Source organism: Aotus nancymaae, unplaced genomic scaffold (genome assembly GCF_030222135.1).
Source record: "Aotus nancymaae isolate 86718 unplaced genomic scaffold, 86718_ANA_hifiasm-v0.15.2.pri h1tg000040l, whole genome shotgun sequence".
NCBI classification, from domain to species: domain Eukaryota; kingdom Metazoa; phylum Chordata; class Mammalia; order Primates; family Aotidae; genus Aotus; species Aotus nancymaae.
In genome coordinates this window covers 44,605,164-44,893,521 of record NW_026988454.1, presented here as the reverse complement: position 1 = coordinate 44,893,521, position 288,358 = coordinate 44,605,164, and the positions used below count along the sequence as shown (strand labels likewise).

The following is a 288,358-nucleotide window of genomic DNA, read 5'->3' as shown; positions in this document are numbered from 1 at the left end:
GTAGGGACATGGATGAACCTGGAAACCATCATTCTCAGCAAACTGACATAGGAACAGAGAATGAAGCACCTCATGTTCTCACTCATAGGTGGGTGTTGAACAGTGAGAACATATGGACACAGGGAGGGGAGGATCACACACTGAGGTCTGAGGGTGGGAAACTAGGTGTGGGACAGTGGGGGCTAAGGAGTACGGGAGGGATAACATGGGGATAAATGCCAGATATATGTGATGAGGATGGAGGCAGCAAACCACATTGCCATGTATGTACCTCTGCAACAATCCTTCATGTTCTTTAAATTTACCCCAGAACCTAAAATGCAATAATGTACATAATATATAATATATATATGTAATATATAATATACATTAAGTTATATATTATATATTATATATATTATGTATATTATATATAATGTATATTATGTAGAATATATATGTATGTCAATTGTAAGCAAAATATATATATTTCATTTCTTTATATATATAATATATATTATATAATAATATTTCTTTATATATAAATGATATTTCTGTATATATATAATATTTCTTTATATATATATATATTATATATATATATAAAGAAATAAAGCCAAATAGATAATCTAGTTTACTTTCTCCCTTTGAGGCTGAATCATGTGTCAGCCCTGAGTACTAATGTGAAACTCTTCTATTCTTAAAATTACTATTATTGAGTTCATCTGTAAAATGAGGCTAATAGAGTTAGGAGGACTAAGTCAAAGGATGTAGATAAAAGACTCAGTATGAGTATCATACATATGAGGCAATAAAGCATCTACCACTGCTATTATTAAGATAATATGGTAACCTGCCTGAGCAACCTGTTTTAAACTACAAAAACATTTATTTCCAAGAAAATTTTCCCCTCATATTTATTTTACACAATTGAATTTCCCATCTACAATTTATACTGTATATCTAGCATTGACAATGCTAATTATTTGTTTTATGTCTTTCTTATCATCCCTCTACCATGCTCTAATCTTATGCACTCCTTGAAGTTAGGATTCCTGTCATATTCTAATTTTATGCCCAATGCATAGCATGAAGCTGGGTATACAGTCAATTCTTAACACATATTAGTTTAGTGAGTGTGAATATAAAAATAACATTTTTAACTAAAATATTCTCTTGTTCTTTTAAAATTGATTTTATGTTTGAAAAGTAGTATTTTCACATAGTTTATAAGCCAAATAGAACAGAATGATATGTAACAAAATACAGTAATTTGCTCCCAAACACTTTTCCAGTTCTCTTCCCTAGAGGCAATCACTTTCTATTTCTTTAGAGATTATTTCTTTATATGTTACCATATTTATAAATTTTATATATATATGTATATATATATGTGTGTGTGTATATATATGTGTGTGTGTGTACATATACATATGTATATATATATGAAGCTGGGTATACGGTCAATTCTTAACACACATTAGAGCAAAAGTCCATCCAAAAAGTGTGTATATATAGTACTTCTTAAATAACTTTCTGAGATTGACTCATATTATATATACACACACACACATTTTTTGAGATGGACTCATGCCCTGTTGCCCAGGCTGGAATGCAGTGGCACCATCTCAGCTCACTGCAACCTGTCTTCTGGGTTCAAGTGATTCTCCTGCCTCAGCCTCCCAAGTAGCTGGGATTACATGTATGCACCACAATGCCCAGATAATTTTTGTATTTTTAGTACAGAGAGGGTTTCACCATGTTGGCCAGGTTGGTCTCTAACTCCTGACCTCAAGTGATTCACCTGCCTTGGTCTCCCAAAGTGCTGGGGTTAAGGCTTGAGCCACCATACCTGGCCTCTGTTGACTTTCTAATATGAAAGTCTAGGTAATATGAAATAAGTAGAGTATGAATGTCTAGTCTAATATGAAAGAATTATCTCTCTGAACTTTTTTTTTTGTTTTGTTTTTTAATTGTACTTTAGATTCTGGGGTACATGTGCAGATCATGCAGGATTGTTGCATAGGTACATACATGGCAATGTGGCTTGCTGCCTCCATCCCCCCAATCACCTACATCTGACATTTCTCCCCATGTTATCTCTCCCCAACCTCCCCACTCCACTGCTGTCCCTCCCTTGGCCCCTGCAACAGACCCTAGTGTGTGATGCTCACCTCCCTGTGTCCATGTGTTCTCGTTGTTCAACATGTGTCTCTATCTCCTTCAGTACTGCTCTGATCTTAGTTATTTCTTGTCTTCTGCTAGCTTTTGAGTTTTTTTGTTTTTTTTTTTTTTTGATCTTGCTACTCTGGCTCTTTCATTTTTGATGATAGGGTGTCGATTTTAGAACTTTCCTCACTTCTCATATGGGCATTAATTGCTATAAATTTCCCTCTAGGCATTGCTTTAAATGTGTCCCAGAGATTCTGGTACGTTGCATCTTGATTCTTGTTGGTTACAAAGAACATCTTTATTTCTGCCTTCATTTCATTGTTTATCCAGTTGACATTCAGTAGCCAGTTGTTCAGTTTCCATGAAGCTGTGTGGTTATGAGTTAGTTTCTTAATTCTGAGTTCTGATTTGATTGCCCTGTGGTCTGAGAGACTGTTTGTTATTATTTCTGGGTTTTTTCTTTTTTTTGGCATTTGCTGAGAAGTGATTTACTTCCAATTATGTGGTCAGTTTTACAGTAGGTGCAATGGGGTGCTGAGAAGAATGTATATTCTGTGGATTTGGGCTGGAGATTTCTGTAGCTGACTCTTAGGTCCGCTTGGTCCAGATCTGATTTCAAGTCCTGGATATCCTTGTGAATTTTCTGTCTCATAGATCTGTCTAATATTGACAGTGGAGTGTTAAAGTCTCCCACTACTATTGTGTGGGAGTCTAAGTCTCTTTGTGGGTCATCAAGAACTTGCTTTATGTACCTGGGTGCTCCTGTATTGGGTGCATGTATATTTAGGATCATTAGCTCATCTTGATGCATTGATCCTTTTACCATTATGTAATGCCCTTGTCTCTTTTGATCTTTGTTGGTTTAAAGTCCATTTTATCAGAGACTAGGATTACAACTCCTGCTTTTCTTTGCTCTCCATTTGCTTGATAAATCTTCCTCCATTCCTTTATTTTGAGCCTATGTGTGTCCTTGCACATAAGATGGGTTTCCTGAATACAGCACACCAATGGGTCTTGATATTTTATCCAATTTGCCAGTCTGTGTCTTTTGATTGCGCATTTAGCCTATTTACATTTAAGGTTAATATTGTTATGTGTGAATTTGATCCTGCCATTTTGATGCTAGCTGGATGTTTTGCCCATTGGTTGACACTTTTTTTTTTATTGTATCCATGGTCTTTGCCATTTGGTGCATTTTTGGAGTGGCTGGTACTGGTTGTTCCTTTCCTTCTTTAGTGCTTCTTTCATGAGCTCTTGTAAGGCAGGCCTGGTGGTGATGAAATCTCTCAGCAACTGCTTGTTCATAAAGGATTTTATTTCTCCTTTGCTTATGAAGCTTAGTTTGGCTGGATATGAAATTCTAGGTTGAAAGTTCTTTGCTTTAAGGATATTAAATATTGGCCCCCACTCTCTTCTGGATTGTAGGGTTTCTGCCAAGAGATCCACTGTGAGTCTGATGGGCTTCCCTTTGTGGGTAACCTGACCCTTCTCTCTGGCTGCCCTTGGCATTTTTTCCTTCATTTCAACCCTGGTGAATCTGACGATTATGTGCCTTGGGGTTGCTCTTCTCGAGGAATATCTTTGTCATGGTCTCTGTATTTTCTGTACTTGGATGGTGGTCTGCCTTGCTAGGTTGGGGAAGTTCTCCTGGATAATATCCTGAAGAGTATTTTCCAGCTTGGATTCATTCTCTCCATCACATTCAGGTACACTTATCAAATGTAGTTTAGATGTTTTCACATAATTCCATATTTCTTGGAGGCTTTGTTCATTTCTTTTTACTCTTTTTTCTCTATTCTTGCCTTCCTGTTTTATTTCATTGAATTGATCTTCAATCTCTGATATTCTTTCTTCTGCTTGATTGATTTAGCTATTGAAACTTGTATATGTTTCACAAAGTTCTCGTGCTGTGTTTTTCAGCTGCATCAAGTCATTTATATTCTTCTCTAAGCTGTTTATTCTAGTTAGCATCTCATGTAACCTTTTTTCTAGGTTCTTAGCTTCTTTGCATTGGGTTAGCACATGTTCTTTTAGATCTGAGAAGTTTGTTATTACCCACCTTCTGAAGCCTGTTTCTGTCAATTCGTCAGATTCATTCTCTATCCATCTTTGATCCCTAGCTAATGAGGAGTTGCGATCCTCTGGAGGAGGAGAGGCATTCTGATTTTTGGTGTTTTCATCCTTTTTGCACTGGTTTCTTCCCATTTTAGTGGCTTTATCTACCTATGATCTTTGTAGTTGGTGGCTTTTGGATGGGTTCTCTGAGTGGATGTCCTTTTTCTTGATGAAGAAGTTATTTCTTTCTGCTTCTTAGTTTTCCTTCTAACAGTCAGGCCCCTCTGCTGTAGGACTTATGGAGGTCCCCTCCAGGCCCTGCTTGCCTGAGAATCACCCACGGGGGCTGCAGAACAGTAAGGGTTGCTGCCAGTTTCTTCTGTTATCTTCATCCCAGAAGGGTACCTGCCATATGATGGTCTGAGCTTTTCTTTATGAGGTGTCTCTTTGGGTATATGGGGGTCAAGGAGCTGCTTGAGGAGACAGTCTGTCCCTTATATGAGCTCAAGTGCTGTGCTATGACCTCCATTGTTCTGTGTAGAGCTGCTGGGCAGGTACTTTTACGTTTGCTGCAGCAGAACTCATAACTGCCTCTTTTCCCAAGTGCTCTGTCCTTGGAAAGTCAGCTTTATTTATAAGTTCCTGATGTGTTGCTTCCTTTTTTCATAGATGCCCTGCCCTGCATGGAGTAGTCTAGTCACAGTCTGCCAGCAGAGGTGTTGCTGAGCTGCCACAGGCTCTTCCCAGCTGCTGTGTGAACTGCCTTGGTAGTGGTGGTCACTCTTCCTCCCACTAAGCTGGACCATACTGGGTCCAGCTGCACTTGTTGGGAAACTCTCAGTCCAGAGCGTTTCACATTGCTTGTTTTGTGGGGGTGGTACCTGTCTAGCCAGATTACCTGGCTCCTTGTCTCTGACCCCTCCCTTTAGGTTGAATGGGTGGCTCTGTCTCCCAGGAATTCCAGGAGCCAGTTGAAATGGCCTCCCAGATTTGTTTGAGTTTCTGTGCGCCAACCCGGGCCAACCCGGCACTGACTGTGCTGAAAACTCATGGCACTTTTTGACCCGGGAATCTCCTGGTCTGTGGGCAGTGAAAATTTGTTTGGAAATGCCTTGGGCACTCACCCTCTACATTGTTCTTGCTGGGAACTGCACTCTGGAGCTTTTCCTATTCAGCCATCTTGGATCCAGTCTGCTCTCTGAAATGTCTATCACTTCTGCTTCCCTTCCCTATTTCCTACAATAGAGTTATATTAGAAGATTGTTTATATCTATATTTATTGCTTAAATTATTATAATATAAAAGTAATATTTATAAGTGCATTTTAGAAATTTAGTAAATTTACATTTTCTTTTGTATTTTTAATTTTTCTTGATATTAATAATAGCCTTGCTTTTTCATTAGATTGAGTTCATTTAAAACTATTGCTAATTTTTTCATATCATTTCCAACAGTCTTTTAGTACCATTTTCACAAATAGCAGTCTTATCAGGTAATCTATTAATTGTTTTTATGGAGCTATACATCTGGACATCTCTATTCCTTTTCTGTTTGAATGAACTGCTCTTTTTAGATGCTTCAAAGCACCTGTCCAGGAACTTCCCTTACTTGCCATGCAAAAATTCTCATTGATTTTACCCAAATTTGGGTGTCCTGTTTTCTTCATCCGATATTTCCTTCTTTCTAGTTTACTTCCTTGTTTTGTTGGAGTATATCCTTTATTTCTTGAGAAAGAGTGCATGGGTAATACAATATTTGAGAATTTGCATACCTGAAAATGTCTTTATTTTACCATATCACTGGTAGTCTGGGCATTGATTTCCATGATGCAAAGATTTTTTTATCGCAATTTTTAAGGTGTTTCTTCATCCTTTTCTAGAGACCAGTGGTGTTGTTGAGATGCCTAAAGTTAATTTGATTCCTCATTTTTGCATGGCATACTATCTTTTATCTCTTCTCAAGATTATCTCTGTTATCCTAAAATTTCACTTACATACTTTAGTGTGGCTCTATTTTTCATCTCTCTTGTTATCACTTAGTGTGCCCTTTTAATCTGGAAATTCATGACTTTCAGTGCGGGGAAATTTTCTTAAATTATTTTCTTAGTGATTCTCTGGTTACTCTTTAATATCCTTTCTGAAATGTCTATGAATTCAAGTATTGTTCCTTTGGGACTATCTTATTTTCTTACTTTTCTCTCATTTCCTATCTCTTAGTCTTTGTACTCTAATTTCTAGATGATTTCTTTGACCTTATCTTTCATCAGTACATTGAGTTTTTCTTCTCTGTCGTCATGCTTTTTATCATGTTCTTTTGTTTGTTTGTTTGTTTTCTAAATGTTTCTTTTTATCTAGCATCTTGTTTTGTTTTAATAGATGCAGTATTTTCTCTTATTTCTCTGAGAACATTTGAACTTTCTTCTCCCGCTAAGTTCTTTGTTTCTATTGTTGTTTTGTCTGTATTATTCATGTTAGAGCTTTCCTTTGATGTCCCCTTATCTTTGTCATTTCCTCATTTTAAGTGTGGGGAACAACAAAAGTTATCAACATTGAACCAGCTTTCTGGAAGCCATAAGGAAAGAATGGAAAGGTCTCAACATTCAGCATTCAGTGTGTCTATGTATACTTTTTCAGCCAATTTTTGCACTGTGCTTGGCATTTCCCAGTCCAAAGACCTTCTGTTTTGTCTTTAAATAATACAACTCCAATATTTCTACTGGGTTAAAGGAGAGTAACCACCCAGCTGAGGAAAGTAATGGAAGAAATCTTTGACTCTTAATACTTCATAAATATCTTCTAACCCTCCGTTTTTAGTCTTGGGCCATTCTAGAGATGGTGCCAGTTCCTGTGTATTCTTGATATCATGTTGGTTCTCTGCTCTCTCCACTGCTGCTTCTCAGTTCTAAATTTACCCTTTTTCACTCACTCTGTGAAAATGGAGGTGGGCCAATTAAATATTTTTCCTTGCAGCTGGCATGATATTAAGCTTTGTTACTAGGTGGTGTTGGAGATACACTATAGGAGCAAGAGGTTTTCCTTGTTGTTTCCAATGTGTTCCTTTTGTCAGGCTCCTGCAGCATGAGTAGCTTCTGCAGCATGAGTCTCTTTCTAGAGCAGGCAGCTTCTCCAAGGCCTGGCTTTACAGTTCATGCCAGGTAGCATATCCCAGCAGCCAGCAGCTTTCTCAGCATCTCCACATCTCAAGCAGTTTTGTTATTGTTGTGTTTTGTTTTTTTATGAGATGGTGTCTTCCTCTGTCTCCCAGGCTGGAGTGTAGTGGCACAATCTTGGCTTACTACAACCTCCACCTCCTGGTTTCAAGTGATTCTCCTGCCTCAGCCTCCTGGGTAGCTGGAATTACAGATGCATGCCACCATGCTCTGCTACTTTTTTGTATTTTTAGTACAGATGGCATTTCACTATGTTGGCCAGACTGGTCTCGAACTCCTGGCCTCAAGTGATCTGCCTACCTCAGCCTCCCAAAATGCTGGGATTACAGGCATGAGCCACCATGCCCAGCCTATCTCAGGCAGTTTTAAAACAAGTGCCTCCAGTCTGATATCTCCCTAGAAATAGTTTTCTCTGTACCCTAGAGGGTATATTTATTTCCAGCAAGTCCACCTGTGCAGCATCATGCCATCCTTTTAGCATCGAGGGAACCATTTCTATTCCTTTTCCAACAAGTTCTGGATCTCAGCCTTTAGGACTAGTGGTGGAGTTAGGTGAAGAGTGGGAAGAAATAGATTCATCCTTGGGATCTAGCTCATCATAAAGAGTAGTGGCTCATCATAAGGAGTAGTGGCTACTCCTTATATCTGCTATTCTTAAATTCACTGGAATTTTTTTTTTACTTCTTACCAACTAATCTTTGTTTATCTCAATCTTCTGTTATAGTTAGTAATTATTTATAATAAACTCTCCCTGTTCAAATTACTGTATTCAATTTGTTCTTGACAGATAGTTACTTAAAGCCTACACAAAACTCTCTGTCACCCATAGGGAAATATCATGATCTACAGTGATCGACTTAATCTGCCCCTGACCATCTCTCCATTTGTACCCTGGCTATCCTGACCACCTGTACTCTACTCCCCACCTCTAAATACTCATTTTTTTTCAAGAATATAAATTCTATTAGGTTGATAGAAATGTAGTTGTGCTTTTTGCCATTAAAAGTGATTATCAAAACCACAATTACTTTTGCACCAACTAAATACTCATAGTTTTCAGGATCCACTAAGTAGATTGATATCCTTTCCCTTAAACACATGCAGTTCCCTCACTCTGGAAATATCTGAACTCAATCTTGTTTCACTCATGTCTCAAGATTGCTCAAATATCTTTCACTTAATTTTTCTGAAAAAGGCTTCCCTTACTCTTCTCTCTCTGATGAAATTAGTTGCTTTTAGTTCTTTCTTCTCTTAGGACACAAGCCATCCACAGGTCTGTCTCTCTCCCTAAGTTTACAGTGAACTCTTTATCCTTCTTTATATTACCAATTCTTTCATGCTGCCCTTTTGTCATGTATTAAGCACTCACTACAACTATGAAATAAATGAACATGTTTAATTTTTAAGAAATCTAATTTACAGTTTCCTCAATAGAGAATTGAACTATGAATATAAAGTAAGATAAAGGTGAGATTTCAGGGAAGGGGAAATGTTAATAGTAAGATGATTTTCCCTTTATGTGCAGCTATATTTTGACTCCTGTCACCACAGATACGATTGCACCACCCTGCCATTTCAAAGCAGCTGTCAGGCCAGGTGGAACTTGGAGCTCTTCACAAATCATGCAAATGGAGCAAAGTGACACAGGTGCTTCTAGTTTAGGAAAACAATTAATCATCAGTATTTCTAGTATTCTGGTAGATATTTGCATTTATAGATCAACAGGTATAGCCAAAAATTTATAGTTCTCAAAAGCAATCAGAAATTATCATTTCTTAGATTCCTTAAATTTTTCAATTTAAAATTTGATAATACAGAGTTGGTATTTCCCTGGTCTAGAATTTGGCTTATATACAAGGACTACTAGACTACCTTACTGTGACTTAAAACTATCTGTTTCTTTCTGATGAAGGTAACATTAGCTTACAATAATGACAGAAAAAGTAATTCCACCTATAAAGCAAAGATGCCTAGATTTTCCAGGCAGTGTCTCAATGATCTGCTTTGAAATGTAGATATTTAAATATGTATTAATTAGCTTTCCATTTGGTTTGGACATTATGCAGGTCAATAGAAATACAATGTTAAATAAATCCTAGGGCATAGAGATTATCAATGCAATGCCTCTCTAAATGTTCTGATGTATTTATTAGGCACAGGATACTCATAACACTTGCATTTGAATAGTGCTTGTACTCACTTTAAAAACTCACATTTATAAGCTTATAAGATAGGCAGGAATTATTATCTTCATTTTACAGTGGAAAGATAACTGAGCAGTCATGAGGTTGTCTCTCAAAGGTCACATAGCCAGTATGTTGGAAAACAAGGACTTTAATCAACAGCTCTATTATTCAGGGGTAAGTATATAACCTGAACAGAGTAAACCTTAAAAAGACAAACATTTTAATGAACAGGTCAATTCTTTTCTTATATAGAGATTCATGCAAGGCAGGACACCAAAAAAATCAATGAATTGAACACTAAATACTAGACTTTTCTAAGTGATCTCTAAACAAATCAATTCAAAGGAACACTCTGTTATTGACTTTAGATAATTGCCTGCACAGCTATTTTGGGAAAAATAAGTTTCCTTGTAAAGATTTTGAATAAAACCAACAGCAAATTAAGGGGGACAGATAGGGAGATACTGTGAAGGATTTGGGTGGAACAGAAGGTAATAAATTCATCAATTTATTTCTAGATCACATGTTTATGATGCTCCTTTTCTTTGTTCTAGTCATTGAGATAAATCCATATAGATAGAGAAACAAAAGTCTCTGTGAAAAGCACTCTAATAGTTATAAACTACGTGCTGGGGGTAACCTAGAGATAGGACTGATCCACTGGTTTGGGGGAATAAGGAAATCAGAAAATAAAGGATATTTGAGTTGAGTCTTGAGAATGAATTGAGTAATCCACAAGAAGCAGAGTAGGAAACTCATCTCCAGAAGAAAGACCAGGTTGTGCAAAGACTGCAAATTAAGAAAACACACAATGTATTCTAGGAAAGGTGAGGAATCCATCCTGACTTGACAATAGGCTGCAGGTGTTAGAGCTAAGGCCATGAAAACAGTTGGAAGTCATATTTGAAGGAGCTTTTTGGCTATGAGTTGTTTGCTTTCTATCTTGTAGACAGCAGAGAGACATTGGAACTTCATATATTGTGGCAGGGATAATTGAGAAAATTCAACATTTAGATTGATATTAGACAAGATACAAAATGCTAAGACCAAGGGAAAAAACAGAAGATAAAAGCCACACAGAACTAGTCTTGAATGCAACATTCTCTCTTTGATGTGGAGGGGATAATCTCATATCCTAATTTTGTAATTTGCTATCCTGAAGGCCTTCTTTTTCTTTTCAAATTGTCATTAAGACTTTAGCCTTTGGTTCTATTTCTTATCTTAGTATTCTGCTTTCTTTGAAAACATTACTTGATGGCTGGTTTGAAGATCCTGTTCACTATCATTTAGCTCTTGTTTATTAGTATTGATACTTGTGAAAAAGCTAATCTCATTATAACATGTAAGAGAAAAACACCAACTTGGAAATGAAAAGATGTGTATAACACAGAAATATCACACAAACATTCAGGGGCTTGCCCCCTTGGTCTAGTGGTTTGGGACATTTAGACCTATGCCTTTGAAGACAAAGGATGATATGGTCTGGCTCAGTGTGCCCACCCAAATCTCATCTTGAATTGTAATCCAAATTTTAATCTACACGTGTTATGGGAGGTATTGTGGGAGGTGATTAGATTATGGTGGTGGTTCTTCCATGCTGTTCTCATAGTAAATGAGTTCTCACAAGATCTGATAGTTTTTTAAGTGGCTTTTTCCACCTTTGCTCAGCACTTCTTCCTGCTACCATGTGAAGAAGGACATATTTGCCTCCCCTTCTACCATAATTATAAGTTGACTTACAAATTATAATTATGGCTGGCCTTCCCAGCCATGCTGAACTGTGAGTCAATTAAACCTCTTTCCTTTAAAAATTATCCAGTCTTGAGTATGTCTTTATTAGCAGCATGAGAACAGACTAATACAAAGGACATGTTACTGCATCTGGCCCCTTCTAACACAAAAAGGGGGCACAACAGCTTGTCAGCCTCTTTGGTTTATTAGAAACATCACACATCTTATTTGGACATGCTATTCTGATCTATGTATCTAGTGTCTCTACAGACTGCAAATTTTACATAGGACCAGAACAAGAGAAGGCTGTATATGGTCCATGCTCCCATATGAGCTGCTCTACAACTTGTGCCATATAAATGAGCAGATCTGCGGGCGCCTGAAGTGTCAAAAGTAGATAGGGATGCTGTTTGGAACCTCTGGCAGGTCCCTACAAGTGAATCCTAGCACAGTGCTTTAATAATTTTGGAGTAAAACTTTGCCTCCTCTGCAGAAAAAGCTCTCCTTTTGAAAACTAGCCTCAGGCTTGCTACTGGGTAAGTCACAGATAACTGAAAGTTTGACCATTATCTCCTAAGTTACCAAGCCACACTTGCTACCTATCACAAACCCAGTGTTTAGCATCAAGCCAAAACATTAGATATGTATAACAGCACTCGATTGTCAAATGAATGTAATATATACGAGACCAGGCTCAGCCGGGTGTGGTGGCTCGCACCTGTAATCCCAGCACTTTGAGATGCTGGGATTGAGGTCAGGGCTTCGAGACCAGCCCGGCCAACATGATGAAACCCTGTCTCTACTAAAAATACAAAAGAAATAGCCTGGTGTGGTGGTGGGCACCTGTAGTCTCAGTTACTCAGGAGGCTGAGGCACGAGAATCACTTGAACCTAGGAGGCAGAACTTGCAGTGAACTGATATGGCTGCACTCCAGCCTGAGTGACAGAGGGAAACTCCATTAAACAAACAGACAAACAAAACAAAACAGGTTTAAGCAGGTCTTGCAGGTAACAAGTTAGTGCATAAGCAAGTGTCACAGATGTTGATGGCTCATATTTCTGCCTCATTGCTTCTTTCAACTCAACCGATACCTGTGGTCTCATGGGAGCTCTGTATAATCAATTAAGGAAGAACAAAATTTGAGGTCTGATTTATATGATGAGGAGAGGATTGTTTTGGATTGTTTTATGTCAACTTGGTTAAGCTGAGAATTATATTTCCCAAAATCCTTTCCCCTGTAAGATTGTAAGTTAAAGCTGACCAAAAGATAACTTTTATAAGATTAGGAAGGCACACACGTGAAACAGCAGCCTTTACCTTCTAGAAGTCTCTGTGACCAGACAAAGTGACAAGACTAAGGAGCTCTTCTTCCTGACTCTTGGCCCTGGCAATTAAGAGCAGTCCTGGTTCAACAACAGATAATTTTCTGTAAACTGACAGAAGCCATAGCTAGCTTCCCGTAGACCTCTCACTAGCTTACCTCGAACAGAGTGCCTTGGTGGCTAGCTGTGCTGTCCTCAGATTTACTTGCAATCATTTGACGTTTTGACTTGCACCAGTGTTTGATCTTCCTACTCTTCCTTTGGACTGGCAGTTATCCAGATCTTCCCACAGTTGGGTAAGGTCTGATTCTTGCAACGTATCCCTTATTGTGTTGCACTTACAGTGATCCTACTTCTATGACTGGACCATCGTATGCCCTCCAAGCTCCTGATTTTTTTGGAAATCATCATAATGTAAACACAAGAGGTGAATAAGTGAATTTTAAGAAATTAGAAAGCCCTATTTGTTAGAACTCTACATTTCAAAAACACATACTAAACCAACTGAAGCAGAAAGGTAAATTTATTGGCTCAAATTGCTGAGAAGTGTAGGTTGTATTTGTAGGCTTTGGTCATGGCTGAATTAAGATGCACACATAATTTTATCAAATCTCTCTTTTCATGCTTCTCAGCTCTGCTTTCTTGGCTGTTTTAATTCTCAGAAGCTCTGTAAGTGGTAGCAAAGACAAATATAAGCAGTTCCAGGTTTATATTCTACCAACTTAGTAATGCCAGTGGATTAAGAATATTCTTTCCTCAATAGGTTTACCAAGTCTTGAAGCTGATTTGGTTCATGTACCTTGAGTCATATATTCACCTCTTAAGCAGCAATTGTGGATTCTACTAGTGAAATATACAGTCAGAATAGTCCCCAAGAACTACGGCAGCCCATCCAAACCTCACACGTTGAAAATAGAAAAGTCTATAAGGAAAAATAGATTTCTGTTTTCAGGATTTTGATAAGTAAAATCAACATATCTCCATTAAATCATCCTTAGTTGTCCAGTAAATACATAAACTTTCTTTTCATACATCTTCAACATTTCTTCAACTATATTCTAACTATAGTAGCAATGTATGTATTAAAAGAAATGTTGCAGAGTATGTAATATAATGTATATAACATAATATAATAAAACTCCTTCATACACAAGAAAAACCCACATTCACCTTCTCTCTATGTTTTTAATTTTATTTTTTAATCAATTAATATTTTTTTTCTGCAAGTAATTGGTGTACAGGTGGTATTTGGTTACATGAGTAAATTCTTTAGTGGTGATTTGTGAGATTTTGGTGCATCCATCACCCGAGCAGTATACACTGCATCATATTTGTATCCTTTTATCTCTCATCCCCCTCCCACTCTTCCTCCCAAGTCCCCGAAGTCCATTGTATCATTCTTATGCCTTTGCATCCTCATAGCTTAGCTCCCACATATAAGTGAGAACATATGGTGTTTAGTTTTCCATTCCTGAGTTATTTCACTTAGAATAATCATCTCCAAACTCATCCAGGTCACTGCAAATGCTGTTAATTCATTCCTCTTTTTGACTGCATAGTATTCCATCATATATATATCAGTTTATTTATTCACTCATTGATTGATGGGTATTGAAATTGGTTCCACGATTTTGCAATTGTGAATTGTGCCACTATAAACATGCGTGTGCAATTATCTTTTTAAAATAATGACTTACTTTCCTCTGCGTAGATACCCAGTAGTGGGATTGCTGAATCAAATGGTAGTTCTACTTTTAGTTCTTTAAGGAATCTCCATCTGTTTTCCATAGTGGCTGTACTAGTTTATATTCCCACCAGCAGTATAGCAGTCTTCTCTGTTCACTGGATCCATGGCAACATCTACTGTATTTAGGTTTTTTGAATATGGCCATTCTTGCAGGAGTAAGTTGGTATCACATTGTGGTTTTGATTTTCATTTCCCTGATCAGTAGTGATGTTGAGAATTTTTTCATGTGTTTGTTGGCCATTTGTATATATCTTCTTTTGAGAACTGTCTATTCATGCCCTTAGCCCACTTTTTGATGGGATTGTAGATTCACTGTAGATTCTGGATATTGTAGATTCTGGATATTAGTCCTTTGTCAGATATATAGATTGTGAAGATTTTCTCCCACTCTGTGGGTTGTCTGTTTACTCTGTTGACTGTTCTTGTTGCCATGCAAAAGATCTTTAGTTTAATTAGGTCCCAGCTATTTATCTTTGTTTTTATTGCATTTGCTTTTGGGTTCTTGGTCATGAAATCTTTGCCTAAACCAATGTCTAAAAGAGTTTTTCCAATGTTATCTTCTAGAATGTATAGAGTTTCATATATTAAGTCCTTAATCCATTTTGGGTTTATTTTTGTATAAGATGAGACATGAGGATCCAGTTTCATTCTCCTACATGTGGCTAGCCAATTAGCCCAGCACCATTTTTTGAAAAGGGTGTCCTTTCCCCACTTCATGTTTTTGTCTGCTTTGTCAAAGATCAGTTGGCTGTAAGTATTTGGGTTTATTTCTGGCTTCTCTATTCTGTTCCATTGGTCTAGTGTCTATTTCTGCACTACACCATGCTCTTTTGGTATGATCTTATAGTATAGTTTGAAATCAGGTAGTGTGATGCTTCCAGATTTTGGTCTTTTTGCTTAGTCTTGCTTTGCCTATGTGGGCTCTTTTTTGGTTCCATATGAATTTTAAAATTGTTTTTTTCTAATTCTGTGAAGAATGATGGTGGTATTTTGATGGGGATTGCATTGAATTTGTAGGTTGCTTTTGCCAGTATGGTCATTTTCACAATATTGATTCTAACCACCCATGAGCATGGAATGTGTTTCCATTTGTTTGTATCATCTATGATTTCCTTCAACAGTGTTTTGTAGTCTTTCTTGTAGAAGTCTTTTGACCCCTTGGTTATGTTTCTTTTTTAAGTTTTTTTTTTTTTTCCAGCTATTGTAAAAGGGGTTGAGTTCTTGATTTGATTCTCCATTTGGTCACTGTTGGTGTAGAGAAGAGCTACTAATTTATGTACATTAATCTTGTATCTGAAAATTTTGCTGAATTCTTCTATCAGTTCTAGGAGCTTTTTGGAGGAATCCTTAGGGTTTTCAAGGTAAACCATCATGTCATCAGCAAACAGTGAGAGTTCTACTTCCTCTTTACCTATTTGGATGCCCTTTATTTCTTTCTCTTGTCTGATTGCTCTGGCTAGAACTTACAGTATTATATTGAAGAGAAATGGTGAGAGTGGGCATCCTTATCTTCTTCCAAATCTCAGAAGGAATGCTTTCAATTTTTCCCATTCAGTACTATGTTGGCTATAGGTTTGTCATAGATTGCTTTTATTACATTAGGGTATGTCCCTCGTTTGCTGATTTTACTGAGAGTTTGAGTCACAAGAGATGTTGGATTTTGTCAAATGCTTTTTCTGCATCTATTGAGATGATTTTGTGATTTTCATTTTTAATTATGTTTATGTTGTGTATCACATTTATTGGCTTGCATATGTTAAACCATACTGGGCATAAAGTCCACTTGATCATGGTAGATTATCTTTTTGATATGTTGTTGGTTAGCTAATATTTTGTTAAGTAATTTACGATCAATGTTCATCAAAGATATTGGTCTGCAGTTTTGTTTTTGGTTATATCCTTTCCTGATTTTGGTATTAGGGTGATACTGGCTTCATAAAATGAAATAGGGTGGGTTCCTTCTCTATCTTGTGGAATAGTGTCAAAAAGATTGGTACCAGTTCCTCTTTGAATGTCTGGAAGAACTCTGCTGTGAATCCGTCTACTCCTGGACTTTTTTTTGTTGGCAGTTTTTTTTTTAAACAAGTGTAATTTCACCCAAATTTTCTTTTCCTCCATATATATATATATATGTATATATAATCTCCTTATTATCCCTTTGGGGCCATTTTTTTTTTTTAGAAAGAAAGAGAGAAAGAAAAATGAAAGAATGAAGGAGAGGAAGAAAAAGGAAGAGAAAGTGGGAGAGAGAACCAGAGTATTGCTTTATTGCCCAGGCTAGAATGCAGTCTAAAAATGGGAATTGAAAACCTCTTTTATGCCAATAATTGTGCTTAACAATGGAGACAGGAAGGAATGAGGGAAGAAAATAACAAACAAGCAGCCAACCAATATTTCATTTAAACCTATGAAATACTATGCAATTACTGATGAGTGATTTACTTCCAATTATATAGTCACTTTTAGAATAGGTGTTATATGATACTGATAAGGATGTATGTTTTATGTGTTTGAAGTGGAGAGTTCTATAAATGTTTATTAAGTTTACTTGTTCTGGGTCTGAGTTCAAGTCCTGGATATCTTTGTTAATTTTCTGTCTCGTTGATCTGTCTAGTATTGACAATGTGATGTTACGGTCTCCTACTATTATTGTGTGGGAGTCTAAGTTTCTTTATAAGTCATTAAGAACTTGTCTTATGTATCTGGGTGCTCCTTTATTGGGTGCATATATATTTAGGATCGTTAGCTCTTCTTGTTGCATTGATCCTTTTACCATTATGTAATGTCCTTCTTTGCCTCTTTTGATCTTTGTTGTTTTAAAGTCTATTTTATCAGACGTTAAAAATTTGTTGGCAATTTTAAAATTACTATTTCAATCTTTCTGTTTGTTATTGGTCTATTCCAGGTATCTAATTATTCCTGATTTAAGCCAAGAGGATTGCATTTTTCCAGGAGTTTATTTATCTCTTCTAGGTTTTCTAGTTTATGTGCATAAAGGTGTTCATAGTAGCCTGGACTGATATTTAATATTTCAGTGGCGTCAGTTGTAATATCTTCTGTTTCATTACTTAGGGAGGTTATTTGGATTTTTCTCTCTTCTTTTCTTGGTTAATCTTGCTAATGGTCTATCCATTTTATTTATTTTTTCAAAGAACCAGCTTTTTGTTTCATATATCTTCTTTATCTATTTTTTGTCTATTTTATTTAGTTCTTCTCTAATCTTGGTAATTTCCTTTCTTCTGCTGGGTTTGAGTTCAGTTTGTTCTTGTTTCTCTAGTTTCTTGAGGTGTGACCTTAGAATGTCACTTTGTGCACTTTCAGTCTTTTTGATATAGGGCTTAGGGCTACATACTTTCCTCTTAGCAATGCCTTTGCTGTATCCCAGAGGTTTTGATAGGTTGTGTCATTATTGTCATTCAGTTTGAAGAATTTTTTAATTTTCATCTTGATTTCACTTTTGACCCAATACTCATTCAGGAGCAGGTTATTTAATTTCCATGTATTTGCATGGTTCTGAAGATTCTTTTTGGAGTTGATTTCCAGTTTTATTCCACTGTGGTCTAAGAGAGTGCTTGATATAATTTCGATCTTCTTAAATTTATTGAGACTCATTTTATGGCCTATCATATGATCTATCTTGGGGAAAGTTCCATGTGCTATTGAGTAGAATGTGTATTCTGAGGTTGTGTTATTATCTCATTTCTTAGGTCTATTAGTAATTTTTTATAAATTTTGGAGCTCCAGTGTTTGGTGCATATATGTTTAGGATTGTAATATTTTTCTGTTGGATAAGGCCTTTTACCATTATATAATGTACCTCTTTTGTCTCCTTTAACTGCTGTTGCTTTAAAGGTTTGTTTTGTCTGATACAAGAAGAGCTACCTTTGCTCACTTTTGGTGTCCATCTTCATGAAATGCCTTTTTCCACTCCTTTAAGTTTATGTGAGTCCTTATGGGTTAGGTAAGTCTCCTGAAGGCAGCATATTGTTGGTTGGTGAGTTCTTACTCATTCTTTGGTTCTATATCTTTTAAGTGGTGACTTCGGCCATTTACATTCAATGTTAGTATTGAAATGTGAGGTACTCTTGCATTCATCATGCTCTTTCTTGCCTGCATACTTTGTTTTTTGTTTTTGCTTTTTAACTTGAGTTTTTGCTTTATAGATCCTGTGTGATTTATGCTCTAAATAGGTTCTGTTTTGATGTGTTTCCAGGATTTGTTTCAAGATTTAGAGCTGTTTTAGCAGTTCTTGTAGTGGTGGCTTGGTAACAGCAGATTCTCTCAGCATTTGTTTGTCTGAAAGCGACTGTGTCTTTCCTTCATATATGATGCTTAGTTTTGCTGGATACAAAATTCTTGGCTGATAATTGTTTTGTTTGAGGAGGCTGAAGATAGGGCCCCAATCCCTTCTAGTTTATAAGATTACTACTGGGAAATCTGCTATTAATCTGATAGGTTTTGCTTTTGTCTCACAGGTCTTAAGATTTTTTCCTTTGTCTTAACTTTGGATAACCTGATGACAAACCTAGGCAAAGATCTTTTTGTGGTGAATTTTCCAGGTGTTCTTTGTGCTTCTTGTATCTGGATGTCTAGGTCTCTAGCAAGGCTACAGAAGTATTCCTCAACTATTCCCCCAAATATGTTTTCCAAGCTTTTAGAATTCTCTTCTTCTTCGGAAACATTGATTACTCTTAAGTTTGGTTGTTTAACATAATCTCAGACTTCTTGAAGACTTTGTTCATATTTTCTTATTCTTTTTTCTTTGTCTTTGTTAGATTAGGTTAATTTGAAGACCTTGTCTTTAAGTTCTTAATTTCTTTATTCTACTTGTTCAATTCTATTGCTGAGACTTTCCAGAGCATTTCATATTTCTAAATGTGTCCAAAGTTTCCTGAATTTTTGATTGTTTTTTCTTTAAGCTGTCTACTTCCTTGAATATTTCTCCCTTCACTTCTTGTATCTTTTTTTTTCCCCCTTACATTGGGCTTCACCTTTCTCTGGTCTCTTCCTGATTAGCTTAATAACTAACCTCCTGGATTCTTTTTCAGGTAAATCAGGGATTTCTTTTTGGTTTGGCTCCATTGCTGGTGCCTAGTGTGATTTTTGGGGGGCTGCTGAAGAGCCTTGCTTTGTCATATTACCAGGGTTGATTTTCTGGTTCCTTCTTATTTAGGTTGGCTCTGTCAAAAGGAAGGCCTAGGGCTGAAGTCTGTTGTTCAGATTATTTTGTCCCATGGGTGTTCCCTTGATGTACTACTCTTACCCTTTTCCTGTGGATATGGCTTCCTGTGAGCTAAACTGCAGTGATTGTTGTCCTTCTTCTGGGTCTAGTCACCCAATGAGTCTACCTGGCTCTGGGCTGATACTGGGGCTTGTCTGCACATACTCCTGTGATGTAAACTCTCCTTGGGTCTCTCAGCCGTATGTCTCAGTGCCTGTTCTGGTGGAGGTGGTGGAGGGGTGCAATGGACTCCATGAGGGTTCTTAGATTTGGTGGTTTCATGCTCAATTTTTGTGCTGGTTGGCCTCCTGCCAGTGGTGGTGCTTTCCAGAAAGCATCAGCTGTGGGAGTGTAGAGAGGGACTGGTGGTTGGTGGGGCCCTAGAACTCCGAAGATTAATGCCCTTTGTCTTCTGCTACCAGGATGGGTAGGGAAGGACCATCGGGTGGGGGGCTAGGCATGTCTGAGCTCAGGCTCTTTTTGGTTGGGTCTTGCTGTGACTGCTGTTGGGGAGGGGGGTGAGATCCCCAGGTGACTGGAGTTGTGTACCTAGGAAGATATGGCTGCCTCTGCTGAGCCATGCAGTTTGTCAGGAAAGTGGGGGAAAGCCAGCAGTCACAGGCCTCACCCAACTCCCACTCAAATGGAAGGGTTGGTCTCACCCACACTGTTCTCCCAGACCCCAACAGCCTTGAGTCTGTTTCCAGGCAGAGGGCATGACAGGCTTGAAATCTCCCACCTTCCAGTTGTGAGAGAAAAGGGCTTGGTTCTTCCCCTGCCTGTGGAGTCTGCACACCAGATTTGTGCCTCCCCTGAATTCTGGCAAGGTGGTTTCTCTCCCTGGTCATATTATTACAAAGTTCAGCTAGAGATTTCCTTCTACCTGTGTAGTTTTATCCCCTGGCCACCCACCTGATGGATCCCTGTAGTCCCAGGTAGGAATGGCCTGCTTTGTGACCCAGCAAGCTCCCAGGGCCTTTCTGCAGCTGCTTTTTCCCCTGTATTTCATTTGGATTTCTAAATTGGCTCAGCTCCAGATAAGGTCAGAAACTTCTCCTGCAAACAGACCTTCAGCTCTTCCAATAGGGATGTGTGTTCAGGAAAGGAGGATCTCCCTTTCCCACTTCAGCAGTTGGGACACTCAAAGTTTTTGGGGTGTCTCCCAGGTCAGTTCTTGCACTTGATCTGGAGCTAAAATTCACAGTGTGAACTTCTGCAAGCTGCTCTGTCCAGAGGTGAACTCTAATCCTGCCTCCTGTCAGCCACGATGATCCTAGAATTCCAAATTGTCTCTAAAAAGTATGTGTGTTGTGCACACACATTTACTCTATGTACCTCTAGCAGAATCTTTGCTTTGTGCTTGTCTGACAGTCTCAATGGTAGCTTCTTGTGAAACAGTCTATGACTAAGTGGTTTATTTGTTTAACCACCTACAATACAGCATAATAGACAATAAAATAATTAACAAAATATAATAAATTTTTCACACAAATGAGAAAAGGGGGAAATTAATAAACAGTGGTTTTACTCATCGGAGTTTGCAAATTCTTTCTGCATGGAAGGGTAGTGAGCTCCTTCGTCAGCCAATCTGCATTATGGAGGATTTTTTTTTAACAGTTTGATATTCTTAAGTAAATTACTTGACATTTGCTACTGACATTGGAAGGACTCTTTTTTTTATTATACTTTAGGTTCTGGGGTACGTGTGCAGATCATGCAGGATTGTTGCATAGGTACATACATGGCAAGGTGGTTTGCTGCCTCCATCCCCCCCATCACCTATACCTGGCATTTCTCCCCACATTATCCCTCCCCACCATCCCCACCCCCTGCTGTTCCTCCCCTAGCCTCTTCCAAAGACCTCAGTGTGTGATGTTCCCTTCCCTATGTCCACGTGTTCTCATTGTTCAACACCCATCTATGAGTGAGAACATGTGGTATATGAATTTCTTTAAATATATATATATAATAATATATATATTATATATATAATTGCACTTTAGGTTCTGGGGTACATGTGAAGAACATGCAAGATGGTTGCAGGTACATACGTGACAATGTGGTTGGCTGCCTCCATCCCCATCACCTATATCTGGCATTTCTCCCCTTGTTATCCCTCCCAAACTCCCTACCCCCACTCTCTCTCCCCTAGTCCCTCCCCAACAGATGCCAGTGTGTGATGCTCCCCTCCCTGTGTCCATATGTTCTCATTGTTCAACACCCACCTGTGAGTGAGAACATGCGGTGTTTGATTTTCTGTTCTTATGTCAGTTTGCTGAGAATGATGGTTTCCAGGTTCATCCATGTCCCTATAAAGGACACAAACTCCTAGTTTTTTATGGCTGCATAGTATTCAATGGTGTATATGTGCCACATTTTCCCTGTCCAGTCTATCATCAATGGGCATTTGGGTTGGTTCCAGGTCTTTGCTATTGTAAAAAGTGCCACAATGAACATATGTGTGCATGTATCTTTATAAAAGAAAAATTTATAATCCTTTGGATATATACCCAGTAATGAGATTGCTCGGTCAAATGGAATTTCTATTTCTAGGTCCTTGAGTAATCACCACACTGTCTTCCACAATGGTTGAACTAATTTACACTCCCACCAACAGTGTAAAAGTGATCCTATTTTTCCACATCCTCTCCAGCATCTGTTGTCTCCAGCTTTTTAATGATCGCCATTCTAATTGGCATGAAATGGTATCTCAATGTAGTTTTGATTTGCATTTCTCTAAAGTCCAGTGATAACGAGCATTTTTTCATATGTTTGTTGGCCTCATATATGTCTTCTTTTGAAAAGTGTCTGTTCATGTCCTTTGCCCACTTTTGAATGGGTTTGTTTGTTTGTTTCTTGTAAATCTGTTTTAGTTCTTCATAGATTCTGGATATTAGCCCTTTGTCAGTTGGGTAGATTGCAAAATTTTTTCCCATTCTGTTGGTTGCCAGTTCACTCTAATTACTGTTTCTTTTGCTGTACAGAAGCTCTGGAGTTTAATTAGATCCCATTGGTCTATTTTGGCTTTTGTTGCCAATGCTTTTGGTGTTTTAGTCATGAAGTCCTTGCCTATGCCTATGTCCTGAATGGTTTTGCCTAGGTTTTCTTCTAGGGTTTTTATGGTGTTAGGTCTTATGTTTAGGTTTTTAATCCATCTGGAGTTAATTTTAGTCTAAGGCATTAGGAAGGGGTCCAGATTCTGCTTTCTGCACTTGGCTAGCCAGTTTTCCCAACACCATTTATTAAACAAGGGATCCTTCATCATTGCTTGTTTTTCTCAGGTTTATCAAAGATCAGATGGTTGTAGATGTGTGGGTTGCCTCCGAGGTCTCTGTTCTGTTCCATTGGTCTATATCTCTGTTTTGGTACCAGTACCATGTTGTTTTGATTACTGCAGCCTTGTAGTGTAGTTTGAAGTCAGGTAGTGTGATGCCTCCTGCTTTGTTCTTTTTGCTTAGAGTTGACTTGGCTATGTGAGCTCTCTTTTGGTTCCATATGAAGTTTAAGGTGGTTTTTTTCAGTTTTGTGAAGAGGGTCATAGGTAGCTTGACGAGGATAGCATTGAATCTATAAATTACTTTGGGCAGTATAGGCATTTTGACAATATTGTTTCTTGCTAACCATGAGCATGAAATGTTTCTCCATCTGTTTGTGTCCTCTCTTATTTCATTGAGCAGTGGTTTGTAGTTCTCCTTGAAGAAGTTCTTTACATCATTTGTTATTTGTATTCCTAGATATCTTATTCTCTTTGTAGCAATTGTGAATGGCTTTTTTTCTTGATTTGGCTCTCTTTAAGTCTGTTATTGGTGTATGGGAATGCTTGTGATTTTTGCACATTGATTTTGTATCCTGAGACTTTGCTGAAGTTGCTTATCAGTTTCAGGAAATTTTGGGCTAAGATGATAGGGTATTCTAAATATACAATCATGTCATCTGCAAATAGAGACAATTTGACTTCCTCGTTTCGAAATTGAATACCCTTTATTTCTTTTTCTTGCCTTATTGCTCTAGCTAGAAATTCCAATATTATATTGAATAGGAATTGTTAAAGAGGACATCTTTGTCTAAGGCCAAATTTAAGAGGGTATGCTTCCAGTTTTAGCCTGTTGAGTATAATATTGGCCATGATTTTGTCATAAATAGTTTTATTATTTTGAGATAAGTTTCATTGATACCTATTTTATCGAGAGTTTTTAGCACACTGGGCTGTTGAATTTTGACGAAGGCCTTCTCTGCATCTATTGAGATAATCATGTGGCTTTTGTCTTTGGTTCTGTTTATGTGGTGGATTACGTTTATAGACTTGCATGTGTTGAACCAGACTTGTATCCCCAGGATGAAGCCTACTTGATCGTGATGGATAAGCTTTTCGTTATACTGTTACAATTGGTTTGCCAGTATTTTATTGAAGATTTTTGCATCTATGTTCATCATGGATATTTGCCTGAAGTTTTCTTTTTTTGTTGAGTCTCTGCCTGGTTTTGGTATCAGGATGATGTTGGTCCCATAAAATGTGTTAAGGAGGATTCCTTCATTTGTATTGTTTGGAATAGTTTCAGAAGGAATGGTACCAGCTCCTCTTTGTGTGTCTGGTAGAATTAGGTTGTAAACCCATCTAGACTTGGACTTTTTCTTGGTTGGTAGGCTATTCATCACTGCTTCAACTTCAGCCATTGTTATTGGTCTGTTCAGGGTTCAACTTCTTCCTGGTGTAGTCTTTGGAAGGTGCAAGTGTCCAGGAATTTTTCCATTTCTTCCACATTTATTGGTTTATATGCATAGAGTTGTTTGTAGTAATCTCTGATGGTAGTTGTATTTCTGTGGAATTGGTGGTAATATCTCCTTTATCGTTTTTTATTGCATCTATTTGATTCTTCTCTCTTTTCTTTTTTATTAATCTGACTAGCGGTCTATTTTGTTGATCTTTTAAAACAAAAGCAGCTCCTGGAATTATTGATTCTTTGAAGGGTTTTCTGTGTCTCTGTCTCTAGAAAGGACCTGTTTTTGATGGCTACTGTAGGTTAGGAACCAACTTCCTACTGGTGAAATTTTGATGGTGTAGAAAATACTTAGGAATTGGGCATTTCCAAGCATTTGCTGCCAGGGTTGGGGCTTCTCTGGAAGAAAAAATTTCTTAAAACCTTGAGAGGCATCCAGCTAATTTGTATTTAATTAATGAAATAGACTAGTTACTGGACACTGAGACTACATTGAGCATAGTCTCAAGAGAAGTGTGAGTTTGTGTTTTCTGTTTCTTAGTATTAGGCTTCAATGACTTACTCCTATTTTATTTTAACTTTTAGCTTAATGGTTTATAAGTCGTGCAGAATAATTAGTTGGTAATTAGTGATAACTAATTCTTCTCATATCTCTAGGTAGCAGGATAGGGATTTTTTTTTTTAACTGATTGGAGTTTCTGTCATTTTTACCTACAATACCCTAGCTAACACCTTTTTCTAGCAGAAAATCTCACTTAGAGTTCTTGGGAAGGTCCTGGAGATCATATCATAGCTTCCCCTATATTCTATTCTTATTTTCAATGTTCTTGTCAGCCTCTCTAAGTTTTCTCTGCACTCGCTTTTTCTTGTGGTAAAGATTTTGCCTTTTTTGATTTTCGAAGTTCATGGCTATTTGAATCTCAGCTGCCTCAGATTGTTAGATGCAGACATAAATCAAGGTTATGTTTTCTTTCTGTCTTTGCTTTTAAACAGGTAAGCCTGAGAGAACTGGCTAAGATATTCCAGTTTTTCTACCAAGTCCCTTAAAGTTATAGTTTCAGTAGACACATGAGTCTAAGAGTATGACAGGTAACAGTTTAACCATCTATTTTTCTACTTTATAACATGGATGGACTACTCTATAGTTACTACAAAAGAACACTAATTACTCTCTTGCCCACCTTAACTTGGCCAACTCAACTTTTCAAGATTTTCTAGTAATAACAACTGTCTTCCATATTAGCCAAGATGTTTTTAGGTGAAAATGACAGCAACTCAATTTTAATTTAAAGAAAAAGGTATGAATTGATTCATATATCTCAAAAGGCCAAGGGTAGCCTGAGGCATGGCCAGATCCGAATTTCTTAGTGCTTTAATGACATCATCGCAAATCTGTCTCTTACCATTTTTATGTCTGTTTTCCTTTGTCTTTTCTTCACTCTTAGGCAACATCTTTTAGGAGCTGACAAACTATGGCTATTAGTGACTTCAGGCTTTTCAACTTCTAACAGTTTAGTACCCCAATCGAAGAAGCTATCTTTTTTTTTTTTTTTTTCAAGTACTGAGCTGACTTTGATTTGCCCAACTTGGGTCATATGCCTAATCCTGTACTAATCACTGTGTTGGACTTTCAGTTGATAGGCTTAGGTCTACCACCTGCCCTTGAGGGTGGAGGACAAGGAAAAGAAATTTTTTAAAAAAGATTACTTATTATAAAATGAGTGTTGAACAAGCAAACACAACCAGTGTCTATCACTGTCATGAAGAACACTGGGCCAGGAGTCAGAAGAAAAATATCGTCTGATTACAGTTCCATTATCTTCTAGCCATTTTCCCCTTTCTGAGCCTAGTTTTATTATCTGTACCATAAGGACATTAATACTAAACTCAATTATTTCACAAGATATTTATAATAAAAGATGAGGTTTTATATAAACTCAAAACATATATAAACAGATATTATTATTAAAATATTATCGAATGATTTTTATACTGATGTTTATGTTCCTTTTAAAATACATTATTTTGATACTAAAAATAATATAACTATATATAGGCTTACTCCCATAAAATTATATTACTACCATTTTGAAATATTTCATCTATTCTTCCTTCTTTTCCTCACTTTCTTCCTTCCTTGCTTCCTCCCTCCCTCCCTTCCCTCCTTCTTCCTTCCTTCCCTCCCTCCTTCCTTCCTTCCTTCTCTTTATCTCTCCTGCACAAACATCTTCTCATATAGCAATATAATCTTCATAATTCTCATAAAACTTTAGTGACAAAATTTGATCCAGCAGGCATACATAATTTTCCTAACTATTCTTGTATTATTGGATATTTAGAATATTCATTATTTTTAACATTATAAATAACACTGCAATGAATGTACACATAATTATTTTTATGGAGTTGCCCTTAGTAGAAACATTTCTTTGTTTAAATTAGAGACAGGGTCTAACTTTGTCACCCAGGCTGCAGTACAATTGCAAGATCCTAGCTTACTGCAGCCTTGAACTCCTAGCTCTTGATATATAGTGTCAAATGTCTTTCCAAAATAATAGTGGCAATTTACAATGTCCTTAGCAATATATAGAGGTAGAAATTTCACTAGGCTCTCTCTAGCTAGGGTAGATGCTGCCCTTGTCCTGCTCATATTTCTCAGACTATACCATTCTAGTCTATTCAGGTGACTTCCAATTGCTGATGCCCATTACCTCCGTGTTTGGAGTTTTTCTGGGATGCAGAAGGCATTTCTTTCCAAGTGTGTGCTTCAAGTCAGAAATGCTAGGAAATTAACATGCCTTGGGAGCAGTCCTCAAATAGTGGCTGATGAGAGTTGGTGAAAAGATACCCTTTGAAATGTGTGGTTTATACTAATCCACAGAATTAAGCTCTATTCACTCACAGTGGTAGCTGGCATCATAATTCACTCTTGATTGACTGTTCTCTGTTTTTTGTTTCTCTTTCCCAATCATTTGCCATGGTTCCCTGTATAGTGCAGGTAAACTACCTACACTTGGAGCTTCATCTCTGAGTCAGCTTCTGAAGCAACCCAAAATAAAACACCAGTATTAGTTATCATCACTCAATTTTTAAATTACCTAATTTACTAGAAAATGAGTTATAAATTATTTGTAGCAATATAGATAAATATGAAATACTATGAAACAAAAAAAGCAATCTTCAGTGAATTTATAAGTAGGGTAGTATTCATAAAAGAACTCTTATAGAACAACATATGCAAAACAATGTATACATGCTAAGTAGTGAGATATATGCAAAATTGTTCATAAGTGCAAAATGTTATAAAATATGTAACAAACATACCTGTTGAGCATGCTTGAAAATAATAAAGCCAAATTCAGAATTATAATAACCTTTAGAGAGAAGGAAGTTACTGTAGTTAGGAATGCCGTTGAGAGGGTTACATAAGGAGGCTTCAATTGTATTAGTAATGTTTTACTTTTTTAAGTTGCATTGCAGTTCTGTATAGCTATATCATTCCATGTCCTTTTATGTATGGCTGAAATATGTTATTATTAACATTATTAATTAAAATATATAAAACAAAATATAAAGAAAATTCACCAATATTTGTAAAAACAAAACCATTCATCTAATGGCTAAATAAAAATAACTTTATAAGTAAAAAAAGTGAAAAATCAAAAAGTCTGACAGTTAATTATAAAAGTTTTACATTTTTTATGTCAAAAAATTAATTTTTTTTTTGTTGTTCTTTATGCTTTTTGGTCTTTTCCAGGTCTTTTATCACAAATAGCATTACTTTCATAATGAAAAAGTAGTTTCAAAGGTAATATAATGAGAAGAAGCAAATTTAATTTAAAGTAAAAACTTACTGACAATGTTTACTTGTTTAAAAATATACATTCTGGACAGAATAGTGTATAGAGATTCACACTGTAAATTTTTTCCAAGAGACAGTGCAAGGATTTAACAGAAAATCTGAAAGAATCCACAGACCCTTTGAAATAAGCGGCAAGCTGCAGCCTACTCCATGAGACAGGTGAAAAACTGTTAAGTCCCCAGAGTGTGATGGGGGACGGTCGTCCTCTGGAGGACATATCCCTTCAGGGAATCTGAAAATCCAGGCCATGGGAGAAGACCTCAACCCTACCCACAGCTGAAACAAATTGAGGGAGTGGTGTGAGATATAAAAGTAGAGACGGCAGCAGGAAGTGCCTTGTAGACATTCCCAGTCTTCACTGTGAACCCAGGAAAGCCATTTCTGACTATATCTCACAGGGACCCTCAAGAAAGTCAACCAATAAGCTCAGGGAGAGTTTGCAGGTTGAAAGAAGCTCCCAGTTGAATTTTGTGATATAATCTTGAGTAGGAACAAACTCCCTTGACCAGAACCCAGCCAGGGTTGAGGGGGAGCACAAGTGGAAAGTGCACTGCAGACATGAGGACAAGAGCTAGGTGCCCAGCCTTGTGGGCAGATGGGAATGGGTGTGGCCAGAAAGTGGAGGTCGCTCTCTCTGCGGGAAGCTTATGGCCTCAGACAGGTCTGAGTTCTGTGGGCAGACTGCCTGGATCTAAACCCAGTGCTGTTAGTGGAGTGAGAATGGCCTCACCAATTGCATGGGAGCTGGGTGAGGTTTACTGCTGCCTGATACTCCCTACTCCCTTTGCAAAGTCTTCTGTGCAGCAAAGGCAGTTATACTTCCCTCTGAAACATTATCCCAGCAGCCTGAAAACCTCTCCTTGACCCTCACAGGGCCTGTGGCTATCCCCGCCCAAGGAGAGTCAGAGCACAAACCCGCCTAACCCTATCCCTACCTGGTTGTGCCCCTCCACCCACCCTGATAGCTTAACATAAAGGACATAAATGTTTAGGAGCTTTATACCTCCACCCATTGCCTGAGAAACCAGAATACTTCCCCTAGGTAACTTAGGGCAAACTCAAATCCCACTGCTACTACCACAGCTGGTGCTGTTTTGCAAGTGCACCTGCTGGTTGGAGGCCAACCAAAACAGTCCATTACAGCACCTCTAGGTAGAATAATACTGTGTCCAGAATGGAAAAAAATGGCTGCATGACCTCAGCCATACTCATCACCACTGCGTACAACACCATGGTTAACCAAAGATCCTGAGTGGATCCACATGACAAGTTCACAATAATTATAACCAGCATTTGAGAAAGCTAGCACACTAAGCCTATCAACCAAGGAATCTCACAGAATCTACGTCACTCCCCTACCACCTTCATCAGAACTGGTGCTGGTATCCACTGCTGGGAGACTTGAAGACAAGTCACATCACTGGATCTCTTGCAGACATTCCTCAGTCTGGTAACTCCACTAGGTGGCTAGAACCAAAAAAGCAATAACAATTACTGTAGTCTGGCTCTCAGGAATTCCCATTCTTAGGGGAAGGGAGAGAGCATCACATCAAGGGAACACCCATGGGACAGAAGAATCTGAATGACAGGTCTTGAGTCCCAGATCTTTCCACTAATAGAAAATTTCTTACAGCAAAGACACAAATGCAGTGCTGCTCTGCACCTCTATCCCAACAGGGAGGCAGCTTCTCTGATTGTTAAGGATCTTGGAGATGGTATCATTGTTCCCCCTAGTACACCACTGCAGACACAGCTGGGGCTTCTCCCACAGGAATACAGCATGGTTGCACCTATACACAGCTTTCCTAGAACAATTCATGGTGATTGCATCCCCACAGGAAGAGCACCCTCCAGGTCAGGCTTTCATGAGAGGCAGAGTCACAACTCCTCTTTACATAGAATATCAACATTCTTACAGGTGAAAAAAATAGTCTGTCTAACCTGAATAACCAGAACACTGGGATAGAAATAAGACTGGGAAGTGGATGACTTCCCTATTGGCCTGGCAGGATAGCTGAGGTTCTCCCATCCTTCTACCTGATAAAACCTCAGTACATCTAACTGAGGGCTTCCCAGCCACCTTCATCAAGGTTGAGATGTCTAACCACCATTGGGTGTTACATCTACCCATCTGCTTTAGCTACAACCAATACCTACGTAGGGATACTTCCCCTACTGACCTGAAGCCTGGATTATCAACTCAGTAAATAAAACACTGGAGAAAAATAACCCCCTATGATACAGTGAACTTACCCACATACCAAATACATAACTACTACAACTAGCATCTGGGAAAGCCAGGCACAAAGTCCCTCTATGACTAAGGAAAGTCATACAGAGTCTTTCCTGCCAAAAGCACCAAGAATTAAATTAGGCTATAATAAACTATAAACATTAAAGTCAGATTCTTAGGGAAAAAAGAAATTAAATTTAAAACACAGCCAAATAAAAACAAATTCAAGAACAGTTTGAAGACAAGTCTATCCAAATGAGAAGGAACTAGAAAAGTAATTCTGGTAATATGATAAAACAGGGTTCTATAACACCCCCAAGAGATCAACTAGCTCCCCAGCAAACCAAGATGAAATCTTTGAAATACCAGATAAAGAAGTCAGAAGGTTATTTATTAAGCTACTCTGGGAAATACCAGAGAAAAGTGAAAAGCAATGTAAAGAACTTTTTTTAAATTCAGATCTGAACAAAAAAAAATCTAGAGATAGATATCATAAAGAAAAACCAGGGGGGGAGATCCAAGATGGCCGCTTAGGAGGAACTCGGGAATGCAGCTCCGAGAGAAAGCACAGAGGGTGAGTGGACGCCGTATTTCCAGACTGATTTTTACTGCCCACAGACCAGGAGATTCACACGCAGACAAGCCACACGGGTCGCCAGCGCCGCTGGTGCCGCTGGCTTGAACGGCGCAGCCGCTGGGCCGGCACCCTGAGGCAACGGCTCACTGTACAAAGTGAGAGAGTCCGAGTCCCCTATAAGCCAGCAAGGGGAGCTGAAACGGGGAGCCAGGCCAGCGCCACGAATCTCAGAGCCGCGGCTTTAGCCAACGCAGCGGCTCCGGAGGCAGATCAGATGAGACGGTGTCCCCTCTTACCCAGCAAGAAGACCTGAAACACAACTGAAACCGGGACGGTCCAGCTCTGTGGAGGAGGGGCATTCTCCATAGGCACCCTGCTGTTCCCAGGGCAATCTAACAAGGCAATCCGCCACTACAGAGACTCCGTCACTACAGGGGCGGGCCAACATCGCGGAAGCAGTTCTAACTACACCCAGAAGTTCACACGAAGCTGGGTGGAGCCCACAGCAGCTTAGCGAAGCCTCTGCAAACTGAGTGTGACTAGGCTGCCACCTTGTGGGCAGGGAAAACAGCAACCGCACAGGGGAACACCATAAAACCGTAACTCCCTGGGACAGAACACCTGGGGGGAAGAGCAGGGGGTTTATGAGTTCTGCCACAGCAGACTTAAAATTACCAAAATCAGAAAGACAACAACTACAAAGTCAACAGGTGGATAAATCCACAAAGATGGGAAGAAACCAGCGCAAAAAGGATGAAAACACCCAAAACCAGAACACTTCTCCTACAAGGGATCACAACTCCTCACCAGCAAGGGAACAAGACTGGATGGAGAATGAGGGTGATGAAATGACAGAATCAGCTTTCAGAAAGTGGATAATAAGAAACTTCCGTGAGCTAAAAGAACATGTTCTAACCCAATGCAAAGAAACTAAGAACCTTGAAAAAAGACTTGACGAAATGCTAACAAGAATGGACAACTTAGAGAGGAATATGAGCGAATTGATGGAGCTGAAAAACACAACACGAGAACTTCGTGAAGCATGCACAAGTTTCAACAGCCGAATTGACCAAGCAGAAGAAAGGATATCAGAGGTCGAAGATCAACTGAATGAAATAAAACGAGAAGGCAAGATTAGAGAAAACAGGGTAAAAAGGAATGAACAAAGTCAACAAGAAATATGGGACTACGTGAAAAGACCGAATCTACGTTTGATAGGTGTACCTGAATGTGACGAAGAGAATGAATCCAAGCTGGAAAATACTCTTCAGGATATTATCCAGGAAAACTTCCCCAACCTAACAAGGCAGGCCAAGATTCAAGTCCAGGAAATACAGAGAACACCACAAAGATACTCCTCTAGAAGAGCAACCCCAAGACACATAATCATCAGATTCACCAGGGTTGAAATGAAGGAGAAAATACTAAGGGCAGCCAGAGAGAAAGGTCGGGTTACCCACAAAGGGAAGCCCATCAGACTCACTGCAGATCTCTCAGCAGAAACCCTACAGGCCAGAAGAGAGTGGGGGCTGATATTCAACATCCTTAAGGAAAAGAACTTTCAACCCAGAATTTCGTATCCAGCCAAACTAAGCTTCATAAGTGAAGGAAAAATAAAATCCTTTGTGAACAAGCAAGAACTCAGAGAGTTCGTCACCACCAGACCAGCTCTACAAGAGCTCCTGAAGGAGGCACTACACATAGAAAAGAACAACCAGTACCAGCCACTCCAAAAACACATGAAAAGGTAAAGAGCATCAACACAATGAAGAATCTGCATCAACCAAAGGGCAAAACAGCCACCTAGCACCAAAATGACAGGATCGAATTCACACATAACAATATTAACCCTAAATGTAAACGGACTAAATGCCCCAATCAAAAGACACAGACTGGCAAATTGGATAAAAAGCCAAAACCCATCAGTGTGCTGTATCCAGGAAACCCATCTCGCATGCAAGGATACACAAAGGCTCAAAATAAAGGGATGGAGGAAGATTTACCAAGCAAATGGAGAGAAAAAAAAAGCAGGAGTTGCAATTCTCATCTCTGATAAAATAGACTTTAAAGCAACAAAGATCAAAAGAGACAAAGAAGGACATTACATAATGGTAAAAGGATCAATGCAGCAAGAAGAGCTAACGATCCTAAATATATATGCACCTAATACAGGAGCACCCAGATACATAAGGCAAGTTCTTAAAGACTTACAAAGAGACTTAGACTCCCACACAATAATAGTGGGAGACTTCAACACACCATTGTCAATATTAGACAGATCAACGAGACAGAAAATTAACAAGGATATCCAGGACTTGAACTCAGACCTGGAACAAGCAAACCTAATAGACATTTACAGAACTCTCCACCCCAAATCCACAGAATATACATTCTTCTCAGCACCACATCACACCTACTCTAAAATTGACCACATAATTGGAAGTAAATCACTCCTCAGCAAATGCAAAAGAACGGAAACCATAACAAACAGTCTCTCAGACCACAGTGCAATCAAGTTAGAACTCAGAATTCAGAAACCAACCCAGAACCGCACAGCCTCATGGAAAATGAACAACTTTCTCCTGAATGTTGACTGGATAAACAATGAAATGAAGGCAGAAATAAAGACGTTCTTCGAAACCAACGAGAATGAAGACACCACATACCAGAATCTCTGGGACACATTTAAAGCAGTCTCTAGAGGAAAATATATAGCAATAAGTGCCCACATGAGAAGAAGGGAGAGATCTAAAATTGACACCCTATCGTCAAAATTGAAAGAGCTAGAGGAGCAAGATCAAAAAAACTCAAAACCTAGCAGAAGACAAGAAATAACTAAGATCAAAGCAGAATTGAAGGAGATAGAGACACGAAAAACCCTTCAAAAAATCAATAAATCCAGGAGCTGGTTTTTTGAAAAGATCAACAAAATAGACAGACCACTAGCCAGACTAATAAAAAAGAAAAGAGAGAATAATCAAATAGATGCAATAAAAAATGACAAAGGGGATATCACCACAGATTCCACAGAAATTCAAACCATCATCAGAGATTATTACAAACAACTCTATGCACATAAATTAGAAAACCTGGAGGAAATGGATAAATTCCTGGACAGCTGCCTCCTCCCAAGCCTAAACCAGGAAGAAGCCGAAACCCTGAATAGACCAATAACAAGGTCTGAAGTCGAGGCAGCAATTAAGAGCCTACCACCCAAAAAAAGCCCAGGTCCAGATGGGTTCACAGCCGAATTCTACCAGACATACAAAGAGGAACTGATACCATTCATACTGAAACTATTCCAAATAATCCAAAAAGAGGGAATCCTTCCCAAATCATTTTATGAGACCAACATCACCCTAATACCAAAACCTGGCAGAGACTCAACAAGAAAAGAAAACTACAGGCCAATATCCATGATGAACATAGATGCAAAAATCTTCAATAAAATAATGGCAAGCCGATTACAACAGCACATCAAAAAGCTTATCCACCATGATCAAGTAGGATTCATCCCGGGGATGCAAGGCTGGTTCAATATACGCAAGTCTATAAATGTAATTCACCACATAAACAGAACCAAAGACAAAAACCACATGATTATCTCAATCGATGCAGAGAAGGCCTTCGACAAAATTCAACAGCCCTTTATGCTAAAAACCCTCAATAAACTAGGTATCGATGGAACGTATCTCAAAATAATAAAAGCTATTTACGACAAACCGACAGCCAATATCATACTGAACGGGCAAAAACTGGAAGCATTCCCTTTGAAATCTGGCACTAGACAAGGATGCCCTCTCTCACCACTCCTATTCAATATAGTACTGGAAGTTCTAGCCAGAGCAATCAGGCAAGAAAAAGAAATAAAGGGTATTCAATTAGGAAAGGAGGAAGTCAAATTGTCTCTATTTGCAGACGACATGATTGTATATCTAGAAGACCCCCTCATCTCAGCCCAAAAGCTCCTGAAACTGATAAGCAACTTCAGCAAAGTCTCAGGATACAAAATCAATGTGCAAAAATCACAGGCATTCCTATACACCAATAACAGACTTAAAGAGAGCCAAATCAAGAACGAACTGCCATTCACAATTGCTACAAAGAGAATAAAATACCTAGGAATACAACTAACAAGGAATGTAAAGGACCTCTTCAAGGAGAACTACAAATCACTGCTCAACGAAATAAGAGAGGACACAAACAGATGGAGAAACATTCCATGTTCATGGTTAGGAAGAATTAATATCGTGAAAATGGCCATACTGCCCAAAGTAATATACAGATTCAATGCTATCCCCATCAAGCTACCAATGACCTTCTTCACAGAACTGGAAAAAACCACCTTAAACTTCATATGGAACCAAAAGAGAGCCCGCATAGCCAAGTCAATTCTAAGCAAAAAGAACAAAGCAGGAGGCATCACACTACCAGACATCAAACTCTACTACAAGGCTACAGTACTGGTACCAAAACAGAGATATAGACCAATGGAACAGAACAGAGGCGTCGGAGGCAACACAACATATCTACAACCACCCGATCTTTGACAAACCTGATAAAAACAAGCAATGGGGAAAGGATTCCCTGTTCAATAAGTGGTGTTGGGAAAACTGGCTAGCCATATGCAGAAAGCAGAAACTCGACCCCTTCCTGACACCTTACACTAAAATTGACTCCAGATGGATCAAAGACTTAAACATAAGACCTAACACCATAAAATCACTAGAAGGAAACCTAGGCAAAACCATTCAGGACATAGGCGTAGGCAAGGACTTCATGACCAAAACACCAAAAGCATTGGCAACAAAAGCCAAAATAGACAAATGGGACCTAATCAAACTCCACAGCTTCTGCACAGCAAAAGAAACAGTCAATAGAGTGAATCGGCAACCAACAGAATGGGAAAAAAATTTTGCAGCCTACCCATCTGACAAAGGGCTGATATCCAGAATTTACAACGAGCTAAAAAAGATTTACAAGAAAAAAACAAACAAGCCCATTCAAAAGTGGGCGAAGGATATGAACAGATACTTTACAAAAGAAGACATACATGAGGCCAACAAGCATATGAAAAAATGCTCATCATCACTGGCCATTAGAGAAATGCAAATCAAAACTACATTGAGATACCATCTCACACCAGTTAGAATGGCAATCATTAAAAAATCTGGAGACAACAGATGCTGGAGAGGATGTGGAGAAATAGGAACACTTTTACACTGTTGGTGGGAGTGTAAATTAGTTCAACCATTGTGGAAAACAGTGTGGCGATTCCTCAAGGACCTAGAAATAGAAATTCCATTTGACCCAGCAATCCCATTACTGGGCATATATCCAAAGGATTATAAATCGTTCTACTATAAGGACACATGCACACGAATGTTCATAGCAGCACAGTTTACAATAGCAAAGACCTGGAACCAACCCAAATGCCCATCGATGATAGACTGGACAGGAAAAATGTGGCACATATACACCATGGAATATTATGCAGCCATTAAAAACGAGGAGTTTGCGTCCTTTGTAGGGACATGGATGAACCTGGAAACCATCATTCTCAGCAAACTGACACAAGAACACAAAATCAAACACCACATGTTCTCACTCATAGGCGGGTGTTGAACAAGGAGAACATATGGGCACAGGGAGGGGAGCACTATACATGGGGGTCTGTTGTGGGGGAGTGGGGGGGACAGCGGGGGGGTGGGGAATTGGGGAGGGATAGCATGGGGAGAAATGCCAGATATGGGTGAAGGGGAGGAAGGCAGCAAATCACACTGCCACGTATGCACCTATGCAACAACCTTGCATGTTTTTCACATGTACCCCAAAACCTAAAATGCAATAAATAAATAAAAAAAAAAAAAAAAAAAAAAAAAAGGAAAACCAATCAGAACTTCTGGAAATAAAAGGCATACTTAGGGAAATACAAAATGTAGTGAAAAGTCTCAATAATAAACAAGAACAAGTAGAAAAAATCATTTCAGAGCTTGAAGACAAGGATTTTGAATTAACCCAATCAGACAAAGATAAAGAAAAAAGAATCAAAAGAACTTATCAAAATCTCCAAGAAATATGGGATTATGCAAAATGGCCAAATCTAAGAATAACTGGTGTTACTGAGAGAGAAGTTACAGAATGGCAGAATGGATTTAAAAAAAAACACTAACCAAATATTTACTGTCTTCAAGAGACTTACCCAACACATAAAGACTCACATAAACCCAAGGTAAAGAGGTGGAAGAAGCTATTCCCCACAAGTGGAAACTGAAAGCAAGCAGGAGTCACTATTCTTACATCAGACAAAACAAGACTTTAAAACAATACAATTGAAAAAAGACAAAGAAGGACATTATATAGTGACAAAATGATTAGTTCAGCAATAAGATATTACAATCCTAAATTTGTATGCACCTAACACAGGAGCTCCAAAATTTATAAAATAATTACTGCTAGATCTAAAAGTAACCCACCCTCAAAACTATACAAATACATAGAAATTAAATAGTCTACACTTGAATAATTTTGGGGCAGATAATAAAGTCAAGATGGAAATTGAAAATTATTGGAAATAAATGATAAAAGGGACACAACTTATCAAAACTTCTGGGATACAGCAAAAGCAGTATGAAGAAGGAAGTTCATGGCATTAAATGCCTACATTAAAAAGTCTGAAAGAGTGAAAATAGGCAACCTAATGTCACACTTCAAGGAACTAGAGAAATAATAACAAAGCAAACCCAAATGTAGCAGAAGAAAAGAAAAGAAAAAAAAGATCAGAGCAGAACTAAATGAAATTGAAACAAGAAAAAATAAAAAATATAATGAAACAAAAAGCTGGTTATTTGAAAAGATAAACAAAATTGATAAACTATTAGTGAGATTAACCAAGAAAAGAAGAGAGAACATCCAAATAAGCTGAATTAGAAATGAAATTGCCGATATTACAACTGATAACACAGAAATCCAAAATATCATTCAAGGCTACTTTGAACATCGTTATGCACACAAACTAGAAAATCTAGAGGAAATGAATAAATTCCTGGAAACATGTAATTCTCCTAGATTAAATCAGAAAGAAATAGGAACCCTGAACAGACCAATAACAAGCCACAAGATTAAATCAGTAATGAAAAAATTGCCAACATAAAAAATTTCAGGACCAAATGGGTTCACAGCTGAATTCTACCAGACATTCAAAGAATTGGTATCACTTCTACTGAAACTGTTCCAAAAAATAAAGAAAAAGGGAATCCTCCCTAAATTATTCTAAAGCCAGTATAAAGCTAATACCAAAGCTAGGAAAGAACACAAGAATAAGAGAAAACTACTTACCAATATCTCTGATGAACATAGATGCAAAATCCTCAACAAAATACTAGCTAACTGAATCCAAAAGCACATCAAAACGATAATAAAGCATGATTGGCTGGGTACAGTGGCTCATGCCTGTAATCTTTTTTTTTTTTCTTTTTTTTGAGACAGAGTCTCGCGCTGTCACCCAGGATGGAGTGCAGTGGCATGATCTCGGCTCACTGCAACTTGTGCCTCCCAGGTTCAAGCAATTCTCCTGCCTCAGCCTCCTGAGTATCTAGGATTACAGGCACACACCACCACACCTGGCTAATTTTTCTGGTTTTATTGTTTGTTTGTTGTTTGCTTTTGGTAGAGATGGGGTTTCACCATGTTGGTCAGGCTGGTCTTGAACTCCTGACCTTTGATCCGCCTGCCTCAGCCTCTCAACATGCTGGAATTACAGGCTTGAGCCACCATGCTTAGCCTCATGTCTGTAATCTTAGCACTTTGGGAGGCCAAGGCAAATCGATTATTTAAGCCCAGAAGGTTAAGACCAGCCTGGACAACATGGAAAGACCCCATCTCTACAAAAAATACAAAAATTAGCTGGGCATGGCAGTACACATATGTACTCCCAGCTACTCAGAAGGCTGAGGTGGAAGGATTGCTTGAGCCCATGAGGAAGACGTTGCAGTAAGCTGAGATTGTGCCACTATCCTCCAGCCTAGGTAACAGAGTGAGACTCTGTCTCAAAAACAACAACAACACACAAAAAAAAGATCATACATCATGATCGTGGGTTTTATCTCAGGGATGCAGGGATGATTCAACATATGCAAGTCAATAAATGTGATATATCACATAAACAGAGTTAAAAACAAAACAAAATTATTATCTCAATAGATGCAGGAAAAGCATTTGACAACATGCAGCATCCCTTTATGATTAAAAACCCTCAGACAAATAGGCATAGATGGGACTTACCTCAAAGTAATAAAAGTATCATATGACAAATTCACAGCCAGTAGCATATTGAATGGGGAAAAGTTGAAAGGATTTCTCCTGAGAACTGGAACAAGACAAGGATGTACACTTTCACCACTTCTATGCAACGTAGTACTGGAAGTCCTAGCCAGAACAATCAGACAAGAGAAGTAAATAAAGGGCATCCAAACTGGAAAACAGGAAGTAAAATTGTCTCTGTTTTCCCATTATATGATCACATACCTAAAAAACTTTAACAACTCATCCAAAAAGCTCATAAATTTGATAAACAAACTCAGTAAAGTCTCAGGTTACAAAATTAATGTACACAAATCAGTAGCACTGCTGTACACCAGCAACAAACCAGCTGAAAAATCAAATCAAGAACTCAATCCCTTTTATAACAGCTGCAAAAATAAAAATAAAAACAAAAAACCTAGGAATATACTTAACCAAGTAGGTGAAAGATCACCTACACTGCTGAAAGAAATCATAGATGACACAAACAAATGGAAAAACATCCCATGCTCATGGATGGGAAGAATCAATGTTGTGAAAATGACCAAAATGACCAAAGCAATCTACAGATTCAATGCAATTCGCATAAAAATATCATCATCATTCTCCACAGATCTAGAAAAAACAATCTTAGATTTCATATAGCCAAAGCAATACTAAGCAAAAGAACAAATCTGAAAGCATTACATTGTCGAACTTTAAATTAGAATACAAGGCTATGACTAGCAAAACAACATGACACTGGTATAAAAATAGGCACATAGACCAATGGAACAGAACAGAGAGCCCAGAAGTAAAGCCAGATACTCAAAGCTAACTGATCTTCGACAAAGCATACAAAAACATACATTGGGGAAAGGGCACCATATTCAATGAATGGTGCTGAGAACACTGGCAAGCTACATGTGAAAGAATGAAACTGGATCCTCATCTGTCACCTTATTGAAAAATCAACTCAAGATCAATCAAAGATTTAAATCTAAAACCCAAAACAATAAAAATTCTAGAAGATAACATCAGAAAAACTCCTCTGAACATCGGCTTAGGCAAAGAGTTAATGATTAATATCCCCAAAGCAAATGCAACAAAGTGAAAAACAAATAAATGGGACCTAATTAAACTAAGAAGCTTCTGCACAGCAAAATAAATAATCAGCAGAGTGACAGACAGCCCACAGAGCAGGAGAAAATATTCACAAACTATGCATCTGACAAAGAGCTAGTATCCAGAATCTACAAGGAACTCAAACAAATCAGCAAGAAAAAAACAAATAACACCATCAGAAAGTGGGCAAAGGACATGAGTAGACATTTCTCAAAAGAAGATATGCAAACAGTAAACAAACATATGAAAAAATGCTCACCATTGCTAATCATCAGGGAAATGTAAATTAAAACCACAATAAGATATTACCTTACTCCTGCAAGGAATAGCCATAATTAAAAAGTCAAAAAATAATAGATGTTCATGGATGTGGTGAAAAGGAAACACTTTTATACTGCTGATGGGAATGTAAATTAGTACAACCACTATGGAAAACAGTATGGAGATTCCCTAAATAACTAAAAGTAGAACTACCATGCAGCAATATGTGGTAGATACATGGAGATCCAGCAGTTCTACTACTGGGTATCTACTCAAAGGAAAATAAGTCATTATATGGAAAATAAAAAACCCACATGCATACTCATGTTTAAAGCAGCACAATTTACAATTGCGAAGATATTAAACCAACATAAGTGCCCATTGACAAATGGGTGGATAAAGAAAATGTGATGTATGTACCCCCATGGAATACTACTCAACCATAAAATAAGGAATGAAATAATGAATTTTGCAGCAACTTCGATGAAATGAGAGGCCATTATTCTAAGTGAAGTAATGCTGGAATGGGAAACCAAATATTGTGTGTTCTCACTTATAAGTGGGAACTAAGCTACGAGGATGCAAAGGTATATGAGTGCTATAATGGACTTTATGGACTCAGAGTGAATAGTTGTGGTGGGAAAAGACTATATATTGAGTACAGTGTACTGCTTGGGTAACAGGTGTAGAAATTATGACTATGATGATGTTAGAAATTATGATTAAAGGACTTACCCATATAATCAAAAACCACCTGTACCCCTAAAACTACTGAAATTTTTTAAAAAAAGAAGCTACTAATACAGACAACAACATGGATGGATCTTAAAACATTACTGTAAGTGCAAGAAGCCAGACACACAAGAGTACACACTACATACACAGTTTCATTTATATAAAACTCTAGGAAAGTCAAATCTAATCAATAGTGATAAACGAAGACCAGTTATTGCCTGGAACCAGGGATGGTAGTGAGGGAAGAAGTAAAAAGAAACCTTTGGGGATTATGGAAATGTCCTATAACTAGATAGTGGTGATAATTACATGATTCTTTAAATTTGTTAAAACTCATTAAACCTTATACTTAAAATATATATTTTATTTTGTAAAATTATACATCAATAAAGTTAACTTTAGAAAGAAAAATTTAACACAGCACATCTTGATTTTGTTAGGCATATGTATATTATCTCATGTATTTTTAAATTAATTAAACTTGTTTGGCTTTGCGTGTGATTAAACAAATTGAAAACTATCAGAAGGAGAGAAAATAAAGGAAATACATATTACATTTTAACATGGTGTGTCTAAAATATCCCTAGACAGCCATCAGGTCTATCTCTAGTATTCGTACATTTCTTCATATATTAGTTCATTAAACATTGGAGCATTTATCATGTGTCAGGCACTGTGCCAGATATGATGCATAGAATTAAGATGTGGTCTCTGTCTTTAAGAGCTTACAATATACTGGAAAGACAAACAATAATTATACTATAACATTATATATGGGACTATATAAAAAATGCTGTGGGTATATAAATGTTGAGGACACTCATGGTTTGATTTGGGCATTTAGCCAAATAGTATCATATGTCAATTCCAAATGAGAAATTCTAGAGAATAACATGAGTTGAAATGCTGAGCTATAGTAAAGTTAAAAAAAAATGTAGAATAATTTTTCCTATGATGAGGAAAGCAGGGTTGGAGGAATGCAAAGAAAAGCAATTTATGTACTTTGAATTTGGATTCATTTTGTTTGTATATGTTTTCTTAGGAATTTATAGTAATTCATTACACTGTTTTTCAAACAGATTTGATGAGCATTTGAGATAAAGATGCCAGATTTGTGAGTTTGTCAAATCAAGTCCAAATTAATCTTGAAAAAATAGTCCCAATTTGTTCTCAATGTCAATGAAAAAAAGAAAGAAAGAAAGAAAAAGAAATGCAGAAACCAGCACTGAGGGAAAATGGAATGGTTTCATCTCGTTTTGTATGGGGAAGAAATACATTTATTTAGAACACATTAACTGGAGATAGACAAAAGCATAGTGAGAGGAATTTTTCTGTAAAATTTAAGATAAAGGGGTAAAACTTAGTGGACAGGAATTATTACAGGACTGTGTTAAAAGAGAGGAGAACTCTGATGATGAGAAATTTACAAATACTGTTTAAATTAGAGGGAAATAGAAATAGAAAGGTCCAGAAAGATGGATTCTACTTTAAATGTGGGTAAAATGAGGCCGGGAACCATGGCTAAAAATTAAATCAGGGTTCAACCAAAATACTTTCATAGGATTTGGAAAATAAGTTAGCATCATGTATGATGCTTCAATGTCATCTTACATGAACAAAAATGTGATACAATTTTTTTAAATCTTTCCTTCTCGCTATCTTTCTAGCATTTTGAATTTTTCTTGTTCGAAATGGAGCTCATCAATTTCCCATGCAAAAGTAATTTTCCTCTGGACTTATCTATTGTGATAAATTATAACACTAAATATCTAGTCATCGAGATGCCAAACTGTTCTTTTATCTTTTCAATTTCCTGTATTAAATTATTTGCCTAGTTGTGCAGGTTCTCTTTGTCTAAACCATCCTTCTTTCCTTCCCATTTCCACAGTCACTACCCTAATCTTGGTCTCTGTTACTCCTTGCCTGGGCCTACAGAGTCTCTTTCACATTGTGCATGGTTAATGATATTATTCTTGATATCCAGACCTAATTATATCACTTCCTGATATGGCTTGGCTGTGTTCCCACCCAAATCTCATCTTGAATTGTAGTCCCACAATCTCTATGTGTCATGGGAGGGACCTGGTGAAAGGTAAATGAATCATGGGGGCAGTTACTCTCATGCTGCTGTTCTCATGATAGTGAGTCCTCACAAGATCCGATGGTTTCATAAGAGGCTTTCTCCTCTTTTGCTCCTTTTTCTCCTTCCTGCCACCATGTAAAGAACAACATGTTTGCTTTTCATTCTGCCATGATTACAAGTTTCCTGAGGACTCCCTAGTCATGCTGAACTATGAGTCAGTTGAACTTCTTTCCTTTGTAAATTACCCACTCTTGGGTATGTCTTTATCAACAGCTTGAGAATGGACTAATACACTTCCCCTGCTCAAACCCTTTTCATGACTTCTCATAACTTCAGAATCTAGTCAGAAATTCAAGGCTGCCATAATTTACCTACCACCTACTTTCCCGTTTATTTCCAATGACTTCCTTATAGTCTTCTTACATTCTAATAAAACAGGACTTTTCACTAATGCCCTGACACAACACATGCCTTTCCATCTTCATATGTTTGCATTTGTGTTTGCTGTGCATGGAATATCCTCCCTTTCTTCCTCTATTCCATATACCCTAACCTGTCTTCATCCCACTGTAAAGATCTCTGGTACATCAAATTCTTAGGGGCTTTTCTCTTGTTTGAACTCTCAGGATATTTCTGTGCCACATCCTTTCTGTTACAAGAGCATATAATTTTAATTTTTTTGTACTACATTTTAGCTTTTTCCAGAGCAGGAATTTGTATATTACCCATATTTATGGCTCCTTAATCAATAGTAAAAAAGCAAAGTACTATTTTTTTAAATATCACATATTTTATAATTCATTAAAATTTTTTAATTTGAGATGTATCAGTTCCTAATGAAAAGTACTGCACAACAAAATGAAAATTACCCTCTAGTATTTTCTCTAGGCCCCATGTATCAAGATCAGGTTGCAAATAAAGAATATTATTACTGCAAATAAAGCAGCAGCCTCCTCAGGTTCAGCTTGGAAAAATCTGAATTATTGTCACACAAGTAGACACATAAATAAATCTTATTTGCACCTTAACACAATGTGCTTAACAAATATCAGGTAAACACAACTAGTTGCTTCTTAGTCCATTCAGAGAGATTAAGGTGCAAATAAAAGAAGACATTGTACATAGACAAATATTGTAGTTAGCCTTATTCTGAGATTATTAAAAATAGATCTAAAGTGCTTTCTATTCAGTAGAATTAATACCTCTCATTTTAATTTTTAAAGTAAAAAATGTCAGTGAATTTATACTGAAGTTATTTAATCACTCTTTTTATATTTGACATGGTTGCTAGTTCGATATATAAAAGCATTTAAAATTTGTTTTACTATCTTCAAAAAAAAAATAGTAAGTTCTATGTGAATGTAGTCAAACTCAAACATATTTGCTTGAGGATACTTCTTTAGTCAGAAATGTTTCACATGGAGTCTAAGCATGCAAACATTTTCTACTATCTTAAATTATAAATTACAGAAAATAAATAAAGCTCTAGAAATTGGAACTTTGTTGGTTTTGATGGGAAACTGAGAGCTGTAGAAAATGACATTGGCATCTAATTATGTTATTTGTTTTCACCTATTCTATTAAATAAAGTAACTGCTAAGCTTATTGCCATTAGTATGTTATTCATTAAGTGAATTATTAAAATACATTTAACCTATGTTATGCTTTTTATCATTCTCTTGTTCTGTAAAGATTAACTGGCTTTTCCTTAGCATGATATTAAAGTGAATTATTTGCCTGTGCAGGGCTTGTCCCACCTCAGATTGTAAAGACTCCCTGAGCACTAGGCTTTTCAGGCTGCTGCAACTTGGGGACTGGTATTGTCCCGTATCATATCTACACGCACTATACACTACAAGCAGCAGAAAATGTATTACTTTGTCTTGTATTTTCTTAGTTCCCAGCATACCACCTTCCCCTACCCCCATTTTTAAAAAAGATTGAATCTGTTTCAGTGAGCTTCCAAAATGAAATGTTAATGGATAAATGAAACAGTAAGGGTTGTTCGTTTTTACCGAATTGCACTGAATATCTTGTCTGACACAACCTATGGTCAATCTGCTTCTTTTACACACTCTGGAAAACATGTGAGTCAGATGTTTTCCTGAGCTGATGAGGAAAGAGTCGTTATCATCAATTCTTGTCTTGCCTACCACTAGGTGGACGGTGCCGATACTATATTACAGACTGTAGCCTGCCAAATACCCAGGATCTTCCATTAGTCACAGGCTGGAGCTATACCTCGAGTCTCACTGGAGCCAGGGAACTTTAGTTATTGCACAGGAGGGGTATCAACTCACTCTTCAAATAGCTTTAGTAATTGTGTGGAAATAAAAAGTTAACTACTGCATCACACTGTAATTTGGAAGAATTTAACCATTATAATACCATCATCATTTTTATACATAGAGGACAGAACAGATGTTTCAGGTCTGAAGGAATTTCTTGGTATTGAAATGTAAGATCTCCGGGGGAATGCTGATTTCAATACAGAGAATTTTCTCCTCCGTTATCAGTCATCTCAAAGTTGTTTTTGTTATAACATTCCTTTTACAATATAAGATTTTCTTTTCCATCTTGACTTATGATTGTTAGTTATTATTAAAACTAGGCATTGTTAAGCATGAAAAGCTGAAAAGAAAATAAAAAAGAATACAAATTACTTGGTCAGAAAGCCTCACAAAGGACTTAAATAGATTTGGAATGAAAAATAGCAAGACTAATTTAATTTAAATAACTTGCTGTATAAATGTTGGGAAACGATTACCAAAATTCTTAAAATGTCAAGGATCAAGATTAAAGGTTTAAAATGAATTTATTTTCTCTTACACAAACATAATCCTCCTTTTAACCTGCTTTGTTCTTTTAATTCTGTGATTTACCTGGGTGCATTTGCATTTATTGTATTTTTTTCTGTTTTTCTTCCTTATTATACCTTAATCTCCTTTGTGGGCAGGGGCCATTGCAAATCTTTAATTGTGCCAGATGTCTCTGACTACTGAGTAAACATTAGTTGATTGAGCCATGAAGATTGAGCTATGAAGTTATTGCCATCTTTCCATCCATTACAAATACGATTTTTTTTTTCTTCTGAGCTTTCTATCTCTATGGGCAAGTGTAGTCTGGATGGAAGGTGACTAGTGAGTGTAGGTTTAGGGTATGACATCATTTTAATTTTTTTGAGTGTTTATCTCCTCTTACAAATTTATATCACAGAGACAGTCTTTTACCACTATGAGCCATATAGCATGTGATGTACATAGCAGTTGCTTTAAAAACATTTGTACTTCTTGATAGATGAGGACTTCGTAGTTGCTTATTTTTTGTCATCTTTATGTAACTAACATGGTAACAGTTACATCCTAATAGAAAAAAGTTAAAGTCGTAAAATCATCCAGGTCATTCTGAATCAGGGTTGGTATATCTCAGAATTTAGTAGCTCTTCTTCACCAAGCAGAACTTAGTCACACCACTGGACTTCCCTTAGTTTCTCCTATTTGCCAACAGAAAAGCGAGTGAAAGGATGTAAGGGAGGAATAAGAGATGTGGTTACTGTTTAACAACCCATCCAGTTGTTGGCTTGTGGCATTCATCCAGATGACAATGATTAGGAATGACTCCAAAGGCCAAAACGTTTTATATTCCAGAATGTTACATTAAGCAGTTCTGAATACAAAGTCTGTATTTTATTTTTCTTAAAAGACATTTGTACTAATGTTTGTATTATAACTACATCCTCCAAAGAGGTTGAGCTAGAAATGGTATTATCTGCTGGAGGCAGCTAGACATATAGGTATGTAACCAGTTATCTTTTCTATCCTATGTTCTTATGACAGTAGCTATCTTCTTTGTAGCTATGGGAGGTGTTGATAGAAAGTGCAGTTCCTTTGTACTGATTGTGATAAAGGAACTGATGGGCAGGTTAATATTACATATAAGTACATATAAGTACAGACTGTAATAGAGGTTCTACAAGGTCATGGATTTTGTCTTTTTTGTTCTCTTATGTATTCCAAGACCTAGTAATTACTAAGGAAATAGTTACTGAATGAAAAACTAGAATATGGTGACATTATTCTTGCATTTTGTTGTCTTTGGCTATGCAAGTTGTATCTTATTTTCCTGTTTTTATAATCATCTTCTGAACTAATACTTATACATATGAAGAAATACTAATATAAGATATAAAATAGTCTTAACAATTAAGATAGAAAAAACATTTCTGTCCCAAGTGTTTTCTTTCTTTTCCTTTTTTCTATTTATCTTAAATAGGTTGATTATGTGGGTTGATGTTTTGATTTCATTGCATAATATACTGTTGAGATCAAACAAACTAAGCTTTAGTGAGGATTATTTTGAATGAAACAATAGAGCATTTAAAATTCTATTTGCAAAATATATTTCAGAAACATTTTATTACTAGCCTTAAACAGAAATCTTAATATCTTCTACATTATGCAGGCAGCAAATGGTGACACAGGCATGCCCAAGCATTTCTATGGAAAGACTTACACATTCTTAATAGCAATTTCAGTTGTTCCCAGAATTGAGAATTTTTATTCTAGTAATGACATGGTTACATGCCAGTAAGACACATATTAAATGTGAGACCTAAAATTCATCTTGCAAAATATAATTATTCACAAATGAGTCTCTGAAATATCTCTTTAGGATTCTTCTTTGCTAACCAGGCTATTCCATGAATTTTTTGCTGCTATTACTTTAGAATGCTACCACACCCCTTCCCAATGCTTACTTTAAGAAAATTCCCTCACACTGAACACGCACATATACATTTTGTAGTGTTAAGTCTAGTCTGTCTTTTCAGTTATCTTCTTGGCACAAATATCACCTCTAATAAACACCATTAATCATAATGATGGTATTAATATCCACAATAATGATGATAACCCATCCTAGATGGGTTTATTCATTGTCATTGACTTAAATGATTGTTTCTTAACTTAAGAAGTAAACAGTTCCCTAGAGACCTCTGAGACTAGTGAGAATAGAGCAAAGAGGCCAACTGTTAGGCTTGTAAGACTTACTTTTTTATGCTGGGCTATGCTCCTTTTTGTAGTTTCACTTGGATGATGAACCGGAAATTAGTAGTTAGTGTCTTTGCAGTGTGGGAGAGTCTAACTTGGGAAGTCATAGAAGAATGAGGGAAGGTCTTATCTATTTATTTCTCTGGTATTTTTTTGGTAGCTGAATTAATTTAATTTTACCTGTGAGACATTACATATCATTAATGATTGTGAGTGACGCAAATGGCTAAAGATTGACAGTGTGAAAAAACTAATTAAAACATGCCCAGTCTAATCAGAAAGAAAATATGTGAGAAAAGAGGAGAATGTAAAAATGGTTAAATTATTGAGCATGTACAAGATTTCAGTATAGTATCTCTACCTCATTGCTGCATATTTCACCAAATAAGGATCATTTTTTCTTATCTCATGGTAACATCAAATGAATAAGTTCAAATTTACATCTACAAACCGGAGATTAAATGTCAATAAAAAGGGAAATATCAGTTGGAAATGATAATCCTAAATTAAGCAAGCCATGAATAGAATTTCAATGAGGTGTTTTGATTTGTGTGAATGAATTCATTAAATAAATATTATAGCAGCAAGTTAGAGGCCTTCAATAAAATGACTATCTAGTGGGATGACTATCTAGTGGGATTCTTTTCCACTGCATTCAACATTTATAAGAAGCATGCAAAAATTAAGTAAAGAAATAGATCTCAGAGATTATTAACTTTTATGTCATGTAGACTTAAATACAGTTTTAATGAACAGAACCAAATAAAAATTAAATTATATTTACCATTTTTTATGCTTAGAAAAGTGGCTTCAATTTATTAAGAAAGAATCTTGAAATGGAAAATTGAAACTAAGTATGAATTATCTGATTAATTTAGTTATCCCAAAATATCAAATTTATTAAATACTGTATTCACAAAGTCTTACTGAGATGGGAGCTGGGATGCAACTGTGGAGGGGCTCAGACACTGGAACACAATGGGGACTAGCTAAAACAGGGATAGGGCAGAAACATCTCTCTATAAGACAAGCCCACAAGTGTGCCATATCCGCTTATCATTGCCATGGCAACATCCATAAGTTACTGCTCCTTTCCATGTCAATAACCCAACAGCCTGAAAGTTCCCACTCTTTTTCTAGAAATTTCTGCACAATCTGTCCCTTAATTTGCATATAATTAAAATGGGTATAAATATGGCTGCAGAACTGCCTCTGAGCTGCTCTTCTGGGCACACTGAATTATAGGGTAACCCTGCTCTCCAAGAAACATCACGTCTGCTGCTGCTGTATGCTGCCGCTTCGCTAAAAGTTGCTGTCCAACACCACCAGCTCACCTTTGAATGTTTTCCTTAGCAAAGCCAAGAACCATCCTGTGCTAAGCCCCAGTTTTGAGGCTTGTCTGCCCTGTGTCCTAATGATCAATGCAAGAGTCTCCTGTACAATGAGGTAAGGGATACAAAGAGCAGCAGATGGTCTACTGAATAATTGAACATCTTTCAACTTCACTTGGCCTGTTTGGACTACCCTTTCTGACTACTTTTCTAACCGTTGACTTAGTTGTTGGGCTAAAGCTGGAAGGGGCCAGAGATAATTTTAATTTCTTTTCTCTCTTACTGGAATAGAGACCCCACAAGGTCACAGACTCCACAAAGCTCAGTGCTAAAGGAGAGAAATCTTAAAAGCAAAGTTAAAAAATTGTTATAGTTTTCTTTTTGGTCTTCAATAAGTATTAAATCCAACAGTCTAAAGCTAAAGAAACATTAAGTCTATAAAAGTGAAATTAATTATGTAAGTGAACACTGCAAATTATTGAAAAACCAATAGTTAAAACCTAATTTCTTTACTTCTGGTCAAATGTTATTTCCATGTGGCTATCCTGCTTCCCCCAAGCATGTGGTTACAAATTTTTTTTAAATGTGCAAGATATATTTTCTTGAATTATCCAGAACAGCTATTCCTAATGTTTTTGGAGCTGTTATTACTTACATGTTATGTTAATTATGCTGAGTTCTTGTAAAGTGTATGTATAACTTTTCTCTTTCTCTCTCTTAGGCTTTTCTTTTGTTTAAAGATGACACACTCTAAAATTAATTTGTTTTTGAGATTTGAGAACTTAGACATACTTCTGATGGAAGGCAACGTCGTTTTGGGTAGTGATCAGGTTTTGTTATGTTTATGTGTCTAGCAGGTAATAGAATGCCTGGTGCATAATAAACATTTCCAGAACTGAATTAAACTTAACCAAGTTGATACAATTGATATGTTCTGTGAAATCTTGCTTTAAAATCACCTACTCAGAGAATGCTTCAAGTTTCCACTTTGTGTGCATAGACACTGTCTAAATTGAAAGTAAACTGTGATCTATTTAACCAAAGATGGCATTGTCAAACTTACTTATGGTTCTGTCCTGGTTAGGTTTTTCATTATTTGTGTTGTGATTGTTAAATGCAGCCTTGATACCATCATGTGATTTTTCTCATTTTAATATAACTATATTTTCTATAATTTATTCCTATCTGTCCTTTCAGCTGACTGATAATTCCATGTTACAAATTACATTGTCTGTATTTTGAGTCATGTTTTTGTCCTCATAAAGTCCTTTTGCCTTTCATGCTCCTACAACTTCAAAGAGAGCTTAAATAAATGAAGAGAATGTATGAGCTCAGTGCTAAAGGGGAGAAATCTTGAAAAACCTCGATAAAAATGGTTATATTTTTTCTTCAGTCTTTACTGAATATTTATATTCACCAAAGTCTCTTTTTGAGAAAATTCTTTCCCTGTACTTCCCCTCTGCTGACCCCTTCTTTATTCAGCATGTGTGTGTACTCCTTATAACTGATGATATAGCAGAGGAAAGGGCTTATATTTAGGCAGACAATGGAGCAGATGGGTCTTGAAACAGAATTTGGGAAACTAGGAATCTGGAGAACATGAGAAACAACTCCAAGAACTCTCTCAGTACTGGACACAGCATTTCCAGGAAATTACAGCTTTAGGACCACAGAAAATACATTAAGCACCCGTTATAACAAATTTCCCCCTGCCTCCACCTTGGTGGAGTGGTAGGGGGAAGCAATAACTTAACTTCAGTATATAGTGTTTGCAAAGAAAGTGTACCAAGCAGCTTATTTGAACAAAACAAACTAAATAAGCAATGTGTTTATTTTTTGTACTTTTTTAAAAAATCACACATTTTGCAGCCTACATATATTTGTATAAATATCTGTTTATACATTGCTTTGTTTTCTGGTATTATTTCTTGTTAAGTTCTGACAGAAACATGGTAGACTCTTGTATATGCCTTGTATGTTGTTGTTCAGTGAACAAATAACTTAAAGAACAGAAATACATCATGTAGATCTAAAAATTTCTGCCAAATAATCTAGCCCTATCTTCTAATTACTGCTGACAAAGAAACAGAAACTTGGAGAGGCTGCAGAACTTCCAGTCAGCAGCAGAAAGGGTTAGTCTCAGATTCTTTTGATTTCCACTGCAGTGTGTTTTCCATCAGAAAAATACAACTGCTGCCAAACTGATAGACTTCCTATAACTCTTGACTAGGGATTGAAGAGGTTGTTATTTTAGTGCTGAGCCTTTATGACCCTAATATAAGAGATATTCCTAGAACAGGAATATCTCTTCAACTAAGATGTATGTCACAACCTAGAAATTTTACTTCTCAATATCTATCCTAGAGTATGTAAAATCCTTACATACATCATTATAAAAGGATGTTGCAGCAATGTTTGTAATAATAAAGTCCTGGAGAGAACTTACATATTTCTGTGTAGGGGAACGGTTTAATAAATCTTAATATTTTTATTCTATGAAATACTATACAACAGTTTAAAAGAATGAATCATATCTATATTTGACAAAAAAAAGCTAAATTCTAGGATGTTGTATTACAGTATGTAAAATACATAGCCATATACAAAGCAATATTATATAATATTTCTAGATTCGTGCGATGTATGTGTAAAAGCATTAACAAAGGGTGGGAATTAAATATGTTAAATTATGATAGAGATAGTCACCCATGGGGATGGTAGGACTAAAAGTTGAAGGTGGCTGTCAGAGGTGATTTGATTTCATCTCCATGTCTTAAATTTGTAAAATAACAAAATATATTTATAAATGTAATAGTGTAATATAAAAACAAGTTGGTTAAAGTATATTATCCAATAAAAGCTTAATATGTCCCTGTTTTGACATGGTCTTAGACTAAGGGCTGGGAGAGAATATGCAGATGTGGGAGAGGAGGTTGTCATTCTAGGCCAGCTAATGTGTCACAAAGCAGATAACATAAATAAGTTATTGATATTTCATTATTACAGAAAAAAGAAAATAACGAGGAATAAGGAATAAGGGGCAGCAATGAAAGAAAACAGTGAAGATAGTCACGTTTTTATCAACAGAGCTAATTTAGTTAATAACAAGAAACCAATTTTCTTCAAGTCCAAAAAAGTGATCCTCAAATATTTGCTATGCATAGTCCCTGATAAAGTTCAAAATTTTCAGTCTTTGGTCATTCTAAAATACATTATCTTTTGATGCTTCTGTACATAGTCATAATATATGTTTTGACATCAATCGAAATCAGAAAAAAAACATTTAAAAATTAGGACAGAACAAAAAGGATATTTTAAATATATACTTTTGGGAAAATGGTATTCAGAAATGCCAAATTATTGGTAAGGATGAGTGGTGTCTGATTAAAATATCTTTCTAAGCTCTGATCCTGCTGCCAGCAAACATGTCGTTTTGAAATGATGCCTTGTTTATAGGAAGAAAAGTTTCATGAATAGCTATTTTACATAAAAAATCATTCATAATGAAACTTTGTGAAGTTTATTTATGGGACGCTATATAGTGTAAAGGTTAAGATCACAGGCTTAGGGCTCAGATGTACCTAAATTTTGAAACTGGGTTCCACCATTTACAGATTTTAAGATCTTGGGTAAGTTATTTACTCTATCTGTACCTAAGTTTACACTTTTGTTAAAGGCAATGATACTACATACCTCACAGATTGCTTTAAGTAGGTAGTAAATGAGGTAATGAAAGAAAAGCACTTATCTCTGCAAGTGCTCAGTAAGCTACAGCACAGTTACTTTTTTCTCCCTCCAGTGGAAGTGTATAAATATAGGCAGACTGCAAAATGATAGCCTTTTATTAGTGTTCTGCAAAACAAGTGTAGATTATTTAGCTCTTTAGCCAGCTTGGTGAATATAGACACCAAAGATATGAGAATTTTATCTCCATAGTGGGTTTTTCAAGTTTAGGTAAGGGCAGAATGATCAGACATTTCTCTTGGTCTAGCATGCCCAAGAAAAAAGGAAGCATCAGAGCAAGACCAGGGAGAGGCTGGAGATAAAGCTGATGGTGGGGAGGTGACGTATGCTCAGCATGCTGTCCACAGGGCTGCCCTCTGCCCACAAAGGGCAATGACTTCTATTGGCAAAGATTTGGGAGAAAAAGGATTGAGATAAAAGTATAGAGAGTATCTGCCAATGCTAAATCATTCCCACAGTTCTGTGGTTCCTTTAGAACTGTCCCTGCCTGTCATGGAGTATCTTTCATGAGTTTTACTTTAAAAAAAAAAAAAAAACTGATTTCAGACATCTGGACAGATTATAGTTTATCCACCTATTAAAGTTATCCTTAAGTCTCTAAGTTAGGAAATTCTACAAGCTCTAGCTTCTCCTTATTCTATAGCAAGGAAGGTGTCTCCATCTAATTCCTATCTCAACACACACACGCGTGCACACACACACACATGCACGCATACACGTTTTCCCAGACTAGACAAACTTTTTCTAACTATATGCTTTTCCTATGAAAAACTGAAGGGCTACTGAAAGTTACTGAGTTTTTTGCATTGACATACTGATTTCCTCTTCTTCCTTGACTAATTAAAACGGATAATATCTATTCACTATTCTTTGCATAACACCCCATAGATTTGAACTTCAAAGTCAATTGTAAAGGTGTTAGCTGAAATCGATAACCCAGTATTTTGTTTTATCCTTTTTAAAAAAGTTAAATTATATCTTTGCTCTTATTATTTTCATTCATTTAGCCAATGAGTTTTTTTGTATATTAGACTTTATTCAGCAAAATAGTATTATTCTAATTGAATAAATTAGTATGATACTGAGACAAATCTAACCATCTCTCATTTACTGTAGAAATGTAACCCTTGAGATAAAAATCTGGTTCAAATTGATCACCTATATGTGATTTGTTTTTATGTATTTATTTTTTGAGACAAAATCTCACTCTGTTGCCCAGGCTGGAGTGCAGTGGCATAATCATGGCTCATTGCAGCCTCAACTTGCTGGGCTTAAGCAATTCTCCCACTTCAGCCACCCTCGTAGTTGGAATTATAGGAATTACACGTGTGCGTCACCATGCCTGGCTAGATTTTTTTTTAAATCATCCATATAAGGTTTTAAAAAGCAAAATGAACTATTTGGTTATTAATGTCCTCAACTGGGGTTCAACACATGGTATTGAAAATGCTAACATGCTATGTAACCTATTCCCCCCCCCCATTTTTTTTACCTTAATTTCCCTTTTCTTGAACTTAATTAAGTGAAGATTCTAACTTAATGGTCAGTTTTAGTAACACAGCTGAGGTGTTCGGTACACCTATTTTATTCCCCTTATATATTAAAAATAAATCTAATTAAACAATTGTATTTTATATATGTAACATTTTATAATACATTCATTTTGGAAGCTGGCAGGGCATTATTTACATAGAGGATAAATAATGAATTCTAAAAATTTTTGCAAATTGCTTCCTGTAAAATGCAACAGGAGATGGATGGACTGACTAGCATACTTTCTAGATCTAAATTTCTATTATTATGACTGTGGTTTTCCACAGCTACATTGCAACGTTTCCATCAGAAAAACGAAAACTGGTTTTAAGTTAGGGTTTGAGTAAATTCTGAAAAATTTTAATCTTTAAAAGATGCATTAAGAAGTTGCATTTTAAGTATTGTATAGTCATATACAGTGTCTGATAATTCACAGTCAAGAGATCAGGAACACATTTTCAGGAAAGAAAAATCACTGCTTTCTTGAATGGTTTCCCATATTACTTCTCTCACCCACCTGAAACTTTGCCTATCATTTGTCATCACAGAAATCAGATAAACAGTAAGATTATTTTGCAATGATGAAAGCCATTGCCTTTTTTAGAGTAAAAGAAGCATAGTTTATTAAAGTAAAACACCAAGAGATTAGCCACTGAGTTAAGGATGCAAGTATAGCAGTGCTTTTCAAACTTTAATGGATTTACAAATCAAATAGTGATCTTGTGAAATGCAGATTGTGATTTAGTAGGTCTGAGACGGAGTTGGAGATCTTATATTTCTAATGAGTTCCTGATAGTTCCAATTCTACTGGTTAGGGGTCTATATAACAATAATGTACATAACTCTAATATTTGGGGTCAAGTAACATTAACATTTTTGATATTAAATCTACAAATGTTTGGAGATCACTTTCTTTCCTAAATATTCACAGACTAAAGTATTGATGGTTAAGGTGAATGGTGTAAAGCTACTATTTTCAGCCATAAATTGTCCCTGTACTGAGAGAATTTGTTTACTAGAATGAAACTAAATCTAACACATAAGGCCAACTATGTCGACAGATTTGTGCACATAGGTTTTGGGGAAAATAGAGAATTTCTTTATGCATTTGTGCTTTTTAATTTTCTTATTATTATTATTATTTTGGATGCTCCAGATGACCCAATATAATACAGGGGAAGGGATAGAAAAAAGTTGGCTGCAGCAAGTTTATATACTTTTTATTTTTTGAAACAAATTTATATAGACTGTTTATAGATAAATATTGTAGAAATATTTAGTGGAGAAATGGTGACATTAATTAGTAAGGAACCATTAAGTCATTAAGTTAATATAAAAGCTGAGAAGGTTATCACCATAGAACTGAAAAATATTTTTTATTTGTCCCTTTTCCTGAGATGTAGCCTCAGCATTGTTATTGATAGTGACTTTATCACATGAATTCTAGAACATGGCTCAAAATCTACTCCCTTGTTGGTAATAATTTGTAAACATAATATTCACAAATGTTAAAGCTTTTCAAAGACAATATAGGTGGGATTTCAATACAATCCTAGCTAAGACTGACTTCATTCAAATCTAATGTAAAAGCTTTCCTTAATTTTGTAGCAGAATGATAATATTAATTACAATTTTATATGAAAATTTAGACATAAAAAGTTAAGAACAAAAAAAGTTATCAGGAACAAAGTTGAGAATAGGCGGTTATCTCAGAACTGTGTCCTCCGGATTAAAGATGGATCTGCTTTCCCAAACCCACTGACTCAAATGTTAATCTCTTTTGGCAACACCCTCACAGACACACCCAGGATCAGTATTTTATATCCTTCAATCCAATCAAGTTTACACTTAATATTAAACATCACAAGTCTACCCCTTGTCAGCTTGAAGCCATACAAATCTCCTGAGATTGTACATAATCTTCAAATAAAGACAATGAATAGGTCATAATTATGCCTAACATAATAAAACTGTCCTTTGTACCACCAGAAACACACCAATCCCCAACCCAAATAGGGGAAAGAGGCTGAGTGGTGTCCACAGAACAGGTCATCCTATCCACTTGATTATTACATAAAGTTAACAATACTTAAATGCTGATGTGAAGTCAATAAATCTTATGTTACATGATAAAGGAGAAAGGAAATAAAATCAAGACATTTTCTTAGTACAAGTGTATACATGCATAAACATGTTTTTAATGAAAGAGAGGAAATACTCATGACAATTACAGTCCCCATTTTTGCATCTAGTCATGTGGTCTTAGCTGGTATTTATGACTACCTTCTACTACCCATTCTGTATTCCCTTTGTTTTCATCAAGCACCTCAGCGGGTCGTGGTTTTTTTCCCCGATGGAGAGACCCAAACCTTCATTCCTGAAGGGTCTGGACCATTTGTAGTCTTGCCTGTATTGGGCTGTTGTAGTTTCCCATTGACCTTAATTACAGGGCATGGTAATACTGAGTCACCCTAATGGATCCCCCGTATTACATGCATACTCCTCCTTACCTTTGTTATGGAATAGTAGTCTGGATCAATCATCATGGCCAACACTATAACTCCCTTCTTATCCTGTGAACTTAAAGGCAGGAAGACCCCAAAGTGTCCAGGTGGCAATCTTAACTTCTAGTTTAATGGGATTGTTGTTGTGTCTCCTGGTGGCAGCATTCCTCCCTCTGGAGCTAAGACCTTTAATCCAGCAGAATGTAATGTCACAGGAACAGGAAGCAAAAATTTTGCTAGTGGATCACTAGAGGTGATGGCGAGTGGTCCCACTTCCACTTCCACCCCTTGACTCCTGAACCCATGAATCCTGGCTATGGGAGAAACAGTACCATATATTGGATGCTAATGCAGAGCATACACAGCCTTCTGGAGAACTTTTCCCTGGGTCTGCTAAGTATTGTCACCTAGTTGGCATTATAATTGTGACTTCAAAACACCATTCCACTGTTCTATCAATCCAGCTGCTTCAGGATGATGAGGAGCATGATAACACCAGTGAATTCCATGAGCACAAGCTCATTGCTGCACTTCTTTAGCCATAAAGTGAGTGCCTTGGTCAGAGGCAATGCTGTGTGGAATACTATGACACTGGATAAGGTATATCATGAGTCCACAAATGGTAGTCTTGGCAGAAGCACTGCATGCAGTAGAGGCAAACCCATATCCAGAGTAATTGTCTGTTCCAGTAAGGACAAACCTCTGCCCTTTCTGTGATGGAAGAGGTCCAATATAATCAACCTGCCACCAGGTAGCTGAGGAATGGTGCCATATCAAGGGCTCAGTGTAGTCTCCACTTCTGGCAAATTGGACACTCAGCAGTGGCCAGAACCAGGTCAGCTTTGGTGAGTGGAAGTCCATGTTAGTGAGCTCATGAGTAACCTCCATCCCTGCTACTATGGCCACTTTTTTCAGAGGCCTATTGGGCAAAAATAGGGGTGGCTGGGGAAAGAGGCTGAGTGATGTCCACAGAACGGGTCATCCTATCCACTTGATTATTAAAGTCCTCCTCTACTGAGGTTACCTAATAGTGAGCATTCACATGGGATACAAATATCTTCCCAGTTTTTGACCGCTCAGCGAGGTCCATTCCCATTTGGGGAAGGTACCTCTTCTGAATTGCACAGCCAGGTTTTACTACTCGGTGTTCTGCCCACTGGGAAGATTTCCCTTCACTGCTGTCCTTCAGGGATGTCCTAGAAAGGGGCTATAGTGCTGCAGCTGTCCACTTTCAGGTGGTGCCTGCATATCGTGCGGAACCATTTGTGAACCAGGCCCTAGTCTTCTCTTCCTCTGTCAACTGATCATAGGGAACTCCCCATGAGGACATTGGCACAGGCAGCGGGAGAGAAGGCAGGGTGGCAGGAGTGGAGACCATGGGCATTTGAGCCACTTCCTTATGTAACTTACTTGTGCCTTTTAGGACCTGCTCAAGCCCGATCACATATATGCCACATGCATTTGATGATGGAATGCTGCTATGCATGACCCACTTTATTGTTAGATGGGTCAGAAAGCACCCATTTCATGATAGGCAGTTCAGGTCACATGGTGACTTCATAACCCATATTCAAATGTTCAGTTTCCACAAAAGCCCAGAAACAGGCCAAGAGCTCTCTCCCAAAAGTAGAATCGTTATCTGCAGAAGATGGCAGGGCCTTGTTCCAAAATCTTGGAGACCTCCACTGTGATTCACCTATGGGAGCCTGCCAAAGGCTCCAAGCAGTATCTCTATCTGCCACTGACACCTCAAACATTATTGGATCTGCTGGATCATATGGCCCAACTGACAGAGCAACTTGCATAGCAGCCTGAACCTGTTGCAGAGCCTTCTTCTGTTCTGGACCCCACTCGAAACTGGCAGCCTTTTGGATCACTTGATAAATTGCTAGGTTGGGGAAGTTCTCCTAGATAATATCCTGAAGAGTGTTTTGCAGCTTGGATTCATCCTCTCCATCACATTCAGGTACACCTATCAAATGTAGATTATGTCTTTTCACATAATCCCATATTTCTTGGAGGCTTTGTTCATTTCTTTTCACTCTTTCTTCTCTATTCTTGCCTTCTTGTTTTATTTCATTGAGTTCATCTTTAATCTCTACTATCCTTTCTTCTGCTTGGTCAATTTGGCTTTTGAAACTTGTGTATGCTTTGTGAAGTTCTCCTGCTGTGTTTTTCAGCTCCATCAAGTTGTTTATATTCTTCTCTAAGCTGTTTATTCTAGTTAGAATCTCATCTAACCTTTTTCTAGGTTCTTAGTTTCTTTGCATGAGGTTAGCACATGTTCTTTTAGCTCTGAGAAGTTTGTTATTACCCACCTTCTGAAGCCTGTTTCTGTCAATTCATCAGATTCATTCTCTATCCATCTTTGATCCCTAGCTGGTGAGGAGTTGTGATCCTTTGGAGGAGGAGAGGCATTCTGGCTTTTGGTGTTTTCATCCTTTTTGCACTGGTTTCTTCCCATCTTTGTGGATTTATCTAACTGTGGTCTTTGTAGTTGGTGACTTTCAGATGGGTTTTCTGAGTGGATGTCCATTTTGTTGACGAAGAAGTTCTTTCTTTCTGTTTCTTAGTTTTCCTTCTAACAGTCAGGCCCTTCTGCTGTAGGACTGCTGGAGTTCCACTCCAGACCATGCTTGCCTTGGGATCACCTGCAGTGGCTGCAGAACAGTAAGGGTTGCTGCCAGTTTCTTCTTCTGCTATCTTCTTCCCAGAAGGGTACCTGCCAGATGTCGGCCTGAGCTCTCCTTTATGAGGTGTCTTTTTGGGTATACGGGCATCGAGGAGCTGCTTGAGGAGATAGTCTGTCCCTTATAGGAGCTCAAGTGCTGTGCTGGGACCTCTGTTGTTCTGTGCAGAGCTGCTGGGCAGGTACTTTTAAGTCTGCTGCAGCAGAACTCATAACAGCCTCATTTCCCAGGTGCTCTGTCCTAGGAAGGTCAGCTTTATTTATAAGTTCCTGTCATGCTGCTGCCTTTTTTCACAGATGCCCTGCCCCACACAGAGTAGTCTAGTCACAGTCTGCCAGCAGAGGCATTGCTGAGCTGCCATGGGCGCTGCCCAGCTGCTGTGTGAACTGCCTCTGTAGTGGTGGTCACCCTTCCCCCTACTGAGCTGGACCATACTGGGTCCAGCTGCACTTGCTGGGAAACTCTCAATCCAGAGCATTTCAGATTGCTTGTTTTGTGGGGGTGGTACCCACCAAGCCAGATCTCCTCGCTTCCTGTCTCAGCCCCCTCCCTCTCAATTGAATGGGTGGCTCTGTCTCCCAGGCATTCCAGGCACCAGTTGAAACAGCTGCCCAGATTTGTGTGAGTTTCTGTGCACCAAGCCAGCACTGGCTGAAACCACCATGCTGAAAACTCGTGGTGCTTTTTGCCTAGGAATCTCCTGGTCTGTGGGCAGTAAAAATTTGTTTGGAAATATGGTGGGCACCCACCCTCTGCATTGTTCTTGCTGGTAACTGCACTCCAGAGCTGTTCCTATTTGGCCATCTTGGACCCTATATGAGGATTTTCAATAGGCAAGGGTTCAGTGCCCTTAACCCAGTGTTGTTTAAGGGACACCTGTAGTTTGGAATCAGTTAGGATAGCATGTAGTCCTCCCTTTTCTTTCCTTCCAAACTTTTCCCTTCCTTTCTTTATCAATATAAGGTTGGGAAAAGATTTATGTTATGCATATCTATTAATTGGTAGTCCTGAAGTCTGGTTTGTAAAGAAATATGTTAACTCCTATGTATCATAGCAGTGCTTCAACTCTAACCACTGGAAATTATTCTCAGAGATTATTATCTCCCAAAATTCTTTTTTCTTTCTTTCTTTCTTTTTTATTTTTAGAGACAGGGTTTCACCATGTTGGCCAGAATGGTCTCAATCTCTTGACCTCGTAATCCACCCACCTAGGCCTCCCAAAGTGCTGGGATTATAGGCGTGAACCATGGCACCTGGCTGATTCTTTTCTTTAATGTAAATTACTCTGCTTCACCTTCTCATGGCTGACCCCAAATAGTGCTGCACCAGGAGCTACTGATAGGGCCAATGTGGCTTTAAAACCACATAGGACTCACAGAAGATCAAGTGGTTGGGAATGGGAAGATGAAAAAGATGCAGAAAGGAGACAGGCTTTGTTTTCTTTAAAATTCTGTCTATGGAACTGAAGTTAATGAGAATCATAAGATGCATCTTAGCCTAGATGTTCTGAGAAATGTTGATGCCAGAGATGATATTTCAACCGTTAAGATGCTTTAAGGAATACAATTTTTGTTGTTAATTACTTTGGATTAATAAGTTAATGTTAATTTTTATAGGTTTTCTAACTCCTGTAGAGTGTAAGGGAAATTACATACCAAAAAAGACAAAAAAACAAACTCACAAAAAATTCTATATCAATAGGGTTAAGCTGGCCAGGCGCGGTGGCTCACACTTCTAATCCCAGCATTTTGGGAGGCCAAGGCGGGTGGATCATCTGAGGTCAGGAGTTCAAGACCAGCCTGGCTAACGTGCCAAAACCCCATCTCTACTAAAAATAAGATAAAATAAATTAGCCAGGTGTGGTGGTCCACACCTGTAGTCCCAGCTACTCAAGAGGCTGAGGCAGGAGAATCACTTGAACCCAGGAGATGGAGATTTCCGTGAGCCAAGATCATGCCACTGTACTCCAGCCTGGGCAACAGAGCAAGACTGCATCTCGGAAAAAAAAAACAAAAATGAAAACAAAATAGGATTAAGTTTATGTTTTAGATTCCTAAGCAAATTTTTAAAAGAGGCTAGCTTTTAAGTCCAATTCCCCAGGAACATGTTAGAAGCTTCTCTTTTTTAGAAGACTCCATCCACCCCAACTCTGAACAGTGATGCAAGAGCTATGGTTAAATTAGAATTTATCTAAATTTAAAATACCCAATTCATTCATTCATTATATTTATCTATAGTTATTGAGTAATTTGGGATCATAATAAATAATATCTATTATGAATAATATAAATGTCATAAAGATATGACTTACTGAAGTTCTGATAAAATGTATATTTTCTAATTTAATAAGAGAAGCCATGAGAGACATCAACATTTCCCATGTTAGAAGTTGTGAATTCATTTTTTTATTATGATGCACATCCAATCTTAGATCTAACCCAATCTTAGATTTTATGAATCTGCGCACAGAAGCAATTCACATAAAAGTATATTAAAAATTTTTGAACGACATTTCTTTTTTTTTCTTTTTTTTGAGACAGAGTCTCACTGTCGCTTAGCCTGGAGTACAGAGGTGTGATCTCAACTCACTGCAACCTCTACCTCCAGGTTCCAGCAATTCTTCTTCCTCCCAAGCAGCTGGAATTATAAGTGTGTGCCACCACTCCTGGGTAATTTATATATTTTTAGTAGAGATGGGTTTTGCCACATTGGCCAGGCTGGTCTTGAACTCTTGGCCTCAAGTGATCTGCCCACCTTGGCCTCCTAAAGTGCTGGGGTTACAGGTGTGAACCATGATGCCTGGCTTTCAGCTATATTTTTTACAGGTATTATTACACATAAAGCTTATTTGGGCAAATAACTTATCACATATTTATGAATCACCAAAATATATTTGGTGAGTTTTTGATTTCCCTAATTATTTTTGGTGTTTTGCTATGTATTAAGGTCATCATGTTGAATAGAGGAGAGGAGGGAGGAATGGTTGTGTGTGTGTATGTGTGTGTGTGTGTGTGTGTGTGTGTGTGTAATTATGTTCAAATGAAAAGGTATACATTAGCTTACTTATATATTTATCCAAAAATATTTATTAGATGCCCACTCTGTGCCAAGCGCAGATGCTGCAACAATAAATGGTTAGATGGTTAGGGTTAGCAATTCTTTTATTGGTCCTAAAACATTCAGAGTTTTCTCATTTACAGGAAGAAGTTAGAAAATACCAATTTTTGAATAGAAGAATCTCATGCTGACAAAATCAGAATAGAATTAGACAATACACATGAAAAGTTTTAAGGGCATGTCAAAAATTAAGAGAAAAATACATATTTTTTTAAATTGCCATACTCCCCACACACATGGAGGACAGGCTGTAAAGTTTGGATAGCAACTACACACATTTGAATGAATTGATCAGAAATGGAGAAAAATTCCTCAACAAGTTTCCAAAAGTAGATGATTTTTGAACAGAAATTTGAAGAAATTAAGTGACACTGCTTAAGAGTGGAAGGTAGTGAAAATAAATACATACCTCTGCACCAATGATGAATATTAGAAAAAGGAAGTCACATGTAGTGTCAAATTGATGAGTTTATTTAGAGAGCAGGATTTATGCTGGGAAGTGATAAGAATTACAGTTAGTTGGAGGTAGATGGGTAAAATGTTCTAAATGTTGGTCTTAATTTCAACTTAATAAGGAGGCCAATTCAGAGACTTAAAGAAATTTAGAGCAGGATAATCCCTTAGTTCTTCATCTTCCCTTCAGTCATAAGAAAACTAATTTTACTCAGATTACATAGCTTGGGTGGCATTGCCAGTTGGGATTAGAACCCAACATTTTCTATTTTCCTCGTTCTTTTCATGTGCCCTGCTACTCTGCAAGACAATGCCTCACTGATCAGGAGCAGAGAGAGACACATGACTACAATGGTAATATAGGAATACTTTGTTAGGAAATTTCTATTTTAAATACTGCCAAGAAATCAGTCTCTTTCCCTTCCCTCTGCCTCTTACTTTGTAGACTGTAATCTTCTAAAGGCAAGTTGTGCCCCCAACTATTTCATTGTCCAGATTCTCCCTTGGTGGATGTGGGTCTGCAGCACCCTTTCTGCTGTATAGCAGGAGCAGTGCCACTAACTAGGAATGCAGACTGTGCCCTTCTGCCCTAGGCCACTCTGTCATCCAAGCTTGGTTGCAGGCCAACGTCCTTAGTGGCCTTTCAAAGATGGATGCTCCTGTAATCTGTTTCAAACCCTGGCTTAGTTATGCTGCTGCCCCTGCCACACTTTGGAATTCTCTCACATCATCACTCAGCAAATAATGGATGGAAGCTTTAGTGGAACTTACAGTTCCTGGTCTTTGGTGGAATTTATAGTTCCTGTCTTGGAGCAGAAAGAAGAAAAAGCCAGAGTGTTATGCTTTTTAAGGAGAGTTCCATTTGTCTCTGGCAGCTACTCGAATATTTCTCAGAGTGGCCGTGAGCTGGAGGAAAAGGATGGAGTAGCACTGATTTCGACATTTCCTTTTTCCCTCTCTAAGGATTTTAAAAATTGTCTTTTACAAGGTATGACTTGAGAAACTAGCTCAGCCTCTCTAACAGACGAACAAGGTCACTATTCTATCCTTTCTGAATCTTATATTTTTAGGACAGGCTAAGATATGGTCATCTGATAGACTCTCCTTTAATACCAAGGAACCACACACATCCTCTGGCATGGAGAGTAGGCGAATCCTGCCCTCCACTCCAAGAGGAGGAGTGGAGAATCCTACTTCTCAATTCTCTGTTACCACACTTCTCACTGTCCCAGGTACATGCCTTCTCAGTGCCTTTTGTCCTCAAGGCAGATAGCTACTCTCAGGGATGTAAAGACTCTGGGCAGCTCTAACCTTCTGATTTTCTTATGTATCAAATGTCATCGTTTGAAAACTTTAGAAATATTGATAAGGTTCATATTATTATAGTTATCTTTGCCAAACAGACCTGAAGAGCTATCATGCCAATGTATCTAGCCTGGATATTCCTGTGGCCTCCATAGACTTGGCTACAGTGGACTGAATGGTGGTCTCTAAAAAGATATGTCCATGACCTAACTTTTGATACCTGTGAATGTGACTTCACTTGGAGTAAGGATCTTTGAAGATGTAGTTAAGGTAAGGATCTCCAGAGGAGATAATCCTGGATTAACTGCATGGACCCAAAATCCAATGACAAGTGTTCTTACAAGAAGAGGAGATTACCAATGTCGACAGTAGAGGAGAAACATAGGGAAGATGTGAAGATGGATGCAGAGATTGGAGTTATAGCTATAAGTCAAAGAAAATCAAGGAATTCCTGTGGCCATTAAAAGCTAGAAGAGAGCAGGGCACCATGGCCCATGCCTGTAATCCCAGCATTTTGGGAGGGTGAGGCGAGCAGATCACCTGAGATCAGGAGTTCAAGACCAGCCTGGCCAACATGGTAAAACCCTATCGCTACAAATATACAAAAATTAGCCCGGTGTGATGGCAGGTGCCTGTAATCCCTGCTCCTCGGGAGGCTAAGGCAGGAGAATCGCTTGAACCCAGGAGGCAGAGGTTGCAGTAAGCCGAGATCCCACCATTGTACTCCAGCCTGAGTGACAGAGTAAGACTCCGTCTAAAAAAAAATGCTAGAATAGGCAAAAGAGGATTCTCCCTGGAGTCTTCAGAGTAAGTGTTACCCTGCTAACACTTTGATTTTAGACTTCTGGCTTCCAGAACTGTGAAAGAATAAATTTCTTCTGGCATAGGTCATCATTTTTGTGGTAATTTTTAATAGCAACCCTAAAAAAACTAATCTACTAGCATATAAAAACATGGAGTGGGCTGATGGTAACTACTGTCCACTTCTTCTTCCCAGATGTCAGCTAGCCTGGCCCCGAAGAGGGGTGAAAACTGATCTCACTTGAAACCTTGCAGCCACATGCTTCTCCCTGCAACTCTTGGTCTCCCCTCAAAATACAAATTTCTGCATTTAGTCTTCACCAAGCTTTAATCCCTAGAGGGTACATACTGATTCTTGCTTCACCCATGCAAGAATTTCTCCTTTCTTCCAAACAGTATTGGTTACTTAATTTGCCTGGCGCAATAAAAGATGAAAATGCAAGTCCCTTGCTAAAGAAAAATTATTAAATATTTCAAGGCATAGAGCATTAAACAACACACTAGGCCTTTTTAAGAGTAGATCCCTGGGCAGAGCATGCGGCTCATGCCTGTAATCCAAACACTGTGGGAGGCCAAGGCAGGTGGATTGCTTGAGCCCAGGAGTTCGAGACCAGCCTGGACAACATAGCAAAACCCCCTCTCTACAAAAAAATACAAAATTAGGCAGGCGTGCTTTTGTGTACCCATAGTCCCAGCTACTCGGGAGGCTGAGGTGGGAAGATTGCTTGAGCCTGGGAGACCAAGGCTGGAGTGAGCTGAAATTGGATCACTGCACTCCACTGGGCGACAGAGCCAGAACCTGTCTCAAAAACAAACAAAAAACATGTAGATCCCTGCTCAACTAAACAGGTTATAGACCCATGAAGCCAGCCCCACTTCCCACCTCCCACCTCTTAACGACTCTGAACTTGTAGAATCCTCATTTAATGTTGAAAAACCCCATCACCTTTATAAACTTCACACAATGCTTTCTCCATTTTCTGGCCATAAGTGGAAATCAGCTTTCTTCTCAGAATAATTTCCCCTAGATGTCTCTTTGGTGTAGACTGTTCATTGTTTCACATTCTAGGGTCACAGGGGCAGTGCTGGAATCCCTGTAGCTCCCCAGTATTGCTTTTGAAGTGTTGTCTCTTTTACCAGTCCTTGATCCACTTAGGCTTTTCCTCCCTGGATATGCACCTTCTGCCCCAACTTTGCATAGTCATCCTCTCAGTTCTGGATCAGTCCACTACATTCACGGAAGTGTTTGTTATCAGACTCACTGCTTTTTTCATTCTAGTGTTGCAGTTGGTAGCTTCAACATCCATATAGTTTCTTCAATACCTTGGCCCTCAATGTCTTGATCTTCACTCTATATTGGCCCACCCCACCCTCAGCTCCTCCATAAACTACTTACCTTTGTATTTCTAAAACTTCAAAGAAAACTATCCCACTTCCTGTGTACAACTTATCTTCATATCTCTCTCATTTGATGTGGATTTGTAGTTCTTAAACTCCTCCTTCTCTCCTCTTTGTCCTCACTTATTTTCCTATCTAGTCTTAAGTTAACTTTAAAGCCCTCTCTTAAAAATAGTATCCAAGCTTTCCCCTTGTCTTTTCATCACTTCACTTGGCACAATCCCAAAGTTGAATTAAACTTTCTGCATTGAGAGTCATATAAAGGAATATATTTGACACAAATTTACAATTCACATGATTGTGTGGAATTACTGCTACCACCAATTCTTGGACTCAAAAACTCCTCTTTGCACTTATGGTCAGGTTCTGTCTAGCATTTCCAAAAGCAGCTACTGCAAACCACCTGCATCTTCTCCTTACTTTCCTAGTAGAAATAAGAGGACATCAAAAATCTTAAATCTAAATAGATAAAAGCATTCTATAAATGATGTTCTTATAAATCTTAAGTGTGGAAATAAGGTAAATATTCATTTCAAAACTGCCTATGAAGTACCTACTTTGTGAAGGTACTATTCATTCCAGTGTTGAGAATCTAGCCTACATAAGGCATACATTCCAGTGGTTCTGATGATTTCAAATATGTAGGTTAAAAGCTTATCAGTGAGGTCTAGTGGTTTTATGACATTGATTCCAAAATACAGGTTTTACAAAGCAAATTTTTCAAGTATAGGAAATAAACTTACAGGATCATAAAAATACAATCATGATACCATAAGTTCAAACATTTTAGTATCACTTTCTGTCATAGGACCTCTAAAATAAATAAACATTAGAATAATTTGCCCTAGATCATAAAAATATATATTCTTATATATTATATAATAATAGGCCTTAGAAATGTGCCAAATAATAAATTTTAAAGTTACACTAATGATATAAATAACTCTTAATCTCTTTGATTAATGCTTGTATAACCACACAAATAACTATGTTTTTATGAGGCTGGTGCATAAGTTATTATGGTTTTGGCCAGTAATTTTTGCAATTACTTTTGCACCAATCTAATAAAAAGCAAAATGTACCTACATCACCATTTAGAAATATTGCAAGCTTTATTAACAGAGTATAATTTAAGGAAGTCAATCAATCTTGAAAGCAAGAAGACCTAAGTTCAAAACTAATTTGGAATCTTCTCAGCTATTTAGCCTTGTTCAAAGTATCTTACCTTGCTAAACCTCAATTCACTATCTAAAAATAGAGAAAATTATTACTATATTGTGGAGAAATTAATATTGCATAATTTAAAGAGCTTGATTATGGCACCATTAGCAGACAATGAATGAAATATTTGTCTGATTATATTTTCATGTTTCCATACTTAAGCTTTTGCCTAAAAAGGGAATTCGGAAGTGGTCATTGGCAGGTATCATAGGCGTTGGGTGGGAAGTCAGAGCGTAGTATGAATGAGTAAATTAGTCAAGACTAGAGATTAGAGAGGACTTTGAATACTAATTAAGGGTTTCAAGAAACCAGAGGAAATTTTAGGACTTCAGTGAGACACCACTTCCTCAAAAAGTAGAGAAATTAATTTTATCAGCAGCATCTTCATCCATTTAATATGGCTTTTAAAAAGCACAATGAGACCTTAGTGGTAAGGACTTTACTTTTCTGAGTGAGAACCTGAAAGTGAAACTTGATATACATTATTTTCTGCTTTTATTGCACAAAAAGTTGTTTGCATTGCATGTTGCTTCCCAATCTGTTAAAATAATCTGTTAACAAACTGGAAGACCCAGATTCAGGGTGTAGATAAGAAACCTGTGTACCTTCCTACCTTCTCCAAACAGCCAACATTAGATCAAAGGGCAACCTTAAGGACACCTGGAGCACAAACCCTCCTCCGGGCGCACACAACTGGCGGGACAGAAAACACGAGACCACGTCAGAAAGCAGGAAGGGAATTGAAATTCCCGCAGTCACGTCACAGAAATCTTAGCAGAACCTCACAATAGCCCGAGGGAACTGGGAGTGGCGGGCGGGGAGGACACGGGTTGTGTGACGATGATTAGTTGGTGGTTAACGCACACGTAGGAAAAAGAGCTCGCCCCAGGCTGCCAGCAGAAAGGAGCCGTGGCGTGTGCCCGGGGAGTGCGCGCAGAGCAGGTTTGCGCGGAAAGCAGGACACCGCCTGGGGAGCCGGGCTTGTAGCCCGGGGGCGGGACGCGGAGGCCGTTCCCTCCGCCCCCGAGTCGCGGCCACCTCCTGGCTGCGTCCCAGCCCAGTAGCTCAGTCTTGGCCGCATCCCCGTGGACTCTAGAGGCGGCAGCGAGCTGGAGCCCGAGTCGCAGCTCCGGGCCGCAGAGCGCTGGGCGAGCGCGAGGGGACCGGCGGGGCGGGCAGCTGCGCGCGCGGCTGGTAAGTACCTGCTGGAGCCGGCGAGTGAGTGGGTGTCGCTTTGCGAGGAAGGAGGGGAGGGACTTGAGGAATCGGGGGAGACTGACCCAAGGAAGAAGTGGTAAGTATAACTTTCTGGTTTTCCGCCCTGCTGGCCCAAGTATGGGGGGAGTTCAAATCAGATGCCTCTTTTGCTTGGGCAACCCCATCGTTTAACTCACAAACCAGGGTACTTAGTGAGTGAAAGGGGCGCTCAGGTCAACAGGCGTGACGCGGTTGGTCTGTCACCTGCCTTTTGCCCACTCTGCCCGGCAGGTGGGCATGGATGACCTCCTGTCACAAGTCGCTGAGCCTTTAGCCTCTCGCGCCAGCAATGCCAAGTCTTTTCCCTGGGCAGTGCTTTTCAAGCCCTGGGTAGTCGCGAGCGGCCGCGAGGTTAGCAGAGACCCGAGTTCTAACCCGCTCAGCCAGCGTCCGGCTGTGTGGCTTTAGCCATGTCACCTCACCTCACTGGCCTCTGCTCATTCTTGGGATAAAATACGGAGGTGAGTAGACCAAGTAAACCCAAGGGTCCCCCGTAGCTATTGGATTTTCCCTGCTCCTAGGACCTCTGCAGGCCATGGGGAGGGTCACGAGTCCAAGGTGGTCACGGGGCTGAGGGAGCGGAGGGTTTGGGTCCTGGCTGGTGCTTATGCTAGTGCTGCTCAGCCCCTTGGGGACTCTCTTGCAAATGCCTTCCAGAGGCAGATGACCCTGCTTTGCCCGTTACCCCCGGCGAGCAGATCCCTTCCGAGGGAGCTGAGAGGGCCGGGTCCGACCAGTCTTTGTAGAGCTCCCCCAGATAACGCAGCCAACAGAACTCGGGTCCTTTAGAAAAGTGCTTGTGTGAGCTAGGCACATGGAAAGCACTAAAACAAACAACAAACTACAAAACATCCTGCAGGTGGTTTAGTGTTATTAGCTGGAGTCTGTGCAGGACTAGAAAGTGGAGATTCCCGGCAGATGACCACTTAAATGTTCACCTAGAAAAAAAATTTAAAACCCAAACACTCTTACCAATGCTTTGCATACTGAAAGGTATTGGATTAGAAATACTGCGAGTGTTGCGTTTCTCTTCTTATACAGATAGATTTCAAAATTAATCCATCTACTTTATCTCTTTACAAGATGCCTTCCTTCTTACTGACATTGCCACACATTCAACAAAAAATCCTCCTGGGATTTAATATTCAGAAAGCTCAGCATTTGGATTATTAAAATGAGAACTGATGACCATAAGGCTCATGGAAAATGGAAAATACTGTAATGGGATAGGTTATGGATCAAGGTTGGTTAAACCACCAGTTTAAAAACCTTGTTTCCTGTTAGTGTGCCGGATGCTGGTTAATGCCCCCTAAGTGACACTATCTCAAGAGTTCATTTGCTAAAAAGGTATTTTGGAAGTTCAAAGGATTCGATTTTGAAAGAAAGTATAGTTTTGGAAAGGAAATCTTTTGGAAAACGTTTTTAGTAATGGACTTTTCAATCTTATTTTTAATTTCAGCTTTCTTCAATAAAATATCAAAGGCTAATGGACCACTTTATGCAAAATAATTTAAAATGTGTCAAATCTCATTTTTGTTAAAGAGTTTTTCCTCCTTTTTAGTTGATTGTAAACATATTGTTAAGGTCAATGATGGATCAATTTAATTTTCTTCACAGTTCTTACAATTATTTAAATTCTTATGCAGTTTGCATTGCAGCATTTTTTACTTTATTGAGATAATTTATATTTTATAAAGTTCACCCCTTAACGATGAAAAATATTTAGAAATTATATTTCAGTGATTTTTAGAAAATTTACAAAGTTGTAAAGTCATTACCATATCTGGTTTTAGAAGAGTTTACTCAGTTAGTTGGTAAGATTCCTTACGTCCATTTGTAGTCTTTGTTCCCATTCCCATCTGCAGGCAACCATTAATCTACTTTCAGTCTCTATAGATTTGCCTTTTTTTGAACATTTTATGGAAATGGAATTATATACTATATGGTCTTTTGTCTATGGCTTCTCTTAGCATAATGTTTCTGAGATTCATCTATGTTGTGGCATGTATCAGTACTTCATTTCTTCTTAATGCTAAATAGTTTTCCATTGTCTGGATATACCACGTTTTGTCTATTTACCAGTGGATGGACATTTGGGTTGTTTCCAATATGAGAATATTATGAGTCATACTGCTGAGAACATTCTCATTAAAGTGTTTGTGAGTACCCATTTTCATTTCTCTTGGGCAGATGCTTAGCAGTGAAATTGTTGGACTGTATGGTAAACTCGTGTCTAACTTTTTTGTTTGTTTGTTTTTGAAACGAAGTTCCGCCCAGGCTGGAGTGCAATGGCGCGATCTTGGCTCACCGTAACCTCCCCCTCCTGGGTTCAAGAGATTCTCCTGCCTCAGCCTCCCGAGTAGCTGGGATTACAGGCATGTGCCACCACACCCGGCTAATTTTGTATTTTTAGTAGAGACGGGGTTTCTTTGTGTTGGTCAGGCTGGTCTCAAACTCCTGACCTCAGGTGATTCACCCGCCTTAAGCCTTCTGAAGTGCTGGGATTATAGGAGTGAGCCACTACACCCAGTCTTTAGCTTTTAAAGAATATCGTAGAATAATTTTTGTAGAGGTTATATATTTGCAAAATGTAAAAAATTCTGGAGAAATAAATGTTTCTTACTGGATCATATATGATGTTATATGTATGTAGAGAGAGGCTTGGGAAACATTGCCTCCCTTCAAATTTAGAGCTGAGGTACAGCAAACACTTTTGAAAAAAAATGTTGCAATATTTCTCAGAAGTGAGATATTTCTTGCCTGTTTTTTAATGCTAAATGAGCATGAATCAGGCTTAATTGAGATTAAATTTTCATTAATGTCCATTGAAAATGAGAAAGGATGCAGTTTGAAAATTGTATTTTAAGTGTTGAGACTCAGCCAGCCCTGAATGGCTTGACAGTAAATTTGGTGATTTTCCATTTCTTCAATGCAAAATTTTAATTGAGTTAGAAAAAACAAAATTACTTTTTGCTCAACATCAAAAATAAACTATAAGTCTTGTGATAAGCATTGTTAATCATGATTTCATATGATTATTTTAAATAATAATCAAGCATATTCTATTAGTAGATATAGGGATCTAAGGCCCAAGAGTAAATGATTTGCATATACAAAAATTAGGCTGGGCTCTTGTTTTCCTGTTTTAAAACTTCCCCGGTTAGTACATGTCCCTCTAAATCCTGTTGGTCTCAGACATTTTCATATGTTCTATGTACTTTTAAGAAGTCATTACCAGGTAGTGACATTACATGGAAAGAAGTCTAGGTTAAGCACTTGAACATCCCCATAAAATCACAGGTGGTTATAATTTTTTATTTTTATTAAAAGTACAACTGATTTTGAGAAATCAAATGGATATTCTACTTTTTACTTACTTAAGTGAGATATACTTTTTATTCTAGGTGTCATATGGCACATAGCAGTATTATGTACCCAGACCAGAGTGGATTTGTGTCCTTCAGTCACTCCTAGTTGTAAAAATGTGATATTGACCAAGAGTTGTGTGCTTGGTTGGAGAAGAGAGTTCAGAGATGTTTAGATAAGAATGAAACAATTCAGATTTGTATAAATTCCTGAATGGGAAGAGGTACTCTCACCTAGAATCTGGATCTGTTAGAAACAGGATTTCTCAGATTGGAAAGAGAGCCAAGGGAATGGAGATGCTTTAAGACCATGTGGTCTGCAGCCAAGACAGTTTTAATGTAATTGAAGAAGCAGCAGCAGAAGCATCTACAGACAATATGAATGGAGCTGGATGCCTTCCTGTACCTCTGGGACTCTCCCTTCCTGCAGTCTCTACTTTCTTTCAGGCACTCTTATAGTCTATGATGTTGAAAGAATATTCTCATCCCTGTGGCGGTGTGGGAGTAAACATGATTAACTGTAGGCTTTGATTTTTTTGGATAAAGTACAAGGAGAACTGAGGTCCAGTGTGATAGCTTCAGGAATAAAACATGGAAGACAGGAAAGAATTAGGTAATCTTCTCAAGTATGCTTATATTTTAATGGTCACAAAATAACTTACTTTTAAACTAAATTTTATAGATTGGGCTAACACAGAAGAAGAAAGCACCATTCTTAAAATTCTTAAAATCATAAAATGTTAAAATCATTGTGTGTGTGTGCATGTGTGTGTAAAGAGGGCTTACAACTCATGCAATTACATTAATGTATTTTAGTTTATTATATTTGTTTATATTTTAAAATGAGAATAAATACTTCTGTCATGGAGTTTCTGGAGCCAGGTATAATATTAAATCTTAAAATGCTGAAATAAGCCTTACTTTTCTGACTTTTCCCAAAAGGCCTTTAAATCTAATAAAAAGCCAGAATATAGGTATGATGGATTTTGTAACACTCCAAGGGTTTGCAAAAAGTCTATCAAGCCAAAATTTGTAAAGGCCAAGACTCCCACAGAAACCACTCTGTCTTTCAGTTCCATCATCCTTGAAGAAAGGTATCTATGATAATTCTGTGTATTGCAGTAAAGAAGCAGAACCTTTCACAGCAGTGAAAAGAAAAAAATAATGTAAAAACTATGTCTTTCCAACATGCCACGTATGTATGTCTTCCTAACGTACCATGAAACTGTGTGTATGTATATACTGTTGTAACTGAGGTTTCACTTGAAGGGTATTGGATAGACTGCTGTAGTAGGCTAAGCAAGAGATGCTGAGTGAGTCAGAGCAGCAGAATTCGGGATGAGGAAATGTATTCAGATTCTAGAAATATTAGGAGATGAAAATCACTGGGTTTGATGATAGTTGGGATATGACATTAAGGAGATATGAAAATGAAGTATGCTTCTCAGATTTTTGGCTTGAAATGAGAGCTGGCACAATTTACAAACATGCAGATTTAAGAATGGGGCAGATTTCATGGCGGTACTGAGTTGGATAATGTCTCCCCAAAGTTCACATCCTTCCTAGAATCTCAGGATGTGACCTTATTTGGAAATAGGATCACTACATATGCAATTAGTTAGGATGAGGTCACACTTGAGTAAGGTGGGCTCTTAACCCAATATGACTGGTTTCCTTATAAGAGGAGGCAAGAGACACAAAGAGAAAGACATACAGAGGGCAGACAACATGACAATGCTAGGAGAGATTGAAGTTATTCAACTGTACTCCAAGGAATGCCAAGGTTTGCTGGCAACCACTAGAAGTGAAGACAGAGGCATGAAACAGATTTTCCCTCTGGGTCCACAAAAAAGAACCATCCCTACTGATTGGATTGCTGGCATTCTGAACTGTGTGAAAATAAATTTCTGTTGTGTTAAGTCACTCAGTTTGTGGTAGTTTGTTACAGCAGCTCTGTCAAACTAATACAATGGGTATTAGTAAAATATACATCAGGGGTAAAGACATCCAAGAAGCTCAGAAGATGAAGATTGAGTTGATATTGGCATGCAGTAGGTAAATAATAGGTAAATATAATGATGAGATCTCCTATGAGAAACACATGAAATCAGAAGGAAAATGGGAGAAAACTGAATCCTGGGAAATTAGTTCCAGTGGGAGCCCAAGAGGAGAAGCTGGAAAGGGCATTGTCATAGCAACAAGGGTATGTAGAGCTTCAAAATGTGTGGCATGATCAACAAGTCATAATCATAAGAGGACATAATTAAAGACGGGTTGAAGGAACTTTTGTTTTGACAAGTAGAAAGTAAGAGTAATGGCTTTATAATTGGAAGAGTGAAGACAGATTGTGCAGCATGAGAAGAAAATGAAAAGTAAGGAGATAGGATCAGCCAGTAGTCATCCCAGGATTACAGGTGAAAGATGGAGGAGAAAGTTGTATATGCAGGGAATCAGGACACAATGTCCAATTGATTTTTGTTTAACATTTAAAGAAAAACCTTTGTCCTCTCTTTACATGTCAAAAAAAAAAAAGTCATTAGTAAGGGAGAGGCTGGAAGTATAGAAAAGATGGTTCATGGAACTGCTTTCCAACAAAGGCGATTGGGTTAAGGACAAAAGTGGTGGCCTTAAACAGACTATGTTTTCAATCTGTAATAGAAACTTGAGATGTTTTTAAGGGTATTTTTTCTTTCTATGTAAGTATATGTATACGTTAAGAGAAGGGAAACTACTATTTATTAAGCAATCTGCCAGACCCCTAGGGTTGGAGTCTAGCAGATTAAACAATAAATAGTAATTTGTAGCACATTTTCACAAATTTCATTTATTCTCCAATCTGTGGAGTTGGTGTTACTGCTCTATTTTTTAGGATAAGTAGGCAAAGAGAGTACCTATTCGGAGTCATTTAACAGAAAGTATCAGAGCTGAGATTAGAAGCCATGTTTGATTTATGCTTAAATCTATAGCCTTTCTATCCTTCTGATTTGAGCTCAGCAAAAATGCCCAGATAACTCACTTATATTGGACCTTCTTAGCCACTGACTGAGCATGGTACACACTCAGGTCTCATCCTCAGCATAACTTGTAAATATGGCTGCAAAGAAGCTACAGGTTAATGGGAAGTACATCTACTGTATGCACTACCCAATGTGGTCAAAGTCCTACACCTCTGAAGTAGAACAGGTCATTTAAGGTTTTTCATTTATTTGTTCCTTACAGATGTGATCATGTGGAAATAGGGGGTTGGGGGAGCAGTTTTTATTATTTCCATCAGGGAGTGGTGGAGAAAGTTTTTAGGGGAAGTGGAATATTTTTCCGGCAGGGCAGATCTGGGTTAGCTCCCTGAGATGCTTGTGGACTTTTGCCAAAGAATATTAAGCTTCAGGTAAAACCCAGCATAGTTTGTTTCAACTCTAAGAAGTTCATATTTTGAGTTCTAGGTTTGAGTGATGTGAAAGGAAAAATAAACCTTTCAGTATTCAATGGAACACTGGAGGAGACAAGGCCTTTTTTCACTCAGATATTTATTTTTACCAACTCTTTAAAAATTTATCCCAACTTGATAAAAAACTTTTTATATTTTCATTTAATAATTATTATTGGTCTTAATTGTCAGTTGATTTGTTTTCTTTCTGTAGGTTTTTGTCTTAATATGATTCATCTGAAATATGAATTAAGTCTGATGACAAAACTTTGGGTTATGTCTAAAGATATCTATGATTATTTTGCATAAGGATTGTTAAAAAGATTTACTTTTTTAAGTACATCAAGATGCTTTTTAATTCTCACATGCATTCATAATTGTTTCAATATTGGATATCTTCTAGTCTTTGTACATTTGTAAGTTTTTTTTTGCAATAATGTAACAATTCTGTAATACAGTTTCAAAAATTTGAAACTTAGAAATCAGTGAGAAGAGATAGCTCATATTTGTATTTCTTTGATTGGTAGTGAGGTGGAATATTTTTAGTTAGTTATTTTTATAAACTGATATTTTATATGCTTTGCCTTTTTTTAGTCTGTTTGCAAGAGCTTTTTATTTATAAATATATTAACTTTTTGTATGTCTATTTTGCAAATTTTAAATGTTTTCTTTTTACCATTAATTATTTAGTGTGTGCTGCTTTGTGGAATACTTAATTTTTTTAAGGATGTCAAAGGTATCAATTTATTCTCACATAGTTTGTTAAGTTTCCCACCTGTAAAAATATTCACCTATATTTGCTTATAGTACTTTTTACATCTTTTGTTTCTATTTAAAATTTTAATCATTTGGCAGTTATTTTAGTAAGAAATAAAGTGGGGATCTTACCTTATTATTATTATTTGATGGCTATCCTTGTTTCATAGCTATTTGTTTTATAATGGATTCCCTCCCCATTGATATGAAATATCAACCTGTGGCTTCTCACCCCTGCACCTGCCTTGGAACTTGGCTTTCTCATAGCTGTCCTACCATTAGAAGTGCTGCAGACTTTCCACATACATGTTTTATTACTGCCATGCCTGAATGTGACTGCAAGCTCTTTGCAAGTTCTTTGACTACTTCCCCAAGCTACCTTGATCCACATCTGCCACTCATAACCTGAGCCCTAGAAGGAAAAAAATTTCTAGGGCCCCTATTATAGCCTCCAGCTTTCCTAAATTACCACATACCAGTTTTGGAACATATAATTTTGTTGGTCCTGAAAAACAGCTAATTTTCGAATGCTTCAAGTCTCTAATTTTATCATTCACCTGCTCATTTTTTCTCTTTGTGTTGAAACTTTGTTGTATGTTTTGCTACCTCTCCCCTGACCCAATGTCTCCTTTGTATTCTTCCTTCAAAACCATTCCATCATGCTAGCTGTAACACCTGTTAAATAATAATAAATTCCTCTATATCATTAACTTACACCTTTTCCTCTAGCACTGAAGCTTGACTCTCCTCTGGGTCTCTTACTTCCCCTTAAGCCCTTTCTATTGGAGACTGTTTATTATTTTCTATTTTATAATCTCAGAGTAGTAGAGCGGGGCACTTACCCTTCATGCACCCGTATGCCACCTGTACAATATTTCTCCACCCTCTTATACTCACTCCTGCTCCTTTGAGCACTCTGGCTATACCATCCTCTACCGTTGTTCATTCCTATCATCAATGCTGAGGGTCTGCCATCTGAACAAACCCCTCCTTTATTGAACACTCTACTAATTGGTATACAGTCATCTTCTCCCACCCTTCTTCTGTCCTAAATCTAGTGCCTTCCTGTGTACATCCAACATCATGACCTCTCACCATGTGGTTGTGTGTGTTTTTTTGAATTCTCAGATGTATTCCCAAGAGTACCTAGTTAAAGAAGCACAGACTTAGAATTATAAAGAACCAAAAACCTCACTATAAATTAAGAATTCTCTCTTGATTTCTCAACACAGATAGGCTAATAATTCAACTTTCCATTGATCAGAATTTGTGTTGCTTGGTTTAACTTAAGACAGTCATTTACTGCTAGCATCAAAATATTTGGGAATATAGTTGCATAAGCATATGTATAGAATTAAGAAGTTCTAGAAAAGACAAAAGTGGTTACACATGTCTAGGTCCTGAGGTGGTAAAAGGGTGAGTGGCTTTGTGACATCCCTGGCTGCTGCATTCATGGGCTTTTGTGCCTTGTTTGCTCATGTTCCTATTTAATTTTTTAGTTAGTACATTGAGGGAGGCAAATGTTGAGTAAATGCTGTTTTGTAAATTATCATTTAGAATATTTTAAAATTAAAATGGCTTTTTTTTGCTTCTTGTTTAGCTCTAATTTTTTTTTATATATTATTTTCCCTACTTTAGTTGCACCAAAGTTTTCTGCATAAACTACTTTAAGATTTGCTCACCTGAATGGGAAGTTTTCTTCCCTAAGACCAGATCCAGACCACCTTTTGATGATTTGCTTACCTGACTGTGTAGTTCCCTTGAGTTTCTTCTTATTATGATTATAATAAAAGGACTACAAGCAATCTGGTCATTTTAGCCTACTACCGGATGGATTAGATCACTGCGGGATATTGGCTTATTTACCCTACAATGACTCATCACAGTTTAGGAGGAAGAAGACCAGCTTAGAAGTCAGGAGAAAAGATGGACTGTTTTAGTTTTTGGGTTAATTACTTTATTACCAATCTCTGATATTATAGGTTAATGGCTTCTGAGAGGGGAGGAAATTAAAGAGATTAAAAATGGAGATATGCCTGGTCTTTATTTATTTTACAATTTTGCCTAGGAATACTGTTCCCGAATCTTAATAAATTATAGTATAAATACTTCCTTGATGTTAAGGAGTATGCCAGGTCTGAGGAGATGAAGTTGAACAGAACAAAGTTCTAGCCCTTGAAAAGCACAGAATTAGTGTTGAATAAGTAAATAACTGCAAACACGATGTGACGAAAGCCACCTTTGCAGTATTAATCAAGTATAGACATGCCCAGCAGTGGTTATAAGTAATCCTAAAATCAAGGATGGTTTCTCTGAAGAGGTGATGTTATTGTTAGATCTTGAAAGATAACCACTACTTTGCCAGGTAAAGGGGAAAGTGTTCTAGGAAGAGGAAAGAGACTTAAACTGCAGGATATGTTTAGGGAACTATAATTAATTCAGCATAATGGAATGTGTATACACACTAAGGGATAGTGACAGGAGATGTAGCTGGAAGTTTGATAGGAAATAGATTTAGAAGTGCTTTGCATGTCATGCTAAATAGCTTGGACTTGATTGAAGATTTCAAATTCCACAAAAAATGGAATCTTATTTGTACAGTGCTGAACTGGCTGAAAGCCTATGTCCCTCAGAGCACATGTCTCTTCCTCCATTACAGAGAAGTAAGGGACGTTAGGGGAAATACAGGGAGGGCTGGGCTCAAGTTCTGAGTGGGTAAATTTTTAAATGGATTGACTAAGTCGTTGCCTTCTAAGAAGTAATTTACATGTGGATTAACGAAGTAATGACTAATTTAGATTTGCTGAATTTGAGTTAGGGTGTATAGAACTAAGGAGAAGTCAAGACTAAAGATTTAAAATGTGGGTTTAACTGTAGATAATTGAAGGCCCTCCCTAGAAATTGCTATACTTAAACAGAGTTATGTGTTAAAATATTTTAGGAATAAGTTTGCCATAAGAATCATCTGATTTAACTCTTAAATTACGTTTTTCCTATTTTTTGTGTTAGCAAAAAATAGGTAAATAGCAAAATTCTATGAAATTATGAAGCTTTCAAAGTCATAATTTAAAAGGAACAGCCGTCTTCATTTTTTTTTGTAAATACTTAGACTTTTTTGCCAAAGATTTTAGTTCTGATGCTTTAGTTTTTCAGACAACTCCAATATAGTTTAAAAAAAGCTCCAAGGATAGAGTTTAAATGAAGGATACATTCAAGGCTACCCTTTAGGTAGGAACTAGCTATGCTGTGATTTTTATTTAGCTAACGTTGGGGAACATTCCGAAAAGTGTGTGTACAGATTATGTAACTAGTCACTTAGGGCCCTTGACCCCTTGTTAACCTGGCCCTCTTGAGAGACAGTGAGCTGGGGGTGCACTGGGAGCAGCTGGGTCAGACGCAGCCCTGTTGCTTAGCAGTCCCCATGGATCAGTCATAAGGTGTTGTTTCTGAGCAACCAGTGCTTTAGCGGTGCTTCATCCCCAATGGAGTTTTGCAGTAGTAGGAGCTCACCCCCACGGGAGAAGCAGTACAATCCAGCAGGGGGCCAAACCTCCCCCAGAGGCGTTAGTGTTGTTAGTAAGTATTTGACCTTAGAATCAGAGGAAATAACTTATGTTCTCTGAACATGCAAGTGATTTATGGAATTATTGATGTAAATTTAATTAAACATGAACTTGGGGCAGGGCAGGTAGTTCTCGCAGCTACTCATTTCAAATACTTTGATTTCAATTTCTTTCTTCTTGAGACTTATTTGCAAGGTGAGTTTCTGGGTCAATGAAAAGTAATTTTTTATGCTGCATGGAATATGTGACTTTCCAATTAGCATTATTAAGCCAGAGCAAACATTTATGTTTGAGAAAAACCAGCAAGCAAATTCTTGCTTTGGTCATGCGGGCCTGAATGTCAGAGTATTTGATTCAATATCAATAAAAGAATTTGCCATTAATATTTCAGATATGATTTGAATTTTCTTTCTATATAGAAAGGTCAGAACATAACAATTCACGAGGACGATGTCTTATTTTACTTTTAATATTTAACACAGAACATAAATCACTCTTTAAGAGAGTTGACAAAAGTTGAAACTAATCAGCTCTTGTAGGGAAACCTGAGTTCTGTAAGTGTTGAGCAATGGGTTCTTGTTAAGATCCAGGCATATATTTTAAAGACCAAGCCATAACATCATTAGTATATTGAAGTAACACACAGCTGCTTCAAAGGCTAAAGTGTGGAGTAGAGAAATGTGCCTTGTCAGATTCGAGAAATAATGTTGGCCCTCCACCTACTTTTTTATTCAGTACTTCTGGCCTTGGGCTGTAACTGTTTGCCTACTGCTTCAAAGAGGGATGTGGCAGGGCTTTGTTCTGTATACAAAGGGGAAGTCTCTTTGTTAACTTTGGGATTTGTACTCTCTGTAGGATCTACATTATTAAAAAAAAAAATACTCAAAAATTACTTGAAAATTTTTCTCAGGCCTTGCACCAAGATACATATAAACACACAAATATGTTGAAGATTGTTCAAGTTATTTCTAACGTATTACATGAATAGTAATAGAACAATTAAGTTATTATATATATATATATAATTGCACTTTAGGCTCTGGGGTACATGTGAAAAACATGCAGGACTGTTGCATAGGTACCTACGTGGCAATTTGGTTTGCTGCCTCTATCCCAATCACCTATATCTGGCATTTCTCCCCATGTTCTCCCTCCCCAACTCCCTACCCCCCAATGTCCCTCCCCTAGTCCCCTCAACAGACCTCAGTGTGTGATGCTCCACTCCCTGTGTCCATGTGTTCTCATTGTTCATCATCCACCTATGAGTGAGAACATGTGGTGTTTGATTTTCTGTTGTTGTGTCAGTTTGCTGAGAATGATGGTTTCTTTGTATACATTCAGGTCATCACAAAGGACACGAACTCCTCATTTTTTATGTCTGCATAGTATTCCATGGTGTATATGTGCCACATTTTCCCTGTCCAGTCTATCATCAATAGGCGTTTGGGTTGGTTCCAGGTCTTTGCTATTGTAAACAGTGCCACAATGAACATATGTGTGCATGTGTCTTTATAATAGAATGATTTATACTCATTTGGATATATACCCAGTAATGAGATTGCTCGGTCAAATGGAATTTCTATTTCTCGGTCCTTAAGGAATTGCCACACTGTCTTCCACAATGATTGAACTAATTTGCACTCCCACCAAGAGTGTAAAAGTGTTAATATTTCTCCACATCCTCTCCAGCATCTGTTGTCTCCAGCTTTTTAATGACCACCATTCTAATTGGCATGAGATGATATCTCAATGTGGTCTTGAATTGCACTTCTCTAATGACCAGTGATGATGAGCAGTTTTTCATATGTTTGTTGGCCTCATATATGTCTTCTTTTGAAAAGTGTCTGTTCATGTCCTTTGCCCACTTTTAAATGTATTTGTTTGTTTTTTTCTTGTTAATCTGTTTTAGTTCTTTGTAGATTCTGGATATTAGCCCTTTGTCAGATGGGTAGATTGCAAAAATTTTTTCCCATTCTGTTGGTTGCCAGTTCACTCTAATGATTGTTTCTTTTGCAGTGCAGAAGCTCTGGAGTTTAATTAGGTCCCATTTGTCTATTTTGGCATTTGTTGTCAATGCTTTTGGTGTTTTAGTCATGAAGTCCTTGCCTATGCCTATATCCTGAATGGTTTTACCTAGGTTTTCTTCTAGGGTTTTTATGGTATTAGGTCTTATGTTTAAGTCTTTAACCCATCTGGAGTTAATTTTATGTAAGATGTCAGGAAGGGGTCCAGTTTCTGCTTTCTGCACACTGCTAGCCAGTTTTCCCAGCACCATTTATTAAACAGGGAATCCTTTCACCATTGCTTGTTTTTCTCAGGTTTGTCAAAGATCAGATGGTTGTAGGTGTGTGGCGTTGCCTCCGAGGCCTCTGTTCTGTTCCATTGGTCTATGTCTCTGTTTTGGTACCAGTACCATTCTGTTTTGATTACTGTAGCCTTGTAGTATAGTTTGAAGTCAGGTAGTGTGATGCCTCCAGCTTTGTTCTTTTTGCTTAAAGTTGACTTGGCTATGCAGGCTCTCTTTTGGTTCCATATGAAGTTTAAGGTGGTTTTTTCCAGTTCTGTGAAGAGGGTCATAGGTAGCTTAATGAGGATAGCATTGAATCTATAAATTACTTTGGGCAATATGGCCATTTTCACAATATTGTTGTGTCCTCTCTTATTTCCTTGAGCAGTGGTTTGTAGTTCTCCTTGAAGAAGTCCTTCACATCCTTTATTAGTTTTATTCCTAGGTATTTTATTCTCTTTGTAGCAATTGTGAATGGCAGTTCGTTCTTGATTTGGCTCTCTTTAAGTCTGTTATTGGTGTATAGCAATACTTGTGATTTCTGCACATTGATTTTGTATCCTGAGACTTTACTGAAGTTGCTTATCAGTTTAAGGAGATTTTGGGCTAAGACAATGGGATATTCTAAATATACAATCATGTCGTCTGCAAATAGTGACAATTTGACTTCCTCCTTTCCTAATTGAATACCATTTATTTCTTTTTCTTGCCTGATTACTCTGCCTACAACTTCCAATACTGTATTGTATAGGAGTGGTGAGAGAGGGCATCCTTGTCTAGTGCCAGATTCCAAAGGGTATGCTTCCAGTTTTTGCCCATTCAGTATGATATTGGCTCTGGGTTTGTCATAAATAGCTTTTATTGTTTTGAGATACATTCCATCGATACCTAGTTTATTGAGAATTTTTAGCATAAAATGCTGTTGCATTTTGTCAAAGGCCTTCTCTGCATCTATTGAGATAATCATGTGGTTTTTGTCTTTGGTTCTATTTATGTGGTGGATTATGTTTATGGACTTGCGTATGTTGAACCAGCCTTGCATACCCAGGATGAAGCCTACTTGATTGTGATGGATAAGCTTTTTGATGTGCTGTTACAATCAGTTTGCCAGTATTTTATTGAAGATTTTTGCATCTATGTTCATCATGGATATTTGCCTGAAGTTTTCTTTTCTTGTTGAGTTTTTGCCAGGATTTGGTATCAGGATGATGTTGGTCTCATAAAATGATTTGGGAAGGATTCCCTCTTTTTGGATTGTTTGGAATAGTTTCAAAAGGAGTGGCACCAGGTCCTCTTTGTATGTCAGGTAGAATTCAGCTGTGAACCCATCAGGACTTGGGATTCTTTTGGTTGGTAGGCTATTAATTGCTGCCTCGACTTCAGAACTTGTTATTGGTCTATTCATGGTTTCGACTTCTTCTTGGTTTAGGCTTGGGAGGGTGCAAGTGTGCAGCAATATATCCATTTCTTCCAGGTTTACTGGTTTATGTGCCTAGAGTTATTTGTAATAATCTCAGCTTGTAATTTGTATTTCTGTGGAAATGGTGGTGATATCCCCTTTATCGTTTTTTATTGCATCTGTTTGATCTTCTCCTTTTTCTTTTTTTATTAATCTGGCTAGTGGTCTGTCTATTTTGTTGATCTTTTCAAATTACCAGCTCCTGGATTTATTAATTTTTTGAAGGGTTTTTTGTGTCTCTATGTCCTTCAGTTCTACTCTGATCTTAGTTATTTCTTGTATTCTGCTAGCTTTTGAGTTTTTTTTTTTTTAATCTTGCTCCTCTAGCTCTTTCAATTTTAATGATAGGGTGTGAATTTTAGATCTTTCCTTGTTTCTCATGTGGGCATTTATTGCTATAAATTTTCCTCTAGATACTGCTTTAAATGTGTCCCAGAGATTCTGGTACGTTTTGTCTTCGTTCTCATTGGTTTCCACGAACATCTTTATTTCTGTGTTCATTTCATTGTTTATCCAGTCAACATTCAAGAGCCAGTTGTTCAGTTTCCATGAAGCTGTGCAGTTCTGAGTTAGTTTCTGAATTCTGAGTACTAATTTGACTGCACTGTGGTCTGAGAGACTGTTACGATTTCTATTCTTTTGTATTTGCTGAGGAGTGATTTACTTCCAATTGTGTGGTCAATTTTAGAGTAGATGTGATGTGGTGCTGAGAAGAATGTATATTCTGTGAATTTGGGGTAGAGAGTTCTGTAAATGTCTATTAGGTTTGCTTGGTCCAGATCTGAGTTCAAGTCCTAGATATCCTTGTTAATTTTCTGTCTTGTTGATCTGTCTAATATTGACAGTGGAGTGTTAGAGTCTCCCACTATTATTGTGTGGGAATCTAAGTCTCTTTGTAGGTCGTTAAGAACTTGCTTTATGTATTGGGTGTGTATATATTTAGAATCGTTGGCTCTTCTTGTTGCATTGATGCTTTTACCATTATGTAATACCCTTCTTTGTCTCTTTTGATCTTTGTTGTTTTAAAATCTATTTTTATCAGAGACTAGGATTGCAACTCCTGCTTTTTTTTTTTTTTTTTGTACTCCATTTGCTTGGTAGATCTTCCTCCATCCCTTTATTTTGAGCCTATGTGTATCCTTGCATGTGAAATGGGTTTCCTGGATACAGCACACAGATGGATTTTGACTTTTTATCCAATTTGCCAGTCTGTGTCTTTTGACTGGGGCATTTGGCCCATTTACATTTAAGGTTAATAGTGTTATGTGTGAATGATCCTGCCATTTTGATGCTAGCTGGTTGTTTTTTTTCATCATTAGTTAATGAAATTTCTTCATTGTGTCAGTGCTCTTTACCATTTGGTACATTTTTGGAGTGGCTGGTACTGGTTGTTCCTTTCTGTCTTTAGTGCTTCTTTCAGGAGCTCTTATAAGGCAGGCCTGGTGATAACAAAATCTCAGCAATTGCTGTTCATAAAGGATTTTATTTCTCCTTTGCTTTTGAAGCTTAATTTGGCTGGATATGAAATTCTAGGTTGAAAGTTCTTTTCTTTAAGAATATTGAATATTGGCCCCCACTATCTCCTGGCTTGTAGGGTTTCTGCTAAGAGATATGCTGTGAGTCTGATGGGCTTCCCTTAGTGGGTAACCCGACCTTTCTCTCTGGCTGCCCTTAGCATTTTTTCCTTCATTTCAATCCTGGTGAATCTGATGATTATGTGCCTTGTGGTTGCTCTTCTTGAGGAATATCTTTGTGGTGTTCTCTGTATTTCCTTGACTTGAATGTTGGCCTGCCTTGCTAGGTTGGGGAACTTCTCCTGGATAATATCCTGAAGAGTGTTTTCCAGCTTGGATTCATTCTCTCTGTCACATTCATGTACACCTATCGAATGTAGATTAGGTCTTTTCACGTAATCCCATATTTCTTGGAGGCTTTGTTCATTTCTTTTTCCTCTTTCTTCTCTATTCTTGCCTTCTCATTTTATTTCATTGAGTTGTTCTTCAATCTCTAATATTCGTTCTTCTGCTTGGTCAATTTGGCTATTGAAACTTGTGTATGCTTTGCGACGTTCTTGCATTGTGTTTTTCAGCTCCATCAATTCATTTATATTCTTCTCTAAGCTGTTTATTCTCATTAGCATTTCGTCAAACCTTTATTCAAGGTTCTCAGTTTCTTTGCATTGGGCTAAAACATGTTCTTTTAGCTCAGAAAAGTTTGTATTACCCACTTTCTGAAGCCTATTTCTGTCAATTTATCAGACTCATTCTCCATCCAGCCTTGTTCCTTTGCTGGCGAGGAGTTGTGATCTTTTGGAGGCGGAGAGGCATTCTGGTTTTGGGTGTTTTCATCATTTTTGCGCTGATTTCTTCCTATCTTTGTGGATTTATCTTCCTATGGTCTTTGTATTTGGTGACTTTCAGATGGGTTCTCTGAGTGGATGTCCTTTTTGTTGATGATGAAGTTATTTCTTTCTGCTTTTTAGTTTTCCTTCTGACAGTCAGGTCCCTCTGCTGTAGGACTGCTGGAGGTCCACTCCAGACCCTGCTTGCCTGGAGATCACCTGCAGCAGCTGCAGAACAGTAAGGGTTGCTGCCAGTTTCTTCTTCTGTTATCTTTGACCCAGAAAGATACTTGCCAGATGTCGGCCTGATCTCTCCTTTATGAGGTGTCTCTTTGGATATACAGGGATCGGGGAGCTGCTTGAGGAGACAGTCTGTCCCTTATAGGAGCTCAAGTGCTGAGCTGTGAGCTCCGTTGTTCCATTGAGAGCTGCTGGGCAGATACATCTAAGTCTACTGCAGCAGAACTCATAACCACCTTTTTTTCCCCAGGTTCTCTGTCCTGGGAAGGTGGGGCTTTATTTATAAGTTCCTGATGTGCTGCTGCCTTTTTTCAGAGGTGCCCTCTCCAGCAAGGAGGTAGCCTAGTCACAGTCTGCCAGCAGAGGCATTGCTGAGCTGCCATGGACTCTGCCCAGCTGCTGTGTGAACTTCCTTGCAGTTTTTTTTTTTATAGAAGTATAGTTAGAACTTCCTCAGTAATGGCAGTCTGCCTCAGTAGTGGTGGACTGTCTCTGTAATGGTGGACTGCCTCGGTAATGGCAGACTGCCTTGGTAGTAGTGGACTGCCTCAGTAGTGGTGGACTGCCTCGGTAATGGCAGATGCCCTTCCCCTCACAGAGTTAGACCATCCCGGGTCCAGCTGTGCTTGCTGTGAAACTCTTAATCCAGAGAGTTTCAGATTGCTGTTTTTTTGGGGGTGGGACCCGCTGAGCCAGATCACCTGGCTCCCTGTTTCAGCCCCCTTTTTTTCAGTTGAATCGGCAACTCTGTCTCCCAGGCGTTACAGGCACCAGTTGAAATGGTGTCCAGATTTGTGTGAGTTTTTGTGTGGAGACCCGCTGCACCAGCTGAAACAGCTGTGCTGGAGACTCCTGGCACTTTTCTGCCTGGGAATCTCCTGGTCTGTTGGCAGTAAAAATTCATTTGGAAATGTGGTGATCACTCACCCTCTGCAATCTCTCTGGGAACTGCACTCCAGAGCTGTTCCTATTCTACCATCTTGGATCATCTCCACAGTTAAGTTTTTTCTAAGATACCTTATTTAAAACTACCTTTAAGAGTGATTTTTTTGGGAGGCCGAGGCGGGTGGATCACGAGGTCAAGAGATCGAGACCATCTTGGTCAACATGGTGAAACCCCGTCTCTACTAATACAAAAAATTAGCTGGGCACGGTGGCGCGTGCCTGTAATCCCAGCTACTCAGGAGGCTGAGGCAGGAGAATTGCCTGAACCCAGGAGGCGGAGGTTGCGGTGAGCCGAGATCGCGCCATTGCACTCTAGCCTGGGTATCAAGAGCGAAACTCCGTCTCAAAAAAAAAAAAAAAAAAAAAAGAGTGATTTTTTTTTTTTTTTTTTTTTTACTGTTTCTATCATATATATCATTGGCAGGAGCAATCTATTTATCTTTCTTGTATAAGAGTATTAATAAATCTAAAACATATTAAACACAATATGTGACAGGCATTGTTCTATGTGACAAGAATTCAGTATGTCATTTAAACCTCCTAACAACTTTATATGATAAGTACTATTATTATAGATATTTTTACTTATAGGGAAGCCATGGCTGTTCCAGAAAGTTTAAGTATCTTGGCCAAATGTACACAGTAAAGATTTATAATCAGTAAGCCTTTCTTCAGAACCCATGTTCTCAATCATGACAATGTATTGTAAGTACCAAATTATTTCATAAGGGCAACTTAATAAAAATACACAGCAAACATGTTTGTAAGTTATAATGGTATGATGAAAGAATGCAAGAGATTGAAGATTACAAAATCATTTAAGTAACAAGCTTTGCTTATTTTGTTCTTTGGGCTGTAATACACAGCAGGAAACCTTTTTGATCAAGCTTCTTTATATTCATCCACATCCTATGAACATGAAACATACATTCAAGGAGCATATTAACATTCTTGTTCTCTTCAGTATGAGATGTGAAGACATATTATCTTTGATATGAAATGTGAAGAAAGGAAACGTTTAAAACTTAAAAGAAAACTTAGAGGTAATGAATAAGTCTATGAACTGTTTTTGAGTCAATTCTCCAAAAACATTCATATTTCTTAGAGCTTTGAGTTATGAAGCAAAATAATAAATATCAAGAAGCCATCATTTAATCACAAGAGAAAAATCATATAGAAGAAAAGTTATATATAAAAGCTAGGTCAAAAGTCCAAGAATATTGCGAGACATCATAATGTGTAGTGGATTAATTGTGGACTTTGGAGTTGAACAGAGCTGAGTTTGAATCCCAACTCTGGGACTTATTAGCTATGTGACCTTAGGGATGCATCACACTATCTTTAAGCTTTGTAAAAGGTCCACTATGTGATAGATTAATTGTAATGATTAAATTAACTGAAATGAAAGTGTCTACTAAGGTTCATGATACAGAACAGGTGTTCATTAAATGTCAAAATCCCTTTATCTTCTTTTCCTTCTGACAGTAGCAAAATAAAAAGAGGTTTATCCTGGGGACCTGAAGGGTGAAAGAAGTTTCACAGTGGAATTACTAGGTTCAAGTTTGTCAAAATTTTTAAGACTTTGAGTCAACTTTGCCAAACTACTATGTAAAAGCAGTTGAACAATGCAGGTATTACCTTTTTAAGAAAACCTGATTTTACCTTGCCTATTACAAATGTTTATGGATTTCACTTGAATCTAAGAAGACAATTAGATGAGATGTTGAACTAGTTGTATAAACTGATACCTGAAATATGAATGTATCTCTAATTCTTAGTCATTTTTATCAGTTCCTTTTTATTCATTCTTCACCTAATGAAGCTTTTAGTACTTGAATAAAAAATTTCAGATAAATTGGATTTTGGTCATTTGTGTATATTTTTAAACCAACTAGTCTAGTTGTAATGCTCCTTTCCACAAAACTGGGTCTGTGTTTCCTCCATTGTATCTACCATATGGTAGATAAAAAGATTTGCCAAGGAATTAATAAAGCAGGTTATTTTCAATTTTATGTAAACAAAAAAGGTATGGGGCCGGTGTGGTGGCTCATGCCTTTAATTCCAGGACTTTGGAAATCTGAGGCAGGAGAATCCGTTGAACCTGAGAGGCAGAGGTTGCAGTAAGCTGAGATTGCACCACTGTACTCTAGCCTGAGCAACAGAGCAAGACTCTGTCTTGAAAAAATAATAATAATAATTACTTAATTTTTTTTAAAAGCTATGAAAGTGTAGCAATTGCCAAGGTTAGTTTAAAAACTGTCACAGTTGTAGAAATCAAGCATATATAATAGTGAAAAAAATACAGATTAGATTGGCCAGCTTTGGTGGCTCACTCCTGTAATCCCAACATTTTGGGAGGCCTAGGCAGGTGCTTAGCTTGAGCCCAGGAGTTTGAGACCAGCCTGGGCAACGTGAAAAAACTCCATTTCTACAAAAAATAAGAAAATTGGCCAGGTGTAGTGGCACTGCACTTCAGCCTGGGTGGCAGAGTGCAATCCTATCCCAAAATATAGATAGATAGATAGATAGATAGATAGATAGATAGATAGATAGATAGATTAGAGGTAAATGAAAGAAAAATTAGTAGTAAGTAGATAAGCAAGGTTGAATAGAATAATGCTCATTTTGTTGTGAATGCTTATTAATGAATATCCTTGAGTGTTTCATATTTTCACAACTGTATAAATTCATCCTTTTTGAACTTTATGGAGCAAAAGTGAGTGTAAACACATTTGCAAGTATTCTTTAAAGTTATGTATACCTTTTGCTAATATGAGTAAAGATTTATGAATTTCCATTCAATAATCACTTTTTGAATACCAACTATCTGCACTAAGTCCTGCAGATAGTTGAATAAAACATTCCCATTCAAGATGTTCACAGGCTCTGGGTAAGACTATCACACACGGCTATAACAGAAAGCATCAGCCAGCCATGAAAAGAATGGTTTAGGGGCAAAGATTATGATTAATACCAATCTAGAACAAGTCCTAAAGCTTCACAGAAGAGGCAGCATTTGAGTTGGACCATTAAGGATGGTCCACATCCTGCTAGGAAGAGCGAAAGGAAATGTGCATTCTAGGCAGATGAAGCAGATTGTTTCGTGTGTGGCCTATTTGTGTTAATCTTTCCCTATTTATTGCTAGCCCTAAGTGGCCAAGGGATCCAAATAAGCACATTTTATCATTCTTGTACAAGTTCTCATGCAAAGGAAGTACTCAGTAAATATTGTTTTTTAATATATGAATGAATGAATGAACACACTTAAAGATACTTCTTAATGTGGGATGATAACTTTCAAATAAAAAGTTATATCACATTGAGAGTTGTTTTTCTTTACCTGATAGCACCTATACAATTCAAAGGAAAATTTAAATTTTCTAAACTCCGATTAACATTTATCTCACCAAATTTTAACTTCTGTGGATTTTAGTTCCAGCACTCTGCTATTCTCTATTAATTAATTTCTACACTTTTGTTTGCTTGTTTAAATGCGTGAGTTCAAATGTATCACTTAATAACTTACTCTCTGATTTACTCCCCTGGATTTGATCAATTGATTGTATTTACTATTAATATTGTTTCCCATCTGCCTATTGGATAAACTCTTCTTGGTTGAATAACACTCACTGAATACCTGAATGTCTTAATTTGAACTCATCATGTTCCTTCCAACTTTTCTTGCCAATTATTCCTTTTGTGGATGCTGTGTTTACAAATAAATCATGTGATATATTTGACTATCTTTTCTCCCTACCCAAATCAACAATCATCTCTAGCATAAATTCTTCTGACAACTTTCACAATTGTCAACTTTTAGTCACAAAATTAAGCATCTGGCTTATTACTCCAAATGCTCTTCATTCATCTTTCTTCCATCTTGCAGACAATTGTTCTACATCCTTTCTTGACATAACATAGACACTTTCATGATGATCCCTCATTTACTGATGAAGAAAACTTCATTTTATTTTATTTATTTATTTTATTATACTTTAAGTTCTGGGGTACATGTGCAGATCGTGCAGGATTGTGACATAGGTATACATATGCCATGGTGGTTTGCTGCATCCATCACCCCATCATCTACATTTGGTATTTCTCCTAAGGTTATCCCTCCCCAATCCCCTCACCCCCTGCTATCTCTCCCCTAAACCCCCACCCCCCCAACAGGCCCCAGTGTGTGATGTTCTTTTTATAAAATATCTTTAATTTCTTTCTGACTAGAAAAGCACGTGGTTTAACTTATAAAACAGAAAATAAATAAATTAATTAAAATTATACAAGATTTTAATTGTGTATCATCTTACAGAAAACATTCTTATTTTGTTATATATGGGATTAACATATATACTTTTAAAAAACAAAATTGTGATTCCATTGTATATCGAATGTACCCAGTTCTTTCATTTAACATTTATGAAACATTTTCATGTCTTAATGATTACATATTCTTTAAGACTTCGTGAGTTGAATGAGTTGAATAGCATTACTTTAATATAGAGCAAAGTCTGAATGTCTCCAATGGGCTTCTTAGCTATGTGATCTTGGATAAGTTACTGAATATTTTTGAGCTTCAGTTTTGTCATTTGCAAAATGGAGATCTTAATAGTTGTAATGAATATTTAATGACATGGTACATGCAAAGTATGCCCTGTGCATTAATAGCTAGTCTAAATGTTAGCTACAATTTCTGATTTCTTATAGCTCAATACTATTTCTTCCTACAGCTACATCGTACTTTGTTGGACTGTGTCCCCAGTTAGATCTATTGCTTACTAATTCAATCTTAAACTTTTTGCCTGGCTTTCAGGATTCCTTATAACCTAGCCTGTCCTGACTCACAACATTTTTCACAATTTAAATTCTCTCCTCTCTGTAACCAATTTCTTTCCAGCTGCTTGTGTTCAGTATACTGATTTTCACCTTATCTCCCTTACTTGAGGCTACCTAGTGTTGTTTGTGTATACAGATCATTCCTGGGTAGAGGCGAAAGCTGATTCCATGGGGAACTCAGCAGCTGGGTTCAGCCTTCAGAATCAGCCCAAATGAGGGCTCAGGGCTGGTTCTTTATGCCCTGCAGTAACTCATAATTGGAAGGTCTCAGTTGAGGACCATCAGCCACCAATACTCTGCTGGAGAAATGAATGGTTCAGTCCTGAAAGGGAATCTGGTGGCATACCACAATGTCCATTACACCTATTTCATAATACTGTCCATCTTTCGTTGTACTTGAATAAACCTTTTCTCAGTTGTATTACTTAGATAGAGCTGTATGCTAGATGTGAAGGCTGAAATACCTAGTGATGATACATAATGCAATATATATTGCATTAATAGGAAAAGTACTGCAGGAGCCAACCAAAAGAGCTAATGATGACCCAGTCTGGAACAATTTGAAGAGCATAATAAAGTACGATTGGTTATAATCCAAAGTATAAAATATAATATCCACCATGAGTTTATATCATTATGAATAAATAATTGAATACATAAATAAATGAGAAGAAGAGATAAATCTCTTATGCAGAAGAATTCCAAATAATTTATATAGCTACAACATCCTCAAGGATGTATAAAATAACTTGTTTCTTCTTAATCATGGGCTACACATAATGACTTCTTTCCCAAAAATACAGTAGAGAGCAGCAGGAGGCAGACTAACTTTCCAGCGGAGAAACCTGACAAAGACTATCTCAGCAAGGTCAACATCAGTAGTGATGACATATTGATATTATAGACTCTTGCTATGATGTGATAAAAATGGCACTTTTCCTCTGTGGTCGTCCTCCAAAAATCCAATGGCCACAGTCTAATCATGAGAAAAACATCAGGAAAATCCCAACTGAAGGACATTCTACAAAATACTTGTCAAACTATTAAGGTCATTAAAAACAAGGAAAGGCTAAGAAAATGTCACAGCAAAGAGGAAACATGACTAAATATAATATAGTATCCTAAATGACACTCTAAGATACCATAAGGACATTAGATAAAAACTAAAGAGACATGAAGTATGGGATTTAGTTGATGATAGCATATCAATATTAGTTCATTAATTGTAATAAATGTAATACTAATGTAAGATACTAAAAATAGGGGAAACTGGGTATGGAACACTATAGGAACTTTCTGTACTGTCTTCTAATTTTTTGTAAATCTAAAGCTATTGTAAAAATTATGTTAAAAAGAAATACTGTTACCATATGACCCAGCAATTCCACTTCTGGGTATATATCCAGAAGATTTGAAAGCAGGGTCTTGAGGGGATATTGGTACACCCGTGTTCATAGTGGCATTATTTGCAATATCCAAAAGGTGAAAGCAACTCAAGTGTCCATTGATGGATGAATACATAAACAAAATGTAGTATATACGTTGGGATATTTTTATTTAAGGCTTTATTCAGCCTGGAAAAGGAAAGAAATTCTGATACATGTTGCCACAGAGATAAACTTTTAGAACATTATGCTAAGTGAAATAAGCTAGTCACAAAAAGTCAATTATTATATGCTTCCACTTATAAACATATCTAGAGTAGTAAAATTTATAAAAACAGACAATATAATGGTGATTTTCAGGAGTTTTGGAGAGAGGAATGGAGGTGGTAGTTTAATGGGTATGAAGTTTCAGTTTTGCAAGACAAAAAAGTTCTGGAAATTGGTTGTATAACAATATGAATATGATGAAGAATACTGAACTATATGCTTAAATATGATTAAGATGATAAATTTTATGTTTTTAATTATAATTTTAAAAAAACAAGTACTATTAAAATTACTATTTTTAGTCCATTGGCGTGATGAAATTGATACTGCACAGATATGGTATATCTGTTTATTTTCAGTTTATGATCCTCAGTACCCTATTTGGTTAATTATTCAGTGATCTAAAACAGTAATTAGGTTAAGTCGGATAATCAGTATCATCCAAAAGTATTTGCAACCAATGCTCATCCAAAAGCCCATATAAAAGTTACCTGGAAACCAGCAGGATGTAATGCTCATAAGAACTCAGGTGTTGAAGGAGAGAAACATGGATCTGCTGCATTTTTTGTTGTTTTTTGTCTAAAGTAAAAACTTTATTGAGCTGAAGCCACAGTGCTAATTATATATTAAATGATATTTGATTGATATCTTTTATTTCCTCTTTGCAAACAAAACAAACATCCTATTGCACATACTCTACATTTCTTTCATTTAAAACACGACAACACAAGGACAGAGAATAGGGACATATTTTCTATTAGTGTCCAGTAATGTCTGGAGGTATTAGCAAAGTTTTGAAGAAGATGGCATTAATATCTGTGTCACATACGGCAGTTGAGTTAATTTAAATGGCAGGTTCAGCCAATTGAGATTTGTCACTGTTTTGAGCTCCCTTTCCTTTTTCCCACTCTTTTAGATTCAGAATGTCTTTGACATCCAAGTATATTAGAGTATAATTCCTTTGGTGTTCTTTTTCTTTGAAAGCCAAAACAAACTCTAGAACATCACATTTCCAAAAGAAAGCTGTAAGACTTAAGAGTGTGATCACAGATACCTCTTGGGTCCCAGTCTGTATTTAGTGTTAAACGAAGAAAGCAAGTTTATACTTTTGTAGATCTTCAGGGAGCATAATAACCATGTATTTGGAATTTCATTGTATGTGATCTTCCTTAAATCTCAGAATAACCTGTAGAGATGGGCAGGATCAATATTATTATGCCATTTGATGAGCAAGGCTCTGTCATTTACCTCCAAGAAAGGAGATGACTCCTCAAAATCAACAGCTGAAAAATAGATGAGTTGAAACTAGAATTGAGGTCAGTGCTTCTGCCTTTATGTTACAATGCCCTTAGGATGTCAGAAGCGGAAAAAAAGAGTAATCAAACTGTTTGAAAACTAACTTAGAGTGGGTAACATAATGCTGTTGACATTTAGGGAAAAAGATAATTTATTTGAGAATCATAGTGAAATATCTCCACCATATATAGTTCTTGGGTTTTATACAAATTGGAAGTTCAGTTACTGTCCCAGTGTGAAAGGTGTATGCAGGATGGATTGGAACAGGAATGGCTCAAGCCGGGAAGACTAGTGAGAGATGTCATAACCCCGGAACAGTGGGAGGGATGGAAGAAGCTATGGCTGGGGAGAGTTGAACTAGATTTGCCCGTGCAAATGGAGTTGGAAGGAAGAGTGAATTGAATATTAAAACCTGGAATAGATAGAATTTGATGGTTTATTAGAAAGAAATAGGGAAGAGAAGACAGCAGACAACATTGATCCTTGAATACATAATATAAAGCTATACTCTTCCCTGCTCCAAGTAACACTAGTATTCAGATATCTGTCCTATCTATCTCTATCTATCAGCAGAGTAATATTGACATTACTGTCCTCACATTTAGAAAAAGAAACAAATGATCTTCATAAAATGAAAGAAGCATGGCTCTTTCGTTTTTAACATCTAAGCATTTACTATGTGTCTGCTTAAATGTGTAGACTGCCTGAGTGAAAGGGTACCTGGTTAACCCAGTGATCAGTTGTGGCCGCCTTCGTCAGAAGTATATATGTAAATGAAAATAACTAGGTTTTCCAATTATTTGAAGCTAATAACTAGTTTTTAAATGGGGACTTTTGACATTTAAATACCTAAAAGAATATGATCAGAAAAAAATATGCAAGTGGGTTGTCTACCTATTCATAGCAAAATGTTAGGTTACCCCTTGATGGTGAGGCATTGTGCATAGACTGGATTTTATTGGATTCATTTCTCTCCAAAAATTGCAATCACTATATCTTGCAATTGAGAAAAACAATGTCCTTGCTCCTTGGCATTTAAATTCAAAGATGAATGGTTGCAGGGATATGTTGCTTTTTAAATCACACATTTGAGAAAGACTATCACCTAGTGAATCTATTTTTCAGTGGAAATCTGAAAATCTAAAATATATATGTTTATTGCTCTCTTGTTTATTTTACTATTTAGTAAGAATGTCTCTGTTCATGTTCCACAGTTTTAGAGCAAAACACAAGAAAGACTGCTCAGAATACAATTGATGTGTTTGAATGGTGAACAAAGTAACAAAAAGAAATACATTACTTATTTATCTGGGTGTATGGAGCTGCTTACTCAAGAAAATGTATCCTGCTTTTGCTATCAGCTAGAGAAACTGAAAAAAAATATGGGAAAAGGAATATAAAAATGAATGTTTTTTAAAAACATATGACATTTGGTCTAAATTAGACATTTTTGTCTAAGGAACAACTTGTTCTTTCTTGCAAGAGACAAGAAACTAGAGATGTTTATCTTAATAAATCTTTTCCTGCCTCTGTTTCCTTCAGGAGTCGTGCTATACTGAAAAGACACTCGATCAAGAGAACTCTGGGAGAAGCCAGAAACCCTGTCCCAGGGACAGAAAAGAAAAAGTAAGTACATTTTTCTTCCACTGATCTTGGAACATATGGAATAACATATTGAAGATGTTCCTAAAAATATCTTTGTTGCTATAAAGCCAGATGACAGCATACAAAATGTAAGGTGGGATATCTTCCTTTTAGAAGACAATGTAGTTTAATATAAGGTTGATAGAATCTACTGTTAATTTCTAATTAATGGCAAACAATACATACTGGGACCTTGAGATACACATTTTCAACTTGCATCTGCCAGGGATAAGTGATTAGTAGAGACTGAGCTTGGTTTGACATTTCTACTCTTAGTTGTGCCTATTTAAATAGTTTTTAGTAGAGGCAGCTAACCCATCAGAATAATGTTTTGAAATTTATACCTTTAAAACGGAAGAGAAATTCATACTGCCTATCAGGTCTTACAAACTGACTGCTTTCCTCATTATACTCTCCTCAGAGATCATATAATAGAATTATAATCAGTACATATAATTAAATGTTCTTGATGACACTAATAGGTAGACATACACCTCAAGTTAATACTTTTTTGAGAGACAGGTTTTTGTGTGCTGGTGATATATATGTATATAACACAGATATCTGTCCAATTATCTATCTATCTATGACAGATATCTGTATATATTCATACTGGCCTACATCAGTAGTACATCCTTTGAAAATTGAGGCCACATTCATATTGCAGTCTTATTAGTATTTCATAAAAATGTTATGAGTTTGTAATACAGAAACAGAAAACCAAACACTGCATGTTCTCACTCATAAGTGAGAGCTGAACAAGGAGAACACATGGATGCAGGGAGGGGACCATCATACACCCGGGACCTGTCAGGGAGTGGGGGTGTAGGGGAGAGATACCATTAGGAGAAATACCTAATGTAGATGACGGTTGATGGGTGCAGCAAACCACCATGGTACGTGTATACCTATGTAACAAACCTGCACATTCTGCACGTGTATCTCAGAACTTAAAAATGTAATATAAATAAATAAATGTTATTGGTCTGGTAGAAATTGTATTTGAGAGCACCTCGATCCCTTAGTGCTACATTCTCTTACCCGGAGTGAGAACCTTGCTTCTCCATTGCAGCTTAGATGATGAAGCAAGAGGTAAGCTGCAGCCTGAGGGAAGGCTCCAAAGTTCTTCACACCCTCTCAGATTCCTATGAGAACACAACTCCAGAGGAGCAGGAAGGAGTGGAAGATATTACATTTGGTTTAGGCTCATTGCTTGGTCTTCTTAAAACCAGTGTACAACTTTCCTATTAACTCTCTGTGATTTTGTTTAAACATTGGCAGTAGGTTCATTTCCATGGCTCATTAGAGCATTTTTACTTTGATGTGAACATTTAAATTTGTGTCTAAAAATAAAGAATAACATGTCTTAATTGACATCTACTTTTATTATAAAGTAATTTCACACAAATAATTTTATCAGAACCATTTATATCTCTACATAAACCACTAGAATCTCCATACTAGGACAAAATAAGTAGAATTATAAATATGAATCAATTTTGTACTTAAGGAAAATTAAAACTAACACATAAAATAATTCTTTGGTCTATATTGTGGGCTGAATATACAATGATTTATAAGCATAATCTTATTTAATTCTCACAATAACTCTCTGAAGAAGGTAAGGAAGGCATGGTTATTTCCAGTGATACAAGCATACCTTGCCAAATGCACACATTTAGCAAGTGGGTGGTGAAGTTAGGACTTGAGCCTAATTTTGTCAGATGCATAAGCCTATGTCCTTGACCAGCTTGAATAGAAAGGTTTGGCAGGAGCTAAAACACTACATTTAAATGACTAAAGTGTCTCGTTTTCATCAGCTATTTATAATCAATTATTAAAAATATACACTCTTAAGGAACAAATTATCCCTATACTCTATGAATTCTATGAAAGAGAAAACATTTTTTCTGATTTATTTAATAAGAAGCACAATACTAAAAAAGTCAAAAAAGAAAACTAATAAAAGTAACACAAAAAAGAAGATAATAATTTATTGAAATACTAGCTAAACGAATGTAGATATCAACAAAATAGAATAATACAACACATGGTGTTTATTCTAGGAATGTGAATGTGATTTAGTATCAGGGAACTTATTCAAGTGATTTCATAGTCATAGACCAAAGAATAAAACCAATGTTTTAACTTCCAAATAGATTTCAAATGACATTTGATAAAATAAAACTATATTTCTTTTAAGAAAACACACATACATGTAGTATAATAATTTAGGAATAGAGAGATGCCATTAAAATATAAAAAAGTGATTTCAAGAAAGCAGAAAAACCCTAACGGCTTATTACATGACCAATTTCATCACTTACAGTTAATATCATTTAACAAATTTTAAACAATGGAATTGGTTAAAATATTTGTTTTAAAAGACAAATATTTTCTGAATTTTTCTCATATATGCTAGGAACTGTTCTAAATGCTTTACAAATATTAACTCATTTAATTCTCACAACAACCCTAGGAGATATGGACTACTATCATTCTATTTGACAAATTAGGAAACTGAGGCCAAGAGATACTAAGTAACATAGCCAAGGTCATGCAGCTAATAAGTAGCAGAGCTGAATTAAAACTCCTATGATTTGACCCATGAGTCTTTAGTCATAAATATTATGTTATGCTGCCTCTCAAAGGTTATAATAATTAGAAAAATGGTTACATCTTTTTTCCTTAATATATATATATTTTACTAAGACGTACTATGTCTTAGTTAAAAATAAAGATGAAGTTCTAGTAAAAACCAGTGATAATCCCAAGAGAATTAACTGAAGAACCATTAGGGTAATGAACTTTGTTAAGTAACTATACAAAAGATAAATGTGTAAAAATCAGTTCATTTTTCTATGGCAGCAACAAATAAAAAACATGAAAAAAATCTCATAATGGCAATTAAATATCACAAAGCTATGAATAAACTATTAAAGAAATGTGAAAGACTTAAATTAAGAAAATAACATTTATTGAGAAACACAGATAAACAATTGTCTGTTAAGTATGTTATGCAGAAAGAAAAATTAGCAGTAATGAGATTTATGTTGTAGTCTTGGATGAGAATAATAGATGTTGTATAGATGTTAATTTCTTCAAATTAATTTATAAAGATAGTACAATTTTATTTAAAATCCCAAAATGTTTTGGGGGAGAGCTTGGCAAAATGATTATTAAAATTCATCTGGAAGCATGGACAGTCTAGAAAAGGCACATTAAAAAAAGATATAAAACTTGCTATTTCCCAGTATTAAAACATATTAAAAAGTTACAATTATTAAAACTGTGTGATACTATTTACTAACATAGAAACTTAGAGAAGCCAAATCAGTTTGAGAAATCCCCAAACAGATCAAAGCACATGTAAAAGTAATACATTTAAAAAACCACATTTCATGTTGGTGAAGAAAGTAATGATCGTTCAAAAAGCACGACAGCAATAATTAGTTAATGTTAAGGTAAATTTGGAAATTTTATTTATACAACATAAAAATACATGTCAGATTGATAAAAGCAGAACAAAGACAGAGACATAACTGGAGGAAAATAGATTGGCAAATAATTTTATAATCTTGTCTAACATGATGTCAAAGGCAAAATTCATAATTGATGATTGATAGACTTGATTGTAAATATATTAAAACTTCTGTTTGTGTAAAATAGAGAAGAGACTTAAATAGCATGAACATAGTAAGTGTTTGAAAATTGCTTTTTCTTGATTTTTTTTAATGGGGAAACAGAATTAATGAATCAGTAAGTTCTAACTAACATTTTAATATGTTACTGTTTGAAGGCTTAGTAAAGCAGAAATTGTTCTGGGATAGTACTAATTTGGTATTTTAACTCCTGAAGGCACACAGCATCACAGAAATTTTTGTGTGAAGAATACATACTACATCTTAGTTAAAAATAAAGATGAAGTTCTAGTAAAGACCACTGATAATATGGAAAAGTGAACTGTTCCACCTAAAACAATCAATTAAATTTGTCTTAGAGTATCCAAGAGAATAGAGGATTTCAACCAGACAGTTTTATAATTCTTACATGTGCATTTTATTTCAGTAGAAATTATTTGCAACCTTCTGAATTTTAATAATATGTTAAAGTAAGTTATCTCTAATAAAAATGAAATAATTCCATTTCTGTCTTGAATATTGCAGTAGAAAATTGCAGAGGAGTGACACAATGATACAATTTGGACAGAAATGTTTCCTATTTTATTAAAGTTGATGATGTAAGAAAGATTGTTTGCCTCTTTCCAGAGTACCGCTGCTCTTTCAATGCTGGGAGCTCAGAGGAAATGTGAAAGGAAAATGTATAATAAGTAATGACCAATAATTTTTTTATAGTTTTAATTTAGGTAAAATATTGAGGGTTATGCCAACCTGTACTATCACAATCAATTAACACTAACACTAACAAAATAGCAATTTTCTGTCCCGGGCCCTGTTAGCATAATCGCTAGACTCTAAGCTCCAAATACCTCATGGAAAAGACTAACCAGTGGGACTGTGAACTTTCTAGACTTTCTGTTCACATCCAGCCCCTATCCCTGATTGTGGCCAATGCATTGACTCCTGTTCACTGCTATTCCTCCTGGGGACACTCACTCTACTTCATAGCCTCCTGCTAGCAGTCTCTCAATCTGCTACCCCACCTGTGTTGCCCTTTTGTTTCAGGGCTCAAATTTCTCAAAGGTCTGCATTCAGCCATTCATCTGTTGCTTTCTAATCCTGACCATTGTCCCTGTATTGAGTTTAGTACTTCAACTCTCTTTATCCATCCACCTTAAAGGGTTTCTTCCCTCACTTATACAAGGACTAGGACTGTTAATAAGTTGCTTTTTGCCAGGCAAGGTCTTGGTCCTGGGGTTTGACTAACAGCCATCATCATTGTCCTTGCCATAAGAACTTTTAGGTATTCATGATCCCAGGCAGATTAATCCTGCTGGTTCAAGAGACATGCATAGAAGTGCCTGAAACTAAAAAAAGACTACAGAATAGACGTTAGCTCTAATACTCTTGCTAAATAAACATTGACTTTTAAACATGTATCTTTATTTGTTCATAAATATACATTTAGTGGATATATTCTTTGGCCACCCCCAGATAAAGGCCCTTAGGTAGACAAAATAACTATAAAATTTTTTTTCTTCTTCTCATGGGTAATAAAGGCAAAAGAGAAACTTAGCCATTTTGTTTTAAGCAACAATAACCAAATCAAACAAGCATAACCATAAAAATAAAGAATAAATCCCCGGCCAGGCACAGTGGCTCACGCCTATAATCCCAGCACTTTGGGAGGCCGAAGCGGGTGGATCATGAGGTCCAGAGATCGAGAGCATCCTGGTCAACATCATGAAACCCCGTCTCTACTAAAAATACAAAAATTAGCTGGGCATGGTGGCGCACACCTGTAGTCCCAGCTACTCGGGAGGCTGAAGTGGGAGAATTGCTTGAACCCAGGAGGCGGAGGTTGCGGTGAGCCGAGATCACGTCATTGCACTCCAGCCTGGGTAACAAGAGTGAAATTCCATCTCTTGTTTAAAAAAAAAAAAAAAGAATAAATCTTGTTAATGTTCATGCTAGATGAACTATCGCTTTTTGAAGACTGTCCAAACACTGTAAGCAGTGAGTTCTGGAGGCAAAAATGGAAAACAAAACAACCAAAAATCAAAAGAGCAGAACACACAGACGCTCTTGTCAAGGAGAGTAAAGGGAGTTTATACAAAGAATGAAGGTGGTCATTAACAGATTAGCACTAATTCTTAGTGATCAAAGTAATTGTCAACTAATGTTTGCAGTGTGCCAAACTCATTTTCTCATTTCTTCATTCAGCAAGTGTTCATTGAGTGTCTACCCCATTTACCCTGTACCCTGCACTGTTGTGAGCTGTGGGGATCAGAGCTGAAGACGCAGCAATTCTCCAGAGTGATTCTCTGTGAATCACTAGCATGGAAATTCTGAACTAGAGAAAATAGGCTACAGGAGTGTGAGGAGACCCAAAGGGTGTTTTATCAGAAGTGGCTGATGATTTACTTTGTGGAAGTCCTAGAGATGATGTGCTTACTTTCTTCAATTATGTGAGAGATATCATGTCAAAAAAAATCTGTGTGATTGAGAAGACAAAACTAGATTGAGTGGATGGAATTTGAAGAAATATTTTTGTTGAATCAAAGGAAAGGGTGCCTGAAATTATAACAAGCTACCTCTGATAACTAAGTTGGTTGGTCATAAGTGGGAGGGTGAGGGGTTGGTGTTGGGGATGGGTAACTAATTCATCTCCAAAGACAAAAGTTCCAGGATCTGTTGTTGAAATCATTGATGTAGGAAGGGTTCCCCTGAAGACAATACAGTAAGGGACTACAAGGGTGCTTTTGAGTTAGACCTACCAGCTTTGTCACTTACTCTTAGGGTTTGACCACATCTCTCATCTCTGATCCTTAGTGCCTACATCAGAGAAAAGGAGATAGTACATGTCACAGGACTGTGGTGAGAACAGAATAAAATAATGAGTGTAAATGAGCTAATTCAAAATGGTTGCCATAGAGTGGGCACTCAATAGATGGTACTTAATACATGGGAACTAGAATGTCATCTTGGGAAACACTTGGAATCCAGATAGTTAAAATGATACCCACTAAAGTAGAAAGTTCCTCTCTCCTTATTTGGGATTCATAAAAATAAAACGTACAGTGAAAAATGTTAAACATATACAACATTAGAAAACCTGCCAAGATAATTGTTCTATTTTGTTACTGTTCCTTGTTATTTACCTATTCTTCATTGCTAGCTCAGTTTCTACTTTGCATTATTCTAAGACACCTGTACTATCAACTTCAGTTTGTCATATCAAAGGAGATCTTGGACAACAACGTTGGGACATGTTCAAAGAGAGCCTGCTCATACAAGTTGGATGAGTTTGAAAGTTGCTGGGGTTTACTTCTAAGTGTCTTGTAATCAATTCCTATTTTTCAGTCATGTTGTTAGTATCAACTGTTGCATAATTTGAATTAGCCAGCAGAGTCCAAAAGGACTTAAGTGGTAAACCAGAGTCAGATTATGCCGACATGAGACACATAAACCAATTAGTGATTCCCTGTAAGAACGTTAACTCAATGGACTGTGGTCCACTTCTCACATACCTACCAGCTGCGATAATGAATATTTAAATAAATAAATATTTCAATACTCTGGGCTCACTTTTCCAGGCCTATCTTTGATTAACTTCACCTTCTCTTTGTTTTCGTAGTCTGCGTTCTGTTTTTTATTCATATAATTTATGTTATATGAATATGAATTTAAATAATGAGACATTTAAATACTGAAGAGAAGAATAAAGAATAAAATCAATTCCCACCTCCCAGAATTGACTCATTTTATTTTATAATGTTTGCTTAAAGCCTCCTTTATAAAGAAATAAAACACAACAGTCAAGTCTACTCTCAGAAGCTCCTATGAGTTAGTGTGCATTGTTCCAGTCTATTTTATATTTTCACTCATGTATTCATAGAACCATCCCAATATTTAGTCTTGATTTGTGTTTTTCAACTTATGAAAATATCACACGTTGTTTTTGAAATATATGTAGATATATATAGTTCTAGCTCTGTTCTCCCTGTGAAAGTTGTATTTCACTTGGTAAATGAAACACTTCATTCACTATTCACATCTAGTGGCTTTCCCTACTCCTGATTTGGGCCCGTGGATAACAGAATGTTATTGCCAGAAAAGTTAGAAGAAAATATCATTCCAATGTATGGCTTTATATATTGCCACTACTGGGAACTTTTGAAAATGACAAAAGCTAAACTGGGTGGGAAGTCAGGAAAACATGAATAAACTAGGATTTTTCCCAGGCAAACCACAATGGAGGATCAGACTGCATATGAAGAAAAACAAAGCTGTGAAAGATGATGTGATTTTCTGGTGTTAAAGTCAAATAATCAGGAGGCCATTCATCTAGGCTTGTTTCTCTTTCCAGAACCCTTGTACAAGCCACACCAAAACTTAACTTAGAGGCATTCCTTGTTACTGATTAATTTTGAATTGAGCTTCAGTGAATCACAGACAGCCAGCTAGCTGATTGGTTATGTAACAAGAGACCTCCCATTGAACCATATACAAATAAAGCAAATGCATAGCTGTAGCCAATAAAGTAATTATTTTTACTTTGTTTCCATGTTCAAACTATAACAGCCCACTGCTTAGGCTGCTAGAGCAGAGCCTTCTAAACCTCTCTCAGTTTTTAGTGCTGTCTGATTCATTATTCATTCTTTGCTTAAATAAACTGTTAAATTTATTTTGTCTAAAGTTGTTCTTTTAATACTGGGTTACACAGCTAGTTAATGGCGGTCCTTGAAATATCCAGCCCAAATCTCAAAATCAAAACATTGCATGGGGCAAGAGATAGAGAGCTTTTCTAGTTCATTGTTCTGTTTGTTATTCTGCTGCTTATGTTTAGAAAACAGAGAACTAAGATAATGCATTCTTAGAGCCACCTCATTAGAAAAATGAAGTCTGATACCTTGCTTTCAAAATGGCTGATAAAAGTATAGTTTTAATCTATCATTGTTTCTTTTTGTTTGCTATCTTACATGCCAGGTAAAGCTATTTGCTCCCTCTTCTCACTCTATCCCATTTGTTCCTCTTAGGTAGGAGAATGTGGTCTGGGAAAATCAGGTGTCACTGGTGATCAGACATCATCTCTTTTCTAGTTAATGTCAGCTTAGTTTTATCCTACAGGTGTCTTGATTTCCAGCTAGTTAATGAATGTGACATCTCTTTTCTAGTTATTGCCAGCTTAGTTTTATCCTACAGGTGTCTTGATTTCCAGCTAGTTAATGAGTGTGACATCTCTTTGAGGTCTGGGTGTGCCAGTGTACTGGAGACAGAAAATTGACTCACTAATTAAACCATAGCCTGAAACTTGCAGGTTCAATACAGGTCTGCAATTTCCTTTATCTAGGCTTAGTCTCAGGTATTCTTAATAGTAAAGGTGATATTGCTATTGTGTCACTATGATTCATGGTGTTAGGACAACAAATTCCTCATTACATCTTTATTTTAAACTTCTAAACTAGTATAGCTCCTAAGATTAAAAGGATTGCAGATTTTTAATTTTTTTAAAAAGAGGCAGTATTTAGGTGTACCTGGTAGGGGAGAGCACAAGCATAAGGAAAAACATTAAAGCTATACTGTTACCAGACATTTTGAAGGGAAGGTAAACCTTTTTCATTTTTCTAATGAGGCAGCCCTAAGATTGCATTATTTTGGTTTTCTAAGTGTTTTCTAAACATAAGAAGTAGCATAACAGAACACTGAGTAGAAAGCGTTCTATTTCTTACCCTATGTAATTGTTTGATTTTGAGATTTGAGCTGGGTATTTCAAGGACTGCCATTAACCAGCTATGTAACCTGATGTTTACTTTTAAGTTTTACTCACTTCAAATTTGTTTTTGTTTCTCCAAAGCATTTTACACATTTATAAGATAAATAAAATCAGTGTTCTTAGAAGGCAACTATGATCACCACTCTACCACCAACGGCCACTAAAATCAGTATTCTTGACTACCTGCTGGAAATAAAAATGTAATTGCTAAGATACTCAGTATAAGTTAAATGATATATTATAAGTAAATATCTATCATGTGTTAAGTTTCAAGTTTCACCTAATGTTCTTAATAAAATTATGGTTATTTGAATTCTCTACAAATATGTTCAGCCTGTAATATTCTAATTTACAGATGCTTGAGAACACATAATATTTTTTATTAACTTAATGTCAATCTATTATCATACCTTGTAAATAGCATAGAAATTTTAACTATACTCATTTAAAAATTCAAATTTCATTGGGAGGGAAGTGTAAATGTAGTTTTTTAAACACAACATGAAAAGATTGAGGTTATAACTTTCATAAAGATGAAATCACTATTCGAAAGCTGCACATACACTTATTATTATTGTTTGTCTTAGAAGGTGTATCTTTAAATTGCTGAAAGACATCATAAATATTTTCTTTTCTTTTTTTTTTTAATACGGAGTCACTCTGTCGCCCAGGCTGGAGTGCAGGGGCATAATCCTGGCTCACTGCATCGTCTGCCTCCCAGGTTCAAGCAATTCTCCTGCCTCAGCCACCTGAGTAGCTGGGATTATAGATGTATGCCACCACACCCAGCTATTTTTTGTATTTTTAGTAGAGAAGGGGTTTCACCATGTTGGTCAGGCTGGTCTTGAGCTCCTGACTTCATGATCTGCCCACCTCGGCCTCCCAAAGTGCTGGGATTAGAGGCATGAGATACTGCGCCTGGCATCATCATGAATATTTTCATTGCTAATTACTGTTATTTAGTATATGTCAGTTCTGTTTGTGTGGGTATGGTTGCTGTAGTATGGCTGAGAAAAAACAAAACAATGCTTCATATCAGTGAAAGCTCTTCTTTGGTTTAATTTGGGTTGTAGTTATATTGCTTTTTCATATCATGTGAGCTGACTGCAAGGGGTTAACTCAAAATGAGCCACTTCACTTAAAATTATTCTATATGTTAGTTTCTGAATTCTGTTGTCGGTATTTAAATGTATATCATAGTTGTAATTTTAGGAATACTTTATATTTTTTTTGCTGTTTTTGCTTGTGGCAATTGACTAGTCCACCACATAGAATTTCTTAGTCTTTCTAATGCTAGGTGAACATTTGAACTGACTAAAAGATTTGATGGAAAGAGCACTAGACAATAGAAGTCAAATCTCTATTCTATACCTTGCTTTCCCACTGTCTGGCTGCAGGAGCCTCAGAAGTCAGAGATGCAGCACAGTGCAGGAGATCAAACCATTGATTGCTGAATTCAAGTCTCACTTTTGTCATTTATTATCAGCTGTGTGACATCTGGTAAATTACTTAATCTCTCTATCTCTGTGTTTTTATTTGCAAATGGTATTAATACTAGTACCTCTCCCTCAGAGTTATTAAGAAGATTAAAGCAGTTTATATTTGTAAAGTACTTAGAATATTGCCTGTACAACTAATTGTTTAATAACATCTTAATGTGATGTGACCTCATTAGAACTGATGTCTACAAACAGTACTTTGAATTTGAGAACTGCATCATTTTAAGTGTTTCTTGTCTTTGTTTTCAATACATCTTTAACTTATTAAACTTATCCTGGTGAAAACATTGTTCCTATGTGGAGTATTAATGAGTATACAGCTAACACTAATGATTTCTTTTCTTTCTCATTTGTTTTAAATCAAGCCATATTTGCAGAACTAAAGGACTGCTTTAAAAACTAAGCAAAATATTCATGTATCTTAGAGTTGTATGGACTGTGACAACTCCTAAAGCTGGGTGTGGGACTTGTTTCTGTATTAGGTAGACATTTTGTTTACTTCCTAAAGAGTTAATGTCATTTATTTTATTTTTCAATTTTTTTCTTTATAAATGTTCTAATTAGTGGCAGACTATTTGTAAAGCTGAATTTGATTATTGCTTTTCAGTTTTGTATTGCCACTGAAAATATTCTGCTGTTTAGCACTTTTCTTTAGCACAGGTTGGTACATGACTTCTATCTTTTAGGGTTATCATACACACATTTTCTTTCTTAACCAATCTACAATCTGTTTTAATTTTGCTTGAAACCTGTTAAACTGGAATATTTTATAGGACAAAGAGCAGTGTAACATTGTCAGAATAAGAGTTGGTGGTAGAGGATGGGGTTCGTTTGTTTTTTTAACAACAGAGCATGGTCTCCAGTGTTAAAAAGGCCACTAGAATTGGAACTTGTTTCCACTGATGGGAGAAAGTCCAATCGAGCTAGTGGGCTCATTATCTAGAGAGAATAATGATGTCAACAGGAGGCAGTCCTGGCAGATAGGGGGTCGGAGTCCACCAGGACCAGCAAGGTGCAGCAGATGGTGTCCCAGCAGGTGGGTGGGCTGTGGTGACACAGAGTCTGGAAACAGACAATATCCAGGCAGATAAACAGAGAGATCTGTTCACAGATTGTGGGGCCCATGGATTGGGGCTGAGGCTGGGGCCTGAAAGACAGGCCCTGGGAAAACTGGATAAACTAGTACAGAGGCCCAGCTTGTAGGGAGTAGTGAACTACGTAGGGCATTAAAGCAGGGAATCTGTTATGTGGGGCCATGGGTTAAAGGAAACTTGTGACACCCTCAGGTTTGGGGGTTATGTGGATTGGAAGGATACAAGAGCCGGGAGCTAGGAAGGTCTTTATAGATACTGACTTTGATATTCCTTAGTACAGACTCATGTGACTGTCACCTTTTGAAAATTGAAAACCTCCCGTGTTAATTACAAAATCGTGCCTTACTTTATTACTGATGAGGAAGATTAAAAGGCAGCTTTGATACAATCAGTCTTGCCTTTTTTTTTGTAAAGATTTTCGTAACCTTCGGATCAGACTTTCTGCAATTGAAATTGCTCACATGGGGCCTAGGTGAAGTGAAGCACGAAATATGGAGGTGTTATTATTCCTTACTTTGCTTAGATTTATCCTGAGGAAGAGCTTATCTATCAAAGAAGAAAGTATACAGTGAAAGAATTAGGAAATAGGTCTTTGTTTTTACTGAAGTTTGCTTGTAATAGAAGAGAAAATTATGTGGAAGTTGCTGAAATTAATTTCCTCACAGTAGTATGAGTGTTAACTGGCCTTTTCCCTGACAATCATTATTTGGGGGAATATCATCACTAGTTATATTATTTTGAAATGCCCCACATCAAATCAAGGCCTCCACTTCCAAGACTAAGAAAAAATTAAACATCGACTCTTTTGGCTGAGTCCTAGCATTTAACAGCCTTCTATTATTGATGTTAGACTTTATATGTACTTACATATTTGTAATCAAAGAAAAAAAAACCCTCAAAACAAAATCGAAGGATTCTCATGCTTTACATTTTGAATTTAAATCTTGATGTTCACTTTTGGAAAATCTAGGTTACTATGAAGTTTCAAAGTGCTAGCGTTGTTTTTCCAAGTACTATTTTCAATAGAGGAAAAAATCCATGTTTCTTTTTATTAGATTTTCTTTACAATAGTGAATCTTATCTAGAGAAACAATACATTCATTTATTAAGTATAAGTTAAGTAATTAAATGTTTCTGTCGTAATATCTAGCTTCAAATTCTCACCTGTGTGACTTTGGGGCAAGTAGTTTACTATATTGGGTTTTAGTTTCATTTCTGAATTTATGTTTTCTTAAATATTGTATTTCTAGTCCACCATTTGGAATCATGATGGGTGACAAAGCTTTCCCTTTTTTAATGAAATTTTTCTTACTGGAAATCATTTTAATATGTTTCACTCTTATATGCCCTTGCAATCTGTATGCAGTTGTATCAGTCAGGCTTCTACCAGAGAAACAGATGAGAAACAAAGAAACAGAACCAGTAGGAGATAAACATTAAGAAACTTATTACAAGGAATGGGCTTAAGGAATCCACAGACTACCAGAAGGGCAGGGTGGAAACTCTGGGGCAAGAGTTCAAGCTTCAGTCCACAGGCTGAATTTCTTTTCCCTCAAGAAAACCTCAGTTCTGCTCTTAAGCCCTTTCAGTCTATTGAATCTGGACCACTAAGATATTGAGGATAATCTTCTTCACTTAAAGTCAATTGATTGCAGATATGAGTCACATTTATAAAATTCCTTCATAGCAACACATAGAGGAATGTTTGATTGATTAATGGGGACTATAGCCTAGTCAAGTTGATGCATGAAGCTGATCACCACATCACAGTCCACACTTTGTCAACTTTAGATTCATGCACATTTCCTGAAACCATATTTAGTCTCACAATAAAGAACATATCACAGTCCTTCTTCCACCTAATGCGATACAGCTTTCCTGAAGCATGTTTTGCAACCCAAAACATGCTAACCCTTTCCCTAGAAGAGGAGGCGATATTCACTGTTCTCCTTGACATCCTGTAGCTTAAACACTGTGATGTAAAGTTAGCTATTATTAATATATCTTATGTTAGATGACAATGACTTAAAAGAGGGAAGAAAGCAAAAATCTTAAATACACGTGCACACACATTTCTAACAAAATAAGGGATACTTAAAATCTAAAGTCCTTGTTTCTAGAACTGGCCATGTGGTCAATGCTGGTATTTATCATTCCCTTCTTTCATTACCCATTCCATAATTCTCTTTGATCTTAAGCAGGCACCTAAGCTGGTCATGGTTCTTTGCCTGGTGGAGTGACCCAAGCCTTCATTCCTGAAGGGGCTGGGCCATTAGCAGTCCTGCCTGAACTGATTATTATAGTTTCACATTGGTTTTCTTCACAGAATGTGGTACTAATAAGAGATGCTCTAAGGGATCTCCTGTGTTTTAGACATGTTCATCCTTACCTCCATTATGTGGTATAGCCCAATTTCCCCTTGCTAATCAGGATTCACCACCTCAACCAGTACAGTGACTTTACCTGTTGATTCAGAAGTCTGTGAAGCCCAAAGTGACTGCTGGCAGCCTTAACTCCCAGTTCAGTGGAATTCTTTTGTCTCCTAGTGGAAACGCACCTCCCTTTGAAACTGTGACCTCTCCACCAAAAAAGCATAAGTTTGTGGAGACACGAAGCAAAATTTCTCTAGTGGATTTCCACCCCTTGATTATTGTATTCATGACTCTTGGCAGTAGAGACCAAGAACCACTAATTGAGTATATACAGATTTGGATTGAGAATGTGAATAGAGGATATTTCCAGAGCCCAACAAAATATTGCCACCTACAGTCTTCAAAAGCCATTCCTCTGTTTTCTATGATGCCATCTAACTCAGGATGATGGAAAACATGGTAACATCAGTGATTGAGAGTTTCTATACTTTATTTGCTGTGAAGTAAGCTCCTTGATCAGAAGCAATGCTGTGTGAATTACATAAGCATGGATGAAGTATTCTGTAAATTCATGGAGGTAGTTATGACAGAAACTTTACGTGAGGGAGAGTAAATTTATATCCACAGTAAGTGTATAATTCCAGTAATAACAAAGCACCACTTGTTCCAAGATAGAAGCAGTCTCATATAATCAACCTGTCACCAGGTAGCTTGGCTAAACACTCAGGGAATGATACCATACTGGGGGCTCAGTGTTGGTCTCGGGTGCTGGCAGATTAGGCACTCAGCAGTGGCTGAAGTCGGGTTTGCCCATCTCCAACTTCCTTGTTGAGAGGAAGTCCATGTTGCTGAGCCCATGCATAACTTCCATTCCTCCCCATGGCCACTGTTCACAAACCCACTGGTCAAAGACAGAAGTGGCTGGGGAAAGAAGCACAGTATCCACAGAATGGGTCATCCTACCCACTTGGTTACTAAAATTCTCCTCTGCTGAGATCATCTTTTGGTGAGCATTTACATGGGACATGAATATCTTTATGTTCTTATGTTCTGTGTCCTGATAGAGAGGTCTATCTACATCCCTCTTCTCAGATATCCTTGTCATCAATTTTTCAGTCTTGTTCCTTTTAAGTTGATGCCCATCTCCAAACTGTTGACCACAGCCAATGAGTCAATATAGTATATATGTCTGGCCATTTATCTTCCAAGCAAAATGAACAGCTAGCTTCACTGCTCAAAGTTGTGTCCACTAGGAGGACTTCTCTTTGGCATTGTCCTTCAGAGATGTACTAGAAAGGGGCTGTAGTGCAATTACTCTCCAATTCAGGTGGTACTGGCATATCATGTAAAATCATCTGTAAACCATTCTGAAATCTTGTTTCCTCAGTCAGTTCATTTCAGGGAACTCCCCAGAAGATCATAGGTGTGGATTGGTAGAGAGAAGGTAATGGCAGGAGTGGGGATTATGGTCATTTGGGCCACTTCCTTATGTAAATTACTTGAGCCTGTTTCAGCCCAATCTTATATATACCACTTCCATTTGATATTGGGGTACAGCTGCACATGCCCAACACTAAAAGGCTTGGTGAATCAGACAACAGCCATCTAATGATGAGTAGCTTAGGTTTCAAAGTAACTTGGTGGCCCATGGTGAGGTGTTCAGTTTCTATAAAAGCCCAGTAGCAGACAAAAAGCTGTTTCTCAAAAGGAGAGTAGCTGTCTTCAGAAGATGGTAGGGCTTTGTTCCAAAACCCTCAGAGTTTGCACTGTGATTCACCTTTAGGGACCTGCCAAAGGCTCCAACCAACATCTCTTATCTGCTACTGGCACTTCAAGCACCCTCACCAGATCTGATGAATTGTATGTTCCAAATGACAAAGCAGCTTACATGGCAGCTTGGACTTATTACAGAGCCTTCCCTTATTTGGGGACCCACCCAAAACTAGCAACTTTTTGGGTAACTCAATAAATCAGCCAGAGTAGTACACCCAAATAAAGAATATGTTGCTTCTAAAATCCAAAGAATCCCACTTTAGCATTGTGCTTCATTTTTGGTTGTATGAGGAGCCAAATGCAACAACTTAATATTTACTTTAGAAGGGATATGTCTAACATGCCCCATACCACTAGATTCCCTTCACATCTCATTTACTCGTCTACTTAGCCTGTGTAGGGCCTGCCACCTGGTCCTACATAGGTTAAGTAGACGAGTAAATGAGATGTGATGGGAATCATTACCCCTGCATCCTTCAAACCCTTAATGGTGGCATTAAGCTCTGCAATCCATCTAGGAATATAGATTTTCTTTTGATTTACTCTTTTTCTAAGTGGAGATAGTTGTGGTGATTTCTACTTGGTCTCCACAGTTCAGTAGTTTTAGAACTCTTGTTTATACAGATTAAGAATTTAGTAGATTACCTATTTCTTTTCTAGAAACACCATGATCAACTAGCCAATTCCAAAGGTCTCTACAAGTTAGACTATTCTGATTGCTGCATTGACTTTGCTGTTCACTGTGTAACCACATCAACCTTGTCTTTGATGATTAAGGCTGCCCCATGGCCTCTGCCACCCTGGAAGCCAATTATCCCTATTGCATTTAGGTATCCCACCCAGTTCAGTGGCAGTAATTCCCACTGTAATGTCTGACCAGTAAGAAGAATGACTGCAGAGCTCTTTAAGGATGCTGGAACTCCCCTCACAAATTTATTACTCACCACTATGACTCAGGACTCTCCTAGGGTATGTGAGCACGTCTTACATGATAAATTCATTATAATACTTCAGTCTCCCTCCCTAGCCTTTGGATACCTTCTTCTTTAGTGTACCAAGGCAGTTAGTTTTGACATTTGACTACATTTAAAGTAGACCACCTTGTAGTCCATGGTTCAGCCAAGGAATCAAACTGTTAGAGCCTTTTCTAACCCTTTGAGCTAAAACACTGAATCCAGAATCTCTGCTTAGAGGGCTGATATCAGTAAATTCATGCTGATTCAACTTTATGGGAATTTTACTATGGTGGAAGTCCCTCCACAGGCAGATGAGTTAAACAAGATGTGGTGGGAATCATTACTCTTGCATCCTTCAAGTCCTTGATGATGACACTAATCTCTATAATCCCTGTAGGAATGCACTTGAAAGGAAATTATTTATGTGGTTCAACTTTATGTTCCTTCCACAATTATCCCACATACTTAATATTCATTCACATATTCCTCATATTGTATGAATTGGAAAACTCATGCAATTCTTTAGGTATGTAGCACACTTCCATGTGGACCGCATTTTGTACTTTAATCTTTGAAGCCTGCTGGGACTTGAGTCTAGTTGTAAATCTAGAAGCAAAGAGGGGTGTCAAGGGTAGGTTTTGAGGAGAATCAGCAGGGTTTTGCAAGGCACCTAACTCAGGAGCAGCCATTACTGGTTCTTTAGGCAACCTGGAGTTAACCTCAGACAGAGGTGGAAAGATTTTTCTATTGGCAAAGAAACTCATCAGAATTTAGAGGTTTGATGTCAGAGTTTGAGTCAGATTTCCCATATGTCACCATTCTAATTTTCAAGATCCCGTTTCTTCTCAATCAATTCTCCTACTTTAATGGAAAAAATTCATTTTGTGTTGTAATTCAGCAACCCACGGTATGAGAGTCTAGTTTTGGAATCTTAGCCCTATGGCTATAGGAGATAAGGATTTGGATGGGGGCAGACATGGAAGCATTCAGGTTATGAGAGCTTTAATAGGAAATTTCAAGTCCTGACTTTATCTTTTTCTTTCCATTTTCTATAGCACAGTTAATAGCAACCGGCCAATTTCATCATGCTCTATAATTTGGCTAAATGTTCTAAGATATGAAATATATGGTCACCAAAAACCTTGCTTTTTATAAATATTTGATTATGAGTATTCAGTGGTGATATTTGTGTTTCTCCATTGCCACATCATGCCATAGACTACCAGTACCCTCTTCACAACTGAAAATTGTCTTTAGTGCCTTTAAATTTAATCCCATTAGAGAGCATATTCTAGGAATAGCAGAACCAAACCAATTCATATAGCTCATCCTTAAAATTCTGTTCCTATGGAACCACTCTTAGTATAAAAATCTGTATTGGTCAGTCAGGCTCTACTAGAAAAACAGAAATTGCTCTGACATAACTTTAGGTGCAATTTATGAAGAATGTACATATATATATACACACACACATATATGTTGTGTACATATATGTTTATGTGTCGGGGGGAGAAAGAAAGAGAGAGATTTATTGAAAGGAATTGAGTTATGTGATTATGGAGGTTGGCTGGGCAAGTCCAAAATCTTTAGGGCAATCCACCAGCTAGGAATTCCCTGGAGGAAACTGCATACAGTCCACAGGTAGAATTTATTCTTCATCAGGGAGAGCACTCATCTGTTCTTTTGATGATTGAGTCAAATCCACCCAGATTATTGAGGATAATCTCCTTTACTTAAATTAACTGATTATAGATGTTACATCTATCTACAAAATTCCTTTACCACACCACCTAGATTAATGTTTGAACATCTGGGGCCTATGGCCCAGCTGAGTTGACCATTACAGTAGTTTAACTTTGCTCCTAATGACTCAAAGTCATCCCACATGCAGGCAGATATAGGTGCAATGTCCACAAAGGTTGAAACTAATTATACACACAGGCTCTAGAACTTGGTTTCTTGAAGAAGTTGTAGGTAATAGTTTCTTTTTCTTTAAAAAATAGAATAAAATATTGCGGCCACAAAATGCTCTTTGGTAGCATGATTTGGCTCTTCTCCCACCCTCCCATCCCCCAAAAAGGTTTCATTGAAGTAGCCTTTTCTCAACAGATGTTTTCACTCTTCAGAAAATTGCCTGTGATGTATATTAGTGTCTCTGAATTGACACATCCATAACACAGTGGGGCTGTCCTGATATTTGGGTCCAGGGGCCTTTTCAATTGTGCTCCTTTTTTGCTGCCTGTGGAGGGGCTAATTCTGTGAACAGGTTTGAAATTTGGTTTTGTTTGGCTAGTCAGGAAGAATTCTAAAGTTGGAAGTTTCCAGAAAACTAGTCCCTGGATAGCTGAGTTTTCTCAGCCTATTATTTAAAATGTTTAAAATGTATTTTTAAAAAAATGAGGTTGACCTATGACTAGAATGATCTCTTGGCTGAGTGAAAGGAGCACATTCCTGGGTTAACATTTGATTAGTCATCACCAAGCAAGGTGAAAGGGCTTCCTGGATTGTTTTTCCAGGTGACTAGCAAAGCTCTTGTGATTTGCTTATGTGGAATAATGGTGTGTGTTGGCCTATTCTCCTCTCTTGTATATATTCTGGTGGCCAAGAAGCAAGACGTAAATTGCTCTGACAGGATTGCAGGTGTCAATCTACAGCTGTGAGAGAGATTTTTATGAAGAATCTCTAGAGTAGATTTTCTGATGTTTTATCATTCAAACCTGGTGGGGTAGGGGCAGGGCAGGGGGAATTTGATTCCAAAACATGTACTTTATTCTCTATATTAAACTCAATGCATTCTCTTCAATGTATCTTGAAGGGATTATTTGAAAAAAAAAAATCGGAGTTAAGGGGCTTCCTGGCCAGGGCGGTGGCTCACGCCTGTAATACCAACACTTTGGGAGGTCGAGGCAGGCAGATTACAGGAGGTCAGGAGTTCCAGACCAGCCTGGCCAACATGGTGAAACCCTGTTTGTACTAAAAATACAAAAATTAGCCAGGCATGGTGGCGCATTGTAGTCCCAGCTACTCAGGAGGCTGAGGCAGGAGAGTGGCTTGAACCTGGGAGGCGAAGGCTACAGTGAGCCAAGATTGTGCCATTGCACCCCAACCTGAGCAACAGAGTAAGACTCCATCCCCCCAAACAACAAGGGCAGGGAGCTTCCTATCAATCAGCAGTTCCCTCTTTCACTGGGTGCTTTTCCCCATCTCCAATTATGGTCAGCAAGATATGCACCTCTATTTTACTTTAGGCCAGATAATCTTAGTCCTTGAAACCAACCTGATTCTTTCTATTGCTTCTTCTAGTCTTACTTAAGCCCTGATTTTTATGTTCTGCTCTGGTAATAAGATGCAGTGTGAAGAATTTAGGGTTTGAAGTCAGACCAGGGTTTGGATTCTTATTAGGGGGTTAGCTGATTTCCTTATAAAGAAAATGTAGAAAATTCAGAGCATTCTGTTGGAATAAGATTATGTTTGCGTAAAGTGCATGGTACAGCGTAGATGCAAAGTGTATTTTCCTCACTGCCAACCCTCCATTTCCTGAACATAAAAATATGGAAACAAATAGGATTTTTGGTGGAGATGAGAGTTGTCCTTCCAGTCATTTCTTCCAGTCATTTAATTGTGACTCCACAACTTACATTCTAAAGGTAAATTCATATAAGTTGCCACTTACCTCTAGAATATTGTTTGGATTAATAATGGACATTCATTGAAAGTCTGCTGTGTTCAGCGTTCTTAACCAAGGCTAAGCAGGACTATAAATATCAGCCAACATTATTATATAATTACAGATTTTAAGACTGTAAACCTACGTTTTGGTATTCTATCCTCAACTTTTTAAAAAACAGAGGTAAGCCTTATTCCCAGTCATCAGTTGTTATATTTTTCTGTACTGATTTACTCATGACCTGTCTGAATATATTACACTAGATTTCTGTTTCTTTTTAATTTCATAATATTTCACAATTTTAGTGTTAGAAAGAAAAATATATCTAAATACTTCAGAATTTTTCTACTGTAGGAGAAAAATATGACTCATATTAGCTCAGTTTTGGTTAATTCTGCTAATATGGTTAGAAAGTTAAGTTACTTTGGTCTTCATGTTTTCCCTCCTGCATTTCAGTTCATATCCAGGGATTTTTTTGTTTGTGCGTTTGTTGGTTTTTGAGACAGAACTTCACTCTTTTGCCCAGGCTGGAGTGAAGTGATGTGATCTTGGCTCACTGCAACCTCCACCCACAGGGTTCAAGTGATTCTCCTGTCTCAGCCTCCCGAGTAGTTTAGATCCAGGGACTTTTAATTCTTATGTATAAATATCATGTAGTCTATTTATCATTACAAAAATTAATTATTTCAATGAAAACATATTGAGGGCCTATTAGGGCCTAAAAATATGGAACAAAAAATGAAAATGGCACCCGACTGACTGCTATAAACAGAATATTTGTGTTCTCCTCTCCACTAAAAAATGTTTACATGTTGAAATCATAAATACCAAAGTGATGGTTTTAGGAGGTGTAGAACCTTTGTTAGTTGATTAGGCCATGCAAGTGGAGCCCTCATGAATGGGATTAGTGCCTTTTTAAAAGAAACCCAAGAGAATTCCGTCCCTTTTCCTCATGTGAGGATACAGCAAGAATGTAGCCATTTATGAACCAGAAAGCAGGCCCTCACCAGATACTGAATCTGCTAGTGCCTCCATCTTGGACTTCTCAGCCTCCAGAACTGTGAGAAATAAATTTTTGTTATTTATAAGCTGCCCACTCTATGGGATTCTGTTGTAGCAGCCCAGATAGATGAAGACACTGCCTTCATGGAGGTAATGTAGAGAAGACAGACCTATATAAATAAACATATATATGGCCACTAATGGTGAGGAGAATTATGGGAAATATATGTACTTCTAGAGATAATAACCTTAATATTGATAATGCTAATAAAAATAACTTACTTTTTAAAAAATTAGATAGCCTGTATTAAGACTCTTTAATTATTGACTATTATACTCGCCTATATAAGGAAAAAAGTCATTTTTAGGTTTATTCTTCTATGTATAAAATACTGAGAAAGAGTTATTTATGTTCTGTCCAGTTCTAGAGCTTTGAAACATAAAAATTTAAAAAGATGCTTGAAATTGTCTAATTTGAGCTCAGCAGTAACCGTGTTATATTTTTGTATTTTTTTCCTCCCCTTGATAGTTTGTTTTCTTTTCTTTCTTTCTTTCTATTTTTTTTTTCTTTGAGATGGAATCTCCCACTGTCACCAGGCTAGGATGCGGTGGTGCGATCTCGGCTCACTGCAACTCTGCCTTCCAAGTTCAAGCGATTCTCCTCCCTCAGCCTCCTGAGTAGCTGGGATCACAGGTGCGTGCCACCATGCCCAGCTAATTTTTGTATTTTTAGTAGAGACGGGGTTTCACCATGTTGGTCAGTTAGGCTGGTCTCAAACTCCTGATGTCATGATCTGCTTGCCTCAGTCTCCCAAAGTGCTGGGATTACAAGTGTGAGCCACCACACACGACTGTAATTTATCTTTTATGGTATTGTGAGTTTTGTTTGTCTGGATATGATGAAATATTCTTAAGAGATTCTTTTTTTTTCTTTCTAGGAAATCTTTAGGCTTAGCACTTGCAAATATTTATATATAAAAACAATTGATTACAGAACTACTGTGCATACCAGTAGAATCTGACCAGATGACTTTTTGTCTCCATTAAATAAAAGATATGATAAGTCTGTTACATGAAAGAATAGTGTGTTGTAGACATATTATGAAAGTTTAAATCCTCTTTCAGAGAATAGTAACAATTGCATAAATCTCATTTTTTATTTTAGATAAACTGCACACTAAGACTTTAAGCTTATTGCTATACGGTTGAAAAGAATCAGCTCATGGAGAATAAATGAAATTTTTTACTTAAGTATATTTTAAATATAGTATTTGAATTTGAGAGAAATGAAATTCATCTATTGAGAAATTGTCCCCATAATATCAAGCAAAGCATTTTAGCCAAACCGATGTATCACTACTGAGATTTGTCCCTTCATGCCACATGTCTGGCTGTCACTACCCCTGGCCCCACAGTAAAGCAGGATCACAGAGTTGCAGCTTTAGATCTTCAGCCAGAAACCCAGCTGGGAGAAGTGAGGGGACAAGAGGTTGATGGGGGTGTCAGGTGTCTGGGGAGTGGAACATGAGAGAAACAAGGGAATTCCTAAATTATAGATGTAGTACTGAGGGTGTCAAAGCAGAATTGGCTTATAGATAAAATTCAGTAAAGGCAAGACCACCAGTGATCCCTATGCTTGCTCTATGCACAGTAGCTATATTTGCCACATACATCTCCAGTTTGTTCACCTCCTCAAAGAAGCTGTCTCTGTCTCCCCATCTAATTTAAATACTCTTTGAGTTCTCATTATTATCTAATGACCTATTTTCCCCTTCAGAATTGTAAATTGTAAATTATGTATTTGATTACTTATATCTGTTCTATATTCTCCTTTAGTCTTCTTTTTTTTTTTTTTTTTTTTTTGAGACGGAGTCTTGCTCTTGTTACCCAGGCTGGAGTGCAATGGCGCGATCTCGGCTCACTGCAACCTCCGCCTCCTGGGTTCAGGCAATTCTCCTGCCTCAGCCTCCTGAGTAGCTGGGATTACAGGCACGCACCACCGTGCCCAGCTAATTTTATGTATTTTTAGTAGAGACGGGGTTTCACCATGTTGACCAGGATGGTCTCGATCTCTTGACCTCGTGATCCACCCGCCTCGGCCTCCCAAAGTGCTGGGATTACAGGCTTGAGTAGTCTTCTTTTAAAATACATTTTATTTGAGGTTTATAACATAATGTTATGGGATATATACAAATAGTAAAATAGTTAAAATAGTTAAAATACATTTTATTTGAGGTTTATTACATGATGTTATGGGTATATACAGATAGTAAAATAGTTAAAATAGTGAAGTAGATTAACATATCTATCATCTCACATAGCTACTTCTCATTTAGTCTTTAAGGCCTTTTTACCCCAGCTATTTTCCAGTTGTTCTATAAATATTTGTTAAGTGAATGAATAATGATCAAAGCTTCACACCATTTGCTCTTGGTGTTTCTCTTCATCCAATAGACCTTGATTCTAAAATTGCTACTCATGGCTACATATTCATTAGGGGCTCACATGAACATCACCGAAATGCTTGGAAATGTGCACGTTTTTTCAAAGTGGTTATTCAGTTGGTTTGCAATAGACATTGGTGATCACCTACCCCCAAAATGCAGCTATTTATCCCTACCTGGTATCACAATTATGTTAGCATCATTAATTGTTTTTATTGATGTCAATGATTGATGTAAATGATATTTTGGAGCTAACTTGGTGTTCATTTTTAGTGCAATATGTTGAATTTGATACTGAGCGGAGTTTATGAGTGAATGATTACAGAAGTATTGGGATTGTCTCCAGTTTTGGGGATATCTACAATGCTTCTCCTTTTTCATCATGGTTTAGCAGGAATTGCTTGGAATCTTTCTTACACTGATGTTTCCAGAAAACTCTGTTGATATTTATTGCTCTTTTTTCAGCTGTGTGTTTCTAATCTCTGAAAGATATGGAAGCAATCCAATTTAAACACTGGCTTTCAGCCACATTGAGATGTACTCATAAAACCAATAAAAATTCTCTCAGTCAGCTTCCCAGATGCAGGAATCATGCAGCAATTTCTTGAGCTATTAAAGAACATAACTAAAGATAAGGGCTTTATCATATATCAGATATGTTGTGATGTGTACGCTAGCCTTAAAGATAAACTCACAAATTCTAATTTTCTGCTATTGTTCTGAATCACTGGATTAAGCGTTTTGTATCATGTTGATTAAGATATACACTAAAATTAAATTTACTAACCTTTTATGCAAATTCAAAGAAAAAGCTTGCTGGAACCTTAGTTTGCTAATTAAAAATAATTTAAAATATGTACTTTTAATCTTCTGGGAGTCTAAAATGTTTTTGTAATGGGTTGCTTTTGTGCCAGTTCTAGAATAGTTAGTAGGAAATATTAGACATAGCTTATATTTGCACAAGTAGTTTGGGCCAAGTCATGTATATTATTCCTTGACAACATCAGGCACACATGATCACTAATTTAGTTACTATGTAATTACAATAATAGAATGATCTTTACTAAGTGATGAATCAGAAATGATTTACAAATTCATAAAAGTAGTGATACAACTTTTGGCTACATCTTACTCTACCACAGAGTAGGAAATGTATTGGCTTAGTTTGCTAAGTGCTTTAAGATTATAATTTAAATACTGTCTCTTGAGATGTTAATAAGTCCTTTTTCCTAATATTTAACATTTCACTAATTGCCTTCATTCATTTAAACTCTTATTTTTCCTGTTTTCAAGGTTGAAATTGTTGTTTTCATAATGATATAATGCACAGATCACTATGGAAGTTTAACATAAACTTGGAGTTCAAGCTTGATTTTTCCTTGTCAATGGGGACCCTCTCTAGGCAGAGGTCTTTCTGAATTAAGACCAGGGGAAAGCCTTGTTTGTTGGCAAAAGCAGCCCTATCTCAGGACCACTGCTGGCTGCTGCATCCTCTTACCTTAAATCTGAACCAGGAGTCACTGAAGAGAAGGAATCTTGGTAATGTTAAATGTTTATGTTAACAGTTGCATTTATTCATTTGTTAAGCATTCATTTGAAAAATTTTTGTTGAGTACCTACTTATCATCTGCCAGGCACTCCTCTACATACTGAGAATATAGGGTTGAACAACAAAGAATCATAGCTTAATGGAACATCCATTTTTAAAATAATATTAAGCAGTAAGCTTGAATTATATAATATTATTAATCAAACAATTTTTTTCATAAGGAATGAAAACTACACTTTACCAAATAGAAGTCATATGAACTTTTAAAATGAATAAAGACATCTCTATTTGCATATTATTTACATGGAAATGAATGCTTCTAACACTTTAAAATAATTTTTTTCTTGATAAAATTTAAAGCTCTCTAGCTCTTATTAGAATTTTATTTACTCTATAATGGACTTGGCAAATTAATGAGGCTTTATAAACATATAAGATAAACTTGAATGTATTTTTAAACGTCTATATATAGAGTTCTATGTATGTGTGAATACTCTTTAGAAAGATATTTCCAAAATTGTTGACATCTGAAAGATTCATTCCTTACTGTGTTATTTCCCTCAAAGATTATGCAAAATTTAATTGTGCTTTTAAAGACATTGTGCATAATTGATTTATGGATAAATCAAGCTGAATATGAAATCATTTTGTAAGTCCATTTGGTTCTTACATGATCTAGCTATAGGTACTTGATTGTTTTCCCCACAAAAGCACTGAGTAAACTTAACTTAGTGAAAGAGAATATGATTTTCCCTTCATATAGTGAAAAGGCAAGAGTGAAATTTGGTGAGTTCCATTGTTTGAAAGGAGAGGCAACTTCTTAACCAGCATTTATTTTTATTTTTAACTTTTATTTTAATTTCAGAGGTACGAGTACAGGTTAAAACTATAATTTAGTAACTTTCTGTCTTGAAGTTTCTTTCAGTAAAGTTGCCTATGTGTATCACTAGCATTGATTTAATGAAGTAGCGAGAGGAGACACTGAAAATTGAGAGTAAAGTAATTGAAAATCTATTAGCTGAGAGGTTCCTGCTCATGCTATATTTAGAGAACACAATTAAAGGGGGAAAAAAGTAAAAAAAAAAAAAAAAAAACAAGAAGCTTTTATGTGAAAAGACACAGAGAATGACAGTGCACAATAGAAAGAGCTGCACTAAAGAAAAAGAAAAATGGAAACATTTATCCAGTGCAGCATGATATTAAAATATTCTGAAAGAGCATGAAAATTAATTAACTACTTTAGTTTTCCTTTACAAATGAGTTGGAAATGTCAAACAAATTTCTGGATAAATGAGAAGGCTAAGCACTGAATCATTTGCAGGTGTTTTCTGAACACAGCAGAGCCTAGCAGATTCTGACATGCATGAGAAAAGCCCCCACAAAATACGATGGGTTTCTCATACTCATATGCACTTCTACTGCTGTGGACAATATGCTCAAGAATAAAGAAGCCCATGTTGCCTGTTGCTTTGAAAGATAAGATGATGTGGTGGAAGGAATACTGGGTTGAATCTCCAGAGACCTGCATTTTAGTTACACTTTCACTCTTCATCTCAGCAACTTGGAGACCAAGGTATACAGGATTTCAGCTCTGGAACTGAGATGAAAGAGTTAAACATATTCTCCTCTAAGGTCCCTTCCAACTTGATCATGCTGTAGCCTTGTGATATGTTGTTCTCTTACGAACTAAACCACAGATACAGTCATGTTTTCCATGCTTGAACCTCATGGCCAAGAGGGCTTATTATATGTTTTCAATTGTAATCACTGGAAAGCATGCAGGGCGTAGATATCTTGGAATTAAATAAGCACATGATTACTTGCACTAAAAATGTTTGTTTCATTAAGTACAAATTCTTGATTAGAACACAAAGAGGCAGACCCCTCCCTTTGCAATTCTGTAGTCTAAAGGATTAGGCTAAAATGATTGTGTTTATTTTGAAGCAACCAAAGGAAAATGTTCCCACATGGAAATGTGTGATTTCTTCGAGAAAATATATTTGCAATGGGATTGTAAATAGGAGAGAAAATCCAGTGATTGATATATTTCTGCAATCAATATTACCATTCATCTCAAGATCCACCCATTTAATAAACCTTTCTATGTATAAGACACTTAAATTTATAGATCGAATATTTATACTTGGACTTTTTTAGTGTTTTAGAGGAATAATCAAAAGGTAGAAAATATACATGATTAGTTAAATGTAACAAGTTGGCATCCCAATTCTACATTTGAAAAAAGAAAATAAGCTCAGTTTTGGATCTGTAATCAATGTGTTCATCAAAATGCTACAAGAACAAATTGTATGGTTAAACATGATTGGCATATCACACAGTGCAATCCTCCCTCAGAGATTCACACTGAGCCCTAACATCCTCTGAGTCAATTTATTTAACTTAAAAAAAAACTTTATTGACTTAATTTAGTACCATAACAGCCACCCATTTAAATAGTTTATAGTATATTCACACACTGTCATGTCAGCACAATCCATTTTAGGTCATTTTCATCACACCAAAAAGAAACCCTATAAACATTAGCTGTGACTCCCTATTTCTCCCAAAGCCTATGGACTCCCTCACCATCCTTAGCTACCACAAATTTTTCTTGTTTTGTAAATTTGCATATTTTGGACATTTTATATAAATTGAATCAATTGAATCATACAGCATGTGGTTCCTCTCATTTAGCATAATGTTTTCAAGGATCATCAATGTTGTAGCATGTACCGATCCTTCATTTCTTTTTATTGCCAAGTAATATTCCATTGTAAGACTATACTACATTTTACTTATTATCAGTGATGATGGACATTTGTGTTTTTTCCACTTTTTTGACTATTATGAATAACATTGCTATGAATCTTCCTGTAGACATTCTTTGTGGACATATGCTTTCATTTCTCTTGGTTGTATATCTAGGAGTGGAATGGCTGAATCATATGGTAATCCAATGTTTAACAGTTTGAGGAAATCCTAAACTATTTTCTGGAGAGACTGCACCATTTTACATTCCGGCCAGCAAGGAATGAGGCCTTCGGTTACTCTATATCCTTCTCAATACTTGTCATTTTTTTATTATAGTCATCCTAGTGAGTGTAAAGTGGTATTTCAATATGGTTTTACCTTGCAGTTCCCTAATAGGGGATAATGATGCTGTGTATCATTTAATGTGCTTATTGGCAATTTACATACCTTCTTTGGAGAAATGTCTATTCATGTTAGCTGCCCATATTCTAAATTGGTTACTTATCTTTTTATTATTTAGTTGTAGCTTTATATATACTTAATGTACAAGTCTCTTATCAGACATATGATTGCCAAGTGGTTTTTTCCAATTCTGTAGGTAGTCTTTTCACTTTTGATGGTGTCATTTGGTGCACAAAAGCTTTTTACTTTGATGAAGTTCAGTTTATCAATTTTTTTGTCACTGTGCTTTGGTGTCACATCTAAGAAATGATTGCTTAAACCAAGGTCACAAAGGTTTACTCCTATGTTTTCTTCTAAAAGTTTTATAGTGTTAACTCTTACAGTTAGATCTGTGGTCCATTTTTAGTTAATTTTCGTGTATTGTGTGAGTTATAGGTCCAACTTTATTCTTTTGCCTCTGATATCCAATTGTCTCATCATAACTTTTTGAAAAGACAATTCTTTCTTGCAATGAATTGTCTTGGCACTTGTTGAAAAATCAATTCACTATAAACATATGGGTTTATTTCTGGACTTTCAATTCTATTCCACTGATCTACGTTATCTTTTTACCAGTATCGTACTGTCTTGGTAACTATAGCTTTGTTAGTAAATTTTGAAATCGCTAAGGGTGAGTCTCCCAACTTTGTTCTTTTTCAAGGATGTTTTGGCTGTTTTGCATTTCTTGTATTCCAATTGAAATTCAGAATTAGTATGCCAATTTCTGTAAAAAAGCAAGTTGGATTTTGATGGGGCTTGTATTTGAATCTGTAGATCACTTTGATGATATTTCCATCTTAATCATATTAAGACTTCAGATCCAAGATCTATTTATGAACCCTCTCTTTCTTTCTTACATGGACCTATTTCAAGGTGCAGGAAAATCTTTACTGACATTCTTCATAGCACTCTTCTTGGCAAAACTGTAATATTAGAAGGCACCTCTGTCAACTATGCTGATGACCCAAGGCTAAGAAGGGAACATATGTTAGACTCAGTGATATCAGGTAAGATCGATATACTGATATCAACAATATGAAATTTGTCAGCCTTAAAAACCAATAACTCTATTTAGGTTAAAAATTTAACTGTTGTAGAATAGTTTGGGGGAGTTTTAAAAATTATTACATATGGTTGATACTTATTTTAGCTCTAGAAGTGAAGACTTAGGACATGATAGCTAGCTTTTTAGATACTTGAAACTTCATATATGGAAGAGGAAGAAAATGAAGCAACTTGAAACTTCATATATGGAAGAGGAAGCAAAATGAAGCAAAAGAATAGGAAGATGTTATCAGGGGAGAGATTCAGCGCTATAAGCATGCTTTATACATTATAAAAGGCTATTCTGATATATTTATTAAAGTATAATATAAAAAAAATCTTAATAATATTAGATATTCATAATGATGACCATCAAAACTGCAAGAGACTCAGTGATCAAAAGAATACTTCTTTATTCAGTATCTCCTATTTACCAAACAGGAGAGAGAAATTGGAACATTTTAGAAACATTCTTAGCAACAAAGTTTGCAAAGATTTTAGTCTTTGCAGTAAAGAGTAAAATTGTCCAATATATGGAAGTAATTTTATTGGCACTATGAGCATTTTTTAGAGTTCATCAATTTTCCAGTTGATTTTCTTTTCTTTCCTTCCTTCCTTCCTTCATTCTTTCTTTGTTTCTTTCTTTTCTTTCTTCTTTTCCTTCTTTCTCTTTCTTTCCTTCCTTCCTTCTTTCTTTCCTTCTTTCCTCTTTCTCTCTTCTTTTCTCTTTATGGAGTTTCATTCTTGTTGCCCAGGCTGGAGTGCAATGACTCAATCTTGGCTCACTGCAACCTCTGCCTCCCGGGTTCAAGCGATTCTTCTGCCTCAGCCTCTTGAGTAGCTGGGATAGGCATGGCCCACCATGCCCGGTTAATTTTTTTATATTTTTAGTAGAGACAGGGTTTCACTATGTTGGCCAGGCTGGTCTTGAACTCCTGACCTTAGGTGATCCACCCACCTCAGCCTTCCAAAGTGCTGGGATTACAGGCATGAGCCACCGTGCCCAGCCTCTTTCTGATTTAAAAACATAAAGCTGAGGCATGGAGGAATATCTTTTCCATGAATGAAGTGACCACTTAAGCTAACATTGAGGTTAGTAATAACATTTCTAACAACTACTGAAAGATTTCTTTATGAGGTTGGTAAAATTATTACTGTCACTTTACTAATGAGTAAACTGAAGTTTAGAGAGGGTATATAACTTGCCCAAAGACACAGAGCTAGTCAGCAGCGGAGCTAGCAAGACTCAGGGGTATCTGATTTCTAGCTGCTGGTTGCCTGCCTTCCAAGAGAGAAGCTTGAGCAATGAATTATGTAGGTTTAGTTTGGTGGCTCAATTCTTTAGGTCTATTTCTGTTGTTTCCCTTATCCTGATTGTATTATTTCTTCTGCACTTCCTTTGCCTTGAGAAACTTCATGGAAATTGCACTCTGGTGATTCTGATGCATCTCTGTTCTTTACAGTGTGTTGGAACTTCTGGGGATGGGTAATTGTGGTGATAGCTTGATATCTGTTAATACTCACAGATCATGAGATGACACCTGAAAGCACTAGAAACACAAACTGTTCTAGAATACCTGGTTCACTTCAAGCCATTTTAATGTATTCTTTAATCTAAGATCTCTTAGTCTGATCCTGATTTTGCTTATCTTAGGAATTGGCTACACGTTTAGGGATGCTCTAGTTTAAAAAAGACGAATCTGAGAAAATGTGACCTGAAAGAAGAGTCTGTTAAATTAGTTTCCTGGATTAACATAGTTTATGCCCGTGCCCCCCAGGAGCTGCTAAGGGTCTATCATCGTCCCCAGGTGGATGTCCCAAAATGGCTGCCACAGCAAAGTACCACAAACTGAGTGGCTTAAAACAAAGGAAATTTATTTGCTTATAGTTCTGGAGTCCAGAAGCCTAAACTCAAAGTGTTGCTAGGGCCATGCTCCCTTTGAAGCCTAGAGGGGAGAATCCTTCTTTCCTCTTTCAGTTCTGATAGCCCCAGCTATCCCTCGGCTGGTAGATGTGTCCCTCCTATCTCTTCACAGGACATTCTCCCTGTGTATCTGTCTTTACATTGTCTTCCCTCTTTGTATAAGGACTCCAGTCATATCGGATCAAGGGCCTACCCTACTCCAGTGTGACCTCATTTTAACTTGGTTACATTTGCCAAGACCTTATTTCCAAATAAGATCATATTCACATGTACTGGGGGTTAGGACTTTAATATAGTTAGGGGAGGGGGCGCAATGCAACCCATAACACCATATCTGTATTTGTTTTAGGACTGAAGTATGATTGTTTCAGACCAATGCCTCAGAGAAATGTGGAGGTGGGTGGAATCATTCTACTGAAAATTAGTATTTTAGCATTTAGAACATATGGTCTTTTTACCACTTCCTTCAAAAAGTGGATGTATTTTCATGAGGATGTGGATATTCTGATATTGAAGGTCTCTACAAGATGATGTTATGTCAACTAGTACAGTATGGTATGACAACAATAGTACTGTAGTGTGGTGAAAGTACCAGCAACTGACAAAATCCACTGACTAGCTGCAACAATCAGAGATTGATTGATGTTTGAAACCCAGATTTCAGCAGCAGCTGCTTCATTGAGAATTAGTTTTAGTGACTCACCACTGCAGCTGCCATTTTTCTCTGAGCCAGACAAATCCTTATATGAGCAAGGTACTGTTATAAGAAATTATAAATTCAGCCAGTTCTGACTATCATTGGCCTAAATATGAGACTTGTAGTCATTCTTAAAGGAAGGAGATCATTTCGATACTTAACATAAATATTAAAATTATTTATTTATTTATTTTAAAGACAGGGCTTTTCTCTGTTACCCAGGCTGGAGTGCAGTGATACGTGATCATTGCTCACTGTAACCTCAAACTCCTGGGCTCAAGCAATCCTTCTGCTTCATCCTCCCAACTAGCTGGGACTACAGGTGTATGCCATGATGTCCAATTCATTTTTCTATTTTTTTATAGAGGTAAGGTCTCACTATATTGCTGAGGATGGTCTTGAACTCCTGGGTTCAAGCAATCCTCCTGCCTTGGCCTCCCAAAGTTCTGGGATTACAATTATGAGCCACTGTTCCTGGCCTAACATTAGTATATTTTTGTCAAGTTTTTTTTTGTTTATTTTTGTTTTATTTATAGCCTTCTTGCCTTTAAATTTAATGTAATGCTTTAAAGTGAAGCATATCTAAATAATTCATCTTCTACAAGGCAAATATATATAATATTGTATTTAGAATTTAGTATGCCTAGTAAACATCCCTTTAAGGAAAAATAAACCTTTGTAAAAAGCATATTAATGCATTTGAAAATTCCAGTTTGGACTTTAGTGACATCAACAGTGTTTAAATTTAGTTTGAACTAGAGTGAATGGCAGCCATGAAATACATAGTCTGTACAGCCTAATACAGTGAACTTCTATAAATGCTTTTCCAGTTCTAGAAAGATCATGAATTAGAAAAAAATAAGGTTTTTTGTTGTTGTTGTTCTGGTTGATCCACATACCTGGGTTAAAAAAAAATTTTAAATGACAGCAATGATAAAAAGAAACAAGGTTAGGCTGCATAGCTTAGTAAAGATAGGTAAGAAAATCAGAAATGAATGTTTCAACCTAAGTCTTTTTATTGATGGGCAAGATATGAAACCTTAATTGGCCAGTTTACTTTTGAGAGATTGTTCTTGCAGATAATACCTGAATCACTCTTGAAAAGGCTCTTTAAAATTGATTTATTGCAAAGTTTTATTTCAAATTATTTTTTAATCTAAAATTCAAAAGTAATAATCTGTATCTCATTTAGATAAAAGCATCTAAATCTGCAGCATGTTGACTAGTTAGCAAAGAAATATTCCTCTGAATAAGATTCTTCTAAAGCATTTCTCTGCTGTGTATGCTTTTTCTAGGGTATAGGAGAATGAAATAGCAATGACAATGTTAGGACAAAGTAGACTCAGGAGGGAGACCTTCAGCCCAAGAAATAATGAGATCAAAATCACACAGGAATTCACACAGCGTTAGTTTTGAAAGGAAACAGATGTCAGGGAAAGGAAAAAAAAAGTTGGTTGTAAAGTCAGTTTTTAGCGAGAAAAAAATAGTTAAAATGCATTTGAAATTTTCATAAAGCTTTTCTGGTCCTATGCATGTAATTGGTTATTTAGAGGTAATTTAGCTATAGATGAAGCCGTTTATCCTCCACGCCCTAACTTGCCACCTCAGTAAAGGAATGACCTGCGACCTTGTGCTAGTCATTTAACCTTCTAAAGCACAGCTTTTCCTTGGTACAAAGAATAGTTATAATAGCAACTTCTGTTTATTAAGCACCTATTATGTATTAGGAATTACGCTAAGTACTTTTGGGACATTGTCTCATTTAATCTTCACAACATCCTGTGAGGTGGAAGTTTCATTTCCACAGTACAAATAAGGAAATATGAGCTGAGTTTGCCCAAGTCACATAGCTATTATGTTCTAGAGCCAGTCTGTCTCCAAAGCTCATGTGCATAGCATTATACTGTCTTTAATGTTAGTCTTTTCTAGCCTTAGCCTTTCATGACCAAACCTTTATGACCATCTGACTTCCTTTGCCCAGTGCACTCACCATCGACACTGCCTCTCAGCCAGATTCAAGCAGGTTAACCTTGCAAAAACCCTTAAATCTCTAGCAGGTTACCTATGCAGAAGAAGAAACTGACGTTCAAAGGGCTTATTGCTTTGTAAGGGGTCATTTAGCTAACCAAAATCATGTCAATTTAATAGCAGCATCTTGACTGACTCAAAAGGGCACAAAATTATAATATCTACTTCAAAAACTTTTTTTTAACTAGGGATATGTGCTAGTTTTTTTTTAACTTATCTCCCACCTTTCCTTTCTGTATCTCTAAGAGTCTATCAAATCACTTTCTGGTAGATACGCAATATCACAACACGTTTATTAGTATCCTTGAGCTGCCCTCATGGGCACATTTGTGTGTGCTTTTTAAACAGACTAGACTCCCCTTGACCAGGTTACTGATATTATCAAGGTAGCGATGGAACATCTGGTGTTAAACTATAACTCTAAGAAGGTATCTTATAGAAACCACTTTGAAAAAATATGGGATATATCAAAAGTGACCTCTAAAGTAGAATTCATCAACTTTACTTTCAGACAAAATCTGAAAAGCATATTTCTCTTTGTTGCTCCTGTGAATTGACTTAGTCAACCACTACTACTAGTATTAAGTCAGTATGGCAGGCAGACATGGATTCATGTCTTGATCTTGGTTGGGACCGGCTCTATTATAACCTCAAGCTCCCTTAGGCATCCAATGGTACTAATATTTTTTTCTGAAATTGTTTGTAAGGATTCAGTGAGAAAATGTTTAAAGCATCTGGAAAATCATGGGCACTCCACAATTGTTTGCTCCCTTTCCTTTCAATGAGTTGGTATATTCATTTTTATATTTAACATAGTTTTCATTGGCTTTTTTTGGTGAGCACATATATTTTTAGATGCCAGATGAAAATCTGCTTCTATGTATGTAAAAATACCTTGGTTGGACTTAACTTTTTTCAATTTATTTTATAATTAACATCAAAATTAACTGTGATGCCTAACAATTTCCTCTTTAACCTCAGATATACCTATTAAAAATGTTATAAGTCATATGAAAGATATATAAAGCTTATGAACTTTTTGATTGGTGTTCAAGGATTATAATACAGGTAAGAAAGTAATATAAGCTAAGAAGTTTAATAGCTGTGGAAAAAATTTTAACGTGACTTCATTTATTGAGGCTTTGCAAGCAAACATTAAGAAACAGTCAATAGTTAACCAAAAAAATAAAATAAAATGTGAATATGCTGTTTCGGTGCTGTGGATTCTTTGTGGCACGTGGTAAAAAAGTAAAGAGAAGGTCTTTCCAGGTTGATCTGAGTGGCTTTTGGGTTATATTTAAATGCCAGGAATTCTAATACCACACAGCCCACACCTGAAAAGATATACAGACAGATAGGGTGAAACAATGGCAATTTTGCATCTTGAATGCTGTGTCATGAAATGCAACCCCAAATCTCTACCCTGCTCCCACTTAACATATACACATCTTTCTCTTACACAACTCAAAATAAGAAAAAAAAGTTGATTTTTCCCCCTCAAACTAATTTCTTAGTGTACAGCAACTTTTGTTCAAGTATTCTGCAACCATATGTAAAGGAAAGACCATTTTAGAGCAGGCTTTCACTCCCTGATCCACAGAATTGCAAAGTATTATCTGGTCATTAAGTAAAAAAAATGACAGGGTATAGAATCCCAAAAATGTGCACCAATATTAAGAACTTAAAAGAATACTGTATGTAAGAATCAAGGATAACACTAAAAACAACCGTGAAAACTGTCTTCCAAACAATTGGAAAGACTGTGGATAATGCGCTCACTATGTGAAAAGAAAAAGATTACTAACAGATTTCTCTTCAAAGGAAGAGACAGAAATATCAGTTTCTCATATGAAGTGAATTAGTATGATCGACTGTTATGAAAATGTGCTGGTAAAGAATATTGGAATCTTCCCTGATATGCTTTAAGCAGCTATACTATACATTTTGCAGATTAATACTAGAGAGAAAGTAATCTTCAAAGAAGCTAAAATGGTGAGTTTTGTCAATCTGAAGTGGAGAATGAAATACAAAATAGAAATCTTCGGACTTACTTCTCCCTAAAAAAGTTTCTCCTGGTTGGATGAAGCAGGCCAGGTGGGGAAGGACTGTTGGAGGGCCTAGTATAATGTTGCCTGAATGTTCTGGAATGCTGATGACCTTCCAGGAATTGCAGCACATCTCACAAGTGATACAGATTCCCAAATTCTTGCTTCTTATATGTAACAGTTGGCTTCTATGTTGCCAACTTTATTAACTTCAAAGTTTAATGTGAAATTTAAAGCACTGTATCTTCCAATGAAATAATAAAAATTGAGAAGGAGGATTTGTTTCAGTTTGCCATTTCTACTTACAGACATCAGCCCCTGACTAGATGTGTTGGCTCATTCCTGTTATCCCAAAAGTCTGGGAGACCAAGGTGGGAGGATTGCTTGAGGCCAAGAGTTTGAGACCAGCCTGGAAAATATAGTGAGACCCCATCTCTGTTTAAAAAACACAACAGAAACAAAAACAATCAGCTTCCTAGAAAGAGTGTGTGAGTAGCAAGGCACTTATGCTTCTTTGTTTTCCCTTCATTCCTGTTACCTCATTTCTTCCTCTATTGTGAGATTTTAAAAAGGACAGAATGACATAGGTACCTGTTGGGTGTTTTTTTCTCTCTTGGAATTCTGGAAATTTAAACTAAAGAATTATTGAGATCTGGCTTATTAGAACCATAATTAATGCCTTTCTAGTTCAAGAAACAATTGCTTTAGTTTTTCATGGGAGCTTTAAAGGATTTAAGACATTTAGCCCACATTACATTCCCTTTACATTTGTTTGTCAGCTTGAATGAAGGTTAATTCTATTATTCCATGATATTAATCATTAGGCCTTTCCTATGTAGGATAATAACATTCTTTTTTTACCTTTGCTGATTACTGCTGCTCTCTCCTGCCTTCTGTGAGAATACCATATCATTCAGGTTTTGGCACTCTCTGATCTGTCTTAGTCTCAGAGTCTATTAATTTTCACATTTTTCAGCTGTATATACTATACAAAATTGCTGACATTTCTGTTTTCAAATTTTTCCTTTTGTCTGAGTTCCAGGCCTATATTTTCAGCTCCCCCTTGGCTATCTATTTTCCACCATCTGAACTTCACCCGTCTCCCTCTCACCTGTTATTTTGGTAGTTGTTCCACGATTGTCCTAGTTCCCTTGGCATAAAACCTTGGAATTGTTCAAGTTCATCATTCTCCCTCATTCAGTGCAGCCTGTCACAGCATTCCATGGATTTTTCCATTTTGTGTATGTGTTTATGTCCATATGCATTAGTTTCGGACATTGGTTTGGCAGTTATTGCAAAATCCAAAAATAACAGTGGATGAAACACAATGTAAGTTTAGTTCTGTCTTATGTGCAATCCAGGCAGGTGCTATAGGGCTGGTATAGTGGCTTAACCATGTTAGGGATGCAGGCCCCTTCCATCTAGTTGCTTTGACATCTCCAGGGAATAGTGTTTGTCCACCTCATGGAGCATGACTCGTAACCACAGATGTAGCCCAGTTTTCAGAAAGAGCAAAAGAGGAGGGAGAGACCACATTCCCTTCTCTTTCAGTATGTAACCTGGAAGTGGAATATAGCACTTCTGCACATAGCCATAGTTAATGAAGAAATCCAGCTGCATGACCAGCAGCATGACCTAGCAGCATGGAAGGCTTAGTAATACTGTCTGTGACTATGAACCCAGCTAAATTTCTATTTTATAGAAGGGGAGAGAGGAGCAAATTGTAGCTAGCCAGCAGTATTCCCCACACTTGTCTTCCTCCAGTTTTGTAGTCTTCGTCCCTTAGTGGGTCCTTATTGCCCATTGCCACTGCTATTTCTAAAAACTTTTGCTAGATTTGCTATTTGCTTACTATCAATCCACCCATCACCCATTCTTTCTTGTAAGGAATCACATTTTTTGTTGTTGTTATTGTTAAACCTTGTCAAACCTTTGCTCAATGCCCACAACGTGAAGTCTCTATTTCAGTGTTCTTTATCATCTAGTCCTAGTATACCTGTTTCCAGACATCTTTCAATTTTTATTATTTCATTCATTCAGTATATATATGCTGAGTACTTATTATGTGTCAGGAAGAGTCGTTCATTCTCCTAAGATAGTTCATTTGAGTTAGTGGACAGGAAACATCTTCATGAATGCTCATTCTTTTTAATGTCATAATGATTCATCTCTGTGATAATTGTTTTCACCATTATAATGCTTGAGAGGTTAAATGCATCTTCTTAAGAGTAGACTTTTAAAACTAAGTCTTAGGGCCCGGGCGCGGTGGCTCACGCCTGTAATCCCAGCACTTTGGGAGAATGAGGCGGGTGGATCACGAGGTCAAGAGATCGAGACCATCCTGGTCAACATGGTGAAACCCTGTCTCTACTAAAAATACAAAAAATTAGCTGGGCATGGTGGCGCGTGCCTGTAATCCCAGCTACTCAGGAAGCTGAGACGGGAGAATTGCCTGAACCCAGGAGGCGGAGGTTGCGGTGAGCCGAGATAGTGCCATTGCACTCCAGCCTGGGTAACAAGAGCGAAACTCCGTCTCCAATAAAAAAAAAAACAAAAAAAAAAACTAAGTCTTACAGTTGAAATGGTTAATTTGCTTCACACAGTCAGATGATGGTGACTAGATACATTTTAACTTTGAGGTTTTTATATATTTTAGAACTATGCCTTGCCTTTAAAAAATATATTAAAAAAGATCCAAGATGGCCGCTTAGGAGGAACTCGGGAATGCAGCTCCGAGAGAAAGCACAGAGGGTGAGTGGACGCCGTATTTCCAGACTGATTTTTACTGCCCACAGACCAGGAGATTCACACGCAGAGAAGCCACACGGGTCGCCAGCGCCGCTGGCGCTGCTGGCTTGAACGGCGCAGCCGCTGGGCCGGCACCCTGAGGCAACGGCTCACTGTACAAAGTGAGAGAGTCTGAGTCCCCTATAAGCCAGCAAGGGGAGCTGAAACGGGGAGCCAGGCCAGCGCCACGAATCTCAGAGCCGCGGCTTTAGCCAACGCAGCGGCTCCGGAGGCAGATCAGATGAGACGGTGTCCCCTCTTACCCAGCAAGAAGACCTGAAACACAACTGAAACCGGGACGGTCCAGCTCTGTGGAGGAGGGGCGTTCTCCATAGGCACCCTGCTGTTCTCTACCAAGGCAATCCGCCACTACAGAGACTCCGTCACTACAGGGGCGGGCCAACATATCGGAAGCAGTTCTAACTACACCCAGAAGTTCACACGGAAGCTGGGTGGAGCCCACAGCAGCTTAGCGAAGCCTCTGCAACCTGAGTGTGACTAGGCTGCCACCTTGTGGGCAGGGAAAACAGCAACCGCACAGGGGAACATCAAAAACCGTAACTCCCTGGGACAGAACACCTGGGGGGAAGAGCAGGGGGTTTATGAGTTCTGCCACAGCAGACTTAAAATTACCAAAATCAGAAAGACAACAACTACAAAGTCAACAGGTGGATAAATCCACAAAGATGGGAAGAAACCAGCGCAAAAAGAATGAAAACACCCAAAACCAGAACACTTCTCCTCCTACAAGGGATCACAACTCCTCACCAGCAAGGGAACAAGACTGGATGGAGAATGAGTGCGATGAAATGACAGAATCAGCTTTCAGAAAGTGGATAATAAGAAACTTCCGTGAGCTAAAAGAACATGTTCTAACCCAATGCAAAGAAACTAAGAACCTTGAAAAAAGACTTGACGAAATGCTAACAAGAATGGACAACTTAGAGAGGAATATGAGCGAATTGATGGAGCTGAAAAACACAACACGAGAACTTCGTGAAGCATGCACAAGTTTCAACAGCCGAATTGACCAAGCAGAAGAAAGGATATCAGAGGTCGAAGATCAACTCAATGAAATAAAACGAGAAGGCAAGATTAGAGAAAACAGGGTAAAAAGGAATGAACAAAGTCAACAAGAAATATGGGACTATGTGAAAAGACCTAATCTACGTTTGATAGGTGTACCTGAATGTGACGAAGAGAATGCATCCAAGCTGGAAAATACTCTTCAGGATATTATCCAGGAAAACTTCCCCAACCTAACAAGGCAGGCCGAGATTCAAGTCCAGGAAATACAGAGAACACCACAAAGATACTCCTCTAGAAGAGCAACCCCAAGACACATAATCATCAGATTCACCAGGGTTGAAATGAAGGAGAAAATACTAAGGGCAGCCAGAGAGAAAGGTCGGGTTACCCACAAAGGGAAGCCCATCAGACTCACTGCAGATCTCTCAGCAGAAACCCTACAGGCCAGAAGAGAGTGGGGGCCGATATTCAACATCCTTAAGGAAAAGAACTTTCAACCCAGAATTTCGTATCCAGCCAAACTAAGCTTCATAAGTGAAGGAAAAATAAAATCCTTTGTGAACAAGCAAGAACTCAGAGAGTTCATCACCACCAGACCAGCTCTACAAGAGCTCCTGAAGGAGGCACTACACATAGAAAAGAACAACCAGTACCAGCCACTCCAAAAACACACGAAAAGGTAAAGAGCATCAACACAATGAAGAAGCTGCATCAACCAAAGGGCAAAACAGCCACCTAGCACCAAAATGACAGGATTGAATTCACACATAACAATATTAACCCTAAATGTAAACGGACTAAATGCCCCAATCAAAAGACACAGACTGGCAAATTGGATAAAAAGCCAAAACCCATCAGTGTGCTGTATCCAGGAAACCCATCTCGCATGCAAGGATACACAAAGGCTCAAAATAAAGGGATGGAGGAAGATTTACCAAGCAAATGGAGAGCAAAAAAAAGCAGGAGTTGCAATTCTCATCTCTGATAAAATAGACTTTAAAGCAACAAAGATCAAAAGAGACAAAGAAGGACATTACATAATGGTAAAAGGATCAATGCAGCAAGAAGAGCTAACGATCCTAAATATATATGCACCTAATACAGGAGCACCCAGATACATAAGGCAAGTTCTTAAAGACTTACAAAGAGACTTAGACTCCCACACAATAATAGTGGGAGACTTCAACACACCACTGTCAATATTAGACAGATCAACGAGACAGAAAATTAACAAGGATATCCAGGACTTGAACTCAGACCTGGAACAAGCAAACCTAATAGACATTTACAGAACTCTCCACCCCAAATCCACAGAATATACATTCTTCTCAGCACCACATCACACCTACTCTAAAATTGACCACATAATTGGAAGTAAATCACTCCTCAGCAAATGCAAAAGAACGGAAACCATAACAAACAGTCTCTCAGACCACAGTGCAATCAAGTTAGAACTCAGAATTCAGAAACCAACCCAGAACCGCACAGCCTCATGGAAAATGAACAACTTTCTCCTGAATGTTGACTGGATAAACAATGAAATGAAGGCAGAAATAAAGACGTTCTTCGAAACCAACGAGAATGAAGACACCACATACCAGAATCTCTGGGACACATTTAAAGCAGTCTCTAGAGGAAAATATATAGCAATAAGTGCCCACATGAGAAGAAAGGAGAGATCTAAAATTGACACCCTATCGTCAAAATTGAAAGAGCTAGAGGAGCAAGATCAAAAAAACTCAAAACCTAGCAGAAGACAAGAAATAACTAAGATCAAAGCAGAATTGAAGGAGATAGAGACACGAAAAACCCTTCAAAAAATCAATAAATCCAGGAGCTGGTTTTTTGAAAAGATCAACAAAATAGACAGACCACTAGCCAGACTAATAAAAAAGAAAAGAGAGAATAATCAAATAGATGCAATAAAAAATGACAAAGGGGATATCACCACAGATTCCACAGAAATTCAAACCATCATCAGAGATTATTACAAACAACTCTATGCACATAAATTAGAAAACCTGGAGGAAATGGATAAATTCCTGGACAGCTGCCTCCTGCCAAGCCTAAACCAGGAAGAAGTCGAAACCCTGAATAGACCAATAACAAAGTCTGAAGTCGAGGCAGCAATTAAGAGCCTACCACCCAAAAAAAGCCCAGGTCCAGATGGGTTCACAGCCAAATTCTACCAGACATACAAAGAGGAACTGATACCATTCATACTGAAACTATTCCAAATAATCCAAAAAGAGGGAATCCTTCCCAAATCATTTTATGAGACCAACATCATCCTAATACCAAAACCTGGCAGAGACTCAACAAGAAAAGAAAACTACAGGCCAATATCCATGATGAACATAGATGCAAAAATCTTCAATAAAATAATGGCAAGCCGATTACAACAGCACATCAAAAAGCTTATCCACCATGATCAAGTAGGATTCATCCCGGGGATGCAAGGCTGGTTCAATATACGCAAGTCTATAAATGTAATTCACCACATAAACAGAACCAAAGACAAAAACCACATGATTATCTCAATTGATGCAGAGAAGGCCTTCGACAAAATTCAACAGCCCTTTATGCTAAAAACCCTCAATAAACTAGGTATTGATGGAACGTATCTCAAAATAATAAAAGCTATTTACGACAAACCGACAGCCAATATCATACTGAACGGGCAAAAACTGGAAGCATTCCCTTTGAAATCTGGCACTAGACAAGGATGCCCTCTCTCACCACTCCTATTCAATATAGTACTGGAAGTTCTAGCCAGAGCAATCAGGCAAGAAAAAGAAATAAAGGGTATTCAATTAGGAAAGGAGGAAGTCAAATTGTCTCTATTTGCAGATGACATGATTGTATATCTAGAAGACCCCCTCATCTCAGCCCAAAAGCTCCTGAAACTGATAAGCAACTTCAGCAAAGTCTCAGGATACAAAATCAATGTGCAAAAATCACAAGCGTTCCTATACACCAATAACAGACTTAAAGAGAGCCAAATCAAGAACGAACTGCCATTCACAATTGCTACAAAGAGAATAAAATACCTAGGAATACAACTAACAAGGAATGTAAAGGACCTCTTCAAGGAGAACTACAAATCACTGCTCAACGAAATAAGAGAGGACACAAACAGATGGAGAAACATACCATGTTCATGGTTAGGAAGAATTAATATCGTGAAAATGGCCATACTGCCCAAAGTAATATACAGATTCAATGCTATCCCCATCAAGCTACCAATGACCTTCTTCACAGAACTGGAAAAAACCACCTTAAACTTCATATGGAACCAAAAGAGAGCCCGCATAGCCAAGTCAATTCTAAGCAAAAAGAACAAAGCAGGAGGCATCACACTACCAGACATCAAACTCTACTACAAGGCTACAGTAATCAAAACAGCATGGTACTGGTACCAAAACAGAGATATAGACCAATGGAACAGAACAGAGGCGTCGGAGGCAACACAACATATCTACAACCACCTGATCTTTGACAAACCTGATAAAAACAAGCAATGGGGAAAGGATTCCCTGTTCAATAAGTGGTGTTGGGAAAACTGGCTAGCCATATGCAGAAAGCAGAAACTGGACCCCTTCCTGACACCTTACACTAAAATTGACTCCAGATGGATTAAAGACTTAAACATAAGACCTAACACCATAAAAACACTAGAAGGAAACCTAGGCAAAACCATTCAGGACGTAGGCGTAGGCAAGGACTTCATGACCAAAACACCAAAAGCATTGGCAACAAAAGCCAAAATAGACAAATGGGACCTAATCAAACTCCACAGCTTCTGCACAGCAAAAGAAACAGTCAATAGAGTGAATCGGCAACCAACAGAATGGGAAAAAATTTTTGCAGCCTACCCATCTGACAAAGGGCTGATATCCAGAATTTACAACGAGCTAAAAAAGATTTACAAGAAAAAAACAAACAAGCCCATTCAAAAGTGGGCGAAGGACATGAACAGATACTTTACAAAAGAAGACATACATGAGGCCAACAAGCATATGAAAAAATGCTCATCATCACTGGCCATTAGAGAAATGCAAATCAAAACTACATTGAGATACCATCTCACACCAGTCAGAATGGCAATCATTAAAAAATCTGGAGACAACAGATGCTGGAGAGGATGTGGAGAAATAGGAACACTTTTACACTGTTGGTGGGAGTGTAAATTAGTTCAACCATTGTGGAAAACAGTGTGGCGATTCCTCAAGGACCTAGAAATAGAAATTCCATTTGACCCAGCAATCCCATTACTGGGCATATATCCAAAGGATTATAAATCGTTCTACTATAAGGACACATGCACACGAATGTTCATAGCAGCACAGTTTACAATAGCAAAGACCTGGAACCAACCCAAATGCCCATCGATGATAGACTGGACAGGAAAAATGTGGCACATATACACCATGGAATATTATGCAGCCATTAAAAAAGAGGAGTTCGCGTCCTTTGTAGGGACATGGATGAACCTGGAAACCATCATTCTCAGCAAACTGACACAAGAACACAAAATCAAACACCACATGTTCTCACTCATAGGCGGGTGTTGAACAAGGAGAACACATGGACACAGGGAGGGGAGCACTATACATGGGGATCTGTTGTGGGGGAGTGGGGGGGACAGCGGGGGGGTGGGGAATTGGGGAGGGATAGCATGGGGAGAAATGCCAGATATGGGTGAAGGGGAGGAAGGCAGCAAATCACACTGCCACGTATGCACCTAAGCAACAACCTTGCATGTTTTTCACATGTACCCCAAAACCTAAAATGCAATAAAAAAAAAAAAAAAAAAAAATATATATATATTAAAAAAATACTTATTGAAACAGCTATAACTAGATTTAGTTGCTCATTGACATTGTGAAATAGTTTAAATGAAAGCATAGGCTAGGTCTTATCTCATGTGTTGTAGCTGTCTAGTTGCCTATCTGTTCCCAAGCAACTAAACCTGATCCCCGGTCTTACAGACCAAAGTGTAAAGCCTTTACCGGAACGTACCTTTGACTGGACTTTGTCCTCCAAACTACATTTGCTTCTCCTTCTACAGTCCTTGGTGTTTTGAGGCAGAAATTTGCATAATGTAACTAACCTGACATGATTTTTATATTTACAGTTCATTTTTCAGAGAAGTCATTGAACCAGGTGAGATATATAAGGCTGAGTTATACAAATTCAGGGTTAAATCTATATTTAGAATTTTGATATTTTGTTCATCATAGATTATTGCATAAATTTTCATTTTTAAAATGTTTGGTGTTTATATGTTATTTATCTTGATTTCTGAGGTTTTGGGCACCCCCTGAAATTTTGTGCTTGAGATCTGATAGATTCTTCTCCTTTGTGCATATTATTTGCATATTAACATGGTTGGCTGATTGAGTAATTAAAACTCAAGTTAGAAAATATATATGTGGAAGAAAAAATAAGTATTTATTATTTTACCAAACCCTAGTACCAAAAACTACCATAAATCCTATCAGTTCATGGTTTAAGTATTTATATTTACAACTGGGGTCAGCTTGGGACATGCAGAGACACCTGCAACAAGGACTGATAATCCATCAAAAAGGAGGATGGACAAGAGCCAAGATTAATATTTTTAGCTAGGTTATTACATCTTTCTTGAAATGCTCTTATTGTTCCATCTCCAGCCTGGTAGTCTCATCTCTAAAGTGTCAGTGTTGACATGTAGTTTTCTCTGACGGGAGAAGAGGAGTAGGAGGGAGGGAGAGTGGGTAGAGCATCAGACCTTGAAGCCCGAGGTACCCAGAGCAGTTCTGCTTGTCTCCATTTTGAACGTAGGCCTTCTGCTAAGGGTTTAACTGAAAAAGAAAATATTCTAGCTAGGCCTGGTGGCTCACGCCTATAATCCTAGCACTTTGGGAGGGTGAGGCGGGCGGATTGCCTCTCGGGAGTTCGCTACTAGCCTGGGAAACACGGTGAAACCCCCTCTCTACTGAAACACCAGACGTAGTGGCGTGCACCTGTAGTCCCAGCTACTGGGGAGGCTGAGGCAAGAGAATTGCTTGAACTGAGGCGGAGGTTACAATTAGCCAGAGAGAGAGAAAGAGAGAGAGAGAGAGAACATCTAATTATACCTGTTTATATTTTATTTTTACTGTATGTTAATGTGACATTTATAATAATTATAATATAGCAAATACGTTATAATAGACTATTAGTATAGAAATACTTATAATTTATAAGATAAATACTTATATATAGGAGATATGTATACACAAAAATTATTTTTGTATTTGTTAGGGGCATGTTACTCTTCTTGAAACCTTTTCAAGAATTACTGCACTTTTGTTAGTAAAATATTTGATAATTGATATTTTAAAAGATAAGTAGACTCTGACAGTCTCTTAACCTTTAGTATGTTTGTGTTAAGCATATCCTCATTAAATCTGAATTTTTATGTATGTTAGTAATAAAAAATACGGATAAAATATTTTCAAAGTCCACCATATAAGTATATTTGTATGTAACATAAACTGCAAAGAAGTGAAGAGGAAAAGAATAACTATTTCACTCCTCTTTTTTTGGTTGTATTGCAATAGACAGGGATAGGTGAATTTCTGTAAAATAAAAAAAAAAATTAACCATGGAAAGGGTATAAAATTATGGGGATATTTTAAACATGCATTTAAAAAATGCAAATAGTAATGTTTAGTTTTATTTAACAGACTTTATTTATAGTTTTTACTAAACCTTTGCCAAGAAATGTGTCCAAATGGTTGAAAAAATTAGGACTACAAAATTTGTTTTCTTCATCGTGTCATTTAGGAGTCCATATTTATATTACATTATATAAGTTTTGAAGTTTACCAGTTTTTTATCTTTTTACTACTTTCTGTATCATCATTCTTCATTTATATTTCACTTCCTTTTCTTAGTTCCTTATATTTGGTCTGGACATATAGGACTTATTGAAGGAAAAAGTCCAAGGAAAAGAATGAGGGGAAGAGAAAAGATCATTTGAGAAACTGAGTATGGGAACAAGGTTAAAATGATGTCTGCTTTTGATTTTAAAATTCTTCCAAGGTGATAAAATATGCATTCAGGCAGCTCTAAGTCTGAAAAACACCTAATGCACCTTGACATTCAACAGATATTTATTGCACTCCTCCTGCCATCTGTGAGACACTGCGCTGGGGACAAGACAAATGAGTCACAGTCCGTGCCCTCAAAAGGCTTAAAAAAATGTGTTTGCAGCAGGAAGGCAGACACTAATCCGAAATGTGTAATGCATGTGATAAGCACAAAGACAGATATATACCAGGATGTTTTAAAGCACACAGGGAGGAACCTGCCTAGACTGAGGGAGGCATAGAAGGCTCTGGAAAGTGTTGCCCAAGTTGACCCAGAGTAGATGAAGAAGAGATACTATCAAGGGGATGGGGAGGAGATTGAAGGCAAAGAAACTCAGCCACAGGAGCAACAGAAATAAAGCACAGGATTCTACTGGTGGAGTGTGACTGTGGAGCTTTAGGATTCGTGCAGGTTGGGCATGAGTGAAAAGGAAGGAGAAGTAGAGTGGGGCTAGTTCTTGGAGAGCACCATGTACCACGTGAAGGGATGTGGACTCTTGATATTGTAGGTGATAGGAAGGCTAATAAGCATTAATTATAGAATAATTATGACTATATTTACTTTGAAATAATTCTACCTGACACTTGTGTAAAGGATGGATTTGCAAGAAGCAAGAATGCAAACAAGAAAATCATTTGGACGTTGTTGCCACAGTCCAGGAATAGTGAAAGGGAGGTTGAACTAACGCAGTGAGAGTGTGGTGAAAGGAATTTGCAAAGTGCCTTATTGATGCCAGTGGCTAATGTGCACACACTGATGGTTCATACTCCCATTATTTTTCACCCTTCTGTTCTTTTTGTTGTTGTTTTGTGTTGTTGTTTTTTGAGACGGAGTCTCTCTCTGATGCCAACCTGGAATGCAGTGGTGCAATCTTGGCTCACTGGAACCTCCGCCTCCCGGTTCAAGCAATTCCCCTGCCTCAGGACCCCAAGTAGCTGGGACTACAGACATGGGCCACCACACCCGGCTAATTTTTGTATTTTAGTAGAGATGGGGTTTCACCATGTTGGCCAGAATGGTCTCCATCCCCTGACCTCGTGATCCGCCTGCCTCAGCCTCCCAAAGTACTGGGATTACAGGCATGAGCCACCACGCCCGGCCTATTTTACACCCTTCTTATGCCAGATGCCAAGCCCTGAAATATAAGGCCTATTCTGTGAGTAGGAATTATATGTAGGTAGTTTATTTTGATTTCCAAGAGCAAGATGGTTAGATTCCTTTGACATGATCCTTATGTGGGAACTGGGAATATTGGTACAATGCCTCAGGACACTTATGAAGCATGCAGAAGATTCTCTATAATTATATACTCAACGTGTGATGTGTTTCTACAAACTTCCAAAGGTGGTATGATGCCAAGTATTCTCCTACAATCATTTTTTATGTGGCTACAAATGCTTCCTGTAATGATCAGTTGTTTTTACATGATGATTTTCTCAACTTGACATTGATCCCTAACAGCATCAATGCAGCAATTATTTACCAGATTTTGTAGCTCATGATCCTAGGAACTAATACCTGTTATTTTAAATAAAGCCTTTTTGACTTTTAATAGAAAACTTTACGATTGAATTAGAGGTTCTGCTTTTCCCAAGAAAGTCAGGCAAGTCATGGTGTTTACCAGTTTTGACTAAATGTTTTTAAAAGCCAAAAAGTAATTAAAATTTGATTAATTAACCGAATTGCCACCTTTTCTGGTTCTTCATAGTATTTTTTTTTAATTTGCAGGAAAGAAAGTTAACCAGAATTTCTTCTTATACCTGTCTCAGAAAAAAACAACATATTTTAAACAGAGATTTGTAAGTATCCTTTTCTTCTTTATTTAGGAAATTACATATTGATTTTGTGAAAGAAATAGTTCCTACCATAAAACACTTGACAGGAAATGGATATTTACTCTGAAGTGGTATGCAAAATTTGAATGACAGTAACACACATGCAAAAATCTACCACTCATCAAACAACAAAATAAATAAACCAAAGCCTAAATTAGAAAACCTTCACCAAATCTATCTATAGCTCATAAATATTTGGTTTATTCTTTGGAAATTTCTCTTTGATGATGTCTTTTTCATTACCTTTTTTCCTTTTGTGAAAATATATGTGTGTCCATATATTTTAGAAAGTTTGTCATATCAATGAGAAAAAAGAGAAAAAGGTCCACAGGAAAGGAAAGAATCTGTATTCTGTTAAAAGTTAATATGGCTTTTCTATGACCACTTTTAGTGAAATTTTTTTTTAAATCAAAGCTAGGTCTCATAATAGCTAAGGTCCTTGCAGTTTCATCATAATTATGAAAGGCCTATTATTTATTGTCCTATACCTGAAACTGATCAACTCAAGAATGAGGACTCTGGGAGACTTTTTCTATTTTAATTTACCAGAGTTAAAGACAAGCACACATTTTTACAAGTATTTTATTAGATAAATTTAGAAGAACTGATAAGTGAAAAAAATAAAAGCAAACCTTGTCCTAAAAATGTATCTGTAGTGATAGCATTTTATGTTTTATTCCCTGAAAAAAATCTTCATATCTAATGAAGTGTTATTGTAACACTAAAGCAAATAATCAGCATATTGAATTTAAGAACACAGAGTCAATGATGTAAAGCAGCAGTCCCCAACCATTTTTTGTACCAGGGACTGGTTTTATGGAAAACAATTTTTCTACGGACTTGGGGTTGGAGAGGGTAGGGACGGTTTTGAGATGATTCAAGCACATTACGTTTATTGTGCATGTTATTTATGTTATTATTACATTATAATATATAATGAAATAATTATATAGTTTATCATCATATAGAATGAGTGGGAGCCCTAAGCTTGTTTTCCTGAAACTAGATGGTCCCACCTGGGGTTGATGGGAGACAGTGACAGATCATCAGGCATTAGATTTTTCATAAGAATCATACAACCTAGATCCCTAACATGTGCAGTTCACAATAGGTTCACGCTTCTGTGAGAATCTAATGCCACCACTAGTCTGACAGGAGACAGAGCTCAAGTGGTAATGTGAGTGATGTGGAGTGGCTGTAAATACAGCTAAAGCGTTGATTACTCAGCTGTTGCTCACCTCCTGCTCTGTGGCCCAGTTCCTAACAGGCCATGGATTGGTACCAGGCCATGTATTGGCCCAGGGGTTGGGGACCCTGGTATAAAGAAGATCAGTAAAACAAAGTCATACAACTAAGGTCTGGAGCTGAGTGGGCTCCTAACTAGCTGTATAAGACCTTGGACAGCACAATTCTGGGCTTCACAACTATAAATATTTGTGTTTGAGGGTTGTTGAATAAAATGTGGACTACCTTAGATGATTTTATGATTCCAGGAAATCACTAAAACATTGCTGCTTAGTAAACAGTCACTTTATCTTGATTATTATATGACATTAACATTTGTGTAGCAGCTAATAAAACAAACCAACAGGAACTGAGATGTATTTCTGTCTTGCTTCATCAGATAAGACCTCGGCAATTGTTTAATTAAAAGGTGTATTAAGTGCTTAACTACACATTTTGCAGCAATATAGACTGTTTCATAGCTTTGTGGCATTCGTTTTCAGTTTCAATGCATACATTTATTTATCTTGTGATTCCGAGTAAGTTGCCTGAACTTCCTAACACTTCAGTTTGTCAGTAAAATGAGGGTAACCATTCTGATATCACAGGATTGTCTTGGAGCTTAAAGGAAATGAAAAATGTAAGTATTAACAATGACATTAACCTATACTGCAATCATGATTTCCTATCTTTACTAAATTGTTTTCTAGATCATGAGGTTTTGTGCTTGTAAAGATTTTATTCGTAAACATATATATGCTATGTTATGGATGATATTGGTATTATAAAGTCACTGGAAGAATTGTTATAATGCAGATTCTTGGTCACACTTCCAGCTATTAACAAGATTCTTAGATAACTCATATGAAAGTAATTCATAAGCTACTCCTTGAGAAACACAAATTTTCCTTTAAAAATGATCCCCAAATCAAAATCAAAAGGGAGCTTTGTAAAAAATACCATTTCTAGGGCTCTATCTTGGAGATTCTGATTTAGCAGCAGATCTGCAGCAAGGCCTTGGAAGTTGTGTTTTCAAAAAACTGCCTCATTGCTTATGATATTTTGAAAACTCCTGCTTCACAGCTTCACTGCATCTCCAAGTTTTTGTTAAAGAAGGTTTTGGCTGTGCTGCTTACCATGTATGGATGAAGGGATGTAGTCATGCTTGTGTGCTTCTGCTAGTTCAGATCAAGTAAAGAATGAAAAGGAAGAGTTTGGATGTCTGCTGTACATACATTAATGAGACTGACTGTCTTCTCACCCTTGACTATGTAGGTACTTTACATAAATCCCTGTATCAAGCCCATAAATTGCAGATTTCCTGAACCAGAAAACATCCTTGGAGATCATCTAGTTCAAACCTCTTATTTCATGGAGGAGGGAATTAAACTCAGATTTGCCCAAGGCCCCAGCAGAAAACCAGGACTAATAGTTGGATTCCTGTTCCAAGCTTAGTTTCATTTCTATCACAATTGGATGACTTTAATCCTGTCATTTTAAAAACCTGTAACATTGTGAAACCAGCTTTTCTAGCGCTGAAATTGGGCTTCCAGACCATGCATAGAAAGTGCTCTTAATTGTCCAGCTCTTTGAAAGTGAGAGTGTCTTCCTTCCCAATTCCAGTTCTCCGTCCTGAATTCAAAGATGCAGGAGGGCCACTGAGGGATTGCTGGTACTCACCTGGAGATGACATCTTTTCCTATAGTTACACCATCTTCTCTATTGCCTTCTTGGTCTTTATGTTAGCCAGAGCCAGGCCTTTTCTTAAACTCCGTATCTCCAGAAGGCAGAGCCATCATCTTAGTTTTTTTCTTCATACTTGCATCTTTTTCTGTGTGTTCATGTGTGGCATGTCTTTAGTTGCCCTCATTCAGTTATTTTTGAGCTCTGGAGTGCAATTAAGTTTGACAAATAACTCAATGCTTCTCTGTCCCAAGAACAGTCCTGGGTACCAGAGATGTAAAATGAATCCAGGATAGTCCTAGTTTCAAAACCATTCATAACATCATGGGAAGGAAATAAGTATGAAAAATCTTGCAAGAATGTTTGCAAGTGCCACAAGAGCACAGAAGCCGTGACTTCCACTGGCGAGGAGAGTCAAAGAAGGCTTTGGAGAGGAAGTGACACTGGGTTTGTTGTAGGTGCTAAACCCATAACCCACAATGAATGTACAACATTTTGAACGCACATGAAAATAATGTTTCTAAGTCTTAATGAAGAGAGCAAATGCAATGGAGATGAATAAGGCTAATGTCAGCATGATGGAGGAGGGACACCGCCACACATGGCAGGAGGCCTGTGTCTTCTCCTCACACCACCGCCTCCGACCCGTGTGACTCTCGGCAATCCAGACTCCTGTGGCATGAAATACATGTTACAGCCGATCCTGCATACTTGGGATACCATCAAGTGATGAAGTGTTATCTGTGCCAAGGCCTCAGTTTTGATTAGTTGTTGCCCAAGTGAAGAGAAGCCTTGGAAAAAGAGCAGTCCATCCAGGAGGAAGCACAAACGTGCAGTGGCCTGTGTCTGGAGGTGAAAGGGAGTATATCTGAGAGTTACAAGTCCTGAATGGAGGGTAGTTTCTTTCAACTGCTGGACCAGAAGGGAACAGAGGAGCAGCAAGAGAGAAGCCTGGGAAGTAAGCAGAGTGTTGATCATGAAGTGTGTTACAGGTCATGTTAAGAAATTGGGTGAGTTTTTCCTGAGGTAAGGGGATGACTGAAGAGCTGAGACAGTAAGATTTGCTTGGCTGGTGATGGATGGGAGGGCAACAAAGCTGAAACAGGAAACTCAGTGAAGAGGAGCATCTAAGCTAGAGAGACTGGTGATTTTGGGTAGTGAAAGAGGTTGAGAAAGGCAACCCATCCACAGATTTAAGATCTATTTAGAGACTGGAGTTTATATGACTTGATCATGGAGGGTGAGGGAAAAGGATATGTCCTGGGTTTCTGGGGCAGATTTACAGTGGTGTTCACTTGCAAGAAAATCCAAGGGGAGGAACAGGTTTCAAAAGGAAGGTGATATTTCTGAGCCAAGTGATAAGATCAGCTGATCTGTCCCGGGGCTTTTCAATATTAACTGGCCTTCCCCATGCTGAGAGAATCACTACATTGTCACACTTCATTTTCTCAGCTGTGAGGGGTATTCTTTTGTGAACTCCAAAAAGGTAGAAGCTGAGGCTTCGAGAGCGTAAGTGCCTTGTATAAGGTCCCTTAGATAATAGGTAGAGGAGCCAAAAGTTCAGAACAGATTCTAAACCAAACCACATGTACCTTCTATTGTATCACTCTGCTTTCTTTTTTCCTCTGACACGTATAATTCTGTGAAAATAGGTCAATTGTAGAACACAAATAACTTGGGACTTTATGGATTGTTAAATAGAACACATAAACTCTACTTTCTATAGAAGGTTTGCTGAAAAATCGGTTCACAAAGGCTAATTGGAGAAAAGGCACACAAATTTATTTAACATGAACACAGAGGAGCCTTCAGAATGAAGACCCAAAAATACAGAGAAAATTTTCCATTTTTTATGCTTAGGTTCAAAAAACTATGGACAAACATATAGAAATATGATTAGACAAAACTGGTATGATCTCATGCTAATAATCTGACTGGGGAAACCCAGCAAGGCCTATCTGTCTAGATTCTTCTGGACTTCTCTGAATATGCATTCCTTCCTTCTGGTTTGGGGCAGGACCCTCTCTGAAATGGAGGAGTTTGTCAGACCCACGGTTAAATGAGTTAGGTCAGATAATTTCTTTATGGCTAGTTTCTACACAGAAAAGGAGAGGCAAGATTAGAGGCATATTTTTAGGTTTTATAGCTGGCTTTGGAAAAAAGGGGTTCTAGTTTATGCAACCTGCCTTGGGGAAGAGGGATTCTAGTTTTTATGGCTAGCCTCAGGGGAGAATGGGACTGCCAGACAGGAAGGCAGGCAAAGATCAGAGAAAAACTTTTGCTTCTGAGACTGCTTCTGAAGTTTTCACTTTGAGGAATTGCTTTCTGAGCTCCAACATGTCTGAGCTACCACCATCCCTAAGTTGAAATACTGCAATTGCCTCCTAACTCATCTCTTGAACTTACTTTTCCTTTTTTCCAATCCATTCAGTTTGCTGTAGCCAAAATGACCTTTTTATAGTTCCGTTTTGATTGTCATATTATCACTTAAAATCCTTCAATGACCTCCTGTCGCTATTAGGATAGAATAAATTCTTAACATGTCTAAATGCTGTGGCCTCTAACTGACCCACTTCATCTCGTGTTACTCTTTCCCTTCTTGCCTGTGCTCTGGCCACACTGATGTTCCTTCAGTTCCTAAAATGTACTCATCTCTCCTGCCTGAAATACTCTTTTCGTACCTCAATACCAGCTAACTACTTTTCTTCCTTTATATCTCAGTTCATACTATCAATGAGCCAGGTCCTGATACATTCACATAAAACCTTGTAATTTTTTTATCCAAAATTTATCGCACTTTGTAACTATATATGGATTTATGTTAATAGTTTTTATAATGTTTTTTCTCATCTACCGGATTCCATTAAAACAATTATAAGATTGTTTGGGCAGGCATATAATTGGCATTCAATAGATAGTTTTCAAATGAATTAATACATTCATAAGTGAATGAAAGTGACTTTGGATTAGCTAATTTATATTTGATCATTTGTTTGGTAAATTACTTTTTAGAATTCAGGAAAAGAGAATTTCTTTTACACCTACAAAATAAACTGAGTTTTGTTCATATATGATATTGTTTTCTAATATTCAAATGATATAATATTTCCCTTGGTATTATATTGTAATTGCATTTCTCTTTCTGAAGTCAATTTTCTTTTACTCAATAAATGAAGATGATTCAAACAGCAGAGGGGTAATTACCTAATTGACATTTTTTGGATTAAACCAATTAAGCAAAAACAATTAAAACTTGGAAATGGCAATTATAAAGAACAATATATCACCATTTAGTGTACCAAGGAAGGAGAGAAATATGTCATAAATTATTTTTAAATGTCACAGCTTTATTGCACTTGCTAATTAAATGATGCTTTTCCATCCTAGCCACATTGAAAATGATTTAGAATTTTCAGGAGTGATATTTAATTTTTCCCTCTAGAATGATTTTCTACCATGGGACTATGCACCATGTAGCTTATGAGGCTTGGATCTGGCTTAAGGAAGAATGCACTTATATGTCAGCCTACAGCCTTCAAGTGGTAGTGTGCTATCGTGCTCAATATTCACTCCAGAACTCCATTTGATCTTAGCCGAAAGGCCAAGAAGCGATCTCTCCAGAACTCAAGACTGAACAACTGACTGAACTGCAGGATGGAGTCTAGCTAGAGAAATTTCTACACCCTATTTTCCAAGTGTATTGCTGAGGCTTTCTGGGACTGCATGTAGACAATCATAGTTATCTAGCCTTTCAATATCTATGAACTACCTGAGAGAAATAGATTAGATAAGCACTAAACTTTTATTTTTAGATTGAATAGTCTATAATTCTAAATAAGAAATGGGGAGTTAAAGGTAGGTGGAGGAAGTCTTATGAGTTAGAGAGTAAAATTATAGTTGTTAAAGGACATGGTTGTGTCAGGGGGCTGACCAGTAGGGCCATGATTTATGATAGAATTATTAGAGGACCCCACAAAGCCATATGTCTGTGTCTAGATAAATACTGTCACATTAATGCTACCATTATCTAAATGTACATAGATTATTTTTTCAAAATAATTTAAAGTATTTAATTCACAAAAATACATTTTCATCTGTTACATATATTCTGAATGAACAGATTATCTAAAAACTGTAGGTTTTTTAAACTTGAGGAGTCATTTTGCCTTTAAACCTCAATAAACATAGTTGTAACTTTTATACTGCAGGATGTACCATCTTTTTTAGTATTACCCACCCAGAGTGTTTCTGACAACCCTCAGATTCTATAACTCTATCCTGTGCGCTGCCCATCACCTCTCATCTGCTGCTCTGGTCTCTCTGCTGGCTACTTCTGCTGTCTTCTCAAGCTTCTTGAGCCTGCTACAGTTTTCTCTGGTCTACCTCTTCTTAGTATTGTTCTTGGCATTTTTCCTTGATTGTTCAAAGCAGAGATATCACTAGGATGATTATGGTGCATAGTAAACTTCACCAAAGCCTTGAAGATAACATGAGAGAATTATACTGCAGAAATGCAAAACCTAGAATTGGTTTTTCAATGTCATTACTAGAATTCATTGGTTGGGCCCATTCACAAGTGTCCCCAATTGATTGGCTGTTTTCTTACTTTGTCACCTTATTTCAAGTGTCTGCTCATCTTCCACCGGCAAGTTTGATTTAATTATGTCCTGTCTCCCTGGATTCAAGTCAATAATTATCTCTGCATATAAATAAATCAGTACACATTATGATTATTGAAATTTGGCCATTATGGAATTTAGAGCCTGTATTGAGCTGTTCTTACATTGCTATAAATACCTGAGAATGAATAATTGATTAAAAAAAAAAAAGAGAGAGAGGCTTAATTGCCTCACAGTTCTACAGACTGTACAGAAAGCATGGTGCTGGCATCTGCTTGGCTTCTAAAGAGGCCTCAGGAAGATTCCAATCGTATTAGAAGGCAAAAGAGGAACAGTCACGTCCAATGGCAAAAGGAGAAGCAAGTGAGAGAGTTGGGGGTGTAGGTGCCACACTCCTACATGACCAGATCTCGTGAGAACTTACGAAGACAGCACCAAGCCATAAGGAATCCACCCTTATGATCTGAACATTTTCCATGAAGTCCCACCTCTAGCATTGAGGATTACAATTCAACATGAGATTTCAGTGAGAACAAATATACAAATTATGTCAGACTTCACTGAATACAACTTGGAAATCACATCAGTAAGGAACTTTTATCATGCAGAATATTATTGTTCCAAAGTGGGATTCTCATTTAACCAAGTCTCTTCTACCCCAACTATCTACTTCAAAGCAAGATGACTTTACCAATGTAGTAAATTAGTTTTTTCATAAAGTCTTAGAAGAACACAGATTGACTTCTAAGCAAGACTCAAGGTCAAGAAATGGACATGTCTTTTCCTCATAGACCTTATAATCAGAAACTTTCCCCTAAACTAACAATAAGACTATGATATGATCCAGCCATCACACTTCTGGATATTTATTCCAAATAATTTAACTCAGGATTTCAAAGAGATATTAGCACTCCCATGTTGATTACAGCACTATTCACAACAAAGTGTGGAAACACCCAATTGTTCACCAATAGATGATTGAATAAAGAAAATGTGGTATATTCATACCTTAAAAAAGAAGGTAATTCTATTAAGTATGACAACATAGATAAACCTTGAGGTGAAATAAGCCAGTCACAGAAAGACAAATGCTGAATGAGCTCACTTACATGAAGCATTTTAAATATTCAAATTTATAGAAGCCAAGAGTGGAATGATGGTGGTTGCCAGGGAATGGCAGAACAAGGAAATGGGGTGTTACTAATCAATAGGCATAAAGTTTCAGTAAAGCAAGATGAATAAGCTCTACAGATCTGCTGTACAACATTGTATCTTAGTCAACAATACTGTATTCTACACTTAAAAATTTGTTAAGCACCTAGATCTCATGTAAGTGTTATGTTTATCACAATAAAATGAAATTTGGGAGGAAAAACCCTTTCCCCTAAGCACAATAAGGACCCAGCTCTCAAAGAAGGATATCAGAAAATCTACCTTTTTCTTCCACGTCAGCCCCCACCAGAGGCTGGGTCTTTTCCTTTACAAATCACACCACCATGTCCACTAGTAATCTGATGTTAGAAACTGATGTTTATTCTTGAAAAAAAATGAAGGAAACCCCTGTTGTCTTATAGTTTTGGCCTAGAAGTCCAGTGACATGAGCTTTAGACTGGATTTTGAAATTAATCAGATGATTAGTCATACCAGCAATCTGGTCTCCTATATACACACATCTTTGAAAATTGAGCTAGCTGCGTTTATGTTTTTTTGTTTTATTAATGAGCTGATGATTAAAGTTCCTTCTAGCTCAAAAATTCTCAGATATCTATAAATTACACACAGATTGTCACTAGTTTTGTTTTCTTCTTGACTGCCTTTAATAGCATTGATTAATTTGGCTTTGCATCAATTCTCTTAAGTTGTAAAATGAGAAAGTAAAACTGGATATGGTATGCTTTTGTTGAGGTCAGATATACATGTAAGTCTCTTATGCAAAATGTACATTGCAAATCTTAAAAATTAGTCTATTGAAACATTTTTTAAATTCAGAAAACACATTTATTAATTTTCTTCCAGCTGCTGAACTTCATAGATTATTGAAAATGTGTTATGAAAAGTTAGTCATTTGCCCCCAGTCACAGACAGTGATAGAATTAGGATGTGGATCTTATGTTTCCATCACCATCTTTAAGAAATGAGATCATCATGAATTAAAGGGGGGAGATTGTGCAAAAGTGCACATAACACCAAAAGGTTGTAGTTTTAAAAAGACTAAAAATTCTGTTGGCGTATATAATTACTACAGTGTATATAAGCAATAGAGATAAGAATAACCCAATTTCGAATTCCCAGATTAATCTGGAAGCAAGTTTTTTTTAATTGTATGTTAGATTCTGGGGTACATGTGCAGATCATGCAAGACTGTTGCATAGGTACATTCATGGCAAAGTGGTTTGCTGTCACCATCCCCCCAAACCTATACCTGACATTTCTCCCCACCTTATCCCTCCCTACTCTCCCTCACACTATCCCTCCCCTATCCCCCACCAACAGACCCCAGTGTGTGATGCTCCTCTCTCTGTGTCCATGTGTTCTTATTGTTCAACACCTGCCTATGAGTGAGAACATGCAGTGTTTGATTTTCTGTTCTTGTGTCAGTTTGCTGAGAATGATGGTTTCCAGATTCATCCATGTCCCTACAAAGGACACAAACTCATTGTTTCTTATGGCTGCATAGTATTCCATGGTGTACATGTGCCACATTTTCTTTGCCCAGTCTATCATTGATGGGCATTGGGGTTGGTTCCAGGACTTTGCTATTGTAAACACTGCCACAATGAACATGCGTGTGCATGTCTTTATAATAGAATGATTTATAGTCCTTTGGGTATATACCCAGTAATGCGATTGCTGGGTCAAATGGAATTTCTATTTCTAGATCCTTGAGGAATCGCCACACTGTCTTCCACAATAGTTGAACTAATTTACACTCCCAACAATAGTGTAAAAGTGTTCCTATTTCTCCACATCCTCTCTGGCATCTGTTGTCTCCAGATTTTTTAATGATCGCCATTCTAACTGGCATGAGGTAGTATCTCAATATGGTTTTGATTTGCATTTCTCTAATAATCAGTGATGACGAGCATTTCTTTATATGTTTATTGGCCTCATATATATCTTCTTTTGAAAAGTATCTGTTCATATCCTTCACGCACTTTTGGATGGGTTTGTTTGTTTGTTTTGTATAAATCCGTTATAGTTCTTTGTAGATTCTGGATGTTAAGCCTTTGTCGGATGGGTAGATTGCAAAAATTTTTTCCCATTCTGTTGGTTGCTGGTTCGCTGTAATGATTGTTTCTTTTGCTGTGCAGAAGCTCTGAAGTTTATTTAGATCCCATTTGTCTATTTTGGCTTTTGTTGCCAATACTTTTGGTATTTTGGTCCTTGCCTACGCCTATGTCCTGAATGGTTTTGCCTAGGTTTCCTTCTAGGTTTTTTATGGTGTTAGGTCTTATGTTTAAGTCTTTAATCCATCTGGAGTTAATTTTAGTGTAAGGTATCAGGAAGGGGTCCAGTTTTGGCTTTCTGCACATTGCTCGCCAATTTTCCCAACACCATTTATTAAACAGGGAATCCTTTCCCCATTGCTTGTTTTTGTCAGGTTTGTCAAAGATCAGATGGTTGTAGATATGGTGTTGCTCCGGAGGCCTCTATTCTGTTCCGTTGGTCTTTGTCTCTGTTTTGATACCAGTACCATGCTGTTCTGATTGCTGTTGCCTTGCAGTATAGCTTGGAGTCTGGCAGTGTGATGCCTCCAGCTTTGTTCTTTTTGCTTAGGATTGTCTTGGCTATGTGGGCTCTTTTTAGGTTCCATATGAAATTTAAAGTGTTTTTTTTTCCAGTTCTGTAAAGAAGGTCGTTGGTAGTTTGATGGGGATAGCATTAAATCTATAAATTACTTTGGGCAGTACGGCCATTTTCACAGTATTGATTCTTCCGGACCATGAGCATGGAATGTTTTTCCATCTGTTTGTGTCCTCTCTTATTTCCTTAAACAGTGATTTGTAGTTCTCCTCGAAGAGGTCCTTTACATCCTTTGTTAGTTGTATCCTAGATATTTTATTCTCTTTGTGGCAGTTGTGAATGGCAGTTTGTTCTTGATTTGGCTCTCTTTAAGACTGTTATCCATGTATAGGAATGCTTGTGATTTCTGCACATTGATTTTGTATCCTGAGACTTCGCTGAAGTTGCTTATCAGCTTAAGGAGAGTTTGGGCTGAGATGATGGGGTCTTCTAAATATACAATCATGTCGTCTGCAAATAGAGACAATTTGACTTCCTCCTTTCCTAATCGAATACCCGTTATTTCTTTCTCTTGCCTGATTGCTCTGACTAGAACTTCCAATCCTATACTGAATAAGAGTGGCGAGAGAGGGCACTTGTCTAGTGCCTGATTTTAAAGGGAATGCTTCCAGTTTTTGCCCATTCAGTATGATATTGGCAGTGGGTTTGTTGTAAATAGCTTTTATTATTTTGTGATACATTCCATTGATACCTAGTTTATTGAGAGTTTTTAGCATAAAGGGCTGTTGAATTTTTTCAAAGGCCTTCTCTGCATCTATTGAGATAATCATGTGGTTTTTGTCTTTGGTTCTATTTATATGCTGGATTATGTTTATGGACTTGCATTATGTTGAACCAGCCTCGCATACCCGGGATGAAGCCTACTTGATCATGATGGATAAGCTTTTTGATGTGCTGTTGCAATTGGTTTGCCAGTGTTTTATTAAAGATTTTTGCATCTATGTTCATCATGGATATTGGCCTGAAGTTTTCTTTTTTTGTTGAGTCTCTGCTGGGTTTTGGTATCAGAATGATGTTGGTCTCATAAAATGAGTTGGGGAGGATTCCCTCTTTTTGTATTGTTTGGAATAGTTTCAGAAGGATTGGTAACAGTTCCTCCTTGTATGCCTGGTAGAATTCGGCTGTGAACCCATCTGGATGTGGGCTTTTTTTGGTTAGTAGGCTATTAATTGCTGCCTCAACTTCAAGCCTTGTTATTGGTCTGTTCAGGGTTTCAACTTCTTTCTGGTTTAGTCTTTGAAGGGTGCAAGTGTCCAGGAATTTATCCATTTCTTCCATATTTACTGGTTTGTGTGCATAGAGTTGTTTGTAGTAATCTCTGATGGTAGTTTGCATTTCTGTGGAATTGGTGGTGATATCCCCTTTAGTGTTTTTTATTGCATCTATTTGATTCTTCTCTCTTTTCTTTTTTATTAATCTGGCTAGCAGTCTGTCTATTTTGTTGATCTTTTTAAAAAAACAGCTCCTGGATTTATTGATTTTTGAAGGGTTTTTTTTGTGTCTCTATCTCCTTCATTTCTTCTCTGATCTTAGTTATGGCAAGTTTTAAAAAAAGATTAAAAGAAAGAGAAGAACTTTAGGTTTAACAGAGTTTGCATCATGCATAAACACAACAGCAAAATGCCCATTCTATTTGACCTCAATTGGACAACTGCCATGAAAAAAAGAAATACTCAAGGAAAATTTCTGCAGTAACTGGGCTAGCTTTTTAAAGTTAATTAATTAATTAATTTTTATTGACTTTTTATTTTTAATTTTTGAGAGTACATAATAGGTGTATATATTTATGGACAACATAAGATATTTTGATACAGGCATATATCAGAGTAAATGGGGCATTCATCATCTCAAACATTTATTCTTTTGTTAAAAACAGTCTAATTACATTCTTTTAGTTTAAAATATACACTTAAATTATTATTGACTATAGTCACCCTGTTGTGCTATCAGGGTCTTATTCTTTCTATATTTTATTGTACCCATTAACCATTCTTTACTACCACCCCACCATCACCCCACAATCTCCTTCCCAGCCTCTGGTAACCATCCATTTACTCTCTGTCTCCATGAATTCAATTGTTTTAATTTTAGCTCCCATAAATTGCTGAGAACATACAAAGTTTGTCTTTCTGTGCCTGGCTTATTTCCCTTAAAATAATGTCCTCCAGTTCCATCCATGTTGTTACAAATGATGGTATCTCATTTTTTTAATGGCTGAATAATACTCCATTCTGTATATGTACCACATTTTCTTTATTCATTCATCTGCTAATGAACACTTAGGTTGCTTCAAATCCTAGCTGTTTTGAATAATGCTGCAGTCATCATGGACGTGCAGGTATCTCTTTGATATACTGTTTCCTTTCTTTGGGTTATGTACCTAGCAGTGGGATTGCTAAATTATATGGTAGCTCTGTTTTTAGTTTTTGGAGGAAACTTCAAAGTATTCTCCATAGTGGATGTACTAATTTACACTCTCACCAACAATATATGAGAATTCCCTTTTCTCTTCATCCTCGCCAGCATTTGTTATTGCCTGTCTTTTTGATAATAGCTATTTTAACTGGAGTGAGATGATATCTCATTGTTTTTGATATGTATTTCTCTTATGATCAATGATATGGAGCACCTTTTCATACACTTGTTTGCCATTGCATGTCTTCTTTTGAGAAATATTTTTCAAATCTTTTGCCCTTTATTTTTTATTCATTTATTTTTTGAGACAGGATCTTGCTCTTTCATCCAGGCCTGAGTGCAATGGCATGATCATGGCTCACTGCAGCCTTAACTTCCTAGGCTCAAGCAATCCTCCTATCTCCCCTCCAAAAGAGCTGGGGCAACAGGCATGTTTCACCATGTCCAGATAACTTTTTTATTTTCTGTAAAGCTGGAGTCCACGTAGATTGTCCAGGCTGCTTTTGAAGTCCTGGGCTGAAGTGATTCTCTCACCTCAGCCTCCCACACCTGGGATTACAGGTGTGAGCCACTACACCTAGCCTTTTTTTTGGCCTATTTTTAATATAATTATTGATTTTTTTCTATAAAGTTGTTTGAGATCCATATATATTCAAGTTATTAATCTCTTGTCAGACTGGTAGTTTGCAAATATTTTATCCCTTTCCATGAGTTATCTCTTTACCTTGTTGATTGTTGCCTTTCCTGTGCAGAAGCTTTTTAACTTTATGTGTTCCTGTCTATTTTTGCTTTGGATGTCTGTGCTTGTGAGTTACTATGCAAGACATTTTTGCCCATTTCAGTATCCCAGAAGGTTTTCTCAGTGTTTGCCTTTACTAGTTTCATAGTTTGAGGCCTTAGATTTAAGTCTTTAATTCATTTTTATTTGATTTTTCTGTATTGCAAGAGACAGGGGTCTAGTGAAGATGATTTTCTCTGGTGGTTTACTTTCTTACTTTATGTGTGTGTGTGTGTGTGTGTGTGTGTGTGTGTGTGTGTGTATTTGTTGTATGTTTTTTGATTTCAGATTACCATGAGGAGTCTTTCATGTTTCAGTGCAAATACAATATATTTTTAGTAAATTTCAACCATCTAGCTCAGAAAATTCCAAGTTTTGAAGTTATTGATGAATATACCCAGTCTGTAAGTCTTATAAGTGAAATAAATAGGCTTTTAAATGCATAGAAGTGAATTAGAATATGCTTTACTTACTCCTTTTCTCTGTAGTTCCCTTCTATTTTTGATGAAGTTTGGAAGTTTAGGTATATTTGATATAAGCAGATTTTTTTGTGTGTAAGAAGAGTCAATGAGATGATAGGTAGCAGCTATTTGCTAAACAGAAAACTAAAATATCTAAGTTTTCCTGCCTTATTTGCAATTTGCAATTAAAGGAATACTTTTGTTATTGGGGGAACATGGCATGATAGAGATTAGGGAAACTGAGGCTCAAAGAGGTTAAGGAATCTGCCCAATATTACACAATTGATAGTGCTGGGAACACAAATTTGACTTTAACACCCACACTACCCTTAAAAGTAGGCGGAAGATAAAATGCTGACAATTCAGGAAGGTCTTTTTTCCCTTCTTCCCCCAAATAATGCTCCTTTTCCATTAGCTGATCTGTGGAACTGCCACCATTAATTATTTGGTTCTTTAGTTTAAGACCTTGGGGTTTCCCTTGCAGGGATTCACACAGAGCATAACCCTGTGAGTTAATTATTTAAATATTTTCCAAGAGCTGGTTTGGATAGGATGGATAGGAAGAGGAGATTGAAGGGTATATGCCAGGAGCAGGGGTTAAGGAGTGAGCAAGAAGAAACAGATGAAGGGAAGACATTGAAGGAGTGCAAAGCAGTTGATCTGAGAGTCTGACAAAAAGTAATAATTACAATTGACCCGAAGCTAGATGCACTGTTGTAATGAAACTCCACTGTAACATGTGTTCTAAAATGACCATACAATGTCTTCCTTACTTTACTGTCTTCATGTATTTATTCTCAGTATTCTATTCCATACAAGCTGTTTTACATCAACTGCATTTCCAAAGGTTGATTCTGATATTTTCTTTTTCATTCAGAAAGTGAGCATCTATAAATGATGTCCCCAAAATCTTAGTTGAATTAAATAAGGTCTTCTTCAATGTCTCCTTTTTCTTAGTCCAATTTGTTCATCTCTTTGAGAGACCTAGATAGATTTGAGTCAATAGCACTCAGGATGTTCTGGCTGACTCTTCCAGGCCAACAAGCTTCGGTGAACAATTCTGCAATTTTAATGTATCCATGCTTCCTTTACTCTCCACTACCCCATGCTAGTGAGGATATTTAAAATTATCTTTAATTATACTAATTTTCAGATTATGACAAGCTAACTCAGCTTTTTAGTGTTTTCTTCAGCTATTTAGATTATCATAAATTTGTGGGAATTTTCTCATACAAAAATTCTTCAGCATCCTTAATCAAATATCAAAGGATAATATTTGAAAGATCTGATGTGGAATGAACAATCTGGCAGGATGACTTGAAAATTTTTTCTTGGTTCAGACATTCTGCCTAGGATGTAAATGTGTCAATGTCAATGCTTAAAATGCCAACAGAACACTTTTATGAAGTTCGATAACATAAGCTTTCTATCCCCGTAGATAGGATCTGCAAATGGTGTGGACTACACAGTGTCAGATCAATGTTAGGTTCACTTGGAAAGCACTCAGTGAATACCGTCTATCTACTGTCCACCTTGAGAATCTGTTTGTTCTTGCCTCTCAGATTATAGTCTTTTGAGGAAAAATCATTGTCCACATAGAATGTTGAGTGACATCATATTAAACTGATTTAGTGGTGAACTTCAGGGTTGATTATCAGAGTGAAAGGTAAAAAACTCTAAGAGATGACTGATCTAGACAAGGCCATCAGCATATATCCTGACAGAGCAGATATTAAGAAAGTTAATTTTGAGATTTAAATTTTTAACTTACTACAAGGCAATTTTTACTAGGGTCTAAAATTGGATGAGTAAGTTTCCAAGGTCATGTGTATGTATTTCTACACTTTGTTAAAATCACAGTAAATAGTCCATTCATTTGGGTATATAAGCCATTATTTCCTGAAGATACTTGATCTGCGGATTTATGTGGATTCCCCCACCCCCAGGAGTATTATTGGAGAAAGATGGAGAAGAATGTCACCTAACCTTTACTCTAGTTCAGTTATTCTGAAACTGTGTGACCACAGTCACCTAGGGTGTTTGTAATGCATATGTCAGACATACTAATAAAAAATTCTAGGGGAAGGTACCTGTAATCTGTATTGCTAACAGACTTCCCAGCTGAGTATTATGAACAGTCAAATTGGAGAAACACTGTCCTGGTTTAAATGGCATAAGATTTATTTCCAGTAAAGAGGCATTTTATCAAAACTTGCTTTATCTCTCCCGTATTTCTCCCCATCTCCCATGTTAAGATTTGTAAAAAAATCTTAGGAAGAGCTAATTTGCTTTAAATTCACTTTTTCAGTCTCCAAACTGGCACAAGTGAGATGAAATTTTCTCAATTTTTTTTTTCTTCTCCTTCTCACAATTTAATCAAGTGTTAAAGTGAAAAATCTGGTTCTTTGTGGAGCAGTGCATAAGAAAAAAAGGGAATTAATTTACACTGCCTGGTGTCAGGACATAATGTGATTATGTTGGCAAAGCTATGAAAAGAAAAATATCCAAAGCTCATAAAAAATTCAAAGGAGGTCACTGTTAGAGCAGATGGATGGAGTGGAGTACCTGATCATTGAACAGCTACTGAGCTAAAAGGATATTCAGGTCGAGGTATACATAACTGGGAGAAGGTCATCAAATCTTAATTATACCTTTCAAGGGGAAAGTACTAGATTTGACAGTAAGATACATATTGATTTGCCTTACTATATAGAAATGACTAAAAGGACTGGTAAATAGAGTGCAGTCAGCTGTCAATTACCCTGAGGGAATCTAATACAGTAGTGGGTTCCTTTGCTACATTCTTTAGGGCCTTTTCTTCTTTGTAACCAGAAAACACTCTTTCATGAAATGCAAATTTATTTTCATATTTTAACAAAAAAGCTACAAAGATTAAGTGCATTAAAAAGTCTAAAATTAAACCAAAAAACATAGGATTATTAAACAAAAATTTATATTGACCTAAATATTTTAATGAATTCTGCCAATTGTTGTGACATAAAAGATAAGCTGAGAGGCAAAACTATCAAACCTTAAAAACAACAGAATATTTAAATTATACATAGGATTATACCACAAACAAGAGAAGTATTTGTTTCTATTTTATTCTGCAAAAGAATTTATGGTGGAGGGGGGTGCCAAGATGTCTGAGAGAAGCCAGCACTGGAATGCAGCTCCCAGCGAGTGAGATGCAGAGGGCTAGAGGACTTCATGATTCCAAATGAGTTGCCGGCTTCGTTTCTGTAGGACTGACAGGGCTCTGAAAATAGGCCCCACCTCCACAGAACTCAAACTGAAATCCTCGATAGAGAACTTGGCAGCAAATACACCATCGTGACCCCAACCAGGAAGATCCAGCTGGGGAAGGAGAGACGCCACTGGGAAGGTGGGGCCAATCTCACCTGCAAACAAATTCCAGGTCAGGACCACCCACCCAGCAACCTGACTGAATCCTAGAGAGCCCAGCAATGCCCTCTACGGGCCAAAAAAGATACAGCTCCAACCTCAACAGAAAAAAAGTCCACTCAGAGACTCTTCCTGAAATCACCAACTTCAAAGATTAAAGGGAGATAAATCCATGAAGATGGAAAAAAAACAGCACAAAAAGGATGAAACCATCAAAGAACAGAACACCTCTTCTCCTCCCATGCATCACAGTCCTCACCATCAAGGGAACAAAAAAAAAACAGAAAATGAATCCGACAAATTGACAGAAGCAGGCTTCAGAAGGTGGGTAATAACAAACTTCTCTGAGTTAAAACACCATGTTCTAACCCAATGCAAAGAAACTAAGAACCTTGAAAAAAGGTTAGAGGAAATGCTAACTAGAATAACCAGCTTAGAGAAGAACATAAATGACTTAATGGAGCTGAAAAACCCAGCATGAGAACTTCATGAGACATACACAAATTTCAACAGCTGAATCAATCAAGCAGAAGAAAGGATATCAGAGATAGAAAATCAAATCAATGAAATAAAGAGAAGGCAAGAATAGAGAAAAAAGAGTGAAAAAAATGAACAAAGCCTCCAAGAAATATGGGATTATGTGAAAAAACCTAATCTACGCTTGATCGGCGTACCTGAATATGACGGGGAGAGTGAATCCAAGTTGGAAAACACTCTTCAAGATATTATCCAAGAGAACTTTCCCAACATAACAAGGCAGGCCAACATTCAAATCCAGGAAATACAAAGAATACCACAAAGATATTCCTCAAGAAGAGCAACCCCAAGGCACATAGTTGTCAGATTCACCAGGGTTGAAATGAAGGAAAAAATCGTAAGAGCAGCCAGAGAGAAAGGTCGAGTTACCCACAAGGGAAAGACCATCAGACTCACAGCGGATCTCTCAGCAGAAACCCTGCAAGCTAGAAGGGAGTGGGGGCCACTATTCAACATCCTTAAAGAAAAGAACTTTCAACCCAGAATTTCATATCCGGCCAAACTAAGCTTCATAAGTGAAGGAGAAATAAAATCCTTTATGGACAAGCAATTACTGAGAGATTTCATCGCTACAAGATCTGCCTTACAAGAGCTAATGAAGAAAGTACTAACAAGGGAAAGGAACAACCAGTACCAGCCACAGCAAAAACATACCAAATGATAAAAAACAATGACGCAATGAAGAAGCCACATCAATTAACAGGCAAAACAACCAGCCAGTAACAAAATGGCAAGATCAAATTCAAACATAACAACATTAACGTTGAACATAAATGGCTTAAACTCCCCAATCAAAAGACACAGACTGGCAAACTGGATAAAAAGTCAAGATCCATTGGTGTGCTGTATTCAGGAGACCCATCTCACATGCAAAGACTCACATAGACCCAAAATAAAGGAATGGAAGAAGAATTTACCAAGCAAATGGAGAGCAGAAAAAAGCAGGGGTAGCAATCCTAGTCTTTGATAAAAAGGACTTTAAACCAACAAAGATCAAAAGAGAGAAAGAAGGACATTACATAATGATAAAAGGATCAATGCAACAAGAAGAGCTAGCTACCCTAAATATATATGCACCCAGTGCAGGAGCACCCAGATACATAAAGCAAGTTCTTAAAGACCTACAAAGAGTCTTAGACTCCCACACAATAACAGTAGGAGACTTTAACACTCCACTGACAATATCGGACAGATCAACAAGACAGAAAGTCAACGAGGAAATCCAGGACTTGAATGCAGATTTGGACCAAGCAGACCTAATAGACATTTACAGGACACTCCACCCCAAATCCAAAGATTACACATTCTTCTTAGCACCACATTGCACTTACTCCAAAATTGCCCTCATAATTGGAAGCAAATCACTCCTCAGCAAATGCAAAAGAATGGAAATCATAACAGTCTCTCAGACCACATTGCAATCAAATTAGAACTCAAGATTAAGAAAAGCACTCAGAACTGCACAATCACATGGAAACTGAACAACTTGCTCCTGAATGATGAATGGATAAACAATGAAATGAAGGCAGGAATAAAAATGTTCTTTGAAACCAACGAGAATGAAGATACAGCATACCAGATCCTATGGGACACATTTAAAGCAGTGTCTAGAGGGAAATTTATAGCAATAAATGCCTACATGAGAAACAAGGAAAGATCTAAAATCGACACCCTATCATCAAAATTAAAACAGCTAGAGGAGCAAGATCAAAAAAACGCAAAAGCAAGCAGAAGACAAGAAATAACTAATATCAGTGCAGAACTGAAAGAGATAGAGACACAAAAAACCCTTCAAAAAATCAATAAATCCAGGAGCTAGTTTTTTGAAAAGATCAACAAAATAGACAGACTGCTAGCTAGACTCATGAAAAAGAAAAGAGAGAAGAATCGAATAGATGAAATAAAAAACAACAAAGGGGAGATCACCACCGCTTTCTCAGAAATACAAACTATCATCAGAGATTACTACAAACAACTCTATGCACATAAACCAGTAAAGCTGGAAGAAATGGATAAATTCCTGGACACTTGCATACTCCCAAGACTAAGCCAAGAAGTTGAAACCCCGAATAGACCAATAACAAGGACTAATGTCGAGGCAGCAATTAATAGTCTACTGACCAAAAAAAGCCCAGGTCCAGATGGGTTCACAGCCAAATTCTACCAGACATACAAAGAGGAGCTGATACCATTCCTGTTGAAACTATTCCAAACAATACAAAAAGAGGGAATCCTCCCTAACTCTTTCTATGAGACCAATTTCACCCTGATACCAAAATCTGGCAGAGACACAACTAAAAAAGAAAACTACAGGCTAATATCCATGATGAACATCGATGCAAAAATCTTCAATAAAATACTGGAAAACTGAATCCAATGGCACATCCAAAAACTTATTCACCACAATCAAGTAGGCTTCATCCTGGGAATGCAAGGCTGGTTCAACATATGCAAATCTATAAATGTAATTCACCACATAAACAGAACCAAAGACAAAAACCAAGTGATTACCTCAATAGATGCAGAGAAGGCCTTCGACAAAATTCAACAGCCCTTTATGCTAAAAACTCTTAATAAACTAGGTATCGATAGACTGTATCTCAAAACAATAAGAGCTATTTAGGACAATCCACAGCCAATATCATACCGAATGGGCAAAAATTAGAAGCATTCCCTTTAAAAACTGGCACTAGACAAAGATGGCCTCTCTCACCACTCCTATTCAATTTTCCCCTATAGTATTGGAAGTTCTAGCCAGAGCAATTACGCAACAAAAAGAAATAAAGGGCATTCAGTTAGGAAAAGAAGAAGTCAAATTGTCCCTATTTGCATACAACATGATTGTATATTTAGAAGACCCCATCATCTCAGCCCAAAACCTCCTTAAGCTGATAAGCAACTTCAGAAAAGTCTCAGGATACAAAATCAATGTGCAGAAATCACAAGCATTCCTATACACCAATAACAGACAGAAAGCCAAATCATGAGCAAACTCCCATTTACAATTGCTACAAGGAGAATAAAATACCTAGGAATACAACTAAGAAAGGAGGTAAAAGATCTTTTTAAGGAGAACTACAAACCACTAATCAAGGAAATAAGAGAAGACACAAACAGATGGAAAAACATTCCATGTTCATGGTTAGGAAGAATCAATATTGTGAAAATGGCCATACTGCCCAAAGTAATTTATAGATTCAATGCTATCCCCATCAAGCTACCATTGACCTTCTTCACAGAACTGGAAAAAAAACACTTTAAACTTCATATGGAACCAAAAGAGAGCCTGCATAGCCAAGACAATCCTAAGCAAAAAGAACAAAGCTAGAGGCATCACGCTACCTGACTTCAAACTATACTACAAGGCTACAGTAATCAAAACAGCATGGTACTGGTACCAAAACAGAGATATAGACCAATGGAACAGAACAGAGGCCTCAGAAGCAATGCCACACATCTACAACCATCTGATCTTTGATAAACCAAACAAAAATAAGCAATGAGGAAAGGATTCCCTGTTTAATAAATGATGTTGGGAAAACTGGCTAGCCATGTGCAGAAAGCAGAAACTGGACCCCTCCTTACACCTTATACAAACATTAACTTCAGATGGATTAAAGATTTAAACATAAGAACTAACACCATAAAAAACCTAGAAGAAAACCTAGGCAAAACCATTCAGGACATAGGCACAGGCAAGGACTTCATGACTAAAACACCAAAAGCAATGGCAACAAAAGCCAAAATAGACAAATGGGACCTAATTAAACTTAAGAGCGTCTCCACAGCAAAAGAAACAATCATTAGAGTAAACTGGCAACCAACAGAATGGGAAAAAATTTTTGCAATCTACCCATCAGACAAAGGGCTAATATCCAGAATCTACAAAGAACTGAAGCAGATTTACAAGAAAAAACAAACAAACCCATGCAAAAGTGGGTGAAGGATATGAACAGACACTTTTCAAAAGAGACAAATATGCGGCCAACAAACATATGAAAAAATGCTCATCATTATTGGTCATTAAAGAAATGCAAATCAAAACCACATTGAGATACCATCTCACACCAGTTAGAATGGCAATCATTAGAGAATCTGGAGACAACAGATGCTGGAGAGGATGTGGAGAAAAAGGAACACTTTTACACTGTTGGTGGGAGTGTAAATTAGTTCAACCATTGTGGAAGACAGTGTGGCAATTCCTCAAGGATCTAGAAGTAGAAATTCCATTTGACCCAGCAATCTCATTACTGGGTATATATACCCAAAGGATTATAAATTGTTCTATCATAAAGACACGTGCACACGTATGTTCATTGCGGTGCTGCTTACAATAGCAAAGACTTGGAACCAACCCAAATGCCCAACAATGATAGACTGGACAAAAAAAATGTGGCACATATACACCATGGAATACTATAGAGCCATAAAATACAATGAGTTTGTGTCCTTTGTAGAGACATGGATGAACCTAGAAACCATCATTCTCAGCAAACTGACACAAGAACAGAAAACCAAACTCTGCATATTTTCATTCATAGGTGGGTGATGAACAATGAGAACACTTGGGCACAGGGAAGGGAACAACACTCACAGGGCTAGGTCGGGGAGGGGGGTGGAGGGGAAGAGAAGGGAGACAGCGGTGGAGGCGGGGAGGATGGGGAGGGATAACACGGAGAAATACCTGATGTAAGCGACTGGGACGGGGGCGGAATGGAGACAGCAAACTACCATGGCATGTATATACCTATGCAACAATCCTGCAGGATGCAGGATGTGTACATGTACCCCAGAACCCATACACAATAAAAAAATTTAAAAAATTTATGGCATCTGAATGTGTGTGTGTTCACGGATTACATATATTATATACATGATTACATTATATATATTACATAATAGTAAGTATAAAGAACAAAAAGTAAATTTTATTCAAAATTATACATATTATTCAATTGTATGATCTTTTTTAAGATTCAAAAATGAATTAAAGTTTTCATATCAGGTGAATTACTGAAAAAATATTTTGGGTTTGGTGACATCAAGGAGACGGAGGAACATTTGTCTCCTTGTTATTTAAATAGTTCTTTGAAAATTCATTAGGCTTATCAATTAAACTAGCTGCCTGGGGCTGACTACCTGAGGCCTATGGGAAGGCTGCATTTCAATGGAAAGCCTTCTTCAAGATTCCACTGTGTATTCAGAGACATAACATGAGTGCCTTGGTAAGCATCTAGTGTCTAGAACTCCAAATGAGATAAGAAATATCCTATTGAGGCCTTGTATTATGGCCTTAGGATATGTAGAGAAATATGTTAATTTGGTTTATATTTTGGGTATCTGTGAAACAAGAGATTCACAGAGTTAAAAGTGCAACTCCTAGGCAATGGCCTAAGAGTTGTAAAAATATACATATGAGGCCAAATGACCAGGACATCCAAGATGAATGCCTGGAGTGTGCCACTTGTGCTGACCCTTGGGTTGTGTTCCTTACCAGGAGCATCTTGGTTAAGGAATTAATAGCATCGACTCTACACTGAGTTCTATCATGTATAATTGTGGCATGTCATTGGTAAAGTGTATGGCCTTATATTGCTGCGCATTCAGTTGATCCCAGAGGGCTCTCCAGATAGCCAAGGACTCTGAGAAAGGGGTGACCTCCCCTAGTACCATGGTTTTGGGAAGGGACTGATAGTAGAGGAGGCCACTACCTTCTACAGATAGAGTATACCAGAATGCCCAAGTTTGACTCCATCCTGTAGCAAAGAGGTCTCATAGGCATGCCAAATTCATGGGGTACTACTCCAATGCATTACAGGGCATTACAGTAGCTGGGTACAGAGGGTCACAGGCTCAAAATATAGTACAAGGCCAGGAAAGGCAGTTACTTGCATCAGAAGCCCATGGGCCACTATGATCACCAGCAGTGGCCCACAGACTCCAGGAGGCATGAGATGAGGTTGCAGAAGCCTCTGAGGGCACTAACTGGAGTGCCTATTGATTTCATTTTGGACAGCTTCTACAGCCTTTGGTTGAGGAGGTTCCCTTTGAAGATGGGCAATCCGTAAGTAACATTAGTGAGATTAAAGAAAATTTGCAAAAGAGTATGTTGTCTCTAGAACCCAAAAAAGACTAAAAGATGTTGGACTTGTATTAAACTTGTGGGTACTGAGAGGGTTAATAACTGTTTTTTGACAGTATCAGGGATGGAGCAGCTTTTGGTTTACCAAATAACTTTTAAGAATTTAACAGAAGTTTAACAGGGTTTTGTACTATGTGTGAGATAATGATCCACCCTTTTTGTGCGAGTTCCTTTGTGAGTATTTGTATGTTCTTAATGAATATGTCAAACAAATTTTCCTGGAGAAGGATGTCATCAGTGTAATATGCCTATGTTCCTGGAGAAAGGTGGATGTCATTAAGATCTTGCCTACAAAGATTGTGTGCAGTGGCAAGGCTGCTGAGGTATCCCTCGAGTAGCCTGGTAAAAATATATTGTGTCTCGTAGGAGGTAAAAGCAAACTGTGACTTTTAAGCTGTTGACATTGGCACCAAATGGATTATATTAGCCTAATTTGTAGTAGCAAAATATCTGTCAGTTGCTGATTGGATGGAGTCTGAAGTTTCAATACTCAGTTTGTTGGGAATAGGGGCCTGAATTGCATGGGACCATGGCATTAAGATTGCAGTAGTCTACTGTGCTGCACCATTTATTTGTTCCAGGTTTAAGAACAGGCCACATAAGCCAAATTGGGTTGTTAAATGGAGCAGCAGTGGGGATAATCACCCCTTCACTCTATAGCTGTCGCATAACAAGTTTTGTTTTGTTTTGTTTTTTAAAGATTATTTTTATTTTTATTTATTTATTTATTTATTTATTTTTGAGACCAAGTCTCGCTCTGTTGCCAGGCTGGAGTGCAGTGGTGCAATCTTGGCTCACTGCACCCTCTGCCTCCCGTTTTCAAGCAATTCTCCTGCCTCAGCTTCCCGAGTAGCATGTGCCACCATGCCCGGCTACACATAACAAGTTTTAATCCTCAAAGGCCCTGTTTTAAATTACATTGAGCTGTGTTATTAAGTATTTTAACTTGGGTTAGAGGCAGAAGACTCATGAGTTCACATTTTGTCAAGCCAATTTATAAGTGTCAAAGATTTAATCTAATTTCCATTTATTTTTCATTGGGTCAGAGCGTCCATGTCTACTGTGGAATATTTTAGGGCAATGATTGCTATGACCATGACGGGGAATTTGGACAAGACAGTAATTCTGATGGTTAAGATGAGGCGTATCGCTCAAAGTTGGTGAGAAAGCGGCGGCGCGGCGGAATGGCAGCGGCTGCGGAGTGGTTTTAAGGCGGGCCCACGGTGGTGCGGCTGCAGAGGTCGCCGCTGCTCAAGGTGCTGGCGGAGCAGCTGCGGCCGGGCGCGTGGCGGCTGTCGCGGGCGACGGAGGGCCGCGGGGTGCTGGAGCTGGTGGCCGTGTGGATGCAGGGCACGGTGGTGATGGCTGGCCGCAGCGAGGCGCGGCTGCGGGACCCGAGCGGGGCCTTCTCGGTCCGTGGCCAGGAGCGGGTGCGGCGCGGGCGGCCCTGCCTCCTCCCAGGAAAGCATGTGATGGTGATGGGAGTGGTGCAGGCCTGCAGCCCCGAGCCAATGCCTGCAGGCTGTGAAGATGACAGACCTTTCTGATAATCCCATCCATGAAAGTATGTGGGAACTGGAAGTGTAAGATTTACACAGGAATATTCCTTGAACTCCCAACCTCAGGTGATCCGCCCGCCTTGGCCTCCAAAGTGCTTGGATTACAGGCGTGAGCCACCATACACAGGATTATTCCTTAGATGATGTTGGAACTGTCGCTAAAAACAACCAAAATCCTGAAACTATTTAGAAACTTATAACGATGTGGATTTCATGGACATTTTTCAATGCTTATTTTTCAAAAGTTTCTCAGAGAGCCTTGCTTTGGTTGACCAAGGAGTAAGGATGTAGGAATGTTTAAATCCTGGGATACTTCAGTGACAGCCTCTGCTGCCCCTTGCTTTGCCTGTGTTTGCTGATGAAAAGCAGATGCTTTTGTCTTCCTGGTGTGTGTATGTGTTAATTTTCTCAGACACAGCAGTCTCATGTTGCATTTTCCAAATTTTTTGCGTGATGATACTTTTTCCATTACTGCTGCGTCCCTGTTTTACAATGCAAAACTTATTTCAGTCATTGCCCGTGGTGATTGAAGTGTGGTTATGGGCAGGAAGACAGACTGTGTAAAAAAGGAATGACATCATGGCTCCTCATCTTCTTCATCAGCAACTACCATAACCAGTTTGCAAGTCAAATGGCATTTCATAACAGCAGGCACGGCCGCACCCAAAAGACAATAATAGCTCCCTTTCTGCTTCGGACACCACTCAAATATTTAGACACTGCTCTATCCATTTCCCTCGGCTAGAGAAGGTGATACCTTCTTCCATCACTCACAGATGTTGAGATGTTTTCAGAATTTCTTGTTGAGATGAAAAACATCAAGATTAAGGATGCCTTTCAGGCCTTAGCTGAACTTCTGCTTCATGACTTTGGGCAAGACATGACAATCTTCCTGGTTTAGAGTTCTTTTGTCTTTTTGTATGGAATGACTTTGCTGTGATTTGAATGTTGGGTTTCTGCTGCTGTCTTCTTAATACCCATGCCTGATTTTTTGAAATTGTACATATCAAGGGAGTTAGGTTATGCTCTGACATAGTTGTAGGCTTTCGCCAGGATTATTGATATTCTACCTCTAATAAATTGTTTAATATGCTATATGTTTTTTAATAGACTTTTTTTAAAAAGTTCGAGGTTTTCAGAAAAATGGAGCAGAAACTACAGCGTTCCCATATACTCCACCCTTGTACCCCACTCTCCCAGTTTTTCCACCTGTGAACATCTTTTATTAGGATGATACATTTAATAAACCAACATTACATTTTTATTAACTAAAAAAAAAAAAAAGATGAGGCATACCTCTTTGTCCTCTTTTATATTCCATCACTCCCCTAATATTATGGGGCATACCATGTTTAAATTAGTAAGATCCCTGGTCATAACTGTTATCTGAGCTCTACTGCCAGTTGAAACCATGAAGGTTTGCCATTTGGTGCATTTCAGCAGTTACTAAAGTTCATTAAGAGCCTGTGCTGTAGAGGCACAAAAGCCAATCAGTGCCCCTTTATCTTGGATATATAAATTATATAAATGCTTTTAACGCATTTTGCGTTTCCAATTGGGTCGAATTGTAGATCTTTGCTTTAGAGTTTTTGTTGTTGTTGTTGGTGGTGGTGGTGGTTTCCCCCCTCCCTCACTATCCAGGGTTTTGTTGTTGTTATTTGTTTCTTGCTTTGCTTTTTTTAGTTCTTTTTTTTTTCCCAGTGGTGGTGGTCACTGGACATATTTGATGGTGGGGTGGTGGTGGGGGATCCTCTTTATGCTGATGATATTTATAAGTTTCTTCTCCCAGAGAATTTCAAATTAGTATCATCAAGGTTAGGGGTTTCTCCCACAGCAATGGTTGATTTATATGGTGTAAAGACCCCGGGCTTAAGTTGGGTTTGAATTAATGGTGCCATAGGGGTACCGAGTGCCACAAGGGCAACATAGGTATTTCTCTATAACCTCAAAGATTAGGATCTTTATTGCAACAGAGACATAGTAAGCAGAGTGGTACAGGGAAAGAAAGCCAGATTTATAACCCAGACTCAATAGACCAAAATTATCTCCTGCTACCACTGCCCCAGATTTTCTGTCTTGTGGATGTTTTCCCCTTTCTTTCTTTGTTTCTTTGTCTGCACAAATTCCTTGAGAATATTTTTAGTTTGTAGCTAGGTGAAATTGGAGCTTTCAGTTTTGTTTCTGTACAAACACCTGTGGTGCAGAGCTTCTGGGTACATATGGGGAAACATTCAGGAGCTTAGTGGCGTTTCTCAGAAGTGGCTGCCCCTTCCTCCAGGGAGTGTGAGTCAATCTCTCTAGGGTTGAGGTCTATATCCAGTAAAGACATTAGTCTATGGCTCAGATAGGGCCAGCAGGTCCACAATTGCAGGATTGGCCATTTGGTTTGCTGGTAGGCAGCAGTGCTGAGCCCAGGCATATTGGCTATGGGTTTTGCATTGGGAGATCATTTGAGTACCAAATGCTCCTTCTTCTCCCCACCATTTTCTTTTTTCATTAGCACCTGTGCCACAGGCTACCATGGATGTGCACCTCAATACCCTTCGGAGTCAGGAGAGCAAAAGCAACAGCAGCTCCGGAAGCAACAGCAGAGACCAGAAAGGTCACTAACTTGGCATGAACAACAATGACAGCCAGGATACCATGCTCCATTCTCCATGGAGTGTCACTTTCCTTCCCACAAACCTCACATAGGGCTGTCTCTGTGCCTGTTCCATGGGTGTACCATTATAAGCAATGTCTGTATTGCTGCCCCAAGCAGCCAGTGACATTCGCCAGGCTGGACATGGTGACCAGAGAGCTCTAGCCTGAGCTCTGGTAAGCAGGACTGAAGAACTGACCAGTTAAGGCATTGTTTTCTCATTGCAATTATAGGCTGAAGCCTCAGAGATCACCTGCCAAACACAGACTGAACCTGACAGCATGTCATACCAGGGTATAGTTAACAACCATTTTCATCTTGGGGACAAGAGCATTGTAGAGTAAAAAGAGATGGCATACCACAGTGCCACATAGGCCATAGCTCAAGCCCATCAGCAATTAGCAGTTCTGTCTCATGTAGCCTTGCCATATCTCAGAACCAAATAGCCAAAGAACAGTTAATTTTAGCTGAGTAGGTGTCTTCAGAAATGGCTGGGCATGTCACATGGTTCATAACACCAGTGGATTGTATTGCTTTCTATTTAACCCATCAGTGAAGGAAAGATTCCTGTCCTGGAGATTCAGAGATGCCAAGACACCCAACAAACACCCAACATTGGACAGATGAAATCCACAGCAGTTTACTGGTCACACATACTCACCTCCCAAGGAGAGGAGCACTGCAGGCCATGCAGGAGCACATGGGGGTTGTAACCAGGAATAGTGTGAACAACCAGGGGCTGTGGGAGTAATAGTATCAAGAGGGTGTGGCACCCCTGGGTTCCCACAAGAGGACATGACGGGCTTGTTTGAATAATTCTGTGGGCTTTCAGGGAACTGAAACCTATTACTCAAGGATAAGCAGGAACTATGCTGGGTCCCTCTGATAAAGAGGGTTGTTTGACTAGGATATCTCATCCACCAGAGTAAAATGGGGAGAAAAACTTGTGATTAGGTCACTCAAAACCATCCCAATCTTAACGGATGTTGGAGCAGCATATAATATTGAGCCTTAATTTCAGACTGTATAGCATGTGGAGGAATGAATCCTACAGATGATCATGGAATGTTTGAAACTTTACCCCAGAAAGAATAAGCTTTAATGTGGAAGTGAATGATTTTACTTTGAATCACAAGATTGTTTTCTACTATGAAGGAAAAGTGGGGACCCGTGAGTTAAAATAAGTTGTTAAAGAATAATGTGGTTACATTATTACATATCTGGGTTTTTTGTTGTTTTTGTTTTTTGTTTTATTGTGATGGAATAACATGTATATCTTGCTATTGTTTGAATAATAAATAATTGAAACTAAGCTAGAACTAACTTTTCTGACATTGTGGAAAAATTAATGTCTTTAAAAAACACAAAAACCTAATACACAGCTATTTAAAATGTAGAGTAAAATATTTTGAAAACTTCTTAAAAATGATTGTCTGTGCTGGCAAATATATAAGAGAATTCTTTATGAGCCCAGAACAATGAGAAATCACAAATCTGGAGAGGCAGGTAAGTGTTATATCCAGAGGCTGATCTGGGTTCACTGGTAATTCATAACTTCGATTTTAAGTACCATGTTCTAGAGACAAGAGAAGAAACCTAGTTGAAAAATCAGTTTGAGTAACCAGAATAAGGCTTGGGTTTATAAAAGTGACATGCTCAGTAAAAGGGTAATATGACAAAACCCTAACCTCCAAGGAAGACAGTAAGGAGACTTGGCAGTCTTGACTTTGCCTTGGATGGAAAGGGGGAAAAGGCTCTCTTAATAACTTATGAACAAAAAGGAAACCTCACATTAAGTGTGCAAATTTGCAACTGTGTGGTCTGTTATCTGAACAAAAGCCGTGTTGAAAATATAAGGCTAATCAATCTGGTAGTACCCCAGACACTCAGCAGAGGCAAATTCAGAGCTTAGGTAGAGGAAAACATTTTAACCCCATTTAACCCAGGTCTCGGGTAACTTTAAGAAAAAAGGTGGTTTGTTTTTGTTTTTTTGAGATGGAGTCTCACTCTGTTCCAGGCTGGAGTGCAGTGGCATGATCTCGGCTCACTGCAACCTCCACTTCCTGGGTTCAAGTGATTCTCCTGCCTCAGGCTCCTTAGTGTTCGGGATACAGGTGCACATCACCACACCCAGCTAATTTTTATATTTTTAGTAGAGACAATGTTGACCATGTTGCCTAGGATAGTCTGGAACTCCTGACCTCAGGTGATCTGCCTGCCTTGGCCTCCCAAAGTGCTGGGATTATAGGTATAAACCACTGCATCCAGCCTTAAGGAAAAAGTTTTTTAAAATCTGATCTCAGAACCCCATTCACAAAGCAACCAAGGAAATAAGTCTCCATGAGAAAGATTCCACAAAAACAGTAAACAATAGGATCAGAGTATAAATAATTTAGATATTGGAATTTTTCATAGAGAATTTTTTTCACTATTTGAGAAGAACATATTTTATTTTTAGTACTGTGGCATAATATGTAACTTTTTATAATAATAACTGTATATGTGATGTAGCATAGGTCTTAATTGTATCATTGATCACACAGTTATATGTTAAAATAGTTAACATTTTTATGTCGTAACATGAAGCATGATGTCATGCACTTTTTCCTCCATTATTCATTTGGAATATATTCTACAACATGACCCAAAACATAAGAACTTGTGACTTAGAACTTTTGTTTAAAGCCATAATTGTGCAATAATTTGCTACAGAAAGATTCAATTGACTTCTCTTATGAAACAAGTTTCACTGTATCAGTTCTATTGTTCTGTAAAATATCCTTTAAGTAATATAACATTTTAATGCATTGTATATAATGTACACATGCATATTGTCTATGTACTGAACACATATTATATATGATACTGTTATTACTCTGTGAAAAATTTTTATAGCCTTACTATATTTGAGAAGAATAAATAAGGATATTTCTTTTTATTTTTTATTTATTTTAAACTTACAGAATTTTAATGGGAAAATGCTTATGTCATATGTTAAGCAAACACAGCAGGAAACAGTACAGTATTTTGAAAACTATTTAAAACCCCACACACACAAAAAAAAGACTGGAAGAAGACAGTTGCTCTTGCATGATGAGATTATGGTTTTTATTTCAATGATTAAAACATTCCTTTATTAGTTTTACTATGAGGAAAAAATATGTAAGTATAAATGACTAAGTAATAAGATACTGTAATACAATGAACTAGACTTTTAAAAAAGCAAAGCAGATTGTCTAGAAATAAAAATATAATAATTGGAAGTAAAAACAGTGTGTGGATTATGCAGCTATTTAGACTCAGCTGAAGAGAGAATAATTAACTAGAAGATCTGAAAGCATTATGCAGAATGCAGCACAGAGAGATAAAGAGATGAAAAATATGAAGGAAAAATTGAGAAACATCATCAATAGAATGAGAGTGCCTATTTCATATGCTTAATTAGATTTCCCAAGGAAATAATGAAGGATACAGGATAAATATTCAAGAGATAATATCTGACCACTTTCCAGAATTGATGAAAGTCTGAAATTCAGAAATCCTAACAAATCTTAAGAAGGATAAACAACACCAAAGAGATAAACCCCTAAAATAAGCCAGAAAAAAAAGCTCTACATAAGAATGGCAATTGCATCATAAGTGTATTAGTCAAGTTCTTCAGAGAAACAGAACCTACATATATATATCTCTCTATATAAATATATATATATATCTACATATAGATATAGTATATCTTCATAGTTCCTTGGGAAATATATATATATATATATATATATATATATATATATATCTACATCTACATACATATATACAGAGAGAGAGACAAATTGGTTCATGTAATTGTGGAGGCTGAGAAGTTATAAGACTTTGGCAAGCTGGAGACTCAGGAAAGCTGATGATAGTATGGTTCCAGTTTGTGTTAAAGTCTCATAACCAGGAGACCCAGTGTTGTCCATTCCAGTCCAAGTCTGAGTTTAAGGTAGAAGATTAAAGACTGAAAACAGCTTGAAGACAGTCAGGCAGAGAAAGCAAATTCTCCTTCTATCTTTTTGTTCCATTCAGGACTTCAATGCATGGGATGTGGCCCATTCATGTTGAGGAGGGCAATGTGTTTTATGCAGTCCACTGATTCAGATGTTTCTTATTTGCAAATACCCTCGCAGACACATGCTGAGTAATGGGTAACCAAGTATCTGAGCACCTTGTAGCTCAGTCAAGTTGACATATAAAATTAGCCATCACAACCAGCAAACTTCTTAACGGCAAAAACAGAATAATGTGGAAAAATAATATGAGGTGCTTTCATCCTAAAATAGTATATTTGTAAGAATGAGGATGAAAATAGATTTTTCAGAAATCAAAAAACTGTAGTTTCATAGTTCCCAAAGGAATTTCAAAAGCTGAACTCCAGGGGAAAAGTGAATTATTTCAGAGGAATTGGAAAATGAAAAAAAATGTTGTGGAAATATGATGGCATTATGGATATATATTGAAAACTAATTCTTAAATACTTAGTATTTGGGTATGCAGTGTCATCGTAGGGAGCTTGCTTTCAGTTGGTGAAATAAAAACTCTGTGTGTTTGTGTGTCTGTGTGTGTGTGTGTGTGTGTGTAGAGAGAGATTAAATATAGCAAACTATTGATCATTGAATCAGATGGAGGCTCATGCTTGAAATCCCAGTACCTTGGGAGGCCAAGAAGGGAGGATCACCTGAGGCCAGAAGTTTAAGACAAGCCTTGAACTCTACAAAAAGTTTAAAAATTAGGCAAGTGTGGTGCTGCCCAACTGTAGTTCTAGCTACTCAGGAAGCAGACAGGACATTGCTTTTAGCTCAGACAGTGGAGGCTGCAGTGAGTTGTGATCATGTCACTGCACTGCAGCCTAGGAAACAGAAGGAAATCCTTGCTAAAAATAAAATCTACCAGAAGACACGAAAGCCAAAAGCCATCTATTTAATAATCCTTAGAATTTTTGTCACAAATTATTATAAACAAAATCTGTCATTTCCATGAGCAAAAATTTTTCCACTGATATCTAATTTTATGGTGCCTTTGTGAATCCTCCAAGATCATCATGGTTCAATAACTACATTAATAATCAAAGCCTTTTTCACAAATCAATGGACAATAGTGTATTTGTCTATTTCTAGAGTGCTTATTTTACTTTTTTATTCTACTTGCCAACCCTTGAGGAATACCACACAGAATTAATAAGTAAGACTTCGTGAGTCATGAAGTCTGATAGTGTAAGTCGTTTACCTTTTCCTTTCTTTTTGAAATAAGAAACTGTTCTCAGTCTGTTGCATTTACACATGAATTTTTGGAATCAGCTTATTACTCCCATTATGGTAGATTTGCTTTAAAAAAAACTTCCCCTTTTAATATGCTCTAATGGTTCTCCTTGACATCAGACTCTATTTTCAGAAAATGCATCTTATACACACTTGCTATGTGATTTAGAAATTTTCATGATTCCCTGGTTCTTACAGGTTATGTTCACATATTTGAACGACATTTATTTTCTTTGCAACTATGTTATGACTATGCTCCAACTCATTTTTCCAACTCCGTGTGGCATAACACTCCATGACAGTGAAATGTTTCCTTTTCTCTTATTTGGAACTTGCTTTTTACACTCCCCTATTTTAGCATACAGATATTTCTCTGGCTTGGTAAGCCTTTACATTCCCTTTCTACCTGTGTGGATTCCTCCCAAATTTTAAGTCTCTGTATGTGTTCTATAGCCTTTGTGAAGTATTCCTTAATCACCCCAAAATTAAGCAACCATTTATCTTTTACATTTCTACAGCATTTTTATTTATAACACTTATTTGAATATATCATATATTTACTTCTATTTTTACATTTCCTTTAATATGCATCTATTCAATCTGTACAATGAGTTCACACACTCTTTCAGGGTGGGGACCATATATTAAGCTTCTTCGTGTGTCCCTACTGTTTCTACACAACGCTTAGTCTTATTTGTAACTGTTTCCCCATAGTCTTGCACTGAATGGAGTATATAGTAGATGCTTAACAATATTTGATTGAATGAAGACTGAGACTGTGCTCAATAAATGTTTGCTGAGGTATAATTGAAGGGGAAAATAATGAGTTGTCAGATGAAATGGGTTCCAATCTTGTCTCTGTCACTTGCTAGCTAGGTTTCACCAAACAATTTTATTTCTATGTCCTCAATTTCCTCACCTTTAAAATGAAGATAGTAGTGATTAACCCATAGTATAGAATCACATGAACAAATTCTCATTAAAGTGCTTTAAAACAATGCATGCTTACCACTGGTATGCCATTTTTCATATTATAAAAATCTTCATTATAGAACATTTGGAAAAATTAAAATTCAAAGAAGAAAATAGAAATCAATTATAATAACATCACACAAAGAACATATTATAATTTCAGTATATTTCCGTTAAAATGTTTTTCTATACATGTATTTTAAAACTAATATATGCATAGTGGTTTTAAAGTTTAAAAAATTTATGTTTTTTAATATTTTGGATATTTTCATGGCCTCATTTGTCTATTAACATATAGTACTAAAGGACAATAGTAACATAATTTTGTACAAAAAGTTTTCATACAAGTTAAATGTATCGGCCAGGCACAGTGGCTCACGCCTGTGATCCCAGCACTTTGGGAGGCCAAGGCGGACAGATCACAAGGTCAAGAGATGGAGACCATCCTGGCTAGCACAGTGAAAACTCATCACTACTAAAAATACAAAAAATTATCCAGACGTGATGGCACGCACCTGTAGTCCCAGCTACTTGGGAGGCTGAGGCAGGAGAATTGTTTGAACCCAGGAGGTAGAAGTTGCAGTGAGCAAGATTGCGCCACTGCACTCCAGCCTTGGTAACAGAGCAAGACTCTTTCTCAAAAAAAAAAAAAAGTTAAATGTATCAATTTAAATAATGTTACTTCTATTAACTTAATTGCAAGTTAATATAAACATGCATAATTTCATGAAAAAGATTTCAATAAGATGATTTTTCTTTCTAAAGTTGTTTGCCATTTGGTTGGAATTTTTTTTCCTCTGTGACCCAGAGAAATCCTCAAAACAACTCTTAATTTTTGTTACTGTAATTTTGATTGAATTTTTTGCTTGCTGCAACACTATAATGATTTCTTCTGTAAAGTACCAAAGAGAACTTAGAAAACAAATCAGAGCTTGAAAAGGCTTAATCATTTCTCTCCTTTCCTTAGTTGGAAGGAAAAAAAATGAATATTATATTCATTCGAATAGAGACTAAGAGATATCCTAAGACTTTTTCTTTAAACTGATGAAATAGAAGAAAAACACACTACCGAAACTTTTAGAATTGGGTGCATTTAAAAAAAACATCATACCTATCTATTTTATATTCATTTTATTTGTCCAATTTAATTAAAGAAAGGTTTATAAATAATTTCGGTTCTCAGCCATGTTCATTGCTTTGTGGCTATGCATATTTTACATAGTTGGTATATCCTCTGAAATGTTAACATCCAAGAAAATTTTATTTTTTCAAAACTGTTATTAGAAATTTAGAATTATGTTGATTTGGGAAAGATTGAGTTTAAAAAAATTTTAATAAAGACAGGGTTTCTCCATGTTGGTCAGGCTGGTCTCGAACTCTCGACCTCAGGTGATCCACCCTCCTCAGCCTCCCAAAGTGCTGGGATTACAGGCATAAGCCACCGCGCCTGGCGAGAAATATTACATTTTTAAGATATAATAAAATAACATCAAATAAATATCATCTAGCTTCAAACTAAATGATATGTAAAATATATTGTGATATGCTTGTGTATGTGCCGCTGAAAAAATTCTGGCAGGATATGCAACAGAATTACAACAGCGCTATCACTGAATAGCAGGTTAGCAATCTGTTTTTCTTCTTTATGTCTTTCAGAATTGTCCTTTTCTCAACAAAAAGCATATATTAATGTTATATGCAAAAAGGAAATTCATGTTAAAAAAGAAAAGTGGAAAAACAATTATTTTATTTAGTGTCTGTTGAATAAGTGTCAGGCATGGCTTTTGGTCCTATGAATACATCAATGAAATAACCTACAAAAACAAAAGATCTGCTTTGTGGAGCTTACCTTGTACTGAAAGGAGACAGACAATAAGTAACAACTGCAATCATAAGTCAATGAGAATACATGTTAGAAGCTAATGAGTGCTAAGAGAAAGTAAGAGGAATCAGCAGCTGGAGGGAGGAGATGCAATTTTAAACAATGTGGTTAAGGCAAGTGCCGCTGAGAAAGCATGACTCTCACCATGTTATCTTTTGTGACCCTTTTTCCTCTGCCATATATCTCATTTTAATATTACTCACATTAAGAATTTTTTTAGGCATCGTGAAGAAATCAGGAATTTCAATCCCGTTTTAACCATTGGAGAGAACACTTAAACATGGTTTGTTTATGAAAGTACGTGAAAATTTCACCTTTAGGGAGAAGTCCTCTTATGGGCAGTGTAGGGGAGATATGGTTTTCTGTGACTGCTGACTTGTATGGTTCAGATGTTGCTTTGTGTGTTGGGAAGCAGATTGTAAATGATTTTTTAAATGCCTTTTTAAACAGTATCAACTTTCTGGAAATGTCTCAGAGTTATTTATTTATTTTTATTTTTTTGACATGAAGTCTCGCCCTGTTGCCCAGGCTGGAGTGTAGTGGCATGATCTCGGGTCACTACAACCTCCTCCTCCTGGGTTCAAGTGATTCTGGCTCAACCTCCTGAGTAACTGGGATTACAGGCGCCCACCACCACGCCTGACTGATTTTTGCATTTTTAGTACAGACTGAGTTTCACCATGTTGGCCAGGCTGGTCTCAAACTCCTGACCTGAGGTGATCTGCCCACCTCAGCCTCCCAAAGTCCTAGGATTACAGGCATGAGCCATTGCTTCCAGCTGCATTAATCACTTGCTGGGGTCTTTACAGTCCAACATCAGAGGCTGTCTCTAGAGCCATGTCAACACTGTTGCTTAAAAGAATAACTGATATTCATAATGATAATTTCATAGTGCCTATAAATTTGTATGACAGATATCTAAATAAATTTCATTTGTGTAGTTGTTAACCAAGCACTGTTATAGCATTAGTTCATTTGAGTCCAGAGTAGTAAAATAGATAATATATATCCTGCTTTTTATAAATGTAGAGTGTTAACAAAGAAGTTAGATGTTTTTCTGGAAGTTGAAAGTCCAAGATTCAATTTCAGGAATGTTCACTTTTAGGCAACCACACTTTCCATTGCTCCATATAGACCATGTAACAAACAAGAGGACTAAATCAGGGCAGTCACTTTGAGAGTGTGTTAATGCAGTTCAGTAGTGCTCAAAGCTCTGCTTTGAAATAATCATTTAAAATAGTTTTCTTTTGAATATGTGCCAATCTAAATTACCTAAGAAGGTTTTGAAAAGTAGCTGAGGTCATTCTTAGTACAAAGAGATGGGTGATCAAGTGGGATATATTTTTTTTAATTAAAAATTTTACTATAAAATATGTTATATTTTAAATTGAACATGTTACCACTATTTGATATGAGTATAAAATGAGTTGCAATAATGGAGTCACAAAAACAGTTTCAGAAGTAGAATATATGGCAGTAAAGTATTGCTTTAATAGGTGATACACGTTTCCATCTATAAATTTTGGTGTGTTACTAAAAATCGTTCTATTATTTGGTATCACACATTTTCCCTTTGAAAGACAAGTAAGTGTATATTAATTATAAATGCTTTCTGAAATGAAAGCATATTTAAAATGTCCATGCTTAGCCAGATATGGTAGCTAATGCCTGTAATCCCAGCACTTTGGGAGACTGAGTCAGGCAGATTGCTTGAGCCCAGGGGTTCAAGACCACCCTGGGAAACATGGCAAAACCCTGTCTCTACAAAAAAATAAAAATAAAATTAGCCAGGCATGATGGTGATGCCTGTAGTCCCAACTACTTGAAAGGCTAAAGTGGGAGGATTGCTTGACCCCAGGAGGTTGAGGCTGCACTCCAGCTGGGGTGACACAGTGAGAACCTGTCTTAAATAAATAAAGTGTCCATGCTTAAACTATTGCTTTAAGTTAACTTCATATTGAAAGAGCAATTATGGGGTGATTTTTTCATAGATAATGTCACTCTCTGTAATAATTGTAGGAAAAGAAAGACTGGACAGGGAAAATGTGGCACATGTACACCATGGAATATTATGCAGCCATCAAAAATGATGAGTTTGCGTCCTTTGTAGGGACATGGATGAACCTGGAAACCATCATTCTTAGCAAACTGACACAAGAACACAAAATCAAACACCACATGTTCTCACTCATAGGTGGGTGTTGAACAATGAGAATACATGGACACAGAGAGGGGAGCATCACACACTGGGGTCTGTTGGGGGGAAATAGGGGAGGGACAGCGGGGGGTGGGGAGTTGGGGAGAGATAGCATAGAGAGAAATGCCAGATATAGGTGAAGGGGAGGAAGGCAGTGAATCACATTGTCACGTATGCACCTATGCAACAGTCTTGCATGTTCTTCACATGTACCCCAAAACCTAAAATGCAATAAAAAAAAAAGAGATTTGAATATTAAAAAAAAAAAAAGAAAGTCTAGGGGATAAAAGGCTTCATTTCTCCCGTTGTTGAGAATAAAAATGGTAAAAGGAAATTTATTAAAGCTATAGGAACTGATCTGATTTAAGTATCAGAGGACCGCATTTATATACAAGGGAAAATTGATAAAGTATAATTGACATCAGGTTGACAAATTTATTCAATTTAAGGTTTATGTATCTCTTACAGAGGAGAAGTCCTGTGCCAGAATCGTAGAACCATCATATGTCCTAGAGGAGGGTGGTTCTGTACCTGTTTTTTGCATCAGCTACAGCTTTACCTTCACCAAATCCATGTTTACTACCCACAGTAAAAGCCATTGTATTTGCCATTAGTCTACAGCCTGACTCCAAGGCTATTTTGATGTTAACATAACAAAATCTATTTTAATATTTAATAACTGAACTTTAAGTCTTATTTTCTTCTTTATTTACTTTCAGTCTTTATTATGAATATTAATAATAAAAGAACTTTCATTTTCAGCTCCTAATTGATAGGTTTAAGCTATTAATTCAACATTGATTTATTGATTGTGTTAAGCAGGAATGTTCCAGTCCCTCTACTAGGCAGAGGGATACAAAGCTATTTCTACTGTGACCACGTTGGTAAGAATTAACTTCCCCTTCTCTTCTTCCTACTGATGTCATAAACAGTCATTTGACATTTTAAAACCATATAGCTCATTGAAAAGGGAACTGACATTTTAGGCCTTGCATGTAAACCCCCTAGACAGACTGGCTGGGTTCCCTCTTTGTAGGGAAGAGTACAAGCAGACCACAAGAACTTCAAAATTACGTTATTTTCCCCAGTGCAAATTCAGTGCTGGGGATTTTGTGTACTAGGAGTGTATCTGTGCTCCTTTTCAAATCTAAGAATACTTTGTACAATAGTAGTTGGAAAAGCAACTCAATGAGAAATGGATGGTCTGAGAGCAACCCCTCACTGACTGGAATTTACTTACTTATTTTCCGGGGTTCCATTAAATGCTAAGATCCCTGTGAAGCCTGGCCTCATTTTCTATTCCGGAATTAATAGAAATAATTAATTTCTCCTTTGCTCGTGTGGTAAAGGTGCGTTGCATGCAGCCTTCACAGACTGCCAGTTAAGCCATGAGAAGACCTCGTTTATTGTGCCAAGTTCTACAGTGTCTAGCTTGGGGCTTTGTAGAGCTGGTGTTACATCAATGCTTTTTGAATTGAACCCTAACTTCTTTAAGCAGGCTCCAGTGCCTTAATAAAATAAGAACCAAGAATATTAGAGTCACTGATTAGAAAGAATAATGTGAAACAAATGACAGTGAAGCAGTATAGGTGTGGCTTGAGGTAAAGTGGAAAAAAAGAATGAGAAGCGTTTCTTCTAATCCGTGCTAAATCCTCTCAATTCTGAACACTCTGAAGCTAGAAATAAAGGCTAAACTATGTAAAATGTAGGCAGGAGGGATGCTCTGCTATGGTTATAACCACCTAGACTCATACTCATCTAAAGGAGAAGTAAAAATACCACTCTTTATTCTGGATACCACCCACTATACATAGCACACGCACACACACGCGCACACACACACACATACACACACACACACACCCCACAGAAACAGACACACCCTACTCAAGATAATGTATTTAAAAAGAAACCTATTTAATTTTTAGAAAGACTTTTTGGTGTACAATGAATTTTCATGTTAATTTTTTTCCCTGTAGATAGCTAGTTTAGTTTTTGGTTTTTGTTACAGAAAGCAGCAGGAGGAATCATGGTCATGGAAGAAAGAGTACCATCTAAACTTAGGAAAGAATTTGACACCAATTAGCTATGTTATGTTGATGCATCACTTAAGTATCTGGATCTGGAAGTTTGGACTATTTCATCTTTTCAAATGTAATATCCTGCAATGATATGAGAAATTTAATTGTCCTTTTGGGAAGCTGCAAGTGGTTGGGAGAAACCCAACTAACTCCCTACCCTTTATGGAGGGAATATATTGGAGATATATATATGGAGGGTATTTAGTTTCTTTCTAGCACAAAACTAAAAAGAATAAGATGACCAGTTAAATCTGCCTCCCCCAAACACAGACACATACTCAAGGGGGCTACATAGTTTTTGCAGTTAATCTATTTAATCATTAACATCATTCATGTATATTATTGTTGTAAGTGGCCCTATGTTAGTATAAGAAGTAACATTGTGCTGGAAAGGTATTCAGTTTTGTGCTTTATCTGGAAAATTATGAAAAATTAATTTGACTTTGCATTTTGAATTTTATATCTTTAAGCTGTCAAAAATTCTCTGTGATAAAAATAACTTCCATGTACCTACCAATGTATATTGAAGGATCTGTCTATGCAATTATCAAGCAAGAACATAAGCATTAAAAAATGTGTGTGTCGGGCCGGTCGTGGGGGCTCACGCCTGTAATCCCAGCACTTCGGGAGGCCGAGGCGGGTGGATCATGAGGTCAAGAGATCAAGACCATCCTGGTCAACATGATGAAACCCCGTCTCTACTAAAAATACAAAAAATTAGCTGGGCATGGTGGCGCGTGCCTGTAATCCCAGCTACTCAGGAGGCTGAGGCAGGAGAATTGCCTGAACCCAGGAGGCGGAGGTTGCGGTGAGCCGAGATCGCGCCATTGCACTCCAGCCTGGGTAAAAGAGCGAAACTCCATTAAAAAAAAAAAAAAAAAAAAGTGTATGTCAACAAACAAAAGGTAGCGTTCCCTTTGACTTGCACTAGAGGCACAGAAATACCATCTGTAGAAAAATGTCAAAAGCAGAAAGGTTTCTAAGTTTAAAAAATAATTATACATGTCTACATTTCATGTAAGTTTTGTTTAGCTCAAAATGATCTTGCTGCTTAAGTGAATAGGGGATATGTAAAGGATTCACATTTTAGGAATGGATAATTTTACTTTATTTCCAAATAATAGGATTTGAGGTCAAGAAGGATAACTGGAAAGATCAAACTGTGTCTCATCTCACCAGACTGTGGGTTACTGTTTTTAACTTGTGGGCCAAGAACAAGATTTTGCACTCAATAATTTAGTGGGAACTCAAGAGATGACTGGGTGAATAAATAATGATCTGTTTTTGCTGGCACGTAAAGAAGTAATTCTAGTTCTTTCACCTTGTTTGGAAGAGATTTGTATGCTTCAAAACATGAAATCATAAAAAATAAATGATCTGTAGGCAGAGAACTGAAAACATCTAGCATAAGGTATTAGGATATTGAGAGCTGGAGAGAGACAGATAAAGCAGTTGTTTACCAGTAGAGACCAGTGTCGGTCTGTCCATTTGTCTGTCTCTCCTTCTCTCTCAGTCTTTGGCCAGAAAAAGCACTGACATTTTTTCCAAAATGCATGTTTTTACTTCTTTGTTATTCTGTGTTTTTTCAGAAAGTCTGACTCATACCTCCAGAGAACTAATTTAGTGAGCAGGAAATTTATTTGAAGTCTTAGATATAAAATGAGCAGTGGTTTCACTATGGAAGATAGGGTGAGTGATATATATCCAGAGATGAGAAAAGAAGGTATCTACCATTTTGCAATCTTGGCTTTAAGAAAGAGTTTGCACAAACTTCTATTTGTTTATAATTATGTTTCTAACATACTAACATCCTCTTTTCTTAGCAGGCTCTTTGGAGCCCAGTGGGTTCTCAATGGTGATTTTTTAGTATGCGTTTAGTGCTCCATTTAGCTTGAACATCTTGTCCTCTTGAGTTGTGCTGGTGTTACATTTTCAATATTTCAGAAACTCTAAAGGTGCCGGCATGTATATGACTGTGTAATAGTCTTTTGTCAAGCAGCCTGAAAACTGTATACTTTCAATAGAGATAGAAGTGTGTTCCAGGCAATGTAAAATGCATTACCTTGCTGTGGGATTGCAAGAACTTCTGTGAAATCTCCAAATGTCTAAACGGTTCCAGCTCCTGCCTAAGCAGCCACAGTTGACAAAGCAGCACTCACCTAGAGTCCTTTGTTAATTCTATAGAAGAAAAAAGAGGAAGAGTTGCTAGTGAGTCAGCTGCTTTGGTTAGCAAACATAAACATGATTAGCTTTTTAAGCTCAGAAAATTAAAAGAACCTCAAGTTAATCTGTCATTTTTCTCTGTAGTATTTCCTCATCTTTCTATAGGCTACATATTTTAAATGTCACAAGGAATTTAAAGAGAGCAATTGTCTCTTTTCTATATGTATATCACCCCTTTTAAAAAAAAATCAAGCATATGCAATCAGTGTTGTATAGAAAACTAACAACAGATAAATAAGATGTCTATTGGGGAAAGGAGAAGCTTTCACTTAAGAATATGCTATTATTTGGTTAAATTGTCAAAGTGTTACTTTTAGAACCTTTCTGTGCTAGAATATCTATTCATAATTTTTCTAGGTGGATGTTTCCATTTTTTTTAATTACAAAGGTAATACCTGCTCATTAGTACAAGTCAAAATATGTAAAGAGGTATTGAAAAAAGGTTAATATTTTTCTTGTTCTCCCTTCCATTCCCAACTAGGATTTTTATTATTTGTATAAAGTTGAAATTTTATTGTATTCATAATTTTCTCCCCGTTTCCCCCACACCATAAATGTTAATTTTTAAACTTGCTTTATTTCAGTGTGTCACTGGATCTAATACATTCTTTAAAATTGTGGTATAACATTCCGTAACATAATATACATAGTTTATTCATATTTTTTTCTTGATGGGCTTTCAGGTTATCTCCAGTGGTATAGTAAATCTCTTTGCTTTGGAGTTTAAAGAGCCCAGCTAAGAGTCAGTCACCTTGTGGATCTAAATGTTCTTGCCACCAATTCTAGGCCATTGACACGTTTGGTCAGGAAAATAGCTTTTCTGTGTCGAAAGTGCTATCTTCCACATCGCTGTGAGGCTGGGTGGGGTTAGCTGTTTTGTCTACCCGTGGTGACAAAAAATGGGTCAGTCAGTATCAGCGGCAGAGTCTGAAAGGAAGATGGCACCAAATGTGAGTTTGCCATGGCCAAGTACAACCCCTAAGTTACACAGTTTTGTTACTTAGCCTCTTTATATGGCCAATTCTGGTTTTGGTCTTAAAATAGTAGTTAATGAATATTACTTTAACAAACTTTTAGACAGTTTTGTGATTCTTTTATTTTCCAGCATCAATCTACAAAGAAGGACTAAGTTGGAAAGCGTATATCTGAAATAATAATATAAAGGCAAAAGCAAAAACTTCTAAAATAGCAGGCAGCTAGCAGCAAAATGATCTTGAAATAAACATGAAACCCAGAATTTCTTTTCCATGTTGAAGGCCCACTCCAAGGGCCACTTTTTAGAAGTTCTTTTTTAACAACAGACATTGAGTTTACTTGAGGGTTGAGGGTGGAATGAGGGAGAGCTGCAGAAAAGATGACTATTGGGTACTGGGCTTAATACTTGGGTGATGAAATAATCTGTGCAACAAATCCCCATGACACAAGTTTACCTATGTAACAAACCTCCACATGTACATGTCTCAGATCAGAACATATCAAAATATGCAGCTCTTTCTGAGGAAAACACCTTTGAGATAAAGTAGAATTTCTTATTTCTATGAAGTAGGAATAGAGTGTTTTGTTTGGTCCCTACAAATTATAGTTATTTGGTTTCTGCCTGAACAAGCACCACAAGCAAATACTGGCAGGCAGCGTCTCTACAGTAGTGGTCAAACAAGTCGGTTTTCATTTCCTTCCAAACCCTAGTTTGGCTGATCCATCCATAGAAAAGCTGAACAAAAGGCAAGGGATTACTGCACCCTTAAGCATCCAAGTGGCTCATTCAGCTCAGGGGTTATATTTAGCAATCTGTTTCGCACTGAGGACTTCCTGCTCTATTCAGCGAATGTGCAAATGGATGCTCCAGGACTATAGCAGTAGACATTGATGAAGATCGTGATCAGTGATTAGACTCTCAGGCCTGTTGCATTTTTGATCTAGCCATGCCTTTCAACCACTGTGGTGAACATTTAGCTCTGAATAGGCTCATTTTCTTCTTCATGTGCACATTCTATTTGTAGATGTTGCTATGAGGACAGAGTCATCAAAAATGACTGATGTGGAGCCTGGGGTCACCAATTTTGCATCTTCAGCAAGGGCAGGCCGCCGGAATGCCTTACCAGACATCCAGAGTTCAGCTGCCACAGGCGGAACCTCAGATTTGCCCCTCAAACTGGAGGCTCTCTCTGTGAAGGAAGGTAATACTCAAAATCCTCTTATAATTAACAGCATTGTCACTTCTTAACTAATCCTTTTCTCTGGAACAGTCTTCCTTTTATCTAGTTAAAACTGCTCAGTTTCCTTATTTGTTTCCTTAAACCTCTCAGGTTTTGTTTAAGGCTTAGTAGATTTTTCAGCCTTTTCCAAAGTCAAATATTTCATCTTTTTATCTCACGCTGTGTATGTGGAAACTGAAGTTTTACTTATTCATTGCATGTCTATAGTCATGCACAAGGCTAGTAATTGGGAATACAAAGGTGAATACATGTGATATTTCTCTCAAAGAGCTTTCAATTTTATTGAGAAGTATTCACAAATAAAATAATTTTTCTTCTGCCATCCATTGTCAAATCACTTTGGAAGCTTCTGCTTCACTGCAGTATGCTACAAGCCCTTTAATTCTCATATCTAGGAAGAAGTTTACTATCAAGTAGGAATGAAATTCTTTCAAGAGAATTTTTGTATAAAAGGTGAACATTCTTCAGTCAGTGAAAAAAGATGGTATTAAGAGAAAGTTAGAGCTGTCAAACCATGAAGGGAAATCTTAGGTCTTTCTCTCCATTGTTTACATATAGTTTATATAGCTTCCAGAATTTAATCTCCTGAAAATGAATATAAGGGTACTTTAAATAAAGTGTTAAAAGGGACCTGTCATGTAAAAACCTTCATGGAGATTAAAAAGAAAAAACAAAAACCGTGAATCAAAGTTAAAAAAATACACTCAGAAACATTAAAGGTAATTTTAATTCCAAGCCATTAGCAAACTACTCATGTTTTGTGCCCCATTTTAGACTCTCAGGTGGACTCTAGTATTTGGTTGGGAATTATTTATTTATTTATTTATTTATTTTATTTTGTTTTATTTTATTGAGACGGAGTTTCGCTCTTGTTACCCAGGCTGGAGTGCAATGGTGCGGTCTCGGCTCACCGCAACCTCCACCTCCTGAGTTCAGGCAACTCTCCTGCCTCAGTCTCCTGAGTAGCTGGGATTACAGGCATGCGCCACCATGCCCAGCTAATTTTTTGTATTTTTAGTAGAGTCGGGGTTTCACTAGGTTGACCAGGATGGTCTCGATCTCTTGACCTCGTGATCCACCCGCTTCGGCCTTCCAAAGTGCTGGGATTACAGGCGTGAGCCACTGTGCCTGGCTGTTTGGGAATTTATTCTTGGTGACAATGAAGCAAGTGAGAACCAGAGGCTGCTCACATCTAGCCCATTCCCGGGAGCCCAAGAAGGAGGCTCTTGATTTTTTGCTTCAGGAGGTTATTTGCTACCAGGTAGAGTTGCAAATGTTCCTTGTTCAATCATTATGAAATAGTTATAGAGGCCAGGGTGGCTCATGCCTGTAATCCCAGCACTTTGGGAGGCCAAGGTGGGCAGATTGCCTGAGGTCAGGAGTTCAAGACCAGCCTGACCAACATGGAGAAACCCCGTCTCCACTAAAAATACAAAATTAGCCAGGCATGGTAGCGCATGCCTGTAATCCCTGCTACTCGGGAGACTGAGGCAGGAGAATCGCTTGAACCCGGGAGGGACAGGTTGCAGTGACCCAAGATCACGCCATTGCACTCCAGCTTGGGCAATGAGAGTGAAACTCCATCTCGAAAAAAAAGAAAAATATCCTTGTAGGTCAGGAACTATGACCAGATCCTGCAGTTCCATGAGTATCTCAACTTTTTCCAAAGGCCACTTTTTCTCATATGTGACACCATAGGTGAGAGTAAAAAAGCATACACATCAACGTAAAATATTATAAGAAGAAAGAAAAGATGGAAAAGATGAAGGGAAGAAAAGAAATAAGAATGTGTGTAATATTTTTGGCCTTTTAAGTTTGAAAATGTCATGTGACCATAAGAACATGATGTCGCTGGTGAAGAGTCCATTCTAAACTAGTGAGGGAGAGAAGGCAATCACTTGTTAGTATAAAACCCTATTTAAACTTTATACATCTTCAGCACACACAAAACCTTAATGTTTACTGACATTACTTAATTAAGCTAAAGAGAGCAAATACACTGTGGGAGAGTCAGCAGTGTTCTCTATTTTGTTTTGGTCACTAGAGAGACTAGGATCTGAAAGAATATGTTCCTGTTTTTATATTTTTCTTCAAATCATTTTGAAATAAAGTCAAAGGGATCAGTTAAATTCAAAATGTTAAAAATGAATTCACATGTAACACCAGATGCTAAAGATTACACAAAAGGATGAAGGCATGATGTAAAGTGAAATAGGCCAGGCACAGAAAGGCAAATACCACCTGATCTCACTTGTGGAATCTAAAAGAGTCAATCTGCTAGAAACAGAGAGTAGAATGGTAGCTACCAGGAAAATTAGGAAGATGATGATCAAAAGATATAAAATTACAATTAGGAGAAATAAGTTCAAGGGATCTATTGTAGCAACATGGTGACTATAGTTAATGACAATGTATTGTATACTTGAAGATTGCCAAAAGAGTAGATTTTGAGTGTTCTCACCACACATACACATACATATACATATACACGAGTAAGTTTGTGAGGTAATGGATATGTTAATTAGATTGATTTAGCCACTCCTCAATGTATGCATATATCAAAACATCATGTTGCACCACAACATAAATATATATAATTTTATTTATCAATGAAAAGTTTAAGATTAGGAAAAAATACACAAAAGCAAATAGGCATACATAGGTAGATGACATATATAATATTTTATTAACAAAGTTATAAGTAAGTAGTTTGAAAACTTGTCTTTTTCTCATTAGCTAAGCATAGATATTATTATGAATTTTTAAATGAATGGTTTCCAATTGCTAATGAAAACTGAAAGCTGGGGTCTGTCTCAGATGTTATGGTTTCAATAATATTTTCACTTAAAAATACAAATTCTGAGGTGAGGAAGATCTGCAGATTTCCTTCAGGTCCATCCTCTTGTTTTTATTTTTAATTTTTTAATTAATATTATTAATATTATTTATAAAAATAATATTTATAAAAAATATTAATTTTTAAATAAATATTATGTGACAGGAAATCTAGGATTTCAGTTGTCTTGCATCCTGCATTAAATTAACCTGAGATTTTTCTCAGTTCATAATCTGTCTTAATCTATCCCTTATAAATTGATAACCACAATAAGAAGGACAATGATATTTGATGACATATGAACAAGAGGTGACAGAGGGTGGTATTGTGAGAAGAAGAAAGGTCAGTGGATTTGAGATATGTTTTATAGGCAGAATCAATAGGGCTTGCTAATGAATTGGATGTGGCAGAGATGAGGAAGAGAATTGGAGGATAACTCCCAGAGCAGCCAGGTGGGTGCTGATGCCATACACTGAGAAGGGTTAGCTTAGAGGATGGGCAATTTTGAGAGTTGAATGAGTAAAGATTTTTGTCTTCATAATGCCTATGAGACATCTAAATGGACATGTCAATGAAATAATTGGATATATAGGACTAGTGGACCAGAAAGAAAAAACATTCGAAGATACACATTTTTGAATATTTGAGTGTTTTGGTTTTTTTTTTTGAGATGGCGTTTCACTCACGTCACCCAGGCTGAAGTGCAATGGCACAATCTCGGCTAACTGCAACCTCTGCCTCCCAGGTTCAAGCAATTGACCTGTCTCTCAGCCTCCCAAGTAACTGGGATGACAGGTGCCCACCACCGCACCCAGCTTATATTTGTATTTTTAATAGAGACGAGGTTTCAACACGATGTCCAGGCTGGTCTGGAACTCCTAACTTAAGGTGATCCACCCACCTTGGCCTCCCAAAATGTTGGGATTATAGGCGTGAGCCACTGAGCCTGGCCTTAAGTGTATATTTTTAAAACATATATCCTATGATCGAGGAGAAAACAGTGCAAATGAAATTCTCCCCTGAAAAAGCAACATGAATAGATTACCTTTTCAGTACGAATGGAAACACAGAATGTGAGAAGGAAAGGGAGCCTTAGAAGGTCCCCACTCTTTTGATTCATAGATGTTACCATAACTAAACCCCAAGCAGGTTAAGTGATTTGCTCAAGCTCAGAAAAATTAAGTGATATTAAAATCTCTGGTTCCAAAGCCTTAGTCTTTCCCATTATACCAGCTTTTCTCAATAAATACTTCATGGGAATTCTTCTGGGTGCTAATGTGTCACATAGAAAAAGGGTGTTGTGGTCAAGTAAGTTTGGAATTGGTGGTTTAAACATAATTGGCTTTTTACACTTCTCAGAATGTTTCCTTTTTAGACAAGGACTTCTCAGAGCCTTTGTTACAGAGACTTTAAAGTAATAGTGTGTCTATACCCTTCTAAAAATAGAACATACAGCATTTCTTTCTCTCATTTATTTGACCATCTCTGAAGAAACATCTTGCAGAATTATTGTTCTGTGAGGCACTCTGAAAATGTGACAAGGAGAAAAGGCAGTTGATACAAAGAAGAGCAGAACACAAGGATGGAAATAGAAAATGTAAAAAAAATAGACGATTCTATCTGATTTATATTAAATGTATATTAATGGAAAGCCTGATTTAGTAAACAGCTAAAGTGGTATGTTACCTAAAAGACATATAATAAGGATCTGAATGTAATGTTTATATAAATGTTACCGTGTGTGTGTGTGTGTGTGTGTGTGTGTGTGTGTGTATGAGAAATGTTTTTGTGAGCTAGGCTTCTAGAGAACGAATCAAGCCAGATAATCTAGGACTCAACATTTTCTTACTTTCCCAAGAGTTCTTACTATGATCAAAAAAGTGAGATAAGTGTTCAAAAAAGCTTATTCACATTTGAAATGACAGGAACTGGTTTGAAAGGAAAGTTTGATGTTTCTCTCAGGAGAAATTATGTTGAAGGAATATGTTGAAAATATATTCAATTACATTGAAACACTTGACATGTGCAGAAAGTTGAAGAATATCAATAATGTTGATCAGAAAGTACCTAATATATGAAAAAGAGTTTTCCTTTCATTAACATCACAATACGAAGTGGACAGCAATCATAACCTCTTGAGCAGTTTATTGTTTCCTTGTATCTGCAATCATCTTTCAATGTATTTCTAAACACTTTCACATTACAAAGCAAAAAATGAGACTGTAAGAGGCATTTGAAATCATGTTTTATATTTTAGTTAATAATCCTGAGCAAGATACTAGATTGACAACAGATGGTATCTTGTTAGTTTTCATCTAATTATTATCTTGAATTCTTACTTCATTTCATAGAAGGATAACAAGTTAAGGGGACTTCATATCATCATCTGCTCATTAGACCAACTTAGAGATAGCAGATATAACAACTCTTCTCTGAGAGCTAGAAACCTTTGTGTGTAGTTTGCTTAGAATCAGTGTGGCAAGTGCAGCTCAATTACTGTAGAAATAATTTAGTGCTTTGTATTTCATACTGTTATAGAGGACCATTTTCTATCAAGCTTGTTTTTCTAAGGGAGTTCTTTGAATAAACACTTATTAAGCACCTGCCATGTTAATTAGAAGACAACCAGTTATGATCACTAAAGTACAAATTCTGCCTTGATCCCAATTCTCCCTCCAACTACTGCCCTCCATTTCTGTTTCGTAACAAAACTCCTTGACAGAGTTATCTGCTTCTGTGGCTCCAGATCCTCTGCATCCCATTCTTTTTGCCTAATAAGATTTTCACCTCACCATATCACTCCACTGCTATTTCAAGATCACAATGACATTGTCTCTGCTAAAATCAGTGGTTCATTCTTAGTCCTCATCTTGCTTGATCTCCTAGTCATAGATGATTGTCATTCTTTCCTGTAATATTTATCTTCCCTTGGCTTTCCAGACACTTCACTCATCTGATTTTCTTCATGCTTCCCTGGCTGCTCCTCCTTGAGCTTCTCTTTCCTCATCTCCCCTAACTCTTAGTAAATTGGAGATTATCAGAATTCAGTCTTTGGACATCATCTCTATCAACACTCCCTCACCTGTGAGGTAATCTGATCTCATTGGCATGATGATCGTGCTTTTGATGACTTACAAATTTGTATCTCCAACCTGGAGCTCCCCTGAACTGCACATTCATATACTAACTGCCTAGTTGGCATCTCTGCTTGGATATCTAATAGGAATCTCAGGTTTAATGGTTATAAAAGCAAACTCCAGATAGTCTCCTGATGAAGCTCCTTCTGCATTTTCCCCACCTCTGAGTGGCAAATCATAATTCCAGTTAACAAAGTTATAGCCAAAAACACTGGAATCATCCTTATCTCCCCTCTTTTTCTCATATTCTCCATGCCATCTATAAGCAAATACTGTCCACTCTACCTTCAAAATAGGTCCAAAATTTGCCATTTTTCACCTACAAGATCTAGTTTTTTTGGTACCTCTATGACTCCATTTTCCATTCCAATTTTCTCTACCATTGTCCTCCCACTTGCAAATTTTTCCTGTATATTACTGTCTTTGGTTTTGTTTTTCTCTGTGCTTGGAATGCTCTTCTTCCTGCTATCTATATAGAATTCTGCTTCACCTTTTCAGGCCTTTACTCAAATGTCCCCTTCTCAGTGAGGCATTCCCAGCTAACTCTGTCTAGAATTGCATCCTCCAGGCCCCAAGACTTCTTGAAAATTTCCATTTTCCACTCCTGCTTTAATTTCTTCATTAGCCCTTTCTACTTCTTATTGAGCACACATTTTATTTATTTTGTTTATTATCCATATTTCTCGTCAAATATTCTCTGAGAGCCTGGATTTATGTTTTGTTCATTGCCTTGTATATAGTACATGCTTAATAAATATTTGATGAATGAAGGTTGAAGACCTGAATAGATGCCATCAGATTTCAAAGATGCCATTTATGACGTGGTAGGAACCATTTTGGAAGAATAGTAGACCTAGTTTTACTTAAAAATGGAGACAGCGAAAGAGGGATACTTTTTAAAGGTTAAAAGAGAAGACAGTATGTGGAAGACTTACAGTTGAAAGAGGGTCTTCGTTAATTTAAAGATGGTAGTGACTTGAGGGAATGACGGAGCCAGGAGAAAGGGTAAGTCAGATAAAATGGAGAGCAGCAGATGATTATTAGAGTCAGCCTCCTATGAAGCAAAAATGGGTAGGATGAGGAATCATGAAGGCATTAGACTGGGTAGCAGGAGCAACAGCAGGAGCCAGCTCCAAAATTGTGCAACCAGGGTGGTTGCATAGGGCTTTTTGCTTAGAAGAGATTTGCACTTGGTTTACTGTTCTACTGTTGCTGTCTTGAAATTTTTCATAACTTTTTGAACAAGGATACTGCATTTTCATTTTGCACCGGGCACCAACAAATTACATACCCAGTGCCAACAAGTGCACCTTCCATTGTAATAACAGGAAGGGCAGAAAAAATAACCACAGATCACAGGGAGTTTTAGACATTTAATGGCAGGAAGTTGAGGGAGCTCCTGTCTGATAGCTTTGACTATTTATTTTTTCTATGAAGTGGAAAGTGAGAAAGAGCAAAGGGAGTAGAAAGTGTCAAGAAGCTGGAGAGAGTGCAATCCTGCATAGGGAGTTGGCTAAGGACATGGACCGCAGAGTCAGTTGGTCTAAGCTCAAGTCGTGACTGTCACTCACTAGCTCTCTGACTTTGGACAAGTCACTTATCTGCTTGTGTTTCAGTTTAGTAATCTGTAAATGGAGGCTCTGAGAATACCCTAGAAGACTGCCTGACGCTTAATAACTATGTAGAATAGGAGAAAGTTGATGAGGAGAAAGTAGATTCCCAAAGCTACTCATATCTCTCTTCTTTGTGTAGTTTCCATATCTGAATTGAGGGCAAAAGAGGGAGGGTAGACAAAGGGAAAACCAACGGTTTTATTCCAATATAATATAAAATAAATTTCAATATATTCTATATATAAATGGAAAATTAATTTTTTTCAGATGTAAAGGAGAAAGATGAAGAAACAACACAAGACCAATTGGAAAAGCCTCAAAATGAAGGAAAATAAAAACTCATAATCTATCAAGAGTGCTGAATTTCCGCATGTTGAAAGACTTAGTCGTTCTGTTTTCCTGAGTTATTTAATCTGGTGGTAACTATGATAACATTGCATCCCTAAGCAGCATGTGTATATTAGATAATTGTGTTGTGAAACTACTCACTTAGATTGCAATGATGATGTCCAATGTAGGGTATCAAAAGACAGGTTACTTCCAAATCACACCAAAGGAAAAGGTCAAGAATAATACATGATCATGCAAATACATACCTTTGTCTCTAAATCCAACAAAATTCACTGTTCTCTTTTGCATTTATTTAGCCTGATGTGTTTTTAATTCAGTTTTTATGGTGATGGGCAAATCATTTCCTGGTAAATGTAAATCGAACACCATTGATTTAAAACTTCATGGAATTTGTAGACAATTATGTGCTTGTTTTTTGGTGAGAAGGAACAATAGTCAAAATTCACATGGATAGAGTGTGTTTGGTTTTAGCCAAAAATACCCCAGATTTTTCCCCATACCTCAAAAGAGATTTGGAGAAATTATAAAAGTTTGATAATAGAAACATCTTTAGAATGCTTTTGTCTGACATAGTTTGCTTCTAGTATGTGCCTACTGTGATTTTTTTCATGCGGGAAATGCAAAATTTGTAACAAAATGATTATATGGAACATGCCTATTAAATTAATTTTATTATCTTCCTTAACTTTGGTGTGTTTATGTGTGTGTGTGTTTTACTTTAATATGAATTATACAAAATATTAGTTCTTTTACACTCTTTTTTCTTATTCTTAGGGCTTTTACGTATGTCTGACTTGTTTCTAAAATAACTTCCTCAGGAATGCAGACCTTAATTTTTATATATTTTTTAAGTAGGTCACATAACAGTAGGCACTGCTAAGTTTTCAAATATAATTTTTTTCTTTATTAAATAATCAAAAGTAGTATTTTAAGGGTAGCACTAATTTAATATTCAATAAAATTTATCACAGCCATTAAAATTATATTTCTAAAACTTATTTAATGACGTGGTTATGTGATCAGAATAAGAAGGGTTAGAGAAGGAACAGTGGTTTCCATCACAGTTGGGGAAGCGATTTCGCCCCCTAGAGCCCATTTGGTAATGTCTGGAGACATTTTTGGCTGCCACAACTGGAGGTGGAAAGCAAGGAAGAAAAGGTGCTACTGTAATGTAGTGGGCAGAGGCCAGGGATACCGCTAAACTGCTAAGCATCTTACTGCCCTACAGGGCAGCCCTGACAGCAAGGATTATCCGGCCGTGTATGTCAACAATGCTGAGGCTGAGAAACTCTGGAGTAGAGTTAAACTGTTAAGCATGTGGGTTTTAAATTCAGATTACCTGGGTTTGAATTCTAGCTCTGCTACTCAGCAGTTGTGTGATCCTGGGCAACTAACATCATGTCTCTAAGTCTCAGTTTTTTCCTCTGTGGAATGGTTTTAATAATAGTGCATACTTTATAGGGTGGGTGGAGGCAGCAAATGAGATAGTATATGCAGATTGAATAGTGCCTGGTAAAGAATATTCAATAAATATTAGCTATCATCATCATCGTTGTCATATTTATTCAAGATGCTCTTGCCAATACTCTGGTAATGGAGGTGGTAGGAAGCTCAACTTGTTTATTTGTCTGTCTTCTGTCCTTCTCTGTGATTGTGCAAACATCTGCAATGCTTGGTGCTGGGAGAAGACAGGACGGTAGAAATAGGCAGTTCATGGTAATTACCACAAGAATGCCAATTCAATCATGCTAATGGGTGACTGCTAGGCGATGAGTATTACTATTTAACAATGAGTCTACTCACTAGTGTTTTGTGACAGTTAGTGAAAAAAAAAAGAATCTTGAGTCGGTATTTAAATGAGTAATTTGTTCCATGAAAACGTAGAAGAAAAAATTAACATAGTTGTTGGGTCATAGTTTTTGACAGTATTTTTCTCATTTAGAAACCAAAAGTAAAGCCATGTCCCTCCTCATTATCTCTGACAGTGACATACATTCTGAATGATACATATTCTAAATCACTTATTCACTATACTGCACACACAAATGTTCCATTATTTTGTATTACCCATTATTATGTATTTTGTATTACCTGATACAGGCTTGTTAACTGAGAATATCTGCCAACTAAAAGAGTTTATTTTTACTAAGATGGAGTCCAGACAAAGGAAAATGAGAGGTCAGTAGTAGTTTAAAGACGACACTGAATTTGTCTACTAAGTTTTTTAAAAATCAAGCTATTTTGAGGAACCCATGGTATTTTGTCACAGCAAGTAGACACTTTTACCACAGCTGTTTAGTTGGGACTCATTAAAGAAAGTCTCCTTGCCCATTTTGCCATTGACTTGTACATGGCACTTGCTTTAGTCAATAGCTGTAAAGTCTTAACACTATCCGATAATCAGGCTAAAAGGTGACAATGAAGCTATAAAGCAGCTGTCTGAAAACTCTGTACGAAGGAGAAAGAACAAAAAGAATCCATTTTGTGTCATGTACCCAGAGATATTTTGTGATCTGGGTAGAAAAGATTTGAACCTTCTTAAAATGTTAGCGAGTAGAAAAGGAGGTGTCCTTCTTAGAAAATAAACTTAGTTTTGCTCAGGTTTGCTCAGGTGGCCTGACAACTTGGGCAGATGTTTGGCAAGGGACGGGGATAGAGAGGAGCAAGAGGAAAATGAAAATTCTGGTGTTCTATGCTACTGTATAATGACTATAGTTAATAATATATAATTTAAAATAGCTAGAAGAGGCTGGGTACAGTGATTCACACCTGTAATCCCAGCACTTTGGGAGGCCAAGGTGAGTGGATCACTTGAAGTCAAGAGTTCAAGACCAGCCTGGCCAACATGGTGAAACCCCTTCTCTACGAAACCCCATCTCTACTAAAACTATAAAAATTAGCTAGATATATATATAAAAAAATCAGCCTGCTGTGGTGGAGGGTGCCTGTTGTCCCAGCTACTCGGGAGGCTGATGCAGGAGAATCATTTGAATCCAGAAGGCAGAGGTTGGAATGGGATGAGATCATGCAACTGTACTCCAGCTTGGGCAACATAGCAAGACTCTGTCTCAAAAATCAAAACCAAAAAACAAAATAATAAAATAGCTAGAAGGAGGACATTGAGCATTCTCAACACAAAGAAAATGACAAATGTTTGATATGAGTATGCAAATGACCATGGTTTGATCACTCTAAATTGTATGTATCGAAATATCACTATGTACCCGTGGAGCCTGACTCAAGTTCAAAGTACAGCTCTGCCATTTGTTCTCATGAGTTTGGTTATTTCATTCTTTGTGCTTCAATTTCTTCACTGTGCAAAATGATAAATTCTTATGAGGATTAAGTGAGTGAATACTGGGAATTGATAAAGACAGTGCCTAGCATACTAATAAAAGCTAGTATTACTATCATTTGCCAGAACATAAAGGGTAATAAAGACTTTAAGCTGAATATTCTAGACCTGTTGATTTTGGCAATGTTACTTGCCAAAATAGATTTCCTTCTATTCCTCTGCTCTCTTTTCTTTCCCTTAGCAACACCTCCATGGCTAAAAACAGGATTGATTAATCAGAGTGGGTCCCTTTTTTTTTTCAGAGTTATTGATGGCACTCTCAGAACATTAAAAATCTGCAGCTAGTTAAAAATGGAAGCATTGGCTCAAACAAAGGGCTGGGGCAATTTTGTTGTTACTTGTTAAAATCCTAGAATGGATTTCTTAGTGGGCACACATCAATAGAAATAATTATTATCATAGCTAAACTTCGAGTGACTGGTGATTACTTAGCAGCTAGTAGATCCTTTTGAATCTTCATAAAAAATAATCATATAAAATAGTTGTTAATGTTTCTCGTTTTACAGATGAAGAAAATGGATTCAGAGAGTACCTTTGAGAGTTCACACAAGAAAATGCAAAATGACTTAGGACAGGGCTCTCAGAGCTCGAATGTGCATAGCCTCTCTTGCACCAAAAGTCCCCTCTTCCCCAAACCAGCTCATCCATGAATGTATTAAATTTGTCTGAATTTACTCAATATTCTTAGGGAAATTTAAAAGTTGTGTAGGAAGAATAACCTATGAGCCAACATGAGCACTGATATCTCAATACAGCAACTTCATTTATTTATTTGGCTTTATTCTTTCACCACCTCATATTTTGCCTCATTCCAGAAATGATTTTATATGGCAAGCTGTTGGTACTGTTGTCATTTAATTTGCCATTACCTGATAGGGCCTTGAAGGAATGCAAAGTTGGGGAGAAGCCTTGGGTTCTTTGGGGTGAGAAGTAGTAACTGGAAGAGAGGCAGAGGAGAAAGACGGAACCGAAAAGAAGAGCAGCACCGTCCCCACCCTTGACTAGGTTCATACTCAACTTGGGGCTGACCCCGGTTGTGAAGAGGGCACACGGACATTCTGAGACACAAAATGTATCTGGCATGAACTAACTACGAACATTTTAAGAGTAGGGCCACATAGGTAAGTGAAATCATCCCATTTGTTCCTCAGCAATAAATTTCAGAGGCTGAATTATTTTTGGCAATACCGATGACAGAGAAGGTCCGAAGTGCCAGATGGGTTGCTACAGAGACCTCAGGGAACCATAAGAAAGCCAGAAATTAACATATATATATACATATATATATATATATTTTTTTTTTTTGCCCCACCTTAGAGTCTGTGGAATTGACTCTGCAATTCAGCTCTCAGTTCTCATAGTGCTTTAGACATACCAGGTATTTGAATAGTCCTGCTTTATAATAAATTTGTCATCTAAATTGAATTTCCATTAGTGGAAGGGATTTACTTTTTACATATTTCCTTTCTTTGATATAAAATTGTAGAGAACAATAGAAGAAAAAGCATGGGGCTATCGTCAATAAATGTGAATTTGGTTCCAGGATTTTGACCTAAATTTGACCTATATTGACTATGTGCCTTCGGGTAAATTATTTTCACCCTAGGCAGGCCTTCTTATCTGAGAGAATTACTCAAAATTGACACTAGGTGGTGCTCTGCTCCCACTTGCGCTACAAAAAATTGAATCAAGGCCTGCCTGAGGTTTTCAGTTTGTTTTACCAATTCAGCTACACGTGTTCGTCAAGATTATTGCAAAAACAACAAAACAGCAACCAAAACTACAGTATTTCAAATATAATTTTTTTCAATCGACCTGGAAAAGAAAATTATAATAGTGTGCTAATCTGTGGCTACTGATTTTTTAGGATACCTGATGTTCTTAGGTACCAAAGAAGGTGTTCTAACACATCTTAACGATATACTTCTCCCAAAGGAAAAGAAATCATTATATTAAAAAGATACCTGCACCGGTATGTTTGTCATAGCACTGTTCATATTAGCAAAAATGCAAAATCAACCTATGTCCATCAATAGATGACTGGAAAAAGCAAATGTGGTACAATACAATGGAATACTGCTTAGCCATAAAAAGAATACAGTCATTTCTTTTGCAGCAACATGCCTGGAACTGGAGGCCATCAGAAAGTTTCTGAGTTATTTTACTGAAGTACAGCATGTTCTCACTGGTAAGTGGGAACCAAATAATACATACATATAGACATAGAAAGTGGAATAGTAGACACTGGAGACTTGGAAGGGGGTGGGAATGAGATGAGAAATTACCTGTTAGGTACAATGTACACTATTCAGGTGATGGCTCCGCTGAAAACCCAAACTTCACCTCTAGGCAATATATCCATGTAACAAGACAATACATGTACCTCCCCTAAATCTATAAAAATTTTAAAAAAAATACACTTCTTAAGAATTATAGGGGGAAAGGGGAGGAATAGTATTTGGACAAATACCTAATGCACTCAGGGCTTAAAACCTAGATGACAGGTTGGTGGGTGCAGCCAACCACCATGGCACATGTATACACACCTATGTAACAAACCTGCACATTCTGCACATGTATCCCAGAACTTAAAGTATAATTTTAAAAAGCTAAAAATAGGCCGGGCGCCGTGGCTCACGCCTGTAATCCCAGCACTTCGGGAGGCCGAGGCGGGTGGATCACGAGGTCAAGAGATCGAGACCATCCTGGTCAACATGGTGAAACCCCGTCTCTACTAAAAATACAAAAAATTAGCTGGGCATGGTGGCGTATGCCTGTAATCCCAGCTACTCAGGAGGCTGAGGCAGGAGAATTGCCTGAACCCAGGAGGCGGAGGTTGTGGTGAGCCGAGATCACGCCATTGCACTCCAGCCTGGGTAACAAGAGCGAAACTCCGTCTCAAAAAAAAAAAAAAAAAAGCTAAAAATAAGTGAACATAAAGTCTATCGCTTTTTCTGACACGTAACAAAGAGTTCCTTTTTCTGTGTAACAGGGTCATCTGGATCTTTTTAAAAAAAATTTAAAGTAACAATACACAAACGTTTTTATTCATTAAAATCAAATTATAAACAATCCTGAGTTCTCTACAAGCTTAGATTCAAAATAGAACTTTGATGTCTTTCAAGTTTAAAGCATTGTTTTCCATTGTGGCTTTTAAACTTGGAAAAGCCCCTGGCAGTTTGAGTTCAAATAAATGCTATGTGAATGTGTGGCTTTATTCTTGATTTAATTCAAAATATCTTCTGTTGCTTAATAGTTCTCCTGCCAATTAGAAGAAAGATGGGTTTCTCCTGAGTGGAGGAATTGGGGTTAACAAGATGATTATTCCTGGTCTTCCAAGAGCAGGAAGGAAAATAGGGAGAACGTTTTCCACAAATCTCACTGTGTGTTGTGTGGGAAAGTTGAGTGCACAAAGGGGACGCTGGCCAAGTAGTCTTGGCGAGGTTCTATTGGTGTGAGAGATTCTGAGCACAGCTTCTGGTATTTCTGGAATGCTTTCTCTCTACAAGAAGATGTACATTCAGTGACAGGCCACCTGCGGGTGGTTAGCAAGGAGAAGGGACAGTAACAACTAACCCTTAGTATGTTTTAAAACTGTTCTCAGTGCTTTACAAGATTATTGAATTCTCACAATAGGCCAACATATGAAAAAATAGGCCCTCTCAATTCTATCCAAGGTCACATTAGTAAATGGTAAAGCCAAACTTCAAACCAAAGCAAGTTAGTCCCAGAATCCATGCTTATAATTACTAATCTACATCATCTCCCCAAATAAGAGTAAACACACGCAATACTGTTCTAAGTGCTTTATCCATATTAACTCTTAATTTTCACAACAACCTCAGGACACAGGATTTATTCTTGTTGTCCTTTTACAGCTGAGGAAACTGAAGCACAGATTAGTTAAAAGGTTAAGATGATAATTAACATTGAGGGTGTGCTTAAAGACAAGACTGCCTCTTCTTAAAGTCTGAAGGGCACTCAGCAGGTGCAAAATTCAGCTCTGATCCCCCCACCACCTTCTCCTTTCCCTTGGGTTCCTCTTACATGGGTAGATCCTTGCTGCACAGCCTCTGAGGCTATGGTCTAAGCATAGGGTTAACCTTTGGTTCCTGGTGCTTATTGTCATAGTTGAGATTTTTTTAAAAAAAGACACTACATATAGAGGAAGAACAGGACACACTTCCTCTGCACTGAGCTCTACACCTTGAGAGGTACTGCTTTAGCAACAAGGTTCTGAGGTAACTTCACAGACACCTCCTGCTTCCCAGCACCAGCTTGCCCTCCATGGGTGGCGCCATCTTCCTAAGTCTTCCCTTTTAACACCACAGCCACGAGGGCCTTGGGTCTCCTCCCCAGGTGCTTGTCCTCTATTGGTAATTAACAAAATGAATGGTCTCACTCTTCTGATGAGAACATCTGCTTCCCTACAGCAATGAAAGTTTAGGCAGTTGGCCAGGAGAGGGATGCGTAGACCCAGGGATACCTTATGAGTTACTTTACCTATTAACAGAAAATGAGGTCTAGTAGCTGGATGATTGTGTTACCAAGAGTGACAGAAAATCCAAAAGAAAAAGAAAGAGTGGTTCTCTTCCATTCACAGGTTCTTTTCAATACGAATGTTTTTATTTCTTGGAACTTCAGTTTTCTTATGTGTAAAATGAAATTATTGAAAAGTCCCCTAAATTCTAGCTAATTCTCATAGTCTCTGAATTTTGGACTCATTTTACGAGATATTTGGAGACAATAAAAATCAGCAATAATATATGTATTTTAACTTGCAACCAAATTAATATTTCCTTTTTTAATTTGTTTTCTATTTTTTCTTGTTTACTTAGTTTTCAAGCTGAAAGAAAGACCATATTATGCATACAGTATTTACAACTGCACATTCAACAACTGAGTTATTTCATTTCTTAGTATTAATTGAAGAAATGATAAGAATCCCTACAGAAAGTAATGCTATGTTCATTTACTCAATTACTTTGATAGGTTTCTATTGAGTGCCTTCCTGAAGCCGTCCTCACTCCCCTCACTGTTTCTCCAAGGTATGGAAATAGGCAGCTCCGCACTGCCACGTGTCTGACCAGGTAACATGCGTCCTAAACCATGTTATCCTGAGCAGCGGGCCATCCCATCTGAATGGCTGGGAACCATGGGGTATTCTCCCTTTCTTAAGATTTTTGCCCCTTGAAATAATCTTTCTTTTTCTCCTCACACCGAGTCTCTATTCTTAGATGCTTCTGGAGCTTCCATATTTGAGTTCTTCTAGCAATGATGGCCAGAGAGAAAGGAGAGGAAAGGAAGCCACCAGTGGCTGTCTTTCTGCTGCCTGAGTAGAGGTATGTACAATGATGATGGGGGACACGGTGCGTGGAAATACATGATGAGAGTGAGCCATGCCAAGTGGGGGCCTGAGTGAGGGCCACTTCCGGGTGTGGTCACAGAGGGAAGATGGACTTGGGTTTTAAGGAAAAGGGAGAGTACTTCACATGAGGAGATGCTGGGAGAAGACAGAAGTGCACACGAGTATTTCAGGAGAAGCAGTCTGGGGTGGTTGGAACTGAGGCATAGAGAGAAGTGGTGAGAGATAAGAAAAACAGGATTGAAAAATAGGCTCAGAGCAGATTCTAGAGACCCAGGAAAGGCAGACTAAGGCCATTCCTGCGGGCAACAGGGAAGAGGGAAGCTTAAAGACTTTTTTTTTTTTTTTTGAGTAGTAAACAAATAGGATGAGTGCTACCAAACCTTAGTATTTTTCTTAAGTTATATAAAAGAAATTATTTTCTATTTTATTCTTAGCCAATAAACGGGACTGAGTGGCAACGAACAAAAAGTAGCCTACTCTGTCAAAAAGATCTCCACATCAGAGAACAAGACCTGGAAACTATAGGAAGCCTTCATCCACACAGACGACTGCTCAGCATTCAAATACTCCCCTCCCAGAACACTTGATGTGTTTCTTGCATATCTGACTTACCCTGCTGGCCATCTACTGACAAAAGCAATCTCTCCCCAAATGAAAATTTCTCTGGCCCTTTCTCTTTGTTTGTTTTTGGTGTTGTTTAAGAAACAGCATTTCAGATTCCCTCAGCCTTCCGAGAAAGCAGGCAGATGTGTGAATTAGATTCTGAAGCACTGAGACTTCTGCATCTTAATAAGCTGGGACACAACCATGCCCTGGAAGCAGCAGTGAACAGAATTTCCACATTCACCAAGGGTCTACTGTTGATTTTCTGCAAAGGAACAAAACCGTAACCAGATGGTAGTTGACAGGGCAACTTTAAAGAAAAGGATTTGTTTTGATCTCATTCCTAAGGGAAAGAGAGTTAGATAATTCATAGAACAGGAGAGAAAGGGAAGAGGAGGAGAAATACTAAAGAAAATGTATAAAGAGAAATGTGAGGAGAAATGGACACTGAAAAAAAGGGGGAAAATTAGCCAGTTCTAGAAAACCAGAAAATGAGATGAAATGAAATATAGCTGCACATTTTTCACTAAATGGTTGCCTAGGAAACAACTAGGAGTGGTTCTCCCTGTACTAAATAATTGTTGAGAAACACACTGTATTTAGAGTCTCTTGGTTTTACTGGTATCAACCGGGAAACTTAGGTTTCAGGCATAGTTATGAGCACCATATTTTCTATATCATACTTCTAACAACAGAAGTGGTCCATTTCAAAAACGTTGGAGGGTAATAGCAGAGGAATTGTAAGATTGAAACCTACAAACACAGGCAGGGTGAGACTTGAAAATCAGATTGGTCTAGGATGACACATTGGTGTGTGTAACACTAAGTAACAAACCGTGGAAAAGTCAATTAGGAAAGCAGCTGAAGGCCCATTTGGCAATGTGAGATCATCTTTATAGTTTGCCTGGTATTCTGCTGAAAACCAGTTTTCCATATAAAAAGCTTGGTGCACTTAAAGTCATATAGTGTGGAGGCAAAGTTTCACGTTACAAACCAGTTCCTTATCTTCCATCAGCGTACCCCCCCATGCATTCTATTATCACTGTTTTCCTTTTAATCAAATAATTATAAAGAACAAAGAGCATTAAAAAATGCTTTACTGCTCCCATTTGAATTTGTCTTTCCTACATTTTACTGAATTTTGCAGAAAATGTTTATATACATTGTTTTAATAAACCCATCTCTCTAAAGTTATGTCTCCTGTATTTCTTGGGCTGAATTCTCAGCACATGAGTGCGTGCGGGCAGGTAGGCATGGGTGCGTGTGTTTGTGTACACGTGCGCACACATGTGCACTGAGAGAATTGTGAGAGGGGTAGGGGAAACAGGTCTGGGAGGGACTGTTTTTCATAATGACTCATGCTATCGTTTTCCTAAACAAAAGCAGGAGTTAAAAGCTTGAGAACATTTGCTGTTGTTTGGAAATAGACTGGTTATTTCATCTTCTTTTTTCTTCACATTAACATAGAGAAGTTTTCTATAAATTTGTAAGGTCATACGTACCCTATATTCTGAGACAGAAAGAATCTTAGATTGTAAATATTTCAATTTTAGACAAATTGGAAAGGCATAGCAAAATAAATAAGAAATTACCTCAGGCTCTTGACAAATGTTTGAATTTTATCCCTGGTATTCATTTTGCCAAACATTTACTCATCCTTCTATTGACATCGCCTTGTCACTTTCATTTATTATAGAAAAAAAATAAAATCTTGGTTCATAACAGGACCAGCAGCAAAGCAACCATGGCATTCAACCCTTGGCCACCTGTTTGGATTTAGGTCAAGATTGTTTTGGTGGGTTGCTATTCTGGTTGTATTTATGTATTATCCTGGTTAAAAAAAAATACTGGGGAAAAAAAAAGGTCAGGCATTATAAGTACCATATCTCTGCATATTTCATAACATTTAGACATAGTTCATATATGTATATATTCTTTCTTCTAGAGCTTATGTTTTCCTGAAGAAGACAGCTACATATCTTAATTCTAAGTAAATCTCACAAAAGAGCAAAAAATTTAATTCAAGAATACTGATTATTATAAAACAAATAATTGCAGAAGGGCCAATAAAAATTTGATATTACAATGTTAGTATAGTATATATCTTACCTACTACCTCTCAAGCTATACTGAGAGATTAGCAATTAGCTGAGTGTATGTCCCTAACTCTCCTCAAACATATGAAAAAACTGGCCCAGAGATTTTAAAAAAATTCTATTCTCAAAAAAACTCTGTAGGTTTTGCTATTTAGAAATTCCTTATATAAAAATGAAGAAAAGATAAAACTTGGGGAAAATAGTTACAATTACATAGATAATATGAATGAGTATAAATAAAACAATAAGAAAAGTATTAGCATTCAAATTTAAAAATAAAAGACAATTCCAGAAAGAAGTTCATGAAGGAGTAAAAGCATATGTTTAAAAAATAATAAAAATGTGAACAAATACAAGTTGTTTTTGTTTTGTTTTTTAAACTATTGCATTAACCAAAATGAAGTAGTATGGTACAGTGGTTAAGAAGATGAATTCTGGAGACAGACAAATCTGACTGGCATTGCTGTTCAACTTTTATAGGTTGTGGGGCTTTGGGCAAGTCTGCATTTTCCTACTAGAAATTGGAAACAACAATAGCACCTATCTGATAGTGTGATTAATGAAGACTTAAGTGAGATGACTGTAATGTGCTTAGCACAGCGCCTCCTATATATTAAGAGATGAATTTTAATGAATTCTTGCCATTCATGCAGGTGGAAATATAAAATGGTACAGATATATTAATAAGCGTCTGGATAATGTGTTGATAAAATATTAAGTCGTCTTTAACATGCTTCAAATCATTTTTAATAACAGAAAAATGGACCTAGCAACCACAGTTTGGGAATCACAATGAATTAAATATTCTTATATTTTCCAGTAGCCAAGGCTGTCAACTTTTAAGCTGTTTTGAATCAATACCTTATTCTATAAGAATATGTGTATGTATAAACAAAACAGCAACACCAAAAAAAAACACTAAACAATTAAAACTCATCAACCTCTGGCAAAGGAGGTGTTTTATCACTGTTGTAGAGTAAATTCTGTATCTAATTTTAAAAGTTTGAACATGAGATTCTATATATGGAAGTGAAGAAATTTATTTCACATATGTTCTCTAGAGGTATATTAATTTTAAAACAACTTTTGGTAATGTCCACAGGTCTCCAAAATTTCAAGTTTCATATTTTTAAAAACTCAGTATCTGCAAGTTTATACTTAAATTCAGTAAACTTCTTGATTTGTAAATATACTGACATTTTCTACTAGTCAGATAACTGAATGATTCACCCATATTGTTCACTTCTTATGTAAGTATTACGATATTATAGAATTATGAACTTATCACCAGTTTAGATTATAAGGTTCTTGAAAGATTCTTCTACCTTGTTTAATATATTTACAATACATCTATAGCTGATGATAGACTGCTTAATCTCTAAGAAATACAGATATTAGGCATAAAACATATTTTAAACTATGAAAACATCTTTTCCATTTGATGAATTATGCACAGCAAAACAAACTTGCCATATAACAATAAATAAATACTCATATAAGTACTATTTATATTGAGATCATTTATCATTTCTCGCTCCATATATCATATAGTATCTTATAGAATATTTTGACAATATATACTGAATAAAAGATTTCCAGTAAATAAGATTTACAAAGGCTAAGTCAGATAATAAGTTTTTAATTTTTGATGAGGGTAACAGCATTTTTTTAAAAAACTGGCCATCATAATGTGAAACTTGTCATATATGAAACCTTTTCCTTATGATAGTTCTTAATTTCTATAAAAAGAGTGAAAGGATTTAAATCTTGATTTCCAATAAATTGTCAGAAAACACTTTAATTTATTAAATTAGTATTTTTCTGTGGCTTTTTGGTAATCGAATAATTCAACTTTATTGGTGGTATTACATGGTCTCTTAGGCAAATGATTATCAGGATTTTTAAACTTAATGATTCGTTGTTCAAAATTTGCTGTTTGTAGCCAAGTAAATTTCAAAACAAAACATAATAACAGAGAAAGCTCTATTTTAACTGTATTTTACATTTCTTTCTCTTCTTAAAACGGAGTTTTGCTCTTGTCACCCAGGCTAGAGTGCAATGGCATGATCTCGGCTGACTGCAACTTCCACCTCCCAGGTTCAGACAATTTTCCTGCCTCAGCCTCCCAAGTAGCTGGGATGACAGGTACGTGTCACCTAGCCCAGCTAATTTTTATATTTTCAGGAGAGATGGGGTTTCATATGTTGGCCAGGCTGGTCTCGAACTCCTGTCTGCAGGTGACCCACTTGCCTCAGAATCCCAAAGTGCTGGGATTACAGGCATGAGCCACTGCGCAGGCCTATTTTACAATTTCTTACATATGTGCTAATGGTTAAGAGACTGCTAAATTAAAATTTTTTTTTTCTTAAAAATTTGCCAAGAGGGCAGATTTTCTGTTAAATGCTCTTATCAAACAAAACAATAGCAACAAATAAAAAGGTATGAGGAAGCTTTTGGAGGCAATGGGTATGTTTATAGCATAGATTGTGGTGCTGGTTTCACAGTGTATACTTATAGTCTAACTCCTCCAGTAGCGTACGTTAAATATGGACAGCTTTTTATATATAAATCATACCTCAATAAAGTGGTTTTGAAAGATAAAGCAGATTTTCCCAAGTACTCCATTTTTCTATTATTTTTTAGAAGATTGTTAATTGCCTTAATACTCTTGATACAATTTTTTAAAATACCCATCTCTCAAAACAAAATAATTGAAATACTGTGATTTGTCCTACAAATCCAAGATTTCAGATTTGCGCCAGAAAACCAGCGTGGTGTGAACTAGTAAGGAATTGCAGGCAGCAGAAATGGAAGTACTGATGGCGATTTTCTTCTTAGTGTCAAGCAGTGTCATTTACATGCTAGGTAGTTTTACTGTCAACACGTTAATGACAACTTAAAAGTCTATTATGTGAGGACACTAGACCAATGCACCTTTGCTTCATTCTATACTACACTATATCTCACTCAATACTACCGAGCCTGCTGAGAGAGGGCCTGCCAGGCACACTGTTTGCCATGGCGCAGTTTTTATCACTCGTATCAGCACTAAGGATATAAGCATATGTTCCTTTTCCATCTTCCTCCATCCCACTTGCCATATCTAGATAGTGCCTGTTATATATATCCATACTGAGTCATCTATGATAAATGACCTTGAAGTATTCATCAGGCTTTTTTGCAGCAAGAGGAAGATATTCAATTGAATTTAGGCAAAAAGAGAGAATTTTTGACTCCTGTAACTAACTATAAGTACAGAGGTGTACCCAACCTTAGAAAAAGGGAGTTCAGGCGCTTTAATAATGCTGTTGTGTTCTAATTATATTTCTTTTTTTTTAATAAAAATATAGGTTTTATTAGTCAACTACAGTCACAATACAATCATCATAGATTTCCCCTTCTGTACTCATCCCACCAAACACAAAACAGAGCAGTGTATCAGCCTGGCTTTCCTCGTGTGAGTCACCACTGTGGGTCATTACTGTGTCAGCTGAATCTCCTGAATCTCCTTCCTCAGCTTCATGATTCAGAGTGAGAGAATTGGAATCTTCCTTCTCAGAAGCACACGTCACTGGCCATGGAATGATACACATGGAATGGTCCAATCGTCCAGGGGGTAGAAAAGTATCAAACTTAAGCGAAGTCCAATGCTGCTTTTCCGTGTGGTACTGGTACATTGTGTCCAGTGCTCCTGCAGGAGTCATTCCACCAAAGATGCACAAGTGTTTTCGCAAGGCCACAGCTGAGTGGGCAGCACAGCCTGCTAGAGCAGCCCCAGTGGGACTTAGTTTCTGCACTTTCATGTCACTTATATCAATGCATTGGAGATTAACATAGAATTTGTCTATTGCCAAGCCTCCATGGATGAAGAGATTTGTCCCTGCTGCCACCATCACATGAACATGCCGGGGAGATGGAGGATTTCCAAGTGTCTCTGGCTGTGGCCAGGTCAGAGTGTTTGCATCAAACACATGCAGCTTCACGTCCTGCACAGGCTAGACACCTCTCTCTCCAACCCCAAGGCATACGGTTGGTTTCCGACAGTTGCCGATGATGTGTGGAATGTTCTTGGGGATGGTAGAGGGCTGGTCACTTCTGTCATGGTCCATGTCCTGGTTTCAGGATTCAGGACTTGTAGACAATTTCGATTTCCTGATTGGTTGGCACCTCCAAATACCCAGATACTGTCAGGTGTGCAGGGGAGAATGAAGCTAGCATGTTCATACCGGGGCAAGAGGTCCTTGCAGGTAACTAAGCCCCACTGGTGTTTTCCGAGATCCATGGTGTGCACATCTGAGAAGTTTCTGTTTGGATTTGCTCCCCCAACAGTGAAGACCTTCCCTCTCTTGGCATTACCAACTAGGGGTAAATATGAACAGCTGTGGCCAACTCAAGCACAGGAGCTGTCTCCAGGGAGAGTCAAGGTGTAGCACGCTGCTTTCCTGGGCTTGTCTCCAGGTTCCAAGACTGGCAGCTGCTTCATGGTGTCCTGCGGCGACTTCTGACTGTATTTCTTGTCTCTCAGTGTCTTTGTGGCCTTATGTGTGGCTGCTTCCAGGAGCTCAGGCTTTGTCAACAGGATTCATACTCTTTTCCTTTGTTCAGCTTGTCCTTGCGTAGCTTGACTTGTCGCACTAGGACCAAGTATATGACAAGCAAGATGGCCACCAGTAACCCCAGACTTCTTACTCTTAGCGTCAACATTCCACCCCATAAGGGGAAAGAGTGTTGCCTCCCAACAGTCGCAGCAAATTATTTTGGGGATAATTTGGTCTGCCTGACCTGAGACACGCTCCTGCCACTGAACTGTCTAGCTGTAGAAAGAAGACACATTGATTGGTCATGACTGAGACTTGTTCTCTCAGCTGTGGCAAGAAATGGAGACCTGGCCCCATCTGAACCTGGTGGAATTCAACTGAAGGAGAAGGATTAGTGTAAGGCCGGTGCCTCCTTGGGAGCCGAATGGACATGCCCTTCTCTCTTCGTGCCTAAAAACTACATCATCATACTGAGCACATTGCTCAGCATTTGCCCTCTACACGCAGGCTCCCCTTGCCCATGTCCGCATTCCAATCTCAGTCCTGCACCTGCCATAAATTTTGAAAAGGGCCTGCCAAGAACCTGCCCTATGGTAGCTCCCCCGTACATCCTCGGCCAGCCCCTCGTCCGTGCTCAATCCCTTCATACCCAATGGAAATGCCCCCGCTTTGTTCACCTCGCCCGTCCCCAGTCTTTTAACACCCAATAGAACTACCTTGTCTTTGTTTCCCCCGCAGTCAATCAGCCACTTCTACTCCCTATAAAACCCCACGCCCCAAGAAGAGAAGCGCGACTTCTCTGGCCCCTTCTCGGACCATAGAACCTCGCCCGGGAGCCGAATAAATTGGCTTTTAATTTCCTCACTCCGGTCTCTGTTTCCTCATTGAGCTCGGCGGAAAGTCTAACATTAAGTCTAACAATTAGAGATCTAGACTTATCAAAACAGTCAATCAACAAAAAGAGGCAAACACCTTATTTTTCTGAATTTTAAAAACCTTTACGAGGCTGTTCACACTCATTAAAGAACACATGACCATAATGATAATAGTGAAAATTAAGCAATGATGAATAGTCTCTCTATATGGTCTTATATGTGAACATTTCCATATTAAGAAAAAGAAGTGTCTTTGTTTCTTAAGAGCCGGTGCTCCAAGATGGAATAGCATGACTTATAACCCTAAATATCTACTCTCATGACTGACACCACCCAAGACCCAGGGAATCACTTCATACACATCCTTTCCAATATTCTATGTCCTTGAAAGAGAAGGCAGCTGTATTTAAATGCCACAAATGTTTGTGGGCAGTTTCCTTGCCAGTTTCTGAAACAAATAATGCTTTGAGTGGAGGGAAGATTTGAGCAGGGGAATGATTTAGCTAAGATAAAAGACAAATTAACTTGTCAAATGACTTCTCACAGACAAAAAGATGCAGTAGATTCTTGCATTATAAAAGATCACTTCCCATAAGATTGTTTCTTGCTTCATTTCATGTTGCAGTTTGTGGTTCCAGTATTAACCACGAATCATAATGACATTCACAGCAGTTGTACCTGGTGGCATTTTTAGATAATTAAGCCATTTACGTTACTTCTAGACATAACATGAATTGTGATACCAGTTCAACCAGCTGAAAATTGAACACAGGAATTGTGAATAGTTTTAATTTTATTAACAAATACAACAAGATTTATGGAAATTTTAAAAAATTAAACAAAAATTTAAGTACTACATTTTAAATTTGTATTTGTTTTATAATTTTAAAAACTAATGATGAATATTTTATAAGATAATTTTTTGAAAACATAAAAAATTATTTAATTTTTGAATTCTTCTTTTTTTTTTTTTTATTTTTTTTAATAAAGACGAGCTTTCACCATGTTGGTCAGGCTGGTCTTGAACTCCTGACCTCAGGTGATCCACCCACCTTGGCCTCCAAAGTGCTTGGATTACAGGCATGAGCCACCATGCCTGGCCTCTTGAATTCTTTACATTAAGTTTAATTTGCTTTTTTGATGAAACTGTATTCAAGCTTTGCATACAATGAATATGATTACATATTGTCTTTTCATCTTTTAGAATAATTGCTGCAATAGATCTCAAAATACATAAAAAATATTGATTATTATAAAATAATTATTTTGCTAAAATGAAGGCAAGAACATATTTTGTGTAATAAGTCATAAATTAAGCTTGTCTTTATTACTGATCCATACACTGATCATACATCAACAGTACAACCAGACATGTGCAATAATAACTAAATTCTTTTGTCCTTGATATCTTGCTAGTTTTCAGCCTTATGAAATCATAGTCTTTGGATTTTGTCATTAGGAAGGTGTATTTGTCAAGTCAGGGAGATAAGACATATGTTTAATGGTATGTGGGCCTCATTTTTTCCCCTCCTCTGGGCCCTACTGATGTTAAAGGAAGAACTAAATGAAGACAAGAAACTGGTCTAAACCAGGATGTTGTGAGAGAATTTAAGGTTTTGATAAAAGCAGCCTGTAGTCTCAGGCAAGGCCAGTGAAGACAGAAAACTGCAGACAAGAGTTAACTGATGAGTGGGAGAACAAGGGAAGACTTCAAGACTAGTTTTATGCTGAAAAGTTTGGATTTTGAAGCTTTGCCTTTTCTTTTGGATTGCTTGAGTTACTCTGACTTTTTCTGTGTTTTCATGCCAATTATGCTGTTATTTTCAGTCTTTATTAGCTGGCATATATATCACCTCATAATTCCAAATAGATATCTTTATCTATTGGATAAATTTATCTTTAGTGGGTTCAGGTCTTTGTGTGAAAATTTAGGTATGTAATAAATTCGTATGTATTATGAATAAATACATATGTGTAATTAAATTTTTTCTTCTAGTCTCTAGAAGGTATCATAAAATTGATGTCAATCAGTCCCATTTAATCTAAATTAACTCAGAATTTTTATTCTTCACCTCTGCATGCCTGTTTTCTCATCTATAAAGTGAGTTCTATAGCGGTACTTCATCATAGCTTGGTTGTGAGAATTAAATGTGTTAATATATGTAAACTACACAAAATGTATAAACTGCACGCCTGGTCCCTATAAAAATGTATGATTCTATTCTTACGGGCTCATCCTTCCTGTTGTCCCTGTATTCCAGGTGATGGTGATGGGTTGTGAGGAAGCCAGGTACTGTGGGTGCATCTTCTTGATTTTCATCGTCTATGCATGCAGGCATCTATGCTGAGAAGTCTCCTTCCTTTAAAGTTTCCACATAGTTACTACACATCCTGTCTACAAGACCCTTCTGGTTTCACTTTACACTTAGTTATTTTCACACTTTTTTTGAGCACATAAAAAACATTTGGCTTGGAAATTCTGTGTCAGAGGCATCTATTTAAATAATGCAAATAGAACCCTCTATTCTAATGCTCTGCTGTGGTGCAGAACTCACCAAAGCTTTCCGCCTTCCACTCTACCTGGGAACTGAGGTACAAACGCTTCAATCCTCAAATCCTTCCAAATTTAAGAAGGATTTCTACTTTGTACACTTACTTCAGCACTCAGCCTGAGGAGGGAGGCCGGCGAAGGACTCTGGGGCTCCTCAGGGCCTTGCTAGCTCCGAGGCTCTCTCGCTTCCTGCCCGTCTCCCTCCTTGCTTTCCTCTTATCCCTCTGCCCCAACGTATGTCATCTTTACTTCCTCCTGATCTTATAAAATCGGAGCTGGAGGACTGGCTTTTAGGTCGGCAGACATTCTCTCAGGCCCAATGTTTATATCTCTGGCTGCCCAAACCCAAATGCTTTGCCTTCTGTAACTGAAAAACCACCACCCACCCCAGCTTTCCACCCCTACCCCCACCACCACTTCCTGATTTTCTTTGTTAGCAAACCTCCCCCGGCAACTTTTCTAATGTACTAATTTGATTAAGGAAAAGGCCAAGGAGCAAACATAAAAAAATCAGTGATTTATATTTCAAAATGTTCTTTTGTTCTAGTAACTCTGTGTTCTAAGAAAGAAAATTGACTTCTCATCTAGATGTGTTCATCCTTGCCTGCGGTCTTTAAAAGGATGAGAACTAGTTTTTCTGTACAGAATCTATTTCACAAAAATAGTACGTCCTTCACCACGCATGCATGCACTCTGTGGTTCTATGGGTAATATTTCCTATCCCCTCTGCAGGGTTAAACCTAAATAGTGGGTTACATCTGCAATGCCCTTGGCTAGAATTGTCCACATTTTATAGAGAGAGGCTTTCTTTCCTCTAAATGCTGACCTAAGCCATTCCCATCCGCCGCCTTACCCTCCTGGAGATATTGGCATGATGCTGGCTGAAGTTCTCCTTCAGGAATAAGCTCTGAGGAAACCTCTTGCGGAAGGGGCGAAGAGTTGGTTTTTCTTATAGAAAGAGTCTCCTGGACGTTTCTCTAAGCTAGCACACTTCTGAAAGCGAAAGGGGACACTATTAATAATTACGCAAGGACACCATGTGTGAATTCGAATACTCCCCAGCAAAGTAAGCTTTGTGGCTCTACTTAGAGTTCACAGACAGTGTAGTCTGTTTCCCAAACCAAAGTTTTAGCCATATCTACTCTCTCCACATTGCTGTCGCCTAGTCTTTTGCCATCACCCGCTTAGTTCAAGAAGTTATTAGTGAAACTGAGGCTTGCATAGGGTTAGTGGTCTCTCTCTGATTTGTGGAGTCCACTAAGCCTGTGTGTCCATAGTTTTTTGCTGTGGTTTCTTTAAGAGTCTCAGCTGAAGACAACATGCTGCTTTCATAAAGGCAAAGCAAAAGAAAGATGCTTACTCTAGACAAAATGCTTAGCAGCTCTCTGAAAAATGTCTCTCTGCAACACTAACCGATTCTCTCTGGCTTTGTAATGAAATCTCAACTCCTCTTCAAAAACAAGCTCTGCCTCCCAGCCTGTGCCCAGGCCACTGTTTCTGGCAGCCCTGCAGGGTAACTGGGACTCTCCTTCTCACTATGCTTTTGTAGATATCTGTTTTGGAAATTCAGAACTTAAAGAATGGGCTTTAAAGCTAATTTTTACCCTTCCCTAAGTGTCCTCCTCTGATTTAGCAAATTGAATCTTGGCAATTTACAAGGCTCTGCTGACTCTTGTTTCTTTCTTTACACAGATTTCCTTGCATCTACTCAGAATATTTAAAGCATTCGGTAATTTGCTCACACTCAGTCTCATCTCTGTCCACTGGTTTATCTAGAGCCTGTGTTGACTTTGGAGTCTGCCTCCTCCCCAGGTTCTCTCCCATCTGTCACCTCGAGGTGACTTGCTGTGGTGCACGTATTTGTCGTGGATGGGCACTACACAGTGGGCGCTGTCACTGCAGTGTCGTCCAGGTCCTTGGCATTTTGAAAGAAGAATTGGACAAAACGCCCAACAAAACAAAGAAGGAATGAAGCAACAACAGAACGAAAGCAAGGATTTATCGAAAACGAAAGTACACTCCACAGTGTGGGAGTGGACCCGAGCAGACGCTCAAGGGCCTGGATACAGAATCCTCTTGGGTTCAGATACCTAACTAAAGTGGTACACAACTTTTGGCAGGAGAATTGATTGAATTGTAATTCCACTTAGCATACTGTAGAGACTAAGGGAAAAATCTGGGTTGGAAGAGGTAAATCAGTATTTCTCTCTTGGAATTAAATTTGACATGTGTATTATATATTCAAGATGGGTACAGGCAGACTTTTGAATATAGCAGTCTGGAGTTCATAAGAGAGGCTTATGGTTAAGATATACATTTAGGAGAAACTAGAAGATAATGATTGATCTTTAAAGCCATGGGACTCTTTCTTGACACCTCCCTTTCTATATGTGGGACAGCATCAGATGCACTGGGGCTGACTATGAATCACCAAAAAGATGACTGAGGACTAAGTGTTATGATACTACTATAAAGTTCCTTTCTGGCCCTTGGCCCCTACCCTTTCATGTCATCCCCTGTCCTCAGATATTAGATGAAATGTCGTAGAGGACATTTTCATCACTGTTAAGAAGTTCCCTCATGTTCCTTTCAAGAATAACTGAGTAATTAGGCCGGGCCGGTGACTCACACCTGTAATCCAAGCACTTTGGAGGCCAAGGTGGGGGGATCACCTGAGGTCAGCAGTTCAAGATCAGCCTGACCAAAAAAAAAAAATAGAATTGAGTAATTAATATTTAATCATTGTAAAATATTCCTCTTTGTCTCTAATAAGGTTCATTGTCCTGAAGTCTACTTTATCTCATAATATAACCATTTCAGCTTCCTTGTGATTAGCATTTGCATGATACATTTTTTCATCCTTTTTTTTTTTTAACATATGTGACTTTATATTTATAGTAAATTTCTTGTAGACAGCATAACTTGGGGCCTGTTTTTTACTTTTTTTTTTGCTCTTTGATTTCTCTTTGTCCTATCCATCTGTTCTTTGCTCTTTTTTCCTTCTGTTCCTGCCTTCTTTTGGATTAATTGAATTTTGTTTAGCATTGTAATTTATACCCACTTTTGGCTTATTAGCTATACTTCCTTTCATTTTATTTTGACTATAAAAAATATGACTGGGGAGTGATTTACATTGTAAAACTAGTCCTTTATAAGTGGTTCTTTTTTACACACAGTAAATATCTTAATTTGCTATAACATTATACTGAATTTAAATGAGATTTAAATTGACAATGTTGTTATACAATAATGGTCAAAATTGATATAATAAAAACTGAAAAATGCTAGAAATGAGAAAATGGAGTTTTTTGGGGAATTAATCCATAAATTAATTGGCTTTGTTAATATACCACTTGTTTCAAAATTGATGTGAATAATAAAATGATTCTTTGATGAGCATTTTCTGTGATGTTGACTAGAGCTATTTTGTTAGCCATAAATATTTAAAATAAAATGGTGAATTGAGAATATCACTATTATATATAGTAATATATAACATAATATGTAATAGTGATATATCACTATTAGAACTTAAATGAATGCTTTGCAGCTTTGTAGGTGATCAGCACATGTTCCTCATTAACTAATCAGATTTTTATTAAAATTCATGTCAAAGCAAGATTTATGAGACTTCCAGGTTAAAGTTAGCTTTATTTAACTGTGAACTCAAACATAGCTATTTAGTTCTGTCCCTCTTCCCCAATTCTGTCTTTTAAAAGTTTAAAAATATTTTCTATCTCAAAGTTTTATTTTGGTAGAATTGTTTTGTTTGCTTTGAACTTGAATCATGAGAGCATCTAGATGATTGTTTCATGAAGTATGAGATAATGCTTTCCTACAAGGTGACTGTTAACATAAACAGGGGAAGCTCTCTTAACTCATCTGACTGGGTTTCTATGAGGTTAAATTTGAAAATGAACCAAACCATTTATTAATACCAAAGAACTCTAGGACATTAGAGAAAGAAGAAACCTAAGAGATGATCCAGAGTAACACTGTGATTTTCAGACTACGACTTATATGTTAAAGTGCTAGGTTATCTAAAGATATACTCTGTGGTTTGAAACTGGCCAGGCTTGATCATTTATGTAAAGATATAACCTGTATTTTGAGCCTGGCCAGTAATCTTTCAGAGTCAAAACAAGAAAATCTTCTCATAATAGGATTTCAATATAGGGCAGTCAAAGATTATTATATTAATTGTTCTAAGTACTAGATCCAAACAGACTTATGATTAAAAATGCTAATCCTGGGTTGTGGTGTCTGCTTCATTTTAGTTTTGTTTTAATTATTTTGAAACCCATGGCTATCTTGAAGAGAGTAAAAGAATTGATAACGCATACTTAAATGTAGACAATAAGTATTTTATTGAAATAAATACCAAATTTTGGAATAAATGACATCAAAACCTCATGGTCTCTAAATGAGAAAATTCCATATAATAACAATTCAATTCTTTCTGCAAAAGAAATCAATTTTAACTCAATTCTGGTCTGTTTTTGAAGCTTTAAAAAGAAGATGTTCAAAGGAAATCATGAACTGTTTCATTTATGACCCATCCCCTTTTCTTCCTTTGATGCTACAAGTCAAAACAATGGCAATTTTGAGCATGGCTTATGAAACCGAATACATCTTCCTTGCCCACATCCAAGATCCTTCCCTTTGGAAAGGGATGTGTTTGTGTTTGTGTTTATCTTTCCTATGAGTTGATGATCATTGCCTAAAAGTGTTTGCCATTGTTCCGAATCTGGACTTAATTCTGAGGATTTTGAAAAATGATTTGACAGCAAACCTTGATCATGTCTCAGACAGCAGACTATCAGACTTTACTAATTTGCAAGAGAAATATAATTGTAGAGTTAATTGGTTTACCAAGTCCATTGCCTAATGCAGTTTCTTCCTGTGGATAAGTAACATGAAAACATTATAATGAGAATGCCAGTTGACTGATTTTCAAAGAGAAAAATCTTTTTTTATAGGCACGTGTAATAAGAACAAAATGAGTCACAGCTTTTTCAAAACAGTGGTAATGTTGTTGTATGTTCATTTGTCATCTCAATGCTACAATGAAAAATACTATGACCAGTCGTACTTCTTACAATGTTATAGACATCTTTTTCTCTGATTGAATGTTTATTGAATTTTTCCCTTATGTTTTATGTTTATTGATCTGAATTATATATAATTCAAAATACTGCTAGAATTAGAAAGTTTAGGACCTTTTCTCATTAAATCAGTTGGCATGGCATTTTGATCTCTATCTATATATAGATATAGTGAGTTTAGATAGATAGATATCTATAGCTATAGCTTATTTTCAGTGAATGAAAGATTTCCTTAATAATGCTTTTGTTTATTGGATATATTTTATATTCTTGTAGTTTTGATGCCATTGTTGGTAATATGTACTTCGTAGGCTGTCTATTCTGTCTTGTCTAATATTTTTATTTTCACTATTTATAATGTCTCTGCATTCTGAAAATTCTCTTCAAACAATGTCATTCTACTCATTACTGTCTCCTATGTTGATCTTATTCCTTCTATTGAATTATTAGTTTTCTTGAATCTTTTCATTACCTCAGCTTATTTTTTAATTTCATCCTCCCACCACTCCTTTTCATCTGACTCATTTTTAAAATTTCAATCTGTTTGCTTCTTAGTAATCCTTGCTAGTATGTCATAGAAGCCACTTCTACCTACCGATATGCCAAAAAAGACTTTTTTTCTTCTTTTTGCTTTGATAATTTTCCAAGAATATATTCTTATTCTCTGTCTTCAAGATAATGTGTCCTCTGCTAGTTTATTGTTTTTGTAGATGTGGCCACAGATTTCATGCTGGATTTGATTATTTTCTGCCTCTCTTATTTAAGCAAAGAGAATATTTATTAAAACATGAAATTTTATTACAAACAATAGAAATGAATCTTTTTTTCTCTTTTCCTCAACCAGCTGCCATATGGTAACTGGTAGAGTTCTCCTCTCAAATATTTAGCTAAAGAATAGGTTTACGGGATCAGCTACCAGTTTCAAAACAGCTGTGAAATGAGTTGGGATACTTTCCACACTCATTGCCTACTTCCCCGAGGCTTTTTAACATATTGTATGCATATTCATCAGTTGCTGCTTCAAGTGGTTTTTAAGTATTTGTTTAAGATGACAGCAACTTTTATGTAAGTGCCACACTTCTTAGGGTACAATATGCTACTTCCAGTCCTCTCTAAGGAGCGGTTGAAGAAAGAAGAAAGACTGTGCAGGAAAGAAGGAACAGAACTGTAATTACCTAAAATGTAGTGTTTCTGTTTGCGATATCCAAGGAAAGATACATTGCCAGATTTCTGGTTGGCGCAGACCTAGCATTTCATATCCTGGAGGTAGAGTAGATCAAAGACTTTACTGTTTTATTTTAGGTCTTAAAGTCCATACAATTTTAGATGGTAAAGAGTATATAACCCACCAACATACCCATTCATAATAAAAATAAGTAGGGAAGTAGGAATTTCAGGGAAAGGTTTTACTATTAAAAAAAGATTTTCTATAGAAAATTAACATCTAGAGATGATGTAAATAGGTGAACATTAGAAGCACAGAGATGGTATTCCATTTAGGTGGTGAAATGTTCATTAAGTGGAGTAGAAAATATTATTATCTACATATTTTAGTGAATTTGAAACCCTACTTCTTACGATATACAGAAATCTACTCCAGCAAGTTAAGGGTTCAAATGTTAAAACTTTAAATCAATTGGTAGCCAGGCATAGTGGCTCATACCTGTAATTCCCCCACTTAGGGAGACAGAGGTGTGAGGATAGCTTAAGCCCAGGAGTTTGTGACTTGCCTGGACAACACAGCGAGACTCTTTTCTCCACCAAAAGGAAACAAAAAGAAGAGAGAGAGAAAAAAAGTGCTTGGTAGAAAATATAAGTGAATATCATTTCGACCTTGGGTAAGTGGTTTCTTTAAATAAGATACAAAACATATTGGCCATAACATAAAATAGTAATAAATTTGGCGATATGAAATGTAAGAACTTTTGGACATAAGAAGCTACATTAAAGAAAGTGAAAGTAAGTTACAAATTGGAAGAATATATTTATGACTCCCACACTACAAAAATTAGGATCAATAATACAAAATAAGAAAAACACAACCAACCTATAGGAAAATGGACAACAGAACAGACATTTCACAGAGGAAGAAATCATAGGCCAATAAACACATGAAAATATGTTCACTTCATTCATGATTAGGAAAATACAAGTCAAGAAAGACTTGGATGTCATTGTATATGCATCTGATTGACCATCATTGAAAATTCGCCAATATTAAGTGTTGGGGGAATATGTTGATCCACTGGTGAGAGTATAAATTGGTGAGTCCACTTTAGAAAACAATTTGGCATAACCTTCTGAAACTGAAGATTAACCTATGACCCATCAATGACCCATCAATTTCAATTCAAACTATGTACCCAAAATAAACTGTTGCACATGTAAAAGTTAATTTCTAGCATATTATATAACAATTTAAACATTTTATGAAGATTAAAAACCTATATTAGTATATATGTTTTAAGAAAATATGTAGCTGCACTGAACTAAATACAAGCAGAAAAACAAATGATGAACATGAGATTCAGGAAGAGGCTTACCTTGAGTGGGAGAAAGTAAGAAAATGAATGCAGGAATGTTTTCAAAGTCCTAGACTTTGTTTTGAAAGGAGGATTCACATGTATGTGTTTATTACATTAATGAAAATAATTATATAATTAACCAAGTAAATGAAAATTGGACCTGCGTGGACAAATGATAAGATTATGACACTAACCAGGGAGTATGATTAATATAACTTTGTGCCCCAGAGAATGAGCATTTTCTCTTAAAGAAGGAGCTATATTATATCAGAAAATACTTTAATAAGCAATTACTGCTGAGTCATGGATTAACAGGTGTCAAGGACATAAAAGACATGGCTAAACTAGTCTGGATTTGAAATGAGTTGAGATTTCATTGTTGGAAACAATGGAGGAAGGAATGAAGATATCACCATTTGAACAGGTTTTGTGTTTTTGCAATATTAAGTGTGCCTTTCTAAAACTTCAGGAAAATATGCCAGATTCAAAAATGCCTCCTGTCAGGTGGTTTCTCTGTGGAAACAAAGGAATGACACAGTGTCCCACATCTGCTTATCATAGTACGAAGCAGCTTGAGCGCATAAGGATAGAAAGGTAAACCATACCCTGACATTCTCCATTGGTAGCAGCAGCAGGAATCTGGAAGTGACTCATGAAAACTCACTTCAGGGTTTTAAAGATACCATGATGATGACATGGATTTTCAAGGGAAATTCAAGGTTTCCCAAATAATGTTTTCTATCAACTTTTAATTTCCTTTTATATATTACAGATTATACTATGTATAAAAGCAACTTATCAAGACTCAATAGTCTTCAAAAATTGCTGCTTACTATAATTTATAAATGATATATTTGTAATGTAATTCATAACATAATTTATGAAATTATGTTCTATTGTAAGCTCTATTTCTAAAAACCCATAAATAGACAAAGTGCATTATTACATATGTTTATGTAGCATCATTTTACTTTTCTTCAATGATTAGCACTTTCTTGTAAGTACCAGAGAGGCAGAAATAAATGCATTCAGAAAATGTATTTAGTTTCAGTAACACCTTAACTTACACAGAATCTCTCATATTTACTTATGTCTACAAATGTTATTTTTAAGATATTAAATATTTCCAAAAGGATAGAAAATTAATAGGCTGAGCAGAAAACTTATGAAATGCTGGCATTTTTTTGAGTCCCAAATGGAGACTTATCTGTCAACAAATTGAGGAGTACAAACATTTGTAAAGTCATTCTCATATTCTTAAAAACAACAGCAAAAATAATGTAATCCTAATGGTTTCAACTGATCTGTTCAGTTTAAAAAGTTGCTTTATGGTAAAAGAAAAAGTAAAATAATGCCCCAATTTTATTTTGTTTTAATTGTATGTCAGTAACATTCAAACAAAGGCTGATAATACTATGTTTCCAATCAGCTATTGAACGAGAAATATCGCAGATTTCAATGGCCTGCTTGTATTTTACAATGATGTTATTGATCAAACCATATCAATAGCTTTTTCAACAAATTCGTTTGCTAAAAACGTATTGCAAAGACTTAAATTAAAGTTGAAAAATATTTACATGAGGATTCTCTTTTTTTTTTTTTAATGAGAATAAATATATTTCATTAATCTGGAGGCCCAAATGAACCAGAGGCTCTCTTGGAAGAAGACTTTTTAATGTCCTCAAGCATGTTCCCATAAGAGTTAATAGACAGTTGATTAATCCTTGTGGATCTTGGAAATTTATATTATGATTGGGGATAGTCTTAATTGTAACACAGAGTTTTTCATGTTAACATTGGTTTAATGTATTTCATCTTTAGGGTAGTTATAGGTCATATTTCTTCCTTACTATGTATCATCACAAGACACCTTAATCTGATAATGGAGTCATCTTGGCCCAAGTCACACACCGTTTCTATGATCACAGTAGGGTCAAGAAATTAGTAGTAGCATCAGTGGTCTTGTAGTCCTACTTGTACTTAGCACTGAAGAACTCTTAGAATCTAAATTTACTAATATGATTCTGACAAATTGGAATGCACTAGTTTATAAGTTATAAGGCATTAAATGTATTACATACATGGAATTTCAACTTAAGATTTTGTTTTACAATACAAAGTTCAGGCTTACCCCCAGACTGCCTGTATCAAAATCTTGATAAATTTGAAATCTGCATGAATATAAATCTTCCCAGATGATTCTAATGATTGTCCAGTTTTAGGTACTACTATAGAATATTTCCAGACCTATACAATCTCTATCGTTACTTTATTCTCCCCTTTTAACGAACACATTTAAAACATGCTCATTTATCTCTGTGTGATGGATGGGGTGTGGTAGATTGACTTATCTGATTTATGCTCTGTAGAAGCAACAGGGGGTAAAACAGTATTTCCAAACTTCCCTATACCTACAATTGATTTAGGTTTTTCCTATTACATATACTTGTGTAATAGTAGATTTCAAAATGTAAGTGGTGAAAGAGAATGCACACAAGACATCCATTTGCTGTTGAGATTCAGTCCATATGGTGTGGTTTTGAAATCAGTATTTCTGAGCAAAGCTCTTATTTCTAGGCAAAAACTAGCAGGGTATTCTGTAGCCAGCAGGTGGCAAAGCAGGTTCCTGATTTCCAGCTTCCCAATTATGTAGAGATAACTGTTGCCTTAGCAGGTCAGTTTATGTGGTGGGTTCCAGGAGTATTCCTGAAAGCTTAGCTCATTCTAAAACCTGCTATTTTAACTCTTCCAAGTGTTTTGCAAGCATCTAATTTCCTATATGTTGTCCTGTTTCTGTTAAAAATAGCTAGAGTGGTTTCTGTAATCTTCAACTGATCCCAGATTAGTAACTTCCTTTTATAGCTACCTACCTGGTAATCATTACTCAATGTAGAGTAATCAACAGAGATCAGTAAATAAAAGATATCTTCAAGGAATATAAGAACGAAAAAATTCTTGATTGATTTACAGGTGATAATAACCCATAGTTAACAGAGTAGAGGATCTATGGAAGGGACAATTACCATGCATACTCACTGTCATCAGGTTTCCACATATGGCATGGCATAAAACTCTCCTACTCTTGCATTATTAAATCCATCATGCATTTGAATGCTCGCTAAGACTACTCTGTGTGCTTTTATTTCAAAGAAAAAAATTAAAAACAGGCCGAGGTGGGTGGATCACGAGGTCAAGAGATCGAGACCATCCTGGTCAACATGGTGAAACCCCGTCTCTACTAAAAATACAAAAAATTAGCTGGGCACGGTGGCGCGTGCCTGTAATCCCAGCTACTCAGGAGGCTGAGGCAGGAGAATTGCTTGAACCCAGGAGGCGGAGGTTGCGGTGAGCCCAGATCGCGCCATTGCACTCCAGCCTGGGTAACAAGAGCGAAACTCCGTCTCAAAAAAAAAAAAAAAAAAAAAAAAAAAAAAAAAAAAAAATTAAAAACAGTGAGCCTTAATTTCCTCTTACACATTAACATGATTGATTAAACAAGAGGCTTAGATATCTTTCTTTGGGGATTGTATATGCTGCAAAGAGAAGAAAGGTTTGGCTGAAAACAGAAAAAATCACATGAATTCTAGTTTAAATTCTTATTTTTTGACCCTTTCTAGTTTTCTGTATATTTCTATATTTGTTCCTATGACATTTGTGGAGCACATTTCAAGTGGGCTCAATAGTATGCTAGATAATGGTCATAGAGCACAATGCAGATAAAATAGATGTTTCAAGGCACTTGTGTTCTTATGGTGGGAGAAAGATACTAAAAGACTGATTACAAAAGTAATTGAAGTTATGATATATGTAAAATACATAAATGAAACCATAGGATGACATAACCATGGGGTTTTGACCCAGTCGTCCTTGAAGAAATATTAATTGAACTAAACCCTAAAAGTGAAATTAACTAGGAGGCTGGAGAGAAGAGTTTTCTTGGCAGAGTTGTGGCATATGAGTGACCCGAGCAGAAGGAAGTTCCTGGGACTTTTTAATAATAAACCCGGAAATGCAAAAAGTTCTCCCCTCAGTCACTTTGCCAAATCTAGAAGCAGGCTAAGAATTGAATATTTAAATAATGAGAGGTAAAAGGAGAAAAAAACTGCAGAAAATAGTAGAGAAATGAGAAGGACATTTCTCCAAAATGCTTCTTTTCAAGGGCATGTCATACCTGGAGGTGTATCTCCCTCTGATCTAGTCTAGATTGCTCAGGCTGGACTGCAGTGGCACAATCAGCTCATTGCAACTCCCGCATCCTGGCAATTCTCATGCCTCAGCCACCTAAGTAATTAGGACTACAGGCATGTGCCACCATGTTCCAGTTAATTTTTGTACTTTTAGTAGAGAAGGGATTTCACCATGTTGCCCAGGTTAGTCTTGAACTCCTGAGCTCAACTGATCTGCCCACCGCTGCCTCCCAAAGTGCTGGGATAAGGGGCATGAGCCACCATGCCTGGCCAAGTCTATACTTTCTAAAAGATAAAAATTTCATATCACCAAGTGACAGATAATTCACTCATTTTTTTCCTCCCCCCCCACTATCAAATTTCATTACTGATATTGCATTTAGCCCTTGCTTGAAGATTGGAATCCTCATCTTCCCGGGCAGGAGCTGGCTTAGCTGGTTGCTTGGTGAGGGTAGGCATGATAAAATGTGTATACATGAACAGACAGGTAAGGCCCTAGGGAATGTCTATACCATTGCTTCAGAAAAAACAGTTTGTCTGATCTTCCTGAGGAGAGCAAAGATCACATGGTGGCCATCGAACAGATCATCCAGAGGCAAAACTCTATCAGAGGAATTCAGAAGTAATTAGACTTCCCTACTATCTAAACCAGGCATCTGGTATCTGGTTCCAGGTTTCTTTCCCCAAAATTCTCAAGTATCTAGAATTTCTATACATTGTCGGAATACTGCAAATCAAAACTCATAGCGCAATCCTTGCTGACATTAAAGCACCCAAATATCTACAAACATAATCATTTATCACGACCTAAGAGGCTGACAAGATCTAAATTACCCTTAAGTTCCTGCTTTAAGGACCATAAATACTCCTAAGGAAAAATCCATTGCTGAGCACTCAGTCCTCTTTTAATGAGGCGTCCCACTGCACTCTTCTGCAGCATTCTTCCTGTCTAATAAAACTTTCCTTTTTAAATCTAGACTGTCACCTATATATTCTCCTTGCCAACCCTTCACTTGACCACTTTCCAAGGCCAGGGTTCTGTCACTTTGCCCAGCATTACCTGTTATGGGAGAGACTGTGAGCCAATGGTGCCTTCATTGTGTAATTACATTTCATTTCCAGCTACAGAGATATTCAATTACTATTTTATTCTGTGTAATTTGGTAACAAAAAGAACCTCAAGCAGCAAGTACTTTGAATGCTATCTAATTTTTGCTGCTGCGTAACCTTGGATATCATACAAGAAATAATGTCATAACCTTGGTTAGCTTACTTTGCTCAAAACAATGTTAAAACTTTATTAACATCTTCTATTTTCTTAAAAAGGAAAAATTGTTGTAAAGCAAGGCCAGGAGATTTAGCCTCATGTGAAGATTCTGCCAGGATCTCCTAAAGCAACTACCGCTTCTTTTATTTCACTGTTTTTTTAAATCTTTAAAATGAATTCTTTACCATTAGGGCCACTAGTTAATAAATAAAGGTAACAACTCTGAGTGAGGAGTTAATCTGTCATATCTTTCCCTTACAAGACTGTAGATGCATTTGTATGATACAGACCAGAGCAAAATCGTAAATTGCTCCCAGGTTTAGAAAGCCTGGAAGAGGCCAAGTGCGGTGGCTCACACCTGTAATCCCAACACTTTGGGAGGCCCAGGTGGGTGGATTGCTTGAGGTTGGGATTTGAGATCAGCCTAACCAATATGGTAAAACCCCATCTCTACTAAAAATACAAAAATTAGGCTGGGCGAGGTGGCTTATGCCTGTAATCCCAGCACTTTGGGAAGCTGAGGCAAGTGGATCATGAGGTCAGGAGTTCAAGACCAGCCTGACCAATATGGTGAAACCCCGTCTGTACTAAAAATACAAAAATTAGCCTAGCATGGTGGTGCGGACCTGTAATCCCAGCTACTCAGGAGGCTGAGGCAGGAGAATCGCTTGAACCTGGGAGGCAGAGGTTTCAGTGAGCTGAAATGGTGCCACAGCACTCCAGCCTGGGCAAAAGAGTGAGACTCAGTCTCGAAAAAAGAAAATACAAAAATTAGCTGGGCATGGTGGTGCACGCCTGTAATCCCGACTACTCCAGAGTCTGAGGCAGGAGAATTGCTAGAACCTGGAATGTAGAGGTTGCAGTGAGCCCAGATCATGCCACTGCACTCCAGTCTGAGCAACAGAGATAGACTCTGCCTGACCAAAAAAAAAAAAAAAAAAAAGAAAGAAAAGAAAAAAAAAGAAATCTTGGAAAAAGATTTGTTTGTTAAATGTTAAATTTTTAGCACAACACAGTCTCTATTCTTTCACTTTATCTTCTATTAAACTCCTCAATAATTAGAGCAAATAAGCTACTATTTGAAAGCAACCCTTCTTAGGTATATAGCCATTATATTCTGAAAAATGTAACCTAAGTCAAATGCATCAGTGTATGGAGTTACAACAGTCCAGTGGCTTTTATTCAACATAGTATTGGAAGTTCTAACCAGGGCAATTAGACAAGAGAAAGAAATAAAGGGCATCAAAACTGTAAAGGAAGAAGTCAAGTTGTTCTTGTTTGCTGATGACATGATCTTATGTTTAGAAAAACCTAAAGACTCTGCCAAAAAAAAATACAAATAAAATAAGATCAGAATTGATAAATTCAGTAAAGTTGCAGGATACAAAATCAACATACAAAATTAGTAGCATTTCTATATGCCAACAATGAACAATCTAAAAAAGATATCAAGAAGGCAATCCCATCTATAATAGCTACAATAAACAAATACCTAGGAATACACTTACTCAAAAAAGTGAAGGATACCTACAATGAAAACTATAAAACACTAAAGAAAGAAAATGAAAAAGAACACACACAAAATGGAAAGACTGCATGTTCATGAATTAGAAAAATAATATCGTTAAATTGTTCATACTACCCAAAATGATCTACAGATTTAATGCACTCTCTGTTGTAATACCAATGGCATTCTTTTTTTTTTTTTTTTTTCTGGTACTGGTTGTTGCTTTCATTGTTTAGTGCTTCTTTCAGACTAATGGCATTCTTCACAGAAAAAATTCCTTAAATTCATATGGAATTACAAAAGACTCCAAATAGCCAAAACTATCCTAAGTAAAAGGAACAAAGCAAAAAGAACACATGGAAGCATCACACTACCTGACTTCAAAATATACTACAAAGCTATAGTAACAAAAAATGCATGGTACTGGCATAAAAACAGACACATAGACCAATGGAACTTAATAGAGAAACAGAAATAAGTTTCTGTATTAACAGCTAACTTATTTTCAACAAAGGTGTCAACAACATACACTGTGGAAAGGATGGTCACTTCAATAAATGGTGTTGGAAAAACTGGATAACCATATGCAGAATAATAAAACTAGACTCTTATCTGTCATTGCATATGAAAATCAAATTAAAATGGATAATAGACTTATGTGTAAGACCTGAAACTATGAAACCATTACCAGAAAACATTGATGAAACACTTCAGGATGTTGGTTTGATACAGATTTTTTAGTAAGACCTCAAAAGCACAGGCAACCAAAGCAAAAATTGACAAATAGGATAATATCAAGTTAAAAAGTTCTGCACAGGCCGGGCATGGTGGCTCACGCCTATAATCCCAGCACTTTGGGAGGCCGAGGCAGGTGGATCATGAGGTCAAGAGATCAAGGCCATCCTGGTCAACATGGTGAAACCCCGTCTCTACTAAAAATACAAAAAGTAGCTGGGCATGGTGGTGCACATCTGTAGTCCCAGCTACTCAGGAGGCTGAGGCGGAAGAATTGCTTGAATCCAGGAGGTGGAGGTTGCGTTGAGCTGAGATCATGCCATTGCACTCCAGCCTGGGTAACAAGAGCGAAACTCTGCCTCAAAAAAAAAAAAAAAAAAAAAAGCTCTGCACAACAACAAATGAATATACAAACAATAAACAAAGTGAAAAGAAAACTTACAGAATGGAAAAAAATACTTGGAAGCTATCCATCCAACAAAGGAAGAAGTAAGGGATTCAAATGACTCAATAGCAAAAAAAAAAAAAAAAAAAAAAAAATCAAATAATCTGATTAAAACTTGGCAAAAGTTCTGAATAGACATTTCTCAAAGAAGATATAAAAATGAACAACAGGCATATGAAAAATACTCAACATCACTAACTATTAGGGAAATACAAATGAAAACCACAATGAGATTATCACCTTATCCCAGTTAAAATGGCTATTATCAAAAAGACAGTAAGAATGCTGATAAAGGGGCAATGCTTATACACTGTTGTTGGGAATGTAGACCAGTACAGTCATTATAGAAAACAGTATGGAGTTTCCTCCAAAAACTTAAAATAGAATTATCATATGATCCAATAATCCCACCGTGGTGTATATATCCAAAAGAAAGAAAATCAGCATCTCAAAGAGGTATCTATGCTTCCATGTTTATTGCAGCACTAGTTCCAATGGCCACAATTTAGAATCAGCCTGTGTTCATCAATGGATAAAGAAAATGTGGTATATATACACAATGAAATATTATGCAGACATAAAAAAGTGAATGAAATCTTGTCATTTGCCACAACATGGATGGAGCTGGAGGACATTTTTCGAAATAAGCCAGGGAGAGAAAGAAAACTTGCATGTTTTAACTCATACGTGGGAGCTAAAAAAAGTTAATCTTATGAAGGTAGTGAATAGAATGATGGTTACAAGAGTCTGGGAAATGTAGTCAGAAACATGGAATGAAGAGAGAATGGTTAATGGGTACAAAAACACAGGTGGAATGAATAAGTTCTAGTCTTTGATACCACAACAGGTTTACTACAGTTAACAATAATTTATAGCGTTTCTCAAAATAGCTAGAAAAGAAGATTTGGAATGTTCGCAACAAAAAGAAATGATGAATAAGGTGATAAATATCATCATTACCCAGATTCAATCATTACTTATGTAAGCTTGTATCCAAATGTCATATGTATCTGATAAATATGCACAACTATTATGTATCCATAAATGATTGATTAAAAAATAGTCAATTGGCTTTTTCTAAAATTTCTATTACAGATATCTATATGGCAACATGTATACTTTTCTGCCTATTACAAGATTAATATGTAACAAAAAAAACCTGCCTCTAAATTGTGGGACTTTCATGTTTTTGATAAGGTTTAAAGGAATCAGAATTACAGGAATATATGCTCTACAAATAAATATGTCATCATCTCATACTCTTTAGATAGTGGAAGAAATAGATGGGAAAGAAATCAGAATTACAGAAATAAATGTTCTATGAATAAACATGGCATCATCTCATATTCTTTATCTAGAGAGTGGGAGAAATAAATGAATATGGACAAATATTTCAGCACTTGTGATCTATAAGGGGCTAAGATGAAGATGTCTAATACATGATTCCTTCTCTCAACAGTTTTATGTTCTTAGAATACAAAAAGGAAATGATAATAATACTTAAACATTCTACCACTTTAAACGTGTTTTATTAGATGAAACATATAGCAATAATTTGTAACAAAACAACTCAGTTTGAGAATCTTTACTAGAGAAATAGTTTGTACAGATGAAACAGTCATCTGAATTTTAGCTGTAAACTGAAAATAAAATCCTAAGCACTAAAAGGAAGGGAAGTCGGACATGCTTCTGAACTTTTGGAGTTTAGACACAACTGACAGGCATTCACGTTAAAACAGAGATTATAAAACTGACAAAACAGACTCAGGCAATAATATACCAAACTATCAACAAGAACTAAGGCAATGGAAGGCAAGAGTTAGGCCATTCATCTTGCTACATAGCATCCTTATGTTAATTTAAAACATTTCTTTATGTCCAGCCTGGGCAACATGACAAGACCTTAACTCTACTAAAAATAAAAAAAAAAGGGCCGGGCGCGGTGGCTCACGCCTGTAATCCCAGCACTTTGGGAGGCCGAGGCGGGTGGATCACGAGATCAAGAGATCGAGACCATCCTGGTCAACATGGTGAAACCCTGTCTCTACTAAAAATACAAAAAATTAGTTGGGCATGGTGGCGCGTGCCTGTAATCCCAGCTACTCAGGAGGCTGAGGCAGGAGAATTGCCTGAACCCAGGAGGCGGAGGTTGAGGTGAGCCGAGATCGCGCCATTGCACTCCAGCCTGGGTAACAAGAGCGAAACTCCGTCTCAAAAAATAAATAAATAAATAAAAATAAAAAATAAAAAGTAGCCAGGCGTGTTGGTACATGCTTGTGGTCCCAACTACACAGAGGGCTGAGACGGGAGGATCACTTGAGGCTTGGAGGTTGCAGTGAGCTGAGATCGTGCCACCGCACTCCAGCCTGGGTGACAGAGAAAGGCCCTGTCTCAAAAAAAAAAAAAATTTCTTTGTGTGGACTCCAAGTTTTAGACAGAGCCTTACTCCTTTAACCAACTGTAAATTAAAGAATCTCTGAATCCATCCATAACCGGTAAGCCATTTTCAAGATATCCTGGCTTTTTGAGCTGAACCAATGTATGCCTTCCATGTATTGATTTATGCTTTTGACTGCACTTCCCGCTTGCCTAAAATGTATGAAACCAAACTGTAATCTGACCACCTTGGGACCACTTTCTTAAGGCTTCTTGGGTCTGTGTTTTTCCTGGGCCTCGGTTACTCATACTGATTCAGAGTCAACCTCTGTAAAATATTTTACAGAGTTCTGTTAACAAAGCAAAAGAGATAGGCCTTGACATCAAGTTTGATTTTAGAGGTAAAGTATTAGAAATGATTCAGAGGTCTCTGGCTTGTACCGGGTGCCTGGTGGTGTCATTCACAAATAAAGTGAAAATTGGAAGAAAAGCAGGTGTGAAGAAAGACTACAGTTTATGTTAAATAAGCACCTTTGAGACACCAAAGAAGAATCAATCATGTAGCCCCACAGTTAGGGTAAGAAGCCTTCAGAGCATTCTCTGTTGGATTTGGTGTGGACTGGGTAGAAATGTGCTGGGCTGCAGTTTAACTGGGAGAAGAGAGAGAAGAGCAGGGAATTCCAAGTCGGATTCTCCTGCTCTGTCCTCAGGAGAGGCAGGTAAGCTGCTTTCATTGCTGGTCTGCACTGGTAAGGCAGGAATAATCTCTTTGGGTGAAGGGGAATTTCAGAGACTTCCTTTAAATACTCTACTTAGAACCCTCAAGGTATTTGCTATTCTTGGGGTACCCTGAACTAGGACAAACTGAAGCCAAAACTCTTCTGATTCCCACTGCTCCTCCAGTTCCTGCCCTTCCCCATCACTAACTCCCAGCAAATGAACAATATACACAGATTGTTTTTAGGTAGATGTGGCCTCAGGAAATCAAAAGGGTCCTAGAGTGCAGGTAATTGAAAATCTTACTAAATAATCTTCTGTCCAGTTTTTCCACATGGACTCTGTAATCTATTCAAGGAGGGGGGAAAAAAGAGTATTCTTTTCTTTCTTTTTTTTTTTTTTTTTTTTTGTATCTCATTAGTAAATCCCAACCATACTGTTCTTAGGTCTCTTTTCCAACTCAGTCTCGTTCTCACATTTTTAGAAAGGACAATGGGATCTTTACATTCTCTCCGTGTGCGTTGGGAAGGGACGCAAATTAGTTTGCTTCCTCATTGACAATCAGAGTAGCCTTCAAGCAGTATATCTAGGGAAGGCATTTACACCTCCTCCCCCTCCTCTTTTTCAATTTGGCTTACTCTAGCCTGCATTTTGCTCTCCCTGTAACTATGAGAGAAAATAACACACACTATTCAGCCTCCTTTGTCTGCAAAGTCTGGCGTTTCAGTGGTTTTCTTTAAGGGGGTCCTCATTTGTAACCAGCTTTGCCATTAACGGAAATCAATCTGAATGCCCCATTGTGCATCTTTTTTCTTTCCTTGCAGTCTGAGACTGCCTTTGCCAAGTTTTTTCTCACTGAACCTGAAAGACCTCCTCTCATTTTCCCTTTCCCTGCCTCCAGCCCCATTGAATCCCTGCAGAGCTTTCTCAGGCAGAAGGGCTGTAGTGTAAGGATTGGGAGGAACTCGACCTACTCCGCTAACCCAGTGGCCTGAGCCAATCACAAAGAGGATTGGAGCCTCACTCGAGCGCTCCTTCCCTTCTCCTCCCTCTGTGGCAGCCTCTTGGAAAGAGGGACACTGGAGGGGTGTGTTTGCAATTCAAATCATTGGATTTTTGCCCACCCTCTTTCCAAATAAGAAGGCAGGAGCTGCTCGCCGATGTGGAAAGGGTCTTCTGAACTGCAGTGGCAATTAGAGCAGAAGATCCTCGCTCTCGTCTCTAAAGAGGGGAAAGGGCAAGGATGGTGGAGGCTTTCTGTGCTACCTGGAAACTGACCGACAGTCAGAACTTTGATGAGTACATGAAGGCTCTAGGTAGGTAACAGTGTGACCAGCTGTTTTCTTCTTAACGTGCTGCTTCAGATACTTGCAGATTCCATTTTTCACTGATCAGGTCAGCAAGAGACAAAGACAGATCGCATCGTCCTGATCAGATGCTAGGCTACGCATTTTCCACTGAATGAATTTTTAATGCAGCTCTTGCTTGCCTTCTTACCCAGCCCCACCACCCTCAAAAACAGAACATCTGCTATTCCATGGAGAATGTGAAGCTTCTCTGTTTTGGTTTTTCTTCTGCACCCCCTTATTATCGCAGTACTGTTTTACATGATTAATGGGCTAATCGTGCTGTAGTGAAACTTACACTTTAGAACCAGGATTCCAAAATCAGAAAGCAGAGTCTTGCTTTGTGAGTTATTTTGGAAGTTGCTACAGACTGTACTGTTCCCTTTGCTATTTTAGGTGTGGGCTTTGCCACTAGGCAGGTGGGAAATGTGACCAAACCAACAGTAATTATCAGTCAGGAAGGAGACAAAGTGGTCATCAGGACTCTCAGCACATTCAAGAACACGGAGATTAGTTTCCACCTGGGAGAAGAGTTTGATGAAACCACTGCAGATGATAGAAACTGTAAGGTGAGAAACTGCTTCTTCCCCAGAGTGGGGATGGGGAGCGGGGAATAAAGATAAAGATTTCCAATGCATGTTTTTTTTTTTTTTAAAGATGTTGGAAAGTGTAGAATATTTTCAGTATTTCAAGGAGAAATACACGAAAGTTAATTTAATGTGCATATTTTATGTTTTGAACAGTGGGTACTTGCTATAGCATAAATCTCAATTGTATTTGTCTCTTACTATATGCTGCTCACATTTTATATCAAATTTGTCTTTCAGAAAGTATTTAATCATGTTTGTTTGAAAGAGAGATTGCATTTTGTTTCATTCCTCAGGTTGCCTCAGATTGACTAAACGGACAGTTTGCCTCATTCTAAGGCTTTCTTTAGAAGGACGACTAGTTGCAAAGCACTAGTTTAGGATTTTTGTTTTTAATATATTAAATTTTCGTATTTAGAGGTATACATTTTAATTAAATTATTAATTATTCAAATTTACATAATAGAAAATCTAGGAGTAGAGCTAACAATAGGATAATTAATTCATCATGATTTATTCAATTATACACCTCTTTCAAAAATCACATCGTCTTCCTTATCAGAAATGTGAATTGTATTTATTGCTATGTTCTGCATTTTGTTGTTGGTCTCAGTCTGTTGTTAGCCTGGATGGAGATAAACTTGTTCATGTACAGAAATGGGATGGCAAAGAAACAAATTTTGTAAGAGAAATTAAGGATGGCAAAATGGTTATGGTAAGTAATGACAATTCTCCATTCTTCCTTGTTTTTACTCCTCTCTCTGCCCCTCTCACTTCCTTCCTTCTTCCTTCCTCCCCCTTCCCTTCCATTCTTCCTCCTTCTTTCCTTCTTTAATAATACATCACTAGCAAGGTTCTTTAACTACATGTAAAACAGGAGAAACAAAAAGATCCTAGTTGTTTTCTTCAGCTCAACTTCTTTGATTGCAGGAAAAGAGAAAAATTCTTCTGTAGTTAAAAAAATAAAAGTTGCCGGCCGGGTGTGGTGGCTTACGCCTGTAATCCGAGCACTTTGGAGGCCAAGGCGGGCGGATCACCTGAGGTCGGGAGTTCAAGACCAGCCTGACCAACATGGTGAAACCCCATCTTTAAAAAATAAAAATAAATAAATAAATAAATAAATAATAAAAGTTGCCATTGATTTGCCTAAAAAGCTTTTTTTTTTTCTTTTTTTTTTTTTTTTTAATAGAGATAGGGTTTCACCATGTTGGCCAGTCTGGTCTTGAACTCCTGACTTCAGGTGATCTGCCCATCTTGACCTCCCGAAGTGCTGGGATTACAGGCGTGAGCCACTGCGCTCAGCCGTCAAAAGATTTTTTGTAGGATAACTATGAATGTTTATCAAATAAAATTTAAATATAAAGCCCATAATCATGAAATATATAAAGATAATTGCTATTATGAGAATCTCAGACAGATGACTTTATAGCTCCTGTAATGAGATGTTTAAATAGTTTATATTTCAGTTTATAAAGTTACACAAGTTTAGTGCAGATAATTTAGAATATAACAGAAAAGTATAACAAAAAATTAAACTCTCCTCTAATTTATCATCAGAGATTTTTTTTTTTTTGAGATGAAGTCTTTCTCTGTCACCCAGACTGGAGTGTGGGGGTGCAATCTCAGCTCACTGCAACCTCCGCTTCCTGGGCTCAAACGATTCTACAACCTCAGCGTCCTGCATAGCTGGGACTACAGGTGCCAGCCGCCAACACCGGGCTAATTTTTTTATATTTTTGTAGAGATGGGGTTTCATCATGTCGCCCAGGCTGGTCCGCAACTCTTGAGCTCAAAGTGATGCTCCTGCCTTCTGCCTCAGCCTCCCAAAGTGCTGGGATTACAGGCGTGAGCCACAGCTCCCAGCCCACAAAGAGAACCATTTTGATGTTACTTCTTTCCAGTTTTTTCTCTCAGATGCACAATATGCCTTTTAAACATGTATATTCAATGCTAGGTAGCCATGAAAAATATTTTTTTCAATCACCCTCTTCTTACTTACTAGGAATGACCTGTAAAAGAGGATGTATTAGTGTCCTAAGGCTGCCACAACAAAGTACCACAAACTTGGCGGCTTAAAACAACAGAAATGTATTTTCTCAGTTCTGAAGGCTAGACACCTGAAGTCAGGGTAACCTTAGTGCGGCTTTCCTACAGCGGGATCCCTCCCTTGCTTCTTCCTAGTTCCCGAGTGGCTCCTGGCAATCCTTGAGGTTCTTGGGCTTACAGTTGTATCACTCTGATCCATTTCTGACTCCATCTTTACAAGACTTTTTCCTTGTTTTTGTCCTAAATTAATCATATATAAAATAATTAACAAATAATTTATCTAATGATGGAGTAGTATCATAAACTAGGAGAAATATATTATGCCTTGACCAAGCCTTCCTCAGACACATTTTGTGTGATCTGCAATGGCTTGTTGATGATACTGACGTAGGTGGGTAGGCTCATTCAGTTTTGGAGGGGAGTGTGAGAATTTACATATTCCTTCTAAGATGACAGCAGAGAAAATTTTGTTGTTTAAGAATAGGTACTCTTGTTTCCTTCTCCCCTTGACTGCTGCAATCAGCGCTGTTCTAGATCGAGATATTCATGTTTCTGTGGAGGTGGAGGTGGGGAGCGGAGGGACAGTTTCCCTTTCGTGTTAAAGGATATTTGCTCACATTTTTCTGCAATAATCAACAAAAGAAAGGACTCATTTCTAAAAGATTCACTGTGAAGTTCTCCTTCATGCTTTTACCTCCATTTTTTTTTCCTGAACACAGAAAAGTAGATAGCTCAACCATGGCATGTATGACTATGGTCAGGCAAGACTGACTTCAAAACTGAAGAACAATAGACTACAAGGATATACTATACTCCTGAACATAACATCCACATATGAAAACGATGAGCATTGAAATCCCTAAGTTCTGTAACGTGGTTTTATAGCGACTCTTCAAGTTAGATTTGACATTAGAGTAATTAATAGAGCTGATGTTCCACATCCTATCCACCTACTTATCTGGGTTCACAAAGACTAAACCATGACAACCAAAGCAAGGAGAACATTTGTACCTTTACATTTTCCTCTTGAATTTGGAACAAGTCATTCCAAATACCATCAGCTCAAACGACTGGATTCTCTAATGACTGTTCAAAATTTATCTAGGTTATGAATTGAAAACTGTTATGTAAACCTATTATAGAACTCATTCACTTTTAAAGCAGATAGCTGAGAAAACAAAGTAGACACTCCATTTCTCACACCTAATCTCAATTACCTTGATAATTTAAGGCTAAAGAAATTCTTTTGACCTGAATCTCAATTGCTAATTTCAGTTTTTGCTTCATTCTCATTTCAGAGACATAAACTATACATCAATATAGGGTCTCTTTTCAAGATATGAAATGAATATGCAACGTTTAATGTTTGTAAATGTCATTCTTTTGCATAATACTTAGATTGTATATATGACAATCTTTAAAATTTGATGACTGATGTTCCTGTGTAAAAAGATTTGATTATCTTTTGAACCTTGCAGACTCTTACTTTTGGTGATGTGGTTGCTGTTCGCCACTATGAGAAGGCATAAAAAAGTTCCTGGTCTGGGCTTAGAAGAGCTCTTCAGTTTTGCTGTTTACTCAAGTCTCAGTGCTATCCTATTACAGCACAGCTGATCATTAATTAGAAGGTTATCCTTGGTGTGGGGGTGGAAAATGCTGATTTAAAAGTTTGTTACTCCAAGCAACTAGCCCACTTTTAATCTGAAAATTAATCATGTTTTATAATTTGAATTAAAATTTTGTACCCCCTTTTTTTAATAAACAAGTGAATACATTTTATAATTTCTTTTGGAATGCAAATCAAATTTGATTAAAATCTTACACGTGAAATTTTGTTGTTATTTCTAATATTAATCTGACTAAGAATTCTGTATTAAACAATTTTAAATAAAATAGTCACTGTTACAGCATAAAGTAAGGCTGGAAAAGTTAGCACTTTGTTTAAAATACTAATTTTAAAAATAAGCAATAGTCTTAGAAAATATGGAAATGCCACAGTTTTGGTTGAGTCTTCGATGAAGTATCTGTGATGATTAAATTCATTTGGCCAGGACCCAGAGAAGCCTTGTATAATGGGTTGGGCTATGGAAGTGGTGTCTTTAGAAGAAACAGATATTTGAAGAAACAAAATGATGTATATCAAAATGTCTTATTAAAAGGGAAATATAATCAAAATATCATATAATCAACATTTCTTATTGAAAGGCAAATAGAGAAAGGGAGTGAATTTTATCCTGTATTATAAAGATGTTTCTCCAGACAACTAAACTGAGTTGGATAAAGTCAATGAGAACGCAAATGGAGTGGTGTGCATAAAGACGCTCAAAGTTTTGGGGGGAGAAGAAAGGGAATGTGATTGAGTTGATCAAACCAAATTAAATATCTGTTTGTATCTGGCTGGGGTCTGAATTTGTGAAGTACAAACAAACAAATATTACTACATATTTTATCATTTACAAAATACTTTTTATTCATTTTCTCAACTGTACAATGTGAAGCAAGAAGGCAGGTATTATTTATTTTTACTTTACCAATAAGGAAATTTAAGGTTAGATTTGCCTGTCCAAGTTCTCATAACTAGTAAGTAATACTGAGAGCTGCAAATCTTGCAATCTTTCTCTTTATTTCCTCTCCAAAATTAATATTTAAGCTAACTTTTCTTCTGAAACAAAAACACAGTATTTTATTCTCCCTGATCATTCCTTTTCTTTGTTAGCCTCTTGGGAGGCTGGGTAGGTAAATATATATCAGCACATATATGTAATACTGTATTCATTTTTAATCAAACCAGTGTTTTCAGTAAGTTTCTATAAATTAATTCAAAGTTCAATTAACTGACCGGGCACAGTAGCTCACGCCTGTAATCCCAGCACCAGCCTTTTGGGATGCCAAGGTGAGTGGATCACGAGAGGTCAAGAGTTAGAGACCAGCCTGGCCAAGATGGTGAAACCTCCTCTCTACTAAAAATACAAAAATTAGCCAGGCGTAGTGGTGCATGTCTGAAATCCCAGTTACTCGGGAGGCTAAGCTATGAGACTCGCTTGAGCCCAGGAGGTGGAGGTTGCAGTGAGCCCAGATCCTGTTGTGTCATTGCACTACAGCCTGGGTGACAGAGACTCTCTCAAAAGAAAAAAAAAAAGTTCAATTAACTTACAGTTTTAAGTACCAGAAAACTTCCTTTCTTCCCCCCTAAGCGATGGGGTCTTGTTTTGCCCAATCTAGTCTCAAACTCCTGAGCTCAAGCAATCCTCCTACTTCAGCCTCCTGAATAGCTGGGACTAGTGGCACACACCACTGCACTCAGTTTACCTGTCTTTAAAAGCATGAAGCCGAACATGAACAGTGCGTTGGCTCCAACTGTTCTGACAGCCACCATCTCTGCTTCTGGTGGAGGGCTGCTTAACTCGAGATTTCAGCTTATGCTCTACCAGAAGCCCAGATTCTGGCCTCTGTTATTAAAGATACAAAGCCAAAGATGGGGATTTATCTTTAGCTCATTTTTATGAACCCCAATAACATCCTGTTGGCATCAGTTTCCATAACAACTGTCTCACAGAGTGAAGAATGAAAAGGTTTTGGGGCAGCCTAAATGGAAACAAAGATGCAATGGTCTGAAAGATCAAGGGTTGCAGTGGTAGAACAAAGGCATTTTATGGGAAGATAATTACCATGTTTGCTTCCTAAAGTTCTCTGTGTAGTTGCAAATCATTTTTCTTCAAACCAAATTCTACTTCATATGGTAATCTGTGCGAAACTTTTCTGGTTTGCCATCTTTGTTTTGTTTCTTAACATAGTTAAACATAATTAAAGAAAAGGAAAAATGACCAAGACCAAATGCAATTTGACCAACAGGCCTTGGAAGGACATTTCTGAAATGATATAAAGGTTGCAATGATACAAACTAAACTAAGACTGTTTTGTGAAGCTTCTGCCATTATCTTAGATGTGATTTCCCTCACTTAGATATATACATTCACCGTGACATACATGTACACCTGGAACATGGAAACCTACAAATATATACCCATGTTTGAGGTGTACCTGTGGAGATGTTGTGGCACTGTAGTTTTTTGCTTCTTAGAGAGTGAGAATTAAGAAAAACAAAAGAGCCGGGCATGGTGGCTCACGCCCATAATCCAAGCACTTTGGAGGCCAAGGCGGTCAGATCACCTGAGGTTGGGAGTTCAAGACCAGCCTGACCAACATGGTGAAACTCCGTCTTTAAAAAAAAAATTAAAAAAGAAAAAAAAGAAAAACAAAAGAAAGTGGAGTAGAAAGGAGGATGGTGTTTCTACCCACTAAGTTTAAAATACTGTATTGTCTTTTTAGGATTGCAATACTTCTTAAGTGTCAAAATAAGTATGCCTTATTTTATGCTTACTGAAAAACTATTTCACAGTCAGTTACTTCCAGTAAAGTATACTGAAATTGGAAAAAAAAAGAGTGAAATAGCTATTTTTTTCAATTTATCCTTTTCCTGGCTTTCAAATGTTTGGACTAAAACTCCTAAGTTGTTTTGTTATCCTTACAGTTGTTTTCTCTCACCAGCTCACCATTTTTTTCCGGCTCCATTTTCTCCCATACTCTAGAGGTTGTGAACTGAGAAACTCCAAGGACCATCTTGTCCAACACTGGAATGCACTTTGGTTCTTGCAAGCTTTTGAATCATCCAAAAGCTGAAGCAGGACTTGGGCTGCCCTGGCAGGACTTGAAGCTATAAACCAAAAGTACCTGAGACAGGTCTCAATCAATTTAGAAAGTTTATTTTGCCAAGGTTAAGAATGGGCCAGTGACACAGCCTTAGGACGTCCTGACATGTGCCCAAGGTGGTCAGGGTAGGGCTTGTTTTTATACATTTTAGGGAAACATAATGCAGCAATCAGTACATGTAAGATTTTACATTGGTTCGATCTGGAAGGGCAGGACAACTTGAAGCTTGGCAGGGGGTGGGCGTTTCCAGATCATTGGTAGATTTAAACATGTCCTGATTGGCAATTGGTTGAAAAAGTTACTATCATAGAAAGGATGTCTAGGTTATGATAAGGGGTTTGTGAGACCTAGGTTTTATCATGCAGATAAAACCTCCAGGCAGCAGGCTTTAGAGAGAATAGACCTTAAATGTTTCTTATCAGACTTAAGGTCTGTGTTGATGTTAATTAGGAATGTCCAGCCCCTCCCCCAATCCCTCTTTTCGTGGCCTGAGCCAGTCTTTCAGGTTAAATTTTAAGGTGCCCTGGCTGAGGATGGAGTCCATTCAGATGGTCACCCATTCAGATGGTTGTGGGGGGCCTTCAAATTTTATTTTTGGTTTACAAAACAGAAAATGGAAGCACCTTGCTTCCAACTTGAAAGCCTTTTTCATGAGACACACCCATTAAATTACATGGGATACAAAACAAAGCTATGATGGGAAAGAAATACACTCTACAACATCTTTTATGTGGTTAGTAATTATGGGAAGCATTTTATTCTGCAAAGGAATTCCACACCCTATAAATGTAAAGTATTAGTTTGTCATCTCCAGGCAATCAGCATTCTTATAAACAGTGAGAGAAGAAATACAGAATACAGGATCCAGCACAGTTTCGGGATTCTGGCTTCTTTGCCAGACTTATCTTTGCTTACTTCTTTGTACAGACTTAGTTCTATGCCAAAAGTATCTTCAAAAAATTCCTTGGAAGGGTAAAATCAACCACCTCTACGTATGATTTCCATGCATCTCTGGAATGCATAAAGCACAATTCTAAGACATGTTCTAATTCAGTTCAAAAAAAAACAAAAAACAAAACCTGGTATCTTTGAGCAGTGGGTCTTAAACATCACGATCACTTTAAAATAACCTGAAAGCCTTGTGAAAACAGAAACTGCTGGGCTCCAGCAGATTTCTGACTCAACAGGTCTGGGGTGGTGCCTGGGAATTTGCATTTCTAACTAAAGTTCCCAGGTCGCACTGATGTTGCCAGTCCAGAGACCACAATTCGAGATCCACTGAGACCCGCTGTGCTAACCAGAACTTTTGCTGGTTTCCTTCAAGTCATGATACTTCAGGGCTCCCTCTGCATCACCTCTACTGAGGAACTCTACCCATTAAAGCTGGGCCATGCTTAGTGAAGGTTGGTCCAAGAATATAACCAGGACTGTTGAGATTTCAGCACCTCATCCTTTTTTAGTGACTGAAATAATGAAAATTCTGATCGGACCCCTGCTTGCTGGTACATTTTAACCACTTGCTTTTTACCCAATTCTCCTTGTTTCCACAATATAATTATAAACTGCAGGTGTACTGCTTCCTTCTCAAGCACAAAGAGGTAACTTCAGGGTCACAAAAATGTGTGCGGAAGGGATGAATACCTCGAAGGGCTTTGTGACCAGCTGCTGATGCCCAGACGTCTGATTGCTCAAGTTACCTGAGACTGAAGAAACAGCCTTTTCCCCTGTATTCTTTGAAACTCTCCATCTCTCATTTCTAGCAGTATAAAAACTCCCTTTTTTTCCTTTTTTTTTTTGATGTAGAATTGTTTTGTGTTCCTCATGCTACAACACAACCTTCAAAGTCAGCCACGTATATAACATTAATATGTGTCCTCAAAACATCAACTTAGATAACCCATAGCCAGAGGTTCTAAACTGCTACAATGCAACTTCAACATTCAAAAGAGTACAATAATACGCTTCAAATCCCATCTCAATGCAAATTTAAGCAAAGCAAAGCAAACTGTATTATCAGACTACCAAAACTCAGTAAGATTCTGTAATTTAATATACCTACTTCTCAACTCTCTAAATTTCTCAGCACTGAGGAGAGTTTTTAAAGATATCAATGCCTGAATTCTACTCCAAGCCAATTAAATCAGAACAACTAAATCAGAATCTCTGTGAGGCATCTTGACTCACTTATTGCTTTCTAACACCTTTTACTTCTGGGCCTTTTCAAATGTCCAAAAATTAGTAATATTACAATCTGTGTTATGATCATAATATAACAGCTAAGAAAAAACATAAAATGAAGACTTAGAAAGATATTTGTTACTCATTTAGAATTATTTGGTATAACAGTATTTTCCAATGGAGGAAGACTATTGGATTTCAGGCATAAAACAATGCAGAAAAAAATCTCAAGACATCACATGGAAAGGAAGATAACATCTGACTCTGGTTTCCCATGTTTCAGGCCAGGAAGAGCAAGGAAGAAAAAGATTTCTCCATGGGAACAAGTACTCATGCTCTAAAGAACAGTTTTATTTCAACCCATTAATTTCCTTTTCATGCAAACTTTCAAAGATAAAGCAACATAAAATACAAGGCCAAAGAAAAGGGAGAAGGTCTTCAAGTCTGTCAAAATAGAGATTCAGTCCAACATCATGCCAATTTTTATATCAATTGTAGTCCTTAAGTTTTCATAACCAAAAAAATGAGAATAACCTTATAGCTGCTAAGGTAACAAATTGTAAATAAATTCCCCAATATTGCTTTGAAAATAAATTCCTTGGTTGTTAAGAGAAATTCCAACTTCCAACTCCATCCAAATTTATTATTTAACTGGTATTCGTCAGTCATCATCTACTGTTGGCTTGATTGTCACTCCTCTTCTTATCTGACCCCAACCAATTAAACGCCAGTGTTTTTCAACTCTTCGGCTAAGGGCAATTTTTTCTCCTACCTCTGTGCACACTGGATTGGTCAAAACGATTTTACCCAAATCGGCCTTGACAGCACTAACTCTCCCACCTGTGGACAGGGACCCTATGTTCACCATGAGCACTTCATTCTTAGACAGCTTTTGCACCTTTGCTGCCTTCTTGTCTCCTTCAGTGCGTACACCTAGAAGCCGTCTAAGCAGGAAATAGGAAATTTCCAATTCTGTGAATATCTCAGGTAAGGCTCCGACTGCACCAAGTACTTGCCCCACCATTCTGTCAGCCCGGCATAAAGTGGGGTCAATTTTTGTTCCAACTCCAATAAGACCACCCGGAGCAGCATATTGCAGATCATTATGCTCCGCAAAAAGCGATACAATTTTGGAAAAGATTGGTTTACACATGAGTTTTCCTTCACTATCCTTGGAAACAATACCAGGTCTTACTTCTATCTCCTGGCCCACCTTTAATACTCCTTTTAGGATACTGCCACCAGCTACACCCCCCTTAAGGTCATCAACTTCACAGCCAGGTTTGTTGACATCAAAAGATCTAATAACAATAAGGCGGGGCTCTGAAGTAAAGTCTCTTGGGGGTACTGGAATTTTCTTTACTATGTACTCACAAACAACTTCAATATTGTATTTCAGCTGAGCCGAAATTGGAATAATGGGAGCTCCCTCTGCTACTGTACCTTGGACAAAAGCAAGGATCTGCTCGTATTGTTCTTTAGCCTGGCTTTCTTTTACTAAATCAATTTTATTTTGTAGAATCAAAATATGCTTCAGTTTCATGATCTCTATAGCAGCTAGGTGTTCAGATGTCTGAGGCTGAGGGCAAGATTCATTACCAGCTATCAGCAGAAGAGCTGCATCCATCACTGCTGCACCGTTCAGCATAGTAGCCATCAAAATATCGTGGCCAGGACAGTCAACAAAGGAAACATGTCTGACTAATTTGAAGTTCCCTTTGGTCCCCGGAATGTCTGTAGGAAACTCATCAGGTGTACTGCTCCCACAAGATCTATAACATTCTGGCCGAGGGCAACTCGGGTCATCAAGTTTATAAATCTTAGCATTAGCATATCCAAGCTTGATTGTAATATTTCTTTCTAGTTCATTTTTGAACCTGACTGTGTGAACTCCAGAAATAGCTTTGACAACTGTGGATTTCCCATGAGCCACATGACCAATTGTACCTATATTAATTGTGGCTTGTCTGCTGATAACTTCGTGTGAAAGTGGAGTCAACTTGGTAACATCCAAGGTGGTGAGATCCTGGCGCGAAAGATGCGGCTGCCCCAGAGTCACTCCAGCTTCTCCTCCCGCCATCTTGCCAGAAGAGCTGCTTTTTCCTTTTTATAGACGGATTTGAGAGATGCCGCTCTCCCTCCTTCTGGCTTTGACCAAATCAAATAAGTCTGTCTCTATCCCCAAGCACCTATGTGTCAGTGTTTGGCATCAACTGCACCACTGATACACCAGCCTGAATTTGAGCTTCTGCCAAGAACACTCCTTCCTAGGCCAGACACTGACGCTAAGAAATAGGAGAACAGATCATCGCTATACAGCAGCTGAAGGTCAGGCGAACTGACGCGCTGCAGACTTTGCCTTTGCACGTGATCAGCTGGGCGTCTATACCCGCGGCCGTTTGCCTCCTCCTCACCGTCAGGCCTGAAGGTCCGAGTGTAGCTGCAGGACAGCCCGAGCCTCTGGGTGGGCCCCGCGGCGCTCTATGGCGCTGCTGCGCGCGCTGGTCTGCGGCTTGCTGACTGCTTGGCTCTACTGCTCCGGCCTCGGGCTGCCAGTGGCGCCGGCAGGCCGCAGGAATCCTCCTCCGGCGGTAGGTGAGTTTTCCGCTACCCTTCTCTTCCGGGCAGGGACGGAGAGCGCCAAGCGGCGGCGCCTGCGCACAGCCGGAGAAAGAGCGTGCGGGGCGGAGGCTAGAGCGAGCCCGCGTCCTGACGTGGCCGGCGTTGACTACGGCGCCCGGGAGGGCGACCCAGGGACGAGAGCGTGAGGGCGTCCAGCCGGGAGGCCGGGGCTGGGCGGGGGTAAATGCCTGCGCCGGTGGGGGCGCTCCAAGGGCGCGTCGACCGGATTCCGCCAGCCTGGCTGTTGTTTACATCTTGCATCTCAGTTGATTTGCTCCTCGGGGCAGGAAGGAAAAGCTGCGGGACTCAAGGGAAAAGGAAGCTGGGAGTGGGGTGTCCAGCACTTCTAGAGACCCCGAATCGGTCCTGAATGGAAAGGGACTGCAGTTTCCCCCTCAGCTCGGTGATGTACCTTTCAGCGTGACTTAGAGTATATTCTGTCCTGCTCGACCGAGGTCGGTGGCGTTTTCTGCCACTCTCCCAGCCAGATAGTGAAAGCACCCTCGGGGTAGACTCGCCCCTTAGTCTACCAGGGGACTTCATTTCACCCGGATGTTCACTAGGCTCCCTGCGGGCGGGACCCATTTCACTCCCAACACAAAACAGTGCCTGTCACAGTAGTGATCTCTAAGTGTGGCCCTGGACCGGCGGCAGCAGCAGCGGCACCTAAACTTTTTAGCATTGCAAATCTCCAGCCCTTCCCAGACCTACTGACTCTGAAACGCCGGCATTGGGGTTCCACAAAATGTCGTTTAACCAACCCTCTGCGTGATTCCGTTCCGCTAAGTTTGAGACTCCCTGGTCCAGAATAGATACATTTTGGTGAAAGATTGTTCAATGCCATCTGAGGCTCCAGTTTCAAAAATCAAGGTGTCCCACCTCCTCTACTCCCTTTAAAGATAATTGCACTGTTAGAGGAAAAACAAAATTAGAGAAGGGGAGTTCTGTTTTCTTTTGGGAGAGAGTTGTCCCTGAGACTGGTAGCAGCTGAAACCTCTCTCTTCCCTGCCTCTGCGCTTCCTCAGGACTTGGGAACGCTCTAGGGTAAATATCTTCTCTTTGAAGGCCAATTTCTCTCGACTTAGCTTTCTTGAGGTCTGAAGCAAAAACTGTAAAAACCGTAAATCTGGTTTCCCAACTGTGTCAAATGTCAGTCATTACAAGAAATTGCCCCAAAATGTTTATGTATAGTGGTTTCTGCTTTTATTACAGCTTAGTTTGTGTTACTTTAATTATGTGACTGGTTAGGGTATTGAAATAAAATGTCTCAGGTTGCTTGAGGCCACACAATGGCAAATTCACCTCAATGGGCACTTTCTGGGTACTATGTGAGTCTTCACTTCACACATCTGTTTTTTTTTTTTTTTTTTTTGAGAAGCTGCAAGGTTGAATCCTCTCCTACTGAAGGGAAGGAAGAGGAGTTACTGGAGGTCAAAGGTCTGACGCGTTACTGGAGTTACGGGGGTTCAAAGGTCTGAAGTGTTCACTCAGCAGTTTCACAATTCTCCTTGTTTGTAGTGTTATTAGCGTCCAATAGTACCAAAATGCATTTAATAAAGAGGATCTTCCAAACAGGCTTTGTGTGGGTGACAAGGCCGTTTTATTTCTCGCTTGGGTGCAAGTGGGCCGAATCTGAAAGGACAGGAGAAGGGGGTAATAGTGGGAATTGGCTTTATAGGTTAGGGCAATTTTTTTGGGAGGCGGGGGTGTTGCAGAGTAAGATCAATTACTGTGGTGGGGGCTAGGGGCTAGGAGTAAACCATAGCATAAGTTCAGTTACAATGGCGGGTGGGGTAAGGCGGAAGAGTAAAGATGGTGGGGTGGGGCAAGGTGTATTCACATTATCATAAGAACAGTTAAGATGGCATGATGGAGTAAGGAGTATTCACATTATCTTAAGAGCAGTTAAGATGGCAGGGTCGGATGAGAGGCTTGTCCAAGGGAAGCTCTGCTGGGCGATTAGGGATAATAGCGAAAGCAGGTTGGGGATGGGGGAGGATCAGCCGACGTAGGTAGGACTCCAGATTTTCTGGATCCAGGCTTGCACATGGAGACCTGACATAGTGTTTTGCATATTTTCCACTTGATATGATCATTCCCCTGCCCCCTCTTCTCAGCTCCGAATGCTTGGACTTCCTTCCAACATCCACTATGCCTGTCTACTGCCTGCTTGTCTTGTGTTTTTGCATTTAAATTCCCAGTCTTCGCTTTCTGCCTTGTCAGGTTTTGGTGGTCAGAGGACGAAAGTCCTAGGAAGCTTCACATATGTGCTTTTGACTACAGTTCTTTAGATTTAGTAGGCTGGGACTTGCTTGTGTATTGGTACTGTTAAAGCAAACAAAGTAAGACCTGAGAAGGACTCCTTATTTCTGTATTTGAATCCTTGTGGATGAACTGTAATGTAGCTTAATAGTCAGATGAGACTGAAAACTAAGAGTTAAATAAAGAGTATGCTCTTTAAATTAAGATAAGAGCTAAATAAGAGTATGCGCCTGTAACAATAGCTAAGTCTTGGCCAATTCCAACAGCCATACTTCAACCATTCATACTGCTGAGTGTTCAAATTAAGGCACACGAGGAGCTGAACTATGTCTGAACTGTGGTTCATTGGGTTCTTTAGGAGAAGTTATAACATTTTCTTTGTGTTAAAAAATTTTCTGGTGTAATTTTGAGAGTTTACTTGGATATGTTGAACGCACACATATTTTTGGAAATCTTTTGAAAGATGGTCTGCAGAACAAGAAAACGTGGTGTAGTAAAAAGAACTTTGGACTTTAAACTAGGGAACATGGATTGGATGCGGGCTCTGCCACAGGCCAGGCCTTAGAAACATATGTGCACACATTTTTTATTTATTTATTTATTTATTTTTTTGCACACATTTTTTATACAATTTCATTAGGGAGGGAGATGAGGCTTCCGGATGTTCATTATTCATAAGTCGCAGGTTAAGAACCTGTCAGAGCTCTGTTCTTGGCTTCTATTTAAAGACATCTTTCGGCCGGGCGCGGTGGCTCAAGCCTGTAATCCCAGCACTTTGGGAGGCCAAGGCGGGCGGATCATGAGGTCAAGAGATCGAGACCATCCTGGCTAACATGGTGAAACCCCGTCTCTACTAAAAATACAAAAATTAGCTGGGTGTGGTGGCGTACGCCTGTAGTCCCAGCTACTCGGGAGGCTGAGGCAGGAGAATTGCTTGAACCCGGGAGGCAGAGGTTGCAGTGAGCCGAGATTGTGCCACTGCACTCCAGCTTGGCGCCTGGCGACAGAGTGAGACTCTGTTTCAAAAAAAAAAAAAAAGACATCTTTCGGTGAATTTAAATTATTATCCCCTAATTTATCTGGCAATACTATGCAGTAGAAAGATCACTAGACTGGAAGTCTGGAGAGGCTGGTTCCAGTTAAGCTTTCATTACTGAGTCATCATGTGATCTTGAGGATATCCTGAAATTTGCCTTTGCCTAAATGTCATCATATAAAAATTAAAGAATGTTTGTTGAAGGGCTGAAGTGGAAATTTTGCCCAGGATTTTGTCAGCATGTTGTCAGCAACTGTCCCTATTTTTAAAACTGACCCTATTTTAAAACTGACCCTGTCTTTTCTTTCTGCTTCTGTGCCTCAATTTATTGCTTACTAACTGGAAAGCCATAAGAAGACTGCTGTGTTGTCTAAAACCTGCTGCGTTGTCTAAAGTCCTGAATTAACTTCCCCTGCCCTTTTACCTATAAAAACTGTGTACTTTTCTTAGCCGGGGTCCAGACTTTTGGGTGTGAACTCTTCTGGGCCCGCCAGTGTAATAAAGTGTGTTCCTCCAATCCCCTGAGTGCCACTTGGGTTTCTTGTCAGGAAAGATTTTCCAGAACAGGGCTACTATAGGTCATGCATATTCTAGATGCTGGAGATAAAAATTTAAGTACTAAATTACATCAGAGGGGTGTACTCTTAATGCATTTCAGGTTTGGGTTTACTGAAGCAAGTACTGAATATGTTTATAGTCTCTTTTCCCCCCATCTTCACAGGATCACAGATGTCATCATCTGTTTCTGAGTCAGAGTGTTCTTGTTGGCCGGGCTGGAGTGCAGTGGTGCAAACTCCACCTCCCAGGTTCAAGTGATTCTCTTGCCTCAGCCTCCCAAGTAACTGGGATTACAGGCATGTATTTTTAGTAGAGACGGGGTTTCTCCATGTTGGTCAGGCTGGTCTCAAACTCCCAACCTTAGGTGATCCGCCCACCTCAGCCTCCCAAAGTTCTGGGATGACACGTGTGAGCCACTGCGCTGGCCTTTTTTTTTTTTTTCCCCAGAGGCAGAGTCTCTGTCACCCAGGCTGGAGCGCAGTAGCCCAACTTGGCTCACCACAGACTCAATCTCCCTGGCTCAAACAAACCTTTCACCTCAGCCTCTAGAGTAGCTGGGACTACAGGTGCCTACCACCACTTTTGGCTATTTTTTTTTTTTTTTTTTTTGAGACAGTTTTGCTCTTGTTGCCCATGCTGGAGTGCAATGGAGCAATCTCGGCTCACTGCAACTTCCTTCTCCCAGGTTCAAGCGATTCTCCTGCCTCCGCTTCCCTAGTAGTTGGAACTACAGGTATGCGCCATCATGCCCAGCTAATTTTGTATTTTTAGTAGAGAGAGGGTTTCTCCATGTTGAGCAGGCTGGTCTTGAACTTCTGACCTTAGGCGATCTGCCTGCCTCAGCCTCCCAAAGTGCTGGGATTACAGGCATGAGCCACCACTCATGGCCAGTTTTTGTATTTTTTTGTAGAGATGGGGTTTCACCATGTTGCCCAGGCTGTTCCCAAAATCCTGAGCTCAAGCAGTCCTCCTGCTTCAGCCTCCCAAAGTGCTGAGATTGCAGGCGTGAATGCCAGGCATCATTATCTGTTTTCATGTGAGGCAAGTGAGACTGGAGATATTTGAATGTGAAAACACAGAGGAATTGTATGTGGATAAGGATAATGTGGACTCTGGAGTCAGATTTCCTGAATTTATAGTTTAGCTCTGTTGCAGATGATACATGTAACTTGGATTTAATCTCTGGGTGCTTCAGTTTCTTATCTGTAAAATGGACTATGCATAATGATCTCATACATGTGAAGCATAAAAAAATTGTACTACACATGTAATAAGTACTTGAATTTTAAGTGTTACTTGGAAGTGGGGTTTGAAGTTAAAAAAATAATAACAGTAAAACTACCATTGAACTTACTTGGTACCATACATCTTCTAAGTGCTTTACTTCTAATAAGTCACTTAACCCTTACTGTAGGCACTATTATTATTCCCATTTTACCAATGAAATAGGCCAAGATCACACAGCTAGATTAGTAGGTGGCGGAGCTTGTATTGGAAGTCAAACAGTCTGACTCTGGTCTCCACTCTTAATCACAACACCGTATTGTTTCATGTTCACTTACTACACCCTTGCATTCTCTAAGTAATACAAATACATGTTCACATTAAAAGAATCTTCTGGGGTGACTCTGAGCTATTTGCCATCTTTACTTTTTGTGCTGGATAAAGTATATCTAAGATGGAAATAAAGGTTGGGGTATTTTCTGCATTATGGAATAAAATAAAATTGCTTTTGGCAGATGTTTGCAAATAGTGACTAAGTACCGAGTAATTGATCATGAAGATGGTTTTATGTCTACTTTCTTCTGGATCTTTTGTTTACCATTTCTTACCATTACCATTTGTGAATATAATTGTGTTATAAAATTATAATGACAGGCCGGGCGCGGTGGCTTAAGCCTGTAATCCCAGCACTTTGGGAGGCCGAGGCGGGTGGATCACGAGGTCAAGAGATCGAGACCATCCTGGTCAACATGGTGAAACCCCGTCTCTACTAATAGAAAAAACTAGCTGGGCATGGTGGCGTGTGCCTGTAATCCCAGCTACTCAGGAGGCTGAGGCAGGAGAATTGCCTGAACCCAGGAGGCGGAGGTTGCAGTGAGCCGAGATTGCGCCATTGCACTCCAGCCTGGGTAACAAGAGCGAAACTCTGTCTCAAAAAAAAAAAAAAAAAAATTATAATGACAACTATGTTGGGAAGAAACAACAACCAAAAGATATCTCACCCTTTTCACCTTAACATAGCAACTGTTTTCCCCTTATTACCCCAGCTTTGGGTTGTATTTAGTTGTATCATATTGATATACTTTAAACTTTGCATCCTACCTGTTTGCTCTGCTTGTGGTGTAGTACATGCTACTTTGTCACTTCCGATGTGTTTCTGATATAAATTAGTCATAATCAGAGTAAACTTGAAAACTCAAAAGTGTGGAAAAGTATCTCTTTATTAAAACAATTTAAACATGGGCTATAAAGATCATTGAATATATATGTAAAATGATGTATAAACAAAGTTGGAGACCCTTCAGTATGGGAGTTGAGATTTATTAGCTGTGTGTACTTGAACACATTTTCTGTTGGAGCCAGCATTAGTTTTTCAATTCTAAAATGAGAACCATAATTCCCAGTTCAGAGAGTAGTTTTGAGAATCAAATGATATAGTATATTAAAATTGCTTGGCAGGGCGCGGTGGCTCAGGCCTGTAATCCTAGCACTTTGGGAAGCCGAGGTGGGTGGATCACCTGAGGTGAGGAGTTCAAGACCAGCCTGGCCATCATGGTGAAACCCCATCTTTTAAAAAATAAATAAATAAATAATAAAAAAATAAAAATAAAATTGTTTTCACCGTGCCTGGCACATAGCAAATACTTAATAAAGACAGATACCACTCTGATTATTTGTTCTAGTATTACCTTCAATAAAAGAAACTTTCTTTCGGAGGCCGGGTGCGGTGGCTCAAGCCTGTAATCCCAGCACTTTGGGAGGCCGAGGCGAGTGGATCACGAGGTCAAGAGATTGAGACTATCCTGGTCAACATGGTGAAACCCCGTCTCTACTAAAAATACAAAAAAAAATTAACTGGGCATAGTGGTGCCTTCCTGTAATCCCAGCTACTCAGGAGGCTGAGGCAGGAGAATCTCCTGAACCCAGGAGGCGGAGGTTGCGGGGAGCTGAGATCGTGCCATTGCACTCCAGCCTGGGTAACAAGAGCGAAACTCCGTCTTAAAAAAAGAAAGAAAGAAAGAAAGAAAGAAAGAAACTTTCTTTTTTTTTTACTTGAGACAGAGTTGTGCTCTTGTTGTTCAGGCTGGAGCACAGTGGCACAATCTAGGCTCGCCACAACTTCTGCCTCCCGGGTTCAAGCAATTCTCCTGCCTCAGCCTCCCATCTGGGATTATAGGCATTCACCATCATGCCCGGCTAATTTTTTGTATTTTTAGTAGAGATGGGGTTTCTCCATGTTGGTCAGGCTGGTCTCGAACTCCTGACCTCAGGTGATCTGCCCGCCTCAGCCTCCCAAAATGCTGGGATTACAGGCGTGAGCCACCACGCTGGAACTTTCTTAAGATGATTTCCAAGTAAGGATGCTATCAAATGGGTTTGGCTGCTTTCTAAAAACTCAATGGAAATATCTTCTTTAACAATTGTTTCCCTTAATATTATTAACATTTTATACGAATATGTGATAGAAGATGTACCTCTATTAAATAACTTTTAAGAACCTTTGAGAATTCCCATTTTTGGCTTAAAGCTTGTATTAAAGGTTTATGTTCTTTAATGTTGAGAGAAAAGGTTTATAAGAAAGTAAGAGTGATATATAGTACCTGGTTCTGCAGTCTGCTTACTCACTGTGTAATCCTAACAAATGACATCATATTTCTATGTCAATTTTTCTACAAGAAGAATGTAAATAATTTGTAAAATCTTAATTCTTATAGGAGACATGCTATTAAGACACAAGATGATATCATCATTGATCTCCCTAAAGGATATTTTCATTTATTATGGAAACTTATCTTTGCTAAATAGTCTTTGTTAGGTTATCATGCTAATATGAATACCGAGCTCATCAGTTGTTTTTTTGAGATGAAGTCTTGCTCTGTTGCCCAGGCTGCAGTGCAGTGGCATGATCTCAGCTCACCTCAACCTCCGTCTCCTGGGTTCAAGCAATTCTCCTGCCTCAGCCTCCTGAGTAGCTGGATTACAGGCGTGCGCCACTACACTCAGCTAATTTTTTATATTTTTGGTAGAGATGGGGTTTCACCATGTTGGCCAGGCTGGTCACAAACTCCTGACCTCAAATGATCCACCTGCCTCAGCCTTCTAAAGTGCTGGGATTACAGGCATGAGCCACTGGGCGCAGCCTGAGCTCATCAGTTCTGACATGCTTAAGTGGTAAATTGTTCCTACAGTTCTTTGAAGCTTATCTTCTCACAGAGAAGGATTGTATTTAACTTCAAGGCATATGAACATTTAAATTACCAAGGCTTTCCTTTATCACAGGGAGGAGCAACCGTTTCTATTCTTACTATAGATCTTTGTATGAGAATTCCAAAAGAGAAAAAGTAGATTTATTTGCGTTTTTTTTTAATAATCAACAGGACAGTTTTGGCATGTGACTGACTTACACTTAGACCCTACTTACCACATCACAGATGACCACACAAAAGTGTGCGCTTCATCTAAAGGTGCAAATGCCTCCAACCCTGGCCCTTTTGGAGATGTTCTGTGTGATTCTCCATATCAACTTATTTTGTCAGCATTTGATTTTATTAAAACTTCTGGACAAGAAGTATCTTTCATGATATGGACAGGGTAAGTGATTATATAAGTACCATTAATTACTCAATATTTATTTACAATGTCCTAAGCTTCCTAAGAGTGCTGAATTCATAAGAAGATTAATTGCGTTTTAAGAGTTGAGTTAAAAAACACTGGGTCAAACTAATCAACATTATTAGAGGTAATAACAATTCTAGAAGTGTTTCTTTTTTTAATACAGACTTTAGAAATATGTCAGTGTTAACTAAGAGATGAATCCATAAACAGCACACTTACATCAATGTCTTGAGGCGTTGATTAATGTGATATTATGTCTTCATTAAATTATCAAAGAAGAAATGCAATAATGGAAGTTTACGTGCCATGACAATTTTGTAAAGCATCATCTTCTGGCAGTATAACTAACTATAGTTTCCTTCATCATAATAGAGTGAAGAGGCTTGTATTTCTTTACTTCGAATAATGACTGTCTAATACTTTTTTTTTTTTTTTTTTTTTTTTTTTTTGAGACGGAGTTTCGCTCTTGGTACCCAGGCTGGAGTGCAATGGCGCGATCTCGGCTCACCCCAACCTCCGCCTCCTGGGGTCAGGCAATTCTCCTGCTTCAGCCTCCTGAGTAGCTGGGATTACAGGCACGCACCACCATGCCCAGCTAAGTTTTTGTATTTTTAGTGGAGACGGGGTTTCACCTTGTTGACCAGGATGGTCTCGATCTCTTGACCTCGTGATCCACCTGCCTCGGCCTCCCAAAGTGCTGGAATTACAGGCGTGAGCCACCACGCCCGGCCTACGTTTTTTTTTTAAGATGGGGTATCACCATGATAGCCAGGCTGGTCTTGAACTCCTGATCTCAGGTGATCCAACCACCTCGGCCTCCCGAAGTGCTAGGATTACGGGCGTGAGCCACTGCGCCCGGCGACCATGTCTAATACTTATAGAATATTTACTTTGGGCTTGGTACTGTTTTAATTAATTTATATATTGTAATATTTAATTTTTATAATGGGTATTATTATTATTCCCATGTTACAGATGAGGAAATGAAGGCACTGAACATTTAAGTAACTTATCCGAGTATACACAGCTAGTAATTGGCAAAACTGGATTTCAAACAGGCATTTTGGCTGTGGTTCAGTTGGAATCTGCTTTTAATTATTGCAGTTTTTAGCCTCTTATAAATCTTCAGTTAGGTAGTGAAATAGGCTGAGATTTCCAGCTTTTTTTTTGTATTATATTTTTGTTAATACACATTTTTCTTTTACAGGATTCTCTGTAGGGTAGAAGTAAGGGGAAGAGCAGTTGGCTGTAATTTGCTGTTTTAAAATGGAAGTCTGCAATGATAGGTATAGCGAGGCATCATACGTAAGTCTAGCAACTATGAAACTGATTTTGTTCTTTACAATTCTGTCTCTTTTTCAGGGATAGCCCACCTCATGTGCCTGTAGCTGAACTCTCAACAGACACTGTTATAAATGTGATCACTAATATGACAACCACCATCCAGAGTCTCTTTACAAATCTCCAGGTTTTCCCTGCACTGGGTAATCATGACTATTGGCCACAGGTAAATTTGATGTCAACTTTCAGAAGTGCTTAAATAATTTTTCCTATTAGTAGTGTCTAAATTGTGACAATAACTAGCCAGTGATAGGCATGGGGATGGGTCTCATAGAGGGAGAATATGGTCTTAATCCTAACCATCAAGAAAGGCAAAGACAAGTGTTTTGGTGACTATAAAAGGATTCTTTTAATTCATAAGAAGTTATATCAATAGTGAGTTTTCAGAAGCAAATTATCCAGTTTGTACACCGTTAATTTCTGTTTTCCTTCATAATCTTCTTCAATTTCTCTTTTCTTTTGAATAACATTCTTGTTCATTTGCATGTCCATGACGAGATTAGCAATTAAGGTTAATATTGGTAAATATTTACTTTTTCCAGAATTCTTATTAGGCCTACAAAGATGTGCATACCCTGATCTAAGCTAGATTGTAAATAAAAACAAAAACATTGCAAATTACCATAAGAAGTGAATGAAGAGACCCCCAAACAGGCTTTGTGTGAGCAACATGGCTGTTTATTCACCTGGGTGCAGGTGGGCTAAGGCCAAAAAAGGGCATTAGTGAAGGGCGGTGGAATAGAAGTTAGTTTTATAGGTTTGAGGTGGGCAGTGGAAAGTTACAGAGTAACATCAGTTACAGTGGTGGGGGTAGGGGCAAGGAGTATACATTACCATAAGTTCAGTTACAATGGCGGGTGGGGTAAGGCGTAAGAGTAGTTAAGATGGCAGGGTGGGTGAGGAGTATTCACATTATTATAAGTTAAGATGGCAGGGTGGGTTGATGTCCAGGGGGAAGCTCCACTGGGCAATCCGGGATAGTGGCGAACGCCAGGCGGGGGATGGGGGGTAATCAGCCAAGGCAGGCAGGACTTTAGACTTTCTGGGTCTGGGCTTACACATGGAGTTCTAACAAGAAGCAAAGAGGAAGGAGGTCCATGTTCAAGTCCATTTTATCTAATTAAGACATGATTCAAGGCAGAGACCGTGTTCTGAGTGTTTAATGCCTGAGATAATCCTGGCTCCAACGGGTTTTTATTTGAGAAGCTACCTGTGCATAACAGCCAGATTCTAGTCCTGGTTACAGCATCCTATTGTAGTAGTATAAAATCTCAGATTCGTACCCAGAGATTGTCGTTTAGTCCAGGGCTTCACAACTGTCTCCTGTGGTACAAATTCAGCCTGTTGCTTGTTTTTGTAAATAAAGTTTTATTGGAACACAGCTATGTTTCCATTCATTCTACATTGCCTATGGTTGTTTCATGTTTCAGAATAGAGCAGTTGAAATGGATATAAAAAGTTTGCTGACCCCTGGTGTAGACCAACCCTTTATGTTATAGATGAGAAAACAAAGGCTCGGTAATGTGAAGTGCTTGTCCAAGTGCTCAAAATCCCTTGGGAGCAGAGTCCCTACTCCAGATCTTTTCACCTCAGATCTGTGTTCACTTAAACTAACATCATTTTTGCACATCCTTTTTCTTGCTTGACTGACATACTCAGTGTTTCCCAAACATATCTACTTTCATGCCTCTCTGCGTCCGCATTTTTCTCTTTGCTCAGAATATCTTCCCTCTCATGTCAAATAATTGCTGAGTGAGGGGCTTGATTACTTTTTTAATCTAACCTCAATAGAGTAATTTTGAAAAGCTGTATTCTAGAACAAGCTTAAGTTTCAAGTGACTTCTTGGCCCTGGCCTGCTATCTTGAGATGAGTAAATATATGAGTCTTTTTGAGTCAGTCTGTCAACCAGTGGTCAGCCTTTGTTCCCATTGAGATGTTAGACCACACCGTGAAGAGACTTGGGGATAAATGAACTCCAGCAGCCAAAGGTCACACACATTGTCTTTATGTGCCTTAGGTGGCAGGAAGAATGGAATATTGGAAAACACAGGGTTAGAGTCATAGTCACTAGAAGGTAAATCTTTAACCATCCCTGCTTTTAATAGCTTGGCCAACTTGTGTGATTCATTTACTATCCCTAATACAGAGATCACTCATTTGTAAATAGAAGCCATAATACCTACCTTGCAAAGCTTTTGTGAGCATTGGTGATATGAAAAGGGCGTAGCTTACTACCTGGCACACTATAAACCCTCAGTAAGTGGGGTGTAGTGATTGTCCCATTAAGTAGTGACACAGGATGCATATTTGTAACTCCTTTGAGAATTTGTTTCATTTTATTTTTATCTCTGTCCTCTTTTTGTCAAGTCAAATCTTACAGTTCAAAGAGAGAAGTGCTACCTAAATTCTATAACATATCCTATTGTATTAATATATACAGCTAGGGTAAATTGGGCAGCCTGCATACCTTTAACAGTTAATTTTTTTTTCTCTTTCTAGCTTATGATCTTATATCTAGAAATGTTCTGTTATTCCACTACCATCTTTCCACCTCACAGTTTTGGAAATCTCAAATGTAGCAGGAAAGTTCCACAACAAATTTTCCTAGAGGCTGATATCTGAGATCTAACTCTGGAAAATGTTAGAAATGAATTTCCTAAGTGCTGTTTCTCCACTAAAATCCCATATTCATACAGTATAGCTACATAAATATACATTCTGCATAAATATACATAGCTATATAAATATACAGTCACACAGGTGACCCTGATCTCTGACATAAACTGAAAATACATGTTTAGTCCAATTAAAACAAGCCATTTGGTTATTACTTGCCCTGGATGTATCTATATTTCCATCATGTATTAGGCACATATATCAAGAACTACTATGACTTGGGTATCTAACTTTTGATAAACTCCTCTCAGAAATAGTTCTATTTTACCAGTATAAAGAAGAAAATAAACAGTGTGAAACAGGGGCATCAGTCATTAAACCTAATTTTTTATAACAAAATTAAAAAGTTATCCAATTCATGCCAGGTGCGGTGGCTCACACCTGTAATCCCAGCACTTTGTGGGGGCCAAGGCAGGCAGATCACCGGTCAGGAGATCAAGACCATCCTGGCTAACATGGTGATATAAAAAATTAGCTGGGTGTGGTGGCACACGCCTGTAGTCCTAGCTCTTCAGGAGGCTGAGGCAGGAGAATCACCTGAACCCAGGAGGCAGAGGCTGCAGTCAGCCAAGATCATGCCACTTCATTCCAGCCTGGGTGAGACTGAGACACCGTCTCAAAAAAAAAAAAGGTATCCAATTCACAAATGATTTCTGGGTCTTTCTTTCTTTCTCTGCCTTCCTTCCTTCCTTTCCCTCCCTCCCTCCCTCCCTCCCTCCCTCCCTCCCTTCCTTCCTTCCTTCCTTCCTTCTCTCTCTTTCTTTCATACAGGGCCTTTATCTGTCACCCAGGCTGGAGTGCAGTGCAGTGGCACAATCATAGATAAATGCAGCCTCAAACTCTGGAGCTCAAGCTATCCTCCTGCCTCAGCCTCTCAAAGTGCTGGAATTATAGGCATGAGTCACCATGCCCTGCTTCAGTATTTACTTTCTTAAAGTTTTGTTTATTTGTTTTCCCCCAAATGAGGGTCCCCATTTACTTCTACACTAGAGCTTATGACCCCCTGAAGACACTTTATGATAATAAAAATATTTTATACTTACATTATTTTAAAAATCAAAATATTTTGATATAATTTATGCTGCCATAAAAAGACTTCTCTAAATCAGAAGTGTGTGGTTGTAAATCTTTATTCAAAGAGTTAAGAAGCTCATAATAGTTCAGAAGACTTTATTAAATTCTAAAACATGATGTTTTCCTGTTCCCTTGGCATGCTGCATCAGGCAGTGCACATTCAGGCTCGAACCTGCCTTTGGTGTCTCTTTAATGAGCACACTCCCATATCCATCCTACATCCTAGCCATGCTAAAACATGAGCTTTGTGTGTGGCACATACCTATGTGACTGTGCCTATGGCTGTACCTATGCCTGTGTTTGTATCTGGACCATTGCATTTGCTTTGATGCCGTTTTGTTAAAGGCCTGGCTCAACTGCTGTCTTCACTCTCTATCCTAATTCCCTGGGCTACACTTTTTTTTTCTTTTCTTTTTTTTTATTTGAGATGGAGTTTCGCTCTTGTTACCCAGGCTGGAGTGCAATAGTGTGATCTCGGCTCACCGCAACCTCCACCTCCTGGGTTCAAGCGATTCTCCTGTCTCAGCCTCCTGAGTAGCTGGGATTACAGGCGCATGCCACCTTGCCCAGCTAATTTTTTGTATTTTTAGTAGAGACGGGGTTTCACCATGTTGACCAGGATGGTCAAGATCTCTTGACCTCGCGATTCACCCGCCTCGGCCTCCCAAAGTGCTGGGATTACAGGCATGAGCCACCATGCCCAGACGTTTTTTCTTTTTTTTTTTTTTTAGAGACAAAGCCTCACTCAGTCACCCAAGCTAAAGTGCAGGGGCGCGATCTTGGCTCACTGCAACCTTCCCCTCCTGGGTTCCAGTGATTCTCCTGCCTCAGCCTCCTGAGTAGCTGTGATTATAGGTGCTCACCACCTCAGCTAATTTTTGTATTTGTAGTAGAAACGGGGTTTCACCATGTTGACCAGGCTCTTCTTGAACTTCTGACCTCAAATGATCCACCCGTCTTGGCCTCCCAAAGTGCTGGGATCATAGGCGTGCGCCACTGCGCCCGGCCCTGGGCTACACTTGATTGTTCTTGCTTCCAGGCTCCCAGGACCTCTGTGGTAATGCCCAGCACATTGTCTTATAGTTAATTGGTTACCTTTTGTCCCCCAGTCTCCAACTAAGTTATATTCCTTGAAGATGAAGTCTATCTAATATTCATCCTTGCATCTCTAGATGCCTAACATAGTAATCAGTGCTCAAGTAATGTTTACATTAATTCAGCCGTATATCTTTAAAGTTTCAATGGTGGATTATATTGTTTGTGGCCAGGATCAACTGCCTGTAGTCACCAGTAAAGTGTACAATGCAGTGGCAAACCTCTGGAAACCATGGCTAGATGAAGAAGCTATTAGTACTTTAAGGAGAGGTAAGTGAAAGACTTACTTATTCCTATTTTGCCTCAATTTTTATTCATGTTGTTTAGACTTAATTTTTTTTTTTTTTTTTTGACAGTCTTGCTCTGTCACCAGGAGCCAGGCTGGAGTGCAGTGGTGCAATCTTGACTCACTGCAATCTCTGCCTCCTGGGTTCAAGCAATTCTCCTGCCTTAGCCTCCCGTGTAGCTGGGACTACAGGCACACGCTGCCACACCCGGCTAATTTTTGTATTTTTCAGTAGAGACGGGGTTTCACCATGTTGGCCAGGATGGTCTCGATCTCTTGACCTCGTGATCTACCCGCCTCGGCCTCCCAAAGTGCTGAGATTACAGGCGTGAGCCACCGCACCCAGCTAGACTTAAATTTTTAATGTTTGCTTGAGTGTGCCAATTCTGGAGTGCCTCTGCCCTATTACTACAGTGAGTAGTAATGCTACCTGTGACACACGTCATGAACCTGTTTATCTTGCGGGGCACTCTTCCTGTTCTTCTTCCACTCTTTTGTTCTTCTACTCTTAATTAGGTAGGTATGTTCCCCATGGAGCAAAAGCTGAACTTTTGATTTGAATGTAAATAAAAGTGTACGTTTCTCATTGGAAAATTGATTGAGAAGAGAGAATGGACACCAACTTTTAACCAAGCAGCATAATTTTATAAAACAAACAGCTGGTAAAGTGAGGATAACTAAGCTTTTAACATGGACTTTGAGGTGCTTGGGAAAGTAATGCATAATTAGTGCATAGTAAGGCTTCCCTGGGTAATGTCTAAAGGCCCTCTGCTCCTGTGGCTTTTGACACATTATGTAAATCCCTGACATTTTGTGAGCTTAGCTGAGGTGCCCAGCTGTTAAACTAAGACTTTGGTGTTTTTAGAATGTTGAGACGAATATTAAGTTAATGGCTAGATTTCTGTCAGTTAAAAGGCTTTCTTTCAGTATTGTTATTAACCCTTTGGCTTTTGCCACTGTTTTGTTACTGTTTTTGCTAGTATGCAGCAAATCACAGTATATATGAATTCGAGACATGATATCTTAGAATTAGACTATGGTTCTGATTAATCTAGGGAACTGTATCTAGTCTTTTTTTTTTTTGAGACAGAGTTTCACTCTTGTTGCCCAGGCTAGAGTGCAAATGGTATGGTCTGAGCTCACCACAACCTCCGCCTCCTAGGTTCAAGCGATTCTCCTGGCTCAGCCTCCTAAATAGCTGGGATTATAGGCACCTGCCACCACACCCAGCTAATTTTGTATTTTTAGTAGAGACAGGGTTTCACCATATTGGTCAGGCTGGTCTCTAACTCCTGACCTCAGGAGATCTGCCCCCCGTTGGCCTCCCAAAGTGCTGGGATTACAGGCATGAGCCACCATGACCAGCCTATGTCTAGTCTTAGGCTTCACATCCTACAAGACACATGGAGAGCTTGTGTAGGTTGAAGTGAAGGGAGAGCCACAAAGAATGATCAAGATTCCTAAAGAAATGCTCTGCATTCTAAGGAGACTCAGCATAAAGCAGGGGAGGCAGAAAACAGCTGAGAAGTAGAATCCAGGCCCTAAGAAAAAGCTATATGAGTTTATAATGATACCCATTCCCATGATAGCCCTCAAAGCTCCAGTTAAACACTGGAATATAATACTAAGTTAAAAGTCATAAAAGGAATCCTGAGAAAGTCTTAGAGGCGAAAGTGATTTGGAGCAGAGATGCTCTGCATGAAGGGCCTGAAATCCCAGGGCCCCTAGTGAGACTTTTTGTCATTTTCTACTACTAGGACAGGAAGGGAAGTGTCTCAAAAATAATTTCCGACAAATTGAAGCCTAACTGCCCTGCTACTACCATAGTAAAAATAATGTGTTATGACTGCAAGAAAAAACAGAGAAAATTAAAGAGGCAGTGATCCATCATGACTGAAAGCTAGAGAAAGCTATGAATAGTGAGTGGGCTCAGGGCAAAGAAAGCTGGGCCAGATCTGAGTGCCCAGTTCTGCAAGTGCCATTGCAGCAGACCCTTGGGTGTCCCATCACCACTGGTTCAGAGGCGTGGGTGGAATGTTGCCTTTAAACCTCTTTTCCTCTGAGATTGTAGCAGCTGTGATTTGTCTGACCCATTTTTTTTCGCAGTAATCTCTAGCAAGATCCATGTGTGTTACTATTCTTTGGATTTTATATTTCACAGTGTCCCTCAGCTTAAGCCTCTAATCATAAAAATAGAAGTTGATGTGTGAATCTTTCTTCCATAAGATTCAATCTTGTTGCTTACTGCTCAAACACTTATTTATCTTTTCATCTGAATATTGGATACAACCATTATTTCAGTATGTTGGAAGTACCAACATGGGACCTAGCACTATAGCAGATTTTCACTAAATGCTTGTTAAATCTTCTTCTTATCTAATGACAGCCTATCTATGTGCCAACTAAACAATGAGAAATAAGTACCAGCCTCCTGACTGGATTGTAAACCCCAGGAATTTGCTTTTACAATTCCTGTGTATATGTGTGTGTTTTCCTAAATGTGTTTTAAAATTGTTTTTATAGGTGGTTTTTATTCACAGAAAGTTACAACTAATCCAAAGCTTAGGATCATCAGTCTAAACACAAACTTGTACTACGGCCCCAATATCAAGACCCTGAACAAGACTGACCCAGCCAACCAATTTGAATGGCTAGAAAGTACACTGAACAGCTCTCAGCAGAATAAGGAGAAGGTAGATCCCATAGACCAAAACCATCTGGGAATAAGCAGAAGGCTAAATTTGTATGTTTATTAAACTTGGGGTGGAGTTCGGTATCAATAAAATTTGAAGTTTTTTTTTTTTTGCATAAACACCATACAACTCATGGTTGTTTTCTTGTGTGTGTTTTTTTTTTTTTTTTTGAGACAGAGTCTTGCTCTGTCACTTAGGCTGGAGTGCAATGGCAACCATCTTGGCTTACTGCATCCTCTACCTCCCAGGTTCAAGCGATTCTCCTGCCTCAGCCTCCTGAAATAGCTGGGATTACAGGCGCCCACCACCATGTCTGTCTAATTTTTGTAGTTTTAGTAAGATGGGGTTTCACCATGTTGGCTAGGCTAGTCTTGAACTCCTGACCTCAGGTGATCCACCAGCCTCACCCTCCCAAAGTGCTGGGTTGAGAGGTGTGAGCCACCAAGGCCAGCCAAGTCATTTTAGTTTTTTTTTTTTTTTTTTTTCAGACACAGGAGTCTCACTCTGTTGCCTAGGCTAGAGTGCAGTGGCACGATCATGACTCACTGAAGCTTCAACCTCCTGGGCTTAAGTGATTCTCCCACCTCAGCCTCCTGAGTAGAGGGGACTACAGACAGGCATGCGCCACCACATCTGGCTAATTTTTTTTCTATTATTTTTTATAGAGACACGATTTCACCATGTTGCCCAGGCTGGTCTCAAACTCTGGGGGGGCTCAAGCAACCCACCTGCTTTGGCCTCCCAAAGTGCTGTAATTACAGGCCTGAGCCACCTTGCGTGGCCAGTTTTATTTTGTTTTGCTTTTACTACTTTTAGGATTAGTGGACATTTATTGGTATAAAATGAGGCCAAATCAAAAAATTGTGACTGAAGTCATGGGTCGTTATATCATCAACACTGTGCAAATATAGTGACCTTAATAGTTTTATAATTTCATCTCTTTTTGTTATAAGTAGAAGAGATGGTAGATTTGTTTTCTAAATTATAATTAATATACTTCCAATCTTGGGTATCTAAATATCATTTAGTTATGATAAATGTGCAGAAAGTTTCTCATGAGTCCTCCTTGTGCTTCTTTTTCCAGGTGTACATCATAGCACATGTTCCTGTGGGGTACCTGCCGTATTCAAAGAGCATCACGGCAATGAGAGAATACTATAATGAGAAATTGATAGATATTTTTCGAAAATACAGTGATGTCATTGCAGGGCAATTTTATGGACACACTCACAGAGACAGCATTATGGTTCTTTCAGATAAAAAAGGTAATGTAATGCTGTGTTTGCATTTCCCCAGTCCAAGAATCTAGAGCAAAGCAGTGAATATTCAGTAAATTTGCTGATTTAGTAAATTAAACATTTTATTCAAAAATCTGCCAACACTAGCCTTTTCTGAATTATCCTCAATGGTTGTATGATGAGTGTCCAAATCATAATATTAGGCCTGCAGCTGGATTTCTTCAACATGAGCTCCTATTAGCTCCACAGGGCCGGTGTTATTTATTTACCATCAATACAAAAGCCTCAGAAACCCTCAGCTCACTCAAATTTTCTTTTAAATCTTCGTGTTTAAAGAAACAACATTCTTCTTTTAATTGCTATACTCAAGTTTCTTTTGACGTTACTTGTTTAATTTCTCAGAATTTAGAAAGCAAAGCAAAGTTTACACAACGGCTTAAAATAAAATATATTAAGTTCTTACTTGTAAGTTCTTATTGATACATATATAAGCAGAGAGAATGATACAAACAAGCCCCTGTGTACTCATCACTCATATTCAACAGCTATTAAAATTTGTCCACATTTGCTTTGCCTATTCCTTTTATATTCTTTTAATTTTTTTGCTGAAGTATTTGAAAGTGAATCTTAAACACTGGATCTATTTCAGTACTTTCTGTATCTATTGCTAAAATATGTGGATAATTTACATAACCACAATAACATTAACTTACTTAACAAAATCGACAATATTATCCAGTATTAATAACAAAAATACCCCTATTTTCTCAAAATTGTCTCTTTATAGTTGTTTCAAGTCAGTATCCATCAACGATCACGTATCACTTGGCTGTGGAGCCTGTTTATATTTTTAATATAGTTAAACTCTATTATTTAAGAACGTATGTTTATGTGTGTGTGTTTTGTTCAGGAAGTCCAGTAAATTCTTTGTTTGTGGCTCCTGCTGTTACACCAGTGAAGAGTGTTTTAGAAAAACAGACCAACAATCCTGGTATCAGACTATTTCAGTATGATCCTCGTGACTATAAATTATTGGTAAGTTGGCAGATTTCAGAGCTGACCCCATATTTATGCATATCTTTGCAGTTTTCATCAGTTTAGTTGAATTTTTCTCAGGACAGCTATGTGAGATGTATTTTATGTCAAAATCTTCTGGCATCCTTCTTCTTTTTTATACTTGCAATGTTATCAAGACTTACTAAGTGTGAGCTGGTGACGTTAGTCTTTGGAAGGCTGTTTCTGTTCTTCTAAGGATTTCACATTTATTTAGGTGAAGCTTTCATTGGGTAGTGCCATGTTTGTGGACTTGCGTACATACTGAAACATTTCATTAAGCCATGTTCATTCTTCTTCTCCAGAATATAAGTAAGTATCAAGAAGAGTATAGGCTCTGGATCCATTTCCTCTCGTGAGGCATATTTTCAAGCTTCTCTGTGTCCCAGTCTATTTCTCCACGGAATGGGAATTAAAGTATTATTTAATTCACTGAGTTGCTATGAGGATTCCATGAACAAATCTGTGTAAACCACTTAGAAAAATGCTTGGCTTATACTAAATGCTTAATAAATGTTAACAAACAAGATTTTATTTTCTTTTTTTTAGAGACAAGGTCTTGTTCTGTTACCCAGGCTAGAGTGTAGTGGGGCAATCATAGCTTACAGCAGCCTCAAACTCGTGGGCTCAAGTGATCCTCCCACCTCAGCTTCCCACATAGGCGGGACAATGGGCATGCATGACCACGCCCACCTAATAGAGATGGGGGCTTCCCTGTGTTGCCCAGGCTGGTCTCGAACTCTTGACCTTAAGTGATCCTCCCACATTGGCCTTCCAAATTGCTGATATTACAGATGTGAGCCACTGGGTCCACCCAAAACATTTTTTAAAGGAAAAAAAACTGAGTTGGATATTGACCTTTGGGACAAAAGATCTTTGGAGCAGCTTGATGGCTGCTTGCTTTAGAACAATTTAGCACAATAGGCTGGTCAACTTCCCCTATCTACAATATAATTAGAAAACAATTCACTTCAATTAAAGCCATTGTTGGTATAATTACTATGTTTTTTCTAGATGAATTTAAATAGAAGATGGTTCTGTTATTCCCCAGAATAACAGAGGGAGGAGGTAGGATGGCAGAAATCTGGTTTGATTCATAAATATTTGATTCAATGGGGAAATGAAACAATTGCCTGATAAATTAGTCCAAAAGAATTTTTTCTACAACTTTTAGCTGCCTAATTTTGGATCTGAACCTCAGATATATACATCTACATACACGTATATATCCATCTATATGTGTGTGTATGTATCTATATAGATACCATCTGAGGTTCAGACCCCGATGTATGTACATATGTACCAATGTAGGAAGATTTTCCTGATATAGCACTAAATAATTTCTTTTTTTCTTTTTTTTTTAATTTTTTTTTTAAAGATGGGGTTTCACCATATTGGTCAGGCTGGTCTTGAACTCCTGACCTAAGGTGATCCACCCACCTCAGCCTCCCAAAGTGCTAGGATTACAGGCATGAGCCACTGCGCCCGGCAGCACTAAATAATTTCTAAAAAACATAAATATCTTACATAATTTCTAAATAATTTCTTGAAACATAACAATGTGTATAGTAAGACTCCATATTTTGAAAAAGCCAAAAATGTAAATAAGTATGCATATTCCAAATATTTATCTTCGTTTTGATGTAAAGCCTAGAACACCACACATTCACTGGAGTACTGGCAAATGTTTAACAACTGCTTCACTGAGGAGAAAAGTGCCTTAATTTGTAGTGTTTGTCAATGTCCATGACAGAAATACTCACATCATGAACAATTTCAAGCTACCAAAGTGCCACAAATTGACTAGCAACATTCCTAAAAATTTGACAATAGGCTTTTGTGACCTGGTACAAGCTACCTCTAGCACACTACTGATACACACAACTATTAGTGATGGTTACCTCTGAGGTGTGTGAATTGAAGGTTTTTATTTTGTACCTCTCTCTGTATAGTTTGGATTATGTGCTGTTACGTTCTTTCATTCTTTTCAAAATTGAAAACGTGGTAAAAGTTTTTTATTGAGCCTCTTTTTCTTTCTTTCTTTTTTCCCTCTTTTTTTCAGACACAGTCTTGCTCTGTTGTCCAGGCTGGGGTTCAGTGGCTCAATCTTGGCTCCCTGCAACCTCTGCCTTCTGAGTTCCAGTGATTCTTCTACCCCAGCCTCCCAAGTAGCTGGGATTACAGGCGCTCGCCACCACACCCAGCTAATTTTTTTTTTGGTATTTTTAATAGAAACAGGGTTTCGCCATGTTGTTCAGGGTGGTCTTGAACTCTTGACCTCAGGTAATCTACCTGTCTCAGCCTCCCAAAGTGCTGGGTTTACAGCCCAGCCTAAAATGTCACATAAATTGTAACATGAACGCTTCCTGTTGTATAGTGCCTTATGTGCCAAAAAATAAACCAGGCTTCGTTACTGTTCTTAACTGTAGGATATGTTGCAGTATTACTTGAACCTGACAGAGGCGAATCTAAAGGGAGAGTCCATCTGGAAGCTGGAGTATATCCTAACTCAGGCCTATGACATTGAAGATTTGCAGCCAGAAAGTTTATACGGATTAGCTAAACAATTTGCAATCCTAGACAGTAAGCAGTTTATAAAATACTACAATTACTTCTTTGTGAGTTATGACAGCAGTGTAATATGTGATAAGACATGTAAGGTCTTTCAGATTTGTGCAATTATGAATCTTGATAATATTTCCTATGTAGATTGCCTCAAACAATTTTTCATAAAGCACAATTACTAGTATTTTATAGTTTTTGTTAGAAAATGTAACATTGCTCTGATTCTGAGATCAATTTGTGGAACTTTTATGTAAATCATTGTTAATTACTGAATGGACAAGTAGACTTCCTCTCTTTGCTTTCTTTTTTTTTTTTATGCCCAAATGTAGATGTCTTTATCATTCTGAATTTTATTATGTATTTAAACTGCTCATTAATAGAATGAAGAATATAAATTGGATATAAATATTCAGTTTGTATAATTATATCTAATTTGTACCCTTGTTAAAATTGTCATTTATACAATAAAGCAAATGATTTATCTTTAAATATGATGATGTTTTCTTAACATGATAAATTTTTTTTCTAATACTTCAAGTTCTGAGGTACATGTGTAGATCTTGCAGGATTGTTATATAGGTATACACATGCCATGGTGGTTTGCTGCCTCCATCGCCCCGTCACCTACATTAGATATTTCTCCTAATTCTTCTGGGCTCATGGTCGGCCGGCACGTCTGCCGGGGACTCTTGGCCAGCAAGAGGGTTCCAACCTGAATAGGGGAGTGCGCTGGAAGAAAAGAGAGAAAGCATAGAGAGGTCCAGAGGGTCAAGTAAGCTTTTGCTTAAGTGACAAATTTATTTTTGCACACAGTTAGTATATATATCTTTGTCCTACTTCGTTTGCAGGAACAGACACCAATATCTCATACATCAAAGGGAACAGAAAGTCCTGGGATACAAGCTTAGGTAGCAGATAACACAATAGTAAAATCAGGTACATAATCCGATACAATCAAGTCATCCAGACAGGTCTCATTATCAGGTTGGGGAAAGCTAAAGTTAAAAAGTTAACTATCTATGCAAGGCACCAGAGAGGCAGTAAGCCTGTTAACTGTGCAAAAAGCAGTGAAGGCTAAAGTTAAAAAGTTAACTATCTATGCAAGGCACCAGAGAGGCAGTAAGCCTGTTAACTGTGCAAACAGCAGTCACAAGAACAAGCACAGGACCCAGCAAATGGGTAGACAAAGTCATAAAAAGCAGAAACAGAAAATAAACACAATGTCTTCTCAGACCACATAGATATCATCTTATCGTCTAGCAAAGTTGCTTTTAGATATCCTTTGATCTCAGTTTAACTTTCCCCGATCTCGACTGCCTCCAACGAGAAACTGTGTCCGGACTCAAGCTCACCATATGGCGAGGCCCAATTCCAAGGGGCCTCACATGGGAGCAAACCCCACAGCTCTCCCTTCTTTATTCTTTAGACGCAATTCAAATATTTTGAGTTGCAGCTGTTGGAGGGAGGAGAACACAAAGCGAAAGAGAACTGGTAGAAGGATAATTAAAAGGAGTACACACACTCCTATGCCAATTAGAGACGAAAAAGAAGGGATATGAAACCCACGAGTCCAAGAAGACAGAGTATCTACTATATCACGAGCAATTGAATCATCAAATGGCAATTCTTTACGAGAGATGTCAATAGCATGAATTTGATGTTGTAGTCTTATGACATCTAAAGACAAATTATTATGAGTCCAAATGCCTTGTAAATGTGCCTTAATTAAAGGCCACTGCCACTCAGTGTCATTGTAAGGAGTATTGGTTACACATATATACTTAAAGTTTACATGACATCGCAATGCCATGCGGTTTTGCATATTATAAACCTTATCACCTAGAATACTCACTGTTCCAGGGCATTTAACTTCGCTTCTAATTTTTTATCAATATCCATTTGAGTGCCCATAGAAACAGAAATATTCTTAGCAAGATGGTTTACGTAAGTTGCTGTTTGGACACGACGAGCAAGGCCTACTGCCGCTGTGGCAGCTGATGCAACAATAGTTACAATAGCTAGAATGCTGGCAATTAAAATTCCTATAAAACGTTTAGGTCTAATCATTAATTCTCTCATTTGATGCAGTACTTGAAGTCCTCTTTCATCATACCAATAACCAGAGATATTAACAGGAAGCATGATATAGGGAGGTTGATGTACAATCATAATAACAGGAGTAGGAAATACAGTTGAATCAATACAGTTAGTAAGAACACAGTTGGGACAAGTTATAAAATAATGTCCACTTTCCTCATCTATAGATATACTCCCAAATAGAATAACATAAGGAGAGGCTACACAAGCCTGTTCATGAATGATTTGTAGGTCAAAATAGACAACATGGCTATGAACATTACAGCCAGAGTTTTTGAAATTCCCTGTGAGTTCACAATTTGGGCTGCTTTAATGCAAAGACGCTTCATCTGGCCCCAGGTAGGCAAGGGAAGACATTGGGTGTTCTGTGTCTGGCGACGCTTTCCTTCAGCAGCGCCAAAGAGGTGGAGGTGGTGGTGTTAGATGCAGCTGTCTGAAGCTCGGGATTAAGGTTCCAGTTTTTCCCATCGACAGGTGGTCCATGTTTCACCAACCGCTCCGGTACCCACAACGGGCTTTCCGCAGATCTAGGGAAAACACAAACATGTCCTCGTCCCCATATTAGGACGGGATCAGGTCCATTCCACTTGTTAGTTAACACATCCTTCCATAAGACTTCAGGATGAGCTGTCGACTTTGGATGCCAAAACCTATCAGCTTTAGAGCGTCCTTCAGAATCAAGAGTTAAAAAATTTAAAACATAAAGAGCATGTCTAAGCCAATTATGCGGTGTTTTATGCAGTTCCTGACCGGATTCCCCCTCTTTTAGTTTTTGAAGAGTAAGTTTAAGGACAGCATGTGCACGTTCCACAATGCCTTGTCCCTGTGGGTTATAAGGAATACCTGTACGGTGTTGAATTTGAAATTGAGAGCAAAAGGAAGAAAAACTTTTACTGCTATAGGCAGGTCCATTATCAGTCTTTAAAATTTTGGGTGATCCTATAATAGAAAAAACAAGTAAGCAGTGAGCAATGACATCTTTTGAAGCTTCACCGGTGTGAGCTGATGCCACAAGGAAATGAGAAAAGGTATCAATTGTTACATGAATATACTGAAGTTTACCAAAAGGAGAGAAATGAGTAACATCCATTTGATATATGTGGCCACTTTGCAGACCTCGAGGATTAACACCAAAGTGAGAAGGGTTAGGTAAGTGTGGAAGACAGGCAGGGCATTGTTTAACAATTTGACGAGCTTGCTCACGGGTGAGTTTATATTGTAAACGAAGACTCCGAGCATTTTGATGATGTAGGGCATGAGAAGCTTCAGCCTGTTGTATAGGTGTAAGAACTGGAAAAACAACTTGAGTTAATTGATCAGCAAATTGATTACCTTCAGTTAGTGGACCTGGTAAGGGAGCATGAGCACGAATATGTCCTATAAAGGCTGAATTCTTTGCCGTAGAGTTTGTTGCAATGGAAGTAAAAGGTGAATGATAGAAGAAGTATCAGAAGCACACAAGGAGGCAGTTTCTAAATCTTGAATGAGTCGAACCACGTATTGACTGTCAGAGTAGATGTTTAAAGGACAGTCCCAATGTGAAAGGACATGTTGTACAGCTAAAAGTTCAACCCGTTGAGCAGACGTTTCTTTGGTCTGAAAAGAAAAAGGTTGCTTGTTTACAGTGCCAGCAGCAATACCAGAAGAAGAGCCATCCGTAAAGGCTAAACACGCATGTAGCAGAGGGGCTTTAACACATTTTTGAGGAAAGATAAGTGTAGCCTGAGAATAAAAATGAAGTAATTTATCAGGTGGAAGATGACAGCCAATTTTTCCAGGGAATCCTGCAAAAGCAAGTTGCCAATTATCGGAAAATTGCCATAACCACTGCTGTTGGGGTCCGGTATATGGAACAACAATTTCAGGAGGTTCAATTCCAAATAAAGCTAATGCCCGTACTCTGCCTTTGGCAACTAAGGTTGCCACAAGATCATAATAGGGAGAAACTACCTTTCCTCTGCTAGCTGGGAGATGAAGCCACTCAAGTATACCTTGTTGCCAAAAAACACCAGTGGGAGTGTAGGTTGTACGGAGAACACAGAAACACCAAGGAGTATGTAATTGTGTCCTAGTTAATTTTTGATCTGCAAGAGCTCTATGTACAAGCTGTAAGGCCTGTCTGGCCTCCTCAGTCAATTGTCTTGGTGAAGTAGGGTTAGAAGGGCCTTTTAAGATATCAAAGAGAGGCTTTAATTGACCAGTAGTAAGCTTAAGACTAGGTCTAATCCAATTAAGGTCACCAAGAAATTTTTGAAAATCATTCAATGAAGTTAAATGAGAGGTGCGCAATTTAGGCATGTCAAAAGAAACTTGTTGAGACTCAATAATTCGGCCTAAATAATGATAAGGAGTCGTTGTTTGAATCTTTTCTGGAGCAATAACCAAATTTGCTTGATTTAGACATTGTTGCAGATAAGCAAACGCAGCATGCAGACGAGATTCAGAAGCTGCTGCAAGTAAAATATCCATATAGTGAAGAATTATTACATCTGAAAAGTGCTGTTGAGCAGGAAAAATAGCTTTAGCTACAAAGTTTTGACACAAGGTAGGGCTGTTTGCCATTCCTTGGGGCAAAACCACCCATTCATATCTGTCATAAGGCTGTTCATAGTTAACTGAGGGAATACTGAAAGCAAAACGTTTGCAATCTTGAGGTGCCAAAGGGATGGTAAAGAAGCAATCTTTCAAATCAACAATTATTAACAACCATTTTTGAGGAATAGTCACTGGAGATGGCAAACCAGGCTGTAAGGGGCCCATAATTTCCATTGTATCATTAACCTTTCTTAGATCTTGCAAAAGTCTCCATTTTCCTGATTTTTTCTTAATGACAAAGATAGGAGAATTCCAAGGGCTACGGGTGGGTCTGATATGGCCCGCCTCGAGTTGTTCCTGAACCAACTCATGGGCAGCTGCAATTTTTTCTTGTGATAAGGGCCACTGTTCTACCCACACTGGGAGGTCAGATTTCCAAGTGATAGCATCAGCATGAGTATTGGGAGAAACAATGGCCCCTAAGTAAAATATCCCAAACCAGAATGGTCAGTTTTTTGAGACAAGTCTAGAGGCTCTGTAATTCCCTGTAAACTTTTTCCCAATCCTTTTCCTGGTAAATACCCTTGCTTAGACATTATTCGCAAAGCCACATTGTCAGTAACCAACTTGGCTCCCATGGCTTCTAATGTATCTCATCCCCACAAATTAAGAGGAATGCCAGGGAGAACATAAGGACGAAAATACCCCTCATGGCCTTCTTGATCTCTCCAATGTAACAGATTGGCAGATTGTTCTGGGTTACTGCTCATGCCAATGCCTTGTAAGGAAGTTACAGTAGGAGTACATGGCCAATGAACTGGCCAATGCTTAGAAGCAATAATAGACACATTAGCACCGGTATCCAATAATCCTTTAAACATTTTTTCATTAATCCACAAACACATTTCAGGGCGAGAATTAGAAATCGATTGAACCCAATATGCTTGATTAGAGGATCCAAAACACTTTTCATTTCTGGGGGAAGATGATAAAGTCTGACCAACAGAAGTCAATTCTGGAATAAGCAAAAGTTGAGCTATAGGTTGGTTGGGTGTTATAGTAGAAATTCCTTTTGGTGCCCAAGTCATAATTTTAATTTCTCCTGTATAATCCGAATCAATTACTCCGGGAAGGACATGCAAACCTTTCATAGTCCAACTACTCCTACCCAAGAGAAGTCCAAAATATCCTGGAGGCAATGGGCCATACACACCAGTAGGCAGCGCTTGAGGACCTAATTCTGGTGTTAATACTTGTCTGGAGGAGGGACAGAGGTCAAGTCCTGCACTGTTCGGGGTTGCCTGAAAGAGCTGAGAAATGGATTTGCAGTGGGAATTTGGGAAGCTGCAGTTTGAGGAGATTCCTGAAGAATCGGTGCCCCGAAGTTGAGAGGGGGTCGGGGCTGCCCCCTCTGGCCGTTTCCCGACTTGTTAATTAAAGGATTACCCTGGGTATCTCGTTTAGATCGACATTCCTTTGCCCAATGACTGCCTCTATGACATCGAGGACATTCCCCAGGTTGGCGAGGCTTTATTCCACCTGTCTGTGCCATTGCCTGGTTACTAGGTACAGGGACGGCAGCCTGACAAACCTTTGCAACATGTCTCATACCTCCACATCTATAATATTTTACTCCAGTCTTATTTTTATTATTAAATTTTTGTTTTATAAATGCTGCTACTGTCATTCCAGCCTGGGCAGCAGCCATAGCTAATCCCTGCTGATATGAGGGCCCTATATCTGCACAAAGGCGAATATAATCAACCAAATTACCCTTTTTCCGCCAGGGCCTAATGGCTGCCTGGCAAGCAGCATTGGCATTTTCATATGCAAGTTGCTTCACGAGTAGAGTGCCTGCCTCAGAATCCTGGACCTGTCGACCGACTGCCTGTAGGAGCTGGGATACAAAGTCTTGATATGGCTCATCAGGTCCCTGACGAATTTTGGAAAGTTCCTCTGTTTTTACTCCCGTGGATGGCAATTGTTGCCAGGCACGAGTGGCCAAGGTATTAATTTGAGCAAAAGCCTCTGTCGGTAATGTGGCTTGAGCAGCTAGAGGCTCATACATTCCTTTACCAAGTAGCATATCTAGGCTTATAGGAATGTTATCCGGATGATTTCTTTCTGCTTGCTCATATGCAGCATCTTCATAATTAGCCCTCCATAAAAAATAATCACCTCCTGACAGACAAGCTTTTGTTAAACGTCCCCAGTCTGTGGGGGGCAGGGCTGAAATAGTTAAATTTTCTATTAAAGAAATAGTATACGGAGCTGTGGGGCCATATTGAGCAACTGCCTCTTTTAACTCTTTTAACGTTTTTGGTGAAATGGACTCATAATTTCTAATTGGATTACCTTGATTATCAACCACCTCAATAACAGGAAAGAGAGCAGGAAACCTGTTACCATAATCAGAAAAACCTCTATGTAAAGACATTAACGCGTGAGTCAAGGGAGAAATGGGAGCAGTGGTAGTAGACCGTAAAGCCACAGGCATGGAGCCACTCGATGCCGTGGGTTGTTGTACCTGCACAGGATAAAACTGTGGTCGGTTAGTCAATGCGCGTGAGCACAGAGAGAGTAAATCCTGAAACTGCTGAGCGAGTTCAGGGGGCAAAGTAAAAGTTACCGGACCAGGGACCCATTGTGTGGCAGACTCAGTAGTCACAGGCTTTTGAACAACAACTTCTGTTAAGGGAGACAAATCATCTGTATGCTGACATTCACAGTGGGAACTAAGAGAATGTTGATCAGCCACATCTTCCTGCTGTGTATACGAATGCAAAGTTGCAGGAGACAAAGCAGAAGTGGGATGTGGAATAGATGTGGTAGAAGTATAGGGCGGTGCAGAGGGGGAAGGGTCAGAGAAGGGCAAACACAACCCCGGAGTTTAGGCCAAACCGAAAGCAAAACATTAGATTGAGGTAACTCTTTGTTATAAAGGCAAAATTGTTCAATTTTTTCCCCAATGACATGCCAAGTGGGTTCATCCAATACACCACCTTCAGGTACCCAAGGACAAATTTCTCTAACTATGTGCAAAAATTCCTCTATCATCTTTAACTTTACATCATGACCCTGAGACTTTATCATAGACTGTAATAAATGTACAAACAACTTGTGCTCCTTCGATTCGAGCTGCCCCATTTTACTCCGGATGAACTTTAATAACCTTCAAAGACAAACTTAATGAAAATTATAGAAAATATTTACAAGATTATACCAAAACAACCTTAAGTAAAGAACATACACTTTCAAACTTACTACCGCGGTCTCACTTCGAATTAGCATCACTGTTGTCCCCTGTATTCAAGTCCCACGTCGTGGTCGCCAGATCTGGGCTCCCGGTCGGCCGGCACGTCTGCCGGGGACTCTTGGCCAGCAAGAGGGTTCCAACCTCAATAGGGGAGTGCGCTGGAAGAAAAGAGAGAAAGCATAGAGAGGTCCGGAGGGTCAAGTAAGCTTTTGCTTAAGTGATAAATTTATTTTTGCACACAGTTAGTATACATATCTTTGTCCTACTTCGTTTGCAGGAACAGACACCAATATCTCATACATCAAAGGGAGCAGAAAGTCCTGGGATACAAGCTTAGGTAGCAGATAACACAATAGTAAAATCAGGTACATAATCCGATACAATCAAGTCATCCAGACAGGTCTCATTATCAGGTTGGGGAAAGCTAAAGTTAAAAAGTTAACTATCTATGCAAGGCACCAGAGAGGCAGTAAGCCTGTTAACTGTGCAAACAGCAGTGAAGGCTAAAGTTAAAAAGTTAACTATCTATGCAAGGCACCAGAGAGGCAGTAAGCCTGTTAACTGTGCAAACAGCAGTCACAAGAACAAGCACAGGACCCAGCAAATGGGTAGACAAAGTCATAAAAAGCAGAAACAGAAAATAAACACAATGTCTTCTCAGACCACATAGGTATCATCTTATCGTCTAGCAAAGTTGCTTTTAGATATCCTTTGATCTCAGTTTAACTTTCCCCGATCTCGACTGCCTCCAACGAGAAACTGTGTCCGGGCTCAAGCTCACCATATGGCGAGGCCCAATTCCGAGGGGCCTCACATGGGAGCGAACCCCACAAATTCTATCCCTCCCCAATCTCCCCACCCGCTGCTGCCCTTTCCCTAGCCTCTCACCCGCCAACAGACCCCAGTGTGTGATGTTCCCCTCCCTGTGTCCATGTGTTCTCGTTGTTCAATACCCATTTATGAGTGAGAACTTAACATGGTAACTTTTAGTTAAAATCTTATGTGTTAACTGAGGTCCAATTGTTTACATCTCATATGTAAAGAGAGGTTACCACTGTTTACATGCACTGTCTACTCTTTGGAAAATACCAAGGTCTCATTAGGACCATGCTGAAACATCACAGGGCTCACTTGTATTGCCTCACTTTCTTAATTCTGTAAGTCTTTGGCATTGCTAACTTTTAAGGATGAGAATTTCACACGTTATACTTATTGCAACTGCTGTACTAGCACAAGGCCTGGGTCCTAGTCCAGTGCCTGGCACCTAGTAAATAATTGTTGAAATGAATTAAAAGCTATGAATATTTTTTCAAAGATACATCCTATATTACAGTGGTGGCATTTTCTTTGTCACAGTATTCCAAGAGGATAAAAATGAGTCTTTTATTTAATGGGATTGTTTTTAGGACTTTTTAATGGCTCAAGCTGTTTTTTGCTTTCAGGCTAAGAAAGAGAATCAAAGTAGAAATGGAGGAGAGGGTGGGAGGTTCTGGGGGATTCAAGGGAAGAGAAGATTGTATATCCCAATACATTGGTATACTGGAGAAGACTGTTAAAGAAAAAAGAAAATAAACTCATCATGACACTTGTTAAAGATGTTAAGGCAGACATTATCCAAGATAGGACCTCGTGATAGGTATAGGGATCATTACAATGGAATCCTGCAGTGAGGGAGAGAGAGTGGATTCAGTCCTAACTTCGACAAGGCTGAGTGCAGATTTATAACTAAGGAGCAGGATGGGGATGAGTACATAGAAAATTACTAGGAAGAAAAACATCAAAGGTAAGAGGTTTCTGGCTAGGACAACTTGATAGGATTATTGCTGAAGGCAGACTAGTGTGATAGGATATCAAGGGTAGTAAGACAACAAAGGTGGGGCGTTCTCCCTAAGTGGACTTAGCAGGATTCTTACTCAAACTGGACCCTGCAAGAACAAAGATGGAAGCTCAGTGTTGGTCTAGTCCAGCAGAGGAATCAGAGGAGCCTTACTAAAGTTTTGGTCAAAGGAGAGAATCTTTGTTAAGTAATAAAATGAGCAACCTTAGATTGAGGAGAATGGAACTCATCACTCTTGTGACTGGCTTGACTTCATGTATTAAAGTGACTTTTAGATGTAACATTGCATCATAATGAAACCAAATTATCCTGATTTCCAGAGAGCTAATTTAGGTAAACTTCCTTTTAAAATTTTTACTTTTTAGGTTTCAACAAATAAATTATTATGTTTTAAAAGTGAGAATGCTGGCCGAGTGTGGTGGCTTACGCCTGTAATCCAAGCACTTTGGAGGCCAAGGCGGGCGGATCACCTGAGGTCAGGAGTTCAAGACCAGCCTGACCAACATGGTGAAACCCCATCTTTAAAAAAAAAAAAAAAAAAGTGAGAATACTGGAACAAAGCAAAAATTTGTTATGAAATAGTCACATCATTTAGAAATCATCATGCCTGCAATTACATTTAAAGTGGTATTTTCAAATGACTAGATTGTGTATTCATTTTTTTTTAATTTTTAATTTTCATGAATACATAGTAAGTGTATACATTTATGGGATATGTGAGATATTTTGATACAGGTGTGTGATGTGTGATAATCACATTACAGAAAATGAGGTATCCATCCCCTTAAGCATTTATCCTTTGTATTACAAACAATCCAATTATACTATTTTAGTTATTTAGAAATATTCGATATTCATATATTCTTGATGGACAGAGGTTCTAAGAAAACAAGTTTGCACCATGTAGGAAAATTTAAAAGCAGTGAAAAGCAAATATGGTTTTAAGTGACTTGGAAAATGAGTCCCAGCACTAGAAATACTTGTAGGATTATTGTGGAGAAAATGTCTGCATCTTTAGGGCAGTGAATATTTATATTCAGTTTACTTTCCTCTTGAAATAAAAATAAATGATCTTAAAATCTGAGTGACATTTAGGGACATTATTAACAGTTAAATTGCTACTTCCATTGTAAAATCAGAGCATGTTACAATTATTTATTGTGGTTTATTTTAGATTATGTTCAAATAAATGAATTTTATTATGTCCACTGTAAAACTCATCTTAATTTGCCTCTGTTTATTGGTGCTTTGGCAAATTCATAAACCATATCCTGTTTACATATTGACACTGCTACTTTGCAAACAGTTTTGAATGAATGTTAACCACATATTGGTAGAAAAAAGGGGAGTAAAAGTGAAGAGAATGGGAAACAGTCCTTAAATGAGACCCACTGATTTATGCGGGTAGAAAGATTTAAGGGCAAACTGTACCTTATTTATACACACACCACACCACACACACACACACACACACACAGAGAAGTATCTATTTGAATACATTTTTTCCATTCATGATGGCAATACTCTCCCATATTATAAATGGATTGGCTAAATTGAGCAGGCACCCTCCTTCTAGCATTAATGCAGTGGAGGAATCTGCTTAATGTTAAAACACACGCTTTAAATGAAGTGACCTCCCCGCCCCGCCGCCGCCACAAACAGGCTTTGTGTGAGCAACATAGCTATTTATTCACCTGGGTGCAGGTGGGTTAAGGCCGAAAAGGGCATTAGTGAAGTGCAGTGGGATTGGAGTTGGTTTTATAGGTTGGGGCAAATCTTTGGGGGAGGGGGCAGAGGTGTTATGGAGTAAGATCACTTACAGTGGTGGGGATAGGGGCAAGGAGTATATATTATCATAAGTTCAGTTACAATGGCGGGTAGGGTAAGGCGTAAAAGTAATTAAGATGGCAGGGTGGGGTGAGGAGTATTCACATTATCATAATAACAGTTAAGATGGCAGGGTGGGTTTAGAAGCTTAATGTCCAGGGGAAGCTCTGCTGGGTGATCAAAGTTAACGGCAAACGCAGACAGGGGAGTGGCGGGTAATCAGCCGAGGCAGGCAGGACTTTAGACTTTCTGGGTCCGGGCTTGCACATGGAGGCCTGACACTTAATAAACTCAGCTGCTCTTTGGTGGTGCCTAGCCTAGGACACCACTTGAACTTGTGTACAGACCCCTAACAGACTATTCTGTTTCTCTAGATTCTTTGAAGATAAGCTGAATTCTTGTCATATCTGCCTTAAATGACTCTTAGGCAATGAGTTTTACTCCAAAAGGAAAAAGGTGGAACTTCATTAGGCTAATAGTATAGGTAATATGACTATTTCTGGACTTGCTTGCTGAATAAACTCTATGAAGCTTGCTTTTATTGTTAATCTCATTAGATAACAAAATTATGAGGGAAGAAGGCAAATAGGCTTCACCTTTCTCTTACTATTAGAGTTACCTATAAATTTCAAAATAACCAAATAAGTGCAAATAACTACATTGGGTCAGTTCTACAATGTCAAATTGAAGATTAAACTTGCTGTTGCTTAGCAGTTTCATGCTAGGGATATACTTAAAAGCAAGCTCTCAAAAATATGTAGTAATAATCGTGCATAAAATATCCGGGTTAGCATTATTTGTAATAACAATAACAACAGCAACAACAACAAAAAAACACAAACCACTTAAATATACATCAACAGGAAAATGGATCAATGAAGTATTTAGAACGTGGAATATTATAGAGAAGTAAAAATGAACAAGAATGTCACAAGCATAATAATGAGATAAAAACAAATTGCCAAAGGATAAATACAATAAAATACCATTTATACCAAACTTTTTATTTTTATTATTATTATTATTTTTAAAAAGATAGGTCAGGCTGGTCTCGAACTCCTGGCCTCAGGTGATCCATCTGCCTCAGCCTCTCAAAGTGCTAGGATTACAGGCGTGAGCCAGCATGCCCAGCCTATACCAAACTTTAAAAATGCTACTTATTGC

The 288,358-nt window shown here is 37.8% G+C and overlaps 4 protein-coding genes and 2 pseudogenes across 7 annotated transcripts; 4 read left to right on the top strand and 2 right to left on the bottom strand.

Annotated features, from left to right (window-relative positions):
• Positions 1-69,769: 69,769 nt before the first annotated feature.
• On the top strand, positions 69,770-201,871 carry PKIB (cAMP-dependent protein kinase inhibitor beta). Of its 3 annotated transcripts, none has more exons than XM_012450057.3 (5): positions 69,770-69,796; positions 97,566-97,649; positions 147,013-147,083; positions 193,034-193,210; positions 201,103-201,871. In XM_012450057.3, the coding sequence occupies exons 4-5, from the start codon at positions 193,042-193,044 to the stop codon at positions 201,168-201,170; spliced, it is 237 nt and encodes a 78-aa protein (XP_012305480.1). In that variant the 5' UTR covers positions 69,770-69,796; positions 97,566-97,649; positions 147,013-147,083; positions 193,034-193,041; the 3' UTR covers positions 201,171-201,871. The 3 variants fall into 3 exon arrangements, with proteins under 3 accessions (XP_012305480.1, XP_012305479.1, XP_012305481.1); XM_012450056.1 differs by lacking the exon at positions 69,770-69,796 and adding an exon at positions 69,823-69,896; XM_012450058.2 differs by lacking the exons at positions 69,770-69,796; positions 97,566-97,649; positions 147,013-147,083 and adding an exon at positions 192,851-192,931.
• LOC105715657 (recQ-mediated genome instability protein 2-like) lies at positions 173,372-174,148 on the top strand (annotated as a pseudogene).
• Positions 201,872-214,149: 12,278 nt separating the features above from the next.
• LOC105715656 (rab9 effector protein with kelch motifs-like) lies at positions 214,150-222,375 on the bottom strand (annotated as a pseudogene).
• An 18,147-nt stretch (positions 222,376-240,522) lies between these two features.
• On the top strand, positions 240,523-245,812 carry FABP7 (fatty acid binding protein 7). Of its 2 annotated transcripts, XM_012450055.2 has the most exons (4): positions 240,571-240,752; positions 241,179-241,351; positions 241,983-242,084; positions 244,894-245,812. In XM_012450055.2, exons 1-4 carry the CDS (start codon positions 240,680-240,682, stop codon positions 244,942-244,944), a joined length of 399 nt encoding a protein of 132 aa, XP_012305478.1. In that variant the 5' UTR covers positions 240,571-240,679; the 3' UTR covers positions 244,945-245,812. The 2 variants fall into 2 exon arrangements, with proteins under 2 accessions (XP_012305477.1, XP_012305478.1); XM_012450054.3 differs by lacking the exon at positions 244,894-245,812 and having other exon boundaries at positions 240,523-240,752; positions 241,983-242,378.
• A 4,821-nt stretch (positions 245,813-250,633) lies between these two features.
• LOC105715653 (eukaryotic translation initiation factor 2 subunit 3) lies at positions 250,634-252,846 on the bottom strand. The gene has a single exon (XM_021666836.2). It carries the CDS (start codon positions 252,381-252,383, stop codon positions 250,965-250,967), a length of 1,419 nt encoding a protein of 472 aa, XP_021522511.1. The 5' UTR covers positions 252,384-252,846; the 3' UTR covers positions 250,634-250,964.
• On the top strand, positions 252,703-276,136 carry SMPDL3A (sphingomyelin phosphodiesterase acid like 3A). The gene is made up of 8 exons (XM_012450053.2): positions 252,703-252,898; positions 261,383-261,596; positions 262,983-263,127; positions 267,981-268,077; positions 270,617-270,786; positions 271,871-272,051; positions 272,935-273,059; positions 275,507-276,136. The coding sequence occupies exons 1-8, from the start codon at positions 252,787-252,789 to the stop codon at positions 275,822-275,824; spliced, it is 1,362 nt and encodes a 453-aa protein (XP_012305476.2). The 5' UTR covers positions 252,703-252,786; the 3' UTR covers positions 275,825-276,136.
• The last annotated feature ends 12,222 nt before the right edge of the window (positions 276,137-288,358 follow it).

What these genes read in the sequence shown, in the direction of transcription:
- PKIB (XM_012450057.3), top strand. Translation starts at nt 193,042, where the DNA reads ATGAGGACAGAGTCATCAAAAATGACTGATGTGGAGCCTGGGGTCACC. An exon ending in GGCTCTCTCTGTGAAGGAAG is followed by an intron (nt 193,211 to 201,102) that starts GTAATACTCAAA and finishes AATTTTTTTCAG; the next exon opens with ATGTAAAGGAGAAAGATGAA.
- LOC105715653 (XM_021666836.2), bottom strand. Translation starts at nt 252,383, where the DNA reads ATGGCGGGAGGAGAAGCTGGAGTGACTCTGGGGCAGCCGCATCTTTCG.
- SMPDL3A (XM_012450053.2), top strand. Translation starts at nt 252,787, where the DNA reads ATGGCGCTGCTGCGCGCGCTGGTCTGCGGCTTGCTGACTGCTTGGCTC. An exon ending in ATCATGACTATTGGCCACAG is followed by an intron (nt 263,128 to 267,980) that starts GTAAATTTGATG and finishes GTTTGTGGCCAG; the next exon opens with GATCAACTGCCTGTAGTCAC. An exon ending in CTCAGCAGAATAAGGAGAAG is followed by an intron (nt 270,787 to 271,870) that starts GTAGATCCCATA and finishes TTCTTTTTCCAG; the next exon opens with GTGTACATCATAGCACATGT.
- FABP7 (XM_012450054.3), top strand. Translation starts at nt 240,680, where the DNA reads ATGGTGGAGGCTTTCTGTGCTACCTGGAAACTGACCGACAGTCAGAAC. An exon ending in TGAGTACATGAAGGCTCTAG is followed by an intron (nt 240,753 to 241,178) that starts GTAGGTAACAGT and finishes TTGCTATTTTAG; the next exon opens with GTGTGGGCTTTGCCACTAGG. An exon ending in CAGATGATAGAAACTGTAAG is followed by an intron (nt 241,352 to 241,982) that starts GTGAGAAACTGC and finishes TGTTGGTCTCAG; the next exon opens with TCTGTTGTTAGCCTGGATGG.